At 48.5% G+C, this 282,945-nt stretch overlaps 1 protein-coding gene across 1 annotated transcript; it reads right to left on the bottom strand.

Moving 5' to 3' along the window:
- Positions 1-27,176: 27,176 nt before the first annotated feature.
- Positions 27,177-220,219, bottom strand: DISC1 (DISC1 scaffold protein). The gene is made up of 12 exons (XM_016196007.2): positions 219,097-220,219; positions 211,623-211,692; positions 191,043-191,190; positions 180,318-180,432; positions 176,784-177,019; positions 165,742-165,796; positions 160,899-161,001; positions 153,135-153,323; positions 75,456-75,516; positions 50,217-50,490; positions 35,605-35,722; positions 27,177-27,316 (listed from the first exon to the last, which is right to left on the bottom strand). Exons 1-12 carry the CDS (start codon positions 220,093-220,095, stop codon positions 27,177-27,179), a joined length of 2,508 nt encoding a protein of 835 aa, XP_016051493.2. The 5' UTR covers positions 220,096-220,219.
- Between the last annotated feature and the right edge of the window lie 62,726 nt (positions 220,220-282,945).

Raw genomic sequence — 282,945 nt, forward strand, 5'->3', positions numbered from 1 at the left:
CTCGGGGGTAGCGGAGAAAGTGGGGAGTTAAAAAAAGATTCTGGAAAGAAGACAGAAGATGGACAGGCCATCGCTCAGCATGCTTAGCTTAATATCAAATAAATATCTATTTGGGGTGGGGGCAAGAATTACATTATAAACAGAAACATCTCAGCCATCTGTCTGAAGCTCTTCCAACATAATTACATCACACTGTGGCTGATGAATGGCTGTGGATCCAGATATTTGGCAGAGAGGGTGATGCCCTCCTGGGACTTCACAGCCCATCCGCAGCTTCCTGCCTCATTGCCACTCGCCAGTTTATAGTGACCATCAGGGCTAGTAGAGAACCTAATGCTTTCTCTGGGATAAACAGTTTCTGACTTTGTGCTTCAAATTAGCAACTGAGGATGTCTCAAACTCACAGCCTGTATGGTTTCAAGATTTTTTTTTAAGGCAAAGGGGAACCAAATTCAACCTGGGGCAAAAACGCTCAGAAAAAGTTTAGCAAGATCTTCCATGACCACAAATAATCGTCAGACTCAAGGACTCACACACTGCAGGCCACAGTCTGCCTTCTAAGTCGATTAACAATGAAAGAGCCTTTCCCCCAAGTCTGCCTGGGAAAAGAAAGGGTGTGAGTTTTAATCATGGTGGTTTCCATCAAAAACTTGAGACTGGCCCAGCCGGCTGTGGCTCAGCCATTGAGCATCGACCTAGGATCCAGGAGATCAGAGTTCGATTCCCGGTCAGAGCACATGCCCCAGTTGTGGAGCTCAATCCCTAATGGGGAGTGTGCAGGAGGCAGCCGATCAATGACTCTCTCATCATTGATGTTTCTCTCTCTCTCTTCCTCTCCCTTCCTCTGTCTGAAATCAATAAAGATATATATATTTTTTATTTTTTTAAAAGTTGAGACTAGAAGAGGGCCAGCCCCTTGGCGTTTCCCTCTGGAAGCGAAGCGCACTTTCTCTGTTCACCTTCCAGGCTTTCTGGCGACGCTTCCTGTGGTCTGTGTCACCTGCTGGGCTGACAGCAGAAACCCCTGAGAGAGTCGTGCCGCAGGCCCTCCCAACTCCCTCGCCTCCCTGCAATCATCGCGCCAGAAGCTGAGCTGATGTACTTGACCATTTTCACCCCTTTGCTGACAACTGAACATATCCGAGTGTGTCTCCTGGGGGACACTCCTTGTACTGGGTCAACAAAAGTGCGGGCACAATTTCAGCCCCTTCCGACGCTCCACAAACCAGATCACTAGGTCGCCCTGGTATTGGTGCTTTTGCCCTCTGATGAGCACGCGGCTGGGGCGGCGTTGACGACAGTGTCTCTCCTTCTCACTCCCCTGCCAGGCTCTGGCTCTGCCCACAGTGCTCTGCAGCAGACTGGAGTGTTTCACGCCTGGGATCTGGGGTGACAAATCGCTCAGATGGCCAAGAGCTGAAAGAGCAGGGGAGGGTCTGGGCAGGGCTCCCAGCTGTCCCTTCCCAGTCCACTCCTCTGGGTCTCGGCGCCTGCAGCAGACCGGAGTCAGCATTCACTGCGGATGGTGACCGCCCTGGCCACCTGCTCGGAGGAGGTGCAGCAGAGCCGGGCAGCTGGCGGGTGACGGGCAGGGTATCGGCATTCTCCCCTTGGGGGGGACCCCAATGGTACCGACGCCCAAGGGGAGCGATCACAGCTGCGGGCAGCTCCCTCCCCCCAGGTGAGTTGGTGGTGTTGGGAGCGGTGAGTCCGACGCAATCCTGGGGCCAGGTTATTTCTTGATCTCCTCCCCTGCTGCTCGTCCTGAATGTGGGCATCATGCTCTCAGTCCATGTGGGGTCCAGATGTATGTGGCCAAAGGGAAGTTTCTTTCCTGGGGACTCTGGGGGGTAGGGAGGCACTTCCGATGGCAGTGTTACTTACACGCATCCCTCAGCTCTCCGACAGGGTGACGGGCGCCCTGGGGACGGGCGCGGAGGCCCTGAAGGAGCCGAGCTGACTCCAGTCAGACAGTGAACAGAAAAGAGAGAGACTGAGACCAGTTCTGAGGGCCTGGTGGAGGGCAGACAGAGAGAAGCAGGAAAGAACCGAGGGCTGAATGGGGGGAGACCCTTGGTTGGGTCAGCTGTTTGTATGATCAACTCATTGAGAAGACAGAAAAGTATTTTAATTTACTTGAGAGGACTCAGCCAGTGAGCTGGATCAGTCATTTCCGCCTGCTGTGAGCAGTGCCAGCAACGGGAACGTAAGTTACAGCCAAACACATTTCCTCGGAAACCCCACTGCCGAGGGGTCCTTTCCCGACTGTGTCTATAGACTTCTGTAGGCACCACCCCATTTCCCAACTTCAGTCCTCCAGCCCCACCCCAGGGCACAGAGAGATCCTCGGGCTCGTGGAAAAGACACAGAGATCAGGGCCGGAATTACTTGATCCTGACGATCCTCAGTTTCCTCGTCTGTGAAATGGGGGGAAACAATGTGGACCCACGTTTCTGTTGGAAGCTTAAAGGAGGCGTGCCTTAGCACTGGACAAATGGTAGCCTCTGCTCTGATTTTAGGCCGGGCAGTAATGTGATCAGGCTTCAACTTCGGGTGCACTGCTGTGTCTGGAAAGGTCGGAGGAGGTCATGAAGACAGTGCACCGAAGTCTAATGGTCAAGATTCAAATGCCCCTCAGGGGTCACATACTAAATATAGTATTTTTTAACCTGCTTTTCTTTCAGTTAGTATATTATAAACATTTCTCGTGTCGATCTATATAGAAAAGCCCCATTCCACGCTGTATTCCATTCTCTGGTGCACCTAGTACATTCAACAGGTCCCCTAAGTCATATTGAGGTATCATGATTTTTTTTTTTAAGTATTCATACCTATATTGATCATTTTCCCTCTGACTGTATTAAGAGCACAGTCTAAGCCTTAACTTTGATGCACAGTAACTTGACAGGAACTCTGCGATAGGCACCATTAACTGCTTAATATGGTTGCTAAGGTTTAGTGGAATGATTCCCTTGCTTAAAGCCAGGTCGCTACAAAGGACCAGGCCGGCTGCAATCAAGCTCAGCCCTTCGGATGAACCTTGTGCCTAAATACTCATGGGATCCCGTGGCTGGAAATAATTCAGTCATATAATCTGTTCTCAGCCCAACGTTCTGTCCCATGGGCAAGGCTTCATTCGTAAGGATTCAGACCTTTGGGTCTCGGCCTCCTGATAAAGCAATTTTACCCTAAATTAGGCAGCCAGCAACCAGCCTCCCCAACCCTCGGTCAGGTGGCGCTCTGGAAACCTCCCGAATTCCCCCCCAGTTTTGCCTGCTGCACAGAGACGGATCTACAAGTAGCGCCGACTGGTCTCCTAAGAAACTAAGAGCTGGGGGCTTTATTTGCAAGGAAAACACACTCTAGCTGTATTGGCAACTTGACCTCTGAGGCTTGATCCTCTGGCCTGGAGAGACGGAGCTGGGTGCGGTGTCGCCCAGCGCGTCACTCAGCGGGACCGTGACTTCCGAGCGCTTCCCCGGGCTCCGTGCCTGGTGCACACACGCGACCATACACTCTGCTCGTCCACCCCCCTTACTACCCACAATGTGCCTTCAAATGAATATTCCGTCTGATCTCAGCCAAAAACACAGATTTAAAAACCCTAGCTGGATGACATCGTGACTTGAAATGTGGGAGGAAAAGGTCAATTTCCATCTACTAAACGTCTCCCGACCCGACTTGACTGATTGTCTTTACTGACTTGACCAGATCGATAGGCTGTTAAGTCACCGTGTTGACACTGATTGAATCAATGCAGATTGATTGGGAGGGAGGAGGGCAGCCAATGGCAGCCGCCCCTGAAGCTGCGGGCACCCGAGAAGAGCGCTCCCTGGGGGTCCCGCAGGCCTGTGGCCCCCTCAGGTGACCGGGAGGCAGGCACTCCTCGCCCCACTTACCCACCAGGGAGCAGGTCCGAGAAAGCCACGCATCCTGCCCAAGGTCATCGAGGCGGTGACGGGCCCAAGGCTGAGCCTGGTGCTGAACCCTGAAGCCCCCTGCTCTTGCTGATGGCTGGAGAAACGCTGCCGGGCCCTGCTCTTGGGGGAGGCGCCTGGCTCCGTGTCCCCACCTGCCCCGCAGCTGAAGGGCAGAAAAGGAGCCAGAACCTTCCCGGGCCTCTGTCCACAGCCCCCAATCATCAGACTGTATCTGCTGCGCTGTCGCGGGGCTTCCTTTGTTCCTTAGCGACAAAAGAGCGTCTGGAAGTCACACACAGAGAGAGACCGGGTTTATTTTTTGCATTTTTATGGCTCAATGCTTTGAGGTTAGAGGTGGGGAGTGGAGAGTTTAAGCCTGGGAAACGCAATCCGCCAGGCGCCTCGCGTGCGGGGCTCGGCCCTCTGTGTGCGTTTGGAGATATTTATTTCCTCGCCTGTGTGGGAATCGTTAAGCCCCGAGCTTTGTACTTGAAAGGACCCGCAGACGGTGCGGTGTCCTCAGAAGGCCGGGCTCCCGCTTCTTTCCGCCGCCGGCGTGTGCAGGGTTTAGTGGGTTATCTTTTCCGTCCCTACCCTGGTCTAACGGCCCCGCAGCCCCGCCGTCTAGTGCTCAGGGGCTGCCCCAGATCGAACCGGCCCACGGCCCGGGCCCGTAGGCTCAGCAGAAGGAGAAAAGCGGCGTTCCAAGTTTTAAGTGATTTAAAATTTCTATTTACCTCTTTTCTGCTCGTTTTTACTTCAATGGGTGCAGCTGCAGCTCTGCCAAAAAGACCAGTGGCTCGGGGTCTCTAATGTTCCCGCGATCACCGTCTCTCTCCCATCCCCCTCAAAGTGACATTTCAGGAGAAGAAAAGGGGAACCACCGCAAAGGAACCTTGAGAATCAAGCACTTTTCCCAGGAACAATGGGTTCAGATGCCGTTTCTGCTAATTGCGAAGTTCAGAGTCAGGCAAAGGGCCACGAGGGTTTATAAGAAGGACACGGTCTAAAGCCTGGAGGACTGCCCCTCCCCACCCCCAAGTGTGCTTTGAAGTATGACAATGGAGGAAGGAAAGGCCACCCAGCCCCGACAGGAGCATCACAATGGGACACACCCTTGCAGTCCGGCCTGTACCCAGGACCAGGGGCAGCCAGGTGAGGAGCCCGTGGTGGGTGGCAGTGGGGGGGGTGGACTTCGGTGGGGACTGTAAAGCACCAAAGAGACAAAGGTGTGATGTTGCTCAGCAAGCCCCCCCCCCCCCCCACTGGCTAAATGCATCTGCAAAGCAAGGTCGCTCTAAGAATGTGAAGAGTTTGATGGGTGAAATCTCAAAAAATAAAAGAACCAAAGTTACCACAATGGGAAAAATAAACATTTTGTTGCCCAGTTCATGCTGATTGTGAGGCTTTTGCGTTGCATTTCTGTTTATTTGTGTGCGGGAAAGCTGAGGGCTGCTGGGTGGCCTGCAAGCTTTCTGATGCCTGCCGGGAGGCCAGTCTCGCCGGGACTCTTTCCTGCAATCGGCCACCATCTGAGCGACTCTGGGCAGATCTGTCCATCTCCAAGTCTCAGTTTGCTTCCTTTAGTTGGATAGGTTTGGTGGGGTCAAGGGGATAAGGGGGGTTCAGATGAGCTTATAACTTTAAAAGTATGAGATCCCAATTAATTTGGACTTTTATATGCTTCCTCTGAGAAAAAGTGCTGAAACACATTATAAACTGGTTAAAGGAAGAGCCATATTCCCGGGGACAGAAACCAATTGGAAAGCTTCTCTTCTGAAATCAGGAAAGCATTGTAACTTCATAAAGTTCGAATTTGGAGTCTACCAAAACATCAGACAGGGGCAGACAGAATGGATCTAGCCTTAGAAATTATTCCTAGAATCTCTCAGCACTTCTCATTAGAGATGTGGGAACGATATTTAAGTATTTCCAGGGACAACTTCATTGTAGTTTCAGGTCTAGGAAACAAAAGAACACTTGGATAGAAAACACAGACCCAGGACTGATTTTTCTCAGGCATTGCTGTCCTTACACCTGGAGCAAGGCTCAGGGGTTCCAGGTCTCCCAAAGCCTCTTCCACCAGGTGGGGGAGCCACACCCCTCGATGACACATCAGACAACTGAGCCTCCACCGAGCCCCAGAAGATGCTCTCCTCATGGGCTTTTATTCATATATATTATGTTGAAGACTATTAAACCTTCACTTTAAAACATCTATGATTTCTAATATTTTACACACAATAGAGAGAAATTTATGCCACCCACCTCCTGCCTGAATATTTAAACTTGGGGAAAATCTCCCCACTTACCCACATTTGCCCCTCTAGCCAAAGAGTCCCTACAACAGTCAAGAACCCACAAAGGGAGCTCAGTAAATGTTGGCTCTCTTTTTATTGTTATTTAAGCAGTTAACAAAAATAAAGTAAAATCACAGTAGTTGCCAGGACTCATCATAAAATGCCTTTGGATAAGCATACACACCGCTGCAGTAGCAATAAAGCCAGGCTCTTTCTAGGCCTGCCGCCCTTACCGTCTCTCTCCACACTGAACGCTCCACCTTGGACAGTTTATGTCCCTGTTTCAGAAGGATGCCTTTTATAGTCCCCAAAGGCAGACTATCTTCTTGACTCCAGGAAGCGAGTTGTACCATGCCTGAGTAGGTGACAAATACCAGCTGAGACGAAGAGATTATTGAGAGCTAGTAGCAAGAGAGGGTCTGAACAGAGCTCTTGGTGAATTAATGCGGCAAATGCTACCAACGCTAATTAGAACTCACTGTATCCCATTCTTTAATGGTCGTTTCATGCACTTAATCTTATCTTCCTTACTGGCTGGCCGGTTCCACGAGGGTAAACATTCTTTATACTGTTTTAGGTCCACATTACCAGGTCCACTTTATATGCACACCAAGTACATAATAAATACTTAAGAATAAAGCCCTCGTCCCATTAAAATACTCTGTTATCTCCTGGTAACTTAGAAAAGAGCTCTTTGAATTGGCGAGCTCACCAAAAGATTTCGAATGGCCTGGGCCTTCTAATACAGATCAAACATCTGCCCTCCCGGGTCCACTCTGCACCTCTGGGCCCACAGCTGCATTTCCCCGGCCTCCTGCTTTAGTCACAGCTCCATTTAGAATAACTGTGCCTGTGTCGTGGCAGAAGTGGAAGCCAGAGGACATAACCACACACGTGACGATCCCTGCTGCAATGCACTTGACTTGGTAGCTGCAGTCTGGACAGAAGACCAAGGGACAAGCTCTCTGCTACAGAGAAACCTCCACTACGAGGTCCCAGGCTTCGGCCTCCTTTGGATCTCTCCTGCCTACAATGCCAAGAGTGTGAGCAGAGCTGATGTCTCGGTTATAGAAATATTTGTCTCTGTGCTAATCTGTTCTAAGCAGTGTGTTCTCATCTTTCCAGAGTTCCACAAACATGGGGTCATTGTTCCATTTCCTAGGTCACACTGAGGGTAGGATGCTTCCAACCTTGCTCAAGGTCGCAGTTTATGTGGGGGACAAAGATCCAATCTCTAACTCCCTACCTCCAGTGCTCCCTCCAAAGTCTTATATGCTCACCTCTCAGTTACCTGCCGCCACCTACCAGGCACCCACCAGAAGCTTTCCCGAGAGGAGCTAGAAAGAGGCAGAGTCCAGTGTCACAGAGGCGGGGACCTGGAAACTGAAATGTGCATTGAAACATGATGTAGGACAGAGGTGGCTTTAGAATTTATAGGTGAAGAATGGATTTTCAGGGAAGGCGCTGTGACAGTTGGTTATCCGTGTGGACTGAATTAAATTAGATTTCCTGTCTCACGCCAGCCGCTCTAGATATAGTGCAGACCAACTGTGACACATATAACTGGAAACTTTTGAAGACATGAGATTGGATTAGCGAAGTGAGATGTTTCCTCGATGGCTTTTTTGTTCTTTGCCAGGCATGGTGGTGTGGATCCCGAAAGGACACCACCACCTGGCATCCCGCCAGTGGCCAGGCAGCCACCTCAGAGAAGGCGGCAGGAACCTCTGTGAGACCTGAGCACCCGGGACCTTCTTGCCTGTTTCCTTGAAGTCTGAGGGGATCTATGAGCTGGATGGGCTCACTTGCAAGTCACTCTCCTGGGGATGGAGGGCATCGGACTCCCACGATCACGGTGACATGGCAGAGCTCCCAATCCTGATGGCAGCTTCTGCTGACCTTGTGTCTTACAATGTCTTCTTAGATCTACAACATAAAAGCCAGCTGGGCCCTCAGGCCCCCTGAGGAGCTGGATAACTGCTTGGCAGCCCCCCCCCCCCCCCCAGTCCTTCACCTTCTCGGTGGCTCTTGTTCTCGGGCCACGCTGGGCTCTGCCCTCCAGCACACTGCCCCCCGCAGCATCTCTGCCACTCACACCCGGAGCCGGAGCTCCTGCTCCGTCTCCACCAGGGAGCCCTCCCCCTGACCCGCCCAGAGTGGTCAGGTGGCGAGTCAAGTGACTGAGGTCGGGGAATGAAAAGAGGTTGACCTCACAGCAACAATACGCCAGGGGACAGTTCCCCGTGCCCTGGGCCACCCCATCTCTGTGAGATTCACACCCCCTTACCCAGTGTCCATCTCCATCCACCTGCATGCTCCTCACCTCCCACCTCCCACCTCTCCTCCATTCATTCATTCAGAGATTTTTAAAGAGCAATTTTAGGTTCACAGCAAAATTGAGCAAAAAGTACTGAGACTTTCCATACACCCCTTGCTCCCACATATGCACGGCCTCCCCCACTATCAGCATCCCCCCCAGAGTGGGACATTGTCACAATGGATGGACCTGCACTGACACACCATCCTCACCCAAGTCCATAGCTGACCTTAGCGGGCACTCTTGGTGGTGCACACGCTGTTTTGACACGTGTCCCTCATTATAGCATCGTACAGAGTAGTTTCCTGCCCTGAAAATCCTCTGCGTCCCTCCTGCTCAATCCTCCCCCCCCAACCCCTGGCAACCACTGATGTTTTTACTGTCTCCATTGTGTTTCCTTTTCCAGAATTTCATAGAATTGGAATCACACAGCATGTAGCCTTTTCGGATTGGCGTCTTTCACTTATTAATATGCATCTAAGGTTCCTCTGTGTCTCTTCATGGCTCGACAGCTCATCTCTTTTTATCACTGAACGATATTCCATCGTCTGGATGGGCCACAGTTTATTTATACATCACCTACTGAAGGGCTTCTTGGTTGCCTCCAAGTCTGGGCAGTTACAAATAGAAGCTGCTGTAAACAGCTTTGGTATTCATTTCTTTTTAGCAGCAAAATATCAGGCAGCCCCCCTTTTCCAAGCAGAGCCCCTTCCTTTGCCCGAGGGCCCAGCCCCTCCCCTCGGGGTGGGCTGCTCAGTGAGTGCTCTTGGGGACACGCTCTCTAAAGTGGATGCTGGAGCCAGCCATTCAGATAATCCTCTGTCTCACTGCTACACAAATAAATTAAACTAATCCTTACAATACCATCCTCCTGCCTGGCTTACACACGAGGAAATAAAGACTCAGAGCCTGAGAAAGGCCATTCCGACCACAGTGTGGGTTCTGGCACTTGGGGTCCTGGCACAGACGCTCAGGGCCCCTCAGATTCTGTGCACAGCTTCCTGCTCCCAGCCCCAGCTCCTGTAACTAGAGGGTCCTGCAGGACCCCCAGCAGCCTTGACCTTCAGAGGCCTACAGGCTGCCTTCCCCCAGGGCAGCCTACAGATGGGGACTCTGTGGGGAGTACATTGATGAGGGACAAACTTGGAGGTGTCACTTACCCGCTAGAGCTCCCCAAGGGTTTGGAGGGAGCTGGGGGCCTCCCCTGGAAGCCATCAATGCATGGCCTCTCCCTGCCCTGCCCCCCCCCCAAGCCCTTATAGATTTTTCCTGGGAACATTTCCTTAATAAAGTGACACTATTGCAAATTCTTGCCTCTGAGTCTGCTTCTGGAAGGATCTAGTTTAAGAAGGAAAAGGAAGGCTCACGATGTCCCTCCCCTCTGAGACCTGTGCAGGGAAACGAGGCTGGCAGTGCGGGCAGCCAGGGGAAAGCCTTGGGCATTTGGGCACAGGGCCCTGCGGGTATCGGCACAGTGTGCTCGTCGCCTCTCCTCTTACTTGAGAAGGGCAGAGGTACAGGTGGCCTAGGACACAGGCTAGGCAAGGAGAGCGTAGGCCCGTGAGGGTCAAAGCAGTCAAAGCAGCAAGGGGAAACCTGACTTGGGAAGAAACAGGATAATAGAGGGACTAGGAAATCACTTCAATACAAATATAATTCCTGGGGATACAGTAAGTTACTACACCCATAAAAAGAGGGAAGAAGCAATCAGAGAATGAGAAAAGGGTCTTAACATTTAACAACAGCAACGACAATGATTGCTAAAATAAGAAAACTTCAGTGCAAAATTTGGAAGAAAGTCAAGTGATCTGCCAGAATGTGGACCCAAAATGCCAAGAGGTGGGAAAAACAAGAGAAGAGATTAAGGGATTTAAAAGTGCTCCTACACTCTACTGCGAACTGTTCCAGAAGGAAAACAGATACAACATCAAGAAAAATCATACGAGAAAGGTCCTTAAGCAGAAGAGACACAGACCTCCCAAATGAAAGCCCCACATCTGGAAACATCACTGGGAAACGGCAGTGCCCAGGGGCGAGAATGAGATCACAGAAGCTTTGAGAAAGAGAGAGGGAGAAAGGGATCTGCAGTTCCAGAGCCATGACAATCGAGTTGACATTTGTTAAAAGATATTGGACAGAATCAGGGTGGCATCAAAAACTGGCAGCAGGAAAGCAATAAAGACAAACTGTAAAGGAAGGTGGGCTCCAACATGGCACAACGGTCAGCAAATCACGAATGGCAGACAAGGTCCATCTGGACACCCTTTGGCATTTGACGCTGACATTAGGGATACGGGGATGTGCACATAAAACTGTTCAAACCGTTCCACAAAGCAACTGACAGAGGCCCAGGCCGAGGTTCCAGGAGAAAGTGTGACAAGAGGACTCAGGAGCTGGGACTCTCATCGCAAGTGACTCATTGGACTACAGTCCCCTCACCCAGGCCCCTGGAGGCTGTTTAAAATACCCTTGTAGCTGCTCTGTGGGGTTAAGGGTAGTATGTCTTTCACGCCTGGAGCTACGTGAACGGCAGGTTTCCTCTCCTCCTCTGGGGTCAGCCACTTAGGGTAAAGGCGGTGCATTGTCCTCCCCAAGGCCATCAAGATGGGGACAAGCTGATGAGGGAGAGGTCGGGAGGGGACAGTGCATCTCAGGCTAGAAATGAGCTGCCTGATCCACCTGCCCATCCCCACAAGGACACTCTCTTTTTATTGTCAATCATGAGAGTATAGGTGTTCACGTTTTTAATTCATTTATTCAACCAAAATGTATTGAGTAGTTACTAAGTGCCAGCGTTGCTAATAGGTGCTGGATATTAAGTGCTGAATGAGACAAAATCCATTGCTCCAGGGAGACTGAGAAAACAATGTAATTATCTCAAAGATATGGGAAAAGTGTTAGATAAAATTCCAGACTCATTCATTATAAAAGTCCTTTGCAAACCAGAAATAGAAGAGAACTGTCTTACATGATAGATTCTATCAAATACCTATAAGAGCATCATGCAGAACAGTGGGACTTCAGCCATCAGGAAGACAGACGTCCCTTTATCAACACTTCTATTGAGCATGGTCCTTCGGGGTCTGAAAAGAAAAACAATTAAAAAGTGAGAATTAAAAAGAAAGAAAACAATAGTGTCCTAACTTTCAGGAAAATGTGTACATGATAAAGAAATATTAGTCAATATATTGAAATTACTGTAGGAGTCCAGTAATAGTTAGATACATATAGTCACCTCTCACAGAGCAGGGACCCTGAAACTGACCTAAACACACATTGAAACATGATGTAACATAAAGGTGGCATCATAGTTTATGGGTAAAAATGGTGCTATGACAATTGGTTATCCACGTGGACTAAAATAAATTTAGATTTCCTGTCTCACACCATGCAATTCTAAATATATTAGAGACCAAATAGGAAACATATAACTTTATACTTTTGAAAAAAATACAGGGGAGATTTTTGTCACTTCTGAGTAAGAAAGTGTTTCTTAAAACAAAATTTAAAAAAAAGAGAGAGATTTGATCACATTAAAGAGTTTAAATTTATTGGCATTAAAAAGCTTCATAATTAAATGAAAAGATAAATCAAAGTCTGGAAGGAGATATTGCAAGTCATACAACTGGCAAAAAATTTGCCCCGGCTAGTGTGGTTCAGTGGTTAGAGTGTCAGCCTGCCCGCCACTCCCAGTGAAGGGCATGTATTTGGGTTGCAGGTTCGATCCCCACCCCCAGTTGGGGCACGTGCGTGCGGGAGGCAACCAATAGATGTGTCTCTCTCATATTGCTCTCTCTCTCTCTCTCCCCCCCCCCTTCTACTCTCTCTAAGAATCAGTGGGAAGGCTCCTGACAATTACACTCCTCACTCCGAAACTGGTCACGTGGTCTAGCGGGTATTGATAACTACCTTCCATGTTCCCTCTGCCTTCAGCAGGCGCCTCAGCCGGTCCTGGTTACTTACCTGGCGGGTGACCCCACCTTCCTTCCTGAGGGGTCTGGGCCATAACTAGTCCTGCCTGGGCTGGGTTTTTGTAGCTTCCAGTGACCTTCACCACAGGGCACGTTAATGCCAAGAAGCACCCTACGGGATCTCCTGTACCCCGGACACACTCCCCCTTGCCTGTGTTGGGGGAGAGCGGTCCAGTTTCCCCTGGAAGTCAGGATCAGTCACCTCAGCCAGCACAGTAACCTGTTGATTCAGATGCACAAGATGCCCAAAGTGGCCGGATCACAGTCTTGACTTCCACTTCAATGAAATTGTGTCTCCTTGAAGGAAGCATCCCTCCCTTTGGTCTGTTATTACATTATCCTGACCCTTTTCCCTCCGTCTCTCCCACACACCTTGTTCTGAAGGTGCTTTGTGACATGTGTCTCTGGCTGTGACCCTGGACACTGCCCTCTGGACATGATTGGTAGTTGGCTGTTGTTCCCAACACGGCAGTTTGAGGTAGGAGGTGCTATTCTTCTTGACCTGGGACCCTCTTCTTGACCTGGGACCCTAGGGCTCATGCTGGGAGCACAGGCCCCTGGACATCCACAGCGACCCAGGGCTCTGGTCAGCCCTGACCCACCGGTCATCTTCCCCAGGATCTGTGGGCCAACAGTGGGATTTGATGGCTTGATGGCCATTCAGAGTGAAAAAAAGACCATCGAGGTTGGGAAAGGAGCAAGGCCTGCCAAATCTAAGCTACCACGGACCCCGTGGAGGAGCAGCAGGTACACTCAAGACCCTGTGCACACAGCCGCTCCAGCCCAGCTTACTAATTACGTGTTTACTTTAAAATTTTCCAGAAATATAAATCTATAATCACACTTGACATTTATTTCCAGTATCTCAAAGCCCTCATAGTCAGGAAGGCTCAACCCCACACAAACAGGTCATTGTCACCCTCATATCACCTCTTACCCTGAGTCTGGCTCCCCACTTTAGCTGTATTCTAGGGCTGCCATAACAGAGTACTGCAGACTGGGCGGCTTAAACAACAGAAATGAATTTTCTCACAGTTTGGAGGACAGAAGTTCAAGACCAAGGTGTCATCTGAGTCGGTTCCTTCTGAGGTCTCTCTCCTGGCTTTGTAGATGGCCATCTTCCCCCTGTGTCCTCACACGGTCTTCCTTCTGTGCGGGAATGTGTCCTAATCTCTTGTTATAAAAACACCAGTCATTCTGGATTAGAATTCACCCTAATGACCTCTTTTTAATTTAATCGCCACCTTACAGACTCTATCTCCAAATATGGTCACATTCTGGGGTGTGTGACTTCAACATAAATCTGGGGGGACACAAGTCAACTCACACCACCCGCTTAGACTCTGAACTCCTCAGTTATGGAAACCGAATCCAGTCCGCGGGCCTGGGACAGACGCAAAGCGCCATAGATTCTCCGTAAACATTTGCTGAATCGAAACATCATTAAGATGTTTCATACACTTTTACTTTGGACAAAGTGATACTACTTCTTATATCCTTTCCTGTTGAGTTTATCTGAACCATGCAGTTTCTGTGGATCAAGGGTCCAGTATCACTACCTTGAGGGATGGGGCAAAGCAGCAACCGCACACGGGAAAGTTCCAGAAACATACGATTTGTACCTGTACCATTTTAGGGCAAATACACTACGACACAGATGAAATACTAAACTATAAAGATTTTCATAGTTCACTACAATTTTTTCAATAATAATTAGAACTCAGCTAGAAAGTGGTATAATGAGTTGGTTTAATGAAAATTAAGAGTACAAGGTAATTAGCCTATGTCTGGTTTCTTTAGGTTGGCTTATGTTTGTTCTCCTAATGGATAGGCGTTTTTCTTAAACCTATAAATGTTATGTGCCTAACACAGCTTGCTAGAATGATTTCATATCCAGACATGCACCTGGTGTGGGCCCACCGCGACACAACACCCTACAACAGAAATAAAGACGATTATTGTAACCCAGCCCTATGCCATTATTTCAGCCCCTACTTTTTGTGAGATCCAGCAATGCCAGGTCCTTATTAGCAGGCTGGAGCTTTGAAAGAGGATAGAACTGAAAGAGGGAATGAAAAATACAAAGAGATTTGGAAACAGGATTAAATGAAAGAATGGAGGGGAAGAGGCCTGGGGGAGAGAAAGCAAATAAAAGGTAAGAATGAAGAAAATGGTGAGGAGAGAGGGTGGGAGGGAGAAGCAGGTCATTGAAAAACGACCATGAAAGTGTCCAATTGTCTCCAGCATCGGGGTCTTGATCTGTCTCTTTGTGACGAAAATGACTTTGCAGATGCATTTTGTATTAAAATTCAAACACGATAGCTTGTCACTGTCATGCCCACCAGAAATATTCTTTGGAGATAACAGTTTATTGGACTACAGAACCCTGCTAATCCCCTCACATATGATGAAAAATAGCCTCAGGAGACAGGCAGCAATCCGATCTTTCCATATTAGCTCTGTGAAAAGAGCATCTTTCAATTAGCAGCAGGCATTACACCTGGGCCACCGCGGACAGTTCACAGTGTGGCGGCGATTACGAGCCGTGCCTGTCCCTGAAAGCCCAACGAGCTGCCTGTTGAGTTGCTGGTATCAGAAAAATAGCAAAACCGTCCGACAGATAATCCCTGAATCACGACGAGTAATACATCTGCCTGCTGAACGTCTTTAAAGAAACTTTCTCAGAGGAAAGGAAGGCTGCGGGGTGTAGGCCACATGTGCGCGGCAGCTGATATCGGAACCGCAATATTGCTCCCAGCTCAGACTTCCTGTCTCATCCGGTTACAACGGGAGCCGGGACAATGCGTGAAGCTATCTGTGTGGAGCTGCAATATTTAATGCAGCTGGAAACCAGCACGTGGCCAGGCAATTGTTACCTTTGAAAAATCATAGAAGTAACAAGACACCAAAAGGCCTTCAGCATGAAGCTTCTGCCAGGGGTGGGGACATATAAAACTCCGACCAGCTTTGTTGATTAATGGGAATTTATGATCGATCACACAATGCCCCCCTTAGAAAGAATGGGTACTGGTCTGCAGATGGGGAAACGGAAGCCCAGTCAACCAAACGGAGGCGAGGTCCTGCTACTTACCTCCAGGGCGGTGACACAGTGGGGGTGAGGGCGCTGGCTTATGAATACAAAACGTGAATCCCGGTGTCAGGAGCCAGTGCCTGGATTTGAACAGTGAGTGCAGTGGACGAGAAAGGGGGGGCTCAGTCTGTTAACTCCTCCTGTGCACATAGCCCTCATCTCACTGGGTGTGAAGGTCAAATGCAAGAACTTGGGAGTCAGGTGGCCCGGGCGAAATCGCAGCTGTTCCTCTCACCTACTGTGGGACTTTCTGTGAGATGGCCTGTCGGTTCAAGGGTTTGGGCACAGCGCCTGCTGCACATGGGACTGAAGTGTGTTCTAATGGGATCGTGTATGTAAAGTACACGTATGTAAAGCTGGGGACTCTGTGACTCTTTGTTTGTACTGGTTATCCTTACTTTAACAGCCCTGCACCGTGGGGATTGGGATCCCCATTTTACAGGTGAGGGAGGGTGTGGACAAGAGCTATAGTCAGAGGATATATTGTTAAAAAGAAAGCTACAGAAGCACGACCCTGCTTTTGCTTAGAAAGAGCTTTCAAAGCATGTAGATGTTCAGTTTACTACTGAATTATGGGTTTTTTCTTTTTGCTCATCCCATTTCCCAGTTTTCCTATTCTGAACAAAGGTGATTTTTTTCTTTAAAATGTTTATATTAATTTGAAAATATGCCCCCTACTTGTCATTACTTATAATTTAATTATAAGACATTTAATAAGAATGATCATACTATCAGATGCTTAAGAGAGGACTGGATCCCGGATTGGCATATTCTGATGGGAATGACAATCTGAAAGGTGAAGAGTAAAGATTGCTGAGCGACGCATCAGAGACCCTGCAGTGGGACGAGGAGCCTCCGCCCTCCGCCCCGCCACTCGGAAAAATCGTGGCCCATGATTCCGAGTTGAGTTCATTTAATAGCTGGTTCAACAATGAGCCACCTCTAACGAGCTACAACAGGCTCCTTCATGCAAACACATTTTACTTAAATTCAAAATTAATGCAAACTTGCAGACTTTCTCCACAGTCGGCGCTGTTCCCCAGATCGCAAAGCTGCTTAGCCACCCACCATGCTCCACGAAATTCGATTTGGAGCATTAACGCTGATCCCCCTCGTTGATTCTTCTGCCTGTTTTCCTGAGGACCCATCTTCTTCCTGGAACTCTAATATTACCCATAACTGTCCAACCTTTGTTAAAAGGCAGTGCTCTCCAGAGCCGTTATTGGAAATAACAGTAGGCAATGATTAGATAATTCCAATGGATGCTAAAGGCCACAGGAACTGGTCGTGCAGAACGCTGTGTGGGCGTAGAGCGGAGAGCTCTGGCGTGGGTGCGTGCATGTTTCGTTGAAATCAGGTCTTAGTGAACAAATCCTGCTAACGCATTTTTGGGGATCACATGGTCCTACAAACCGACTCCTTCCAGCGCTACCTTCCACTGAGCTTCACAGCTGCTTTCTCCTCTTAATATTTGGCTAGTTTTTAACTCCTAACATACCCTTTTTTTTTTTTTTTTTTTAAGAATAGTTTATTGATTTTTAGAGAGAGAGGAAGGAAGATGAGGAGAGAGAGAAACATCGATCGGCTGCCTCCTGCACGCCCCCTACCAGGGACCAAGCCCACAGCCCACAGGCGCCCCCCCGGGAATCAAACCAGCAACCTCTGGTGCATGGGCCGATGCTCAGCTAGCTGAGCCACACTGGCCACGGTACTTTAACATATTCTTTAGGGCTTTATAGCTTCCTTTCCATATGCTTCCCTTTTCTCTGCTTCCCTACTTTGAATTCTGAATTTAAAAAAATAAATAAATGAACATAACAACAATGAATGTGTGGATAAGAGTGACTAGTACCAGGTGAACTCACATTCAGCAATACACCTGGGCTCTTCTGATATGAGTCCTTCTCAAAATCTCCTAGGTTTTAATGGCCTGACATTAAATATCCACATGAGTTATCTTTATGAGTAAAATTTTTAAATTCTTCCATTTTACTTACTTAACTGACAATGTTTCTGAAAATTCAGAACTCTAAATCTCTTCATTGTTGAACCTAAATATCACTAAACCCCACGTCAACTTCTGCAACTTAAAGTAATATAGGGGAAAAAATCTGTTCCTTTAATAAAATGTTTACATCAGCTGGGGGAGAAGCTCCGAGTCCCAGCGCCTTAGCACAGTGACTTAAATTCATGTACATTTTGAGACATTTTCCATGTGTGAATACTTTTGTGTTTATAATCTTAGCATACAAACAATATTTCTCATCTCATTTAATATTATACTATTATACTATTTTTGTGTTATTTCAAAGTATGTAAAATCATAACTTGTAATGACCAAATAATGTTCCATTAAGTTAGTTAATCTATTATATAACTTGTTATATCACTCTTGTATTTTAATTATTTGGGTTGTTCCTAATTTTTATTTGCTATTTTCAATAATGCTATAACAATATCATGATGCATGTATATTTTTATATATTTGGATGATTTATTAACATATATTCTTAGAAATAATATTTTATTGGTTCAGAAAAAATATTTTTGACACTGCAAAATTTTTCTAAAATGACTGTACCATAAACCATAATGAACATCTAAGAGACTATCCCTCCTGTCATTTATAAATTTGTAACTGAAAAAAAATATATGAAAAAGCCTGTTTTTAGACATTGGACAACACAGGTCTATGATTTAATAGAAGAGGAAAACCTGAAGTGAACCCCACAATCACCTAAACTTTCTTCTGAGATGCACTTTTCTAAATGGTGATAATTGGGGAAAAGGCCAAACAGAGCACAGTGATTGCACTGAGCTCTGCAGACAGACCTTGAATTCGGGGTGCCTAAGCAGCTGGAATTAGCAGAGCAGAGTGCAAGAGAGAAGGGAGCTGTGGAAAGAATGAGCTTCAGAAACATGAAGCTTTAGCTAAGTACATAGCAAGACACCACTAGTTTTTGCAAATACCAACCACTGGTGATGGGACTATTGCTGGAGAAAGAGCATCCATCTGGAAGATGCCAGAGGTTGCACAAGCAGGAAGACGCTTAAGGCCGCCAGCCAGAGTGTAGAAACCTCACTGAATGCTCTGAACTTTCAGTAGAGACCCAAGCAAGACCATGCCATCAGTATAGGCCTAGAGAAGAAACTAATTTAGACTCAGCCTAAAAAACCTTTAAAAGACTCTTTAATAGGATGAAATTTATTTGCAAGTAAATTAACAACCTTCCAGAACAAAAGCTAATAGTCTATTAAGGAAGATAACTAAATCTAGAAACCAAACAACAAAGCACCTATGATCCCCAAAATATAACAAAATTCTCTACATAGGAAAGCCTGGCAGTTACAAAGGACCAATAGCTCCATGTCAGCATATTATTTAATTTTTTTTTCATTTTGAATCAAGTTGTATCTGGTGTAAGCCCTCAATTTGTCAACTTCAGTGAAGATTCTATCTTGACCAGAGGCAGGAGGGGCTCCTCCTGCCTCTGGCCTCCCTGGGTTTTATAAGAGCCTCATGGAGACAGGAGATTGGTGCCTGGTTTCCAGCCCTGGCCACTCACTGCCAGTGTTTAGATGTGGGGGTGGGGACCCTCTGCTCATGCCCTCCCCCTCCCCCTCCCCTGCCCTCTCCATCAGACTCTGCCAACAGGCCCTGTGCAGTCTCCTGGCACCTACACAGCCATCCACCTTGATGCTCTCCCATCTCCAGGTAGGAGATCGTCTACCATTTCTAAGAGAAACCAGAAATCTCTGACTTAGGGGGAAATCTCCCCAATATTCTCAGGTTGGTGACAAATTAAACTTTCTACATGCACTGTAGCAGTCATCTTGCCCAGGTGGTGAGTTGGCCAGAACCCAGGTCCCAGTGGCCCGTGATCCTTCCTGTGAGGGTGAGGTAGGCGATCTCAGGTTCTCTCCTTTTTGCTGATAACTCAAAACAGCAAAAACAACAGCCCAACTATTAATTTTTCAGTATCTCATCCTGTCAAAAAGGGAGTGTAGGAGCCCGCTGTGCAAGTTGGAGGTGCCAGGGAACACAGCGTCATCTCTAATGAGAATAATAAATCCTGCCCTACAGATTTACAAGGTTGACGTGAGGAGCAAATAGTCAAAAGATGCCAAAGCTCTCAATAGGCAAACAAGGTGTATAAAGTTGGATCGGACCTGGTGGGAGAAGAGAGCAGACGGGGTCTGGGGACAGCTGGTGGATGCTTTGCTGTCCTGGCTGCAGGCACTGTCAGTGGTCAGAGCCATTCTTGTTTTCTTCATATTTAAAATAACTGCTTGTGACAGTGAGCACTGCCAGCTGGGCAGGAAAAGGACAGTCCCCTTCCATGTCGAGTAGCTGTGGAAGAATCGTACCTGAATGGACACAAGTCATGGGTTGCATTACCCAGAAAGACTAAGATGTGCATGGAGCAGCAGCATGCTTTGTGGATGAGAAGGGATCACACCTACTGTTCTCGTCTCACTGCAAGAAGGACAGACAGCCAGAGTGTGTCCGTTCTCGGGTGGAGTGCACGGGCGCAGAGTGGTGGCCTTGTGGCCACCGCTTAGCCCACTGGTGCCCGGACAGGTACAAGGAACGGAACTGAAGATGCCACGAGAAGAGATCCGAGTATCAGATGCACAGACACTGTCTTTCCCAGTTCTTCTTTGCTGCTCTGCAAATATTATTTATTCATGATAACAGGTAATTAGCATGTGTCCTTCAGGGCCTGGGCAACCGATGTGAAGTGAGGAAAATGTGACTGCATGTGTGTGCGTGCGTGTGTGTGTGTGTGTGTGCAAATGCACATGAAATATGTATGGGGGCCTAGAAAAGCTGCACAAATCACACCGGGAATACCTTATGTGTTTTACAAAGCTTTAAAATTTTCTAAGCATTTTCTTTGTGTTCTTTCATAAATTATGCATTTTAATAAACATCGTAAGTCTGTGGGATTGGGCTGGGGGACACAGGGACCTGAGGCCTCGGGTACAAGCCTTAGCTAAAGGAGCCCAGTGTCCCCTGAAATGGCCATCAGACCTGGGACCTCTCCTCCCTCTGCTGTTTCTCCCACAATCCATTGCAGTCCCATCCCTACCTTCCCCGAAGGGCTGGCACCCTCTCTGAGAAGGGCTCCTGAGGATGGGACAGCGTTCCCAAGCGCAAAAACGAGCATGGCAGGCTGGGGAAAGACTGAACTTTGCAGAACCGTGCAGGTGGCAGGGGCTGGCCCCGCCTCCTCAAGGACTGACACAAATGACACTTACTGGAAATTTGCCAATTGTGCAAAACTATGCTTCGTGCAAACCAGGCCAGCCAGAGTCCCCTTCCCCCTCCTCTCCACCTGGCTCCCTCCACAAACACGGCCAGACACACAGACACACTCACAGGCACACACACACTCACAGGCACACACACACTCACAGGCACACACACGTGCCCGCACTTCCAAGCCGCGTGGCCAGCCGGCCGGCTCTCGGAGGCCGCCCCGATCACTACACGATGGGACTGGAGTCTTTAGAGGTCGCACGGGGGAACAGATGGAAGGGCTGTAAGACATTTTGATGTCCCCAGCCTTAGATGCAGGTGGCCTTGGGTGCCGACTCGAGTCAGCGGGAACTCGCCTCCTGGGGACCTGACTTCGAGAAGCATCCTGAACCCACGTCCAGGCTCCACAGAAAGGACTGCGGAGCGAGTGAGCTGGTTCCGTCACTGTCTGGAGGGGGAGCCAGGGCCACACACGCTCCTGTCCCCAACCCCGCTCCCTGCCTCCTGCAGCTTTCTTGGTGACCTCCTCCATTGGCCTCCCAAGGCCCTAGACTGTTTAAAATCCCCAGGGACGCCTTTGTTTTCCCTCCTGTGAGCATATTCCCTGCAAAGCCCTTCCCAGGAAGCTAACTGGTGCCATCTGGAAGCGGCACTTCCCTCCTGCCCAGCACTCCACCCAGGGGACGCGTTTGCACCCGGTCCGAGGCACGTCGCTCAGCAGCAGTTTCGGGGGGACATGTGGTGGAGGGAAGCCACTCCCGAGGATCCTGGAGAGGAGCTGGGAGAGGATTTCCTTTCCCCACTGATCTGGCTGTAAATAAAATATTCATGACCAACCCGAGGGGCAGGTTGAGCAAAACCAGTGTTGGTGTCACCCCAGAGTGGGACGCAGCCTGTCAGGATTGTGGCATCAACAAGAAGTCGCCTTCCCTCCTAATCCTCCAGTCTAGCCTCGTCACCCACCTGCACCCCCACCCCCTGTGCCACCACCACCAGGAGGAAGGGGTTACATATCTTAGGCTGGTTATTGTCCATCTACAGAGGCCAGTGGGGAACTGTACCCTGCCAAGAGTTAATCCAGCTCCAGGTCATTGCAAAATTGCGCCCGATCTACGTGTGGCCCAAGATTGGCCGCTGTAGATGGCTCTGTGGTTAGAAAGGCATCGTGTTGGGGAGTGTCCGGTGCCTCAGAAGGACTTTGGCGGAGGCTGGAGGCAGGAGCTGAACAAGGCGGAACGGCTACCCCCCTGCGTGGCCTTTATCTCCACTGAGGGCGAGGGGACTTGCATTGTAATCGTCAGACTCGCTGAGAGATCAGAGCTAGTGATCCCACCCGCTGAAAGAAAGGGTCAGTGTGTCAGGTGACAGAAGTAATCATCGCTGCAACAGCAATCAAATTAACATCTATCAAATTAACACGCGCACCTTGGATTTACACAAGACTGTACGTCTAATATAGTTGTTTATGTTTTTGTACAATCAAAGACTGAAAAATTTAAGATAGTGGTTATACAGGAATCTACTTATAAAGTGTCTTTTAAATGTTGTTCTTCCAAATAAAAATCATACAGGAAACACAAAATAATACAGTAAATAATTTTTGGTCAACATTAGCTGAACTGCTATTGTGGGTCTGTGGGCGCATGTGTGTGTGAGTGGCTGTGTGTGTATATGTGCACGTGTATGTGTGTATATAGTATAACAATTTATCATGTAGATTTAGGACCAAGAGTCCTGAGAGCCAACACTGAACATTTTCATTACTTGCCAGAATATTTTCGCTGAGCTTTTAACCTGTGTGCCCATGAATTCATCCTGTAGGAAGAGCAATTTTTATAGCAGGACCTCCGTAAACGCTTCTTGAGTGAATAAAGACAATGGGAAGGGATCACAGCTGCCGGTAGACAGGAGCTTTGTCTCACACACCTTTCAAACTCGAAAAAGGGGCGGGAACGTCGCATTCTTCTGTGTTGTAGTAACAACGGGGAGGTAGAGCTGCTTTCCCATCGCCCTTAGCACTGCCGTCTGCCATCCTTCTGTCCCCATGTGAAAATGTGTGTGATGCGAGCATTTAAAAGCAGATGTAATTGACTAAAACGCAGGATGCATAAGTACTATGAAGGGACAGATCTGACTCCCTTTCCCCAGTCCCCACTCTGTCCCACAACCAACCCACGGGTCCCTTTGTTCCAGTGTTGAAAGGAAGGAAACCTCAAAAGTCCTCCCCAGGACAGGAACTGGGATTCCAGAGAGGGCTGAATTTTTGGTACTAAACCATCGGGCATAGCTGTTCAAGAAAGTCTTTAAAATGATAATAATTACAATGACAAGGGTAATACTTTCCTTCTAATCATTTGATAATAATATCCTAGTTTTCTAGGACCCTCTGAACCTAGCTCCATGCCAGGCACACAGCAGGTGCTAAATAGGGAGTCAACCTGCCTCAGCATCAAGGAGACCTGGGCCTCTGCCCCACGCTGCCCCAGTGCCCACTCTCAGGCTCGGCGATTGTGGGTTTTTCTTAAAGAAATTGTGTGAATTGTGTAAAAACTTTTCTGTTCATTCTCTTAGGTTTTCTACCCTATAGTTATGTCACCCGTAAATATTAATGTAACCTTCATTTCTTTTTCTTGCCTAGTTGATTTAGCCAGTATCTCCAGTAAGATCTTTCCAGTGGCTAGTGGGCACCTTTGGCCTTTCCCCCCACATAACTGGTAATGTTATTTTCAATTTCCTCAACCAAGGGGTCTGGAATAGATAATTACATTATTTTCTGATTGGTTGATACCTGAAAGTAAACACATACACCATTTTAAAGCATTGCTTTATTAGAGATGTTTTGTGTGATATAAGTTACTGTACAACTAATCATCCTGTAACAAAAAGCTGTGATAAATAAACCTTACACATTTTTCTATTATACTCCAGAAGACAGAAAAGTGTTAATGGTGCAATACGACTTGGTTATCAGTTTTAATTTCGTGTAACAAAAATGTCAGCTTTATAAAACAATAAATTATATGACAAAATCCAAAGGTGAGGTAAGGGAAAGATATTCAAAATCAAAGTATTAAATTGCTTATACAAGAAGGCATTGATTGATCAAGGAGTATAGTGTTGCTTTCTGGACAACACCAACTGGATGGGAACTTTCAAGAAAACCTGTCCCGTGTCAGGCAGTAGTAGCTGTTGCTGGCGTGGCATTTCTGATAGATGGGGAACGAATGGCTGGTTAGGACGGGGTGGCTGGGTGGGTGTGTTGAAGCCTGTCTGAGCCAGACTTCATGGCCGCAGAACAGCAGGGCCTGTGTGGGAGGTGGGAAGCCAACGTTTCCCCAGGCTCAGTTTCTCTGACTCTCGAGGCAGGACCCAAGGTGACCATGGTTTAAATAAATGAACAAGCCCTGTGGTGCACAGTCCCCCAAAATACACAGAAGGCACTTGATGAAGACCACCAGGTAAGAATGTCCACGGTCTCTGTCACTCTTGCTCTGTGTCTCAAGAAAAGTCCCTTGGTCTCCTCTGGCTCAGTTTCATAGTGTGCGAGCACCTTCCTCCTAAGGTTGACATGAGAATTAAAGGACATAGTGATTACCAAGGTCACAGGACAATCCCAGTGCCCACCTGTGAGCCCCTACACGTTCCTGGGTGGGGACCAGCCTGACCGCAGAGGAAGGCGAGTCTCCAGTCTCACAGGCCTACTTGGTTTGGGGAAGGGTCCCTTTAACCTTGAAGTTCCAGGAGGAACTGGGACTGTTGCTGATTGAGAACATGCCCCAAACGGGCGGCCGTGCAAATGCCAGCATCCGGGCTGGTGGGCAGGGGAGCACGCTGTTTATTCTCACACCACGTCACGGGGAAAGCAGACGAAGTCATTTTCAACCTGCGCTTTCACTGTTCGTTTTGACCGTCTCCACAAAAGCTTAAGTTTTGTTGTTCGTGTCTTGCTGCTTTTCAATTCAAGCACTAGTTTCTGTTTATGTTGTCCTGACAAAAAGTCCCCTATATTACGGGTTGGGATGCACATGGGTCTTCCAGGGTCACGGTGGCCAAAGAGAGGGGGCTTGTCTTGAGACGGCTGTGTGGCCAGAGGAAACACGGAGCCCTTAGCTGGCGTCCTGGCTGACGGTGAGACCAGCACAGACCAGGGCTGAGGGTGCAGCAAGTGGTTAAAGCAGCACCACCTGCCCCAGGACTTGAACTCGGTCAGGCCTCTTAACAAGGAAAGGAGCACGCTGCCTGCTGGAGGGACCAGAGGACCTCAGAGCAATCATTAGCCTCCAGAACTTTCAACCCCTTGTGACCGCACAGAATGTTCTGGATGGTTTTTGAGTAATGCAAAATATTGAGTTAGTGATGGTTAAGATGTCCTGTGTCCGGGGGGCCTTTAAAAGTGACACGTCAAAGTAAGGATTCATTATTGGCAATATGGTCAATCCCGACTTTTCCCAGGTTTTGTTTCAGTGAAATGAACCCAAGAGTTCAAGGATTCCAAGTGCCATGTGACCAGTACATAATGATTTTTACATGTAATTATGAATAATTCAGGAATTTGGTCCATCACTGGAATCCAAGAATTCCTGGAACAAATTAATTGTGCTTATTATTAAAATGTGTAGAGTATTTTCCAAAATGCTCAAGAAAAAGCCGTGGGAGACACGATCTGCGAATTCGCAGGCTGCTCTGCTGCGTGCCCTGGAGCCGGGCCAACCCCCGCCTCCGCGGGCATCTCCTTGACCGAGGACAGCGCGCACAGCACGGCGGGTGCAGCCACGCCAGCTGCCTTCAGGAAACGACAGCAACTGTCCCTGCCCAGGGAGCCTCACAATCCCACGAGGACAGACGCGACCAGACGAGCTCGAGGAGGATGCCTCGCTGACCCTGCCACGCGGGGGCGAGGGGTCGCTGAGTCAGCGCTCGGCCGCAGGGGTCTGTGGAGACCGGGCGGGGCCAGGGCTTCCCGGGGACTTCAGTGCTGCACAGCACCGCTTGGTGGGCTGGGAGTGGGATTTAAATGAAAAAAACCTCACGATCCATTAAACCAGGAAAGTGTGGGGTTAGACTCGATCAAGGGGGTCTCTTTCCTAAGCTCTCCCACAGACTAAGGTGCTAACTCTGGCTCTCCAAGCGGGAACTATGGCGCAGAGCATCCCAAATGCGCTCAGCCAACACCGCGCCTGGGTGCCCGGCGCCTTCCTCTGCCCACGCTGGGGGCGCTGCTGATCGGAGCTCAGCCTGTGCACGGCTGCCTGAGCAGGGGGCTGCAGTGCCTCACATTACTGAGAACCGCACCGTCTGCGCGAGAACCGCACCGTCGAGAACCGCACTGTCTGCGTGAGAACCGCACTGTCTGCGTGAGAACCACACTGAGAACCGCACTGTCTGCGTGAGAACCACACTGAGAACCGCACCGTCTGCGTGAGAACCACACTGAGTGAGAACCGCACTGAGAACCGCACCGTCTGCGTGAGAACCGCACAGCCTTTCTGAGCACCATGCTGCCCTACTGAGTGCTGTGCTGCCCTGAAGGGTTCCACATGCATGTGGAACAGTTTCAGGAGGGAGAAAGGAGAGGCCCATGGTTTATTATACACATCACCTGATCCATTCACACCGCCCTCCCTTCCTGCTCGCTGTTGAAGAGTTCCGGGGCCCTGACGTCAGGAGACAGGCGATGCCACATGGAAACTGAAATGCTGCGCATCACTGATAGGCTGTTACCTGAAAACTATCTTGTTTCTCATGTGCGTTCTGAGATTACAGTGAATCACAGAAGTAAGGGGAAGAGCTGTTCATTCCGGGCTCTGGGTTAATTACACCCTTATATGATGTGCCTGCGGGACAGTGTAACAGGTATAACGGGAGACAGGTTTATGCTGGCTTTCCTTTTATAGGCTCTTAAGTCAGGAGACACTGTAATTACCGCAGAAAGCAAAAAGGTACAAGAAAAGAGACGCTTTTCCAGGAGAATTCACCCAACTTCTGTCTAATGGGGGCTGAGATGAAAAGATTTTCAAATCCTGTGCAGGATGCTCCCACTAACGACCCGGTAAAGGTGCCTCTGAGTGACATTTGGAAGGAAACTCAGCGGATGGTGCCCCCTCCGCCCGTGGACCCGTCTCAGCCTCAGGAGAGCAGACGTGGACCACTCTGTGCTGGGAGGCTCGAGGCTCTGTGTCTCCATCACTGATTCAGGCACACGGGTGACTCAGGGAGGGGGGAGCGGCCGCCCCCTGAGGGTCCCTAGGGATGACGTGGTCACTCACCTTTCTTCCCTGTCCATGGTCACTCACCTCCTGCCTGGTCCCGCAGCCTCAGGCCTGCGCTTCCCGGACGCCAGCTGTCACGCAGGAAGCCGCCACCTCTCTGTCCCCCGCCTCCTTGGCTGGCTGGAGCTGCAGGATCATGGCCTGCAGGGTCTCCTTCACCATCTGGAGCTCCCTCCGGAGGGACTGTGCTCGCGGTTAAGGAGCCCACGGAAGGGGACGGGCGGCCCTCGGTGGCCCCCGGAGAGCGGGCGCGCCGGCTGCAAGCAGATGGGCCCTGCCATCTAATTGCAGTTTCAAGTTCTTCCCAAGCGCAGGAATTAAATATTAATACAAATTTTACACTTCTTTTAAGAGCGATAGCAATTTCTACATGGCTTGGGGTTATTAACTATCTCAAGTGAGGTCACAAAGCGGAAAAGGGAGAGTCCGCCTTTGGACCGAGACAGATGGCCAGCTGGGATGCTCATGACGATGGTCTGTGCGACTGTGTGACGGCGACTCCTGCTGAGCCCACGCTGGGGCGGGGCACCTGTCAGCCCAGTGCTCCGGCGGCGCCCAGGCCAGCGGCTGGCGTCAGAGCCTCCTCGAGAAACCTGGGATTCGGGGCCACCGTAGGTCCCCACTCAAAGTCATGAGCTATGGTCCTGTTGGCCATCGGCCAGCCTTGTCAGCTTGCGTAAATCACTCGGAACCTCGGTTTCCTCATGACACAATGACTCCAAACCCCTGTCACTTCTAATCTGCTGTCCTGTGTTATTAAACTCCCAGGTACCTGTGAACTAGCCGTTGGGGACTGGAGATCTGCCACCGTGCAGGGCGCTTGTCTTTTCTGGGTTTGTCTTTTCCTTAAACTGTTGGGTTCCTAGTTTCCTAAACTGTCCAGTTGTTTCTCACGTGGAGAAAACAATCCCAGAGAACTTAGCAAAAAAGGCTGCGGAATAAACAAAGCTGCTGCTCTCGTAGGAGACGGGCTGTGGGCCGGGTGTCAGGCTGCAGACCATGTAACCGGTGGGGGCCTCTGTCTATCCCTCAGGGCCCTGGGCTCTTCCCTGCTGTACCTGTGGTCAGAACAACCCTCAGATAAGCGCAGGATGAGAGATGGGCTGAATCCTTTTCATTTAACAAGCAAAGTAATTGAACCTCATCTGACAGGAACAAAGGGAGACACGGAAATATGCTGACGCCACTTAAACAGCATTAAATCATCACATGAGGTCAGACGACTTGACTGTCACTAGATCAGATACAGAGGAAACGCCAGGCTGTGGGAAGAGCAGCTCGCAGAGGCCTCACCTCTCGCAGCCGGTCTGCACTACGATGGTCTTTCATTTAAGGACAACGTCGAGGCAATGTCAAGAGGAAAAGGCAGCCTTAGGTTATGCTGTTCAAAGCTTTCTCTCTAAGAAAGGAAAGAAAGACAGACAGACAGACCAGAGGATCCTGGGAATTATGCAAATGAGCCCCCTCTAAGCAAAACTGCTGAAGCACCCCGAAAAGCTTCTGGCAGCCTTCAGGCTCTTGGAGCTTCACCAGACCCCATGACTTGTGTAGTTTACATGCATTTACCAGGATGGCTCACTCCTCGCACTTGGACGTGAGGGGAACGAGGGTGGGGTTAAGGGGGTGCGAGGAGGAAGCTGACTTTTTTTAAAGTCTTCGCTTTCCTGCATTTCCCTGGGCAGCTCTGCTACTCTTTAGTGGAAACACATACGACTTGACATAAGCAAAAGCCTAAGTGGCCCCAGACTGAACACCAAGCTGCAGCTTAATCCCAAAGTTATGCTACGTTTATAAAGAGTAAGCACAGGACGTAAGCAGTTTGTAAATCCCCACAAATTACCTTTGATATGCAGCCTGGGACCATACGCCCCTATTTGTAATAAGCTAAATGATGACAAAGGTTTTTAGAGAGAGAAACTGAACCAAAAAGTGATGCTTTTTAAAGAACTTGTCAAACTATTGGGGGGAAGGCCTGGGGAGGAGACAGGGGGTGAGGGGGTCAATGGCGGGATAAAAAAGAGATATCTGAAACACTTCCAACAATAAAGATAAATTTTTTTTAAAAGAGTTTTAACCAAAAAAAAACCCACACTCGTCCAACTTCTGGCACTGGCAGAACGCACTGCAAAGGTCATTAAAACAAAAAGCCACAAAAGAAAAAGGCTAAGTCAGCCCTGGCCGGGTGGCTCAGTGGGTTAGAGCTTCGTCCCGTACACTGAAAGGTCGCGTGTTCGATTCCCAGTCGGGGCACGTACCCAGGTTATGGACTAGATCCCGGGTCAGGGCGCATGCAGGAGGCAATGGGTCAATGTTCCTCTCTCACATCGATGATTCTCACATCAGTGTTTCTCTCTCTCCCTCTCCCTTCCTCTCTCTAAAATCAATAAAAAGCATATAAATTTTTTTAAAAAAGCAAAAGGCTAAGTGATACCACTAAAATATCGCACAGCAATCTCCGCTGACACACAGGAGTCGGGAGACAGGCTGGAGGCCGTGATCGCCTGCCTGGGAAGCTGGCCAGTCACTCACGGCCTTAATGGTCTCACTTGTGAAATGCAGAGGCCTGTACCTTCGTCACAGGACTAGGGTTCAAAGAACTCTCTTTCCCTTGTGAGCATATAGTGCCTTTTGTGAGGCTGAACGAGACTTAAGGTTAATTTACTCATACAGCAGGTTAGCAAACACCTTCAGCTCTCACCAGGGCCGGACATCGGAACCCCTGGGAGCCTCCTTTAGGGAGCCTGTGGGGTAATGATCATCCAAATGATAAATAAGGTAACCAACCTGCCTGATGATTCCTTACTACACACGAGCTCCAAAACATATTGAATGTACTGCAGTGGAAAGAATCCAGGATAAAATGGGAAATGGGGGGAGAAACAAGGTGCAGAACAATTTGTATGGAAGGACCCCAATTTGGGGGAGACAGAGAGAGGGAAGAGAGAGAGCTGGCCCATTTCTAGCCAGCAAAGTGCCTGGAAAGACACGGTGGTAACTTAGGTCCTGACCGTGGGAGGGAGAGGTAGTCTCAGCTCACCCTCCCGTAACGTTCCCACGGACGCGCGCACTCTCACACTCAAGTCAACGTGTTTCTAAAAGAAACCGATTGAAACATTCTGCCGCAGCCGTTGGGGAAATGACAGCGTAGACATCCTTCCCGTGACCTGGGCGTGGGAAGTGCAGGAGTCAACAAAGCCGCAGCCACCGAGGAGCGTCAGCGCCAGTGAGCAGAGCAGAAAACACGCGCGGGCAAGTCCACAGGCTGAAGCTGGGGCCACGGGCGGCGTGGGGCGGGGGCCACGACTGTCCTGGCTGCTCTCATCCTCCCTGGATCAAGGGGTCCGAGCAGCAGCACTGGGACGGGCCCCCGCCGCTGTGGCGATAATTCGGACAAGGAAAGCTCGGGTGCGGGCCCCAGCGGGGTGGCGGTGGTGGTGAGAGGTGGCCGGATTCTGGGTGTTTGGAAGAAAGAGCCGGCAGGACGCGGGGATGGGCCGGACGTGGAAGGTGAGGGAAGGAAAAGGCCTGTAGAAGGGCTCCCAGATTTTTTATCCGAGCAAGAACTAGCAAAACACACTTGCAACTTATCGAGAAGGAGAGGGCTGGGGGGGACTCGGGTTTTTTGAGCGCGGGGAGGAATTTTATTTTGGACGTGTTGAGTTGGAAAAGCCTACTTGTCAGCCAAGTGGAGGCGGTGAGTAGAGGAAGACGTGGATCTGAGGCTGGCGAGGGCGCCAGGCTGCAGAAAGGCACTCAGAGGCCAACTGAAAAAATTTGCTTCTAAAAATATTTTCACTTGTCCTCACTGGATCCCATGTGAGCCATCCTACCAAAATCTTAAGGCTGCTAAGTAGTAGAGTAGGACTAGACTTTCTAACTGCTAGTCCAATAAGCTCATAGTTGAAGCCCGCTGACATAGCCGACCTTGATTTTTGTCACGGGGCGGAGCCCACACAGTAGCTGCGCACTGCAATTCCAGTGTGCAGGAGAGAGGTGCTCGCTCCATCCAGGAGCAGGTCTCAAAAGAGCGGACTGATTCCAGGGACGCCTGTGCCACAGAAACCTCCACAGCTGAGTATAAAGTTCCCTGTAACAGATACGCTGCCAGAGGTCTGTGGCACCCAAGAAAACTGGCACATCAATTACAATAACGGCACAAGGACAGACACGCCAGCATCTTTAAACCACCTTTGGAACCCAAGACCGTAGGACAGACTATGTGCATATTAAGCAAGTGCCTAACTTCTTGACAGGGAAATTGTACAAACTCTGTTCGTAATTAGTCAAGGGTTAGGACAGCAAATCGCCTCACAGGACTCGCCCAGGAATACAGGGGGAAGGCAGTGCTGTCATTTAGGGCGGCTGTTAGCCAAGCTCCTCAGATTCTTTCAAAGGGGACTTCTGTTTATGTGTAAGAACAACTGTGTTGTACTGTTAATTGGGGTTCCAAGCGATCGTTTTAACAGGTGAGTCAAAAGTAGGTCTTTGGTTCATCTGACCCAGTTTGGTTCAAAGAGAAACAACAGGACGTCCTTTGACACTGCTACATATTCACTAATTACTTCATATCAACAGATTCCTCTGCAGCCACCGTGACCTGCAGTCCTGGGAAAATTACCTTCACGGCAAGAAAAAGTGAGGAGCCCAACTGCTCAAGAGCAAAGAGGAAAGCCTGCCCACACCCCCTGCTTCGTGGATGTGGTGCTTGGACGGGGCACTCTGTGGTGCCCGCCTGGCGCTGAGGCCACACTGTCCACACCCTCTCCCAGGCATCCCCTTCTCCCCACTGTGGGGCCCCCACTCCCTTTGCTGGGAGCCAATCAAAAGGGCCGTGGCCACCAGACCGGCATCAGCCGGGCACACGCAATGCCTTAGACAACCACCTCTTAGGGTCTTGGTTTGCTCATCTATAAAACTCAAGAATGCAGATCCATGATCCTCATGGTTCCTCTTCCAGCCCTTAGCTCTAGAAGCAGAAAACATTCCCCAGGAGACAGAGCAACTGCCCGAAACTGTTACTTAGTCTGTTCAAGCTACAAATTGGAAAGTTGACCCAAACAAGGGTCCTTAAGGGGGGGGCAGGCTCCTAGGTGCATTGAGAGCACTGCATACTGAGCACCACCAGCACTAATCCACTGGGCCCCACGGGTTCCAAGTGAGCAGGGAGCACAGACTTCCACAGGGCTTCCTGGACATGGCTGCAAATAAGACCACGAATAGAGCAGTGTGTCCCTATCTCTGCTATGACTCAGAGGCGGGCAGAGCTGCCCTGAGGGCCTTCAAATATTCCAGACGTGTCCCAATCCTGCATGTGCTCCTTTCCCTCAACAGTATGCAGTGGAGGTCAAAGATGAAAAATGAGAAAAATCCTGTTTAGAAATCCACCAAGCCTACATGGTTTCTTCAGTGTTTGGAACACAAAGGAATCATCAGACTCTCAAAATGTTTCTCAAAACCTAACTGCCAATTAGGACCCAAAATGACTGTGAAATTGTGCTAGACTCTGACGAATGATCTGGACATCGGGCTTGACCGGCAGCGAAGTCACACCTCCCACCCTGTCCTCAGACACCAGGCTGTCTCCTCTCCCAGGCCAGTGCCTCCAGTGAATGGAGCAGACTCCAGACACTGGCAGCCGCGTGGCTGGTGGGTTGTGTTTTACCTGGAATTCAGTGAGCTGCCAGGGTGACGAAGAGACGTGGCTGTTTCCCCTCCACCGATCTGTCTTCCTGAAGGCTGGGCCTTCAGGTGTTTGGCCGGGGGATCAGCAGCCTCTCTGGGTCCCTAGGTAAGTCCTAATATAAACAAGGCTGCCTGCGGGGAGTCTCATAAATACCTGTCTTGGGACACCAGGTCCCATTCACGTTGGGGTCCTGCCTTCTATGAAGTCAAAGTCACCTTCCTTGTATTTACTGTTAGTCAGTGACATGGAACAAACCCAGGCTTCAGAGTCTGGGTTGAAATCCAGACTGTGGTGTAGACTTTATCTGAGCAGGGAGGGGTCGACCAAACCAGTGCTTCCCAACCCTGGTTTGACATGGTCCTAGTATGTCCCCAACTATCTCAGCAAGGATCAGCAACGTTCTCAAAAAACATGACTTCAATAAAATGCTTTTATTATAGCTTGAAATGTTTATGGTAACTGTGTGTCCACAGAATGGGCCTGTCCCTTTCTTTACTTACAGGCAGAGCTGTCTCCTGATGGTCAGAGTAGGCCCCGGGGTTTGCCGCTGGAAGATTCCACCACTGGTTAGAAATGACCCTGGACCAGCCACACAATTTCTAAGCCTCCATTTTCTCAACCATCCAGTAGGGATCATAATCCCTCTCTACCCACAGCAGTTTATTAGAATTAAGTGACTTTTCCTATAAGCCTTTGTGTGGTTACTGATCAATTCCCTTTAAGCATTTGTTGCAAAACAGTTGAATCCGCTTACCTGGAAACCTCTTATGGGATGTGGTTTGAGGTTGTGGCGTAGATGCTGAGAATGGCGAGGCAAATGGACTTGGAGAATCTAGTTTTCTACCTAAAACCAAGTGCTTACCACGGTTGAGAACTACGTTAAACATACGTTCGCAACACAGCCTCATTTAGCTCCCAGGAAAACCTCAGGGGGACCGGTTATTATCTGATGTGACAGATGAGGAAGCTGATGCTCACAGAGGCTTAGAAACTGCCCGTGACCCCCCTGCTACTGCACGTGGACTGGACAGGCTGTGGGACAACTGAAAGGACCTTGTTTACACACAGCTCTGTCCCTCTCAGGCTCCTCCCCACCACCAACCCCATTAAGGAGAAAACCCAATGGCCTGGAATCAAACTAACCTTCTAGAAAATTTCTAAACAAGAGGCCCACACGGGCCCTGACTGCAGCTCTCAGAACTGCTTCCTGACCCCATCTCGAGCCTGAGGGACGTCCCTGAGGAAAGTCCCCCGCCACACACCTGCTGGGCTGGGCGCCAGGAAGCCCTCCCCCCACACGGGCGCCCTGCACGTGCCCGGCCACGGACAGTCACCTGCCCATGTGCCGGGGCCACGGCCCCTTATTAGTGCTCGAATCCATGTGTTCTGTGAGCGTAGAATAAACAAAAGTTCTACTGTTGCCTTGGCCAACTTCCTAATAATAGCTTAGATGTTAGTCTTGTAAGAGGCAGGAAATTACAAAGAACAAAGTGTCTACTTTTAAAATCTACCTTGAGCAATGTGAAAATAACCGCTGATTAAGCTGAAGGAACTTCCTGCTAAGTTTCCTAAGCAAGGTCAAAGATTTAAGGTTGTAACGAGGAAGGAAACAGTGTTGGGTCCATCACTGGACTGTGGGTCTGAACACTTATGATTAAGATTCATCCTTGACCATTCAAGGCTACTCACACTCACACTCACACACACACTCTCAAGATTATGATAAGAACTGGAATTCTGAAGGGTGAGATAGAGAAGCAATGGCCAAAAGAGCTACATTTCGCACAAATACATCTCAGAAAAGACATGCTGCTGAGCAGAAAGGATGAGCGAACGGAGAAGTGTTTTATCTCAGGTGTCAACTTGCGATCAAATAACTGAGAAGCTACAGGGTGGGGCCGCATGGCCCTTTGTCCGCCTGCGCACCCACCTGCCTGCCCTCAAAGGAGCTAACCAGCGACAAAATGCGCCCACAGATCCATGAGGGGCACCTCAGCCGTGTGTCCTCATGCCACCTGGCTCACTGGCAGCTAATTCTGATGCAGGTATCTGCACATGTGAATACTGAGCCTCGTGTAAGAAGAAACTGCACAGAAATTAGCCAAAGTCCTGTGAGTCGCGCTGCCCCGCTGCCTGGGACATGGAGAATTATATGGTAAAGAAAACCCAACAGGGATCTGGGTTCCTTGGTATTGAAAAAATCCCTAGAAAACTGAGCCAGTCAGACTCGCCACTGCCTGAGCCCCACAAACTCAGCTCAACATCCCTGAAAACTGCATTCTGCTCTGGTCTCATTGTGAGCACGTCCGAACTTTGAGGTTAATTTTCAGTGGTCAGGTTTGTTTTGGGTTTTGGGGGGGTGTTTTTTTGTGTTTTTATTGATTTCAGAGAGAGCGAGGGAGAGGGAGAGGGAGATAGAAACATCAATAATGAGACAGTCATTGATCGGCTGCCTCCTGCACGCCCGTACTGGGGATCAAGGCCACAACCAGGGCATGTTCATTAACCGGGAATCGAACTGAGATCTCCTAGTTCATGAGTCGGTGCTCAACCCCTGTGCCATGTGGGCCAGGTGGTCAGGTTTAATAAAAAATGCTGACTTACCTACCAAACACCAGAGAGGAAACATTGCACGCCGTCTAATCTCAGAGATCTGGGTGTGCCGAACTATAAATGCCAGGGGCCCTACTTGCTTCCATCTGCCGAGGGGTGGAACAACTGGGTATTTTTTGAAACCTGCTTTGACAAAACCACCTGACAGGTGTTTCATCTGAGCGATGGAAAGGATATGAATGAGGTCTTCATCGTGACTGTGGATCGCCATGTGAAGCTGGTCTTCCAAGTACAGTAACTTCTTGCCTATGGCTTCACATTTTTCTCTCAGTTCTGCAGAAAGGACGTAAGATTCCTGGACAGAGAGGGGAAAAAAAGACAAATTGTAAGCTCCAGTGGTAATCATATGCAACATATAAATGTATCAAATCAGCACGTTGTACACCTTACATTTGTGCAACGTTATAGGCCAGTTATATCTCAATGAAAAATATGATAGATAAATTAATAAGCAGCAAAAAGTGAGCTCAGAATTTAAACTTAACCAAACATAAAAGTAGCATTTCCCCAACTAATCGTAAAGTCTTAGTAGGTACACTAAAAAGAATTTTACATAAGGAAAATAATTAAAATACATATCCAGTCCAGCTGGCCCTGGCTCAGCGGTTGAGCATCGGCTTATGATCCAGGAGATCTCAGTTCGATTTCCGGTCAGGGCACATGCCCGGGTTGTGGGCTTGATCCCCAGCAGGGGGTGTGGGAGGCAGCCGATCAATGACTCTCTCATCATTGATGTTTCTGCCTCTCTCCTCTCCCTTCCTCTCTCTGAAATCAATAAAATATATTTAAAATAAAAAAATATATATATACATATATATATGTATATATTCACCCTGGCTGGGTGGTTCACTTGGTTGGAATATCATCCCATACACCAAAAGGTTGCAGGTTCGATTCCTGGTGGCATGAGAAAGGGAGGGAACTGATAGATGCTTTCTCTTTTGCATCGATGTTTCTCTCTCTTTCTCTCTCCCTTCCTCTTCCTCAAAAAAATCAATAAAAACATATCCTTGGGTGAGAAATTAAAAAAAGATATATATTCAAACTATACTACAGAGTTACTACAAAAGCTATAATTACTACCCAACAATAACAAAACTCCCAGGTGTGGTGACACTCACTGTTAAAAACTCCTTTGAGATCATGATTATATAACATTATAATTGGAGTCTATGAATAATCATTAAATCCAGATATATAATTTAACATTCAGTTTAGTAACTCCAGAATGTTTTAAAGTCTCTATCCCAAATGGCCAACCATATTAGAATAAGACAGTGCTAATGGGAACTATACATAATACTGTAAATATTGGAGACATCTAATGTACTGCAGGTAAATGCATATACAAAAGAAAAGAAATCTAGTGACAGCTTACAATCTGAGGACAAATGGACAGCATTGACCTGACAGCTTACAATCTGAGGACAAATGGACAGCAGTGACCAGGCAGGCGTGTGAAGTGCTGCGTAACTGCTGTAGCAGTGACGAGAAGACAGCAAGCAGGTGAAAATCACACATGCTTTTACATTTTACTGATCCTAAAAGCAGTAATGTTCCTCATGCAAAGCTGTGGAGCTACAGGGTGGACCAGTCACAGGGAAGCTGGGACACTGGGCAATGGGCAGCACCACAGTCACGCTCCAGATAAATGAGACGCTCAGGAAAAGAACATCTGGGGAAATGACTGACAGTGGCCAAAGCACAAGTCGCACACGAAGGAGGAGACAGTATTAGTGGGAAAATATATACAACGGAGAATACACTTAAGGACAGAAAAAAACAGAGTCAGAACATGCAGCCAGGGAATTTAAAACACTGAAATGGAATCAAATGACTCAATGCTCATTTCAAGGCTAAAACAAATATAAATCAAAGCTGAATTAAATCATTTAAAATATGTCTTTACCTTTCTCCCCAAACATATAACCCCTGCCTTTTTTCCTTTTAAAATTATGTACAGGTTGTGTGAGTTTGGGAGAGCAATTTCACGGTATGTGGTCTGAATTTTAAATTGTTTATATCCTATGATCCAATAATTTTACTTCCTGAAATAGCTCAAAAACAAAATGGATATATTTAAATTGAAATAATTTTTATTAAGCCTTTAAGTATGAAAAATGTTTATCATATGCATTAAATGAAAATGGTATTTTAATAATACAAAAGCAACTGTAGTAAATGTATTGGGCCCTGGCCAGGGTGGCTCAGTTGGTTGGGCGTCATCCTGGGCTCCAAAGGCTTGCTGGTTCCATCCCCGGTCGGGGCACCTGCCGGGGTTGTGGGCTCTACCCCCAGTAGGGGGCGTGCAGGAGGCAGCCGATCGATGACTGTCATCATTGATGTTTCTCTCTCTCTCTCTCTCCCTCTCCCTTCCTCTCTGTCTAATATCAATAAAAACATATATTTTTTTAAAAAAGTACTGGAAAGAGGAAATAAATGTCCAACAATAAAGATCATGGTCAAAAAATTCTGGTATGTTTGATTTATACTTAGCCATTAAAATCATTTTTAATACAAGAATACTTAATGATGAAGAAATACTCAAATAGGCAAAGCACTAAACTATTAACGATTATTACTTTGAGCAGCAGTATTATAGAAAATTTTTATTTTCTTCTGTATACTTTGTTGTATTTTCCACATCTCTAAAACATAATGAAGAAAGAAGTTACGAAAACAGTAATTCAAGCCATAATGAAAAAGCATGGCAAAAATACATCTGAATAATAATTTTTTTTAAAAAATTTAAAGGTTAAAAAGACACAAGGCACAGGAAACAGACTCAGGGGGCTCAAGATTCCCTGACCAGCAGCAGACGACCCGCCTGGTGTTCTCTCATGGGGCTGTTTCTCCAAGTCGCAAAATGTTTACCAAGCTCCTGCACAAGCCACACCTCGCTGGCCAGACAGATCTGATCCTGATGGGGAGGATCCTGAGTGTGATCCCAGTGGATCTTACTTGAGGGGTTGATGGCTTTACCAAAAGGCTCTCACATGGAATCCTGGGAATAGAACTTCTTTATAACCTACAGTGAGAAGTGACAGGTGATGTACGTATGTCTATCATCCTGATGAAAACTGCGTCATCCACTGAGGACAGGGTAGGACCGAGTCAGGGTTATCAGCTGGACAAAGTTGCAGAGGAACTGCTGCTAACCCTAAACTTGGAGGGCTAGGCTGAACCTCCTTGATCACCTCCTTGCGGTGCCCAGGCATGGCGGAGGCTATGTGTGGCCTTGGGGACCTTGCCTCTGCCATCAAGAGACTGTTTATAACTTCCCTTCCTTGAACCTGGGGGAGTCTTTGGGGATCCTTCCATGCACAGGACATAGTAAACACGACAAGCCTGACTTCCAAAGCCAAATCATAGCAGGTGATGGATCTCAGATAACGTTCCCTGGAACCTGGCCTCCATGCTGTGAGGAAGCCCAAGCTCCATGGACAGGCCCTGTGTCAGTGTCTGGTTGAGACCCCAGCCAAGGTCCCTGCCAACAGCCAGACACGGGAGGGGCTAAGCTTCTGCTGACTCCAGGCTCCACCTTCAAGTCATCAGCTAACCCCCAGGCATTGAAGGGCAGAGACAGCCCTCCCCACAGTGCGCATCCAATCCCTGGCCCACAGACCCATGCAACAAATGGCTCTTTTAAATCACTAAGTTGGGGTGATTTGTTGTGCAGCTGCAGTAGCTAAACCAGTGGGCTCTATGGTTATACCCTACACAGGAGGCTGGGTGGATGGGCAGAACTGTGCCCGCAGGAAGTGCACCCTCCCTGGTGCCAGGCGAAACACTGATTTCCAAGACCGACTAGACCTTGATGCTCACTGAAGTGGCAATGCCCAGACTTGTCTCAGAGTGGGGAGCACCTGCCCATGCTGGGAACTGTGGCTGTGAGGCTGAGACATGCCAGAAAGAGATTTCAATGAGCGGCCACTGACACTGGTCCCCAGTCCCCAGACCGCTGGCTCCTGGTGGGCGGTGCAGGCTATCAGGCACGGCAGGCCCATATTCTGAGCAACATATTTGCTGGAAATATGACCAGCAGGGCCTCGCTCCCTTCTAGCTCTGGAAGAAGCGGCTCTTTCTTTGGCGGCTACTCAGCTCGGCAAGGGCGCTCCCAGCACGGGAGGCCGAAGGGTAAGAGACGTGGAATGAAGGACAACACGTGGCCCTATTACGTGGTTATGTCCCCCTGGGAGTGAGTGTGAGGACGCTGCAGGCACACAGGACGCACCCAGAGTCCTCCGCTACCCCGGCTGCTCTCTCGCTCTGAGAAGACCTTTGGCACGGGGTTCTTAGGCCGGTGGGTGCCAGGCGTTACTCTGCAGAGAGACCCCCGGGCCTCAGTGTCAGCTCTGCCCCAGCTTCTAATGTGCCCATTTTATTTGGCTAAGACTTGGTGGAAAGTAAAAAACAAGTAAAGGCAATAGGGACTTTGAAAGAGGTTTGGTTCGCTGGTTTATCTTAGGAAAAGGCGGCTTCCTGTCCAAGCTGTCCTTCAGGGAGCCCCCGAAGCACTGGCGCCCCTGTTCAAGCCGAAATAGCGACCTGAAGTCGGGGGTGCAGGCAGGGGCCCAGTGCGGGCTTCACTGCGCGACACGTGGAGCCTCTGGTCTTGACACCAGCGTTTCCCAGGACATCGAAGGACAGGATTTACAAAGTGCCGCCTCAGTCAGGACCACTAGGAATGTCACACGGGCTTCCCTAGGATCTCAATGCCTAGAAGCAGAGAGGACGGGGGCTGGCAGGGGCTCAGGTACCATTTAGTTCCATTTCTCCTTTTACACGCACAGCGTCTCAGAGCCCTGGGGCTTGCTGGAGGTGACCCAATGAGAAAGTGACAGTTTGGGGCCTAAGATGCAGGTGTCCCCTCACCTGGCCAGTGCTTTCCTCTGGATCTGGGGGGAAACACAGAGAGGGAGTTTCATTGGGCTGGCCCAGGGTGGGGAGAGGGGACTAAAAAGGGTGACAAAGAAATCAGAAAGCACACAGCGTCTGAAGACGCCACCTCTCTTCCTCCCACCATCAAACTCTGCAGAGTCGGCTCTGATTCCTGGAGGACTCAGCCTCACTGTGGGGAGGGGCTCCCCCGGGATTCAGATTTGGATCAACCAGAGGAGGTACATCGGTCAGGACAGCCTGGGATGCGATGGTGAGCTGGGACCTTCGTAGGTCCACATGTCCCTAAAATATCGGCTGGAAGCAGAGGAAAAGAGGCGAATTGGGAAGGACAGTGAGAATTTCTTCTTTCTAAATGAGAATACAAAGATGAGATTCCAAACACACGTTCTCGGACCCACGTCTGCTGGCCCCTCAGGCTCTGGGCTCCTCTCAGTGTGAAATCTGCAACGTTTGCTTCCATTTTTATTATTAAATTAAATGTGGCAAAAAAAAAAAACAAACAAATACAAACCACTCTGCGTGACTGACACTCGATCATTAAAATACCACCCAGGACAAAGTCACCGGCATTCCACCCAAACGCCGTTCGGTGGGACTCGCATTTCCCAGTGGATCAAGTACAGGGTGTTTGGCATTTCAAAGCGTCTTTGAAAACTCTCGAGGAACTTGGCCCATCGGGCAGTCTTTTCAGCAGTTCATATTATGATTTTCCCTTCCCATGGCTCCATCCCGGCACTTAGCCCTGAGTGTAACTACTCCCCACGCGGGTCCGAATGAAAGAAGCTGCTCCAGTGAACGGCCTCATTGCCGAGGCTCCCCTGCTCTGCCTGGCTAACCCCCACTTCCCTTCTAACCCTGCAGATTCCAGTCCCCCCAGGAATGCCCAGGTCCTGGGTCTCCTGCCTCACCTCACCCCAGGTCAGGGCTGCTCCTGCAGCTCCATGTTCCTCACTGGGCACCTACCTGCCTGTGTCCCCACCTCATGGCAGGAGGATGGCATCCTGCCACTCCTGCAGCCCCAGTGACCAGCAGCCAGCCTAGCTCCTTCCTTCCATGAGCTCAGAATGGCTCGGCCTGGGGTGATTCCCCTGGCCTTGCAGGCCACACACTTCCATCCAAACACGCCCTTGATCCGTCTCAGAAAACCTCTCTGCCTTCCCTCCCGTCCCCGACACAGGTATGATACAGTAGCGCCAACTCGGCCGGCAGTATTTCAAATATAATTTGCTTAACTCCCTTCTTGATCAAAACCTGTAGACTTGGACGTCTGGGCAGAAATTCCCAGCTGCGCTGAATTAGAGCAGATGTCAAATTTCTGTCCTACTCACCAGACGCGGAAAGCTTGATTTAAAACAGAGAGCGGGGTTTCCTTTGTTGCGCAGGATTTTCCCATTAAAATGACTTTCTAAAAACATTTATCTATAAAAGTTTATACTCAGATCAAAAGTGCGTTCAGCTGCTGGCCTGAGCGGATCCCTCAACCTCACACAGACACCACAGCTGGCACCCCAAGGACTTTTTTACTTAGTGATACTTCCCACAAATAAGGCCTTGCCTATGGAATTAGGAAAAATCAACATTTAGAGTTTTAACACTAGAGCTCATATTGAAAGGGTAGGAAATAATATAATGAAGACGATTGTCTTGATAAGAGCAAATACCCGGCAGCAATCTCTCTTCGGGCTGTATCTACAGTGGTGAGAAGATCACCTTACTTTTATTCTGAATAGAAAATGCATGTGGAATAGGAACCTGTTCAGGTTAAACTGCTAGTTAGGCAGTTACTGCTGCAGCTGCCAGCTCCTCTTACGAAAGTCTTCCACGCCTAACCACGCGGGCGGTTTCAGAAATGTCCTTTATCAGCGGAGACCTGCCACAGGTTCGAGCAGATGGGCTACAGCTTGGGTTAAGTCACTGAATCAAGAACACTGAAGCCCTGGCCCATGTGGCCCATGTGGCCCAGTGGGTTGGGTGTCGTCCCATATGCTGAGAGTTCGCCGGTTGGATTCCCAGTCAGGGCACATGCCCGGGTTGTGGTCACCCTGGTAGGGGGTGTGCAGGAGGCAGCTGATCAATGCTTCTCTCTCTCTTTACCTTCCTCTGTCTCTCTAAAATCAATAAAACATTTTTTTTTTTTTAAAGATATTGGAACAGTTGATTTTTTTCAAATGCTGTCAAAAGTATCTCTAAAGAGGGAGACAGTAGGATGTCTGAAATGGTATCAAGCAATAGAACAGAAAAAGCTCCTGACTGAGGAAGTGCTCCTTGCTACAATTGAAAATCACTCTGGGGAATCAATAGCTGTGAGGTCTGTCCTTCCTGTGGGACGTGCACTGTGCTGGCGCTGCGCTTTGTCATCGCTCACTTCCACCCTTGCTGGGACCGGGGTGTGGAAGGAGCCTGCCTGGGAAATCCTGCTCTGTGCTCTCTTACTCAGGTCCCACTTTCCTCGGCCACTCATTGAGGCATCAGAAATAGTCGCCTGTCCACACAACTACTTAACAAAGCCCTGTGAACATCATAGCAGTATTTAAGTTAAAAAAAAAAAAAAAGCAAACCCCCCACGCTGCAAACATACAGTAACTTACAAACCAAAAGTGCAACTTGAGCCCGGCTGGGCGTGGCTCAGCGGTTGAGCATCAACCTAGGATCCAGGAGATTGAAGTTCGATTCCCTGTCAGGGCACATGCCTGGGTTTCGGGTTCCACCCTCAGTAGGGGGTGTGCAGGAGGCAGCCGATGAATGACTCTCTCATCATTGGTGTTTTTATGTCTCTCTCTACCTCTTCTTTCCTTTCTCTGAAATCAATAAATATATATATATTTTTTAAAAATGCAACTTGAACCTCGTGAGGTTTGTGCCGTTGTTATGTTTCATTCCCTAGCCTGTAGCTTGAGGTAGACCAGATGTCATTACCGCCATCAGTACACTTAGCTGAAGCATTAAGTAAAACATTTATTTAGTTCAGTATTACAAGCACAGCCTTAAATATGTTCCTTTGGGCTGTTTTCCAAAGTATTTGCTTGGCAAATACATTCCAGGAATGCTATATGGTTTTTTTCTTTTTTTATTGTCCACATGAAGAATATTTATGTCAAAGTCCCACCCATACCACAAAGACTATCCTTCGCATCTATTTGAAATAGATTTTATAAGGATTCGTCTTTCCACATAAACTCCGAGCTCTACAGTCACACGTGGATGCCAGCGAGCAGAGAGGCTCAAATTAAGACACTAAAGGCACATCGTTATTACTCCATATAATAAAGTATTCATCCAAATATCTAAATTACAAGGCTCCGCCCTGAGTAAGTGGCATTTCTTTTAAGAGCATCCAGATGTCGTAAGTGGTGAGGAAGCATCTGAACTATTCAGCCGTCCTTAGGTAGGAGCGAGGGGTGAGCGGTCTCCAAGTATCTGCACGCCCGTTACAGAGACGGCGCCGACGAGCTCCAAGCAGAACCAATTAACAGAACCAGAAAGAGTGATGAAAGAACAGGCTGCCTGATAATTCCCATGTTAACCGGCCTGTGGTTTCCAGCTATATTTTAATACTGTGTGATCATCCGAGAGAATGCGGCCGGCTTTCCTTTTAGCACACTTTCAGCTGAAGATCGGAGCTGAGTGAGGCCAAACTCTGCTCGAACCTTCCGGGGAAAAAATCTATTTGTAAATGACACTTATTCATGCATCAGCACATGCCTACACATCCTCTGTTTCACACCAGGATTCAGGTTCCTGGGATAGGGACATCAAACCGTATGACAATTTTATAGAAGAAAATGGAAACGGCACAGTCGGGGGGGTCCGTTTAGGGAGCATGTGCTCTGTGAGCTGCCTGTCGCAAGAAAAGCCTGAACTACAAAGAGTAGAGAGAAACTACGAGAACAGAATCCAATGCCAACTTTCATCTGGGTCTATTTTAGGTTTCTTTTCTTTTTTTAATTTATAAATGTTTTCTGTAAATTGTGCAACTATGAGACGACTAGAATTACTGGTGTTAAATGACAACGCTTAACCCTGGCTGGGTGGGACCCTCTGCAAGTCCAGCCTGGTTTACGCTCTGCACAGGAATGTACTGAACTCCAGGCAGTGCGACAGCCAGCCTGTCGGGACAGGAAGCTCCTGAGTCAAAGGCCCTGGCCCCCGAGAGGTGGGGGAGTCAGACGCAGCCTGCGAGTGACAAGGGGGCAGAGTGTCAGTGCGTTTTCCAGAAACATGAAACCCCGCATTAGAGAGCTCTCAGCTACTCGAAGGAAACCGCCCCACGTGGATTAGATGAGCCTCCTATGTCAATTGTTCCCCGCCATCCGGGCGGTGACCGTCCTGAGTGTTCATCAGTGAATGACAGGGAATTTCCAACATGAAAGCGTCTCCCGGAGCCCGGGGTTGTTTTCCTCAGCAGCACTGAACTATTTTTAATTAGTGGAACAACTGCCACAGCTAAGCCCTGGAGCACAGAAAGTCGTTGCAGAATTTTCCAAAAGGAGGCAGATCCGAGGAGCCAACTTCCTTTCCCTGGGCAGGTGAGGGACAAGCTGACATTAATTAACTGCGGGAAGCAGCAGGAGCCAGCTCCCCGAGAGTGGAAGCCACCTTCCCCACCCCAGGCCGTCCTGTGTCTCAGCCCCTCCCAGGCTCGGGGACCACGGCCAGGCCGGGCCAGGGCGCGCCGGGCACTCTGTTCCCACTGGATGAGTTGTGTTTGTTTCCAAACCCACTTATGCCAGTTGTACTTAAAATCCTAATTACATAATTTAAATAAATGTAAAGCAACGAAATAGTAGTGTGAAAAGAGAGTCCTGTTTCCACATAAACCAAGTTGAAAACTTTGGAAAAACTTAAGAGAGGGAGAGAAAGACACTGAGGATTGCTTTGCAAGTGCTCTTAAAATTTCCAGTCCTCCTTAAAGAAACCCAATGGAAACTGCAGCAGACTGTCGTCGCTGAGGTCTGTGCAGAGGGGTCCTGTGAGAAGACCTCTACAAACAAAAGGCCGTGGTCCCGTAGCAAATGATTAGTAAATGCTCGTGTGTCTCCAGTTTTAAAAAGTTTAAAATGCACATGAAACATTTTCTAGGATTCTCTGGCTTTTTAATTAGCCCACCAATTACCAATCCTGGTTGCATCCTGATTGCTTCTGCTGGTCTACTCTTGAGTTTGCCACATGGCTGGGTCAGGCCCGGGCCCTCGGCTTTCTCCCAAAAGGAGTCAGATGGAAGCAGCCGACAGGTAAGGGAGCATCTCCCCCTGCTGACTCACAAACTTGAACGTCCTATAGTTCAGGACCCACTCTTTTTTTTTTCAATCCTCACCCAAGAAGAGAAGATATCTTTTTCTCAGTGATTTTTAGAGAGAATGGAAGGGAGGAAGGGGAGAGAGAGAGAAACACTGATGTGAGAGAAACACATCAATTAGTTGCCTCCTGCACACGCCCCAGTTGTGGGCAGAAATCAAACCTGCAACCTAGGTACATGCTCTTGGCTGGAATCGAACCCACGACCCTCTGGTGCACAGGCTGACACTCTAACCACTGAGCACGCCAGCCAGGGCAGGGCCCACTCTTTTTACCCCATTTTACTGGTGAGGCAGCTGAGCCTGTGAGAGCTCAGGTGAGCCAGGAAGTGACAGGGGACAAAGAACCAGTTCTGCGCCAGCCCCCTGACCACTACAGACGGTTCTAGAATTAGATCAGGTTCAGATGGTGAGGCTCAAGTCCTCACCACAGATGCCTTTTTCCAGCTTCCTTTTCACACGAAGTTGAGTAAAAAGGAATTGGGAGAGACCCACGACAATTTGTGGGGACCTACGTGATGCAGTAAGAGAAAGCGACAGCGCCTGGCTGTGTCTTATTGCTGATTCCTCATCACAGGCATCTTCACACACTGGCTACTCAAATACCCAGGGGACGGCTCGGAGTGGCTGGACCTACTTTGGCCTCTTTGAGCCGCTTTGGTGGCAGCTACGGCTGGCAAAGGAGGCAGCTGGGGTGACAAGTCAGGGCAGAGTGATGCTGTCCAGGGAACTCCGCGGGAGGGGTGCCCACTTTGTAGTAAAAACAGACAGCACCCCAGCAGGCGGGCTGCAGACAGGAAAAAGAGAATTATGCAGGTCTTATGGCCAGAACAGAGAGAGTACAAAAGAGCAACTTCACAGTGGAGGAAGCTGGCTCGGTGATTTCCCCAGCTCCTGTCTGGCCCCCGCGCAATTTCTGTACCGTCTATAAACCAGGGCCAGCGGCAGCTGATTGCTTCCAGAGCCCGGGAAGGCTCGCAGACAGCTCCAATGAAACCAAAAAAGAGGCTCGTACAACTGAGGAAGGCCTGCGAAGACAGGCCCCCGGCCCTCCGGCTGCCTTCCTCCGTAACAGAGCCCACGCACATCGCTGTGCCTCGGTGGGCCCAGCTGTAAAATGGGGGAAACGTGCAGAGCAGCCTGGCAGGGCCATCAACACAGGAGAAGCTTTAATTAATGACAAAGCACTTGTCCTAACCAAGCAAAACGCACAAAACCACATGGGCAGGATGCGCACAGTGAGCGCACAGCAAACCCACCTCCCTGCAGACCTCGGTAAGTCAGCGATTTTTCATTGGAGATTTGGGTGAAAAAGAAATTGGCTGCCTTCAGGGCATCATCTCCTTCCTTAGAGAAACCAGCGTGGGCCGGCCAGCCCAGCGGGAGTGCCACACAAAACCGACGCGGAGCTGCAAGGCAAACAGACACTTGCGCCACAGGATGCGCACACAGGACCCCGACTTCAATGACTCCCTGCGACACCCACCCGGGCAGGAAGCAGAATCCCCTTCCTGACAACACCCTTGGCTGTCGCTTCTCGGTGCCTCCAGCGGGCCAGAACCCTCCATCCAAATACAAACAAGACGTTTCCTTTATTAAGCCTTTATTCCCTCAGCCGCCTTCCACTGCTTTCTTCCTTACATCTGCATCTTGATCAAGGCGGCAAGATCTGTTCTTTTAAACGGTCACAGAGACACTGGCGGCTGCCAGAAAGTGACAGGCACACACACACAAACCATTTTTAACCCGCTACCCTGTCTGTGTCACGCAGCCTTAGGTGCGTTATTTTATTTAAATCTTCACAACAATCTCATAAGACAGTTTTCGTCACCCTCATTTTCTGGGGTTTTTTGGGGGGTGTTTTTAGCAGATAAGGAAATGTAGCCTCTGTACAAGCTCAAGGTTCGGCTCCTTTCATCATTAAACTATGACAAGAGTCCTGACTCCCAAGAACCCTGAGCCGGGTGCAACTGACTCCAATGCCCACAGCCTTGCTTTTAAATACGTAGATGTGGCCAGGCCAGTGTGGTTCAGCGGTTGAGCATCGACCTAGAATCCCGGTTCGATTCCCGGTCAGGGCACATGCCCAGGTTGCAGGCTCGATCCCCAGTTGGGGGCCTGCAGGAGGCAGCCGATCAATGACTCTCATCATTGATGTTTCTCTCTCCCTCTCCCTTCCTCTCTTTGAAATCAGTAAAGACATATTTTAAGTAATAATAATAAATTTAAAAATAAACAGCTGGATGCTATTTTAAAGATGTTAGCCACTTTTTTGAAATCATATGCAGTAAAGTCCACTCTTTTTGTTGTGAAGTCATAGATTTGCACATACACGTAATGAAGGCACAGCATAGTTCCATCACACGCTCCAAGTCCCTTTCTGTTGCTCTTTGTGACCAGCCCCTCCCCCAACCCCAATCCCAGCAACAACTGATCTGTCTTCTGCTCCAAATATCTACCATGTTAACATTCCTGCCACTCAGGATTTCAAAGGACGCCCACCTCCTCTCTAAATGTAAACCTGGAAAAGCACGTGGGATGGGACAGGGCACAGGACAGGAGATGGCAATGGAAGCTAGCAAATGTTTTAAGTCCCTGAGAAAATAGCAAACACTACAGAAAGTCCCCAGCATTTCCCTCTGTGCAGAGGGGCTGGGGGCTGGGGAGGTCCGGGGCTCAGAGAAGCAGTCACTGGGGCTGCCTCCTCACCAGAAACTCCAGTATCATCTATGACAAGGCTCCACTACTCATTCACCTTTACTTGGAGTTTCCTTCCTTTAGGCAAAAGTAGCCCTGCTTTCCTACAGCCAGACTGGCAGGTGTGAATAATCTTATGGGGAAGGATAATCCTCCTATACCTGGGAAAGTCATTCACCAGAGAGCCTGGAGGGGCCCTCAGGAAGGAAGGGATCGAGGGAAACAACTCCTTCCCCAAGGTCAAATCTGCTGACTTAATCCTGACCTCCAGAGGGGCCAGGGGCCCAGCAGACCCCATCCCAAACGTGGCCTGGCTCCAGCCTGTCCTGGCCCAAAGCCCCTGGGAGCCCCCTGTAGAGGGCCAGCCCTACCTTCAAAGCCTCAGCCTTAGGGCCCACAGTTTCTTCCACCCAGGGATCCCCTCCCCTTGCTTCCTTCCACCCAGAATATCCTTTCCAGCTGGCCAACCGCAGCAGATGGCCAAGTTTCAGCCACTCTACCCAGAGCTCTTCTGCCGGCCGGGCTCTCGGGGAGGACCCCACCTGCAGGCCTCCGCTAACAAAGGCTGCGATCATCTGGAGCTCCATTTAGAGCCTGACTATGAGGCCAGCGGAACTGCAGAGTGACAACAGCCGGCTCTCTCATAAGTTACTCAATTCGGATATACGACCAAGTGTCAATTTTCCAAGCAGTCCAGAGGCAGTGACTCTGAGCAGGCGCTGTCAGCGAGTGTCTGCTCTGTGCAGGCCATGGTCCTGCAGGCAGGACAGGGAGGCCCGCCCAGGTGGTAGATGTGGGGGGCACTCCCCCCACTCCACAGTGAGTCATGGAAAAGACCCAGTGAGAAGGCACATCTTACATCAAATGTGAGAAGAAAACGTGAAGTGACACGTTCCTCCAGCTTCACCATATTTTCATTTCCTTTTCATATTCAGAACACCTGCAACCCTGGCCACAAAAAAGGGCTCCAAAGCCTCAGGTGAAACTGGAAAAAAGTTCCTAGATCTCTTTCATTGAAAGGAATATTGTTAGGGTTAGAGGGGAAAGTGAGGGAGAGGGGAGAGGAGAGAGAGGAGCCAAGAGGGAGGAACGGAGGGCCAGGGAGGGGAGGGGAGGGGAGGGGAGGGGAGGGGAGGGGAGGGGAGGGGAGGGGAGGGGAGGGGAGGGGAGGGGAGGGGAGGGGAGGGGAGGGGAAGGTTGGAAGAGAGGGCTGCAAGCTCTTCTCTGTTAATCGAGGTCAGGTTTTGGGTAAAATGGTAAATAAATCCACATTTTAATTATATATATAACTATATATAACTATATGTAAAAATAAATAAATAAATAAATAAATAAATATATATATATATATATATATATATATATATCTCAGTCATAAGCCAAGGAAGTACTAGGGTTGTTGTTTTTTAATGAATAACACAATTACCAACATCCATTATGATCCTTGTTTTCCCAAAAACAATTAATGGGATATATACATATATTTGAACGTTTGATGCTAATAAATAATGATATGCTATAAGATACAGATTCTAAATATATAATTAAATATATGTGACACATATATAGTACATATAATGGCTGTATGTTACATATGACACATATAGTATACTTTATGTATAGTAATTATATATTAGACTATATATTCTAACTGGGGCCAAAAAGTAAAATAAGATAGAACTAAATATGCCAAAAGTTTTTCTTTTGCTCTTCTATATTTTAAACTTCTTCTACAAAATTATACTTTATCATCATATTCAAGAGTTATTAAAACTTTAAAATGTTTGTATGGTTCAGTGGGAAGCCCTCCCAATATTTACTGCTCTCATTGTGAGTGTGGCCCCCAGAGCACCCCTCAGAGTGGAGCCCCTGCTGAGGCTATGGGGATGGACAGACCTCTTTCTGTTCGCTGCCAACACAGGGAGGAGAGGGAGCCAGGTGAGCCTTCCACTCTTCCAGTGCCTGCAATGGGGTCCTCCTCTCGTCTTCAGAGTGGGGCCTAGGGGAGAAGCCTGGACCCGTTGCACAGGGGGCTCCCCCTACGTCGTTCACCTGTTTCTCATCTTCAGACAGGCTGCCCCTGGCCTCCGGGAGCTGCAGGCTCTGGATAAGCAACTGACAAGCTTCCAAGTCAGCTTCCCACACTTTTCCAAGCAGCGGGCACTTGCAGCTAAGACAGGGGGGAAACAAAGGCATAAGCATCAATTCAGTGATGTCTCATCATACCAGGTCAATAGCTTGTCTACCTGGCTAAAGTTAGCTAGTTATCCTCCAGTTATCAACTTCGTTTTACATAGTGATGGATTATTACAACCAGAAGATTCAGAGGGACCAAATTGGAATACCATCAAGTAACAAGACCTTCACCCAAGAGATCCTGTGTATTTTTCTAGACTCTGGCCCAACACAAAACAGCTCCTGCTCATGTCTGTGCTCCAGCTCTGCTGACTTTCTTGGAATCCCAGGCCTGCCCAACTCTCCCTGGCTAAGTACTTTTTCATGTACTGTTTCATCTGCCTAGGTTGTGCCTTCCTCACTATTTCTTCCTCCCAGCACTCAGTCTCCCGGGTAATGTAACTAAGCGAAGCAGTGTAGGGGTAATACAAACTGTAACAACAGATACTCAGCCTCCGTGGCAGAAAGCAACCGAGAGGAGTAGACTCCAGCTACTAGGAAAGACTTATCCCTCTACAGGGAGCCCTTCATCAGCTCAAGCCAACTAAGCCTATGCACAAGGAAAAATTTGGTTTTCCACAGAAAGCCAAAAATCTGGGATTTTAAATGAATATATGTATTTTTTATCCATCTATGCAGCTTCATGCTGGATATTTTTAATACATTTATCTTCCATTTAATAATCCTTCCTTCTACTGTGTCTAATCTGCTATTCGATTTATCTACTGTGTACTAAATTTTACTTTGTTTTTCAGTTCCATAATTTTTACATTCGTTTACATATTTCAATTTTCTGCTTAAATTATCCATCATATCCTCTATATTCTTGAACATATTATCATCATTATTTAAAAACCTGTGTCTATGATGACGAATCCAGACGGAAAAATAAAAAATGAGACAGTAACAATATTAGGGAAGATATTAGCTAAGAATTGTCAAATATTGACAAGGAAGCACTCCAATCTCAAAGCAGGAAAAATCTAAGGAAAAAACTATGTCTGTCATAGTGAAACTGTTGAACATCAAAGGCAGAATGAAATTCTTAAAAGCAGCTGGGGGGTGGGGGGAGACATTTACTGCAAAGGAACTATTGTTCCTTTGGATGACAAACAGTGGAAGCCAAGAAACAATAAAACATCTTAAAAATGGTGAAAGAAAAAGCACAAAATTGCAAAAAACATGGCACTAAGTAGACAGCAAGAAGGAGTTTACGTACGAGGGCGTCACCTTCTTGATCGACTACAGCTGAGAACAGGCGCATCGGGTGACAAACGTTTAGCCACTTTGCACACGTCCGTGAATGACATGAACGCTCTGCAGGTGTTGATTTGGAGGTTACACACAAATTCTAGTGAGCAGGCAAATTCACCAATACAGAATCCACAAATAATGGCGATCAACGGCATATATGATCATACAACCTTATTTCTAACAGCCAATACCTGGGAGGAAAAATAAATCTCCATAAACGGAAAAATGGGTAAATTATGGCATAATCATTCAGTGGAATATTAGTACAATCTGCAACAATATGGATGAAGCTTATAAACAAATTTGGGCCAAAACAAAAAGACAAACAAGAGGCACTATGATTCCACTTATTCTATATTTTAAAATACATAGAACTAATCCATGGTGTTTGAAATCAGGATTCTGGCTGCTTTGGGGAGAAGGGGAGTGATGACAGGGAGAGGCATGGGGATGGCTACGAATGGACTGGGGGTGTTTTATTTCTCAGTGGTGGTGTTCACGACAATGTTCATTTTATGAAAATTCATGATGCATGCACTTTCTGGCTGTGTTATATGCCAGTCTAAAACAATCAGAAGAGACAAAGAGAGAAGGCAGATTTTCTGAGCCATGTCCTGGGAGAGGGGACAGGGGTGAGGTACACACAAGAAGTAATCGATAGTCCTCGGTTAGAAACACTGGACTGGATATTTTCCAGCTTCCTCATCTCAACCAGTCTTGGCATCTGTTATCTGAGGCTGGGTTTCCCTACTGGGATGCTTCCCAGCCGCTCCAATGTTCTCTTGTGAGTTGATTTATCAAATCCATTGCCCGTTTATTCCTTTCTTATCCATTTTACTGACACTTCCATAGCTTTAATTTTTATAGTCTACAGTTTTCTGTTCCTTCTTGTGTCCAATGTAACACTTTATATCCTTTGTAGAAATAAATCCCTTTTCTCATGGGCTACATATGTATTAAAATATCTGTTCAAAATTTTTAAAATTAAAAATTATTTTTACATCACCTGTGTCCACAGACACTTTTCCTTCTCCTTCTGTGTTTTATTTCTGAACCTCTTTTCTGCTTTACCTTGTCCAGTCTTATCAGAAGTTTGCTATCTTTCTAATCTTTTCAGAGAACCAGTATTTGCTTTGTTAATCTCTGATACTGATTTTTTCTTTATTTCCTTGATTTCTGATCCTTAGATCGCTTTTTTCCTTATTACTTTTGATGAGCTTCTTTTGTTAAATACTTAACTTGTTTACTTTCTTTCTTTTATTTTCCTCTCTTGCTATTTTGACTTTCTCATACATGTATTTAAAACTCCAAATTTTTGTCTGAGTAATATTTTAATCATGTGTAATATTTTTGTTTATTGTAAAATATGTTTTTAAGTTTTAAAATTACTAAATATTTTAAATATACAGAAAAATATAAAAAGTAATTTAGCAGACACTTGTATACATACCATTAAAGTTACCAATTTTTAATCTTTTATAATTAAGTCAGACTTACTTCCAGAATTTACAACTTCATTGTTCCACAAATTTCACGTATTAATGCTTTCATTGTCTTTCCTCATAATTACTTCTATACAAGGGCTGCTCAGTAGTATGTTTTTCAGCTTTCTTTTTGTTAGATTAATACCTAATTTTATTGCCTAATGGTTAAGAATATACCATTAGGTTTATAATATTAATTGAGACGTCCTGTATCACCAGGTACTTCACTGATTTTGTAAATGTCCCTACATGTCCAAAAGGAGTATGCCGCTCACTGAGTCAAAAGTGAAAGCATATTGTTATTAACATTTTTATCTTTGCTTTTTTTTTGTCTGCTGCATCTACCAATGCCTGAGATGAGTGTTTTAAATTTCCAACTACAATTCCTGATTCATCTATTTCCTCCCTCGGTTCTATTAGTTCTTTTATGTATTTCATATCATAACGTTAGACACTTATGTTCCAGTCATTACATTTTCTACTGCTTCTTTTCAGTATATGATGATTGTCTTGGCTGATGTATTTTAGCCTTAAAATCTAATTTGTCTGATATTATAATTGCTACTTCAACATTCTTTCAGTTCAATTTTTCCTGGCTTATATTTTTACCACCCTTTATTTTCAACTGTTTTTAGGTATTTTTTTGAAAAATGAATCCAATAAAAAACATTTGCTGAATCTTATTAAAATCTTTTCTAGGATAGTATCTTTGGTCTTGGTGGCTTTAACTCATGTATTCACAATGCCTGTAGCTATTGTGTAATTGTTGCTATTTTTCTGGTTTATTGCAACCAAGATTTTTAATTGTTTAAAAGTTTTATGTCTTTCTTTTTTCCTACCTTCCTTTTTCTTATTATTAAATTCACATACAATTGTGAGAAATAATGCAGAGAGATCCCACATGCCCTTACCCAGTTTCCCGTGATGGTAATGTTTTGCAAAAATATAGAACATCACCACAACCAGAGATGTGGCATTGATTCAATCCACTGATCTTACTCGGATTTCCTCTCATGCGTGTGTGTGTGTGTGTGTGTGTGTGTGTGTGTGTGTATGGTTCTACGCAATCTTATCATCACTTGTGTAAGTTTATGTATCCACCACCACACTCAAAATACAGAACAATTCCATCTCTACAAAGACACCTAGGTCCCATTATATAACCACACCCACCTATTTCCCACCTTGACCCCATCCCTAGCTTCTGGAAACCACTAAATTTCTGTTTTCCATTCTAAAATGTTGTCATTTCAAGAAGGTTATATAAATGGAATCATAGCGTATGTGCCTTGGGGGGTTGGCTTTCTTTGTTCAGCATAATTCCCTGGAGATCAGTGTACCAATAGTTTGTTCCTTTTTATTGCCCACTAATATTCTGTATAATTTACCCCAGTTTGTTTAACCAAACAAAGGACATCTCTCATGTGCCCTGTCTGGGGATATTATGAATAAAGCTGCTATGAACATTTGTGTACAGGTTTTTGCATGAAATTAAGCTTTTCTCTCTCTGAAATGTCCAAGAGGGCAGTTACTGGGTTGTATGGTAAGTGCACATTAATTCTGTAAGAAACTGCCACGCTGTTTTCCGAAGTGACCACACCATTTCACATTCCCACCTGCAATGTATGAGTGACCTAGTTTAGCTGCAAACTTACTAATATTTGGTGCTCTTCTAAACTTTTTTAACTATGCTGGTAGTTGCGTGGTGATAGCTCACTGTGGTTTTAAGTTGCATTTCCTCACGTATAATGATGTTAATATCTTCTCAAGTGTTTGTTTGCCATCTGCAGCCCCTCTTCAGTGAGAGGTCTGTTCATGTCTCTGGCCTGTTTTCTGGTTGTATATTTTCTTGACCCTCAGGTTTTGAGAATTTTTCATATATTCTAGACACGAGCCCTTTGTTGGACGTGTGGTTTCCAGATATTTTCTCCCAGTCTGTAGCTTGTCTTCTCATCCTCTCCACGTACGATTTTGCAGAGCAGAAGGTTTTTTACTTTAACGAAGTACGATTTATAATGATTCCTTCTAACGAATCATGCTTTTAGTGTCAAGTCTTAGAAATTGTTGCATAACCTTAGATAAACTCCCATTTTTATTCCTAAAAGTTTTTTACTTTAGGGTTTACACTAAGTCCATGATCCATTTAAGTTAATTTTTGTAGAAAGTGTGAGATTTAGGCTGAGGTTGATTTTTTTTTGCCTATGAACGTCCAATCACTCCAGCACCATGTGTTCAAAACTCTACCCTTCCTCTACTGAATTGCTTTTACACCTTGGTCAAAAATCACTTGACACATTTCTGAGAACCTAGTTTTTAGGATTCTATCTAATTTATTTATAATTTTGGGGATTGTATCTCTTTGAATAGTTTTCATACGACTTCTCTGTGTATTATAATACAAATATGTGATTTATTACAGTCTTTTGGCATCAACATTTTACTGTTTCAACTACATGTGCAAACCTGATTTCCATTAGCTCTCTTTATCTTCCCCACTCTTAAATATCATTGTCCTAGATATCCAATGGTGTTCGTTTCTATCACCAAATGTTTTACAAAAATCACTTTGTTTTTTGTCCACTTGATATATAAATAGAAACGGTATAGCCAACTACGCTTCTATTCTTTCCATTGTTCTATCTTCCTTCCTGAAACTCCAACATTCTTTCTTTTATCATTTCCTTTCTGTTTCAATAACTTCCTCTAGCTAATTTTTCATCTACTATTATCAAATGCATTTTGTTCCCTGCGTCTAAGAATGTCTTTATTTCCCCTTCATTCTTGAAGGGTAGTTTTGCTGGATATAGAATTCCAGGTTGATTCTTTCCTTTCTCATTCAAGCTGTGGTTTCTTTGGTTTTCAGTATGTTGAGTGATTCTCAACTGTGTCCTGGATATTTTGGGCTATTATATTAGAAGATTCTGAGTCCTATTTAAATGTTTTATTTTAGAAGGCAATAACCCTGCTTCGGTTTATCACACAGGGCCTGTACTACTTTTGTGGACTACAGTTCCAATGACATTTTAATTTTAAAAGCCTTTGCAGAGTGTTTATTTGTTTGGGGTGGTGAGTATATTATTTGTTTTGTTTCTTTTTGTCCACTTGATATATTTGTTCCCACAAGGGCTCCCACTGGTCCCAGCTGGACGGCCTGAGGGGCAAAGGAATTTCCCCAGGCCAGCCCCTTGGCTGTCTCTGGGAGGAGAGGGGAGGCTCAGGCCAGCAGGGAAGGAGACTAGTCCCCTGGGCTACCTCTTTGCAGGTGGTGCCAGGCTCACTTGGTGTTGTCTGAATGACTCTCATTAGATCCAGGAGAGGAATGAGCCCACCTGGGCTGCACCTTAGCAAACTTTCACCTCCCTCTCATATTACCCCCATCCTGCCTCCAAGGTGATACATTTGTATATATTTTGAGGCTGTATTTTAGTTCTGGATTTTTACTAAGTTATGTTTTTGTTTCATTTTAAGGGCTCTATTTCATCAATAGTAAAATTTACTGAGGTTTTTTTCATGTGCTGTCACATGAGCTGTCCTCTGAGACTTATTTTTCATCCTGTTGAATTAGTTCCTTTAAGAATGCTTCAGAGAAGATACGTATGGCAAGACTTTTAAGAACTCACAGGTTTGAGAACATCTTTATTTCACACTGAAACACTAAATAATCGTTTAGCTTAACCTTCTGGTTTTCACACTTTGAAAACATTATTTCATGCGCTTCTTGCATTCTGTTATTGAAAAGCCTGATTCTTATACTTTTACAGCTGATCTGCTCTTAATATTTTCTTCTCATCTTTGTTTTATGTAAATTTAAACTGTAACCTATTGACACCACCACCCCCCCTTCCTATCCCGTTTTGTATTCTCTTAAGGCTGTCTGTATAAGGTCATATATTGTTTCCTTTTTCTGGGACATTCTCAGTCCTTAGTCTCTCAAATATTTACCCTCTTTCCTCTATTGTTTCCTTTCCTTCTGGAACTCTTTTCATATGAATGTTGATCAAACAACTCTGTCCTGTACACAGCTTCAGTTATATTTTATGTCTCCTTCTCTCTGTCTATTCCTGATGCCCTCAGAGTTTTTTTGCATGACTTTCTGGCTCACTTACTGGTTCTGCAGCTGAACCCATGTGGCTAATCAACCCATTTCCTGAGACCTTTTTCCCCCCATTTTTATATGTTGCATTCTCTGAATTTCCATTGTTTTACATCATGTCTCCAATACCCTCCCTTATCGTCAGGGAACATTTTATATGTTTATTAAACATCTTGTGTCAAATTCACTAATTATGCTTTATCATGTGTAAGTCCTTCAGCTTGCTATTGTGCTTTCATAGCAGTGGCCTCCTGAGAAGCCTCATTTCTTTCCCATGAGTTCATATTTCCTTAGGCATGTTAACTACTGTGGCTGGTGAGGGGGCCTTTGGAGAAGGGGTAATGCCAAGGCCCTAGCTCGTGCCCATGCTGAGGGGTTTGGGTGGTGGGAGGTAGGGCCCCACCTCAGGGAAAAGAGCCTCTGGTGAAATAATCTGTACGCCTGTGCCCACAGGAACACACAGGCCCCTCGTCAGCAATCAGCTATCCCTCAGGGAGCAGGTTTGGCTGGAGGAACGCTGCAGATCCACAGCGCCTGTGCACCACCCTCCCACGGCAGCGCTCCTGGGACGCTGGTTTCCAGTCCTGTCTCCCTGACTCACTGGCCAGCAAGTGCCTGTCTGTTTCCAGAAGCAACATGGTGGCCACTGGCCTTCCCAAGCAAGGTGGGGGAAAGAAGGGGGGATGTCTGGGAACCCCTCCTCCACTTTATCACCTCTTCTTCCCCAATGGGGGCCAAACCACCTGGGAATTCCAGCTATAGCACCGGCCCATGAGCATCTCTCTGACTTCTTACGGGGTGTGCAGGGCTGGGTTCAGGGGCAGGAGCCAGCAGCCCAGCTCCCCTAACTTTCCTAAGGAAAAGGAGTTTGCTGCTTCTGCAAACAATTCTCTACATTACAGTGATCTGCAGACTGTAACTTTATGTCCATTTGCTATGTGATGAAAAAAAGTATGTGTAGTCTTTGCGTGAGAGTGGGGTTTCTCCAGAAACATCTCTTAGAATGCACACGGCAGCATTTGGGAGCCAGCTTTAGAGGCCCGTGCTGCATGGGTGTGAAATTCCAGTGCTTCGCTGGGGGCCACGGAATCATTTCATCAAGCTTCAGATTTTTAAAACACATATTGGATCTGTTTGTGCTAAAGAGAGCAGTGGTTAATTTCTAAGTCTGGAGATGCTCTGTTTTCCTGCACAGGACAGGAATCAGGCCCTTAGTAACCATCCCCGAACAAATGACTCACAGCTACCGAGGGATGTGAGACTTTGGGGGATGTTTTCACAGACAGTCATGAGGCAATTTCAGTGTTTGGGGGAATGTTCTTGAGTAGAGAACTGGGAGTCATCATTTCTGTCCCTCCTCCCTGCTGGAAGTAAAATGAGGTCTGAGAGATCGTCTGTGGCTGGAACCTCCTGGAACATGAGTGTTATTTACGGGGAATGAAGGCAAGGGGAGGGTCGGCAGGGAGTTGGGAGGCAACCTTCCACCCAGTTAGGAATGGAAATTCTGAATTCTAACACAGGCACTCCAATCTCAGCTCCTGACAGGAAACTCTTTCCTCACTTATTAATATTTTCAGCTCAAGGACATTAGCATTTTACCTCTCTCTTTAGAAACCTGGAAGATAACCAGATTCTTTTACAGAACCATAAAGGAGCAAAATATGAAACCAATATGTGACTGTCCAAAGGCATTAAACTTTCTACTGCGAATTGCTTAAGTACTAATAGTCCTCACGTCCCTGAAATCGTTTCATTCCTTGGGCAACAACGACTTAATCTCCAATTCAAAAAAAAAGTGTTGATATTAGAAATATTTAAATCGCCTTCCTTTGCCCTCTGTTTCCCAGGAAAGAAAGGTGAGCACAGTTCTCCACGGAACAGGGCTCTGGGCACTTTCGCCCCCTTCCCCAAATGCCATCTGACAATATGGTAATATGGCAATATGACAAGGGGACATGTCGTGCAAGAAACAGTGTTAGTCTAGGAAACTGTACTGGACGCTTCTGTTTGCAAAGCCAACGTCCCTTCCTCCTCCTCTCCTTCCTCGGAGAACTCAGGGAGCATTCAAGGGACTCCCTTCTCTCTTTGGGACCTACTGGGTGCTCTCTCCTCCCTAGCTCTTCAGGTAGATCGGGATTAGATGAGATCAACCAGCCTATCACATTCCACTGGACAAGCCTTCATAGTCCAGGCCTGACCACCCCGGAGAGCTGGGCTAAACTCAATCAGACCACGTCTTGTGGTCCATGCTGGGGGGTGGTGGGCGGGAGTAGGTTTTATTTTCTCACCCAAAAGCAGTGAACAAAGAAACCACTGCGTCTATCTCATGGCCCCAATGGAGCAGGCCTGCTGACAAAGCCCATGCACTTTGCACGGAAATGGCCCAAAAGAGAAAGGGAAAGAATCTGGGGTTTTGATGATAGGTCTGAGTTGCTGTGCCAACCAACCCGGGTGCCCATCCTACTCTTGTTTATAAGCCAGAGCTGCTATTCTGGTTCACTGTGGCTGAACATGGGGCTGAGGGAACCCAAATCAAGACGGCTTGGATTCTACTAGAAAGTTCGGCGACCTCTGGGAAATACAGCAAGTCCTCATTTAACATCGTGGGAGGTTGGAAGACTTTCAGCAAAACGACACACAACGAGACCGGCTTTACCGCAGGCTAACTGATATAAAGAAGCATTAAGTTCCCACAGCATCTCATCAACTTTATACCAAAACGAACAAAACAATGTAATTCAAGGACCTGCGGCACTTTCTCCCAGTTTGGGTTTCCACGTTTGCAATGTAACATCCCTTATGTCTGTCTCGGAGAGTGGACCGTGGAAAGGGAGATGCAAGATGATACATACGAGACGTAAAAGGGCAGTAGTAAAAAAGTCCATAACTCCTCAAATCTTGAACAGGAGGAGGCGATAATAAAATCAAAATCGGTCTTAAGTGTGCACGTGGGCCGTATGAGTGAATGATTCCCCTGTTATTGCATAAGGAATACAGACGGAGTGAGCCCAGTGCCTGATTCCACCCAAGATTCAACCTGCCAGTGGCAATCAAAGAAATTCTGCAGAAGGGGAGCAGTTTCTCCTGGCCTCCCCCTGCCCCTGCCCTTCCTCCCAATCACCACCCCCCACCACCCCCATTACTATCATTAACAGCTACTGGTCAGGAGCTGTTCTAAGAGTTTAATCCCCCAAACAGTCTCATGAAGTAGATAATATTGCTGCACTATAGCAGTTTTAAACATAAATTCTTTGACATTCCTTTAACCAAGAGGTGGCAACCTTACAAGTCCTCTCCCCTAGCTCTGGGCTGGCTTAGTGGCTATTCTGTAACCAAAGAATGACAGAGGGGCCAACGCCACGGGACTTCCAAGGCCAGGTCAGACGAGGCCACGCAGCCTCCACCAGGTGTCTGGGAAGATTGCTCAGAGGGATGCCAGCTGCTATGCAAGAAGTCTGTCCATCCTGACATCATCATGCTGAACGGTCACTTGGCCAGTGGCACCAGCTGCAGTCTCATCTGACAGCCGCGATCAGCTGCCAGCCATGGGAGTGGCCCGTCTTGCCCGTCCAACCCAGCTGAGCTGACATGACCACAGCCTCAGCTTCATGACTGCAGCCCCAAGGGAGAACCGCCAAGCCAGCCCTTCCCAAGATATGACCCGCAAAACTAAAAAGTGACTTTGCTGCCACAGACCTCAATTCTGCAGGTGAGAAAATTACAGGTGAGATACACCCTGGTCATAAGCCCACTCACGCCCCTTTTCCACTGGGGAGAAGCCATCACCAAGGACCGCAAAGTCTTCAAGGCTTTTCCCAAGTTGAGCTCAGTCCTGCTCTGGATCCCTCCCCCGCTGCTCTCCTGTGTGTCCCCAGATGCCAGCAGAGTGGACCACTCAGTCTTCCAGGACACATGCACAACATCTAATTACAGATGACAACGTCTCATGTCTCTGCTTCTCCAAAATCCCCACCCATTAAAAGCCAACTAATTCATCAAGGCCCGTCTCAAATGTCCCTTTAACAAAGAACTCTCCCTGGTCCCCACCACATATGTCTCCTTCCTCTGAACACTTGTGGCACTTTGTAGGACCCTTAAAATAGTCATTACATTCTGCCTTCACGTCTGGGTTTTGTGTACATATACCTGTTTCTCCTGTGGGTACTTAATGAGGCTTGAAAATATTTCATGCTCATTTTTTAATCCTGTGAAGTGTATACTCCTGCAAGGTACTAACCGTGATAGGACTCAGTAAGGATTTAATGAACTGAATAAACTTACAGGGAAGTTACATTTAAAGGACTTCTCCAATTTCAAGCAAAGAAAACAATTAAGTTAAAAATATTCACCCTCATAAAGGTTACAGGGGGAAGCTTTCCTGATAAGTGACCCCAATGGAGCGACCATATTAGGAATTAGCGTCTCAGGTGAGTCTCAGTCCCCCAGTCTGCCCTGCCCGCGCTGAACTGGCTCCTGAGCTCCCCAGCGACTAGATGGAAATCTCAAATTATCTGACTACAATATAAAGTGGGGGAAACCTTTCCAAGCAAGACACAAAAACTGCAGGTCAAGAAGGGAAAAAAAGAATAAAACTGGAGACGCATGAATTTCATCTTCTACATGGCAAAGTGCTGTAAATAAAAGTCAAGATACAAATGACCTATTAGGAAGAACTATTTCTAGCATGTAGCGTAGTCCATGAGTCAAATTCCTTAACCTGCAAAGAGTTTTAAAAATCAATTAAAAAAAACACAAAGCAAACATCCCAAGAGAAAATAAGCAGGATGGGCAGAAGAAGGAATACAAATGGCTCATAGACACCTGGAAAGATGACTGACCACATTCAAGGTGAGATGTACGGCTGGTGTGGCTCAGTGGTTGAGCTTCAACCCATGAACCAAGAGGTCACCGGTTCGATTCCTGGTCAGGGCACATGCCCAGGTTTCGGATTCGATGCCCAGCAGGGGGCGTGCAGGGGACAGCTGATGGATGTTGATGTTTCTGTCTCTCCCTCTCCCTTCCTCTCTCTCTAAAATCCATAAAAAACATTTTTTTTAAAAGTCTGAAAAGATATTTCTACTTTAAAAAAAAAAAAAGATGCACGAACTGGGAGTGAAAGTCTAAAGGTGCACAATCTGTCTCGGGGGAGGGGAATAAATCAGCACCTTTGTTGGGAAAGTCACTTGCCGTTATTTGCCAGTATTGAAAATGCACGCGCTCTCTGAGCCGGCTCCTCCACTTCTCAGCATTTACCCTACAGATATAGTCAGACAAGAATATATTGCACAGTGAGAAACCACTGGAAGAGCCAAACTTATTGTCACAGACCGTTGCAACCATCTACAGCAGAAGGCTGAGCTATAGCTCTTAGGATGGAAAGACCTCCAAGAAAAATTAAGGTTAAAAATAGGTTTAAATCAAAATTAAAAATAGGTAAAGCGCAGAACAAATAATATTTATTATGATCTCATTTAAATTTTTTTAAAGTCATAAAAGAGCAGGACATACCATACACGCCCATGGGTATGTGAAGCTTTTCTGAAAGGGTGGACTGGAAACTGCTTCCTCCTGGTGGGACGAGTGGGACAAGTGGCTTCTACTGTACATGTACCTTTTCAGTTGTTCTTGTGGGGGTTTTTTCCAAATAAACCCCATGCATCCTTTGCTTTTGTAACAGGAAAGAAATTTTAAAATTTTTAAGTGTGTCCCCTGCTTTTCCTTTTGCTATTTTGCCAGAATCTGCACAGTCCTTACCCTGCGAGCTAAACATCCCCCCCTGTGCAAGGGCCTCGTCGGGGTTCAAGGGGCCTGTTTTGATCAGCGCGAGTGGGAGCCAGGGAGACAGCTTCCTAATCAGAGCTCTTCAGAAGTACAAAGGGACATTTAGCCCTGGGAGCTACAGGAGAACTGGAAACACGCGCCCACGCGGGTGGGGGTGGGAGGGAGCCAGGAATTTTAAAATGAAATGGGAGCAAGACGACAGTGCTCCCCATAAATGGCCTCCCTGCCTATCTCCTGGGTACATTCCAGCAGCTCAGCTCGGAGAAGAGGAGCTGGCCAGGCCCATGGGTGCAGCTCATTACTCGCTACCTCTCAGAGCACGCGGCTTTCCAGGGAGCTCGCTAAGCCGAGGAAGCCGGATGGAAGACAGACCTGCAGGGAGCTCAAGGCCCAGGGATTTTATCTGACACATGCGCCGGCCGAAGAGTTAAGGAGCAAGGATTCCGGGCGGCTAAGCAGACACGTGTATCTGGCTGTTGGAAAAATATATACAGACATGTCCCCAAACCACTTTGTTCTAGAAAGAACAGAAAAGCTGCTTAGGTACCGGCCCTGCTGCCCTCCCGGTGCTCGCCACCCGGTGAGGCTGCCAGCGCAGGGTGGGAACCGCGGGAATGAAGCGGGGCTGGAGCCCGGGCGCAGCCACCGTGGAGTCCTGTCGTTCTGAGCATCTTAGATGTGCTTCCCCTAGGGTCTGGCGCTCCCTACCCACAACCTGCGCAAGGCCGTAGCATCACCTCCAAACTGACCATAATCATGGCTCGGGAGGCAGGGGAGAGGGCCTCTGTTTCTAACTTTAAAGAGAAGAGCCCACCCTGGCCCGGTGGCCCAATTGGTCGGAGAGTCGTCCTGTACAGCAAACGGTTTTGGGTTCGATCCCCAGTTGGGGTGCGTATGGAAGGCAGCCAATCAATGTCTCTCTCTCCCTCTCTCTCTCTCCCCCCCTCCTCCGCCCCTTCCTGAGACTGCGCTCTAACCACATCCAGGTGTTGCCAATGTTGCCGGTCCACGGTGCACACCTGGAGCAGCCAGACCCAGGCGTGGCCGAAACCCACAGCCTCTGCACTGCCAAGTCCCAGGCACCCATGGGATTCAGCGTGACACAAGCGGATCTGAATTTTAGCACATGTGACAAGATGCACATAACACAGACAAGCTCAGGCAGGTATGACTGGCACTTCTAAGATCCCTTTGGAGTTCAGGGCCAACCCATCGCTCACGCGGGAGACTGGGAGGGCTCCCTCCTGTCACCGCAGCGAAGATAACCTGGACTCCCGGGTGTCCGGGCCCTTTCTGTTCGTTCGGAAGGAAAATCCAGCCAAGAAAGGGTTTTGCCTCATTCTGGCTTCCACCCACCCGCTCTGGGAGACTGGCTGGAAAAAGCAGGCGTGGCCAAACGAACTAGTGCTGTTTACAGAGAATTTCCGTGATTGCTGAGTATTTATGGGCATGAAAGATCAGGTTAAAGCTTCACGGGCAAACTGAAGACCTGGAGGCTGCGGGCAGCGAGTTCCGCAGGACACTGCGCATCTTGCTGGGACCGCCGTCACCAAGGGGGTCGTGAGGCTGGGCCCCGCTGAGAGCCGGTCGGAGGAGGGGGCGCCTGCAGCCTGAATTGTGCCTCCACAGCTCTAGCTCCGGCACACAAGGTATCCTACAGGCTGAGATCCAAACTGAAGTCTAAAAATAGCACGATAAACCGGTTTCCTCCTGCCCCCCCTCGGAGAGCAACCGGCGGACGCCAATGTCCGCAGGGCACCAATGGCCTCTCCGAGTTTCCGTGGAAAGAGCGGGTGCACAACTGTCCTTTCTCGCCAGCAGACCGCTGCCCCAGAACCAAGGAGGGGAAGGCAATCACGCTGTTGCTGGGAACCAATAATGGGTATTTGATTATGATTATCAATGGGGAGAAAGCAGACCGCTGAGCAGCAACCAACCACTAAGTGCGTCTGCAGGAGACTCCGGGGGGGATTAATTTTTTGTTTTCTTTTCATCTCTCCGCTAGTCGTTCGAATGTGACACAGCTTCTAAGCACGGCCTGTCACATCCTTATCAATATTCAATGCCCCGGCACTGTGGCCACATTATCTCCCCTGGAGGCCCCAGCGACAGGCTCCGCGCTGTGGGGCTGTTTTCCCGTTGCCTCCAAACGGGAGGCGGATGTCGCTGGAAACTGATTTGTCAGATGCAGGAAATTAACTAATTTTCGAGACATCAGAAAGACGTATTGCAGCAAATATTTACTTCTCTGTTCCTCTCCTACCAACAGGGAACATGCCTTATCTAACCTGGATATGATGTCCGTGAACAAAGGGACGTTACAACTCCTTCTAAAGAAAACCAGCCAGCCATTCCTTCCGCCCCTGGAGAAAACACTGCGGCTTGGGGCACATTTGTCATCAAAGCATAAAGAGGACCGCGAGGCATGTAGGTGGAGAGGAGAGGGCGCGATTTCTCTGACTTCGCATCACACCCTGGAAACCAGTTCCCCCGTGCTGTCCGCCCGGCCACTGAATTTCCAATTACCGTCGCCTCGAGGTCCACATACACACGGCAGCTCCATCCAGAGCCGCCACCAGCAGCTGGGGATCCCAGGGGGACAGCTGGGAGCAGGGGCTGAATTAACAGATGCTGGGCGAGGAGGCCGGCATGCATCGCCCTCTCTGTGCCCGGCGGGTTCTGGGTACTGTCACCCAGCATTTCATTCTGTTGGACCATTTCCCTCTGAGGTGTGATTCTTACGATGCTCTCGGCTTGACAGGTGAGGACTCCAGAGACTCCAGAGAGAGACTCCAGAGACTCTGGCGTCAGTCCCTGTACCTAACTAGCCAGCCAGCCGGTGCAGCTGACGGTGAATCCCACTCGGGTGACAAAACCCATGAGTTGATGGCACCAGATTCTCACTCATTCTGTGAGAAATATTTAGTCTCCTTCTCTGCCTGGGAAACACGGTTTCCAATTCTGTCCTGATCAAGCAAAGCAGACACCCATTGGACTGGTCTCCAACACTCGGCATAAGACCTGATCAGGTTTTTTTTTTGGAAGGTCTGGCTCATTTTTGTGCAAATGCAGGAACATTTCTCTTGAGATGACAGAAACAACAGTAGTTGTTGTAAATGGTAACAGACAAGACAGGCTTCATTATCAAGTGCAAAACCGAACATCTCCCTGGGCTGCCTGTTACAAAAACAAAGGTTGCAACTGGAAAATATTTCAAAATTCTGTGAACACACACACACACGTATGTGTCATAACACCCTATATAGCGGATCTTTATTATTCTTCCCAGAACTCTACCCTTCAACCTTTTTAAATAATAACGGTATCTCCTAATAAAGGTTCGCTATTGATATTATCGTTGCAGTTGAATATTCTCAGCTTTCCGACAAGCAATTCAAAAATGTTCTCCAATCAGTCTCCACCACAATTATTGCAATCCCCTAAGATGTATGTGTGACCTAAGTATTTTGAATCTAGTTAGATCTGTTTTTAAAAGCTCTTGTTTTGTTTTGATGGCCTCCTGAGACAAGGGCCACTCAGACCAAAGGTCAAGGGAGGCTCCTGGAAACGAACTGTTGGCCTCTCTGGTTCCAATTATTCTGTGGTCCTTTGCCTGGGATGAGTGTCTGACGTTCAGGTTTATTCTCCAACATGGAACTGAGAGCCAGAGCTCCTCTCACCCTCGTAACTGCAGGGAAGCCCTTCTATTCCTGTCCCAACGCTGCATCTTTGTCTGAAGCAGCTGCGACAAAGGTCAGACCCGCTCTTCATGGATATATCTGCAGGAGCTCTTATGAGCCCAACTCCTTCTCAGAAGCACGGTCTCCCGCTAACTGGTGGCAACAGGCCCCTCCAGGGGCTTAAAGCCTGAGTCAAGACTGACGCCCAGAGGCTATAAAATAATCAGCATTCTTTAAAAACACCCTTTTCCCCAACACTGTGATGCCTCAGGTTCATTGAGGGCCCTGCGGTCACACATGTAGTTGGAGACGGGACTCACAGGCCCATTAAATACACTCTGCACCCAAACTGATAGGACATTTGCTCCAGAGAAGGAGGCGCAGCGCCCCCTGCAGCCTGTCCTTGGCGCCTCCTTCAGAGGTCACAGAGCTAGGAGGGGCTGGCACGGAGCCAAGGAGGGTTGTTTAGACACTTGTAAGTACAGTAAAGCGCAAAAAAGCTAAAATGTTTTTCAAATTACTCCATAGGCTTTTGAATTTATTAAAGAAAATTACTGTGTAGATTGTTACTATTGGTTCATTTTATTGTAATGCTAGACTAGACTTAAAGGACCTAGCAGAAAAACCACTGGTTGACAAACGAATTGTAACCGTGTTTAAATCGATGGTGCCACCTTTCTAATTACCCCCAGGTCCTCCTCGGGCTTCTCACGATGGCAGTTAAGAGGACAGAAGGAAAGGACACCAGAAAAGATGTTACTGGGCAGTCCCCTGAGTCGGAGAGAGGAAGGCTCTGTCCCCTCCCCGGCTCTTGTCAGTCTCGTAGGAGAGATTTCAAACGAGTGACACTGGACAACAGCACTGTAGCAAAGCAAGGAGATTTATTAAAAATACACTTGGCATAAAGCACAAGCAGGTTTCAAGGTTCCTCTGCCGGATACCTTGGGTAGCAGATTAGGTTTCAAAGCCCCCGTTTTACTTTGTTGTGGCGTATCTTGGGACGTTTGTACATACACCTGGTCACCTTGTTTGGCAAGTCCTAAGGCGGCTGACTTCTTTGTTCAGTGGGTGAGATAAAACTCTCCCTTTTTTCCTTCCCCCCCCTCCTGCCTTAGCAGCTCCAGGGTGATTTAAGCTCTGTGTATCCTCTGGTTGGGTCGGAGGGGTATTAACCATTTGCTCTCATGTGTCTTGCGATTCACAAGCTGGCTGCAAGCTGCCCAAACTGTTTGGCCTTGTTTAATGTTCTTGTCTCAGTTTCCCCCTTCCACTTGCCCAGGGCTTTTTCTAGCATCTTACTATCCCGTCACAGAAGCATCCACAAAACTGCAGATACGAGTCTCTCCCTGAAATTCTCGTGGCTGCGAGGAGGAGGGGAAGCAGTGCCTGTTAGCAGGTCTTCATTAGGCCCATTTTTCACATATTTTGAGGGATGATATTTATTTTCATGACTTAAGAAAAAATACCAGTAGCCCCTGCCGGGTGGCTCAGTTGGTTAGCGTGTCCAGGGCCATTCCTGAGAGTCACTCCTGGAGAGAAGCGGACCGGCTCATAGCCAGACGACTAGTCCAGAGTCCGTCTCTCACAGTCTGAATCTCTGGATATGGTCCCACTGAATCTCAGAGACGCATCCTTCCTCTTAGACTAAAGTAGCTTGACTCAGAGGCCAGGCTCCCACTGTCACAGCTGCCATCTAGGATCTAAGACTCTTAAGTGCTGACAACCCAGAAAACAAAGACAGGACCAAATTCATCCTGAAATGACACAGATACACCTGACTAACCCCTTCCAGGTGAAAGGATTCAGTCCCTTACAGGTATGCAGAACCAAAGGCGACATGCTCCGGTGGAAGCCTGCCGCCTAGGCAAGCGGGAGGGCGAGACAACGCACCGAAACACCTCTCGCCGCCAACAAGCCACACGACGAGCGCCTGGCCCCGGAGCAACACCCGAGAACAGTTTCCAGTCGGCAACCACCAGAGCTGACACACGCCATTACCAACACAAACCTAAGTTCCACTGAACAGCAAAATCAAGAAAACTCTAGAGACAGAATGTCAATTAAGAGGCAGGCGGGAGCCCCCTTACAAAGTGAGATGGAGAACACAGCAACTGCAAAACCACAGCTTACTGTCCCATTTTACAGAATAACCAGGCGGTCGCTCAGGCAAACTGCTCTGTGCAATTGTCACAGGTCACCATCTGGCTGATTCCCTCCTCCTTGGTCCACTAAATAATTTTATCAGTTCTTTGGGGAGCTTTTTTTTAAGAGGCACAACTAAAAGTCCCTGTTTTTGTGATGAAGGGGAGCCGCAGAATTGTCTTCTGAGGCTCAGCATACAGTAAAATCCCATAAAGTTCTCCCAGCTCAAGAAATATCTTGGCAGCAGCAGCAGGAGAACCTGTCTTCTGCCAGAGGCGGTGGAGATGAGGGATTTACAGCCCAGCCTGGCGTGGGCTCCGTCCGCAAAGGGAAAGAGCCCGCACAGAAGGTGTCCGCAGCTCGCTGCTCGTAGCTAGTGCCCCCCACAGCTGTTGTGTGAATCGGGGTGGCTGGGGTGCAGAGGGTGGCGAGGCAACGGAGCAAACCGAATCGGAGGAAATGTGTGTGTGATATTTTGTCTGGCCGACACTTGCCAAGGCTGCTGCAGAACTGTCATCTCACTTTCTGTGAGATGACATTGAGCAGAGTCCTGAAAAGGACTGTACACGAAAAGTGAGCGTCTGAGAAATTCCGTAAGTTCTACTTGCATTAGTCCTGCATCTGAAGCTAACAGGTTCCTACCATGTTAGCAAATTAGCCTGTCATACAATCTCGACAACACTTCCCTGAACTGTTGAAAAGTCTCACTTTAATTAATGGCAAATTGGAGATCTACCTACTAAGATTTCCATTGATCCAGCAATTAATTTTTCTTTAAGAGTTCTCAACTCCCTCCAAAGCGCATCAAAAACACTCAAGCGCCCTGGCCAGTTTGCTCAGTGGTTAGAGCGTTGGCCCGAGGACTGAAGGGTTGTGGGTTCCATTCCGGGCCAGGGCATGTACCTCGGCTGCAGGCTCCATCCCCAGCCCCGGTCAAGGCGCGTGCGGGAGGTGACCAATCGATGTGTCTCTCTCCCATGGATGTTTCTCTCCCTCTCTCTCTCTCTCCCTTCCACTCTCTCTGAAAAGCAATGGGGAAAAAATATCCTTGAGTGAGAAGTGAAAAACAACAACACTCAATCAATAATGGTTCTCTTGAGTTTGTGAAAGTCATCTTAGCTTGGACATCCCCTATTGATCAATTATCTTTGACTTTCTAGCAATGTGACAGGCACCCTGAGACGGGCAGGCTCTGAAGCACACGGCTCGTCTAGGGGGCAATGGCACACAGGCTCGTGGAACACGGCGGACACACCTCCACTTAACTGCCCTCCTCAGTTCACTCTCACAGGGCGATCACCACTGAATGTCTTTGTGCCACTAAACCAAATAGAATAAAGAGAAATCACCGGCACCTTGCCGAGACTCAGGCCCCTTAAATGTTGGCTGATTCTTAATGGATCTCGGTGGGCAGAGTGATCATATCACAGCCCTAAGCAGAGAGACCTGGGGTTGAAGGGCACAGACATGGTGGAGTCTGAGGCCAGAGCCTCTGTGTGAAGCGGTCACCCATCTCCTGTGTTCTGTTCTGTGGGCCAACGCTGGGCATCTCTTTTTATATTTTCAGGCTGCCTTTCAAAAACAGCACCACGTCCAACAAAGTGTCGGAGTGTCCACGAGAAAGAAAATGATGGCAGGTGACTGAGGCCTCCTGGCCGCATGTACTTGGATCTCTTCTGTCTTCTCCTCGGACCACGCTGCTGCGCTACCGGGTCCCCCCCTTGCCCTTGGTTCTGGGAAGACCTCTCCCCTCTTTGAAGGCCCTCGTCAGACAAGCCCGCCGGCCTTCTAATTGTCTTCTTTCCTTCTGCCCACCCTTCTCTCTAAGGCAACGTCTTCACTTTCTCAAAGGAGACTATCGGAGGGAAAGAAGACAGTTTATTGGAGTTACTTTCCCCAAAAAATGTCTTCTCTGAGGCTGAAGCGGTTTTATTCTGGGCTCCACAAAGGGTCCAGATGAGGGGCCGTGGAGCTCCGGGAGTCACAGGCGAGATGATTAATTCTTTCCAGCCCCTGGGCTCTGGAGCCTGTGAGCTCTGGTCTTTCTCCGTCTCAAAAACTCCACACCCAGCCAGATTGGTTCTAAAGCCAGGACTCAGTGCTAGGAACCCAGCCATTGGGTCACAGAAACCACGGGAGGCTCTCAACCTTTGTCACAGCCATTAACAAGAAGGCAATTACCTCATTGCTTTCCCTTTCCACCCTCTGCAGGAGGTGCCAACAGCTGGCCAAAGGGCAAGCGGCAGAAACAGCCAAGTGTTTAGACAATCAACACACTGTGCAGCCCCTTAATGGAGGCTGTTAGATACAAGCAAACATTTCTCCCCTCCCCCAAGTCACCAGAAAGATGAGGGATTCTCTCTGGATTTATAAAATAAAGGGTTTCTTAATGTAGATTTTTTTTCCATAATGTTCATGGTGCCATAGCTGCTAAGGTAACAATAGCCAGCATTTCTTAAGCCCTATTGCATATGAGAAACAGTCTTTATCTTACTCTATTGCTGGCCCATTTTAATGAAGGAAAACTGAGTCTTGAAGAGATTTCTTAACCTGGTGACAGCCCACAGCTTGGAAGCGGACAAACTAGAATCTGGACAACCTGACTCCAGAGCCTGGGCTTTAAAGGTAACTGCCTCGGGTTCTCCACCATCATCAGGAGGGAGGGTACTTGTTGGTTTGAGGGTTGCTGGTTTTCTAATGGTAACACTCCAGGAGGAGGGTGGTCCTTCATATTAGTCCCTGCATCCGGGTGTCTGGGCACCCCTGCTCAGATGCCCAGGGGGACAGTGGACTCCTCCCCTGTGAACTAGACCTCGAAGCCAGGTGGGACTGGGGGCAGCAGCTCTTTTTCTTGCCCTGAAGGCCAGACTTGCCCGATTGGGGCATTGGGGTTCTAGAAGCAGGATCTCTGTCTTCTCTTTCCAAAGAAATAAATGCAGGCCTTCTAAAATGAGACGCGTGCCCTGGGCACTAAATTCATCACAACTGAACATTTCAGGGGAGAAAGTTATTTCTGAGTAAATTTCATTCCTGGAGTTCTTATAGAATGGAAATTATCGGAGTGAACTGTAAGGCAAATGTAGACCTATAACATTTATTATAAATGAAATCATTTACATATACATTTTTAAACGTCAGTTTTATACATAATCCAGTGTCTAGGACAGTACACTACTATGGTGTGAGTTGGAGTCCACATACGTGTTACCAAGACTTTCCCTGCCTTTGTTTTCACTTCTCTTCCCTACTCTTTTATAATTCATGCCATCTTGTTACATTTATGTGTTATTTTTTCTATACATATGTGTATTTATGTGTCTAAGCATTATTATTTTATGTATACCTAAGGTTTTCTGGTTTGAGATTAAATAAGGTTAAAAATTAAATGGAAACAATCAATGACTACATATTAAATTAATGGTTATGTAAAACATTGTACAATTAAATGCTTTATATTTTCTTATCAGTTCGAATTTCCAAATAATAAGGTAGTTTAGATCATTGTTTCCCCGGGAAAATTACACAATGCAGCCAAATTGCTTCAATATTCAGAAGTGGGCAAACCTAACCATCGGTATTTTCCTGAAAGCTTTTGTGTCTGTGACCTGTAGGGTCGATTTATTTGGTTTTAGAATGAACATGTGGGCTTGCTAAAAATAGCTCTATCCATCACCCAATGGTGGAGTCGCAAGAATTTCCTGTGTGTGAGGACTGAGCCCCAAGCGGACAAATGAGGTGAGAAGGCAGGACACGGACAGACGGAGAGAAAACTCAGGTCCCCAAGCATGTGAGCAAAGGGCAGGGGAGGTAAACAGGAGGTGAGACAGGAGCCAGCAGAGGGACAAGCCCAGTGGGGCCTGTGGGCTTAAACGGACTGACGGATGGAGGGACCGTGTACCAGGCAGGGATGGAAACCTGAGCTTCTCCCAGTCTCTGTCCCAACTGTCTCCTGCTAACGAGAGGAGAAAGACGGAGACAGACAGACAGACAGAACCTGCTGACAAAGTGCAAACAGCCCCCACTGGGGTGCAGGGGGGTTGCTCCAAATCAGGGAGGAGAGAGAAAGAAGCCGAGATCTTCGGTCTTTCCGAGAAGCAGAGGTGGCAACGCGCAAAGGGGTCAAGGCCGCGCAGGGCGGCGAGGAAGGGACCGGGCTCTCCGAGCAGAAGTGAGGTCGGGAAGCGCGAACACGTTCCACCACATGTTAAGAGGGAGAGGAGGAAGGCCCATGTCAGCAACAAAGCAATAAAATAAAACAGGAGAAAACAAACGGCGGTGTCCCTGTGCTCCTGCCTTCCTTGTCATTGCAGCGCCGGGCAGGGGTCCAGCTGGCCGCCGCCTCTTATATTCATTTCCCTCAACAGCTCTTGAAATCAGCTCAACGTGGTTGAACCTGGATTGTTCCAGGTGCGCAGGAACTTCAGAATCGCCGTGCATCACTTGGGATAAAGAGCACGTGCGGGATCTGGAAGAGTCCCGGTCACTGTTAGGGTGACCATGAGCGGCCTCCGCACCCGCCAGGAGTGTCGGCATCGCTCAGTGGTCGAATCTGGGCTGCGCTCCCCAGACAGGGAGGCTCGGGCTTCAGTTACTCTGCTGCTAAGAGCCACGCGCCTGAACAGGCCCAGGAGTCCTTCCTGAAGGCAGCGGCTGCCCTTTTTAAACCCCAACCCCTCTGCCTTCTGTAACCGGGTCCTTTCAGTCCCCGGGTCTCTGCCTCTTCCTCCGCCTCCTTTGTGCAGTCTGAGTGCTGACTCTCCTGCCGTAGAATTACTTCGTTTTCCTTTATGGGTGTGAAGACAAAGGGAGCGGTGGAGGGGTGACCATGTGCTCAGTGCGACACCGGATTAGTATGAGGAAATCAGGAAATGAATGTCTCTCCAGCACTAACAGAGAATATGTGACAATCGAGAAACTAGAAATTAAAGCAAGTTTCGGCCGTAAGAGAAAATGAGCCATGCCAAGTATCACACCTAAGTATTCCCTCTGGAGACAGTAAACCTGAAGGGGTAATGCGACCTGAGAGTAGATTGCTTTTTATTTTGCTATATATTCCATACCACCAAGATCTGATGGCAAGACAAATGGATTTCTGGGCCACTGCATCTTCTGAGGCTGCCTTGGCTTCTGGATGCAATAGTTCAGAATAGAGTTTCAAGATACAATTGCTCTTGGTCCGTTCATCCCTGCATTCGTTATCATTTCACTGACTGTCTACCACGTGCAAACAGCGTGCCGGCCACTTGGGATACAAAGCAAGTAGGGCATGGAGCTCGCAGTCCGACTATCACACTGAAGGCCTGGCAACGAGCTGCCGCCAGAGGCTCCCGCGGTGGGTACCAACAAGGCGGCAGGAAGAGGCGGAAGGCTGCAGAGAGAAGACGGAGTCACGAGGATGCGCGTGCACCGGGGCGAGGTGCTAATGGCTCAAAAAAGGTGGTGGGAGCTAAGATCCAGAGGGACCTGCAGAAACCTGCCTCGGGACAGGAGCGGAGGCGGGCTCAGAGCTGCGCCTGGCCCAGGGGAGCATCCTACTTTCAAGGAGAGACATTACCTTCGAGGCCACCTCCTACCCACATGCATGCCTCCTGACCCCACACTCTCCACCAACCCCCTTCGTCCTAGGTCCTCCCCGCATCTGAGGCACTGAGCAGGGAGATATCAGCGGGGGTCAGAAGAACTTGCTCTCCAAGCATCAGAGTAAATCCTGTAGGGCCCTGCTGGCCCCGCAGAGCAGAGCAGAGCTCAGCAAGGCAGCCCCTCTCACCACCTCTGGGCGGAGAAGCAGTGTTTCAGCCGATGGCCTTATCTAGACTTAGAGGTCTAAGGCGCAGCTTATTTAAAGAGTTATTAACAATTTCCAAAATAGTAGCAAAACAGTCTCCATAAAGTTTGATGCGTCCCAGGAAAGCAGCGCATTGTGCAGGCTCAGGCCTGTTTCCTTAATTAGAAACAGGCCTGGTGGCTGGGCTCTATTTTCGCAAGTGCAAGTCCACAAACCAGAAACACCCTGACAGGCCACAGTGTCACTGACGTCTCTCAAATTTGAATTCCTAATTGGGTTAAAAATTTTTCTAAAAAGCAACCAGGAACTTTCATGCTGGTTTAGAATCAGGATTCAACACAGAACCTAAGGTGTGGGTTCTTATATTGTAGAAGCTGAAGCATAATCCATAAGACACCTCCCCTCCCCAGACACGAAAAAGAAAAGATAAACCAACGAAGGCCGGAAGCTTGAATTTAACAAGCCAAAGAAGGTTCCTCCTCTTACGGATCATGAACACAACCTGTGATCCCCGGGCCACTTTAAACATTTTAATCTGTTTACGTTTTATGAGAAGAAAGGGGCTGGGAGGTGTTTGTGTGGCACCTGCTCCTTCTGTTACAAGATTCAGCGGATGCCTTTCTGCGTTTTTCTCTTAATTTATTACAGAAGTTAGCCAGCCTTTCCTTTGCCTCACCACACGCTGTTATGATGCGGAATGCAGATGCGAGTGGGGTCTGTCACACAGGTCGCTGTCCTCACCTGCGCAGCTTGTCCTCCAGCGCGTCCATGTACCTCACAGCGCTCTCCTTCACACTGGCCTCTGCAAAACAAAACCCAAAGGTGATGCAAAGCCTGCGCAAAACCCAGAACTACTCAACTAAAAGCCGCACACCAAAGGATCCCGGCGAAGCCTCTAACGATGGTACCATCCTGTGTTTGGAAAACACGTGAGTCGTTGGCGTGGCTGCCTGGAGTGATGTCTGAGGCCCCCGGGCAGCCCTCCTGGGCTTCAGGAGGCAGCTCACCAGGGTCTGGCATGGTCCCCTGTGCTCCGTGCCTCTCCATTTCCCTCAGGTAGCCAAGAGCTTGGCTGCAGAGTGTGGGAAGGAGAAGAGGAGGAAGGAACAACTCCCTCCTGTGGATGAACCAGAGGCACCTCACCGGTGGTAGCAACGGATCGCAGACCCTTCCCTGAGAAACAGCCAGAAACGGGGTCCTGCCAGTGAGTGGACATCGACTGCTCAGCTTCCAAAACTATGAGGATCAGCTCCCACTAGAGATAAACTCAGTGCCTTGTAATCACCAAATGCTAAGGAATGAATGATGGTGACGGCTCGACAATCAAGAGGAACTTGACTATAAAGAAAAGACTCTGTGGATTTGGGCCCAGCTCGGACACCCTCTGTTGCCTCCTCCTAGCGACGAAAGGGCCTCCCCTCCAGGTGACCCCTCACCGACGGCCAGTGTGAGCACCCAGGAGAGCAGGGGGAACGGACAGGTCTCCATCAGACGGTCGTTGTAATTACTGATGTGTTGCCATTTCTGTAATTACTGTTATTACTGCTATTATGGTATTTATCATTATTTCTATTCCACTTGTTATTCTCAAAGATAACTGATGCTGAGGGCTCAATGCCACTCTGAAGTTGGGGTACACAGCACACGCCATGCTGCCTGCCTCTCAGCCCAGATCTCTGCCTGGGGGGGCTCTCAGGACCCTATTTCCACCCACATGCCTGTGATGGGGTGTGAGACAGACTCTACCGTTGATTTCTCACTGGCCCGCACAGCAACATTTTCTATCAATCTTCACTGTAACCGGTCATCCAAAAATGTCCCTATGAGTCTAATGAAAAAATTACCAAGTACCAAGCAACATTGTTTGCAGCGTAAACACGGAGGCTGGACAACGTCAGGTGGCGGCAGGTCTAACTGGGTTCCACGGCCCCGTGTCCTTCGTTTGCATGAGAAGAGATTTAAGAGCCCGGCAATTATTTGTCTAAATAACCGGACAGGAAGGGAGCAGCTCCGGCAGACTCGTCTCAGACTGGACAAAGCCCGGGTTCCTGGGAGCTCCGGCCCCGCTGTCCCCACTGAATTGGGACAGTGTCACAAGATCAGCACAGTAAGGTCTCAAATTTGAAAGTGGAAACCAAGGGGAGCTCATCAGTTCAGCATTCATCACAAATTTTGTCAAACATGCACCATTTTATTGGAATTTTCTAAAAAAAAAAAAAATAAATAAGTAAGTACCAAGTGAGGACTGACCTCATTTTACAAATAAATATAAGTTGTCAGATTTCAAAGATCATTATTCAGGGATCCATACAGACAAGATTACCTCCCATTAGTAAAACGTTCCAGAGGGAAGACGTGAAAGATTAAGGGGAAATTTTAGAGTTCCAAGAAATGTTCGAACGTGTAAAGGATTACTCTTTTATCTGAGTTAACGAAAGGGCTTCTGTTTATTTGGGTGACTAAATCATGCAGGCAGGTGCGGTGGGCACACGGTGCTGACAAGACCGGGGAGCCAGCGACACAGGAATGTGGGCTGGCAGCTGGACAGCCCCGAGCGGCTGGATGGGAGAAGATGTGTAGGGCTCGAAGCTGGCAGATCGTTACATGAGGTGCTACACAGTCGAACTTTCCATGTGGAAATCCAACGTGAGGAAAGATAGCTACCGAAAATGGCATCCATTTAACTACAGTACCTCTGAGTCGGGTGCTGTTCTGAACACGGACTAATATGCAGCAGCCCATTTTACAGCCGGCAAACAGAGGGTCAGCGAAGTCACACAGCTAATAAGAGGCAGTGCCAGACCCACTGCTACACAACACATCACTTCAATTTTAAACAACACAAGAGGAGCTCGGGAAACACACATTGAATAAATGCATGTGAAATTTCAGCCACCAACGGAACGTAGCAGGGGTTCAGGACACAGTAAATTTAGGAGACCGGAGACTGTACTGTAGACAGTTACAAAGAGCACTGGCAAATGCAGAGGCCAGACATCAGCAAGTGAAAACCAGGTTGCATGTGAGCTGCAGAGAAGCAGGCCACTCACATATCAGCACAAAATAAACAGCAGTTGTGTAAATATATATACATCTATAATATATATATATGTCTATAATAAATATATGTACATATGTACCTGACATATGTATACACACACACATACACACACACATCTCTGAAGGGTAAGGCCAAGGTGATTTCAAAGTAGGATGCCCTGAGAAAATCATTAATAATTTACTAAGGCTTATTTTCATATTGGTTCACTCCTAATTAGATGTCAAATTCACATGGTTTTACAAACACATTTCTATGTGCAGCTATAGATCTATTTCCAGCATTTTTCTGCTACCACTGTGTGTGGTGGTCATTTAGACAGACTCCTCTAGAGGAGGGGTCCTCAGTTCAACAGGACACAGTCCGTCCCAGGCTTTAGACTGGTCATTGTCAATCATCCGGGGTTGGAACCAAAAAAATGCACCCTCACTAAATTAGCAATGGATTCACTGCTCACTGGGGGACACCAAGCAGTGTGTGGTTCTCTTTTCCTCTGAGGTTGATAAGAGATTTGCAGAGAGAAGAAAAATGATCAGATGTGGGTCCTATAGAATTAATGAACAGTAGTAACAAAGAGCAGGCTTCTCTTAGGATTGTAACTGACTCTCATGCTTACATTCATCAAATGTTTTTTAAATATATCTTTATTGATTTCAGAGAGAGGAAGGGAGAGGGAGAGAGAGATAGAAACAGCAATGATGAGAGTCATTGATCGGCTGCCTCTTGCATGCACCCTGCTGGGGATCGAGCCCGCAACCCGGGCCTGTGCTCTGACGGGGAATTGAACCGCGATCTCCTGGATCCTAGGTCGATGCTCAACCGCTGAGCCACACCGACTGGGCTCATCTAACATTTCTTAAACGCCTACCGCGTGCGAGGTGGTACATGAGGGCACCGGGGCTGCAGAGGCGCCCTCAGCCTGGAGAAAACCAGGTTTGGTGACAGACAGCCACACACACGAATGACCAATGAAAGCAAGGTCAGCTCAGTGACAGACACTTAAAGCCGCGGTCCTTCTGGGCCCAGCCTGCGGGGTTAAAAGCTGCCTCCCGAGGAAACGGCTGCAGTGGAGATCTTAAAGGATTCTCCATGCTGGCTGAAGCAGAGCAGGCGTGGCTAATCCAAAACAGCACTCGCACATCAAGTAGGATTTGCGTTTCAGAATATCAGGCATTTAGTGCCGCATCGTTTTACCCTCCCAATAGTCGCCGGGCCCTTTTCCCTAAGGTTACCGGTGCAGGGCGCGATCCCACACCGGGGAAGGCGGCTGGCCCCGCGGCACCGGCCTTAGCTCCAGCGCCCTCGGAGGCGGAGGCGGGTCCACTCCCGCCTCGGATGCTCTCCTTTGGGGAGGGGGTGAGCGCCGCGTCGCGGGAGCGTCACGTTGTTAGAGGCGCAAAAGGGCACAGAGGGGCAAGCTCTCCAAATGGGAGCATCGCCAAGGGGTTCCGTGGTCCGTGGAGAAAGCGAAACCAATGATGCTGAACCACGTTCACGCTTCTGCACCCAGCGTCGGCCGGCGAGGGTGCGCCGCTGCGGCTGCCTCCGAGAGCCCGCCCTGCTGCCCTCGAACCCAGAGCGCATCTCGGGGACAAGTCGGTCTCGGCACTCACGGCCGTGGAAACCGCGCCTGCTTGGATGGGAAGAGGCAGTGGGCAGGAGGAAGGGGGAGGGATGAGCAGATAAGCTCCCCCAGGTTCAAACACAGTATATCGGGAGGGCTTCTGCTACGTCACAGATACAGCCCAGTTCCGTCCCACCTGCCGTGCCTGTCACCAGTTAATTGGTAGCATCTGATACAGTAATTCTCACTTTCCCAGTTCAGACCTGCTCCTGCACGCAGTCTCCCCGTGCCCTTGAAGCACACGGCCTAATAAATCAGCACTTTCAATGACAAAGAAAGACCAGTGCACATGGTATGGAGCTGTAGGTGAGAAAAAGCCACTACTACTGGTTCTGCGCAGCCTCACACCACAGCCTCCCTCTCACACAGCCCCCCACTCACACGTCTCCCACTCACACAGAACCCCACTCACACGTCCCCCACTCGCACAGACCCCACTTGCACAGCCCCCCACTCACACAGAACCCCACTCACACAGAACCCCACTCACACGTCCCCCACTCACACAGAACCCCACTCACACGTCCCCCACTCGCACAGCCCCCACTCGCACAGCCCCCACTCGCACAGCCCCCACTCGCACAGGCCCCACTCGCACAGGCCCCACTCGCACAGGCCCCACTCGCACAGGCCCCCACTCGCACAGGCCCCACTCGCACAGGCCCCACTCGCACAGCCCCCACTCGCACAGCCCCCACTCGCACAGCCCCCACTCGCACAGCCCCCCACTCGCACAGACCCCCACTCGCACAGCCCCCACTCGCACAGCCCCCCACTCGCACAGCCCCCACTCGCACAGCCCCCACTCGCATAGACCCCACTCGCACAGCCCCCCACTCGCACAGACCCCCACTCGCACAGCCCCCACTCACACAGCCCCCCACTCGCACAGCCCCCACTCGCACAGCCCCCACTCGCACAGCCCCCACTCACACAGCCCCCACTCACACAGCCCCCCACTCGCACAGCCCCCACCAGCCCAACGCTGCCACTAACTGCAGGCGGCTCCCTCCCCTGCTCCCTGCTGACAGTGGCGAGCTGAGGTTTGCTTTTCCGCTTTCCAGCACATGTCGTCGAAAGAGCTGTGACCTGGAGATTCATTTACAGTAATTTAAAAATTCTTTAAAATGTCTCCTTATTTGTCTTGCCTGGGAGTGTGCATTTGAGAATACACACTCCCGTTCTTTGATTCTTTCCCCTCACTTCCCTCAAACATGTGCGAGCACACACACATGAACAAGCCACACACATATGCACACACACTACATGTACGTACATGTATACATGCACATACCACACATACAGCATGTGGGTATGTTGCCACTTGTGCACATATATACACACATGAACGTGTGCATGTGTGTGTGCACTCATGCCATGCATGCAGGCATATCACAAGTGTGCACACATGTATATGTGCGTGCACATGCACATGCATGTGTACACAGGCATGTGTCATGCACATGCCACACGTGCACACATACCACACGTGAGTGTGTACACACAGGCACATGCCACGTGCACACACATGCACACATACCATGCATGCACATGCACAATTTACTTCTCTTCATACTTTTTGATAGAAAAGGAGTAGAATTTAAGACTTTGTTTTTAAAATACTGTTTTCTTGAACAATTTGTGTGAGGAAGAAAAAAGCCCAGACCAGTATGGCTCAGTGGTTGGAGCAACATCCCGCGCACCAAAGGGTTGCAGGTTGGGTTCCCGGTCAGTTTAAAAAAAAAACAAAAAACAGCCCAAATCCACACGTACCTTCCTAAGTTAAGGAGCGTGAGCCCGCACAGGAGCCACAGGATGCCCTCACCTGCGGGCACTGTCGCATTCAGGTCTCATGGTAACTCTCAGTCCCCTTTGAGGACAAGGCGGAGGCGGAGGCGGAGGCGGAGGGGGGTTAATTCAAGGAGCACAGGAAAAATTCAGACCCAGGCCCGTTTTATGCCAAAGTCTATGTTCCCTCAAACACACAATACTGCTGCCCAATTGTTACGCAACGCGATTCGTGAATTACACGGTGGAAATTCTGTATTTCACAAGAAGAAAGAGTTTAGCCTCTGATGCAGTTCACATATGCAACTTGCTAAGGTTTGAAACTGGGTTCGATTGGACACAGGCGTCCGAGGTCTGTCTGACTGTCGGAGTTGCTGCCCCTGGAAGAGAGATCGGGTGGCCTGGCAGCAGGCACAGAACATGCTCAGGGTCAGGGAACAACAGCCATTTGAAGCTTCTCAGGTCGCCAGCGACGTGGTGTTTTCGTGTTGGAGGTCCTCCCCCCACCCCGGCAGCCGGTCCAGTGAAGCCCGGCTCCTTGCACCCAAGGTGGCTCTGCGGAGGGGACTGAAAGATGTCAACCTCACCAGCTGCCCCGCTGGCCAGTCCCACGGCACACACCCCTGCAGCAGAGGGACACTCTGCTCAGCAGCCTTCCCTTTGGGGGGCCAGTCCCCCTGACCCCGCCCCGCCCTCTGCCATCATGTCCAGCATTCACCATCCTGGCTGAGCCTGTCCTGGACTGCGGGGGCACCAATCTGACCCAATCAGGCTCCTTGCCCTGGAGTCCTCAAATCTGCACTAACTGAGGACAATCAGCCTCCAGCGCCAACACTGGAAAACGGGGGCAGGGAGCTGCCTGTGGCCACGGTTCAGGCACAGCCCGAGGATGGATCTGACAGTCAGATCAACAAAAGGGGGTAGGGTAGAGTCCCAGCAACCTCAGAGTCCCGGGCTCAGCATCGCTGCCTCCCCTGCCTCCGGGGTGTTGACTGGAGTCGATAACTGTCTTTTCAAGAGTCCCAAGACTCGCGCCTCTGCCTGGAAGACCCTCCTCAAAGGTTCCTGCTTTCTCCCCACCAAGACGCTCCCTGGACAAGGGCCTGCTCTCTTGCCCTGCAGCCCCTGCCCACGGTGCTCTCTCCTCATCTGGGCAGAGCTGGCAGACCCTCAAATAGCCACCAAATTCATGTAGGTCTCATCTTATCCTCTCTGCTCAATCGTGGATTCTACCTTCTGAACCCCTAGTGCCCAGCACAATCCTAGGCTCAGAGAAGGTGTCCAGGTGCCCAATACATCAGGCAACACCAGTTACAGGCCAGGAACTGTGCCGGCCACCGGGGAAGGCACCATGAAGGAGACACAGTTTATGTTCTTAAGGAATGGACAAGCTGACGAGACAGAAGTCAGATAGATTATCAGGACGCCAAGTACCTGAGGTCGTCAGAGAATTGCTTCCTGGCGGATGGAGGAGAGGCGCAAGTACAGCCCAGCCTGGGGTGCAGACAGGGGCCACGTGGCTCCCTGGAGAAGAGGCTTATGGGCTGAGAAGGAAATGAGTAGAGAATATATTTTAGTTTCTCTTACAAACAAAGCCAAGTGTAAGGAAAAGGAGGGGCAGAAGAATGATAGGAGTGAAATACCGAGAGGTTTCAAAACTCCCATCTTTAGGCACCAAGTCGTCGCCAGTGCCACCAGCATCGCAGAGCCACCAACCTCCTGCTCATCACTGCTCCTGGGGTTGTTGGTGGCACCCAAACAGTGCAAATCCAGATGACACTGGTTTACAGGTGGACTACACAGACTTCCCAACCTCTTACAGGCTGAGACACAGTCCCAGAGTGAACTGGCTTTTGTTTTTCTGGATAAGGGCCGGAAAGGGGCCGTCACTGCAGAAGGACCCTCCACTGGAGCTGAAGGGCCTGCGGTTGGTTCCATTCGAGGTTCTGAGTGAAGGGCAGCCTTTTCCACCAGGAGACTTTACCTTCCTCCCAGGCCTGGGAACAGCAAACTCAGCCCAGAGGCCCCAGCCCCACCCACTGTGTCCTGAGCCACCGCGGACGCAGGACTGCCAACTAGATAGCCCCAAGAAGACAAAGTACCCGCGAACTGAAATTCTACGTCACGGTGAAATGCAGTGATTAGACAGATAAATATTCATCGTGCACTTTGGAAGGATTCTACCTACAGTTTTCTCATGGACTTATTTTCTCAAGCCTCTTACAGAAATGGGGGGGAAAAGGCCAAATTGGCCATGGAGGAACATAAGAAGATAGGAGCAATTTTCCATTTGGGGAATATTTCACAAAAATAGGGGTTTTCGTTGACTATAAGGTTCCTTTTACCACTAGTGACCTCCCCCCAGCACACACGCACCCAGTGCCCAGAGCCAGACACTTGTCCTCACGGCCACCTGTGCATGGGATCACGCTCAACCACTGAGCCTCATTGGCCCAGATGGACCCACTTCTTACACTCAGGCCAGCTTCTTCCCCAGCTCAGCGTCCTGAGATGCACGGCATGGTCGGCTTGTGCAGCCCGGGCCGAGAGGCCTGGGGTGGCCGCCTGCAGGGGTGTATGGAGGCAGCAAGCTGGCTGGTTATCCAGGAGTGCTCTTCAGTTTAGCGCCGTGGACGTATGGGGAGGGGCAGGATTGGGGAGTCAGTGCAGGCCCCACAGATGCCTCAGCCAGCCCAGGGGGCTCTGCGGGCTTCCTGCAGCGTCCAGGGAGAGCAGGTCCATCCTTCCAGAGGGGGAGCTGGCCAGTGCCCTCAAGCCTCAGCACAGAGGAGTGGATGGAGCTTGGACACACAGCTGGTGTCCACGTGCTTGTGGGTGAGGTGCTCATGGTGAGGGACAACAGACATTGGCTGCAGCGACAACGGACATGGGCCTCGGCGTGCTCTCCTGCGCCTCTGCTTCCTGACATGGAATCAAAGTGACCCAAGAATCCTCAATTCATACCTCACCTCCTGGCCACTGAGACATAATACTTGCCAGATGTATTCATCATATTTTCTATTTTCTGTCTTTCTGATGCTTTGGCATCGGGGCCTTGCTGACCCTGGGTGACCGCCCCTCCCAGGTTAGCCAGTTCCTAGAGAGAGTGAACACCCACCTGGGAGCACACCTTCCATAGGCCAACCAACCAACCCAGAGCCCACACCCAACCACCTCCTCTGTGGTCCTCACACTCCAGGCCACCATCCCTCTGTCCCAATCTCCCAGGGCAGGGACCAGGGACGCTTTGTGCCCCAGAGCCCTGAGACTATTCACACCAGCCAACCCTGAGCCTGCTGCCTCCGCCTCCCTGTTCCTTCCACAGAAACCATAGTAAAGGCTGGTGCCACAGTCTCCCCTGGCTCCCTCTTCCCCGATCGAGCCCCTGCGGCCCCCATGGGGTGGCGTGTCTCCCCCTCTCGGGCCCTATGAGTAAGAAACTCCCCTCTCAGGGGTGGTCATCTCTCATCTGCTGGCCTCCCTGAACCTGAGCGGTAATTAAATTTACATTTTAAAACCTCAAGTTAGGACAGAAGGACTTTCTGTGTTTACCATTTACTAGACTGATTTACACCATTAAATACTCAGATACACGGTGCGTGCGCTGTGAGCCGCATCTCTGCCCTGCCCACCTGCGTCACGGATCAGTCTGCTCTCACCAGTGTGCGCGGTCAATTCCACAGAGGAAACGGGGAAAGAAAGGGACAGGCCTTATCAGCTGTGAACAGGACATCGTCACAGAGCTGGCTGTCACCTTATCAAGACAGTCGACAGGGAGCACAGTCCTGGATCCTGCACAGCCTGGGCAACACGTGTTTTGGAGACTCGCAGAGGCACCTTCCTGGGAGGAGCATCAGGGGCGGAGGGGGTGGCAGGTGCTCGGCACAGGGGCAGACAGATGGGGGCCCACCCTGGCCGGGGCTCTGAGAGTCCAACGTGGTGCCCGAAGCCAGGGATTGGCACATCCGGCCACGGGAGTTTCTAGGTCCACACAGCAGAGCTGGAGGTGGAGAAGGCCGGACTGATGAAAGCTACTGGTGCTGTGGTCTCCAGGACCACTCAGTGGGGAACTTGACCGGGGAGCAGCCTGAGCCCCCAACCTTTTCCGTCTGCCCTTCCCATTGGTGAGGGAGCCCCAAACACCTGCTTACCACCCCGCACTGGCCTCCCTTCGCCAGACCCCTCCACAAAGCTGCCGGCACAGTGCAGTCGTCCTCACTGGCCTCCCCACCGGTGTCAGCTCTGGCCTCATTGTCACCATGGGGCTCTTGTCCATCCTCTGCCCAGCACGGTCCCCCCTGTCCCTCTGCGGGGCTGGTTTTCTTATCCCATAAACCTCAGCTTAAATGTTCCTCCCCGGAGGCGCTTCCCCTGCAGTCGCCGGCTGCCCGCCGCCGTTACTTTCTCTCTGGCCTTTGCCTCCGCAGGCCTTAGAGCAACTTGTAAGGATCTTCTTTATGGGTTTATTTGCCTGTTGCTGCTGCTTTTTCTGGTTTTATTTTCCTGTCTCCCATTCGAATGAATTCAGGCGTCAGGAGGATGGCGCCCTGCGGTGGGGTCTCCGTAGCCTTTGGTAGATGGTTTATTAGCTCTCCTGCAAAGCGTCTGATTTCGCTTTCGTCTCCTGGCTGCGGTCTCTCCATGGGGAGGATGGCCCGTGGGAAACAGACTGGTCTTGGGCACTTGGACATCTGGACAAATGTGAGGGGCTGGCCGTGCACAATGTGGGAGAGACACAGGGGTCACTGGTGCCTTCCTCGCTCACGGTTGGTGTGAACGCTCGGCACCTCCCAGAGGCAAGGAACCCTCCATCTCACACCCCGGGTGTGCACAGCTCCATGTGGCATCAGGAGGTTTTGTACCCACTAAGAGCAGGGGTTCGGGGCTGTGGGAGAGGGGAGCCCCTCAGGGCCCGCCTGCGCACGTGGGTGCTCCTGAGAGCTGGGCTAGCGGGTCAGCTAACGCCCGTGTCTTAAGAGACTCCCGCCTGCCTTCTACAGAGGCCGTGGCGGGCACCGGGGCACACGTCGGCTGGAAGCAGAAAGCAGAACGTGGAAATTCCCCACCGTGACCCGGGGTGCACGCTGGCCATGGCCCCTCGTGGCAGCTGAGGACATATCATAGCCAATGTGGAGGCCGAGTCGCATTTTCAGTCTGTATCTGGGGCAATGCTAACGTGAAAACCGAAGGCACTGAAGCAAGCGCAGTAACCTGCGGCATCTCCCCAGCTCACCGTCCTCCCCTCCCTTCCCCCAAACACACCAGAAGAGCACAGGATCCAGGAGATTTTAAAAATAGCCCAACCCGGGTTCCAAGGAGAGTGAGCTAAATGAGTCTGATTTTCTATGCCTTTCGTTTTAAATTATGCGCTAAATGTCCAGAAGCGTAAGATGCAGGGGGGAGGATGGGACATTTAAAATCTAATTTTCAAAAACTGGGCCGTACGGCGGAACAGTGAAAGTGCATCTGCACCTATAATTGCGCCCGCAAATCAACACCAGCAGAGCAATGCCCGCTGGCTGGCGAGATCGCCCAGCCTGGGCTCCCCGAGCTCGGAAGGCGACCCCCTCGCCGGCAGGTGCTGACTGAGCCCCTGCTCGTGCCAGAGGGGACCACGCTCTCCAGCCCACGGCCTTGCGGGCCAGCGAGGGACTCGCACGGGTGAAGAGGTCTTTGCACACGGAGAGAAGGAAGGAGAGGCCAAGACCAGCAGCCAGTGAGCACAAGACAGGGGTTCAGGCCGTGCAGATGTCCTGGGGGAGGGAACCACCAAGCTGAAATGAGACAGCAGGAAGGTAGCAGGAAGGAGTGAGCCGGCGAGGAACCAGCGGGCAAAGGCTCAGAAGGAAAGGGAGAAAGGGTGGTTGGGGACAGAATCCCAGCAACAAATCCTTAGGAAGATGGGCAAAGAGGGAGGAGAGGCAACGACAACAGACAGGGACCCCCGGGGTCAGAGCAGCGGGACCCCCAGGAGGGCAGGGGCTATAGCAGCAAACGAAGGGCAGGGCGTTCCGGAGTGGTCAGCAGGCGTGGAGGCTGCCAGGAGGGATGGGTGGAAAGGAGGCCTGGGTCTCGCAATAGAAAGGACTGTTAGCGACCTCCAGTTGCTTTCATACTACATGCATGTGCACACACACAACACACACAACACACACACTCAGAAATCGTTTCTCGCGGCTCCCACCAGGCTGCTGCGCTCTCAGCCCCTCCCCGCTTCTCCTTCAGCCCCAAAGCCTTCCCTGCCCTCGGCGTCTCCCGAGTGCCCACCAACCGCAGCCTGGGCATGCTGCTATCCACCCACCTCCACCCCGACTGGCCTACAGCACTGTGTGGCGGGGACAACCTTCAGTGTGGTCACACGGGCTGGGAGCCAGGACCTCGTCAATCAAACAGACAGGAGCCCGGTTTTAAACAATCAGCCGACTTCCATCCCACATGCACGTGCTCTGTCCCGTGGAGCAGAAGCTGGCTCCTGCGCAGAAGAGGCGGAGAGGAGCCTTTCCCACTAAATCTGCTGAGAACGAGCCCCCGGGACGTGAGCACTAAGTGCCACAGACGGATAATCAGCCTCCAATCCCCACCGTTTCCTGGCATTTGTTTTAAGTATTTAAAATGCATTAGGCTTGACACTAACGTGGTTAATAAGTTAATGTCCTCGATATTTAGGAGAAGGTGGGTATGAAATTATGGCCTTAAAATGATCCCAGTGAGACCATTTCTTCTGACAAGATCGTAAAATGAGCTTTCCCGGCGAGGCCTGTATCGCTGGCTCGACTCTGTAATAAACGGGCTACAGGTTTAACGGGAGACGGAACCACGGGGCTGCAGGTCTCCCGGTGCTGGGGTAGAGGCTGTGGCATCGTTTCTTCTGACACTTTCTGTCATGGGACCCAGAGAGAAGTGAGCCGTCTCTCCTCATCACAGGGCCGCGCCATAAATACGTGAGAAGGGGGGAGACCCTTTGCCCAAAATGAAAAAGAAAAGCTCAGAGGTCTCAGCCTTATTATTTTTTTAATTCTCACCTGAGGGTATTTTTTCCATTGCTTTTCAGAGAGTAGAAGGGAGGGAGGGAGAGAGAGAAACATCCCCTGGTTCCCTCCCCATGCACCCTGACCGGGCCGGGGATCGAACCCAAAACCCAGGCACGTGCCCTTGACCGGGAATCCAACCCATAGCCCTTCGTTGCCTGGGCGACGCTCTAACCACTGAGCCACACCAGCCAGGGCTAAGCCTTAGTTTTGATTTTACAGATAATGTCAGAAAGGCCCCGTTATCACATCAGAATCCCATTAAGGGAATGCATGTGAAAATACATTCTGATTTTTTTTTATTTATTTTTATTGTTGAGAGTATTACAGATGTTCCCCATTTCTCCCCTCCCCTTTGCCCCCTCCACCTGGCTGATGCTTAAATATCAGAAAATCATGTGGGTGGTTGGCTGGTTCTCAATCTTGGTCCAGAGACTCAGCCCCAGCACCACACAGCTGCCGAGGCCCCTGAGCGGGTCTGTCAGCCTTTGCGTAAACCCAGCCCTGCGGCTCCTCCCCTAAGCCACTCGACTATGTGACTCCTTTGCCATCTACCTTCCACCAGTAAAAACACTGACAAACTCACTCAAAATGAACAACGCCATGCTGTCCCCACTGTTTCTCCTGGCAGGCTGGAGGCGGCTGAGGACCAGATCTACCCCCATGAGGCCGCACGGTGCCCGGGCACACGTCACTGGGCTCCTGGACAGAGCTTTGCTCTCACCCCCGTGAGTCCCTCTCAGCTGGGGGGTGACAAGCGTCTGCTCCGAGGGGGTGCAAAACTAAGGCTTGGGGCTGGATGTGGCTGGATGCTGGGAGAACACGGGGGGGTTGAAAATGTCTGCGTGGAAGTGGAGCCGAGGGCGGCTGGGTTGAGTCCAAGGGGAGCTCGAAACTTCCATACGTTCAACCGGGTGTGCTCCCTGCGACTCTTCCAGGCAGTAAATGCTGGGAAATTGTATTCTGCATGCATATTGCATTAAAAGCTGTGCACTGTACACTTAGACAAGCTCAAAGTAGCAAAAAAATATATATACAATATAACCTTGAGCACCTTGTGTTATGGGCAACTTAAGAGAATTTCAAGGGCAATTTTTAACGTGTGCGAGTTTTGCCTTAAGTGTTATTTTAGAACCCAACCTCTCCGTATGGCGAAAGTCACTCTACTAACTGGACTGGCCCATGTGGCCACCCCGGGAACAGCAGGGCCACGCAGGGTGCTCACAGTCTGAGAGGCGTTTTCGCCACTTTCTCACTGGCTGTTCCCTGCAGCCCGCTATAGCTGAGCGACCCCACATCCCGTGGGAAGACACCCCAACCTTCCATCTAAACGTCCCTGCTTTGGAAAACTCAGGACCTGAATTTTGAGAATGACTTTAATAAATTTAGTGCTTCCCCCACCCCTTCGTGAATGTATTTCCTTTGCATTCATGACACTGTTGGAGAAAATCTGTGTTAAAAAAAAGTCTGGGGGGCCCACCCAGCATTGTTCCCAAGTGGATCTGCGTCCCCTGGTCGCAGCCACTTGCATAGGAAACACCAGGACCTGCCATGGCCTCCTGGGGCTCCGCTCAGCGCTCCCCTTAAAGTCAGAGAGCAGGCCGGCTCATCCGCGGTCCTGAGATGCCTTGAACTCTCTTCAGCCCACCCGGCCTTGCCCCGTTTTGGCAAGAGCCCCTCTGAGTGTGAGCACACGGGCCCGGGTCACTTTCTGTGTGGCTCAGACCCAACCACAGCTAAGCCTGGGGCCGTTCAAACAGGGGCAGGAGGCCGGGTGCACCCTTTCCCCGGGTTTCCCCACCCCTCTCTCCAGCCCCGCGGAAGATGCGGGTCCCGGGGTAAGTCTTCCTCAGATGGGGAGGCCTGGGACGCACCCCCCACTGCCAGGAGCCCTGGAATCGCCTCCTCAGAAACGAAGTGAAGCTTCAATTGTGAAACTGAACCATTTTCCATCTGACCAAAATAAAGAACTGCACGTTTTCGGCAACCTCATGAAACAGATCGTTCACACAGGACGCCTAACAGTAATTTAGAAGTTTTTCATCCAATTGGGTAGCAATATATAAAACACACATCTTACAACTACAAAGAAGTGGATGTGTATATAGATTTAATTACCACTAAAAATATTTCGCCTTATAATTTTAATATTTCCTCTGGGATTTGTGTTACTTTTTCTTTCATTTGCCTGTGCTATTTGGTGCCCATTAAAACCCAGCAGGGACACTAGAGAGAGCGCCTGTCCTTGACCACAAAGAGAAGACACTGTCTCCGCGAGCATGGCCTGCGGGCAGTGGGTGTACGCGGCTGAAAACTGTCCCCATAACTGTCCCCATAAGCTGAGTGGTGAGGCTTCCACCACGTCTTACAGGCGTCTGCTTTGATCTCTGACCAAGCGGGGCAGAATCAGAGGCTGGTACTGGGAGAGGAAGAGGCTGGCACAGAAATGGTGTCCCTACTGCCACACTGTCACTCGCCCTTTTCCCCTCCTTCCTCCCCCTTCCTCTCTACTGTTTCTTTCCTCCCGGTTTCCTTCCAGAGATAGAATGAGATAAAGCTCAGTCGTGCTGAAGCTCGAAAACGTGCGTTAACACCGGCTTCCTGCCTCCAGCCTCCTCCCCAAGTCTTATTTTCACAGCCGGCATACTGGGGGGTCTGCACAGCTGACCCTGCAAGGGAATGGAGGGGGGCTCTTCCAAGTGGTGCACGTCCCAGGGAGGTTCTCAGTGACCCACACTCACCCAGCTCTGGGGAGGGCTGGAGGCCGGGCCAAGGAGAGAACCCTGGCCAAGGAGGGAGCTGCTTGCTTTGGTCCCAGACTTTTGGTTTGTAATGACAGCCCTACTCAATCTATGACACCAAGTTGCCCCCACTGTCTTAGTCCATTTGGGCTGCTATGACAAAAATCCGATAGACTGGGTGGTTTATAAACAACAGAAATTTATTTCTCACAGTTCAGGAGGCTGGGAACATCCAGAGGCTGCCAGGTGCAGTGTCTGATGAGGGCTCTTGTCCTGGTCTTTTCACTGTGTCTTCACAAGGGGAAAGGGGCAAGGGACTCCTCTGTGGTCTCCTTTATAAGGGCACTAACCCCATTCATTGGGGCTCCACCCTCACAACCTAATCACCTCCCAAAGGTCCCCTCTAAATACCATCCCATTGGGCGTTAGGATTTAACATATGGATTTTGGGAGGATACAAACATTCAGTCTACAGCACCCACCAATATGCTTAATGAAATGTATTTAATTAAAAAGAAGCCAGATTTAAATGAGGTTGGAGAATTTTTTCTACAAATTTGTGAATTACCTTATAAAAATCAGATACCATGTAATGTCACAAAACTATGCACAAGAATAAATGTTTCAAGATAATGTAGCTGCTGTGCCATAATTAAAAGCACAGCTGCTTTACCCAGAACTGCTTCCGAGATTCAGTAGTGGCTGGGTTGTTTATTTTGTGCAGGATGACTTTTAGCCGTATTAGTATAGCTACTTACATGTTTACTTTCAAAGTCAGAACCCAAAGCTCTTTGGAAGACCGTGGGTAAGAGCAGGAGTTGGAACTCAAGCTAACTTGGGTGACTTTGCAACCTACCAGCTCTTCTGAAAACTGGAGCAGCACTTGAACTTCCCTTAGAAGTGGCTGTGAGGAGTCAGTAAATAATGGGTACTCGATGACTGTCAACTTTCATCATTTTCTGCTGTTCCCATTGTCATCAATTTCACCTTCCACATCATGCTGGTGACAGACGAGTGGCACAGGGACACTGGCCTCCGTCTCACACATTATTAAATTGTGTTTTTCCAATATGAGTATAAATTGGGCTTAATGGATAAAGGGGTTTCACGGCTTGATCGGTGCTCTCCAGGGCTGAGAATCAGAAGCATATGGTCTTTCACAGGTTGTGAGAAGAAAAGGAATTTTGAATTATAAGGCAATTATACTAGATAAATATTAAATACATCTAGTACGGGATAAATTATTATTCATTTGAGGGTTTCATAGCCTGTCACCCACTGAGCTTAGAATACTGAACAGACATGAGAGATGGTTTCCTGGAGAGGAACTGCGACACGATAGAAACACGACAGCTGCACATTTTACTGCTCCAGAATGCCATGCAACGACCGCAATGCTACCAGTGCCACCGGAGGTAGGTGGTGCCACCGAGACTCAGACAAAATGGGATTCAAACCCAGCCCCTGCCAAGAACTCGGGCATGTTACCAAATCTCAGATCCACTTCCTAACATGTAAAATAAGAAAAAAAAAGTATTCCTACATGTGAGGTTACTGTGATAATAATAAATATAAAGGGCCTCGCAATATGTTCAGTAAGTGCCCGATACAGAGCAGCTATTAATATCACCATAGCCAATTGCTTCCATCCTACTATTAGTTCTAACAGTAAACGTGGGACAAATGTTAGTCTTGCTTGAGAAATAAGACTAGTTTCCCAAGTATTTTTCAATAATGGCATTTCTTGCAAGTATCTTTCCTCTTACCATTTAATAATCAGACAATCCTGATTATACAGCCCTAAGAGAAGGCAAGAGGCTCACCGTCACTTGGTAAGTTATTTTGCAAGGTTACAGCCTCCCAGGTAAGGCTACCACTCTGCATAACTCCAAGGGCAGTGGAATAAATTCTCGTGGAATAAATACCTTGTATTCCTCTGCCCCTGATTAGTAATAGGCACTGGGCTTGCAGTTCAGGGCATGGCCACCAGGCCTCAGTGCCGAACAAAAACCACAAGGTACAGATAGTCTGGCTTCCCCCCGCCAGGAGCAATATATGCACAGGCTGATGCTAAAACTGGGCTATACAGTAGGCCCTGGATGGGGGTCGGGCCATTGTGTGTCAAAACAGCACAGACATCATGTTGCTCTGGAAACACTACTTAGCAGGCTTCGGCTCACTCATTCACTCACTAAATCAACAATTAGTTACTGACTCTGCCAGGAACTGCTGGGTCAAGGTAGAGGTTTGTAAGCAAACCTGTCCTGGTCACTACGTCATGAGCACGTCCCTATGGCACCCTCTGTAGATCTGCATGGGACACAGACACATCAGAACAGAGAAGGCCGTGAGGCTCACCCCTCCTCCGCCTGGGACTAGGATGGCTCCTAACCAGGCTCTAAACAGCTTGCAGAGCCCAGACTGATGCTGGCTTGTCACATGGGGCACCACCAGGAAAGCAGGACTATCTTACAGCGGGCAGGGGGGGTCTGGCTCCACTCTGGCCAACAGAGAACAGCCTCAACCTCCTGGGGCTCCTCCCCGGACCAAACATGACCCCAGGACTCAGCCAAAGTGGGCCTGAGGCCTGGCCTAGTTTGGGGACCAATATTCACAGTGGACCAGAAGCAGAATGACTTCAAGGGGAAGCCCCTTGCCTAACTTGAGTCTCAGGTGAGACGCACAGGATGGTGGCTGGCTGCTCAAGCAGCGTGCAGGGAACTGAGTAGACTTGAGTGAGGGCTGGGTTCCTGGGCCTCTGTCCAGACCTCTGCCCCCCAGGGGACCCTGAAACTAGCCCTGCAGTCTCCTATGTCCAGTTCCCAAGCTGCCAGCGGGACATATGACAGCATTCTGTTTTCCTTCTACCAAACAGCTACCGTGAGCAACAGCCCTGAGGGCCCGTGTCCCCCAAGCACCTGTCTGTGCTGATGGGTCCCTTCTCTTTCAGTAGCTTAAAGGACATTCCCCCCTAGGGATATGCTGTTATAGATGGTGGTGAGGATCTCAGATCAGCTACCAGAACCTATTTAGGGCTGAGCGGCAGCGTGGGCCAGTGGCTCAGAGCACTGCTTCAGACACTCACAGCCTGGCTGAAATCCCAGCTGTCACTTCTGGGCTGTGGGATTCTGAGTGACAAATGGACCTTTCTGTGCCTCAGACTCATTTTCTAAGAGAGCATCAAAACAATGGCAGCAACCGCACAGCGTCACGGTGAAGACTAAACGTGTTTAACAGGTACAAGTCACTAGAGCGATGCCTGGCTCACACACACTCGGATACATTAGAGTAGAACGCACCGGGGCAGCGGCCAAGGTCCCCACGGCCTGGGCCCCCGAGAACTCCAGTCCCGAGACCTTGTGCAGCACTGACCCTCTGTGACCTCACATCTCCTATCTGGAAATTGGAAGAGTTAAATTACGTGAACTCTGAGGCCCTTCCAACTCAAGAACTAGAGGAAAACCAGGAACGTGTTGTCAATGTGTTTTCTGAAGCTCTCTCATCACTGTGTTGTGCACCTGAAGCTCATATAATGTATAAGTCAACTGTAATTTAAAAATAAATTAAATTTTTCTTTTTTCTTTTTCAGCGATGGTCATAGTGGGGCCCTGGTTGATCTCACATCCCCTGGCTTGTACCAGGTCCCAGAAATCTCTGGGCAACCTCAAGTTAGGCTTGATTCCAGAGCCTGCAGCTGGCTCCCATGGGCCCCTCTGTCACCCAGACCCCTGACACCATATTGGCAGCCGGGTTCGAGCAGGAGTGCCCCCTGCCACTTTCTCACCAAGTGCCACTTACATATGATAACACCAGGGGGAAGTCAGAACCAACATTCCTTTAAGGGAAAAAAACAAAAAGCGGTGGGTGCCCTCTTTAAAAACCTTTCTCCTGCCAGTCTCTAGAGAAAACCAGGCTTACCCTTCATTTGTTTCTTTTCTTCTGGTTTCTAAGGCACTGAAAGCCCCTTTTCTGTTCCCCTGACTCCTGGAGCCTCACTGGGCTTCATACCCCAGGTCGCCTAAGGAACCGTCTGCGAAAAGCATCCATTTGCGGGGCTGGACCCCTGCCCCCGCGAGGGCTGGGAAGGCTGCGGACTCGCACAGCGGGCCTGTCCCTGCTTGAAGCCCAGGGCGTGCTTGGGGCGTGTGGGACATGGGGACTCGGGGAGCCTGGGAAAATCACACAGCAGCAGACTAGCAGACGACAGCCTGAGTGATTTAGGCCGTGTTCGAAGTCTCGGGTTAAAAATACACTCTCTTGGCTGTGAGATTGTGTATTGTGATCAAGACTACTTGGGGACAGACAGGATTTCCATATTTTGTCAGGAGTGGGGGAGGTGGGCAGGAGCGGAAGGATGGAGAAAACAATGCCCTGCCTCGAGGTTGGCCCTGGGAGCGGCTAGCACGCTGCAAACACAGGAGGGCCCAGCCTCCCATGCCTAAGGACACCTGTGCAGAAAACAGCCGACGAACCCCTCCGAGTGCCACTGTCCTTCACATGGCACCACTGAGCTCACCTGGCTCCCTCCCAAGAGTCTTCGGGTGGCTCTATCATCTCACCTCTGCAGGTGCCCGCCTCCCCAGCCATATCCTGAGAGCAGGGAGCAAGTCTAACACTCTCCTGTCTTTCCCAGCCCTTCACTTAACACGTACTTTAACTGAATAAATTCAAGGATGGAATGCTAGCGAGATGGTAGAATAAATCCCCTCTCCAGAAAGTTCCCTAAACCAGAGCACATGCTCCCGTGCAGGGCGGCCTGGAGGCAGGCCCACGAGAGAGCCCCTCCAGGGAGCTGCTAGGTCCAGGTAGCCAAGGCAGGTCCCAGCAGGGGAATGCAAAGATGGAGTGGCCTGGAAGGGGCAGGACCTGGAGCTACACCCTTCAATTTCGATGAGATGAGAGAAAACCAGCCAGTGACAAGCTTTGGGAGGGAGTGCAGCCTCAACAGGGCGCATTACCAAAGGTCCCGCATTGGAGATAAGGTCCTGGGTACTTGCCCACTCTCTCTGTTCCAGAAGGAAATCCACCTCCATAACCCTCATCACATTTCACTAGGGCTGAGCACTTTCTCGTCTCCTCTCCATCACTCATCCCTTCGTATTCTGAGTGTTTGGTGCAGAATGGTTACCTGTGAGTGGAACCCAAGGAAGGGCAACCCGGGAGCAGGACGTGTGGGCAATGCCAGCAGGTGGGTGGGGAGTTTCCCAGAAGCCTGGCTCCACAAAGGGGCAGAGCTACCAGAAACAGGATAGTGATACCCAGGTGTGACATGGGTTCCCTAATTCTTGGGGCACCAGACACATTACCAAGACCGGATTGGATATCTAGAATGGGATGAGATTCCAACCACCTCAACTGCCCTGGGTAGAAAGCAGGTCATGGAAGCTGAAGGTCAGGTCATGCAAAGATTCATCAGCAGTGACAATAACTCGACCGTGCACTTTGATGCTCCTGACCTGTGAGTGCACACACAGGCCTCGTGCTTTGGATCAGGATTGGACTTGGACTTACAGCCAATAAAGGGCTATAAGTAGAGTTCACATAGCCGAACCATTTCAGTGGGTAGAAATCCAGACAGGGAATGAGAATGCTGGGCCTTCCTATCCTCTGTGTTCTCAAAGAAAAAGGGGTTCTCCTTTGCAGCTGGAGAACAGCCAGTAAGAAGGACAATCTACATGCCACCAGCATCCCCAAAGGCTGTGTGGTTAGGGTCATAGAAACCACTGTAGCAAACCACTCACCATTACTGATGCTGGTGGAAACTGTGGTACTTCACAACCACTGCTGGACTCACTGGGATTCCAAGTCAAACTTCCAGGAAACCCACGGACTTCAGAGAAAGCACGTGGAGAACAGGTTTCATCTCCTTGGGAAAGTCTCCTCCTCACGGCTGGCCTTCCTTGAAGGGGGTCACGGAGGGAGCATGGGAACTGAATTCACACTTGAACCGTGGCTTTGCCCAAGCTTGCAGTCCTTAGATTTAGTAGAAGATAAATCTCTGTCCTAGCCTTAAATCCCAGGAGTTTTGTTCCCTTGGCATCCCTCCTACTGCGTGTAAAAGTGCTATTACTCCCTTCCGCCTGATCTCTTCATATTTGGGCTAAAAGGCAGCCACTGAATCAGGTACAGGTACAATGAGAGAGCCTGAGACCGACGGCAAGTTAACCTGAGCCGTGAGGCACAGCGGCTACATCTCCAGACGCCACTGTCCTGTGCCCGAGGGCACAGCTGCGGGAAAAGGACCGCCTGGGTAAGACAGACGTCCAGCAAGGCCCCTCCCGGTCGTAACTGGTGCTCCATCCACTACTTGATCTGACATTTGGAATTTCACTGTCCTGACTCTAGAGAATCTAACCCACTTTGGATATGGGTTTGGATCACAGAGACGTCCTGTTGATCCAAATGTATGAATTTGCTTATTTCTCATAGAGCATCTGTTCTCAAGTCTATCTGCAAACAGGGCACATGGAAGAGTTTTACTGTCAGCGAGTTAGCAGACAGCAGCACCCGGGGCTGGGAATGTTCTTGGAAGTGACTAGCGGATTCTCTGCAGAGACACACAGTCGCAGTGCCGCAGTCCCCGCAGTGGCTGTCCTGAGAGCCGGCACTCACGGAGTGCTCCTCATGGGTCAGGTGTTGCATTAGTTTCCTGGGCCTGCTGTGGCACCGTGTCACAAATTGGGTGGCGAATTTTTTCAGCGAAGGAAAGCATTCCAGGTGTGCTGGTGTCCGTTTGCAGCAATCAGTGACTAAAGGTTCCTTTCCAGGCCCCAAAGCAAAATGTTGCAGAAAAGAACTGGGGCAGGGGGGCAAATTTTCAATCCAGGGTTTAAAGTGTGACACCTCTGAACACCTGGTGAGTGGGTGAGCTGGGAGGAAGGCATGTGTCCTCAGGAGAGCAGCTGTACACAGTTCCAGGGCCCAAGTCCAAGGTCTCACCACCTAGCAGGGGACTAAGTGCTGACCAGCTTTGAGTCAGTGTAGGTAAACTAAAACCATTTGGCTTTTGTGAAAAATAAATATTGCATTTTCTCAAGTTGGGGATTGGAGGCTTGCGTCCTGGGTGCCGCTCAAATGAGATTCTGTAGGTTGGATTTTCTGAGCAGGTGGGAAGTACAAAAGGTGGTTCTGGAGAAGCGTCCTTCCTGGGAGCTGGCTCAGCGGCCACCGAGGCACCTCTGCTGGAACCCACAGGGAGGAACCACCAGGGGGTCCTGGCTGACAAGGTGGCTCGGCAGGCGTCACTTCCTGCCTCAGTGCTCCCCACGTGCCATTTCTGCACCCCGTGTCCCATCCAGAAGCACCACCCCATAGGTAGCAGTGGACACACCTAAAAATTATTTTTACTCCTCTTGCCATTCTTTCTATGCATAAAATTCTGTTTGTGAGAGAGACTGCAATGGCTGTTACACATCACCAGAAACAGACACCCTCACGAACTCATTTTGACTCCACTGAGGGTTAGGAGCTTATCAGGAACGGTGTTTCTGTCGAGTCCCAGCAGCAATGCGCTTGGTGGGGCACTTTCGCCACAAAAATCAAATTAGGATATGAGCTAAGGATTAATTTAACCCAAATCCCCACAGCAAAGTTCCATGCAGTAGCTAAAAAGACCCACACTTAGACAGCTGTGACAACACACCCACTGGGAAGCCTGTGCCGGGGAGCTGAGCTCTCCCCATGTGACCTTAGACTCACTTGCTAAACCTGTTAAACTTGAGAAGAAAAGGAATCCACAAAGAACTTGAAAACAAGCATGCTAACATCACTATCACTGACGTTAACACGAACGGATGCGTTTTATTAATGCTGAGTTAAGACTCAGAGACAAAGGAGCAGCTTACTGTCAAAGCTGTCTTAAGAACAACATCCAAACAAGATTAGTGCCACTGAGCTGGGTATAAATTATACTGATGACCCATCAAGAAAATCAATCGGTGGGGAGGAAACATGGTGTTTCCTGCTTCTTAAAAACCATCAAGAGCCATCCATCAACAGACTTTAGTGCAGCCGAAAGGGAAAATAGATGTCAGACAAGTTAAGCACTTAGGTGTGGAAATTCACCAATTCTTTAAAATCGAGAGGCTTCGGGGAAAGTTATGAGGAAACAACTCTGCGTAGAGCATGGAATGGAGAAAGCATGAAGGAGAAAGGAAACCTAAACCAAAATTAGGTCACAATGGGCCAGCTGCTGGGGCTTCCGGAGGCAGCGCCAGGGCGCCGGGCTCCTGCGTACGGACTGTGCGTTGGTTTCCTCCTGGCTGCGCCCGTCTCTTTCCCTCCCCAGACGTCTCTTCCTTCCTGCTGGCCTGGGTCTCACAGCCCTTGTGAAAGCCACTAACGATGTCAAGGAACCTTCAGAGCAAAAGAGAGAGATTTCTCCTAACTGAGGGTCCTAAGGGATCATTGCAGGTGAAATACGAACTCTAAAGCCATCCTCGATTTTACAAATGTTGAATTGCAAAATAACACCAGTTCCATACCCAAAAATACAAATAGAGCACGCACACGAGCATACAGGAGCTCCGTGAGAAGATGACCTACCACCAACAAGCTCCGAGTACCTGGAACACCACCCGAAAGGAGGAGTTCACCTGGACAGTCACCTGAGGACCCAACAGGAGGTCGGAGCTGGGAACTCTGTTCACAGGTCACCGCTCAACCCAGAGTCGTTCTCTGTTACTGCGAAGTTCTTCATGGTCTAAGCACAACAGAGTAAAATAGGAAAGAGCTGAAATACACAGGGACGTTGCACAAATACAGCCCATGGCCTGGATGGGGGAGAGAAATGAATGACAAAGAGAAGACATAACTCAAAACACAGAGGTCCCCCAGCCACATGGCTCTCGGCTGACCCTGAGGACGTTACTGTGCAGACAAAGCCGCGAACCTGGAGTCAGGTGCTCCAATTCCAATTCTATTTTTGGCTGATACAAGTTTAAGCACAAATAATCTAGCCTCTTTGAATCTCAGCCTTTTCTGTCATAAAATGAAGATAACCACATTGCCCTTTCCTGGCCTTCATGTTGAGTCTGAAAACAGTCAAAGAATTAAAGTGGTAATGCATACAGGCAAAGAATATTAGTTATTTATAATTAGTATAACAATATAAACCCGAAGTCATTAAAAAGAGATCTGTGTCTGAAAAGCAAATTTTTCATAGCCTTGCAGGAAAGGTGAAGGGTCGGTCTCCTCTCCTCTCCTATACGGGTTGGCCACTGTGCTCCCCACCACCCCCCCACCACGCTCCCCTCCCCCACAGCAGCCCCATCCCTGGCTTCCCCCAGCGTGTAGTGGCTGGAGGAACCTGCGTTCAAGATTAGGATTAGGAAGGAACATACGCATCCCTGGTCCTCTCTCTTCCTGAGCAACCTCAGGAATGCACAAAGCTCTCACTTAACCAGTGTTCCTCATTATAGAAGTGCCTGCTTACATGACTCTTAAATGTGCACTGAACTACCTGGAGCCCACAATGCTACATACAGCACCTCGGAAGCTCTAAAACACTCCCCAAATGTGAAAGGGACCACCGCGATCATGTTGTCCGAGGAACAAGGCAGTAACACAGACCTGTATTTTCTTTGCAAAAAGCGAGATGTATGGCATTCAGTGAGAAGGAACTACTGTCTTTCTCAAGTTGATTTCATCTCAGTAGCCTTTAAACAGAAGCCTTTAAACAATTAGAATTGTCAGCGAAGATGCCAGAAAAAGGTGGGGTGATCACTTATCAAGCTTATCAGAGAGTGGTCATGGTGTGGAAGATCATGTGAACCCTAATAATTCCAACCCTTGGAGTTTTTTCATCTTTGTTTTGAATTATTTAATGACAACGTATTTGCATTTTAACACTATGGTCATATCTATGGCTTTCCCACTTCTATTTCTATGTGACACCCAACAGAGGGTGTGGAAACACAGCTAGTCACTGAGCAAAGGCATGACTGGCACAAAGGGACCAATATTCAAAGACGAATCCTGTGAAGATACCAGGAGGGTTTATTCCCCTCGTAAAGGTCAAGTACACAGAAACCTACCTATAGTTCAAGTGCTCGCCAGGTAGGTGTCCCCGGGAACCAACCTGTCTGATGACATTCAGCCCCTAGAGCCAAAATGAATTCATCGTCCACAGTATTTGCACCACAAGTAAGGGCGATGGGTTAAATACAGCTCTGGCAAGTTATCTAAACACAAAGATTGTGGGTGTCCAAAGAAATAAAATGTGGCATCACAGCAGAGGCCTCAATCGGATGACACGAGCTTCTGTGGGTCACAGGAGGCAGGCTGTGCTGTGCAGACACCAGACCTGGGATCTAAGAACTCAGAATCCTGCCAGGAGACAGGCCTGTTGATGTTCCGACGCCCCCTTGGAGAATCAGTTAGGTAACTTTCATTCATGACACTGCTATTCTTTCCCAGCTCAGCTAAAAATTAGTGAAACTTCCTGCCTCTGCAGAGATTCTAAATTGTTTCATGGAGAAGAGCTATTTTTTATACCCCTAAAAAAGCCACTGTTAAGTGACCCCCAGGCTGGTTTCAGTGGTACATTCCACCTGTGGGCGGGGCCAGCACAAAGTCATGCTAACCGGGTCTCCCTGGGGCCCATGGCTTCATAGTTCCTGCAGTAGCTTTCGGATGGAGCAACGGAGGGACTGAACCTGGGCAGAGATCGCGAAGTGCCCCCCAACATCTTCTCCATCCCCAGAACAGGGCTTTGAGCTGGGCCTCCCGGAACACAGTTCGTGGCCTCCCTTGCAGCTACATGTCGTCACATGACCAAGACCTGGACAAAGGGTCATAAGTGGAAGTGTCTTTGGGCAGTTTCTGGGAACCTTCCCTAAGGGACAGCATGCATGTGCCTGTCCCTACCTCCATCCTGCTCCCTAACTCACCAAGTCTCTACAGGCCATGAGGTCGAAGCCGGCAGGCTGGGTCCCCGAAACTGTGAGGCACCCACCATGCCAGCCCAGGGTTGCTCACCCCGCTTTTATGTAGGAGAAAAAAATCATATCTACTTTAAGCAACTATAAGTAATGACTACTTGGGATTTTCTGTAACAGCCAAACCAAATGCTAACTAATAAAATGTCAAAGGCTAGTAGAATAGAAGAGATGGCTTGAGGTGGGTATTTTGTGGGTGGAACACGCTGCCTCCTCAGGCAGGAGAATCTAAATAACCTTACCAGAGAGAACCACACGTTTTCATTACCGACCCCTTGCTGCCTTACCGTTTCATCTCTCATTGCGGGTCTTCTGCAGCCCAGCTAGGCTCAGACTCACGGGACAGACCACAGCTCTCAGCCCGCTGCCTGAGGGGCATCGCTCCACCGGACAGGCCTCTCCTCCTGTCCTTGCCGATGTATATACTGATCACTTCTTCCAGGCTGTGGGACAGAGCGCAGTGTGTCTGCAGTAACCTGGTGTCATCTATTACTGTCCCATCCTCAGGGCAGCCACCCCTCCCCCTGTGGTAAGGCAGAGAAGACGAGCCTGCCTCATGTCCCCTGCAACCACAGGGGTGGACCAGAGTCTGGTGTCACCAGAGATGAGTCAGAGTCCTCCCCGAGAGGGACATACAGAAACTGGAAGAAAAGGGTTCTTTTTGGAGGTGGGAATGGTAAGGCAGGGGATGCTCCTGGAGGCTGCCAAAGGCCACCTGGATGGCCATTCTCCCTGTCACATGTTTGCAAAAGCAGCCAAGCAGAGATGTGACAAGACTACCGGTTACCTACCCATAGCTATCTTCCCCATCATAACCCAAACTCTTGTTGGGGGTGGCAATGCGCTTAGCTAAAATAAAATAAACTAAAAACAAAATAAAACAAAAAAAGACAGTAACAAGCAGATTCCAGCTTCTCTGGCAGACAGGGTTGCTGGAAGGCACAACAGTGACCAACGGGACAGGAGCACAAGCTCCTGGTCGGACTTGTGAGAAACCTGCTTACTAGAGTAGGAGACCCATCTGCAGGCACCCTTTGCCCGTTGTCTTCTCTCTGCCTGGAAAACATACGAATGCTGGAGCGGGGGCAGCCATACTGTGACCACGAGGAGACAAGCAATGCTAGGGATGGCCGAGGGGAAACACAGAAGGATCTGGGTCTTAGGAAGTCACCATGCCAGCCCTGGGCTGCCTGCTTGCAGGCTTCTTGTTGCAAGAGAAAATAAATACTCAAATTCATCTGTGCCCCTGGGTGGAGGCATCTGCTGTTTACAGCTGTATGAAATTCCTAAGTGATACAGAATTTGTTACCTGGAAATAGGTTACAAGAAACAGAACCAAAATGGGAAACTGGCCGAGTAGAGAAGATGGAGTTTTGGGTGCGTGGCTGGAAGTCTCATAGCTTGTGCCGTGTGCTGGCAAAATGGTGTTGAAACCTACCGTGCCCTGGAAGGGCTGCTTGTCAAAAGAAGCTGGGATCCTGGGGAGCAGAGCGGGAAAAATCCAGAGCATGTGCTCTGCTACCTCCTTCTTGACACACGAAAGCGAGGTGAGCTCCGACAGCTGCGGACCAGGCTGACGGCCAGGACAAGGGCGACGCAGGTCAGGCGCCTACGACACTAGGGAGGCGGCGCCCTCAGGTGCTGAGCCTGCACCTGCACCACCCTGAGAGCACCGGCTCCCTAAAGTCCAGGCCCATGTCCAGCAGCCTCGAGGCCTCGCCCTGGGGCCAGCCCTGCCCTGCAGAGAAGGAACCAAGGAAACTCACCCCCCTGGGAGGCCCCGCTGCCCGCAGAACAAATTGACCGAGAGTCCCATGGCCTGAAGGCTTTCGTGGCTGAAAGAGCCATTTTTCCTCTGTCCCAAAGTGAGGCCTGAATAAGCATTAGCCGTGAAATGGCAGCCTGAACACGACCTAAACCCGGTGCCCCGAGCCAAGGGGCGAGCTGCTGGCAAAGACGGGATCCGGGACACCGCCCAGGGCGACGGACAAAGCACAGACGTGAGAGACCAGGCTCTTCAGCTTCAAACCCCATCCGGACAGACTGCTTCAATGCAGCTCATTCACTCTCAGGACTGGCTGGAAGGAAATCAAACAGAGGCCCTCGGGTTTTTTTCTATCTGTGCTTCCTTCCTTCGTCCGCAATACATATGCAGCTCGTGTTTTGCCTCCAGGGCGGCAAATATAGTTAATAAACATGACCACGCCATGTGCCAGAAGCGGTGGAAGAGCTGCACCAAGGCGCCGTCTAACTGAGCGCCCCGAGACGCCCTTATTCTGTGATGGAGCTCGGGGGGGCCCTGCGCACCCCAGGCTCAGCTCCACTTTGCTCTGTCCTGGTTTTGCCCGATTTTCACTAACACTGCCCTGTCACCTGTGAGGACCTGTATTCACCTTCAGCTCACCCACAGCCACTGGGAAAAGCACCAGGCCCCGGAAAACTGAGGTCTCACCACTCACGCCCCAGGGAGAGGATTTAGCAGCGGCCACAGCTCTAACCTCGGAGCCGGGCCGAATCGGTAGGCGCTGTGCCTGCGTCTCCGTCACTGCTCACGGACCAAGATGCGGGCCCTCAACAAGTCCGCTTGAACGATCCCAAGTTTCAGAGAAGTTGTAACTATAGTCCGAAGGACTTCTTTTTCCCTAAACCATGTGAGAGCTGTTGACCCGACACCCCTTCATTCCTGGAGACTTCCGTGGATGCTTCCTACAAACACGAACTACGCGACGTGTCCACGAGACCGCCACCAAAGTCACGAAATGAACACTGGTCGATTACCGCCATCCAGTTCTCAGGCTTCACCGAGATTTCCCCTGAAGTCCCAAGAGTGTCACATGTACGAGGATCCCCCGCGCCTCGGAATCACGGGCCTCACAGAGTCCCAGGTCCCTTCAGTTTCCCTCCAAATGGAATGGGTCCTCAGTCCTCCCTGGCGTTCAGATCTTGGCACCTCTGAACATGACAGGCCAGGGGTCCCGTAGAACATCCCTCCTTTTGAGTCTGTTGGCCGTTTCTGGGGGTTAGATCAGGTTTGCATCCTTGTTGGGCACACAGCAGACTCGACAACAGGTTCTCCTCACTGCTTCCTACTAGGTGCCACGGGGTTCCCATCTGGGTGTCGCTGGCGGCCACTTTGATCACGTGACCGAGCTGAGCCTGCCAGGTTCTGCACGTAAAGCATTTCTGCATTTCATGCGTATTCAGAGGGGCTGTAACAGAAACTATGAACACATCCCATGTCCCATTCCTTGTGAAACATGCAGTGCATTTGCTTGTGAACATAAGGACTCACTCTTTTCTATTGTATTCTTGGGTTATAACCTCCTGATACCACCTTCATTTATTCTGATGCTCAAACCACGCACAGTTGGCCAGGGGGAGCCCACGCAGGCTGGATGCTGGGTCCTTTCGTGACGTCCCACATTCTCGAGCACTTCCTTGCTTTCCAGTCCCAACATGGTGTCCCTTCCCTGCGGCATCAGCCACCACTCCAAAGAGCCCTGGTCCCTCTCAGTGCAGAGTGGCGTTTGGAAGCCAGGAGCTGGGTGTGGCGCTGGGTGTCAGTCTGGGAGCTGGAGCTGTATGCGTGGAAGCGCTCGTGCACACAGCCTGACCTTGGCATTTCTGCACCTACGCACATACTCAAGTGATACCCCGCTTTTACTCCAGCACCACGAGGTTCCTTCCAGTTGTGCACTTCGCAGTCTGAGAAACACCGCCCAAGAGCTTCAGGTGGGAGCCCCAGGTAGAGTTCTAACCGTTTCTTGAGTCCTTGCAAACTGGTCTGAAATCCTCAGGACACACAAGCCCTTTGTGACTGACTGACGGGGGAAACCAATTCTGCTTAGTCAGTGTTATGAGAATTTTCTGTAATATTTGTCACCCGGTCCTTCCATCTGGACTAGTTATTTATTGACGTGAAATGCTCAGCAACTATTTCCAACTTTAGCTGGTGACTTTCAACACCAATTCCCAAGTTATACTTTGTTTTACGATGTTGTATTGACAGCAAACCTTTCCACAGGAAAGGAGTCAGGTGTTTCTCCTCTCTGCCTCTGCAATTCAGTGAAAGAAGAATCTTTGTTCAATCAAAATGCTCTTCCCCCCACTCACCCACCCAGCGCAGACACCAGCCCTTCCTGGCCAAGCAGCCTCGTCTTCTGGACCGTCCGTTTGTCCAGCGAGTGACTACAGCTCCCCCAACATGAAAACAGTGAAAAACGAGACTATGCAATCCTTTCGTTCTAGAATCAGTATATTATATATATATATTTAGGTCCTAAGCACACAGAATTCTACATAGTTGAATTCTTATGTGTGACTGTAAGAACTATTATAAATTCCATTATTTAACATTTGCTGGAGGTCAAAGTCATGATGGACCTAACTCTAAATTTAACCCTTTCCCTGCTCACAGTCCTGTGCACACTTTATCTGGCTTTAATTCACTTGATTACCTGTTGCTATTTTACCTACTGCATCTCTTTCTCCATGATTCTATTCAAGTTTCTTGGGAGCAGCAACCACACCTCCTACTCACAGGAAGGAGAAATACCTCTGTTGAGATCCAATAAATATCTGCTCGCATTTATTTAATCAAGTGCCCCCCGCCCAAGATCGAGCCTCTAAAACCCTGCTTGGGTGGTTTGTCCCGTGAAACTAGATGTTCTCTAATTTTATAAGAACAAACCCACAAACTAAAAGTAATAAGACAGCCCTGGCTAAGGCTGACCCTAAAGAAGCAGCTGACAGATTCAGCTCTCTCTGTCCCTGAATCCTCATGACAGGGTGTGATGGTAACAGTGACGATGCACCTGGGGCCCCGTTATCACACCAGCACGTGGGACCAGCTCGAAGCCAGCCGGTCACTCTGCTTTCAAAGCCGACAGACCCAAGGTGGCAGCGGCTACATTAGCTGACTACAAAATGTCACCGCAAAGAACTTTTCAGATGTTACAAACAGTCTGAAGGTTGTCGCAGGAAACGGAAGAGGACACTTGAGTCGGCGCTATGTACGTGACAGAAGCATCCTGGCCTCGTTCCATAAGTGAAACTGAAATACCACCTGGGCCAGTCCGCTTATCAGGGGAAGTAAAACAACCTGTCACTGCAGCCGAGGGGAAAAAATATGGACAAAAATGAAAAGGCTCCATTTGCTTCAAAGAAACAACAGAGTGACAAGGTCTAGAACGTGGTTCACAATTAATTCAAGAGCTCAGCCCGGCTGCAGAGAGCCCTCAGTCCATGGCAAGTGCCCCGCCCGCACCTAACTGATGAAATGCACTCTCCCTGCAAGATTTACCTCCTCCATGAAGCAGTGCAAGACCCTGCCAGGCAAATTAGCCCCTGTCCTGCCCCCGCCGCCCTCCTGGTGTCCTGGTGTCTGTGGGTTCTCCATCCCATCCCAGTCAGTGAGGCCAGAGAGTGGGGACTGTGAGGCCAGAGAGTGGGGACTGTGAGGCCAGAGAGTGGGGACAGTGAGGCCAGAGAGTGGGGACAGTGAGGCCAGAGAGTGGGGACAGTGAGGCCAGAGAGTGGGGACAGCAGGCCAGAAGGCGGGGACTGTTTCCCAGTCTCCCACAGAACCTGACAAAAAGGCCTGGCACCTGGAAAGTCAGTGATCAAAAAATTTACTAAATTGTTAAACTGAATTACAGGCAGGACTTTAGTTCCCAGTGGGGGAACCTTACTTGATGATAAAATCACAGGTATGATATGTATTGAACAGGTCAGTGCGGGACGCGATGTCGGTGCTTCACATCCCCTGTTCTTACATCCCTCGTGTCGGTCCTCTGAGGAAATGTGCTGGGAAAGGTGAAGAAATCACACACTGAGACTCGAGCCATTTTTCATATGACGTTTGTCCACCCTTGTGGCCCCAGAAAGCGAGATGACCCCTCCTTTGTGCTCCACATGAGCAAACTCATCCTGCAGTTCTATAATTACCTGCATTTACATCCATTCACCCAGAGGACTCCGTGAGAATGGAAACTAAGTCTTCCTTATTTTAATACCCAGCACAGATTGCAGAGTAAATTACCACCATCACCATCCTCTCTAACATTTATAGTCCTAATGTTTCTACAGATGTTCTCATAAGAAACCTATGAGCTTGGTATCATTACCTTTATTCCACAGGTGAGGATACCAAGGTACTGCGAGGTTCAGAGGTTTACTCCAGGGCACTGTCTACAGGTGAGGGGAGCCAGTGACCATCACCCAGGCTGCCTCCCATGGAAATGTTGGCAAATGAGTAGAGGGACCGACAATTCTTCCTTTCATGTTTAACAGGAAAAAACGTTTCTAATGGAATCAATCTTATTGAGGAATCAATTGGGAGGAAGAGGCAGAAATTGATTACAAATGAAATCACTTCTGCTGAGCAATCCAGTCCTGCTTGTTCCTGACGTCTGCCTCCTCCCCCGAGCATTCATCCACCCACCTCTGGGGGGTCATTCCCAGGAGTGTCGATATTCTCAAGTGTCAGCCTTCCTCTCTGTGTAAAGGAACGAAGCCCAGATGCTCTGAGGAGAGGCGAGGGGAGGTCTCTTTCTAACAGGGACTTCCCCTTGTGATGCATGTGGAACCTGGAGCCAGAACACTCATGGCAACTGGGTCAAGCAACTCGCCTTTCTGAACTGACTCAGGGAAACACTTTTAAAGACACGCGTGAAATCTCCGTGGCGCTGAGGCTGGAGCCCACATGTAGAGAGGGGAGGTTACAAGCTCTTCCCTCCATCCAATCCACATGGACTTGGGGTGCTCCACCACCCAGAAATGATGCCTTCCTGCTGGGAAGAGATGGCCTGGTGGATATAACACAGTTTTTAAAACTTTCTCTTGACCCCGTTTGGAGGCCGTGACTGGTGGTCAGTTCCCCTTCTTGAGCAGCCAATGATGTCCACACCCTAAGCACCTCCCTCATCAGCCTCTCACGCTCAGGGCACACCCCTGCCCTAGTCACCCCAGGGCCAGGTGCCAGACCACTAGGCACAGCCCCTGTGTCCCAGAGCCCTGGAACTACTCAGACTGAGCCTGCTTGCCCTGCCCATCCTGTTCCTTCCCACAGAACCACAACAAAAACTCCTGCCCAGCTCCCCTCCCCTCTGCCTCCTGGCTGACCCTGGTGCTTCCTCATGGGGCCCCCACGTCGGGCGTGCCCCCTCCTCATGGGGACTGTGAGTAACTATCCAACAACAGCCTCTCTGGTCTGTTGCCCCAACTCTCCGTCCCATTTTCTGTTAGCACAGCCTACTTGAAAACGATGGAGGGCAGGTCCCACCCCAGCCGGTGAACACGGATGGGCAGTGCTGACACAGCGCCTGCGAGCATCACCCCCTTCGCTCTCCACCGGCTTCAGGGCAGCTGCCGAGCAGATGACGAGAGACAGGTGAGGGCCACGTATCCCACTGTCCGTCACGGGGTGAAAGGAGAGCTTCACTTTGCTACCAGGAATGTTTAAAATGCGAACACAGCACCCAAAGGAAAAGAGTAAAAATGCACTCAGTATGGGAGAGAGAATACATGCGCAGCCGGGATTACCAGCAAATAGGTTTGTCTAAAATGATAAAGATGTAGCATCATTTTTAATATTTTTTACTATGGGAAAATATACACAAAGTAAAACTTACCATTTTATCAACTTTTAGCGTCTGGTTCAGTAGCATTAAGTGTGTTTACACTTGTACAACCATCCCCGCCATCACCTCCAGAACTTTTTTCCATGGCCTCAGACTGAAACTCTGCCCATTAAACACTAACCCCCCGCCCTCCTGTCTGCACCCCTGGCACCCGCCCTTCTACTTCCTTCTCTATGAACTTGACTATCCTAGTGGAAGAAAATATGGTGTCATTTTTAAGGAACTCCAAGTACTCCGCGATAGTCTTTAAAAAGTAAAAAAGCAACTGATATGCCTCATCTCTTGACTTCTTTTATATCCTCACTCAAGGATATGTTTTTTGGTTCTTTATTGTGTTTTAGAGAAAGAGGAAGGAGAGGGAGAGAGAGAGAGAAACCTCAATCAGTTGCCTTATGCCCTGACTGGGAATTGAACCTGCCAGCCTTTGGTGCACAGGGCAATGCTCCAGCCAACTGAGCCACACCGGCCAGGGCTCTCTTGACTTTATTTTTGCTTTCTGAAGGCGGATTTGTGCTTGATGAATGCTGTGTAGATAACTCCATCTTTTGTGCATGCTCAGTTCATAATTTCACAGGGACTTTTACTGAAAAAGAAAGTTCCAACCCTACACGGAGGCAGTCACTACGCTTTTTGCTTACACAGGATGAGAGGCATCAAAGGCCCAGATCACGCACGCATTCGGAGTTAAAATACCCACAGCTTATATTAAAGCTCTGAACAACAGAAAAGCAACCATGAACTACGGCACACCTTGAAAAATCCACGAGCGGAAATCATACGTTTAGCAAATCAAAGAGGAAAACACTCCCTAAGCAAATCCTGGAGTCCAGGAGAAACCATTTCTCATAATAACAGTCCCCCAAACCCCGAAGTACTGGGGCAATGAATATGGAATCACAGCTCCCTCCTGTATTAACCCGTCTCGGCCTGTTGAGCACACCCTGAGTTGGGGGCCACACATGACAAGCAACACCTGCTCTTCTAAAAGCTTTTGGGAAAGTGATTCGCAAAAGGAGCTTCGATATTTCTCAGAATCAAAGGCACCCTGGTCGGTTCATGTAACGCCTTCCACTGTAGCCGCTCCATGCTTCGCAGAGAGACATTAGGGTGACAGATGGGGAGAAAGATGGAAGAAACGGGGGGAAACGCACAGAATGAAGCAGGTCCCTGGGGTGGAGGAAGTCCAGGGAGAGCGGCCCAGCTGTCGCATCCTCTGGGCGCTCAGCCCAGCCCCTTCCCCTCTAAGGGCTCCCTTCTCCCGGCTGTGGGGCTCCTTAGACTCCAGAAACAGGGAGAGGGTCTCCTTGCCCCAAAAGAAAACTCAGCACGCATTCAGCAGGCACACCGCCGCGCCCTTTGACACGCAGTGAGTTTTGAGCATCTACTTCTAACTTGGTCTGCAAATGACACCCTAGGTGCAAAGCGTTTTGCTCCCTGGCGGCGGTGTCTCCTCCTTCCCTCCACTTGGTGTATTTCTCTGCAGTCACAGAGGCTCAGTGTTTCCCAGGCTTCTGCCTCCGTCTTGGTGGCAGGTGCCCCACGTTCCATACACGGTGGCTTGTCCTGCCCTTGTGTCCATGTCACCCCCTTGCACATGAGGACACCGAGGCTGGGAGAGACAGAATGACCAACAGAGGCAGACCTGAAGCTCAAGTCCTCGCCAACTCAGATGCTTCCACCAGAGCCAGAGGCCTCTACCTATCGAAGCCCACAGTCTGCCACCTGACACTGTCCCCTTCGCGGGGGGGGTGCTCCGGACACGAGGAACAAGGCCCTGGGGTCCAAGAGCCAGGGCAGAGACACGTCTCACATTCTGACTCATAGGGCTGCTCAGCCTCCCCGAAGCCCCACAGGGGGATGCGGCAAGCCGGTCGCAACTGGAATTGTTTTCTAAACCAAAGTCATCGCCCAGCTGGACCGGGAAGAGGAATGAAAACATCCCCAGGCAACTGAGGGGTCCCCAGGGCAGGGCTCCAGCACCGCCTAGGCTGGGACCCTGGGCAGGGGGCGCTCCTCCGGGAAGCCTGGACCAAGGCGAGGCTGCCCCTGTGAGGGTCACCTCCCCATGACAGAGGGGCTTCCCAGCATCTCTCCTGTCTGTCCCCCACCAGCAGGCGTCCTCGTTGACCTGCCCGACCAGCACCCGCGCCCTCCCCGTCCTGGCCGCCTTCCCGCCTGCCTGGGAGCCTCGGGCGGGCTCACCTTCTAGTACTTTGCACTCGCTCTTCTTGACTCGCCAACCCATTCCTGCCCGGGGTCACTACCTGGTGCACTGCCACGGCCTGTCCCCTTTTCTTTAACCATGTTACGCGACACTGAAAATGAGCAGGGGAGGACAATTGTGAAATAAACACCATGGGCCCATCGTCCAGTTTATAAAACAAATTTACTGGAACCACTGAAGCCCCAGTTTGCATCGAGCTCCACTGTCAGCCCCAGAGGCGACGCTCGTAGGTGTCTATGGTTCCCACGCAGGACTCGTGATTTCCCTGCATGTCTGCATCCTTAAAACACAGTGTTGTCTGTATTTTTAAACTAAATAAGTGGTATCGTGCCGTATGCATTCTCCCAGGACTCTCTTTGCTCACTGGGATTACGTGCATGAGATTTATCCATGTTGCTAAGTGCAGCTCCGGTCCATCCCCTTTCACAACCGCGTGGTATTTTGCTGCGCACTTCACTTACTCGTAAAAGAAACGCTCCAACAGTAAAGCAGGACCAGTGCAAAGGGCTGTAAATTAGAATGCGACAGACAGTTGTCAAACCTGCTCTATTCTCATTCCCGCACATTGATTTATATCCATCATTTAAATGCCAAGTAAATTCAGCTATGTTTATTTCTAGAGCGATCGTTTATAAATAACCCTATGTTTTAAATAATAGAAATAGGTATTTGTAGTAGAAGACAGAAAAACTGGACTAATGCCAGGTAATAACTAGCTGGTCCCACAGATTTAATGGCATAACTTACGACACACAACTTTGAGGGAACAGCCATGGGGAGGAGGGTAACAAATTCATCTAACGGATGTTCCAGGACCCAGAGAGTCTAGAAAAGGGGCTTCACAGGAACGGGGCAAACCCATCGGCCCGTGAACACAGTGATCCAGGCCAGGACCCTAGGTTCACCTCCCCGGCACCAGTGGAAAAGAAGAAGTCACCCTAGATCACGGCGAGGTGCCAGGGGGAACCGAGGCTGGCGTGTGACAGGGTTGTGGCACTGGCGGGAACAGGGAAATAAGCCACAGGAGGAGCCAGCGCCGCGCAGAGTCGGCTGGCCCATCTGTCCCAGGAGCTGCTTCAGGAAGCAGCCAGCTGCCCGGGATCGGGGAAGGTGAGGCAAGAACTTGCATTTAAAAAACAATTCTATTAGAAGGCATTCAGGTCTGTTCTGTTTTGCTTGTTTCCAAACCACACCCAATGTCTTGATCCTGTTTTATTGGCTTTTGGAGGGAAGCACTTGGGTATTTTGAATCATTTCGAAAATTTTAGCAAAGGGGAATAAATTGCCAAAAACCTTGAGACATCCGTATTATTTGTGTTCCATAAGGCACATGTCTGGAAACACACAGGCAAATGGGATTGGCTCAGCCACGCTGTTTAGCGCCCAGGGAAACAGAGGGGGAGGAAAGGGCGCTTTGGTTGTCCTCAGGTTCTTTCCTTAAAAACGCAGACATGCCTTTTGTTCATGAAAGTTCTTTCCCCAATAATCAATCTCGCCTGGAACTTTTCACCAGCAGAAACTACCCAAGGGTTTGGTTTTTTAAAATATGCTTTTATTGATTTGAGAGAGAGAGAGAGAAAGATCGATGTGAGAGAGAAACATGGATCGGCTGCTTCCCGCACAGGCCCTGACCAGGGATCAATTGAGCCCAAAACCTGGGCATGTGCCCTGACCAGGAATCCAAATGGCAGCCTTTCAGTGCACAGGGATGACACTCAACCGACTGAGCCACACTGGCCAGGGCCCAAGGGTTTTGAAGACATACCACAAACAAGCTATAAAGGGAGCTTTGCCAATATTGCTTAATAAGCAAAGTCACCGTGAGGTTATCACTCGTTACTCAGATGACAGCTGAGCAAGAAGAATGGGACTTTTTAGCTCAAGCTCCTGCAGTTCTTTCCCCTGCTCTCTCCCCCTCCTTCCCGCCATAGACATGACTAGAGAGCAAATTCCTCAGGGGCTCACTCATCGATAAAATGCATACCCATGGGACCCACACACAGGTTTCCTTGTTCAAGAAAGATCCAGAAAATGATGAAACAGACCACACACGCAATGCCTGGCCGTTCACACACAGGAGCATGAGAAGGCAACGTTTTAAGCTGTTGAAAGTGGGAGCCTCGAATCCATCCCGCGACGCCTGGGCCGAGGCTCACCTCCGGCGAGCTGGGTTTGGACTGGCGAAGTCAGGCCTGCAAATCTGGCCTCACCTTTTCAGACAGACAATAAATATCACGGGAGCGCTGCAGGAACTCACTCCCCTGTTGCACTTTTCCCCTCGATGGTTCAACAATGCTAAAAATATAAACTATAGTTCAGCTTTTAAAACTTCTGTGGTCCTGTCATAACAGCAGCAGGCTGGGCGGGAGGGGCAGAGAGAAACGCAATTAATCCTTCCCCCTGGGCAAGCAGCCTCATCAGGCATTTTCCTTCAGCCCACAGACGCTGCGCGTGGAAGATCCCACCTGTCAGTGTTTCACATGTTTCGGCACAAAAATCTCTGAGGCAGCGTTTTTCTCTTAACTCAGAGGTGAGTTTTATTAAAAATGCCAGTTACAGCCAGCTGGTGTCAAACTGTGGGCTTGCTAAGTAGGAGTCAGCGGAAGAGCCTGTGATCCCCTGTGTCAGAAAGGCGAGCGCCACAAGCTGTTCGTAGCCACTTCTAAAGCCCGGCTGCCAGGGCCAGGCGGCCCCCGGAGGTGGGGACCCTGGCAGAGAGGGTGGAGAGAGGGGCCTCCCTTCGCCATGGCTTCTGAGTCACACTTTCCTGTCTTAGGTACCTTCCTCCCCATCGTGATTCCTTCGGAAAACGGGATCCTGCAGAGACACATCCAAGAACTGCGTCCTGATCTCCTGTTACCGTATGTGTTATATTAGCGTGGAAAATAACACAATAAATAAAAAACAAGAATAAACTGTTTCGAGGACTCACAACTGTAAGCCTACTTTTGCACACCCTGGATACGGGTTTTCCATACATTTTAGGCCATCCCACATTCACACCTGGATAAGGAGCCTTTTTTCCTGGCTAATTCACGGGCCTTATGGTATCAACATGTTCAGACACGCGCCATCCGAGCCAATTGGTGCAAATCTGGTGAGGGTAGTGACTGCACCTTTGCCACCCAGAAACACAAAGCTGCCTCACTGTGCAGACGACAGATGACGTACGAATTACAAGGCGCAGGTGCTACAGTGAGACAGCACATGATCAATTACATTTCCTGTCAATATCTTTCCTTTATTCAGCGACGCCCGAGCTGCTGCAGGAGAAAGCGAGGCTGACAGACTCATGAGCACAGCGCACAGTGACCGGCTCTGAGACAGGGGACGGGAACCCCCAGCACATTTTCTCTAACTCCAGTCGAGCCCGACCTGAATGCATGAGACAGGATTTGGGGAACTCTGCAGATCGCTTAGCCTGAGACGACGGGAAGTGTCGCCGCGTACCACCCTGGAAGAAAGATGCTCCTTTATCTGCTCGTTTCTCACGGCTCCAGAGTATTTAGTGACTATCTCATTCCCCAGCTGTAGGGACCCTGACACCTACCTTGCAAATAAATCTGAGCCTGAGTTGGGGGGAGGAGCACATTCTCCCAAAAGGTAACTGTTAAAAATCACTGCACTGGTATTTCTCTGTCCGGCTAAACTGAATTTGTGAAATCAGAGAGAAAAGTCCTTCTGAGTCCACAGTGGCCTGAGTCTGCAGCAGGAAGGGGACAGGCCAGCAGGCTGGGGCGCACACACTGAATCTCTGCTGACCGTGTGACCTCAGCGTGTGACCTGAGCCTGTGTCCTGAGGCCCAGGTCGCTCATCAATTCAACGAGGTAAAAAATAACACCTGTTTCATAGGGCGGCTGTGAGGGTTATATGGGAATTTGCGAGGATATGAGTTAAAGAACCTGGTACAAATAAATGGGGGTGATTATTATTATCAAGGTTTTGCTTCAAATTATCTGGGTTTTAGAGGGTTCATATGACAAGAAGATTTTCACTGCCTCTGAAAATTTTCGCTGACTAGATTGGATGCCAGGATGAGACATGACGTGGGCATCAGTTAGAGTTCTCTGGCCATGTACACAGGAGGACAGGTAAGCTATGGCCTGGAAGCAGGAGCTTGGATGAGAGGGCGTTGTAGGTTAGATTGTGTCCCCCTAGAAAGATATGTAGGAGTCCCTAATCCCCAGGACCCCAGAATGTGACCTGACCAGGTGACGGTCTTGAAAGAGGTACTCAAGTTAAAACAAGGTCATAAGCATGGGCCCTGATCCAATAGGACTGGGTCCTTATTAAAGAGGAGACTGGACACAGACTCACACGGAGAGTGGGAAGATCATGTGAGGACACATGGAGAAGACGGCCGTCTGCAAGCCAAGGACAGAGGCCTCAGAAGGAGCCAACCCTGCCAACACAGTGATCTTGGACTTCCAGCCTCCAGAACTGGGAGACAGTCATTTCTGTTGTTGAAGCCCCGGGTCTGTGGGACTTTGTTAAGACGGCCCCAGGAAACTCATACAGAGAGCGAACTGGTCTCCCACCAGAGAAACTCCGCCCTTGGCCACTGTGGTGTTACAGCAAATACTAACGTCTCCACCTTTCCCCACCCACCAAGTGGTATTAGCATCTCCACTCCAGCAAACAAACAACTGCCTAACGATCTCCAACTTGAAATAAAAGCGAGAGAAAAAAATATTTTAAATGTTCAAAAGTTTCATTTGAAAAACTGTTCTCAAACAGAAATAACAGAATTGAATTGCATCTTCTTATCTTCTCACTACTCTCATCCCAGGTGCCTGTCCTCACCCATGTGGCTGTGATGATTCTCAATGTCCCATGTCCCCTAGACTTACCCTGATTCCAGGCCTCTATGTCTAGCTGGCTCCTTGATTCTCACTTGGGTGTCTCTAATGCGCCTCAAACCAATGCTCCCAAAACTGGAATTATGATCCATGCCTCCCATGCAGGCCGGTCACCGGAGTTCAGACAAACATGCCCTGCCAAGCTCCACGCTCTCTCACCCAGTACAGCCCCTGGGACCACCAGCTTCCCCTCTCGTCACCTCTTCTGAATCTCTGAGCTTTGTCCATCCCAGATGACTTCACCCTTTCCCATCTGCCCCTGCCTGACCCACCGTAACAGCCCCCACAGGTCCTTCCAGGCTCTCCCCCCTCTAATGTCCATTCTCCTCACAGCAGCCCAGCTGGTCTTTGAAAAGCACAGAACGATCGCGTCACTGTCTGCAGAGTCTGTGGAACGCCACGCACTGCTGGTGGGGCTGCAAATCCAGCCACGTTAGAAAACCGCTGGGCAGGACCCACTCAAGTTAAACATACACATAACTGAAATCCTAGAAATTCCATTTAGGAAAACACCCAACAGATAGGTGAAACAGGATCGCCAAGCAATTCACAGGAGAGCTACCCCAACAGGCCAGACATGGAAACTGCCCGAACGTCCAGCAGCAGCAGGACTGATCATTTATGCTCGGGTCACACAGGAAACCACTGCTCCAAGCAGCCAATGGACGGGGCTCAGACCATTGAGTGAACAAAGCTAAACAAAAACTACAAAGGTATGGTCCCATCTACAAAAAGCTCAAGATCAGTCCCACAAAACTATGGTCTTATAAGGCAGGTAAGGCTACCTTGGGAGCCTGCAGTGACTGGGAAGCGACATGGGGGCTTCTGAGTGTTAATATTCTGTTTACTGACCTGGATCCTGGTCGCATGGTGTGCTAACTGTGAAAACGCGTAAGCTGGCCGGTACAGGCACTTATCTGTACGCACGTGTTATGGACTAAATGTCTGTGTGCCTCCCAAATCCGAATGCTGAAGCTACCCCCTTCATGAGCGGGATGAGCACTTTTATAAGAGTGGAGCCCTAGCTGCTTTCTGCCCTCTGCCATGTGAGGCCAGGACGAGCAGTCCGCAGCCTGCCACCAGGAAGGGCCCTCACCACAACCCCACCAAGCCGGCACCCTGATCTCGGGCTTCCAGCTGCAAGGACAGTGAGAAATAAACGTCTGTTGTTTGTAAGCCATCGGGTCTGTGACTCCACGACAGCAGTCGAATGGTGCTACAAGACAGGGTGCTCTATGAGTTTTAAAAAATGTAAAAAACAAGCAACACTAATGGCTTTCCACTGCTCTTCATATAAAGATCAAAGCCCTCGACCTGCTTCGAGGGTCTTCTTGGTTTGGTTCCTGCTGTATTTTGAACCCCGGCTCCCCCTCTCCTCTCCCCCTCTCTGGGCTCCAGCTGTACTGGCCTCGCTGATCTCCTCGCCATCCCGTGAAGCCAGCAACACCCACTGGCCCTGGGTCCTGGCACAGGCTGCTCGTTCCACTGGCCCTGGCCGCTGGGTCCTCTCCCTTCACCTGTCACCCTCACTCATCCTTCAGATCTCAACTCCCCCTCGTGTCCTCAGAGAGATGTTCCCCCGGCCCCAGGCCCCAGATGGGTCAGGTGCCCTCTGACACTTGTACTTTTCCTTCATGTCACTCGTGACAAAGTTACGCGTTTATAATTCCGTGTTTGTGTCTTTGACTCGTGTCTGTCTCCCCCACGAGACTTAAGAACCGTGCAGTCAGGCCACGTCTCTGTCTGGATCTGTAACACCAAGCACAGCCCCTGCCTGCAATAAATGCTCAATAAATAATTATGGCTGAAGGGTGAACCATTTCTCTGGATCAGACATCTCAAAAGACGACCCTCCAAAGCCATTAAGAAGTTTCCTTCCTAACATCTAATCTCTTTCTACTGCAATCTGAGTTCATTTCTCCTCCTCTTGCCCTCAGTGAATATGATTACGATGCTCGCCACTGAATTTCATGTCCCACACACTCACTTCGCATCTCTGAAGTTAGCACTAAGTCACTTCTGATTTTCATCTGTTCAGTAAAAATAAGCTGATCCACGCGGATCAGTCACTCATTTCGACTTTCTCACTGGGCTTTGTTTAAAAGTAAGCTCAGCCGTGCAAAGTCACACGAGGAGAAAACGGATCTGAACATCTATGTTTCACCAATGACAGTGGACAGCTGCTCGCACAGCCACGTGGGGCACACCTAAGATCACAGCGCCCTAACCTAACATCCATCGAACACCAACTAGTGAGAAACAGGCAACTCGGAGCACTCAAGCAACGTTCACGGCAACCCAGCTGCGAGGAGCCAGAGGCAGGTCTATAACACGAAGCCTGGCCTGCGCTTCTGAGCCTTTGCTCAGTGAAAACACACTCATACTATTTTCCCTCCACCAGTAAATGAACTGAAAATACAGAACTTTGGAAGGGCGCTTGCGGGACTGGGTGTGAAGTCCCCCCACAGTGACACGTGAGGGCCGTCAGGGCCCCTCACCACCTCTTCCCACAACCGTCTCTGGTGCAATAAACTGACTCACGAGGGGACGCCTGGGAGACATCTTTTTATGCAGTGCTGGGAAATGCCACGCAACGGGAGATTATTTTAGGGTGTAAAAGGAAATATTAAAACCAAAAGTGTATGTCAAAACCCACTTCGTAGCTAATTGCTTATCTGGGCGCAAGGAAGTTGCCTCAGAAGCCCTTATCTGGGACTGTGCAGCACCCCAACACTAGGCCGTCTGAGGGACGTGAGCGAGGAGCTGAGCCCTCGGACCAGAATTTCCTTCTGCTGGTTTCCAAAGCGTTGTCAGGACCGCGCTCCTGTCATCTGGATTGGTTTAAAATAAAGCTCCGTTGGTTTTCTTTTTTTTTTAAGAACAGATGGAAAGAAGAACACAAAGCCGAGCAGTGTGCAAACACCAGCAGAATTTCAAGCAGTCGTGGGCGAGGAGATGGAAAATAAACATGAGTCCAGGAGGCAGCGACGGCTGCAGCCCTAGAAGGCCGCGCTCCAACCGCTGCGCACACGCTGCACGGCGGAGGGGCTCCGTGGCTCCGTCCTCAGCCGGCAGCCGGCAGGGACCCGGGGAGCGGGGACCACAGTCGGACTCGCGGGAGCTCCCCAGTCGGATCAACAGAAGGAGCTGGGGGTAATGAGACGCAGCTCAAGCAAACGGAGAGGGTGACCTTAAGCCAGAACCAGCGCGACACGTTCATTTTTTATCACCGATATGGGGGATTTTTTTAAAGAACGAAAGCAAGCCAATGTTAACGAGAGTCAAATGCCTACGTAATTGAAGAGTAGGTGACCAAGTACCAGAGCGAAATCTCATTTCTGAGACACAGAGGCTGAGCTGCCCAGGCAATGCCATCTGCACACATCCCATCCCTCAGGCCGCCTGCAGGGGCCCGCGGGGCTGTGGGCGCCCGCGCAGAACCGGCTCACTGCGCGGGGACAGGCTCGGCCGGCAGCACCCCACAGCTTTCCCCTGCGGTGCTGAGGTGGCGCGTCCTGACCCTCTGAGGGAGCCTGTTGCAGTCCGTCGGTGGCCCTCCTTTCGGGTGACGACAGGCGGCTAAGGAGAGAGAGACGGCAGAGAGAAGCCGGCGGATGCTGTGTGCAGGGTTTGGCCAGAGAGCCAGGGAGCAGGCCTGGAAGCAATTCCGAATTGCTCTCAGTCCCCAACCCCACGCCACACACACACATACACACACAAGTACACAGGCATACACATACACACACCATACACACACCACACACATGCACATATGCGCAAAACATACATGCATATGCACACCACACAGCACGATGCACATACCACACATACACATACACACAGCATACACAACAAACGCTTCAAACATACAGGCACCACACAGTATACATGCACACACCACACACATACACACATACACACCACACATACCACACACATGCACACGCATGCACCTACATACCACACACACATATATATACATACTACATGCACATATGTACTACGCATATACACAGCACACACAGCACACACATCAGATGCACATATTCCACACACCTCATTCACAGCACACACACATACACACCATGCACAACACATACATACATATACCACTCAGCACACACATGTACATACACCACACTCGGCACACACACATATACGCACATGCACATATACAGCACATGCATGTGCATATATACACCATACACGCCACACACGTATGCACACATATGCACACAGCACATGTGCATATACATACACAGCATGTACACATATACACCAAACACACAGAACACATATGCACACACAGGATACATATGCACACAGCGGGGTGGTTCAGGAGGGACACTTTTTTCAACTCCATCAACGGTTAATACCCAAAGTCCTGTGACCGTGTTAGAACTCGTACCTCCTGACTGACTGCTGCCAGGGGTGACATGCAGGACAACAGTAAGGTCAGATCCCCACAGCCCCAAATTTCAAGTCCAAGAAGCCACAGGTACCCTTGTCCAGAGCCAGCAAAGCCAGTATGAGCGTAGACGGTGTTTGCTCTACACAGGCGGGGCTGGACCCAGTGCACATGCCTGCTCCACCCATGCTGGTCAAGCCCCAGGGTCACAGGTCAAATAGGCCTGACCAACTGATACAGAAGAAGGCGGACATAGGTGGTCAGTCCATGGAGCAAGGGCCTGGCATGAACTATGTGAGGAAATGGTTCAGCAAGGACAAATTAGGAACCAGGCTCCCCTCCCCTGGATGCCACCCTGAGGGCAAAGGCTTAGGGAGCCCCTGGCAAAGCCAGGCAGAGGCAGCCTGAGCCGGGCAGCAGGATGCATTCCACTCTCACTCACCCCCAGGCGGGGGCCCTCGACAGTGGCCAGCAGTGCAGTGGTCTGCGACATTCCTGTTTAAGAGGCTCCGCTGTTCTAGAGACCACAGCTGAGGTCTTGCCCACTCCCAGAGGGTACACAGTGGGGCCCCCAAAGCAAGGGACATGGATAGAAAAATCATCCCCTCACAGTGAGAGACTGGTGGTCTACACGTCAATGCTGATTTAGGCACCTGGGACTACTTCACTATGTACATGACCCCAGAAATGGGACTATATCAAACTCTGCCCCCAAAAGGAAACACCAGGCCAGTTCTCATGACCTCGGGGTCTGGGCCAGAGCAAACTGCAGGAGCTACGCGGGGTGTGGGCAGGCAAGGGTGGACAGATGGCCTGATGACAGAGGGGACGCTCTGTGGCATGCACTGGGAGTCATGAAGAATATCACAGGCCATTTTCCAGATCACAGTCGTGTTCTCCATCAGCACGGCCACAGAAGGCCAAGGTCACGTGCTACGTGTTTCAGGTAGTCCATGACACATGGTCAAAGTTTTCATCAGTTACCGAGTTAGAATGAAATGAGGAAGCCAGGGCATCTGTGGGGAGACCAACAGCAGGAGGGGGCGGCCCTGGCGAGCTGTCAGCATGTGGTGTCATCCAACCGGCTTGTGACTAGGGCGCACAGACATTCAGTCTGGACTCGGTGTGCTATGTCTGTGTTACCTAACAACAAACCTCATCATTAAAAAGAGAGAAAAATGTAAGAGACAGCCCTCGATCAATCACGCAGGTCTTGAAATACAATCAGCCCCACAACCCAGAAGCAAAGCCTGTTACTGCACAGCCTGCCAGGCGGAGAGACGGTCCACAGTCAGAATCAAAATAAAGGCTGGGGTGAGAGAGACACGGAGGACACCCGAAAGCAAAGTCACACACCGGCAGAGCTGGAGCTGCTGGAAATGTACCCCCGCAGCCGACAGGTGTGCCCGCAACGGCTGTGGCTTAGGCCACTGACTTCTTTAAGACAGAAATGGGGCGTCCATCTGGCAAAGAGGAGGGATTAAACCACGCCAGCCAACCATGGGAGAACCACCCACAGGATGGCATCACCAGCCACAGATCGTCTAATTCAACCACGCTCTCCACAAAGGGCATGATTCGGGAACAGACCACTCACGACCGTGGCAGAGGGTGCTCAGTGTTGGGGCCCGCCCCCGAGGAAACGCACGAGCTAGAACAAGGGTGACCGTGCATCCCCACAACTGTTTCCTTGGCCGGGCTGGGTCCCCTCTCTCTCTAGAAAAGCCCAGAACTTCGTGTTCTTCTCTTGCCCTCACCAAGCGCTGCCTCGGAATCTACCAAAACTCTGAGGACAAACAAAACAGACACAGACTCACAGACACAGAGAACAGGCCGGCGGTGGCCGACGGGAGGGGCTGAGGGACCGGGTGAACAGGGGAAGGGACTGAAAAGTACAGGTTGGTACAGAATAGGGGACCACAATCAATAATACTGTAGTAACTACACGGTGCCAGGCGGGCTCTGGAAATACCGGGGAATCGCTTTGTAAAGCATGTGACTGTCTAACCACTGTGCTGTACACCTGAGACTAGTACAAAGTAATACTGAATGTCCACTGTAATTGGAAAAAAAAATTTTTAAGAGTTAATTCAAAACATAAGCACCTCTGAGGAGCAAAATGACAACTAATGGGCAGCTCTCTGGAAGCACACGCAGCCTGGTCCAAAGGGAGCCTGCGCCTCTAGACCTGCGGGCGCCACCCGGCAAGAGAGAGGTGTCAGCAAGGCCCTGGGCTGGCGGCATCGGCGGGTAAAGTGGGTTCTGGGCCCCTGAGCTGCAGCCCCGCCCCGCCCACCCCCGCGGCACTAAGAAGGAAACGCTGGGTGCATACATATCACTCAACCTGAGGTTCAGCTTTATTATCCGAAACTGGATTACCAGAGCAAAACTGAAGTCACAGTATTCCAAAAGTAAGATAACTTTGAGAAAAAATATTTATTCTTTAACATAGAATCCCAACCGATGTTTAAAGTAAGTCACCTCGCTGCTTAGAAAGACCAGCAGGCGTGTCTCAGTTAACGAAGGAAGGACAGTGGCATAATAATTGAAGAGGGACAAACATTAATTGCTAATCTCTAAAACCAGAGTTTGTGATAAATTAACATGGCAGCAAGAATGAAAATACAGCCATCAGCCTTGTCTCCCTACCAAGTTCTTGTGGCCTTTTCAGGGTGCTGCCAATTCCCCAGGATTGTAACGGCCTGTCAACGTTCTTGGGCATTACCCTGGATGCCCAAGGGAGCCCCATGTGCTTACGAGGCTGGCTCTTGCCACTGGGAGGAAGAGGGACCGTTCTGCCCCCTTACTGAACATTGCATATGTCTTTGCCACCTTCGTGTTCTTCCCTGGAAATGATGGTCCCACGACAGGAGCTATCCTGACGGCCCCCGGCAAAGCGGCAGCCAGGTGTTCAGACCTCACCTTCCTGGTGTCTTCACTCCCCTCTGGGTTCCTGCCACCTCAGAAACCCACCTGTCCCCAGGCGTCCGCGCCCTCGGGCCTCTTACACCCACTGCTCATAGACTCAAGTCATCCCCCCTAGAGGTGGCTCTTTTTCTGACTTTTCCTATTTGAAACGCAGCCTCGTGTTCAGCTCCTCAGATGCTGGCTCATCTCCAGGGACAAAAAACAGTAGAGCTTTTATCCAGAAAGTATGAGGATGGTTGAATAGGGCAAGACCCCTCTCAGGAACCAAGACCCAAACTATTGCATCTCCATATCGTTTTTTTAAGTTGATTTTTAGAGAGCGAGGAAGGGAGAGGGAGAGAGAGGAACATCGATGTGAGAGCAACATCGATCGACTGCCTCCTGCGTGCCCCCCTTCCAGAATCAAGCCCGCCCTTGATTCCTGACTGGGAATCAAGCTGCCAACCTTTGGATGCACCACGGGACAACACCCAACGAACTGAACCACATTGGCCAGGGCTCATCTCCAGATCTTCATGGACACTCTCACACAGAAAGCTTCCAGACCTGTAGTTTGTACAGTTTTGTCCAGGGCCATTTTGGACATTTTCACTCCACACTAGAGACAACTAGCAATTTGGCTTCTGGGTTAAGAAGTGTCTGTGAAAATGAGACAGACTCACTTGTGGCAGGACCCAGGTCCAGCAATCCGCTTATGTCACTACATGTCCCTCACTCATTCCTTCCAGCAACCTGGGACTCCTGAGTGTTCTGTACGCTAGACTCTGTCTCTTCACGAAGAGCCTCCCCTCTGCCAACCTGGAGAGCTTCCCGCCATGGACCAGACGAGATCAGGTGAGGGAGGCACATGTCGTCTGTCCTGGTTCGCGTTCGCCCCGTCACAGCAGCCCCGTGGCCAGTTTTGAACATATAACCGCTGACTGTTCCTCAAGGCCCGGGTTTGATTCCACGTTGTGATCATCTTTACCCTCTTGCAAAGAGAGCAGAAAGGACTCAAGGTCAGTTAGGTTACCAGCTGCTTGGAGGGGCTGGGCCAGGGGCTGGCCTGAACCCCGGCCGAAGCCAGGACACCAGGAACATCAGCCTGGGAGCTCGGTATCTATCGCCCGACAGGACCCAAGCATCCCCGAGACGGAATTCAAAAAAGATGAGACGGGAGGAGAAATGAGGTGCAAGAGGGGACGAGGCATGAAGAGAAGGGTGGAAAGGAGAGGGCGGAATGAGAAATGAGGTAAAGTGAGGGAGCCGGGAGAGGCAAGCAGGATAGAAGGATCTAAAGAGAAGAGCTGAGTGCTTGGGACCAGGACCTCCTCGACCACCCTGGATCCCAGACGCATGCACGGGGATTTTTCAAAAGCACAGTAACTATTTTTATTTCTCCAGAGATAAGCATCTACTCAAGTTCTTCCCCTTGTCTGCCAGCCAGCTAAGCAAACAAGTGGGTGTCAGCAGAGGCCTGCGTGGGGGGCCAGAGGCGCGTCCGCTCCCTTCCCCGCCGAGAGCTTTCGAGGGTTCTGCTCACTTCCTAGAGGCCCAGACAAAGGATGGGAGCTCCGTGGATTAAAAGGACTGTGTCCTTGTGTTGGGACAAACGCAGCGCTCTGACTGTTTCAGAACCAAGGTGTCCGGTTCAGCCCTTTAAAATCACTCGCGAAGACTTAACATTTGTTTCCTAAACAAACAGGGGTGTATGGGAACATGTGTTTCAGCCGATGGACGCGGGATCAACGACACAGCAGGAGAGGAAAACTGCTGACTGATGGAAACACGCAGTAACATCTGGCCGGGGCTCTGTGCCCGGGCTCATCTCTCAAGGCTCCGAATGAATTCCTTCTGTGCTGCACACTCAGGATGGGTGACCAGCAGCCTGGCTAATTAAAAGCATCAATATGTCTGACGGGGACTCTCCGGTGGCTGGACTAGGCGCTCGGGCTTCTCCTGGTACCCTGGAGTACTTGGGTACCCTACAGAGGGACTACTCTGTAATTACTTCTTAAACACAGTTCCAAACGGCTCTCCACCGCCTCCAGCAGGTAGCCACGGGGAGCCGTCCACAAAGCAGCCCCAGCTCGTCCGTGCTGTTCATTTTCATCCAAAGCTAAAGAGGTTCATCAGGTGAATATTAAGCAATTACTTTCCTTGAATCTGTCTCCAATCACACAGAATGACAGTGTGACAGCTAACCATACATGTGGACAAGTAATGAAAGATAAAGAAGCGGATTTAAATAAAATATTCCTCATTAGCACACTTAATTCCATCCACTGCTAAGACAGCCATCTGGAGCCTTATGCAAGGTGGGTTTGCAGACGGCACAAGCACCCCAGGGTGGAACACAGAGCTCCACAGTGGAACACAGAGCCCCAAGATGTAGCACAGAGCCCCACGATGGAGCACAGAGCCCCACAGTGGAACACAGAGCCCCGCAGTGGAACACAGAACCCCACAATGTAGCACAGAACCCCACAATGTAGCACAGAGCCCCACAATGTAGCAAAGAGCCCCACGATGGAACACAGAGCCCCACAATGTAGCACAGAGCCCCACGATGTAGCAAAGAGCCCACGATGGAGCACAGAGCCCCACGATGGAACACGGAGCCCCACAGTGAAACACGGAGCCCCACAGTGAAACACAGAGCCCCTCAGTGTAGCACAGAGCTGAGATTTGGAGGCAGGCCTCAGGTGATACTATGGAGGGGTGTGATTGTGCTGGTTAATCTGTTATTTTTATTCTGAATTTTACAGGAATAATGACTGGCTGGCCAGCGCTGATAAATGAAGCCTCAGAAAGGCCGTGTTTTCTCTGAAGTCCGCCCCAGGAAGCGGTGCCCTCCCAGGACAGAGGACGCGCACAGAACGCTTTGCCGGGGCGCCCTCCAGTGTCCACAGCGCCACAGTGACGCTCTCCTAATCCTTGCTCTGTCTTAGACACCCTCTCATTACTTTAATTACCGATTAATTACACCCTTTCATCAAGGCTAGAAGAAGGACCCATTCAAGGTTCGAGGGCCAGAGCGTAAAGGCACGCTTTTTGCCGCCTTCTTCTTATGGTGACATCATTTCTTTCCAAATGTTCTTTCAGCTTAGTAGTAGCTGAGCCCTGGGCTCTGGAATCAGACTCTCTGGGCTCAAGTCACAGTCCTCTGGGTGGCAGGCTATCCTCGGCCAGTCACTGACCTCTCTGTGTCCAGCGCCTGCCTCCTAAGGAGCCTGTGACAGTAAATCCAAAAGCCTGGAACCTTGTAATGAACGCTAGCTGGTGGTCATTACTGTTATTGTCATTATTTTCTTAAAAATCAGATAATTGTTACATTTGTGCTTGAAATGACATCAGAGATCATTAAATCCAACTCCCTCATATGACAGGTAAGAAATCTCCAGTCCAAAGAAGCAAAGTGACCTGCGCACAGTCACCTGGCCAGCCGATGGCAGAGCTGAGAGGAGATTTCACTTCTCCTGACTCTACGAGATGCAGGTCCCCGGCTCCCTCAGGAAGGCTCCCTTGGCTCGGAGGGGCAGGACGTGGCCTGCTGGACGCTGAAGGGTCAGTGCCGAGCTTCAGGCAAATACCCACTAGAGGGCTGGCACAGGGGTAATGGGAAACCCTGCCCATTTTTATTAGGACGGTGTCAGGATGATGAAATCTATAATCCCAGATGGAGAGAGAGCAGGGGGTGTAAACTACAGTCAGCCTGGAAGTACTGGCTGGCCTCCCACACTTTCCAGGAAGCCTAAAATGACCACACACACAAACATTTAAATCTCATGCTTATAAATCTGTTTCCAGAGTACTAGTTCCCACCCCTCCACGTCTTCTGAGAGAGTATCCGCTTCCAATGGCCAAGGTCCAGAGGGCCTTGTACAAATGTGGACAGAAGGGCACGCTGGCTGTGGAGCTGACTTCTCCCAGTGAAAGGCTGGGTTCATCTTGCTTTTAAAGAAGAGACTATCACAAAAGCACGAATGCTGTACAATTCCATTTACATGGAGCACCTAGAATATGCAAATTCGCCAGAGGCTGGGGATGGGGAAATGGGGTTATTATTTAATGGGTATGGCCAATATTGCCAAGGAAATATATGCCAACCCGCACACTGGTTAGTTCTTACACATTTAACTCTCAACCTGCTGTTTATTTTATTGGGCTAAAGGTTATTTTATCTTGGAATAAGACTCATAATACAATAAAAACTTTACAAGGCAATACTGACATAAACAAACAGGCGTAAACGCAGTTACTGGTCACTGTGTTTTGTGATCTTGGGCAAATATACAGAACAGTCGTTAATGAGTGGTCCTAGAAATTCTCTTCCAAAGCAGACAAAGACATGTGGACTTCAAATATGAAGTACTGGCATATGACAATGACCAGATTCGCCACGGCAGCATGTTTGTATGAAAAGCGTTCTGAGACAGAGATAGGAGACTGGTCCTCACTGCAGCTCACCCAGTCCCTGGCTATAGGACCCTGGCAGGCAGAGTGACTCCTGGGCCTCGGCTTGTCCTCCACGCAATGGGCTCGCTCGGCTTTAGCCATGAATCCGCGATCTGGGTGAAAGCTGGTACTGACTCTACCGAGGCCATGGTGTAGGGCACTTCCCACAGCTATGTAACTGAAAAACTTCCAAAAAGATACAAAGGTACTCAGTGGAAACACTACGCACTGAATTGAAAACACTGCACCTTCTCTTTGTGGAAGAATCTGCTAATGCAGAATGAAAGATTGGACATAGGACTTCACATATCGAAACAAGAAAGTTGGAGGAACAATGTACAAGATTTTTGTTTAAAATATTCTTACCACCCACCATTCTTTCTAGACACTCACACGTGCAGCCCAGTACCAAAGACAGTGTCACAAATCCTCAGGTTTTCTGATGACAATACCCATAGGTGGAAAACAGAGGCCATGTAGACAGCAGGCCATGTAGACAGCAGACCAAGGCTTTCCTGAAATCCAGGCCGGACACAGGAGAGCCTAACCTGGGGGGAGGGAGTGAAAGCTTCTCACAATTCTTTCTGCTCTCATCTGCACATTTCCCCTCTGAAATGAGATTAATGAAAAATTACAAGTATCATTTTATAAGTCTGGTGAGTGGCGTTATGTTTTCTACTGTTCATTTTGCATAATGAAAATTCTGTTTAAGCTCATCTGGTCTTAGGACATATGGAAAGATCTTCATTAAAACTCTACGGTGTCAGCGATTTTCTCTTCAGGGACACGTTTAAACTACACGTTTCCCCAGGAAAAGGAAGGCTTGGATACCCTCTTTGATGCTGAGCTTCCTTTCCTGGGCCTGATCCAGAGGGTCCTTTCCCTCCGTCACGCCTCGGGGGCTGGGATCGGCCTAGACGCTGGGAGCAGCATCCTTTCATTTGTACGGGGAGTAGGAACAAGGGATTCATTACCCTACTTTCTTAAAAAGTTCAGCACAAAGGAACAGATGAGCGAGTCTCGAGCCTGGTATTGGAAAGACGCCGTGCTCTGCCTCTTGGCAGGTTTATGAGCCTGATTTACACAAAGGGTCTGGGGAAGAAAAAGTATTGTCTTATTAAAAATAATGGTTGAAATTTATCTGAATTTGACATGAAACCGTACTTTCGTTAAAGGAACGTTTTATAAACTATGTCAATCACAACTGAATTATTAGTCCAATACTTTTGTGGCGATGAGGCTGCCAGCCCTGAGGGGACATTGTTACGAGCTCTGTCCGCGCTGCTACTTGGTGCTTCCCCACCAGCTAATGAAGACGTTTGTCATTTGTTATCCCCTATGAAGAGGGGACCAACTCTATCCTACGAAAACCATGTGACTTCTGGAGTCAGTTCAAATACTTGCTCTGTCACTTGCTATGAGAACCTGGGCAGGTTTTACCTACACAGCCTCCCTTTCCGCAAAACTGGAAACATTAGTGTCTTCCTTCAGGGTGGGAAGCCAACTAAATAATATTTATAAAGCGCTCCCGACTGTGCCTGGCACACAGGACGTCTCCAATAAAGGGCAGTGACCACCATCATCGATCATGTTGCAAGCATCTCCAGACGATCGCGTTCCGGATGTGCAAATACTGTGAAACTCAATGTGGTTGTGTTTTTCCCTAAACTCAGTGTTTTCCCAAATGCAACAAAGACACCCAAACGTTTCCTGGGTCACTTGAAGTGGCTCAGAAACATTTATTAAATCCTCTGTGAGAAAAGAGCGTTGAAGAAATCCTTCTCGTTCTGTTCCAACAACATTAGCTAAGGGTTCCCTGATACTGTCCCTAAGTAATTAAATATTATAGAGCAATCATTCCCAAAACACGTTATTTAAAGACAAAAATGATACCCAAAGATCAGAGGAAAGAAATCATCAAGCCTTTTCATAAGTGGGTTGTTATTCCTGAAGGATATTCTCAAATAAGTAAAAGTTAATAATCTATTAAAACAATGGAAAACTAAATAGTCATGTCTCGAGACACCTCTCTAGAGTTCAAATACAGCGCCGCTCAGGGAATCCTCATGATGGGAAGCAGCTGTCATGAGTGATAAGAGCACCAAGAATTCTAGGCTCAGAGGCAGAATTCCACCCCTGCTCTGCCTAATAATAGCTGTCAGAGCTATTTCCATTCCTTTAGATCTTTGAGTCTCTGATTCCTCACATGCACAACTACTGACACCACAGGCTTACTCTGTAAATCAGAAATTAAATCACTATTATAAAGCTTTTTATAATCTTTACTATAACTGTCGTCAGATATAGCGTTTTGGAGCCAACTCACCACCTAGAGAGAGAGCCAACTGATAACATTTTCAAGAAATTTTAAAGCTACTTATTAAACCACTGGTAGCTTGAAATCAGCCATGACGGGAGCATTTACACTACAGGAATGGGCAGACATTACAAATCAGTGCTTTTTTTTTTTTTTTCCTGGAGAGCTAATGATTAAACATTTACCAGCTCACCACTGGTTCTAGTCAATATATAATAAATGTATATGAAGTTTCCTAAGCCAAGAGAAGAGTGAACAAAAGTTTGGGAAACTTTTGAGGTGATCTCTCTCAATCAGATTCTTAAAGAACACTGTATTCAGTGAGAATGGACGTAGCACAGCACGTAATTAGACATGCTACATCAAAAGATGAAAGAAGAATAGTCACTTTATTAGCAATGCAAACAATAGGAGAGCATGAAAATGGAAAAATAACTCAGGTTATTGCAGTCTTTTGTACTCCCTGTGGTCTGAACTTGGTTTTGAGTAACATCATCAAACTGCATAAGTCATTGAAGACCTATCAAAATGTCAAACAAGTTAAAAGATAGGTAAATATTACATAAGATAGAGAGGTATTGTCATGAAACCAGAAAAAAAAAATCCAAAGAAATAAATAATAACTAGGCTCTGAGAATCACTCAGCAGTATGACCTTTCTGAGAAAAAAGCTTCCAAAGCTACAACAAAAAACTTATCTAAAACAATGACAGAAAGGCACTTAAAGAACCCAAAGTATAAGAAACTCTACCTAAAAGACAACCTCCCCATGGATCCTGGGATCTTGTCAGAGTGATGACGGGTCACCCCTGAAGGATTTCCATTCACATGGGGGCTTCGCCAGAGAGGGATGCAGAACAGGGAAAGGGGATGTTAGCTGTTCTCATGCCCCCAGACCTGCACCGAGTGTCTGCCCCGCCTTCACCATCCCTCATGTCACAGCAGTCATTACACTTCAATACACAGGACACATAACCGTGCGGCCCAGCTAAGGGCTCCCAAAGGTCACCATCCAAACTGGGCGACCCACTCAACAATTCTAGCAGCTACTGAATGGCTTCAGCTCACACGGCTTGACAAGCACCTGTATGAATTTATGTCCCGGGCTCTTTCCCCATGCAGGCCAAGCCAAAAGCAAAGCTGTAGGTGCAGCAGTGGACAACTGCGAGAGTTACAGCCTGTTTCCCACACTCCCGTTCTCAGGGCAATCTGGGGCTTGAGTTTACACAGCAGGTGGCTGTTTGCATTGGAAGTTATATCAGTCTAATGGCTGGCCCAGCACTGGGAATCGTTTGGGACCATCCCTGTGAGCATGGCCAGTGGTGACACTGTACCTAGGGCTTCTCAGACTTGGAAGCAAATTCCAAACCGGAGGCTCACTTCTGGGGATTGTGAAATGGGTCAACTGAAGAAGAAAGAGGACACTTCCCTTGGACACAATCACCCATAAAACAATCTCGTGGTTGGCAAAATAAATCACGCTTTAAGGATATGAGTAACGCCTCGATTTTATTCCAGTCCCTGCTCCCTGCCCTCTAGCATGTGTGGCTTAAGTTTTACGCTGCTCTAAGATAATTTGTTTGTTTTGATGAAAATTAATCACTTGTACCAAATGGGGGAATTTTTATCAAATATTGGGCCCCAAACCAAAACTATCGGGCATATCCCCTTGTCATGCAAGATGGGATCTGCAGAGCAGAGAAACTTACACTTAGTTACAATTCTATTTCCCTGTCACCCTGAAAAAGAAAGTCCCGGTTTCTTTCTGTTTATCGTCATTGATAGTCTGGCAAACAGTTCACTCCTGACTCCATCCCACGTAGGAACTGGTGCTGTTTCCGTTATTACCGAGCCGATGGGCTAAGTGCAGCCCACGTTGCTACGGCCAGAGAGGAACCACATTGAAAAACAAATCTGACTGGCTGGACACTGAGGCCTGGGGGGTCAGAACAAGCAGCCGCTCCTGCCAACCCCACCCCTGACTTAACAAGACCAGGAGCATATCATTCCCCCAGTGCCGGTACTGGAATGCTTTGCAGAGCATTAGAAAACCAATAAGGACACTGGCTGCCTTTTTCTGGTTAAAGCTAACGGGTACACAGAAGGCGCATGTCGCAGCTGCGTGTTTTCATGTTCTTTCCTTCACTTACGCACAGGGAACCCACCAGCTTTTTAGAGCCTTCCAAACCCAAAACCTAAAATAAAAACTCAGAAATGAGGACTCAGTAAGGCCAGCTGTCTCCACGCTCTGTTCTGCCCCCATGGCTCCCTCTTCCCCGAGTCCTTTAAACCCCATAAAATGGGCATGACCGTTCTCTCCTTTCAGGTTGGAGTTGCCTCGGAGGAATAACATGGGACATTTCCGCCCATTCCCAAGAGGTGACAGTCTCCCCAGCCTGGGCGTGGCTGTGAGAGGGGCTGACTCCGTTTTATTCCAGGTTTCGCAGCATAGTTACCTCCCCAGATGTGAGAGGGAGCCCAGCAGCCAAGGGCAGTCAGAGAAAAAGAAGGGAATCACCCACTCAGGAGACGGGCCGGTGTAAAAGCTGACAGCCACCCATACACAAGCGGATCCTTGGGCAGGTAAGGTCATCTCAGCATGACTGTCCAGCCCGGAAATATTCTCAGCGGCTCTGGCGATCCGAACCCCGCAGACAGGGGAGTATTTACGGCAACAGCTACTGAGTACGGACCCAGCAAGTCTCACTGTGGAAGCCGAGGGGACACGCGGACCTCGGCAGACGTGCCGTGGGAAGCAGTGCTGTCCTTGCTGTGACCTCCACACCCCACCAGTGCCGTCTCCCCAGGAGGGTGTCGGATGACTAGGGGACAGTGACAGCCGAAGGAAATCTGCAATCAAAACAATGAGCTCTTTGAGGCTCCCACTCCTGCTGATGACTGACAGAATCTGAGCAGAGAGCCAGGGCCTCCGACGATCCCACAGGAAACGGGTATCAGAACAGTTCCAAATAAAAAACAGACCAAACATCCTCCTTTCAATTAGAAGGTGCCCCACTCTGCCACGTTTAAAATCAGCTATACTACTCCTTTCAACGTCGAAAGAATTCTCTTCTTTTTTAGCACATTTCTTAACCGAGTGACAGTGTACTTTGCATTCATAGAACACCAATATCTCCACCACTGATTCTGTCACCTGTCACCGTCCACACGGTTATTTCAGGATTTTCCCTGCCCGGGTCAAAGCGGAGGTTCTATTCTGTGCTCTGCACACCCTGGAAGGTTTCATCACCCAGAGATGGGTGAGAGAAATGCATGGGTTTCGGGAATTTTAAACTCAAGCCGGCGCTTATTCGGGACGCGCGCTGCACAGACAGGCGACAGGGCTTCCAAAGGACACAGATTTACTTAAAGGCAAGCGTGGCATCTTTCCTGACTCCCTGAGGGCTGTCTAGGATCATTCCCCGATGCCTCCGTCTGCCCCCCGATTTACCACTGCGACGCCAGTGGGGACAGAATAAACACGGCAGCAGGAAGGCCCTGGGCTGCCTCAAAGCACCGGGCGGCTGTCCCGGCTCCTCTCCCTGTCCCTGTCCCTCTGCGCCCTGCCCGACCCGACCTGGCTGACCCCCTCTCAGCCTCCGCCACAGTCCGCTCCATGCCGGGCCCGGCCCCCCACCGGCATTTAGTCTTTCACAGAAAATACCACTAGTCAAAATTCATCAAGATCGGGGCACTTTGATCAGAAAAGCCAGAGGTCTGATGACCTTCGAACATCAGAACGAGCACTGGGGTAGGTCTTTAGGTACAGAGCCTGCCCCATGCTTCCCAAATTCTTTTCAATTCAAACTACATCAAAAAACTACTGATTGAGCACCGTAAGGAATGAAGTGGAAAGTAAGACCGAGTCCTTAAACGGCCTACGGTCCATGAGTATGAAATCAGCACTGGCAGAGAAGGCCAGTGGGGCGCGGTGGGTAAAGATAAAATTATATTGGGGATCCAAAAAGTAATTGCAAGCTCATAGTTAGCTACATACTTTGTCTTTGACTCCACACACACACACACGCACACACACTCAGGCACACATGCGCATTCACAGGCACGCACACCAGGTGAGCATCTTGGGCTGTTGCTGAACCTCTCTGAGCATCAGTCTCCCCTTCTGTAAAATAGGGACAATGATTCCAGCAGAGGTACATGGAGCATTAAGGACCTGAGAGCAGTATGTCCTCAACAATAATAATTATTGATATTACTTAATAATATCTGAGTTTTATAAATTATTTAAAATAATATTTAATAATAACAATATCCTAATATCTGCTGATACCTAGACTAGGTTCCTCAGGAGTCGTAACTAGGGGTCAAGAGAGGTTAAGTCCCCTGTCAAAAATTACATGTGTCATTCTTTGGACCAACTAGGATATGAACCCCAGGTCTTCTGGCGGCTGTCAACTCTGACCCTGCAGGCCGACCCCAGCACACATGCCCGGGCCGTGCTACGTGCTAAGAAAGAAAGGTGCCTAGGAGCTGGTGGGCACAGACTCTCAGACCCAGACCCCCTCCTGTCAGAACCGGCCTTTTAACAAACTCGCCAGGTGATTCAGACGCACATTAAAGTTTGAGAAGCCCTGTCCTGGGAGGACTTCAAAAGACTGTCAGCTCTTATCACTTAAATATATGCTTATTCATGGACCATTTCAGTCTGCAGACATTTACAGTAAGCCTGCCATGCGTGAGACACTGCGGGCTGTGAAAACAACATGCTCCCTGCGCCACAGAATGCTGCCCAGTGGCCATATCTCGATGCCACCCAACATGTGACCCAAGACACCAGGCGTGATATGTAAAGGACAGGGTTTGAAAAACGAGACATGTGTACACACCTCCACGTCACACCTGTGTACAAAAATGCCACCTGCTGGTTAAAATAATCAGGGTGACAGAAAGGCCACTCGCCTGAGTAAGGTCAGTCCAGGTGCTGTCTCTCCCCAGGATGGAGCCTTGGACAAGTTGCCTCCCAAGCTGGGACCCATCTGAGAAAAGAGCCTCGGACTTCAAGAACTCGCAGGTTGTGCCCAGCTTTCTTAGATTTGTCCTAACTTATCTGACTGTATTCATTCATTCAGCAAATATTTGAGTGACACTATCTGCTGGGGACAGCTTCTGTGCTGGGAATACATCAGCAACAAGGTGAATGAGGCCCTATAAGCCAGCGATAAGTGCTCTGCCAAGAACTGAACAGGTAATGAGACTCAGTGTAGTAAGATGGTCTGAGAGGGGCAGGATTTAACCTGAGGCCGGAATGGCAAAAAGATCGTAAAACAGGTAAAACCATTTCAGGATGAGGGAATAGACGCTGAAGATATAAGCAAGCTTGATGCATCCAGGCATGTAAGCTATTAGGAAGGTTCTGGGCGAGTAGACAGAGGAGAGAGAAATATGGGGTACAGCCTAATAGCCAGAGAGGGCCCGGCCACATGGCTGAGCAGCCAACGCAGGATCTGGATTATTTCCTGTGTGTGACCGGAAGCCCCAGAGAGAGTTAAGCAATAATCTGATTCTAAATTCTCTTATTACAAAATGTAGTAAAGTGACCTGTTATGACCTGAGTTGTGTCCCCCGGCTTGACCCCAATTCGTGTGTTGAAGTTCTAACCTCCATGCCTCCGAACGTGACTGTATTTACAGACAGGGTCTTTAGAGAGGAAGTTAAGGTTAAATGAGGTCACTGGGGCAGGCTCTAATCCCATATGACTGGTGTCCTTATGTGAAAAGGAGACGGGGCACAGAGGCTCCCAGAGGGAAGATCACGTAAGGACACGGAGAAGACGGCCACCGACAGGCCCAGGAGAGAGGCCTCGGAGGGCAGCAACCCTGCCGACACCTGGTCTCAGACTTCCAGGCTCGGGATCTGTCCGAAATCTGTCCTTATGGTCTCTATTCTGATGAATACCACCCACCCCCAGGGCCAGGCCAGGAACGTGACCTTCAACGCCACCACCATCCCCCCTTATCACCGCCACTCCCATCTCCAAATATCCAATACGAAGGCCAGCTGGTTCTAACTGCTAAACATCTCTGCAGCCCACCCACTCCTCTCGGTCCTCACGACCACTGTCCTGTTCCGGTCACCTTCCTTCTCTCCAGGATCCTGCAACAGCCCCCACGAGTGTCCTGCAGGAGGACGGCCCTCGTGCCCAGTCCCGATCCACTCCGCAGTCTGCAGCCAGACCCAGCGTGGTCTCTTCGTCATTTTTTTTTTTGCTTTTTTTAAATGTAGAACTGATCAAATCACTCTCTGCTTAAATCTGTTCGATTGCTCTCTCTTGCTCTTCGATAATTCCCAGGCTCCTTACATGGTACACAAGCCCGGCCGGCCCTGGGGGCCTTTGGGGCTGCAGCTCAGCCCCCCTCCTTCACAGTCAGCCCCAGCGGCAGGGACTTCCCACAGTCCCTGCAGGAAGCGGGTTCTTTCTCACCTCCAGGCCTCGCTTGCTCTTCTGCCTCCACACATTTCTCCATTTTAACCCTTTCAAGCTCTAAGTCACAGCTTAGGTATCGTTTATTCCAGAGCCCTGTCCCTAGCACCCCATGCCTCCCCATCACGGAACTTCTGTATTCCAGTGGCATTGCCCAGCACCTCTCCACCTCGAGGGCCAGGCATACAGTGGCCCTCGAGGAAATCAGATGACAGCAAAGACAGACTTACCACGGCTCTAACTGCACAGGCGCCTCAGGGCCCCGCACCTTCAGGGGCCCCTTCCAAGCCCCGTAATTTATGTTGACTGGTCATTTTGTGTATGTTTTCTTAAACAAGACCCACCTCCCACTGTGTAAGCTTCAGGGCCCACCAGACCCGCACCCACTACTGGCTGCGTGAATGAATGAGGCAGACACAGAGGCTCGCGGAAATGAATCAGCGACCCCATGTCACGCCCCCTTCAGAGCGTGGCACAGCCGAATCGGAGCGTGTGTCGTCCGCCCACACGGCTCGCCACTGTCCCGCGTGCACACCGAGGAAGCCAGCTCATCACTGCTGGCCTCAGCTCCCCACTGGGAGAGGATCTGGGCTTCGCGGGTTTTATAAGGCAGAACTCACATGGCATCTCTAAGGCACCTGCACAGGAGCTGGCACGTGAGTGGTTCTGCGGCTGGGACCCGTGGATGAATAAACTCGGAAAGACCACGCATCACGGAGTCCCTCCGCTCCCCATCCAGCACCCACTGAAAGGGACTCTAACCCAGCAGCCTTTACCAAGCCCCGCTGCACATGCAGAGCACAGACATCGGGGGGCATGCAGAACACGACCCCAAAACGCTCACACAGAGGCTGGGGAAATAGATATTTAAACAAATTACTATAAAAGGTGCAAAAAGAATTAAAATCCCTCACGTTTTTAACTGTTTCTCTTTATTTAACAACTTGCTGCGCTGGTGGAAGGTTGACTATTAATTACCAGCTCTGCTCAGTCCAGAGCTGCCTTGGGTTACAGCTGGAACAATATTTAAGGAGCCTAAGTCAAAGCTGTGCATTGAACAAGGTTGTCACTGGTGTGTCACCACAAAAACCCTCTAGGGAGGTAGCAGTTCCCTGAAAAGAAGCCACATTTAACTTAGCCAACAGCACAAGTTCAGAAGTTAGGGATGAAATAGTCAAGCGGCATCTCCCTAAGATTAAACACTTAGAAAGTCATTTACAAGTTTTGCCCATTTGTAAAATGAACAGCAGGACATACAGAGCAACCGACGCTGGGGGTCAGCTGGATAACTGGGGTGCAGCCCCTCTCCAACTTCTCGAGGGGCGGCGAGCAAAGCTGTGCGAGGGCAGGGCCTCACGAGTGACACGAACCTGGCTCGCACCAGCCTCTGCCTTCTGGACGTTACGGGACCTTGGCTCAAACCTCATGAGCCCTCAGCCTCGCTAATAATAACAGGAGTAAATGATAATAATAACAACAGAGATAATAACATCAAGCTCACAGGGCTGTTGGAAGATTAAAAGAGAGAAAACGGGGAATGCACGCAGTAAATGAGCTACATTTTAGAGTTTTAATTTTTTTTTAATTTGCATATAGTAAAATTTACTGGGGTTTTGTGTGTGTGTGTGTGTGTGTGTGTACACTCCCATGGTTTTAACCTATGATGGACTGATTCTTATCACCATCAACACAAACAGGATACAGACCAATTCTAACACCCCCCAAAATTCTCATGTGCTGCCCCTTCTTAGCCAGACCCTCCCAGGCCTGAAACTGGTCTCTGGGGGCCTGTCTTTTCAGTGTCATATAAATGCATTCCTATAAGACAGCCTTTGAGTTTGGCTTCTTTGAGTCCACATAATGCATCCACTGAAGGACACTGGGCTGTTCTTCCTATTTCCCTACGCACGGTGGGCCTTTTTCTCTCCATTGGTGTAGCAGGACTATCAAAATGTTTTATTCCTGCCCGGCCGGGCGTGGCTCAATGGTTGAGCGTCGACCTAGGATCCAGGCGATCGGGGTTCAATTCCCGGTTGGGGCACATGCCCAGGTTGTGGGTTTGATCAATGACTCTATCATCATTGATGTTTCTATCTCTCTCTCTCCCTCTCCTTTCCTCTCTCTGAAATCAATAAATATATATTTTTTTTTTTTAAATGTTTTATTCCTCTCTTTCTATCACTCGCAATTAAGATAGATCATTTTTAATAGTAAAAATAATGAAAATCAATTCATTAGCCCAAAAAGCACCTGGGGGGGGGGCATGGACTAATTCTTTGCCTCTGGCAAATCAGACGAAACTATTGTGGCCAGATGGTGACCCACTCAGCTCACAACCAAAGGCGGCCTGGGGGAGGAAGCCTCTCCGCAGCGTCTGCATTCCATCAATGTATGTTGAATTAACAGATTACTTTTTTTAAATCGAGGCTTTCAATAGCATCAAATGGCAACAATCGACGTTTCACGGGCCACAGAATCTTCTCCAGCTTTCTCCCAAGTAAGGAATTGGAAAATATGGAGACCATGTGTGTGCACTGATGAATCCAAGACTTCCTTATCTCTCTTTCCTACCCATTAATAAATGCTTGTAAATTCTGAAAGCTCAAATAAAGAAGTTTTAGCCTCTCATAACTCAGAGCACACAGCTTGGAGAACAAAAGAAAGAATGCAAGGGGGGCAAGGAAGAAAGGGAAGGAGAGAAAAGAGAAAATCAGGGGGTATTTAACATAGAAATATATTAATATCTCAGGTCTAGCGACCTAATTTGCTGTTCCCAAGCCAGGTTAAGAACTATTTTCCTCCGGCACAGCTCCCGTGACCACTTCTCCAATGGCTCACTTAGGTTCCCAGGCATTGCCTGCTGGTTCTAATGAAGACTTACCTCGCTACGAGGGCCACGAGAAGCCCATCACCCTGACTCATGGCCACCTCCCGCCTTCCCTGAATCTTTCATCAAAGGCCATACGTGGAGAACCCAACACAATACTGTTCCCATACTTTAATGCAGACCATCAATTTTTCAACTAAGGCAGAAAAGAGATCACAAACGAACTATGTCTTGATGTTTTAGGGTCCCCATCACATCATGCTTCATGGAAAGGAAAATGACCTCATATAACTTAAGTCACGGAGAATGCAAAGGAGGATTTGCTTTAGAAGTTTCCATTTCTGTTCCATATATCACCTAAGGCCGAAGAACAAGCATGCGCCATGTTTGGTAATTAGATGTGAACAGCTACCCTTGGGGACAAGAAGTCTCATGTCTTCCCCTGTATTTGCACACAAGTGACAGCCATGAGCTGGTTTCTACATCTAACAGAGCTTGGCAAGACAAGATGACCTTTCTAATTGTCATTATGAGAGGCACAATTGCAAGTGACTTTGAAACATATGGTAAACTTCATTATGCTAAAATATAATAGCTTCCACTTTGGGGCTCATGATGAATATTAATGTCGGGGCTTCTGAGAAAAATGTGCTCCAAATTTCGTATTGTATAAAACCCTTTCAATACCAAAGGCAGCATTTATTTATAGTCTTCGGGCCTCTTCATAGACACTACTAAATATTCCATTAGACGTGGCAAAATGGAATGAATAATCATGGAACACTAAGGACGGATGATGACTGCCTTCGAGACACCAAGCCAAGCTCCAGGCAGGGCAAGAACAAAACCTCGTTGACTATAAACGCGGGTAGGAGACACAGAGGTTCGTACCAGAGAATCTGTGGGGTCTAATCCGGAGCTCCCCGGGGCCACTCCTGGTGGGGAGGCCTGGCACCCTCATCGAAAGCACGCAGAGACCAGGGAAGCTCAGAGGCCCGGAGGGGGCGGCCAGGGCACGGCTGAGAAGTGACGTCGGGGGCAGGCGACGGGTGGAAAAGGGTCTGCGACATCCGCAGGTGGAGGGAAGAAGCCAGAAAAGAAAGTGGGAGCTGAGAGGGAGCCACACAAAGCCGTGGGAAGATGCGGAGGGAAGGCGGGAGAGTCTCACACCCAACAGCTGTTGCTTCTGCAACAGGCAAGAAGCTGCCTCCGTGGAGCCCGAGTCGTATCATTTATTGTGAGGACAGAGCTTCAGCGCAAAGCGGCCTTTGACTTAGACCCAACGCCGCTCCCTGCCTGTGGAGAGGAGCGGGGGGAGCTGCAGCAAACCCACCCGCTCTCCAGGAAAAGCTGGGGACAGTTTAAAAGGCCATCAGGGACAGGGACGCCCTTTATCTTTCATCTTCTCCTGAAACTACAGCCTCGGCAGCCACACACCATCAACAGGTCTCTCCTCCAGGCCAGGACTGGCTCTGGAAGAAAACTTTCCCACGGGCGGAGCTGTTCCCTAATGGATCTATTGAAGAAAACCAGGATTTTCTTAAAGGCCAAAGACAGTGAAGTATTAAACATGCAGAAAAAGTAAACCAACGGGCATGAAACCGCACTCTCTCAGCTTCTGCACTGTGAAGACTGTGAAGATGTAAACTAATACCTTTCAGGATTTACTCTAGAAAGCCGGCGTGGTCTATGGCATCCCCGCTGCACAGCCCCGTCCGCAGCGTCCGGAAGGCCAGCCCCGTGAGCACTGGTGCACAGAGTGGACACACGCGGCCTTGACCCAGGACCTGTCCGGGCTGCTGTTTCTGAAGTCATGTGAACCCCGATGTCTTAAGAAGTTTCAAAATTCATTCTGAACTGTTGTCTCAGCGTGTTATCATTATGATAATGATTCCTTTTCATGGTCCACTGCTAATCAGGATAATGGGTGAGTTTCACACACACACACAAATAGGAAAAAAAGGTAATAACCATATTATATAAAGATAAAGAGACCGTCAAGCCCCCCCTCCCCCAAAAAAAGAAAACAGGACATGGGTAATGCACAATGAAAAACATAAAGGCACAAAAAGTAGCAAGTTCAACCTCAGTATTAGTCAAATATATGCAAAGGTGAGGCATGAATTCAATACCACTTTATTGTTGTTATTATACTAATAATTTTGTAAGAAATAGTACCCAGTATTGGAAAGGCAGTATTGATCGGTCATATCAATTATACTGGTATAATCCTTCTCAAAGTCAGTTTGCAGCATGTACCAAGCCATACAAATGACGGTGCTCTTATGCTCAGTAATTCCAAACTAGCACTTTTTTCAGAAAGGAATTCATAAAATAATCATAAAACACATCAAAATAAGGGGCTAGTTACATAAGCCGTGGTATACTGACCCTAGGAATATTATAAAGACCGTAAGTAATAAATCAGAACGCTGTGCTGCCACAGGGAATCACAAATGTCTGAGGAGGAGTGTGGCCCCGGAGCCGGACAGGTCTGGGTCACCTCCCACCCCTTCCTGGCCCATCTGCGCTTCTCCCGGCTCACGGGGCCTGTTTCAGCTTCTGCAGACGGGAAGATGAGTTGATCTCAATATAACGGCTGTGAGGACTGAATGGCATAATGCTTTATTGTTGCCACAGAAGACTAAGGGCAGAGAGACAAGGTCCAGCGGTGCCCACACTCTGAGAACCAAGTGTGCAAATTCTACACGTGCTCCAGGCACAAGAAGCACTGACAGCGAACCCAGGAGCTCCGCCACGGGGGCTGTCCAGTGGACATTTTTTGTTCAGTTTTAAAAATGGGTTTTATTCATGTGCTGAATGATATGCTCTTCTTTGCGGAATAAATTAAAAATTGGGGGGGAAAAACTACTAGAGCGAGTCTAGGAATTTTATAAGCTTCAGCTTCAGAGGACTCTTTTATAATCTAAAAGAAACATTACTTCGCCTCCGAAGGCTCACACAGCCTCAGGATCCCAGACCACTGGGGAGTTCGGTGTTTGGTGACCTTCTAAGAGCAGACACGGAGCTTGGTATCCAGCCCCTGCTATTCTTCAGTCTCTGGGGAAAATGGGGTTGGGCGAAGGGCAAACAGACATTTGCCAAACTGTAATTACCTGTCTCGCCAATACAATTGGGACACGTGGACCAAAGTCAAATGCTGGGACAGGCAGAGTTAAAGAGAAGCTCAAGATTTCAGTCGCATTGTCTGAGCGGGACCAGGCTTCCTTCTACTAAGTACTGTAAACCCTGAAATCATAAAATAATGGCATCAGTTCTTTCTTGGGGGAGAGTTATATAATATTTAGGGATACATGAAGTGTAACACGTAGGAAAAGACTGGTGGTCAAAATAGGCTAACATAACCAAAAGTTGAACATCACTTTGGCAAATGAAAACAGAATAAAGGGGTTTGGTTGTAATTAAATCTGAAAACAAAGTACACGATCTGTCGTTATTGAGTCATAAAAGCTTTGGGAAGTATAAAGTCAAAAGAAAAACAAAGTTACCTTCTATAACTATGTGAGCATGCGAACTACGAGCATAGCTGGTTTATGAATTTTTAATGACGTCAAGTCAGTAGATCTTAAAGCAACTCCTGATGGTTTCCGCCATGTAAATGTTAAATTGTCGTGCACTGGCTGAGGACTGTCCACCCTACAGTGATCTGACCCACCCCAATCATATAAAAATCTGGAGAGAAAAAAGTGGATGAGGCAGGATGGCCACCCTCAGATGCAAAAGTACAGTGGGCCCTCCCCGCCAGGGCTGGCAAGCAGTCAGAGCAAGAAAACATTTATAGTCTTGCCCTCCCTCCTTCACAAGAACTGAGAAATCCTGAAAACTCAGATTAGCCTCAAATGACGATCTCTCGAATAAGTGGTGTCTCTCCTGGGTTGTTAAGCATATGGCAACTTCAAAGAAGAGGAAGCACACTGAGAAAATGGCAGGAAGCCGTAACTCATGGCAATGCCAAAGAGGAAAACAAGATCTTTCTTACAAAATTAATCACCGAGGAAGCTGACAGCAGAAAAGCCGTCACAGTTAGCAGCGATGCGGTGAATTCCGCAAAACCTCACAAAACTGGCGTGTGAGCATCTTAGAACAGGACGCAGAATTAGCAACAGGTCTTGGGAAAAAATATCAAAAACGTATTTAAAGTTAACAAATATATATCCAGTTCAATTGCCATAGTTCAACTTTTTTCTTGTTTGTTGTAGTATGCTAAGTCCCTCTTCGCGGCCCTTCAACAGACAAGGATTTGAGTTTTAACAAAACAAAACAAAAAACTGTGATTATCATGAGGGTGACAGAACCACCCATGGAGTTAAATGACCCAGCTGGTATAATAAAATTGCAGAGAGTCAATCATCATGTCAGGCATCAAATATAAAGAGTGTACTTGGAAATTTCAGAAATGAACAAGGCCTCCCTTTTCAGAGCACTCAGCACCAGCGAGAGGCTCTTTGGTGGGCTTTTGTTTCAGTCCTGACGGTGAGAGCAGTGTTTAGGTGGGGCGGTGAGGTGAAGGAACAGGGGGAGAAGCTCAGGTTAGGACTCAAGTTCAGGAAGAACATAAAACAATGTAAAGGGTAAAACTCCAGAAAAAAAAAGATTCGAATCCTGGCTCTGACCCCCCAGGTCCATGTGACTTTGGACAAGGCGCTGATCATCTCTAAGCCTCGGCACCTTCACCTGTAAAAAGGAGGCAGTGCCAGGGCCACACAGTGTCTGGAGGGTTCGGGGACTAAAGGTATGGCCAGGCGCAGCCCAGGGTCTGGCTGGAGCAAGGCCTTAAGAACAAAGAAGACTGTGGTCAACATCTGTCGCTGGAGAGAAAGTGACAGCATGCAGGGATCGCTCCTTCCTTTCAAGGAACATATTCGATCCACCACAGCCATAGCTGACCTCCGCACACAGAGAGAGGACCAGCAAATGCGTGCTGAATATATACGATAAAGAACACAGGAAGACCTCTTAAGAGAACTCCTTTTTAAACCTACAAGGACCTATATAAAAAATAACATAAGAGCATTAAGTTCTACTAATTCCAGCTAAGTCCTAATTGTCGTAATAATAACAATACATTTTCAAATCATCACATAGTGTGGAAGTTGTTAGCTCCCACCCAGGAACACTCAGAAACGGGGGGGGGGGGGGGGGGAGGGTTTGCACAAAAGCCAGTGAGCTGGGGTGTGAAATGTTCTGCAACACGTGGTAAGGTCCATGCAACAAGCAATCCCCTCTCCCAGCCTCAGCACGTGGGCTGTCTCTAGGAATCACGGAGTCCCATTTACCGCCATTCCCAGCTCAGTCTTCAGGAGGGTGGGTATGAGTGTGTGTGTGTGTGTACGTGCGCGCACATGCTTGAGCATGCACACACACCGACGCTATCACAAGCCCAGAGTCCGGATGAAATGCAGAAAGACTAGGGCAGATACTGGTTGCCAAGAATGATCTACAACGCATTATGTCGGTCGGATACTTAAAAGTCATGTGTGTCCTCCCTCTTACATAGAATCAGGTTCCTGCCCCAAACTGGCATGTGAGAAACTGCCCACTGCAACCGGGTATAAGACCCAGTTCACGTCCTCGCCGCATTCCCGCCGCGGCCGATGTGGCTGGACCACAGCTAAGGCCAGCAGAGGAGGCAAACAGAGAAGGAAGTGACCTTAGCCAGGACCTCTAAAAATAATCACCTGGGCAAAAATAGGGAAGGAGATCAGAAGTAGTTGAGAGTGAGAAAAAAATGAACAAAGTGGATAGAATCATGGGAATTACAGGCCCGAAGGAACTAGGTAAATGGCGACTCAGCAGCCTCAGGGACTGTCTGATTAATTCTGGACCAGAAAGTCCTCACTGGGTGCCTGGCATATTGTGGGTGCCCAATAAATGCTTACTGAAATGATGAGTGGATGGATGGATGGATGGATGGATGGATGGATAAGAAACTTAGAGATCTGGTGTGTTACATGCAACAAGGAGAAGCGGAGAAACTTCAGTGACTCCCTAAAGACCATTCGTTCATCAAACTTCACACTGCGATGCCTGCGTATGCCAGGTGCTACGCAGATGAGCAAGCAACAGAACTGACGCTAAACGGGGGCTCCTACGTCCCTATGGTATAGCAGGCAGTTACGCAGCATGGGCAGGGTAGGAGTGATCAGCCAGGTACGTGGGTCAACAGGGAAGAAAGCCCTGGGTGCCTAGCAAAGGACGACTGTAAGGTGGGACTTTGCCCCCAGGGTGGCCTTTCCTCTCCTTGCATATCTCCGGTCATGCAGTTCAGACCCTCCTCTGACCCTTCCTCCCCTGGCATGTCATGTGGTTTAGAGCCCCTTAGAGGAGGAACAAGGGGTCCAGAGAATAGCCGCGAGTGACTCTCCTACAAGCACTTGCACGACGACTCCTTTAAGCATTAAGCCCTAAAGATAACAAGATCTGGGCTTCCCTTGTGTTTCCGCCCCAGGCCCAGGGAAGCAGCAAAGCCAGGTGGGGCAGTGCCATGGGTGACGTCAGGACCAGCTGCACTGACTAATGACCCTCCACACTAGCGCCGACCACTCAGTGGAGACCCTGAGAGGACACACCTGGAAAAGCTGGTGAATATTCTATTGAGATCCTCCCCTGAAACCTCCCCTAAAATCCCCACCTTTGCAAAGCAGATAAAAACTCTCAAGACAAAGGACTCAGCTGCTCATGCTCTCACGAGCTCCAGTTCTCTCTCTCTCTCTCCCTCTCTCTTTCACACACACACACCAGCCTCTTTCCTTCCCCTTCTTTCCTCAAGGCGCATAGCTTTGCTTTCTTTCTCCTAAGCTCCAAGGGCCCCTCTTTAGCCTCTGTAACCTGCTTCCTGGGTCCACGCAGCCCAGCTGGCTCACTTCTTCCACGACTCGCTCCTGCCTCTGTGACTTTCTAACAAACTTCTATGTGTATTTGAGTGCCCTGGCTCTGAGTTCCTTGTTAGCTGAACTCAAGGGCAGAGTTCTAACATCTGGTGCTGTTCGCTGCTAACAGTAACATAGGCTGTTGTGGAGACACCTCCCAAGAGAACTGTCACAATTATTTAATAAAAGGGGGACAGAGTTTATTGCAAATTTCAGGCTTAGAAATTCACAGGCAAAAAGTGGCTGAAGAGAGATAACCATACTAATAGTGATGCAAGGATACAATTGTAAAGAAGAAAAAAAGTATTTAACTGGGATCATAATAAAATAATAAATAAACTGATTAATAAATCAAAGGCAAATGCTGAGAGATGTGAAAGCTCAGCCCATGGTAAAACTTGACAAAAAAAGATTTTGAAATTTTTAAAAAGAAGTTTCCCTTCAAAAGTTTGTATTACGTATACTTTCAATATAAATAAGCAAAGATTTCCAATTTAGAAAGGCAGACGCCAATATTTCCCATATAACAATCTACACCTCCCACAAACAGAACCTACAGTGCTCATCTGGTTCTAAGACAAAGAGTCTGGTCCTTGGTCATCAAGAGCTCTGTCACCATCTGACCCAAAGAGAGCCACGCTGTCCACAATGCAGGTCGTCATCGAAGCCCAGAAGAAAGACGTGACATTGCTGAGTCTACAGAATAAGACCATGAGCCATCCCTCCAGGTTCTAAATCTCACCTTCGAATCATCTCAGATCACTGGAAGATTCCGTATTTAAACCTAATTAGCCTGAGCTCTTCCCAGTTCATGTCCATAGTGTGATACGTTAACATCATGCTCTTTAAACTTTGAGAAAACTTGGAATGACTCTTTTAAGAATCTGCTGAAAAAACGTATTTTTTGTGGGGAAAACGTACACACCCACGGACCTGACGTCTGTGTTTCGGTCTATCCACCATGAACCCTTTCTTTGAAGCCTCCCAGAGACGGCTGGTGACAGCCATGGGAAAAGCACATCTGCCTTTGTTGCAAATTTGTTCATGAGGACTTTCCACTGCACTCTCAAAAATTACCGTCCAAGAACTTAATACCACTATCAGAGGAGTACACAAGTGGGGTTCCTCCATAGCTAGTGGGGTTCCTGGGTGCCCCTGAAATGAGCACTTTCAGAAGCCCCCACGGGAGACTGAGGTGCGGTAGCAAGACTTTATTGCCTGGGGTTACACTCCTCAGTTCCCAATGTCCCGATTCCCTTAAGCCAGTCCTGAAAGAGGGGCAGCTGTGGGTTCAGCAGAGCCAAAAGCAAAGCCAGCGTCCAGGGCTTCCGTCCCATGTGGCAGCCAGGTCCAGTTCAGCATCAGTTAATTAAAGGCCATTAGTCCATTGCGTGGATCCCACATGGCCGTGAGCCACGTGGGTGCAGGGGAGTGCACCCCTGTAACAGGAGACGCAGGCGCGCAGGCGAGCTGGACAGGCAAGAGCCAAGAGAGGCAAAAGAGGGAGGGCCTCCCTTTGTCCAGAAGTTCGAATATTCAGGTTTCACACCCCTGCAGTGGCCACACCTATTCCGACCAATTACCTGTTTCCAGGTGTGACTGACCGACAGGTAGGCACCTTCCCAAGTCACTCAGACCTCACTGGACATGTGTCCAAGCTGCCTTTGTCCAGTCCCTGCCCCGTGGAGAGCGGGGAACAGTCCTGGAGAGGGTTAAATGCAGCCTTTTGGCAAAGCTGGATAAATGGCATGCCTATATTATCTAGTCTTCCCTTTACCCCTTTCCTATAAAATAATAACCAGATCGTTACAATGGTATCCATACCACTCCACGTTCCTGAAGTCCTGTGCTTTACCTTGCTTTCAAGGGGGCAGATGATGCTTCCACCGCCTTTTTGGCCTGACTTCTAGGAAGCTCATTACTACATCATGTTCTCAACCAACACGATTAACACCTGTCATTAGCACTTTCTCATTAGCCTCAACTTTCTTTTTTTAGTTAACTTTGTTGCGTCTCTATTATATATTTTTTTTTCCAGTTCTCCATTCCGTCCACCCACAAAAAAAGAAAAGGCATGCAGATTTTATATTCTCCTAGTCAAATTTTTCTTGGAAATCACGTTTAAATACGTCTGATAAATGTGGAAAGAGAATTACCACCTAGATATGCGAACTTGTAAAGCACAGACTCCCTAAACTGCAAGCCCCGTCTCACTAGGCGTGAGGTGACCACCTTTTTTAAAAAGTCTCCCCCGTGGAATTCAGAGCTAAACACACTCGTATCTCACTGGAGGACATCACACTTACTCTTATTAGCTATTTCAAGCTCAAAAATTATGAAGTCATCCAAAAATAAGAGCAGGATTGTGTCAGCATGGACATATGGCCTTTCTAGTCTAAAGCGAGAGGCAGGTACTGGTCCTGAACCATAATTTACAAGTTGACTCCTCTCCAACTCCGTCACTCCTGAGCTGCCCCTCTGCCTGCCGCTTCCTCCCCACTCACTGAAAAGCAAATGAGTTTAAGCTGGACACAGCCAGCCACCACTACCAGGGAAAAAAAACGAGACCCTGACATTTGATATCCGCACTGACAACCCCTAAACGTTTTTTAAGCATTTTCTGCTCTTTCCTGACAGCTCGTGGGGCCACAGCCCCAGAGGGTTTTTGAGAACATCTACAGTATTTTTCTAAGAGGGCAGCTGGCAGAAAGTGGGAAAATGCATTGACATGCTAATGACGTCCTATTTAAAATTCTAGCCCTGATTATTCTGTGATTAAATCTCTCCCCTTGACGTCTGCTTCCTTTATATCTGAGTTACAGTGAGAAATCAACAATATTAATAAAGTACAATACAGATTACCAACAAGCGATGGAAAAGCAGTCGTGTAAATCTCAGGGTTGTCTTTTTTTCTGAAAAGCACATGCAGCGAACTAAAAATGTTACTGACTTTTTTCATCCCACTCTCCCTTACAAAAAGGTTGGAATCCACAATAATTAAAGGTTAGCAGGTAATTTCCCTAAGGATCCAGGGGCTGGAAGATAGATTTAACTTTTCGTTCTATTTCACCGCACCTAAAATTGCTCAGAATTCAAAGGTGTCCTCCTGAAGTCTTGAGAACAGCTGGCAGGGACTAAAGCACATCCTTTCTCCCCTCTTCAGAGGGACGGGTGTCACTGTGGCAGGGTCAATGGATTCAGAGCGAATTCCTGTCTCTCTGTGCCCACGAGCACTTTGGCACAGTCAGTCCCTTTTCAACACACTGTTCTGTCTGCTGACATCTAAGTCTGAATATCTGCCTCGGACGACTCGAGCAACTTCCACAAAAGACCATCAGACTTATCACTGCTCTCATTAAATTAGAAAATTAATTTTTAAATTTTTTTAAAATCAAGATCCCAGCCCGGCCAGTGTGGTTCAATGGTTGAGCATCAACCCATGAACCAGTAGGTCACGGGTTCGATTCCATCAGGGCACATGCCCGGGTTGCGGGCTTGATCCCCAGTGGAGGGCACGCAGGAGGCAGCCGATCAATGTTTCTCTCTCATTGATGTTTCTATCTATTCCTCTCCCTTCCTCTCTCTCTCTAAAATCAATAAAAATAAAATAAAAAAGAAAGTTCAAACCCTTAGGAAAAAAAGAATATCCAAGGCGTGGGTCTGTAATGAAAAATAAAGGAATATCTGGCCCCAGGAAACAAACAAATATTGATGGTATGTTGGCTGTTTCTAAAGACACAGTGCTGGAGACCGCGATGACACAAATGAAACATAAGAACAGAGCTTTGACCTCAATGGACTTTCAATCCAGCCAGAGACTCAAGACCTATATATTGTCAGTGACCCGAAAGCAAGGTCCTCGGGGATAGATGAGTCGTTGCAGGTGCACTCCTGTCACTAAGGCCACCTCCTTTGCACCCGAGTTACACCACAAAATCCCCAGAGCGCGAATCACCCCTCTGCTATGGAAACAGGAGCCCTAGCAGGACTTGGACATCATGAAACTGTCAGCCGTCTTGGACCAAACGTTACATGTCGGGGGGCGCAGGTGAACAGAACAGAAGAGTCCGGGGCCCTGACCGTCCTGGAGCTGCTCGTCCAGCCCTGAACTGCCTTTTTCTCCTGAAAGCCGCACCCTGCAACCATTGCCGGGAGTCAAAATCGGTTTTCAAGCACGATACCCACAGCTCGTTTCTTAAACAGTCTTACTTTAAAATGTTTCAGCAAATATTAGAAAGAGCCAGCTCATGGCACACACGTGCACATGCATATATTCCTTTGCATTTGCTCTGCACTCAAACCCGAGCACAGAGCTCCCTCTGAATTTTTAACTCTCAAAACCCAACGAACGACAGCCTAGTCTGACTTCATTTCAACGGACAAAAGCTTTAACTTACTAAGGAATTCGTTACTCATTTATTTTCTTTGTCCCCCATACTCTCATCAACCCAAGATTATTAATGTGGTTCACCCGCAGCCAAGTCACATCAGATCGGTTAAAAACCAGCTTCAGGCTACAGCACGGGGGGAGGGCAGCTGATCCAGCAAATTCCAAGTACGAGACACAGGACGCCCTCGCCGCAGTAATGAGCCATCTGCAATTTAGAATCCAGGCTAACAATCTCTCGTTCCATTTGTTTATGTTTTATTCATCATTTTCAAAATACTCAGCGAAGTGACAACGCTGACACTCGGGAGGTACTGCACGGCTCCTTTTTTAAAGAGAGACTGATGGCTTTCAAGAGCTCAACTGTTCCGTGGAAACGCCGATGTACTGAATTTGTCCCAATTTGCCAACATCTTTATTCTCAGATATACTACACTCCCCATTTTGTGCCAAAAACTGTGTAGTGATGATATGAGACATTCCTTAGTTTTCATTGTTTACCCAATTTTTAAAAGTCGATAGCAAAAATTCATTTGAACTATACAGTGCTCATTCCTACAGTAGCTGAAACCACGCTGTTACATGTTGGGGAGCGCACTGTCCTCCCTCGGGGCGACAGTTATATACCAAGGCTCAGGTGTACAGTCTCCGTGACATACTTAGCTTGGGGGAAAAGTGGGGGGGGGGGAAGCAGCTCTGAGTTGAGCCAACTTAGGGGTGTCCATCGCCACAAAGACGTGGTAACAATGACCATCCGAGCTCTGTGACGAAACCTCTCCACGCGCCATTTAGTAAGCCTTCTCACAGTAAAATGACACACCCAATTTCCGCTGGCTTATTTCAAATCTAGCCACCTAATACCCCCAGTCCTTTCTTACTGCTTTTGAAATAAGCATAGTCTGTAAATATAGTCACTCTTAGTAGATGTGTCTTTCATAAACAGAATTTATGTAGGGACCATGATATGCTGTGTGTGATCTCTGCCCTCCAGAAACTTGGAGTTCCCAGGGCAAATGCAAGGGCGTGTACTCACTCACACACACACTCACACACACACCCTTTATAAGATGCCTAGTTTAACCTGAGCCACTATATCAGCCTATGGGATGGGAATTACTCTCTCATTTACTGGTAAAGGAATAGGTTCCAGCACCTAATATATTTTAAATCTGAATTTGCTTCTTATGATTGCATTCTGCATAATAGAAACTGAATCATCATAAATTCTTTACTTTTTTAAAGAAGTAAGTTTTTCACTTTATCAATTTGCACTAAACTGGCATCTTCTGAGACTATCCCTCGGGGAGCAAGCCTCAAGTTGACCTCAGTTACGCTTAACAACAAGCCTGGGGAAAGACCACGAGAATACTCTGACCCCGCCAACAGGCGGCTACTTTGGCCCTGGCAGCTCTGGCATCTCCTGCATCATTCCTGGGGCAAGAGACTCTCAGAAAGCGCACAGAGAAGGGCCACTTCCCAGTCTCTTCTCGGTTCCCTCTGAGTCAGCCTGCGTCCATCTGTGATTGTCAAGCCAGAAAACAGAGCCAGGAGCAAAAGGAAGACAACTGTGAAACAAGAGAAAGTTCTCAAGCCCCGTGCCAAGGGAGAGCTTGCTCTAAATAATTACAAGGCCGTTAGCAAATCCAGGGAGAGGAGCGGGAAGAGAGCAGAAAAAGAAAGAACATCACGTGTAATCGCAAAACAAAAGCTGCCAAGTAATTCTACCCCATTTGCCAAGGCTCCTGCCAAAAAAATCCTCCAGCAGAAGTGTGTGCTCCAGGCCGCACTTCAGGGACGTCCACGCGAAGCCCAGAATGACCTGCCTGGCCGCACAACACAATAAATCTCATAAATATTTCACCAGGCGACAGTTATGACTTCTCACCGTGGGCAGCCTTCCCGTGGTCCAGCTCCCTTCGCAGCCGGCTGTAATCTTCTTTCACACTCCCCAGCTTGGTGACGTCCCTGGAACTCAGCGCCGCCAGCCTGTCCAGGAGTCCCTCCAGCCCTTCCCTCTCCGATGTCAGCGCGCTGATCTCCTCTGCCAGCTCCTTGGCTGTACAGAAATGGTTTCCTGCAGCAATTGCGGAGAGAAAGAGGGAGAACAAACTTTAAGGCATCCCCACACGTGGAAGATTTAGCAACAGCCAACACGCACGAACACTGTGGGTTCAGGGGGACGACCTCTGCAGCTACATCCAACTGCACTGACAGGCCTCTGTGCAGGAAGCTGGGAAAACACTGACTGTCCACTTTAGGCTGGAACAACCACCAGTCTCTTTATCACTGTGTTCTTGTTATGTCTGTTTTAAGGGTTCCATTGGCCAATTCATGTCCTTGTGAAATATGATGACACAAAAATGTCCCAGTGAAACCCAGGGAAGCCACATGGAATCAGTACGTTCAAATATCCAAATGACAAAGAAGTGAATTTTTTTTTTAAAGAAGTGAAATATTATTATAAGGCAGAAAGGGACTAGGCCTTGCAGTCAGGCTAAACCTAAATTCAAATCCTGGTCCACGTTACTCTGAATGACAAACTGAATGACCTTGAGCAAAGAATGTATCATATGTAATTTCTGGGCAAACTTCCTATAAAATATGATTGCACCTGCTTCCTAAGTGGCTGCAAGAATAAACATGAAATTCTGTAAAGCGGCCCACAGAGCAAAATATATGACACACTGCATTTAGCAAAGTTGCAGGATACTAAGTCAATATACAAAATCAATTGTATTTCTAAATATCGGCAACAAACTATCTGTAGATGAATCAAAATCTCATGTGGGTCTTTTGTAGGAACTGACAAGCTTACTCTAAAATGTAAAGGAAAATGCAAACACCTAGTTAGACCTAGACAGTCCTTGAAAGGTGGAATAAAGTTAGAGGACATATGCTATTTGAATTCGAACTAACACTGAAGCCACAGCAAGTCAAGGCAGAATGGTGCTGGTATAGACAGACAAACAGGTGAGTGGGACAGAACGGACAGTCCAGAACAGGCCACACTCACACGGTCAGCTGATTTTCAACCGCAGTGCCAACGAAAGCCAATGAGCAAAAGAGAGTATTTCCAAAAGTGATACTGGAACGTGAGCTACCTGAATGGGGAAAATATTAACCTTGAGCCACACCTCAAACCATACACAACATTTAATTAGAGATGGATCACAGACCTACCTGCAGAAGCAAAAACTATAAAGCTTCTAGGAGAAAATACAGGAGAATACCTTTCTGACTTGGGAATAGGCAAAATTTTTGGATAGGACCCCAAAAACACTAACTGTAAAATAATGGATAAATGGAACTCATCAAAATTAAAACTCCTCTACTCATCAAAAAATACCATTAAGAAAATGAATAGATAAGCCACGGGCTGGGTGGAAACACCCACAATACGCATATCTGACAAAGGACTTGAATCCTACGACTCAATAATTAAGCACGAATGACCCTATTGGAAAATGGGCAAGTGACTACCAGGCACGTCCCACAGTGAGACACACAGGTGGCTGATAAGCACATGAAAGGGCGTTGTCGATCAGTGGCACCAGAAAAATGCAAATTAAAGCCTAGAGAGTCCACAAAACCTTTCAGACGGCTCAGGTTCCCTAGACTGGAACCCTCTACGTGGGGAGGCTGTGGGGCCCCCAGAGCCCTCAGTCTCAGTGGGAGCGTAAAATGGTGCAACCACGTGGCCAAGTGCTGCCAGTTTCTCATGAAGTTAAACATATGTCTGTGCTTTGATCCAGCAGTTCTACGTCCAGGCATTTACCCATGAGAAATGAAAACATGCAACGAAAAACTGCTCTCGAATGTTCACAGTGGCTCTACTCACGACAGCCCCAAACTGGAAACAGCCTCAAGGTCCAGCAAGATGGAAATGTACGAACAGTGGGACATGCACACGTGGAAGGCTGCTGGGCAAGGAAAAGGCACCAGCTCTTCAGATGCTGTCTCCAAAAAGAAAAGACACGGAAGAGCGCAGGCCACACGACTCCACTGATAAAGGTCTAGAAGAGGCAACACTAATCCACGGGGAAAGACATCAGAACAGAGCTGCTGGGAAGGGAGGGGGTGGGGGTAGGGGACCGGGAAGGGGCACGGGGGCGAGGTTTCTAGGGCAATAAAAATATCTTCATCGGGTTGCTGACACCATGGGCGTCAAACTTCACAGAACTAGGCACTCAAGATCTGTGCATTTCACCGAAGGTAAATCAGACCTCTATAGAAAAGGGAAAACACAGGGTGGGGCAAAAGTACACTTACAATTGTTCATATGGAAAATAATACAATAATTAATTAATAATAATATAAGAATAAACTCTGTGTTAACTGTAAACCCACTTTTGCCCCTCCCTGTATATTAGGAAAAATTTAAATATGGAAATTATATCATACATGAATAAGTACATCATATTAATGAATGCTCCATAGTAACAGTTATTATTATTGGAGGGCTCCACCGTGTTTCCTAGAAATTTATTATAACCGTAATCACACTAATAGCCACAAACCTTTTTTCCTCAAATCTCACCTCATCCCTGGGAGGGAGGTAATGCCTTATATTATCTATTCTAAGGCGCACTTTTTTTTAACATGTTAACATGTCTGATCCGGGGTTTCTTACATTCACTGTTAGCCAGGAGGTGGTCCGGATGAACTTATTACCTGACTGCTGTTCTTGGTGGCCTGGCTGACACCTGCAAACCCCTGGTGTTTCAATGTACAAATCAATGAAGGGCCCTTTCAGTCTGGGTGTTGCTGAAAACCTTCTGTTGGCACGGACTTGTAAGATCAGGAAAGCACAGCACTTAAACCTTGAAGAACAATGTCAGGGCCTGGGCAGAAAATCCTACAGAAAACAGCAGTTCATTCTCGGAGGGAAAATGTGGCATCGCCAGTAGCTTCACCAATACAAAGGGAGGGAACAAAATCAGGGACCTCGGCTGCTTTGAGTCGAAACGGGCTTTAGGACTCAGACTCTGAATAAGAAGGCATTTTAGAAAACTTTAACCCAGTCATTTTCTTTATATTTTCCTCTTTAAAGAGTAATATATGTGATTTTTTAAAGCCTAAATACATCTAAAAGAGCTATTTCAATAAGTAGAAAACAAAAAGTCTAAGCCACAGAAAGCACTGTGTCACTGCGTAACTGACAGGAGCTTTTCTTTCTTGGTAAGTATATAAAATAATGGGGGGGTGTTTCATGGTCAATGAAATACATGTGGTTATCTCTACAGTGGAGAAAACTGAAATCCGGAGAATTAACTATCTTGCTGAAGCTCACATAGTAATAAAACATGGGGAAGCTTCCACTCAAACATAACTCCTGAACCCACCCCTCTGAAGTACTAAACTGTGCTGTTCATTTCTTCAGTATTTTTATTATTTAATAGGCATATTTCCAGCTGACATAAATATGGGAGAGGCTACAGATGTTTTTCCACCTTAAAGGCGCTCTGCACACCCAGCACTTGGCACTTGTGTCACTGACACCCACCTATTCCTATTCCGTGATTAGGTAAATACCTTCCGAAACTCTTTCTTGTCTGTCATGTCGTGGGAAAACACAAAAAGGACGAGGCACAGCCCTGTCCCCAGCAGGTGACCATTCAATAAAGGTGATGAGATTATTATAAGAGGCAAACATGCCCCAGGAGAGCTCGTTGTTCCAGAGGGGAGATGGAGGCAGTTGCAGGAGGGAAGGAGGCAAGGTGTCCAGAAGAGAAATGGGAAACCTGGCTTAGAGAGCAAAGAGCATTGTCCCCAGCGCATAGCAGGAGACGTGTGACTGGGGTGGAGACCCAACGCCAGGAGGCCCCGATGCCAAGCTGGTGGGCGGGACCTATCAAGGAAAAGCGAAGTCCTGACTAGGAGAGTAGACTGGACTTCCACGAGCTCTGCGTTATAACCAGAAACACAACAGAAGCGTTTCTTGGATCTGTGATTTCTGTCCTGAACAACGACCAGGCCAGGGCTGCTGAGGGCTGAGCCCCCAGTGGGCTGTGCTCTCAGGGAGCCTGTGGGAGGACCAGCCCCCAGGTGGGACTGCCTCGGAACAGAGCAGACTGAGCATAGTGTCCCTTCTCAGTCCGGGCCCAGGAAGCCTCAGCCTTCCTGTTGGACCCCGCTTTCAAGCAAGAGGTTTACCAGACAGTGGGGTGGGCACCAGCTGTGCCCCTAACTGTGCCACCAGGCAAAATACACCACAGTGTGCCATCTCCTCCTGAGAACAGTTCAGGAGAAAAGACCTCTAAAAACCAATGGGAAGAGACCACACAGACAGCGAGCCCCTGCACAAGTTTGCTGGAAACATGTTCTCGGACCCACCCGAACTCAGCGAGAGCCCCAGAGACCAGGGCCCTCGACCAGACAGAAGCAATCATTGATTCAATCCTGGGTCCCTTCCGGAGCCTGAGGAGTATGGCTCAGGAAAATGCATCGTGATAGACCTGGAAGTGTCACACATACAGAAGTCAAATTCCCAAAAGGGCCATTAATATCAAAACGCGAGCCATCAAGAGGCTACACGCCCTCGGTTAGTATCTCATAGTTATTCTGGCCTCAGTTCCCAGCCCGCACGGCAAAGCTGGCCGATTGCTAAAACTGGCCAAGAGCTCGGCGATGAAAATTCAGAACAGTACAAACGCCGATTTCTGAATCTCCCATCAGCGACCCGGTGACCCCAATCTCTGTAACTCTAATGGGCCTGTTCCCGATGCCACCAGAGGACCGGTGCGGAGATGAATGTCCTGCCCTCGCCAGCACGCTGCACAGGTGCCTTCTCGGCAGCGAGGGGGGCACCCTTGGGTGTTCACATCTGTTTTTTTAAAGCACCTGTCAAAATATTTTATTCTACAAATAACACAATTAAAAACCTCCAGGCATAAGCTGAAGCTGAAGCTGAAGCTGATTTTACCCACTCTGTTTTTTCTACCTTTGTCCTCGGTGCGTCTGAGTTTAAATATTTACCCACACATGCACACACTTCATCGTATCTGGGGTCAGTTACTGAGGCCATTTTCTGAGAGTCGGACTTTATAGATGACAGGGCTCCTGTTACATGAATTGTCTCATTTAGTCTTCACAACAATCTAGGAAGAGATTTTCTAATGACTCTCCTTGGTTTCCAGTTGAAGAAACTATGATCACCCAAAAAGGGATCACCCGAAGGTCACAAAGTATTGGAGATCCCATGAGGTTACTGAACTTGAACTTGGTTCTTCCAACCTCGTGGTAGTGCTTACTCCACCAAATACAGCTCAATAAGTGATGTGGTCAGGTGGCCAGGAGTCACCCATAAAGGGAGGGCACAGCAGAACGCACAGACACTTAGGGACAAAACTACATTGTAATAAGGAGTATGGATGCCACCACAGCCCTTTTTCTACAGGTGCACTAGCCAGGAACCTTCAGCAGTAAGGACAGCTGGTCAAGGGGTTTCCCCCTGGCCAAATCTCCTACCACTCATTTTGGAAACGAAGTTCCAACACGGCACGGTGGCTTCTGTCCTGTTTGCTTTCACTCTCTGATCGCTTGGTCTGGGGACATCAGCTGCCATGTTGGGAGTGGCCCTGTGACATGGCCCATGTGGTGAGGAACAGAGACCTTCTGCCAACAGCCACTGAAGGAGCTCAGAAGCAGATTGCTCGGCCCCATCAAGCTTTCAGAGGATTCCAGGCAGAATACAAAAGTGCCCACTGCCTTCTGTGTTGCCTATAACAAAATGCAAGAAAAGAGAAGTGACTTAAAGAACACTCTGTTAAATATCAAGAAGCTAGGACTTGCTGAGTTTGAAAATAAAACTTTCTTTTCCCTTATCTCTGCAGGTAGCAAGTGATCCTCAAGTTAAGAAAAGGCCTCATTCCACTGATCAAATCCAGGATGGGAGATCTGAGACATGAATCACAGTTTCAGGCAGACAAAAGGCCCTGCCCAGTCATCTTAAGGGCATCCCTTAAGATCCTTTCCCTTCACCGGGGCTTCTGAGACTCTCAGGGGCATTGCCTTCAGCATTCATGAGAGAGCCCAAGACGAGACAGGCTCCTTCTGGAGAGGGTTGTCCTGTGGCTGTTGTCTAACGGAGTGAGGGTTTGCCACTCTGAAGGTGCTAAAACAGGCCATGAGGATCCTAAGGGAAGTACCTCTTCCTTCCTCAGGCCCTCCCAGCCGTGGAGTGTAGCTCCAAAGGAAACAGAAATCGCATTACATGCAGAAGCTGCAAAGAATGAAGACCACCCTGCCAGTGACTAGAAGGCCCCTTCGCCAAGGGCTAGGGAGTAATCTGGAAATCGGGGGGGCAAGAGACGGGTGCCCAGCCCAGTTATTCAGGCCTCACTGATTTTCTCAGCTGATGGGAGACCTGAACAGAAAGCCCAGGCCCCATATGCGATCCACCACCATAGGGATGCTTCCTGGGATTCTAACAAGGGGTTATTCACGTCCGAGAGAGGGCTGGCTCTGCTGCGTGAACGATGCATCTCCTCCCTTGGGCTTAATAGAGACGCCTCCGCCTGCATTCCGGGGATGATGGATTGAGTGAGAAAGCAGAGCCCTAACTCAGGAGCAAGACTGTGTTCGCGCTCCTTTTTCCCTCTCAGCCAGTGGGGCCGTAATTCCAAGTAAATGGCACGTGAAGCTGTTGGGAGCCAGCCCCACGCTCCCATTTCGATGGTCTCCTGGTCGTAAATAATCCGCAAGACTGCGCCAGGAACCAAATTGCTCGTTAGCTGCCAGCATTACTTGTTTAATGGTCTGAAGAGCAGAAGCTGCCAATTATTGTATTCCTCCTTAAATCCATTTAAAACCCATATGTGTAATTATTACACCTTTTGTTAAAGGTTTATGGCTCTTCTGAAGCTGATGAGCTATCCCTATGTCACACCTGGACTCTACCCCGATCTGCCGCCTCTCAGTAACGGGGTGAACTTAACCAAAGGGCACCCCAGGGCCTCAAGCTCCCCTTCTGCTCCCTGAGACCTCGGTCGGTATCTCTCCCACCAACTTAATATAGCTGTTGGAAAAATAAAATAAAACAATACAGCAGAACATTTTAAAGCACTATTCAGAAGACAGGGCGAGATACTCTTTTCAGAAACTAGTGTTTTCAACCTAATTAATGGAGTAAAATATATCCCTTAATAACTACCAGATTAAGCAGGGACTGTGGTCTGCTGAGAATCTCCAAAAATCTATAATATATGACTAGATCGTTAAACTGGGTGCATCACCGGGTCTCATGTTATCATTCCTCCCCCTATGGGAGGGGGTTGATTACATCCCATAATCCTCACTGAGCATCTACAGGTACATAACGCTGTGGAAACGTCGGCGAGAGTGACACGGAGCACGTGTGGCCTTACACTCTCAAAGAAACAAGAAGTGGAAGGCCAAGCTACGGTACCTACACAAATAACTTACTTTCTGCTGTGTGTGCACATGTATCTTTAAAAGTCTGGCCCATCCCTTTACAAGGAGACCATGCTGCCCATTTATCCCACGGCTTTCAGTGACACTCCCTGGAAAAGCTCTGCAGAGTTGAGCGTGACCTAAGTCGCAGGCAGAATGCTCGTCAAGGACAAAACATGGATGGCAGTGGTCACCAGTCCACTGCAGCTGCCTCAGTGTCTTCTCTATCTCCGGTTACCTGACACGGCGAGCATTTTGGCTTCGAGCAAGGCCGGGAGCTGGGCTTCAATCTCGTTGACTTTCCTCCTCAGAGCGCTGCACAGTCTCTGGGTCCTGCACACCTAGAAGGAGAGACACAGCCTGAGCCATCGGGTAAAAATGAGAAAGCAGCAGAGCGGCCCGGTCAGAGACTTCTGGGTTTATCAGTAATTACAGGGGGTGCTCAAGAGTAACTGCAGGAGAGTCTTAAAAAGCAAGCAATGCAGGGAGGGAGGGAGGGGAAGGTAAGTAAAGCAAGCACTGGCATATTCCAATCCCTATACCTTTTGGACACCCACCCACAAAACTGACATGAGCTAACACAACAGCACAACCACAAACAAAATAACGTCACCACTCTGCCTAACCCCGCCTCAGGGCCTTTGCACTAACTCCCTCCTTCTGAAACACTCTTGTCCCAGATGGCTCAGCCCACTCACATCCTTCAGGCCTCTGCTCAGTCGGCCCCGGGGAAGAAAGGCCTGGCCGATACCTGCGTAAAGCAGCACCCCTCCCTCCCCTTGTGTCTCTCCTCTGCTTCATGGTTTTCCACAGCGTCCTCTCCAGCTGACTCACTCTTTGTTCTTACTCCTTCGTTTTCTATTGTCTCTCTCCGCTGGGATACAAGCTCTACATGCACAGGGACTTGGTTCCGTGTCTGGCACAGCCTGGAGACCAAGGGCGCAGCAGGCTAAACAGAATCCTGGTAGCGCTGTCCAGTGAAACTTGGAGGCAGATACTTGCTGGCAATTCAGATTTGAAAAACAGGCAAGTCGATCTCATTGAGATTTGCAGGGTTTTTGGTTTGTTTGTTTTTTATTGATTTTTAGAGGGAGAGGGAGAGAGAGAAACATCGATGTGAGAGCATCTATCGGCTGCCTCCTGCACACCCCCTACTGGGGATCGAGCCCAAAACCCAGGCATGTGCCCTGACCCGGAATCGGGCAGCCTTTCTTCGCACGGGAGAACGTTCCACTAGCTGAGCCACATCAGTCAGGCCAAGATTTGCAGGTTTTATCATTTATTTTTCCAGGATATTCCAAACACTTCCTACATTTTTCTTTGCTTTTTCAAAAATAGCAAAGCCCTGGCTGGTGTGGCTCAGTAATTAGAGTGGTGGCCCAGGGACCAAATGGTCTTGGCTTTGATTCCTGGTCAAGGGCACATACCTGGGTTGTGGGTTCAATCCCCGGTCCCAGTTGAGGCACGTGCAGGAGGCAACCAATCGATGTGTCTCTCTCACACTGATGTTTCTCTCTCTCCCCACTCCCTCTCTCTCTCCCTCTCTGTCCCTTCCTTCCGCTCTCTCTAAAAATCAATGGAAAAACATCCTCGGGTGACGATTAACAACAAATTTTTAATCTCAGTTTCTTTTTCCAAATGTCTTAGGTTATCTTTTGTTTTGTTTGAAACCAAAACATCACAAATTTTTCTTTTCTGTTTAAAGCGAAAACTTCATGTCCAATTGATATCAATACTCAAATTAATGAGCTACTTAGAAAAACTTCCAGTTCATCAAAGCATACAGACAGCTGAATAACTGTGGAGACTTCCCAGGGGGGGATCCACAAGGATGTTACCCTCTTTTCTTGCTAAAAATATAAGATTCCATTCAACAGCTAAAATTAACCCATTTTGGTTCACAGAGCCCAGAGAAAATATAAAGTTTCATTTCCCCAGAAGAATCTAGATCTTGCTAGATACCATCGCTTGAACTGTTTCGCTTATCTCAGACTGAAATGGAGATTGTTCTTAGGATCGAAGCAGACCTCGCCACCCGGCCATGAACGTTACACCATCTCTCCCAGGGCCTTAAACATGCCCTTTTCCATTAAGCAGCTATAATTTCCTAAGTCTCTGCATAAAACTCACTCTCTGGGTGAAAGCCACAGTGTGGTGGCCTCTAGAGCAAAGCTGCACCAAGCAGTTCTGAGCACCCACATGTCCACAGAGATTAAATCAAGACCCTCTCACGGTCCTGGGACTGGCCAGGAGGTCAGAACTGGGAGTGACAAGGAAGACGCTCTGGACACCTTCCCCTCAGAGCAAGGTCCCAGGCGGGCTCCACGCCGACGACTGGCACCCCTCCTCCCACTCATCCAGCAGTCTTCAAAGTCTGAGGACACTTCTGTTGACTCCACAACACCAGCCATAATTCTTATGTCTCGTCCACTGTATGGCCAACATTTCTGATTTCAGTTAACAGTGTCTATTAATCATAATTGGGTCAGTTTCTCCTTTGTTGAGCAAATCTATCCTTCAGGCTGTCACGATTAATGAGAAACAACCTCTCTAAACCTTCTTCAGTTGCAACGACCGTGCTTTCAGGTGCTGCTGGATATAATCTAATACTACCAATCTCCAGACATCCCATCTATTCCCGTTATTTCTTCCATCTCATTTATCCCTGAATTACCTTTGGTTTGGGACACCCATAAGACTCAAAGAAAGGCAATGAGTGGAGGGAAGTTTCTGTCTCTCTTTGAGGGAGGAATCAAAAGAACGTCAGATCTATACTCTAATACGCTAAATCAAGAAAACAGCCCACCCGGATTCAACACACAAACCAGGAGGTCACCAGTTCGATTCCCGGTCAGGGCACATGCCCGGGTTGTGGGCTCGGTCCCCCTGGGGACGTGCAGGAGGCAGCCAGTCGATGTTTCCATCTCTCTCTCTCCCCCTCTCCTTTCCTCTCTCTCTAAAATCAATAAAAACATATTTTTAAAAAAAGAAAGAACACTGCCAAGCTGTGACTTTTACCTCACAGTCCCCAGTCAGTCAAAGAAAGTTATTTTGTGAGACGTGGTAGTTTTGTTTTAATTCTCTGTAGACTAACATATGCTCCCACCACACACAGATTTGCCCGTGTACACACCCACCTCTGCACACACATACACACCCCAGAAAATCTGCATCTCCTTTTTATTTCCATATAAAACTGGACCCCGAGGAACTCATTATCAATGGAGCTTTTACATTCACATTTTTAACTCTTAGACATGAGACCCTTAATCTTGTGAAGAAGCAAGGGAATTGTGTTTTCTGTAAATGTTTTAGAGAAGGCGTGCAAACAAAGCCAACCATTTTTGGCATCTGGGCAAATCCAGTAGCTCTAAAGGGAGCTAGAGATTATCCCCAAATTGTGTGCATATGTGTGTGGACACGATGTGTCATATGAAACACACACTTATAAACACCATCTGTGTCGTGTAGTATGCACACCTGCATACTCACTTCTGAGACCCAGACTCATTCGTGTGACACACACAGTGACACTCCATAAACCCACATCCAAGAGCCCTCTCGCCTTCTAATTCTACACAGAAATCTGCACGCACCCCAAAAGTGGTGCATGTGCATGGTTGAAAGTACAGGAGAAGCATTACTTCTGCCACCTGCCCACCCTCACCTCCCTGAGCTCCTCCTGGAGGTCAGGGTGGCGGACACTGAGAGGGCCAAGTGGGCGACATCACCGTGACTTTTAGGCAGAAGTTCAGGCCTGCTCTCTGACACATCCCCTCCTGCCTCACATAGCAGAATTGGTAAAGCAAGTCAGCCTCCCTTGGCCCTGCAGTGGGGCCAGGAAAGGGTCTCAGCCGCACTCAGCGGGGGGCCTAGATGAAAGGCCTTTACCAGATTCTGCCTGGGGATTCAGGTGGGCTCATCCTGCCCTCCTCTGGGCTAACATTCCCGGGAAGTTCTTCAGGAGGCCCAGCAGGTTTCAAGCTTTCCCAGGTCCCTGGGCCCAATGCCATCTTGTGGACAAGACTGAACCCTAACAGGACACTCCTTTCTGCATAACAGCTCATTAAACTGCTGCCTTGTGGTGTGATTTTTAACAAAATCATTTAATGCTGTTTTCAGAAATGAATCAGACACAAAGACTGGGAGAAGGGCCAGAGTAACTGTACAGATTTTGGCCAGCCCAGAACCAATCTGGGCTTAGCTGTGTGACCCACAAGACCCCCGGGGGGGCCCTCCTGGTCTCTTTCCCTGGGCACTGAGAATGAGAAGAGATTCCTTCCAGGCCAGTGGACTCTTGCCTGCTTTGCTCTCTGCTCAGAAACCTGCTCTTTTTACATTTTGACCATCCTATAACCATCCTGGTTCCCAGACCTAATGCAAATAACCCATGATTCACACCCAGTTCTCTGCCCACGTTTAGTAATAGCTAAGAGTAGTCACTCCTACTTCAGTTTGTCAGTAACCTGGTTAGGTGTCACTATCTCTCCAGGGAAGGGTTCTGTTCTGTGAACTGTGGTTATCCTGCCAACCGGGACATGACTATTTAATTTAGTTGACTGTGCTTTCCTAGGGCGAAGTGAAGGACTGCTCTATCTCTACACAAACCTCGCCTGATATGAAATATAAATGGCAGATAAAATAGGCAAAATGATCCTGAAGCCAATTTGAAAACTTTACCAAAAATCACCGACTGTACCATTTCCACATGTTGTCGAGGAACCTGAACCCTGCGCTCCGAGAGGAAAAATAATTCACGGACAGTTTGGTCCCACCCTGAAAGCCGTGCTAAGCGAAGGCACTGATCTGATTGTGCACAGCAGCGGTTGCTGTCCTTCCCCACCCTGACTGCTCCTTCTGAAGCAAAGGCCAGACCGGTCAGCCCCAGAGGATCACAGGCCCGCCCCCACTGGGGGCCGCCCCAGCCCTGGCTCCTCCGGCCCCGCGCCTGGCTGCAGAAGGCTTCGCAAAGGCTGCGTTTCCTCCAGAGCCCAGGCGCTCTCTGAGCCAGACATGAAATGAAGTCAAAAGAAAACTCAGCAGTTTCTTCAGAAAATGGGCATGTGAAGGCACTTACTTACCTTCGCGGTGATTTCCTTAAGCGACAAGTTGAGGGGTTTCATCCTTTCCTGGAGGCTGGAAGAACCAGAGAGAGGACATTGGTCTCCTTGGTATCACAGGTCAGTCCCACCCCTTATAAAAACACTGGGAGGCACTGACCCCCATCTGCCCAGGGGCTGGAGAACAGTAGGAGAGACGATGACAAATTGGCTCCGTTTGACTGTGGAGTTAATATGCTGCCAGGAAACATTGTCCCTCCCTAATTATGCTCTACTTAGGCCAATATTAAAATCTGTTCTCGTTTCCATAGGGCACATCTACTGACAGGGTGAAGAAATACCCAGATGCGCCCCTGGCGACAGAGGATTACAATTTACATCCCTGTGACTACCTTCCAAAAACGACAGTCTGCACAGGATGGCGTGTCACAGGCAGGTAATCAAGTCGATCTGTTTGAATCCACTGTGCCATTCAACAGATCTGTACTGAGCAACCGCTCTGCAGCAGCGGGGGGGGGGGGGGCGCCCAGGGGATACCTGCACTGAAAGTGTGTCTAAACTAGAACTCCCTGGCTCGCAGGCCCTTCCCTGCCGCTGTCTTCCCGCGGCACTATGCACCCACACGCTCGTTTATCCGCGTCATTTCTCTCTCCCCGCACTGGGACATAACTTCCACCATCGCAGCAACTGTCTATTGTATTCATTCCCATGTTCTCGGCGCTTAAAACAGTTCCTGGAGTTAGAAGTAGGCACTCAGCCGTATCTGCACAATGAATGAATGAATGAATGAAACTAAGGCTCGGATCATGTCCTCGACTTTGTTATCTAGTGGAAAATAGGACATGCAGACCATCAAGTGTACTGCACAGCAAGATGAAAACATTACTCTTGGGGAGACAGAAGCCCAATGCTAGGATCAAACCGTTACATGACAGCCGTCCCAGGCAGAAGGCTGTCCCCAGATGAGCCATGGAGGCCATAACTTGTGCAGCAATTTAGAAACAAGGGGCTTGGCGGGAAAGCTACTGGAAGAGGTGGAAAGAAGTGGGCCTCAAAAGCAAAGGGAGGAGGGATGAAGTTTCAGGGAGAAGAAGAACCCAACCGGACCAAACAGTTCACAGAGGCTAATTGTGAGACAAAGTGAAAAGGGGATAGGAGGTCTTCACGCATCTGCAATGTTTATTTATTTGGGGAAATGCTGATGATTATTTAATCTCAGTGGGGGATAAATGAGTATCTGTTATATTTTTCACTGCGTTTGGAATATTTACAATTAAAATCATTTTTGGCCCTGTCGGGTGTGGCTCAGCGGTTTAGCATCGACCTAGGATCCAGGAGACTGAGGTTACGGGCTGGATCTCTAGTCAGGAGCGTGCAGGAAGCAGCGGATCAATGACTCTCTCATCGTTGATGTTTCTATCTCTCTCTCTCTCTCTCCCTTCCTCTCTCTGAAATCAATAAAGATATATATATATATATATATATTTTTTTTAATCATTTTTGAAGGAACATCAAGGACAATCTATAGTTAGCATTGAAGGCCGGCTAAGGGTTTCTGAGCTTCATCCCATGGTCAATGGAAAATCACTCCCTTTTTGAGCAGGAGAGCAACAAGATAGAAATGGGCTTTTCTGGAAAATTAACTGGGCAGGGCTGAGAGACCATTTAGAGGAGGAAACCCTGGGTGACAAACCAGTAGGCACCTTCAGCAAAAACTGGACTGTGAGGTCTACAGCCTGCAGAGAAGAAGGTAATTGGGAAGGTGGGAAAGAGGGCCTTTGATGACACTGATGCGGCAAAGCAGCGCGAGCCTCCGACTTGGAGCTTTCACTCATCCATTCACCCACTAGCTCATTGATTCTTCCATGTCTACTGGGCACCTAGTGAGTTAGGAACACAGGGTGTAAAGACACAGTTCTTGCCTCCACAGCTGCCAAACGGAGCTCAAATGGAAAAAAAGTTCCAGGTGCTAGAAGAGCAGTGGTCACTTGGTCAAATGGTGAGCTACAAAGGAGAGGTCAGGTTTTCTGGGGTAAGCATATGGGAGTCAGCATATGGCAGGAGTTGCAAAGAAAAGGTTGCTGTCCTTCAACTGTAAGAACTGGTTTTGAATGTCATCACCTCCACCAATCTGTGATTTCCAAGCACAAGCAACCCCATTTCCATTGCAAATCCCCCGGAACTGGAGTGGGTCCATTCTAACCGTCATCTGCGCTGGAGAACTACATCCACCAGAGGAAGGTGGCCCCTAGGTCAGCCAGATGCAGGAGGCGAGAGCTGATGAACAGCAGGGCATGCGCAGCAGACTGTCCTGAATTCAGGAGTCATGATGTGACAAAAATCAGTGTGCTCCACTGGGACGGTGGGAAACAGCATGTGGAATCCCACCCGGGGAATTCCAGACACCAGCTGGATGGAGTCTGGATCTTTTGAAGGGAGATAAGTCTGAGTGACTGCGAACAAGAGAGTGGGGAGCAGACCAAGCCAATTGAGATGTTGGGACAGAAGGACAGAGGTGTCAAAGACGGGCCTGTGCCGGTCCTGCCTCTGATTCCAGCAGCAGCTCTGGGCTGCTGACATCTGCTCTCCAGGCCCACCGGAGTCCATCCAACTAATAACCTCAACAAATGGTTCACCACAAAACTGGTTCACCACAAAATTGATCCTATGCGAGCATTTCATAGTATCTTATAAATAGGTGCTCCCAGCCACACACAAAGAGTAGTTCATGCATTAACAGTTAAGACCGATGGGCAGTGGGTCCACTTATGACCCTGGACACTTAGCTGACCAACACGGCAGCATCTTTAGCTAATGCACCACCTTCCAGGTTGACACAATTCATGGGTCTTGGCTCAGCTCTGGCCCTTTCCCAGAAAGAAAATCAGTCTCCTCTCAGAGATCCGAGTGAGAGCAGGGAGGCAATGAGGCAGATAATTGAATGCGTTGTTTTATATTTGATCTGATTTATCTTTAATTTATTTAATTTATGCTATATTACTTTTTGCAGTAGATTTACCTGCCTAATTATGTTTTGCTCAGGCTAATATTAACATTAGCAGCATCCCTGGGGTAGACATGGGATGAAAGCAGTGGGGGGCAGAAGAAGATGAATAATCTATGCACCATGCTAGTGGCTTTCAAGCTATTTTTAGCAGTAGGACTCTTTTAAACAAAATTTTACACAGAACTATAATGTAGGAAATAGACAGCAAGGGGTCTGTTCTGATTGAGGTGGGGTGTCTGGCCTGGGGCAAATGATATCACGTGGACCCCCAACACTCACTGCTCCCTCTGTCACACTGTGGTCCCTGAACTAGGATGCCAGGAGCAGAAAAGACACATTGAAAACCACCACATTAGATGAGTTAAATGTCTATACACAGAGTTATATGTGCTTCAGTGACTGAAATTAATCCCTGTGTTTCTTTCAAGCTTGCACACTGTATGACAAATAAGAACTGTCGTCTCAGATCAAATTACACTGTGCCCTAGAAACATATAAACTGTCTCCACAAATTAGCAGGTAATGTTTTAACATACACACCAGACCTAAATGATGAGTGTCTTCATTCAAAGCAGGCACCCTGGGAATAATAGTGTCAAACATTTATTGAGCGCTTACTGCACACCCAGCATGCTTCTACATGCCTTACACAGATGAGCGTTTTAAATTCCCGTAACTCTATGAATATCTAGATTCTGGGTCAAGAAAACTCAGTCAAACAGGGATTTAAGGCCCTGGCTGGGGGGCTCAGTTGGTTGGAGCATTGTCCATACACCAGAAGGTTGCAAGTTCGATCCCCGGTCAGGGCACATACCCAAGTTGCACGCTCAGCCCCCAGTCCAGGAATGTACAGGAGACAACCAATCAATGTTGTGCTCACACACTGATGTTTCTCTCTCTCTCCCTCCCTTCCTCTCTCTCTAAAAGTCAATAAAAACATATCCTCCTGTGAGGATTAAAAAGAAAAGAGGGATTTTAGTGACTTTCCAGGGTTAATCAGCTGATCACCAGGCAGTCCCGCTGTCTGTTTCCTGAACACTAAACCATCCCACCTGTCCTCAAAGCTGCGTCCTTACCTGGAATGTGCTGTCGTCGTCAAGACTGATTGTTAGAATTTTATTTTAGAATTATGTAAAACTTACTACATAATAAACATCATTATTTGTAAATGCACATAATTCTTTACTCACCAACTGGTGTTAAAATCATGAACAACATTCACCCTCAACAAATGAAGCCTTGGGGAAGTTGAGACAACTGGTGAGAATGTGCCACAGAAAGAGCACATGGGGAGCTGGTGGGCCTCGGCTGGCGTGGGGAAGGAAATCGGCACAGAGGGGTCCAGTAAGGGTCGCTTCTGTCCCCCCACCTCAGTTCACTACGGTGGTGTCCTCAGAACGGGACCTTATTTGGAAATGATGGTTTTGTAGCAGCAACTTCCAACCGGTGAGCCACAAGAATGTTTAAAACATGCAACACCTGACTATTTAGTCAGAGGGGCACTGACCTCTTCCCCCTTAGATTGTCAAATAAAAAAAAAGTGACAACAGCCAACCCGACAATAGCCATCCAGTGTGAATGAATCAAAATTATACCTATTTTTGTCATATCAGCAAAAAATATATATTTTTTGGTGTGCCATAGAATTTTAGTAATTAGTTCATGTGCCGTGCAATGCAAAAGGTTGAAAAGGGCTGCTTTATAGAAATACCAAGTTAAAGTGAGGTTATTCGATGGATCCTACTCCAGTATGACTGGTGTCCTTATAAAAAGGGGAAATACGGACACACATGCACACACACAGGTTGCAGGTTCGATCCCTGACCCCGGTTGGGGTGTGTGCTGGAGGCAACCAATTGGTGTGTCTCTCTCACATTAATGTCTTTCTTTCTCTCTCTCTCGCTCTCTCTCTCTCCCTCCCTCCCTCCCTTCCACTCTCTCTAAAAATCAATGGAAAAAATATCCTCCGGTAGGATTAACAAAAAATAAAAATAAGTTTAAAAATAAGAGATTGTTACTGAAAGCAAAGTAGAAATGGCATAAGAGGCAAAATGACAGCTATCCTAGCAGAGGCACTATGTGGGTCTTGAGTTTTTTTAAAAAAAACACAAGAATCCGTTGACATTAACAACCTTGCCAATTACTGCTCAGTCCTCTAACCTTCTGTTGGAGCAAGTGGTAAAGAAAATGACAGTAAAAACAGCTTTAGGAAATGCAAGATTTTATCTCCTTGGCCTTTTTCCATCCTTGGACCCTTGTCTCCTCACAGCTGATAATGTCACACGTCACCAGTGGGACATACACAGGGTAGACACAACAAAAATGCCAAGAACTCCTCCAGGCTTCAGATGATCTCGCAACGGCGTGATGGGGCTCAGACACTCATCAGGAGGGAGCCGCTCTGCACGACGGGACAAGCCATCGAGCTGCTCCGCTGAGACAGTCCCCCTGGGACAGGCAGGGCTCTGGCACCTCCGCTGGCCATCCTTGTCACCTTGGCCCAGCACAGAGTCTCTGTCCAGGTCAGTGGCGGGACGGGAGCACGAGAGCCACACACACACATAGTCATCACACAGCTAGCTCAGCTTTCAGGGATCTTCAGGTGAACAGAGTATAATTATCTAAAAAGTCATTCATACAAATATCCATACCCTTATTAGACTAAGAAAATATTTTAGAGAAATCTGAAGCACAAGAATTTGTAACTCGGGCAAAGTAAATACACTTGACATCTTCCTCAGGCCCAATCGGAGGAAATAAGATGAAAGAACCAAAGCAACATGGGCCAGAGAAATACTGAGGCTTTTTGTCTTCGATTCTTTCTCTGGATGTTTTGGCAGGAGTGGAAGAAGCTAGGAATATTCCTGGGAGAGTGGAACAGAGCAACTGAGACAAGAAAATTAGACGAAGCCAAACTGGGCAGCTCGCAGCCAGTTCGTGAATCACAAGACCTTAGCTTCCCCAACCAAGGACACTTGAGAGCAAATGGTGACTACCCTCCGCCCTAACCAGAGAACACAGAGCTTAAATCACCCTGGCCTGGGAAATAGAGAGCAAAGGCCCAATTAACGCCCTTTGTGCCAGCTAAACGCAAGGACAGATGAAGTTGGGGAACAAATAACGAACACCCCACTGAAGCCACGTAGACCTAAGGTAAAAGTAAAAGAGTAAAAGAGACCAAAGAATAATCCCAAACTCCCCTATACACTCATTTTAATGCACCAAGATATTAAAAATGCACCCGGAAAGCTCATGAATATTCCACTGAAACCCGTCTCTAAGATTCCTGCCTGAGGAGAAAAAAATGAATTAAAAGCCCTCAGGACAAAGATTCAATGTGGGGTCGCTTTACAGCACACCTGGGCATGAACTTTTTATTTCTAAGGGTCCCCACAAGACTTGCAGCCAGAGGAGCAGCGGGCAGTGGCAACTCGATCCAGGCTCACCCGTGATCCTGTCCCTAAGGCCTCTTTTTTCTCTGACTTCCCAGGGAGCTAAAGCAGCCGCGCCAGGCTCACTTCTGTCACTGTGACCTTCACTTCCCAGGGAGCTAAAAGCAGCCGCGCCAGGCTCACTTCTGTCACTGTGACCTTCACTTCCCAGGGAGCTAAAAGCAGCCGCGCCAGGCTCACTTCTGTCACTGTGACCTTCACTTCCCAGGGAGCTAAAAGCAGCCGCGCCAGGCTCACTTCTGTCACTGTGACCTTCACTTCCCAGGGAGCTAAAGCAGCCCTGCCAGGCTCACTTCTGTCACTGTGACCTTCACTTCCCTGTGAGCTAACAGTAGCCCCGCCCAGGCTCACTTCTGTCACTGTGACCTTCACTTCCCTGTGAGCTAACAGTAGCCCCGCCCAGGCTCACTTCTGTCACTGTGACCTTCACTTCCCAGGGAGCTAACAGTAGCCCTGCCCAGGCTCACTTCTGTCACTGTGACCTTCACTTCCCTGTGAACTAACAGTAGCCCCGCCCAGGCTCACTTCTGTCACTGTGACCTTCACTTCCCAAGGAGATAAAGCAGCCCCGCCCAGGCTCACTTCTGTCACTGTGACCTTCACTTCCCAAGGAGATAAAGCAGCCCCGCCCAGGCTCACTTCTGTAACTGTGACCTTCACTTCCCAAGGAGATAAAACAGCCCCTCCCAGGCTCACTTCTGTCACTGTGACCTTCACTTCCCAGGGAGATAAAACAGCCCCTCCCAGGCTCACTCTGTCACTGTGACCTTCACTTCCCAAGGAGATAAAGCAGCCCCGCCCAGGATCACTTCTGTCACTGTGACCTTCACTTCCCAGGGAGCTAAAGCAGCCCTGCCCAGGCTCACTTCTGTCACTGTGACCTTCACTTCCCAAGGAGATAAAGCAGCCCTGCCCAGGCTCACTCTGTCACTGTGACCTTCACTTCCCAAGGAGATAAAGCAGCCCTGCCCAGGCTCACTTCTGTCACTGTGACCTTCACTTCCCAGGGAGATAAAGCAGCCCTGCCCAGGCTCACTCTGTCACTGTGACCTTCACTTCTCAAGGAGATAAAGCAGCCCCGCCCAGGCTCACTTCTGTCACTGTGACCTTCACTTCCCAGGGAGCTAAAGCAGCCCCGCCCAGGCTCACTTCTTTCCTATAACATATCTAGGGAGCCAAAGCAGAGCACCGCCTAGGCTCTGCCTGTTGCCTCTTCTACCCTAATTTCTTCCTTTGTTTCGCTGTCCTCTGCATTAATAAACATACTTTCAAATCCATCTGGACTCATGTTTTGAAATCTTTCCTTCAAAGAGTCAAGGATCCACACACTACAGGACAGCCTGAGGCAGACCTGCTGGCGATGCAAATCCCCACTGAGTCTTCTGAATTTCAGGCACCCGGGGTCTGCACTTCAACAAGGATTCTAGACTCTCTTCCTCTGCAGTCTGTGGTCAGTCCAACTGCTCCCACCAACTCAGCACAACGGGGCTGACATGTCATATTTCATAAGACCACAAACTCTTTTTAATAAAATAACCTGCCACTCCTGTAAGTGCTCCTAACAGGATAGCAGAGAAAGAGAGAGAAGACAGAGACTTCCTGGGGTCGAGGTACTGGTGGCGTTAAGATACTGAACAGAGAAAAAGAGCCATGATACTGAAGTTACGGGGTTTGCAGAAACCCCACTCAGTGCCGGCAGCGCTCTGCTCACAGCGAGCGAGTGTCCCACGCTGACTGCACCTACAATGACCTCACCACAAGGGGAAGGCCACGCTATGAGGCAGCCACTTAAATGCCCGTCATTCTTTCTGTCTTTGAACCACACCGGTACTATGCAGCTCCTAGTCCTTCTGCTCCTAAGACTTCCTCCTACACAGAGCGCTCGGGGGACTGAGTCATTGAGCCGCCCAGGTTTCCCTACAGACCTCTCAGCACTAAGTGACAGCCGGCCCTTCCCCCGGACTCTGTGACCTCAGTGGGAGCATGAGGATTTAAGGATGAGGGGGACCCCCAGACAGCATGGTATCATGATCAAGAGCCACCCTTAACATCCAATTTCCCTGACAGTGTCATCAGATCCGATCTCCACAAACTGAAAAGTCTTTCAAGAGCCCGTTGAACTGATCAGAGCACCGGGTTACTAGGCAAAAGTCACACATTTATTCCTAAATCTCGTCCTGATTAGAAGGCAAGCTGGAGGACAGGGGCAGGATCACAGGCCAGAAATAATGAGACCCGAGTTCAGAGCGGTGCTCCGTGTTTCGGAGAGAAATGACTTCCCTGGCTCTCTGGGTGGAAGCTGCCTTTTACTGGTTCAGGCCCAAAGGCAGCTGTAGCTGCCTATAAGGTCTCCTAGAAGCTGCACCGCCAGGGACCTGCTGAGCTTCCGTTTCCTCGACTATAAAATGAGAACGACAGTAAAGTACAGCAGAGGGAATCGAGTCAAAAATACTGTAATAACTATGTTTGGCACTGGAAATATCAAGGGGAACGCTTTGTAAGTATATGACTGTCTAACCACTATGCTGTACAACTGGAACTAATACAAAATAGTACTGAATATAAACAGTAATTGGAAAAAATTTAAAAATTTATAAAAGCTTAAAAACATAAAACGAGAATAGCAAGAGCAGGCTGCTTTCCACACTGGGCTGCTCTGAACGCCATGGGTCCATGTGAGAAAGCACTCGCTCCGCCACCTGCACCCTCCGGGCAGATACAGGGCACACCTGCAGGGATATCTCCCAGGAATCCAGCTCAAAACATAGAGGCTCCGAAATGCTGCCGTGGGCTCTAAGTTAAGAGGCCCTGAGTTTCTCCCAGAGAGCATGTGGGAGAGATGAGGGGGGCTAACGAGCCTCTGTGCTGTTAGAGCAAAAAGAGGGGTGAGTGGGGCATATCTGGATGGTGGGACCAAAAGAGGGCTCTTTAAGTCTCCTGTATAAATATTTGCATTTATATATATAAAAGTAAATGTACATGTATGTGTCATCTTATACATTATATATAATGTCTACTATAATGCATGTATCATATATAATTGCATATGTCATTTGTGGTATACATATTATATATGTGTACGCGTGCGTGTGTGTAGAATGACTTCCATAGGGCGACAAGGGAAGTGGGCGTAGGTAAGATGCCCGGAGGCTGAGGCAATAGTGTCAGTTCACATGCAAAGACGCAGGTGGGGAAGCACTAGCCAAGTTCAATGGTTCATTTCCTTTGGCTGAAATTTGGCGACAGTCCAAGTCTTCCTGTTCCCCACGGGCAGGAGCCAGAATCAGATTTCTGCAGGGGAGTCTCGAGGCTGGCAGAGGAGTGGGAGGAAGTCCTCAGCAACTCCCTAGAACAGCATCTGCGGCTTGTTTTCATGGGCCGGAGAGGCGGTGAGACGTGTGGGAGGAAACAGGTATCCACTCAACAGTCTAAGACACCCTGGGACAGGCCATCTGAAGGCCTTCAGGACACTGGAATCCCCGCAATAACAATGACAAGCAGTAAGCTTAGCAAAGTGCCTGCTACCATCCAGGCCCTGCTCTAACATGCTTATATGTACTAACTCGGTTCATCCACACAGCAGCCCCATGAGGTAGGCAGTATTACCATCCCGCACCCCAAAATAGGTGGCTCCCAGCTAAGCGGTGGCTGAATGCGGACCCAAGCGCAGACTGTCAGAGAGCAGAGTCCGTATTCTCAGCCAGTTCTGGGGGGGCCTGATTGAGTATTTTCTTCCGCATACTAACTACACAGAACATCCCCCCTCAACGCCCTGCGGCCACAGCACTGTGGTCCTCACCACCTGGCCGCAGGTGCACTTGGGAACTACTCACCTCTTGTCTAACATGTGTCAGTGTGGGCTCTGTCTTCCTCAAAATAAGATTATGATCTGAATGGCAAGAGGTAGAAACGCATCTTGTAGATAGTCCCCAACCCAGAACACGGACAATTCTCACTCCACACTAAGTGGACACTAAACAAGCTTCAAATTAATGAATCAAGCACCGGTTCTGCCTTTTATCCATGCGGACTTTGGACAAAATATTAACCTTCTTAAACTTCCTTTTCTTAATCAGTAAAATAGAGATGATAATAGGAGCAATTCCTAGAGTAAGGCCTAGCACCATGCCTGGCACACAGTAAGCCCTCAATAAACGTCAGTTCTCACTAATCACTGTGCGTTCTCCCAGATAAAGCGCTATTGTTGCTGGTCTCCTCCTCTTGATGGCTAGTCCCTCCCTCGGCAAGAGGTCCAGTTCACCTCCCTCCAGATGACTGTCCCAGCAAAGGCTGGCATCAGAATCTCTACCCAACTCAGCTCCACTAGGGCTCAAAGGGGTGTTTGGAAATGGGAAATGTACATAACACACTGGAGAGAGACACTGGCACCTAGTGGGCTGGGCGGCCAGGATGTAAAATATCTCACATGCTCAGGACGGCCCCACACAATGAAGACTTTTCCCGCTCAGAATACTGATAGTGATCCACTGAAAAAACTACAGCTCTCCTTGGAAAATATTTATATAAGAGGGACAGCAGACAAAATCAGCCCCACAAACAGGTCAAGGTGAGCAATCCAAAATCAGTTAGGAAATCGCCAGTACCTCCTTATGGCGTCGGGTGGTCCTGCAGGGAGGGGAATCTGACTGGCCAAGGCCAGAGTGTCCTGCACGGCCTCTCGGACCTCCTGCACCTCGCCCAGGGTCAGCCTGCCCATCAGGGGACTCAGGTCACAGTCCTGCCACCGGAGGAGCTGCTGCTGCAGGTCTATTTCCCTTCTCAGCTGTTGATCTTTTGCTGCCAGCACAGACATTCTGGCTTGGAGGGCTTCTATATCCTTCTGTAGAGAAAGAGAGACCAGATTTTATAAATTAGCCCTGCTCGTGGCAGACGGCTCTGCCGTGAATGAGTCGTTTAGAAGGGAGTCGCCATATGCACGGGAGCCTGAAGTTCCCCGTCCGAGGCAGGCAGAATCGGGGAGGTCTGCTGAACTGGAAAAAGCATGCCAGGTTTATATTTCTGATTAGTCAGCATAAAGAAAAGCATTCCCTCCCGAGCATTAAATAAGCATGGGGCGGGGGGACAGCAATTTGACTTGAAAGAACCCAGCAAATATATAAATGACTGACTTCAAGTGGAAGAGCCAGAACATAGGGCAGCAAACACCATGTACTGGAGATACGAGCTAAGCAGGTAACCCGAGCCACAGATCAAAAAAGAAAAGCACACCCGGCCTGCGTGGCTCAGCGGTTGAGTGTCGCCCTAGGAACCAGGAGATCACGGTTTGATTCCCGGTCAGGGCACAGGCCCGGGCTGCAGGCTTGATCCCCAGCAGGGGGTGCGCAGGAGGCAGCCGGTCAATGGCTCTCATCATCGATGTTTCTCTCTCTCTCCCTCTCCCTTCCGCTCTCTGAAATCAATAAAAAGAACCATATTTTTTTTAAAAGAAACAAAGAAAAACAAACAATCCTTGGTTGTTCTGTTCCCAAACATGAAAATTTAGCGCGTAGACAAAGAACATAAATCGTGGCTTCCTGAGTCTACAGGGTTGAAGGAACAACGAGATACCGCAGACAGTGTTATGCCACCTAAAGTTCATAAAAATATTAAATACATTTAATTTCCACTAACATAGCGAACCAAAATCCAAAGACCTCGGAGAGCACTATGCAGCCTTGAGGTCAGCGACTGAAATGAGCAGCAGGTAACAGAACACCCCCTGTGGGCCCCGTCTCGCAGCAGATCATCTTGCACTGGGCTCTGAATTTAAATGAGACTCTTTTAATTAACATCCTTCCCCGGTCCCGGCATTGGTTTCCGACTAGTAAGAGCGCAGCTCTAAGCCTGGGGTCCCCCATCTCCTACCCCTGTTCTCTCAACCCCAAGGTCAGATCACCTGCACCTCCACCTCCTGACCCTACTTCCCGTCGGCCGGGAGGGGGAGGCTGAGGAACTGCGGAAAATCCACCGCCAAGACGCCCAAGAAGACAGGGACAGCGGCCCTGACGCGTCTCCCGACTAACCTCCCACTCCCCCTTGACATCCCATGCCCTATCCTGTTCTTTCTTCATTTCCTTTCAGTTTCAGTTTTTTAAACTGGGGTAAAATCCATGAAACATAAAATTTACCACGTTAACCATTTCTCAGTGTCCAGTTCAATGCAATTCGCATGGTTGTATGACCATCACCACCACCCGCCCACAGAGCTCTTTTCATCCCAAACTGAAACTCTGTCCCCATCAAACGCCAGCTCCCCATCACCCCCCTCAAACCCTGGCAACCGTCATTCTACGGTGTCTCGACAAACTGGACTCCATTAGGGACCTCATACCAGTGGAATTATACGGTATTTGGTTCTGACTGGCTCATTTCAGTTAGCAAAATGTCCTCAAGGTTCATTCATGCTGTAGCCTGAGTCAGAATTTCCTTCCTCTTTAGGGCTGAGTAATAGTCCATTGTATGGACGGACCACATTTGGTTTCCATCTCTTCGCTGTCGTGAATGCCACTGCTCCAGACACATGCCTCTGAGTCCCTGCTTCGACTTCTTTGGGGCATGAACCCAGAAGTGGAACTGCTGGCTCATGTGCTGATTCTATTTTCAACTTTTTGAAGAATCATCACACTGTTTCCCACAGTGGCCTACACCCTGTTCTTAACACAGAAGCCAAAGTGGCTCCCCATCCAATCAGAGAAAAGCCCACGTCCCTACAAAGGCCCACAAGACCCTACAGGCCCCTTTATCTCTGAGCTCTCTAATCTCTCCACCTGGCCTCCTAGCTGCCAGGGAAACACTGAGGCCCATGGGACTGCAGCCTCCACACGACCGTCCCCTCTGCCCAGAACATGCTCATTGGGATTTCTGCAAGGCCTGCTCCCTCTCCTCTTTCAACGGTTTGCTTTAATCTCACTTCTCAACGAGCAGACCCCAACCATCCCCCACTCCCCATCGCCTGGGTCTGTGCATTGTAGCTCCTACCACCTACAAAATACTAGGTATATAATTAGGTATTTATTATGTTTGTATCTGGCACATGGTAGGCACTCAATAAACACCTGCTGAGTAAGGGAAGATCAACCTTCCCCCAGAGTTCTGCCGAGAACACTCTCTTCAAACACTAAGTCCCCGGGGCAAGAATTATTTCTGAATTCAGTGGCATCGCCTGAACTATGCTGACCTTTCATTGGTGCATAAGCCAAAACCCAGGTCTCACATGGTCGGCCAGCTGTCCACCCTTTGCAGTGACGCTCACTGAATATATAAGTGCTCAGTGTATTGGAAAACCTTTTCCAATGTGATGACTTCTGCTTCCTGTGCCCCCTTGTAGGCACCTGAATGGGCAAACTCGGACAACAAGAATGCTCTGCATGAGGGGGTGGGGAGGGGGGTGTCCAGTAACTTGCCCAAGCTCCCATGAACTTGTCTAAGTCCATTCCGCTACTAGGAGCCCAAGCGGGGGTTCAGACCTGGGTGTTAAAGCCCTATGCCCTTTCCAGAAGTCAGACTGCCTCCAATCCATGTTTCCTCACTGCTCCCCATTCCTGCCTCAAGCCTCCAGGCTCCAGCAGGTGGGGATTCAGCTGCCAGGGTCCCTGACTCTGGGGCGGCCTATCAACTTCCAGAGCTCCTGATTGCCGGCCCCCGCCGCCCCGATTTAGCTCAGTGTTTCCACTAGATTTCCAGGCCCTGGTGACCCATCCACTGCTCAGGCCACCCACGTGACGCCTGCCTGTCATTCCCAGGCACGCCTGCTTGGCCCCGTCCATACTCACAAGTCCACCTCCTAACAACTGCTACTCGCAGTCCAGCTCGACAGGAATTTCATGATTTCTTTCTGCCTCGAAAAGCACCTTCTAAAGGTCAAGATGATAAGAGGTGACAAATTGGCCCGGCAGGCGGGGAAGCACACTCAGAGGTAATGAGGGATATCGAACAGGCACAAAGGCGGCTGAGTGGCAGCCCCTCGTTTGTAATGAGACTCCTACGAGCCCGCTGTCATCTCCACCGCCCCTGCCCCTGGTACTCACGGTGGACAGCCAAGCGCTAATCGCTACTCAAGCAATAGCCACTTCGCTGCATTTGGCCCAAGTGGGTAAGAAAAGTGCCTCCTGGGTCTTGAGGGTTCTTCACCCGCTTACCTGCAGCTGCTGCTTTTCCTGAAGAAGCCAGTCTCGCCTGGCGATGGACGCGCACAGGTTGTCCTGAGCACTGGGCTCCACTGTGAGCAAGGCCTGGGTGTCCTCGCCGCCTGCCCTTCAAAGGAAACATGCACGTTGGTACAATCCGGAGAAGCCGAGCCCTCGGGGCCACAAGAATGCCAAGGGAGAGATTTCACAAAGTGGCCCCAGCTGTTCTCATTTTAGGAGGGTCATAGGGAGAGGTCCCTAAAGTAAGTCTCCGTTTTAATTAACCATCTGTTGGGACTTTCGCTTTTCGCAGAACCAGCATGCTATACTGCACCTGCCGATCATGAAAAACATCAGATTTTAAAGATTTTGTAAGCAAACAGAGTGCAAAATACCTCATTGATATTTTTACATTCATTACATGTTGGAATAATATTTTGGATATATTGAGTTGAATTAAATATATTCTTTAATGCTTTTTTTTTTTTTTTTAATGTGGCTACTAGGTAATTTAAGATCGTGTTCGTGGCTTGCATTATATTTTACTGGACAGCACTGCCTTTACCATCCAGACAGAGCCAGGTTCCAGGGCTGACCGAGTTGTGCAGAATAAAAAGAGGCCTGGCTGACGTGCAGATGCTGGCGTTGAAGCTTCTCAGAAAGGTTTCGCTTAAAAACTGTCAAAGCCACTTAAAATCCGTTTGGCTCTTTCTCTCATTCTCGCAGGAGTTGGCATGTTTGGTTAAAGCCATGCGGATGAGACGAGGTCCAGCCCAGAGCTGGTGAGCTGCTTTACAGAAGTTTTCCAGGTAATCATCATCCAAGGATGACAAATTCATCCTTCGGATATTTGATTTCTAACTCCACGCAGTTAGCTCAAAAAACTGTGCCCTAAACAAAACTATGTCAACAATTCAAGGAAACCCCGTGTAAGAAAACACCGCAACTGAAGTTAAAAGGCATTCGGTAAGTTGAGGAAAATATCACTGATGTGACAGAAAAAGGAAAATCTTGATAGTTTCAAGAGTTCTATCAAGTCAAGGAGAGATGAGCTCATCTATCAGAAATTTCTTAAAAAGGGATTACAAAGGTTAATTTATAACCCTCTTTTGTCATCAAAAATGGCTTTAAGTGCAAATTCAAGCAACATAAAATATCACTTTTCACCTAACAAACTGGTAAGTTTTCATAAACCATAACTCCTTGGTGAACATGGGTAATAAGAATTAGACTTAAAATATAGTACAACTTTGGATCTTACAGTCCCACTTTTAAAAATTCATTGTATATAAATAATCATAGATGTGCACAAAGATTAGGTACAAAAATACCACATTTTTCTGCAGTGGCCAGAAACTGAAAACACTGCAATTTTGGCCCAAAATGAGGATGAGAGCAGTAGACCGTGGTGCAGCCACCCCGAGGACAGCACAGCCACTAAAATTGGGTCAAAGAAACTATAAAGGCATGGAAAATGCTCACTATACATTGCTATTTTTTTAATTGATTTTTTAGGGATAGGAAGAGAGAGACACATCGATGTGAGAACACAATATCGATCACCTGCCTCCTGCACGCCCCCCCCCCCCCCCCCGGGGATTGAGCCCACAACCCGGGCACGTGCCCTGAGTGGGAATTGAACTGGCAATCCCTCGGGGCACGGGGTGACGCCCAACCAACTGAGCCACACTGCGACAGAGCTATATATTGCTATTTTTAAAGCAGGTATTATAGTAATATGTATGTTATAACTATTATAAAAATATCATGTGTAAAACAGAAGATAGAAAGGTATCCGCCAATCCTATCACTTCTTATCTCTGGGTGTGGGATGACTTCTTTGGGCCCACCTTTTATTTTCTAAGTTTTCTGAGCAAGTACTGTTTCTATAACTGTAATAAAAATGTTTTCTACCACATACACTAAGCAGCTGCACGATTTACTCAAATATTCTAACACAACCAGCCTGTTATAGCCCTTGGACAAAATAGACATGTCTGTGTTGGAAATAAACCCCACCCATATGTTGATGGTCAAGGGCATCTTCTCTGCAGAGAGCAGGTATCGATAGCTTCCGACGGTCTGAGGCATGAGCTAAACCCATGCCCTCCTCCCCCGAAGGAAGCTCCTGGCACACAGCCGGACCTCGGGCTCGTCAGCAGAAGCCCAGCACTGCCCCTTCTCATTTGCACACTTGCAGGGTCTCACCACCTCCACATTTCTCAGAAAAGAAAATGAGTGGCTCACCCTAATATATGTTGTGCTTTGTTCATCTCCTTTCACTTCTAACCCATTTCCTTCCTTCCTTCCTTCATTCATTCAGAAAAAGGAAAAAGATTATTAAGCTCACCTACTATGTGCCACGGCCTGTGCTTGGGTGCTAGGGACGCAGCCGTAAACAGATGTGGGTCCTGCACAGCGCGGGGGACAACTCACCAACGGGAAGATGCAGGCCGCGGGTAAATGCTCCACCCAGGCTCGAACCACCACCGTAGGAGCTGAACGGTGGAAGCCGCCCTCCCACGTCCTAAACCCTCACCACGCACTTCAGTGAAGCAGCCCTAATATTTTTAGAAACCATGGTAGAAAATACGTCGCTTGGCTTTTCTAAGTTAGAGCAGCAGCCACAGGAAAAGGAGCCTGGCCCGGATTCCTGGGTTTCTCTGAATCGTCTTAAAAATGCTTACTCGCTGCAACATCCCACACTTTAGAAATTTAAGGGCTGTTACTCTCTGTTCCACGTGCTTCAAGGCAAAGAACAATAGTAACGGGAAACATTTTACACTGACACTGACAACAGTCAAGTAAACGCGCATGAACTGAGCATTTACTGTGCACCTGACACTCATTTTCACCACACTCGCTTCTCAGCGCAGGCCCAAGGGGAAGAGCTCAGCGCTGCGGGTTTATCAGTGAGGGAACCGTGTCAGGGAGGTGAAGGGACGGGCGCCTCGCCACGCAGAGCAGTCAAGGGGTGAGGGCCAGTGATGCGTGCGGCTGATTCCGCAGCCACTCGGGTCCCCGCGGGATTGTAAACGGTTTCCCCTGCTTCCCGGCCTGTGCGCCGCACCCGCTAAGTCCCTGGCTCTGTGCTCAGCGGGGGCAGCTGAGAGCGGCGGGCAGGGCTGGGCACCAGCGGGAGGAAACAGCCACAGCTCCAGCCGCAGTTCCTCCTTCAGGCCGTGTGTCCTTGGACTTACCAAACCTCTCTGAGCCTCACCAGCCTCATTTTTAAGATGGGGAGGAGGGTGGTGATGTGAAAATGGCTGCAATTTATTCAACAAATGACCACCGAGCACCGACTTGCGCAGGCCCTCTTGCCCGCTGCTTACCGTCCCTCCTGTCGCAATGCTTACACTGGGCAATGAGCGCTGTGCTCAGGTCCAGTGGGTGACAAAGATTATAGATGGAATGTTTCCGAATGGGAGTTCCTCAACAAGTTAAAAATGGAACTGCCTCGTGGCCCGGCGATTCCACTTCTCGGTATTTATCCGAAGAAATCCAAAACACTAATTTGAAAGGAAAAATGCAGCGTCCTTTACAATAGCCAAGACATGGAGGCAACCCAAGTGCCCATCAACAGGAGGCTGCATAAAAAAGCTGGGGTACGTGTATGTAATGGAATATTGCTCAGCCATAAAAAGGAATGAAATCTTACCATCTGAAACAGCGTGGATGGACCTCGAGGGTATTACGCTAAGTGAAATAAGTCAGACCGAGAAACACAAATACCCTATAATTTCACTTACATCTGGAACGTAAAAAACAAAATAAATGAACAAACTAAACAGAAACAAACTCATAGATGCAGAGAACAGATTGATCGTTGCCAGATGGGAGGGGGTTGGTTGGGGGGGGCTGGGTGAAAAAGGTGAAGGGCTTGACAACAAATTGGCAGTTACAGAACAGTCACGGGGATGTAAGTACAGCACAGGGAATAGAGTCAATAATATTGTAATAACTAAGTATGGGGCCAGGTGGGTACTGGAAATACCAGGGGGATCACTTTGTAAAGTATATGATTGTCTAACCACTGTGCTGTACACCTGAGACTAATACAAAATAATACTGAATGCAAAAAATATACTTTTGATTTTATAAAATATAGACAGTTTCTGAGGATCTTTTGGTGTATCAGAAGAGGACATCTCTGGAGCGGAACCATCTTCCTCTATTGACGTCTGTGGGAACTGGATACGCTCCCTTCTCCGCCCCTGGGTCTTGCCTGTTCATATAGCCCCTCACTCTGGAGGAGAGAGGCTGGGCCATCTCATGATGTTGTCTCCACTGAGCAGGACCTTAGCAAATATTTGTTGAATGATTTAATGAATCCAGGTCCTAGAAAATCCAGAACTCGTTTATATTCAGCTCTCTATTGCATGAGATCACTTCTTTGCACAAATTTATTTCCCAGTTTGCTCTGCTTATGCAAATATTAAGTTTCCTGAATTTCCTAAATAGATACCATCTGGGTCGGGATGGGAGCTGTTGAAGGAAATCAACATCTAATTGAAATTAGCTAAGAGGAGCTACAGGTGGGGAACTGGGAATTCTCCCTATTATGGTTAATCACATTCATTACTTAATCCACCAGGAAAGCCCCTGTGATTAACCAAAACTCCTCCGTCTGTCTCTCAGGCTTTGACTCGGGTACAGAAAGCCATCCACAGGTGGCTAAGCGACGCCCCAGGACACGCGGCAGCTCAGTAATGAAGCAAGGGACCTGTTTCCGTCTTTCCGACCTTCTGTCCTCTGAGCCCTGCTGCCTCTTCCTTTGACAGTGCTGTTCCCTTTATATTTAATGTTCTCAACTTGTAATCCCCAGTGTCAGTGCAAATTAGCGGTGCTGCTGTAAACTAATCAGTATGTAAAGCAAGCACATCCCTGGAGCAAAAATTAAAGCAGGAGGGTGGGATGTTATAGCAGCACTCAGGGGGCCGGGGACTCGGGGTGTCTCGGACCCCAGGCTTAGACCCGAGGTGGCACACAGGCCCCCACCTGGGGCTGCCCACTGCTGGAAAAACCCTGGCCTTTCTACTTCTGTCTTTTCTTCCAGTCATTTGTAAAATAAGATCCCACAGCCCTGAAAACGACTGAGCTCCAAGTTGCACAGGGGACCATTTTCTATCCCCGGGAGAGCACGTGCCACGTGACGTTTGTGAGCTCAAGTCACGCCAAGAAAAGACTGAAACACCAACTGGGTGTCAGAGCTTCCTGAGCCTGGTGGCACATGAGCGTGTGCCTGTGATGCACCCACATCGCCACCTCCTCCCCGGGGACCTTCAGCACCCATCCTCTGCTCAGAGAGCCACCTTCGGAAGCACCTGGAGAATGCCAGCCAGGCAGAGGGCAGGCCAGGCAATCCACCTGCCAGGACATCCACGCAAGTGGCTCGTGGCAGTCGCTGTGTATAACAGAGGGGGCCCTTTCCCAGACCCAAACGCCAGGCTTCATTGTGCGAGAAAAGTCAGTTTTCCAGTCAAGGAAAGGACCCAAACTTGCGAGGCCCATGCTCTCACTGTCACAGCGAAGAAAACCTGCGGCAGGAGGTGAGTGGGCCCTTCTGAAAACCTTTGCTAATGGCTGTTCCCTGCTGGCGGCCGCTCTATCAAATTCATGTCGTGTGACTTACGTGTCTCCATCTCTCCCACTGAGAAGATGGCCATAAGTGTGTTTTAAATCTAGAAACAGCTTTCTCATCCAACAGTCACAAATTACGGAGGCCTCTCGGAGCGCACAATCTAACACTGTAAAACTGCCAGGCGTGATATAGGTCACTGCAGTCCTGCCTTTATACGTATGATTTGGGTCCGAAAAGTAAGAAGAATGGAGTAAAAGTCATACTCCTCGGGAAACTGGGCGTCGCTGTTTTATACACAGAAGTGACCACCCTGCGAGGGGACACAGGCATATTTATGGGGTTTATAACAGCTGTGCCCAACCAGCTGGCTTCAGGACACACGTCAGGTGAATCTGAGCGAAAAGAGCGACGTGGGAGGCCTTTCTGGAAACTTCCATGTATAATCCACTAATTCTGAAACAAGTCCGAGGAGCCCTCTGCGGCTTGCCTCTACTTATTTCTCTCCATTTCCCTTCCTCCCTTCTCGTCTGGAGGCGACGACAAGGATCAGCAGCGAGCCTCGTGGGACTGGGACACGAACTCCACCTCAAGCTCTGATTCAGAAACATACCCCGGTTTGCTGGTAATAACGATCGTTTTTATGCCAAATCATTTTTTATCTCTGGTACAATGTCTGAAACATCAGTTTCCAGTCTTTATACAGTGTATCTTCACATCATCTGTAAACTTAGAGCTGACTGTCACTGAATTCTATGGCACAATGTTCCCAACATGACAATTAAATGGAAATAAGGAACCACATGTTTCAAAGGGAACAGAGGAAGAACCAACCGGAGGGAAAAGGACTCAGTCCAGAAGCTTCATGCGCTGCACAACATTTCTCTCTTCTGTTCCCATCGGAGAGAAAGTATGTGCGCAGGAAACGCTTGGCCAGGTTCCACCTTGACAAGCCCCACTGGAAACCATTGTTATCTTTGTTTTTAAACTCGCCTGTGTTTTGTTTACTTGTGTTTTAAGCTGTCCATTGGGAAAGGGCCTTTAATAAAGAACATTTTGCACACACCTAATTTAGGTTGTACATACGACCGATTTTACTGTGCATACGGGGAAACCACGGGGGAGATACAGTCAGAGAAATGCAAAAATTAATGAGAAAATTATAGTCATACATGTAAAAATAAGCCAAACCCCTCTCTTAGGAGAAGGGGAAAAATAACTCTCTTTTGATTGGAGCAGGACATCGAGGTGGAATCTTCCCGTTGCTCCAGAATTAGAAGGGCACAGGCCTAAACGCCCCCATTCCGAATCTCCAGGGGCTGCACAGGCAATGCTACCACAGTCACCCATCGCTCTCAACACACAGCCCCACTGGCCGTGCAGGAGGAGAAATCTTCCTGAGAGGTGTTCTCCCCGCCCTTCCCCGGCCATGGGAGGAGGGGGCAAAGAGGGAATATGCTCTCCACTCAAACCAAACGAGAGGAAATCGCCCAGCTGGTATAGCTCAGTGGTTGAGCGTCGACCCATGAACCAAGAGGTCCCCTGTTCGATTCCTGGTCAGGGCACATGCCCGAGTTGTGGGCTCGATCCCCAGTAGAGAGCGTGCAGGAGGCAGCCGATCAATGTCTCTCTCTCATCAATGTTTTTATCCTCTCTCTCTCCCTCTTCCTTTCCTCTCTCTCTAAAATCAATAAATTTTTTTTTTTTTTTTTTAAAGAAAGAAAGGAAATCCACTAGACTCGGTCAAAAGACAGGGAGTGCCCTGCAAGATGGAAGACTGGCATCTGATTCTCCAGCCAAGTTTGGGTTCTCTTTTTTTTTTTTTCTTCTTTTTTTTAAATCCTCACCAGAGGATATTTTTTCCATTGCTTTTCAGAAAGAGTGGAAGGGAGAGAGAGGGGGAGAGAGAGAAACATCGATGTGAGAGACACACCGCACACGCCTGACCGGGGCCAAGCCTGCAACCGAGGTACATGCCCTTGGCTGGAATTGAACCCGGGACTCCTCAGTCCGCGGGCCGGCGCTCTAACCACTGAACTAAACCAGCCAGGGCTAAGTTTGGGTTCTCTTAATAGCAACATCTGAGACAAGGATCTGAGTCGGTGCTGCTTTTTTGGAGAAGTAATTACAACAAAACTAAGAGTGAGGGAGCACGAAAGAGGAAAAGTCAATAAGCGGAGCACTAATGTGATAATCACCAGATGGGCGACTGGGACTCAGTCCTACTAGGAACCTTCTGGATAAAGGAACTGGAGAGCCATGGGGGAGAGAGAGGGTCTTTAATGGGCAGCCTGGTCGCCCACTATTCACTGTGGCAAAGACACGTGAGCTTCTCATAAATCAAGTTTGGGTTCTTGATCACAAGAGTTATCCTCACAGCAAGTGTGTCATTGGGCAAGGGGACCCCACAGAAAGAGGCTGAGTTTATGTGAAAAGTGGTGGCTTCCCAAGTGAGTGGAGGATGCTTCATTCTCACTGGGATCTGGGCAGCGGGAGGCCCTGTGGTGTCCACTGGGGAACCTACACGAGTCCCATAAGAGAGCAAGTGTGTCAACACCTACGTACTGGGGGTTCCCAGCCTCTAGTAGCCAGGGAGGCAGCAGTGACCAGCAGGGAGAGGATTACAGACACCAGACAGGGAAAGGTTTGAATTGAGTGTATAATTGACATTCCTGGACCGGATGAATGAACAGCAGTAACTGAAAATGACCCAGACATTTCTCTTATCCGCTCAAGATATCATAAAGAAGTAGGAGAGCCCGGCCGGGCGTGGCTCAGCGGTTGAGTGCCAGCCTAGGATCCAGGCAATCAGGGTTCGATTCCAGGTCAGGGCACATGCCCGGGTTTCGGGCTCAATCAATGACTCTCTCATCATTGATGTTTCTCTCTCTCTCTCTCTCTCTCTCTCCCCCTCTCCCTTCCTCTGTCTAAAATCAATAAAGATATATTTTTTAAAAAAAAGAAGAAGTAGGAGAGATGGGGGGAGGGAGGAAGGGGGAAAAGGTATCGGGGCAATAAATGGTGACAGATGGACACCATACAGTGTACGGATGATGTGTTGTAGAACTGTGCACCTGAAACCAGTATAATTTTGCTAACCAGTGTCGCCCCAATACATTCAACAAAAAGTGAAAGAGAGAAGTAGTAGAGATGTATTCAATGGCACAGTGGAGACTGGAGAACAGAGAAACCATGCTGCATGGGTACCCACTGAGTCGAGGCACCCCAGTGACCCCCGTGCGTTACTGAGAGCACCCGTATCCGCTACTGAAGGAGCCTGTTAACCCACGAAGGCAGCAGCTAAAACTCCCTGGGCTGCAGGGAGGACCCGAACAAACTGGGTGTGATTCAGGGTGGTCTCCTCCCCAAGCCTCAGGGAATTATACTGCTTTTCAGAAAGTTGAATTAAACAGGGGTTATGATGAACACAGTGACAGTAAAAATTAAAACTGAAGTACCTGACTGTACATGGGTGATCACATTTCCTTCAATCTTATTCTAAAGGAAATTTCGTTAACCTGAGATCTGAAGGCCCCTGGAGAGGGGGCGGATCGGGGCGTGCCCCGAAACTGCACGCACCCGCTTGTGAGTCTGTGCACCTGTGGTTTGGTGACAGAAGTCTGCAGCTTTCACCAAGTTCTCAAAGAAATACTTGATCCCAAAAGGTTAGGAGACACTTCTTTGTGTTATTAATTCGTTGAAAATTTGCCAAGTCAATACGACTATCTTATTTCCACAAAGGAAGTACCGTTCATTGGAAAGCATCCTGTTCCCCCCGTGACTCGGAGCCCCTGGCCTGGGGGAAACCTTCCCGCCCAGGCTCCGGGCTTCTGTGAGCTCCAGCCCAGCACCAAGTCCCCCCGGTGGCCGCTGTGAAAACTGCAGGCACAGCCCCCAGGTTAGGGGAGACCTACAAATCCAGACAACCCTGTTGATGACAAATGTCACAGGCTAGATGGGCATTCGGCATCCGAAAGACAATTTTCAAAAAATTATTAATAACTATGTAAGGTTAATATGCATTAGAAAAATGTAGGAAAGAAGTTGATTTGGGGTAATTCTAATTGTGTTAAGAATAACGCAGGTGGATCTGGCAAAAGAAAAGCCAAGATAATACATAAATAACTGGAGTTTGGCAAACGGCGATCTCACTCAACCCTCTTGTTTTCTGATGAGGGGAGTGAAATGGGCAGAAGTTAGGAAACTACACCGGGTTATTATAGGGGCTAGTGGAAGGGATAGGACCGCAACTCAGGTTCCTGACCTCCAGTCCAGGGCTCTGTCCAGATACTGTGACAGTGCTTCTTGCTGGGGGGTCAGAAGAAAGGCTGAAGGAGCCTTTTCTCTCCAGCAACTGAACACGTTAGAGTGAAGCTTCTCTCTCTCTCTCCCTCTCTCCCTCAATGGACATTCACACACACCTTTGTCCACCTAAACACATATGTATCACATTCATTCAATGAATATCCATGGAATACTTATGGGCCAGCCACTGTTCTAATCTCTAGGCAGAAAAAGTAAAGACAATAGAGCCTTGTCCTCAAGGATCTTGTAGTCTTTCAGGGTAGACAGATAGATATTCGAGGAAACAGATTTACTTAAGACCCAAGACAGGGAGATGTAATTCGAGGTGCTCCAGTAACTCAAGTGGGGAGACAGTGTGACTTATGGTCAAGGCTACACAAGAATGGTGGTGACAGCAGTGGGTTGTGTGCAAGACCATAGAATTTAGAAACATTCAGAGCACGTAGGTAACTTGTAATGCTTCAGCATGTGTGGACTGCAGGACAGAGTTTCAGCTGGGAAGATAAGCGTTCCGGAGATGATGGGGGTGATGGTCGCACAACAGTGTCATCTACTTAATGTCACTGACTATACTCTTAATATGGTTAAAATGGTAAATTTTATGTTATGTATATTTTATCCCAATAAAAATTTTTTTAGTTGAGTTACTTTTAAAAGCACTTAGTAACTGTTATGCAGTGTTTGTAAAAGAAATAGAAACACAACACAGCAGCAGAGACTAAAAATGGCCCAAAGAACAAACGACGGGAGGAATTAAGTAGAGAGTCAGGTCTCTCCAGCCAGCCCCTCCCAGCTCTTCACTACTTGGGAGCTGAGAGAGGCAGACGGGGGGGGGGGGCACCCCAAGTACTCACTGCTGAGCAGCCAGGTGCAGGGCGGCCTCGGCCTGCGCTCCCAGGTGGACCAGAAGGCTGCTAAGGACCGGCTGCTGCGAAGGGAGCTGGAAGTGCAGGCTGCTTTTCTCTTTCTCCAGGTCTTCCAATCTTTGTTTCAGCGTCTCAGCTAGAAACCCAAAATGAAGAGAGAGAGAGGAATAACTAACCATGAGACGGAAAACAGGCAATCCAGGGTCCCTGAGCTCCACTGCCAGTCAACATCCACCTTGACGACATAATACAGAGGTCACTGGTTTCTAGGCCAGAACCTCCATCTCTCAGTTGGTGCTTTTAAGAATCTCCTGTCTTTCTACTGACCATACAGCCCTCCTACCTTCCACTTTTCTTGCAATCGGAGGGTACAGTTTATATATTTATGTCATGGCCATTATTATGACCATCACAGAGAAGGATACTTAATATCAATTATTTTTAAAACCATAATGACTGTTTGGGAGAAAACCTGCTAATTTTGATGAGTTCTATATAATCAGCTGAAAAAAATCAGTGTCCAAGTGTTCATCTTAAGAATGTTTCCTTAGCCTGGCTGGCATGGCTCAGTGGTTGAGCGTTGACCCACGAACCAGGAGATCACAGTTGGATTTCGGGTCAGGACTGAAGGGTCACAGGTTCGATTCTAGTCAAGGGCACGTACCTCAGTTGCAGGCTCAATCCCTGGCCCCAGTTGGGGCATTTGCAGGAGGCAACCAATCAATGTGTCTCTCTCACATCTATATCTCTCTCTCTCCCCCCTCCTTCCACTCACTCTGAAAAGCAATGGAAAAAATATCCTCGGGTAAGGATTTAAAAAACTAAAAAAAACTTCAGTGAAAAGCAATAAAGCCCTTACCTGTGTGCGTTACGATAACACTAATGCCGTCATAATATAGTGCTGAAGGCGATTACATGGGGATTAAGACAAAGTGGGGTCTGAACCTCGGCTCTGCCACCAGCTGTCTGACCTTCAAGTTACAACTACTCTCAGCTCCAGTTTGCTAATCTGTAGAACCCGGGCTAACAACAGTATCTACATTACAGGGTCTTCTGAGGATTAACTGAGATATCTATGCGAAGCACTTAGCGTCATGCCTGGTACTCTGCAGGCGCCCAAAAGGACTGGCTCTTATCAGTAGGACCATTAGGTCCTGTATCCGAGTGTCCACAGGGCAGTTAGACCCCTTCTGGCCCCCCTCCGCCGCCGGCCGCATTCTCAGCTGTACCGTCCCACTGCTGGGGGGAAAGTCCTGAGAACACAAGCTGATCCAACAAAATAAAACACTGGAAATGAGACACTGGCCGCCACAAGTCATACTCACCAGGAATCCCAAGGAAAACATAAATTCCCCCAGGAAATATCTGTGATTAGCTATGTTCTAGGGAGCAGCCCACCTTCAAAGTATGGCTATCTCAGGTTGTTTCTATCCCATGATTAGAAAAGCGCACTAGGATGGCCACCATGGATCTTACAGTTTATATCATCTCTGGTTTTTAAAGCATCTCCTACTCCGGCCCCTCGAATGGCTATCAGCTGCCGGGGTTCCACTCATATGCCAGCACCACCTCTGGCTGGTACATTCTACAGGTTTCCCCAAATTACACCCCATCACTAATTAGATGCCCAGGCAGAGGGGCTCGCGGCCAGGGTGATGAACCCAGTGGGCATGGCCACTGAAAGGACTCCGGTATTTACCCCGAGGCAGATGGGCCCCACTGGAGGGTCTGGAGCAGGGCAGTGACATGATCGGCTCATGTTCAGCAGGGAAACCCAAGTGCTCTGCTGGGAAGACACCACAAAGGGCAGAAGCCTAGAGACCAGCCACAAGGTTATGGACACAGGGTGCGGGAGAAGGCAGAGGTCAAGGGTGACTCCAGTGTTTCCTGCCTGAGCTACCGGAATGAAGTTAGCACGAGCCGAGCAGGGGGGTCTGCTGTGCCCTCTCCCAGAAACTCCCAGGCAAGTCTCCTCTTGTTTCAGCTCAGTCCCTTCCCGGGCCCTGCCAACCCTCCGGGGTCCCTGGTCTCTGTGCTCCCGAAGCACCCTCGGGCTTTCCCTGCACAGGCGCCGTATGCTGTCTCCACTTGTCCAAGGGCCCCTGTGTCCATGAGAGAGGGACAGCGTCTCCACGCTCGTCATTGGTTAGGGACTGATGGGGATGCTGCCTGGCTCAGGGTGAGAATGCACAAGAGGAGCCCAACTAAACTCAAGTTTAGATGCCCTCAATCTGTCTGTTTTGTATATTTTCATCAGCCACTTTCAATCCTTGTCACTAGCAACTGCATGAATATAAAAACGTAAAACTCATCAAGTTGAAAATCAAAGCTAAGCTGGAGGAGACCAAAGAGACGTGACGACTACGTGCAACGTGCGTCCCCGCACCAGACAAGAGGGAAGGACAGCATTGGGATGGCTGGTGACATGCGAATGGGTCTGTACACAGGCTAGAAGTGGCGCTTCAATGCTGATTTCTTGATTGGGGGAGCAGCAGGTTGGTGGCATGTGGGAGTGTCCTTGTGCATCACATCTGCAGCTGCTCTCACATGGTGAGGACAGGGCTTGATGGTAACGGACATGTGTACCCAGTGGGGCATCAGAGGGAGGGAGATACACAAGTTCTTAGGCCTAATTTGCAACTTTTCTGTAAGTGGAAAATTATTTCAAAACAAATTGTTGTTAAAGATTATAAAGAAATCACCACATTGCTATTAAACACTGTGCGTCTGACTTGCAGGTCCCTTCATTCGTGTGAATCCTCCTACTGCTCTATTTGACCCAGGGGCAGAGGAATCCTAACTTGCTTCCTCTGGCTTTTCCTTTCCCTTAAACCTCGGCGAGCTTTCTGCAGACACTGTTAACCTGATTTGGGTCTATAGCTCGAGATTGGAAGCTGGGATCGCAGACACTGCTGCACAGCAGACACTGAATAAAGGAGGCTGACAGACAGATCATCTGACTGACAGACAGCAGTAATGTTGGAAATTTTGACTGCATTTGTAAACATAGCTGAAGAGTAAAAACATGCAAACAAGCGCAAAGTTTACCGTGGAAGACATCACCAAGCACTAAGCATGACTGTTCATTGGGTAATACATTCTAATTGAGGCTATATAGTCAATGTATGTGTCCAACATGCCTTGCCTCCAGGACCTCAGCAATAAAAGTGCTAACCACCATCTCATCGCGTTCTGGATCAAGGAAATGTGTGTCTGATGCTACTATTACATATTAATGTTTAACTAGAGGGTCAGTGCTCATCTGTTTTTCCTCAGCACGTCGGTACTGAGCGCCTGTTACCTGGGGTACACTATAGAAACAGAATGAAAGAAAAGCACTTTCTACACCTGTGAATAAATAAGCCTTTACAGAGCAGCAAGAAATCTTCATACATAAAGACATCCCGCCGAATAAATTCGATTCCCACCACCTTGCTCTATCGGGGGGAATGATAGATTATATGGAGTAAACCGTAGTCTTGGCTGTGCAGCCTCTCCATCCCAAGGAGCCCTTTAACATGAAGAGGTAATCAATGTCTTCATAAGTCATTTTTCCTTGGTTTTTACATAATGTCAAAGATATGCTATTCATTGAGAGCTGAATATTCTAATAATTCCTCATTACCATGCCCATCATGCGAAGATGACCAGTTTACAAAAGTCAGGCTGTAATAAAATGCAGTTCAGGCTAATGTGAGCGTGACCGAGCTCGTCTCTGACACATCAGAACAGTGGAATTTGTTGGCCTCATTATCATAAAAATCAGCCGCCACTGGGACACCAAAGACTTCAAGCGTAATGCTCATTTTTGAGCATCGATTTTATGCCCAACACTAATATATGCATTTTTTCTGAGCTTCAGAATAACTTGTAGAGTAGGGATAAAAATACAGAAAGTAAAGTGCAGAGAATTTAAATAACTAGCCCAAGGCCTCGCAATGTAAGTAGCAAAGTCGGAATTTGAACCTTTGCTTTTTCTGGGCTTTTTTATGATGCTTCTGAGAAGCCATTCTGCTCCCCTGGTGTCCCCTTCATTCATCCTCACCGTGACCTCATGAGGGAGGCACAGCTATGCCCACTTTGCAGATCAAAAGACTGAGGCTCATGGAAAGCTTAAGAAATTAATGCTTCTAGGTTAGTCACAGACCTATGTGGAATCAGAAATAAAACCCAGGTCTGTCTGACTCCAAACCCCGTGTTCTCCGAGGAAGGTCACATCCTGTGGTGTACGCCGCTTCCTGAAATACATACCTGAGTGTTCTGTACACGTGGGAACAGCACCATCAGCCCATCTGCCACTTAACCCACCTCTTTCTCACAAAAAGCATCCAGCAGCCAAAACAAACACGCAAAAGCTCACACAAGTGGAAAGAGCCTCAAATGCAATTCCAGGGGAATGGTTAAATAAGTTATGGCATATCCACTCATGGAATGGTATGGAGCAAGCCAAAAAACAATTAGAAAAGACAGTGGGGAAAGGTTTTAATATTACAAGAGAAAAACAATAAAAAATTATATGTGCATATTATCTGTACTTGACGGTTACAAATGTGATAGAAAAACAAGAACAAAACAGCAGCCTGGGCAGAACTAAGGGGTTAGACTATCAGTTAGCATGATGTGGGTGACGTTCTCTCAATTTCCCTTCTTATAAAGTCAGCTGTAAAATCTTGAGCTGTTTAGTATTTAGAAACAGATTCTATTTTCAAACAGCATGCTGATTATTTCTGCCGCTCTTTGATTTCTGCATAAAAATGGAGGTTTAGTTTCCTCTAATTCCTAAAGCTAAGCTGCTTAGGGTAAGCTTGGTCTCCTGGGTCACAGATAGTTCCAGGGTGCAACAAAGAGGCTTTCTAGAAATGTAGTACTTCGAGCTCGCCAACGTGGTAAAGACGACTGAGAAGTCCCTTTGGTTATGGTAGAGAAAGGAAACAAACCTCTGGGGGAGGTAAAAATGCTGGAAGACAAGGGATAGTAACTGTGACACCTGCCCACCCAGCACTTAGCCTTGTTCCTAATACACATCTGTGGGTTTCCTTTGAAATACTTCAGTAGGATATTTGATCTGAAGCATGTTTGCAGGATGTCTATACCAACAAGGCAACGGGAAATGTCTGGCCAACAACGATGTAACTTAAATGCTTCCTGGACCTCTGCAGAATGACACCACTGAAAACCCACGGTGAGCTTCTCCTTCACAGCTCCTTTCTCTCCATGGTAAAAGGTTTGGGACCATTTAATAGACTGATGTGCCTCTCGGACATGGAACATACTATGGGCAGTGGGGTACTTTTAGAAATCATTCAAATGAAAGAACCCCAATGCCTATTCATCATCTCTCTCTGTTGGTAATGGTGGCATGCAGTTTTCACTATGCAACTGGACATGGCATTCAATTAGTTCCTGTGAACAGACTTTTCATGAGTAATTTGCTCTGCGGGGATTTTCAGAAAAAATTAGCTGGACACATCTGCTTGTCGGTGCTCAGAAACTACCAGGCTCTCACCCTTTTAAGAGTCATTGCTGCAACCTATAATCTCTTAAGACTTCATGGTGAGGTTTTTTTTGTAGAACATGTTTTAACATACAGGGTAGGGCAAAAGTAGGTTTACAGTTGTTCATATAGAAAATAATACAACAATTAATAAAGAATAAACTGTTTTGCATACTCACAACCTTACTTTCCCCCATCCTGTATTCATCTCTAATGAAATTCAGGATCTTAGGAGTGCACTGTTGAGCAACCACTGTCGTCATTATTTTAAAATATATATAATGCGCTCAGCCGGGCATGGCTCAGTGGTTGAGCATTGACCTAGGATCCAGGAGATCAGGGTTCGATTCCCAGTCAGGGCACATGCCCAGGTCATGGGCTCGATCAATGACTCTCTCATCATTGATGTTTCTATCTCTCTCTCCCCCTCTCCTTTCCTCTCTCTGAAATCAATACAGATATATAAAAATATAAAAAAATAAAATAAAATAAAATATATATAACGCGAACCACACTGATGCATACGTCATTTTCTGCAATGGACAAATAAATAGAACTCAGCAGTGCCAGTGGGGGGACAAATAAATAGGACGCAGCAGTGCAATGCTCAGTGCCAGTGGGGGGGTTGTACTAAACTGGTCTCTGGCTAACGACGTGCCACCATGAATAGCTTAAATTCTTTGGCATAAAGGGATCTCAGCAAAATGGCATATTTCAAAAATCTAAGACGATTAAATAAATTATTTCCAGTAGCTGAGCCATTCCAATTAGGATGGAATCCAATCAGAAGAAATAAAGCATGCTAGAATATTAGTTCCTTGGAACAAAGTAGAATTAAGCTGTTTTCTTTTGGCTGAAGCACCACGATACAAATAAAACAGTGACCTTCGATTCAAAGGGGATGCTAATAGAGAAATCAGAGAACAGCAGCCAATGATACGAGTGAGTAATAAAGAACAACACGTTAGCACGCTGCGAACGGCAGACCCTGCCTCTGTATGTGGAGGAGCGAAATGATCTAGAAGGCTCTACAGGACTAGCGTTAGAAGAATCCTCCCGGGGTCCTTAGATACCAGGCAGCGTTTAGCAATCAGACGCAGTTAGTGGGGGCATCTTCCTGGGGCAGGAATGCAACAGTCACAGAAAGCAATGCAAGCAGCACCTTGGCCCTTTGTAGGGCCAACTGAACACCCTGTGTGGTTCCACATGGCATGAAGTCACAGCCCCGCCATGGTGAAGTCACAGCCCGGCCGTGGTGAAGTCACAGCCCGGCCATGGTGAAGTCTCAGCCCTGACAGCTATCCTGCCATAGAGAAGGAATTCCAGAAAAAGTCTGCCCTGGGTCTGTACACAGAAGACTAAAGGAAAGAGAGGAAAAGGCTGTCTTTAGGGTAAAATAGGGCTCAAGGCACTGCATGGACTCCTTCAGGGCAGGAGGCAGAAGTCCCATGCACTGTTTCTCTCTCCCAGGCCCAGGGCCTTGGAAAAACCACCAGGAATGTGGAAATGTCTGAAAGAAGGGGAAACTGCATCTTGTCTGGGGCTAAATATCTGCAGAGCTCCAGAGCCCACAGGCTACTCTGGTGCCCCTTCAACCATGGTCAGAAGCCCTGGAAGTCGGGAAAAGGAGACACTCTCCCTGGAGCCCTGCTACCTCCTGAAGACCCTGGGATTTCTAGGTTTCCCAAGGAGCCAGGCGGGCAGGCAGGGGCCCCTGGCCTCCCAGGACACAAGCCAGGCCAGCAGCACAGGCCCCAGCCCCACGGAGCATTCAAATCATCTGAAGGACCAGAACAGAACTGTTCAAAATTTTTGCTGATTTGATAAAAAAAAAAAAATAGGTATGATTTTGATTCATTTACACCAGACGGCTATTGTGCTGGCTGTTGTCGTTTTTTTATTTGACAATCTAAGGGAAACGAGGTCAGTGCCCCTGACTAAACAGCCAGGTACTGCATGTCTTACAAATCCTTGCGGCTCACCGGTTGGAAATCACTGATGTATAGGGCTGTGGCGTATTTCTCACTGTGGTCACTGTCGGAAAAGGAAAGCCACTGACCGAGAGCATTAATTGTCCAGACATTAGCACTGGGTACAACAAACCTGCCACCAGGCAATTGAAGTACCTCAGATATAGCCCAGCCCACAACCCCCAAAAGAGGGAGGGAGGAGAGGAGATGATGAAACCTCATTTCTTGCGCTTCCCCACCCCGGCGGGTCCCAGGGAGGCGGCGTCTGAGAAGAACACGAAGCAAAGGCTGAGGCTGTAATGATCGTACTGATGAGACAGACACCACCGGAGACTATAAACCATAAAGTTATCAACCAGAATGGGATCGACACCTTTAAACGTGTGCTCGGGACCGACTGTCAGAGAAGTCTGAGACAACAGGCAGGCTGTAAGGAGATTAACCTTCGACGTAAGTGGGAGACTGCACAGAAGGAATGACTCTCCCTCAACAGGGCCAGAAATAAGTTCCATAAAAACAGTAAGGCCACAGCCAGTGTGTCTGACTTCACAGTGACATTTCTGGAAAAGAAGGGGGAAGACTGTCCATGTTGCGAAACTGAACTTGCAGGACCAGCAACTTCCTGCCCAGATGTTCTGCCTGCCGTTAGCACAGACTGCCACCCAGGGGAGAACTGGTGCTTAAAGGACCTGAAAGTTTAATTCCCATAACCAACATTAATCATAGCACATTTTTCTATTCACTTTTGGGTGGGTGTTTTTCCTACAAAAATCTAATTTTTCAAACAGATGTTGAACAATATAGTGGTTTTTCATGCCATTTTAGGGGATACAGACTTCAGTGGGAGAAGTCTGAGGGTGGACAGAAATGCCAAGTGACGTTTCTCAAGCCCAGGACCAGAATCTGCTATTCTGAAAGGAGAGAGAGAAGACAGAGAGAGAGAGAAGCAAGATGCCACCCTTATCCTAAATGAGCCTATTCTTCCACCTAAGTCTTCTTTTTATTTTCATTATGTCAAAAGGCGTAATGGCTGGCTCTGTATGTTTAGATTTTGGGACACTCATTAACAGGAGTCTGGTCTTGGGTGTTTGCGGCTTGCACGGTGGATCCAAAGCAATTGGTTCCAGCTGCCAAGAAGAAAATGAACGGCTCTAAGTGGAAGGGACACAGAATGACCGCCTGGGCCGTGAAGCAGCTGGAAGCCACACGCACACAAGCTCATCAGAAGCGCCTATGCCACGTGGGCACCGGGAGTGTCTGTTTCGCAGCAGAGCGTGCTGAGCAATTCCATCCTCGCGGCGGGGCCAGCAGTCAAGGCCACGGTCCTACGGCCCGAGCACCGCTAGCTCCTGTGATGCGGACACTCGAAGATCAAGCTTCCATTGAGTATGAAAAAGCCGCCTGGACTGAGAAGAAGCCTCTTCCTTCCTCTCCGCAAAGTTTCAGCGTTTGTGAGGCTTCATTTCCGACTCCTTCCGGCAATGCTTTTCCAGTATTTTTGTTTACTTCTTGGGTTGGGTTGGGTTGGGTTGGGTTGGGTTGGGTTGGGTTGGGTTGGGTTGGGTCTGCGCTTTTTGGCAATGGCACCCTTTCTGAGATGCAATATTACAGGAGGACTGACAACCAATAAAGGCCGAGGCTCTCTGGTTCTCTGGACGGTGCTCTCTTCCCAGGCCCCCCTTGGCACCCAAAGACCCCCTCAGCGCACAGTCTGAGAACCACAGCCTCCCGGCATTGTGAAGAAAATACACAGAGTTGAAATGTTCAGGGGCTGAAATACTGCCAGCACCAAGTCCCCAAGTTTCTGTTGCTGCCTGAAGTTCAGGTGATGTAAGTGAACATCTCAGTGGTTAAGGCTGTTAAGCGAAACACTACTTTGAGGGAGAAAGGTACATATTTCAGAGGTGCCCTGAATTTCTGATCCCAGAGATCTGCATAAAACATTCATGTCAGCCAGATGTACTTGGATGCCACGTGAGGCCAAATCCTCAGCTATGCTCCTGGGTGTGTTATTAGATTTCTAACCTCCCAGAGCATTTTTTAATTTCTTCTGATTTTCTCTCTTAAAAAACATTTTTTCTCTTTTTTTCATTTGTCTGATAGAAAATATGAAAAGGCAGAAGCTGTTATCCAGTCTCTAAGCAGAAGCAAGCTTGGCTAACATGCTGGCGTAGGTACCGATCACTCCCTTTGCTTCCACATGGGCCCAGCGAGGTGGACAGGACGGACGTTGCTGTACCCATTTAGCAGATGAAGATTCGACTCTTCACATCACAACAGACCCGGCTCTGGGAAAGCTCCAGAATGAAATGCCCACTTTCCATGTTTAATTTTCATGATTGGGACCAACAGCTGCCATCCACTCCAAATAAACCATGTCATCAATCTGCTTGCTTCCTAGAGAGGTAAAGTCAGTGGCCTGTGGTTATCATGCAGTTAGCACCTAACCAGGGCTACAATCCGAGTCAACTGGTCCTCGGGAGCACCCACCCTGCCAGGCGGAGCCCGGCGCTTCCACCCCTCCCTGCTGCCTAGAACCTCGCTGCCCGAAACTTGCAGTTCACACGTTAGCCTCAGGGAGAAAGGCCTCGAGGGAGAATCACTCGATGGTAGAAAACTAAAGGGAAGTAGTAACATGTCAGGAAAGGCAAAATGAAGCCACAGAAATGATGAGATGAAAGCATCCCGTGATGTTTGGGCAAGAAGTGCGGGGGAAAAAAAGCGGGCAAGTAGAAAGAACATAGCTGGTCCGTGCAGAGTAACCAAGTCCATGGCACTAAAATTCATTACAAGCAAATCGCATTTAAAGACCAACTCCCAGAGGAACTAATTACGCTAATTACACTAAACGTTCTGGCAGTGACTTAGGTAGTGGTCATTTTTAGCCACTGTTGGGGACACGACAGTCACCACGCTCTGTGGCTCACGGGCCTGCTTCGGTGCCTGTCTCCTTCCAGACAATAAGCTGCTGTCGGGTCAGTGTTCCATTAGGCCTGTCACTGGTAACTTATCTCATGTTGGGAGACAGGCTGGCACACTGTATAAAGGTCAAACGGAAAACTGTCCCTTCTGATACATCACTGTCATCAACTGATGAAGGTCATTCCACCCAATACACTGCCGTGACTGAAAATAACTTTGTTTGTCTGCTGTGAAATAGTAAAATATCCCTCTGCTGTGGGCTGTCTGGTTTCCATCTCCTCTCAAGAGGCATTAGACCAGGAACTTCAGGGTGTTCTAGCTTCTGCGATGACAATAACCTGTTTGCAAACAAGTCTGGACAGAAAACACAAAGACAGCAGGTTTAAAAGGCTATCTAGAGCCCCACCGGTGTAGCTCAGCGGTTGAGCATCGACCTATGATCCAAACGATCAAGGTTCGATTCCCGGTGGGGCACATGTCCAAGTTGCAGGGGACATGCAGGAGGCAGCTGATCAATATCTCTTTTATCATTGATGTTTCTATCTCTCTCTCTCCCCCTCCCTTCCTCTGTTTGAAATCAATAAAAATATGTTTTTTAAAAAACAACTAACTACATAGACTCATAACATCTAAATATTTTACTGGTGATTATCACTGTAACCACTGACATCCATTCGGCATTGCATATAACCCAGACATTTTGCATATTCTCATTTCATTCTCAAAACAACTGTATTAGCCCATTTTACAGATGGGAAAATTGAAGCCTGGAAAGATTAAGTAACGTGCCCAGTACACAGCCAGTGAATGACAGAGCCGGACTTTGCCGAGTTTTCAACTGGGGTGATCTGAAAGGCACTAATACTTTAGGGTTCTATTGTTTGTAGAATCTTCGACTATTAATAACATGGTAACAGTGATACCCATTCCCATTTGTAGATGAGATGTAATTTGAACATTTGTTCATCCAACAACCTTTTCTTGAGAGTGCTTTGGCCAGGAACTACACCAGGTGTGGGGGGTAAAGTTAAAATTAGACAGGGTCTCTTTCTCTCCCCTGAGCAGCTCACAGTTGAGCCAACTGGACAGCCACCAGCTGTATTAAAACATGACATGCCTGAGGACAGGGAGACGTGTAGAGCACCCAATGGGGGGGACACTGGAGCCAAGTCTTGACGGCCGAGTAGGATCTGAAGGGAAGGAAGTGATGGGTACAGGCACAAGTGAAAATCGAACAGGAAGCGGCACACCGGCTCCAGGCCACCGAAGGACTAGAGAGAGAGTTACTTGGGTGGAAAAGGGGTGGCAAGAAGTGGTGCTGGAGGCCAGGCAAGGGCCGGGGCCAGACAGTGTTATTACAGGCCAGGTTTACATTGATCCTGGAATGTCAGCCATGGAGAGAGGTAAAACGGAAAAGTGATCCTATATGCATTTAAAAAGAAGACTGTGGGGCTGGGGGGGTAGTAAAGGGTACAGGGGGTCAAATATATGGTGATGGAAGAACGTTTGACCTTGGGTGGTAGGCACAAAATGCAATATACGTATCATAGAATTGTATACTTGAAACCTATATAACTTTATCAACCAACGTCACCCCAATAAATTTAATTTTAAAAAGAAAAATATTTTTTTTTAAATAGAAAGAAGACTGGCTACAATGTGAAAGAGCAGTCAGAGGGGGTGAGAAGGAAGCAGAGACGTGTGGGATGGTCCCCGCAAAGACTGATGGGATCTAAGGGCAGATGGAAGAGATACTTAGGAGATGAAATCTGAAAGTGTCACAGCTCCATGTCCAGGGGAGGGCGAGAGCCCAGCGTGACCCCCAGGCTTTCTTGTCTATATTGCCATTCGCCGCAGGAGGCCATACAACAAGCGCAGCGGGGCTAAGAGGCAGACGTGATGGGGAATTCACAGAGGGAGGGTGGTAAGAAAAACACAGTCTACACAACAATACTGGGGGAAAGGTGATGTCACAAAGTCAAGTCCTTTTTCTTATTAATGGAGAGATTCGGCTGTCAGGAAACACATGCAAGAAATCGATGCTGAGGCGGGATGCCCACGCAGATGAGGTGAGGGGGCCACAGGAGTGTCTGCTGGGCATGTTCACAGGGCACAAGAAATGAAAGGCCTTCCGCTGTAGGGTTCGGAGGCTTCTAGCAACTAGAAGAGAGGTGGTCTCGCCTCACTGCTTTATTTTACGACTCCACTCAGCCTCTGGTTGGAATGTGCCACCTTGGCCTTTCCTCACTGACAAACAAGACCAAAGAGCCAGTGCAGGACCCACAGTAACGGTTCAGTGAGGCGGGGCAGTTGGGGAGCTGGTGCAAAACTAGGTCAAGGCTCCTGGTCCTGACCCCCTGCCCCAAGCACCAGAATAGAGCGAGCATTTCCTCCTGTAACTTCTACCCACCCCCATGAAGTGCCCTTGGGTTCTGCAGGGTGTCTGCCTCCTTCCAACTGAAGACTTTGGTCAACCTTCAAACGTTTATAAACAGCCAGGGTTTTTGTTTCCAAGTCTTACAGGAAACATTCCAATTTTCCTAGGTATCTTCTTTCCAAAAAGCGGGTCACGAGTCACCTCCCGAGACAGGCCCCCGCCCCGAGCAGCAGATGCCCGCACGCAGCGCCGTGAGAGCAGGCGCAGCGCGCGGGGAGCCCCAGAGGACGGCCTGCGGCGCTCGGTAAATCTGGGAAAGCAGCCGCCCAAGGTTTCCCTCCGGTGTGACTCTCTGTCGTCCAGAATGTGTTGGTGGTATATTTGCTGTCAATTTTTTATTAGACAGAATGCAAGATTTAATTAAGTGGCTGAACAGTTTATAAAAACAAATTAGCTGTCCGACGATGCGTGCCGAGTGCGAGGAGCCCGCGAAGCAGCAGCGGCACCGTGTCATTGCCATTACGCAGGGACACGGGCGCCACGTTCGTGAATGAGTTTTGAATGGACGGATGAGCCAGCTTTCTGGGAATTGCACCTTAACCCGCCCTCCCACAGGGTACAGGTCACAGAACAGCAGACACACAGGAAAATGGCCCAGACAGAACCAGCCTCCCCAATCTCTTCCAGTCTCTTCTTCACTCGTCGTTAGCACCCCATTTATGTCTCATTTCCTCCCTTTTCCATTTTTTCCATCCACCCTCGAAGTCAAGATAACCTATTTTTTCAGAGCCCACGCGGAGTTTCAATTTCATGTTCTCAATGTCCTCCAATGTCGTGCGACACAGAATGAGGCAGAGAACAAGGCTCGAGGTCACGAAGTTCAGACCACGGAGGAGAAAAGCCTTTGCCGTCGGAAGACATGAGGCGCAGTCGAGCTTTAAATGCCTCATTACAATTTGCATGTTTTAATATATATTGCTTTACCTGCTTTCCGAAATTTTTTGCAGCTTGAAAGAAATCAGGCTACGTGCAAATAAGCTTCTTACTGCCAAACAGAGAACCAGGAGCCCCACCACTCAGTCTGCTTTTCTGCATGCGAACTGCGGGCGGGGAGGTGACTCCGAAGCAGCCACACTGCTTTTCACGCAGCGTTTTCTAACGTGTGGTACAGGGGGATGGGGGGGCAAAGAAGGAAACAAATAATATTGCAACCTCACGGACCCCATCATCACAGTTAACCTTCCTCCCACAAGCAGGACAATACCATTATTTCCAGTCTATCCAGGAGCAGCCTGGGGCTCAAGGACAGATGACAGGGTGAAAGGGGACTGTCACACACACTCCGTCTCCTCACCCAGCCCTGAGACGCTCCCCTCTGCCGGCTGAGCCGTCCACCCAGAGGCGCAGAGGGGGTCAGAAAACATCTCACAGCTCATCGTATATAAATTACACCTCGACTGAAAATATAGAGAAGATTAAAACTAAACATGTAAATAAACCCTTGTTGGATTTCTCAAGCTCACGAAGGTGTTGTGAAGTACAGACGCTCCCAGGTTGAATGAGTTCATTATTTCTAATCGCCAGTTCACATAGACGCAGGAGAGTTATCCTGCCAACTGAATTCATCAATCAGCCGATTCAGGGACAGGCCCCGGGCCAGTCAGCACCGTGCTTTTATATGTAATAAGCAGCCGATGCACCCACCAGCTCTGCATGAGTCTTACACGCAGAGCCCCGCTAGGCACTGCCACGGTCAGAGACAAATCGAGGTTCCTTTGCTTCCCAGAAAGGATCGGGACAAACGTCTCTGGGAAATCTGTAACAGGAGCAACCTGAAGCTGCTGTGTGACAGGAGGTTGGGGAGGTTGAGGATTGTCTCTCTCACCACAGGCCCCCGCCGCCCAGCAAAGCACTTAGAAACAGCAGGCGGTCAGTCAGTGTTTCCTGACTAAATGAACTAGCTGTTTGGTGTTTTCATTTTAATCCTGTGCATTTTTAACATCCCTCGTTCGCTCTGTCATCCTGACTTTCGGTGTGTGTTTCACTAGGCAGTCATGTCCTGCTACTGTTGTGTCTGCTCGGCGCCAGCTCCCCCTCTTCTCATAGCAGACACACTCGCCCCCCTCATCACAGGGACCAGCAGGGAGGCACGCTCGCCTAATCACGGGCCTCACGTCTTTGGCTGCGATAATTGGTCCAAGGAGTTAGCATCTGACCCTGGCCCGCCATGAACTTTTCATACTGGGGCCAAGGAGGGAGTCCCCTTTCTTCTCCAGTTATGGTACCGTCAACACAAAAGTCTTGAATTGCCCGGTGTAATCACTGCAAAACATTCCTCCGTCAAAAAGTGATCTAAGTCCTTGCCCCTTGAACATGCGCTGACTCTGGTGACTTGCTTCAAATGAACAGAATGTGGTGGAATTAACAGCACATAATTTTTGAGATGAGGTCATAAAAGCTGATAGTTTCCTCCAGTGTTTCCTTCCTCCCTCCCTCCCTCCCTCCCTCTCTGCCTCTCTTTCTCTCCAGTCACCATCACACTGTGAGGAGCCCAAGCAGCCCCAGGAATGGCCATGAGTAGGTGTTGCAGCTCCAGCTGAGCCCCAGCTGAGCCCCAGCAGACAGCCAGCATCAAGTGCCAACATGAGAGCAAGCTTTCAGATGACTGGGGGCCCCACTCTTTGAGCGAATGCTGGATGGAGCAAAGAAGGGCTATCCTGCTGAGATTTCCCCAAATTACAGATGTTTTAGCGCAATAAATGTTGTCATTTGGATAAGCCACTAAGCCTGAGGGGAGTCTGTTGCACGCAATAGATAACAGGAACAGATTTTGGTACCACAGTGAGGGGCTGCCACAACAAAGCCCAAAACACGAGGCAACAGATTGTGGACTGGGTGGTACCTGGAAGTTGGAAGGGCCTTAAAGAGACTGTTAGGAGAAGCATGACTGATCTTGGAGGATGCTGGTGCAGACTTAAAGGAAAGAGAGGAAATGTTATTAGAAGCTGAAAGAAAGGACCCATGCTTAGGAGCTAAAAGTTTAGAAACGCTGTCACCAAAGGTGACATGGAAAACAGAAAATGTACCCATTGACCTGGGTGGTCTGGCTGAGACTTCCAGGCAGGGCACTGAAGGGACCACCTGGCTTCTCACCACCCGCAGTACAACATACAAGAGAGAAATACGCTAAAGAAATAACTGTTACTACAAAGGAGTCAGGACTTGCTGGGCTGGAAATTAAAACTCTTCTCAGCTTCTCCAGATGACAAATGACGCTGAGATTAAGAAATGGCTTCTAGGCAAAAATCCAATCCAGTGGGCTGCCAGGAAAATATGGCCAGAAGATGAGACCAAGGACAAAACTGTAAGCCCTTTGTAAGATCTCAAAAAGATCGTAGGCCCTTTCAGACAGTCAAGCAGCCCTTTAAGAATCTTAAGAGCATTGTCCTCCGCCTCCCCAAGCTTTACAGGGAGCCTGAAAAAGAGGCTTATCTTGCAGAGATTTATAGGTATAGCTTTTGTTTAACAGGCTAGATTATAAATTAATTCATATGAAACCAAAAATGTTTTTAAAAGAATTATGCCAAATTGAAAAAGAACAGAGGAAATGCAAAATGAAAAAAGGCATTTGGATCCAAACTTGTATGGGTGAGAGCAGGCTGAGAACAGTATTTGGCTACAAACTGAGGCTTTTTCTTACGGACAAGGAAGGATGACTCAGAGTGTGGAATCGAGAGCCCGGGGATCAGAGCCAAGTCTCACAAAAAAGTACTTCCAGGCAGTAAGGCTAAGCTCTAATGAAGAAACTGACAACAGGTGCCCAGCTGGATTTCAGAACTGTTATGGACCAGTGGCTGCTCTGCGCCTCCTACCTCCCCTCTTTGAACAAATACCTAAAGCAGTTACCCTATACCTGTGTCACCATCGTATGCTGGGACTGTGGGGTTGACAGCTTGTATCTTTAGTACACAGGGTTCAGATCAGAGAAACTGTACTCAAGGAGCTGTGCTCAAAGAATCACACCTGAGGAGCCTCATCTGCACCTACACCTGAATTAGATGTGAAGCTCCTAGACATAAAGCCTGAGCATGAGGCCATAATACGAGATTTCTGAGGGGTCTTGAGAGGGGATGAGTATATTTTGCATGTGGGAAGGATGTAGAAACATGATAACACAGGACAGTCTGTGGAGTTTTTGTTTTGGGGGGTTTGTTTGTTGTTTGTTTTGTGGTGGTTTTTAAAGATTCCCACAAATTCTTTAGACACTCCTTCCATCAACAGATGGAGTCTAATTACCCTGCCCTTGAATATGGGTCACCCCTACCCCTAATGAACAAAATGCAGCAGCAGCAACACTGCCTCACTTCCAAGGTCAGTCCATAATGAGCGATAGTTTTTGCCTCGCTCGCTCTCAGGGTGCCATCACCTTACTATGTGGAAGCCAAGCAGCCACATGGAAAGGAAGATGAGCTGTGCCCACTTAGCCCAGCCCAGAGTTCAGGTTTATGAGCAAAATAAATGTTGTCACTGTTTTTCTTAAACAGCTTTGTTGAGTATAATTCACATACCATACAAAATTTACCCATTTAAATTATACAGTGTGTTCGATGGGTTTTGGTACATTACATTATTCATTTTTAAAGTTGTGGTAATGTACACAATATAAAATTTGCCATTTTGACCATTTTTAAATGTACAATTCAATGGCATTAAATACATTCACAATGTTGTGCATCATCACCACTTTCCGTTTCCAAAACATCTATCATCTCAAACAGAAACTGCGTGACCATTACACAATAACTCTCCATTCTCCCCCAGCCCCTATTACCTTCTAATCTACTTTCTGTTTCTGAATTTGCCTATCGTAGGTTTTCCATATAAGTGGAATCATACAATATTTCTGGGTTATTTCACTTAATGTTCTCCAGATTTGCCCATGCTGTAGCAGGTACTGAAATTTCATTCCTTTTTATGGCTGAATAATATTCCATTGTATGTATATACCATAGTTTGTTCATCCATTCATCTACTGATGAACACTTAAGTTGTTTCCACTTTCTGGCTAACATGAATAATGCTCCAATGAACACTGAGTTCCTGCTTTCAATTCCTTTGGAACACACTTAAAGGGAATATAGTCAATAATATTGTGATAAGTTTACATGGAGACAGATGATTACTAGATTTACTGGGGTAATCAAATTGTAAGGTATAAAAATGTTGAATCACTATATTGTATACCTGAAACTAATATAACCAATATAAGATTGTATATCAACTATACTTAAATAAAAATATAAATTTAATTTTTTTAAAAAGTAAAATTGCTTGGTAATAAGATTTAGCTTCTTAAGGAACTGCCAAACTGTTTTCTATAGCACTGCACCATTTTACATTCCTACAGCAAACGGATAAGGGCTCCAATTTCTCCACATTCTCACCAACACTTATTTCCCATTTTTCGATAGGAACTATCCTAGTGGGTGTGAAGTGGTATCCAGTGGGTGTGAAGTGGTATCCCATTGTGGTTTTGATTTGCATTTCCCTAATGGTGTTGAGCATCATTTCATGTGTTTATTGGCCATGTGTGTATCTTCTTTGGAGTCCTTTATCCATTTTTAAATTGGGCGGTTCATCTTTCCTTGTTGAATTATATATCTTGGATATTAAACTCTTATCAGATACATGATTTCCAAGCATTTTCTCCCTTTTTGTCAGTTTTCTTTTCACTTTCTTGGTTATGTCCTTTGATATACAAAAGTTTTTAATTTTGATAAAGTACAATTTATCTGTTTTTCTGTTTGTTACCTGTGCTTTTAGTGTCATGATCCAAAGTCATAAAGATTCACTGTTTTCTAAGAGTTTTGTGGTTTTCACCAAAGTCATTGAAGCACTTTGAATTCATTTTTTGTATATAATGTGAGGTAGGGATCCAACTTTATTCTTTTGGATGTGAAAGTCCAGTTGTCCCAGCACCATCTGTTGAGACTATTCTTTCCTCCATTGAGTGGACTTGACACCGTCAAAAATCTATTGGCCAGAGATGTATGGGTGTATTTCTGGACGCAGTTCTATGCCTTTGGTCTATATATCCATTCTTATGCCAGTACTACTTTGTTGTGATTCCTGTAGCTTTCTTTATAGTACTTTTTAAATCAGGAATTTCATTCTTCTTTTTCAAGATCATTTAGCTATTCTGACCATTTGCAATGCCATATGAATCTGAGGATCAGCTTCTCTGCAAAAAATAAAAAATGGCATTGCAATTTTGATAGTGATTGAATTGAATCTCTAGATTGCTTTAGGTTTAGTATTTAATAATATTAAATCTTCCTGTCCATAAACACAGAATGTCTTTCTGTTTACCTAGGTCTTCTTTCATTTCTTTCAGCAATGTTTTGTAATTGTCAGTGTAAAAAGTCCTTCACGTTCTTGGTTAAATTTATTCCGAATTATTGTATTATTTCAGATGCTACTATAAATGAAATTGCTTTCTTAGTTTTCTTTTGGGATTGTCCATTGCAGGTGTATAGAAAGACCACTGGTTTTTGAGTAACAAGTTCTAAAACATTGCAGAGTTTGTTTATTAGTTCTCATGATTTCTTGTGGGTTCTTTACAATTTTCTATATGTGAGATCACGTCATCTGCAAATAGAGATAATTTTAACTTTTTTTGCCTATTTGCCTCTTGCTACTTGAACTTCCAATACAATATTGAATAGCAATGGAGAAAGCAAGTATCCTTGTCTCATTTATGATCTTAAGAAAAAGGATGATGTCAGTTATAGATTTTTCATAATATCCTTTATCATGTTGAAAAAGTTCCCTCTTCTAGTTTTTGCAGTTTTCATCATGAAAAGGTCTTGGAATTTTGTCAAATGGCTTTTTTATATCAACTGAGATGATGATGTCTGTTTTTTCTCTTCATTTTATTAACATGAAGCATTACATTGATTTATTTTCTTATGTGAACCACCTTGATTTCAGGATAAATCCCACTTTGTCATCAACCCCACTTGCTCATCGCGTATAATCCTTTTATAATGTGCTGTTGAACTAGGTTTACTAGTATTTTGTTGGATATTTTTGCATCTTTATTTGGAAGGGATACTCGTCTATAATTTCCTTTCCTGTGATATCTGCATCTGGCTTTCATACTGGGATAATGCTAGCCTCAAAGCATGAGGAGGTCATCCTTTGCACATTTTTTTCTGGCCTCTGACCAACTCCTCCATCTTCTAGTCTCCTGTCTATCTTGGGTATTTGGGGCCATCTTCATGGAAATCTGATAGATGTGGCCCCTGCAACACAGCATGGCACCTTTCGAACTCATCCCATTTCCTATCTGATCCCAGAGAGCACGAAGTTAAACAGCTCAGTGAGGGCTCATATCCACAGGCATCGTAAGGCCAGACACGGTATCTCCCTCGCTGTCCCATTCCCGCCACACTGCTTAGTGCATAATAGGTGTTCAATACATATGGTTTGGTGAATGAATAATTATAGATATATCACACCTTGGGCAGGCAGATGATAAAACTTTTATTGTTCAAGTGCTCCATGTTTCCAAATAATCAGTAAAGTTATATTTATAACCCAAAGGATGAACCCTCATAAAATGTTTTGAAATCCACAAAATAACAGTGCTGCAAACTAGCCCACTGACACCAAGTGGAGAAGATCAGAGGAAATGGCTGCTCAATTCATCTGGGGTGCAGAAGACAGATCTAGGCGAGGAGGGAGTGAGAAATGGGACGTTTCAGGAGAAAGAAGAAGCATGTGATGAACAAAGTCACACTCACCCTTATCATAATCCTCCTCCTCCACGGCTCTTTCTTGGAGTTTCTGAAGCTTTAATCTCAAGGAGTTCACCTATGTTGTTTTGGAGGAGAAAAATGAAAACCAATTACAATAGCATTCAAGCCAACTTCCTTTCGTGAAGTTAAGGGCACTTTAGAAACTACTTCACAGACTGAACTTCTCTGTTTCCTTGAAAAAAGGAACCACAAGCATACATTTTCCAATGCCAGGGGGATTTGTTTCTCACGCACAAAAAAGTGATGGAAAGGAAAAGTGTAACTCGAGCATAAAATCCAGAGTTAAAATGTTATTTTAAACAAAACCATCACACCGTACCCTTATCTACATGAAAAGTGCATAACAAAAAGGAACACACGTTTCCTGACCTGACCAGACAGTCTCTGTTCTAAAAAATCAGATTAACATTAGGAAGGTGAACACCCCACAGCTGGAAGGGGAACCAGAAGCAGCATGGATTTTAACTCAGCAGCTGGGCTGCAGGCTGGGTGACAGTGACAGGACTTCACAAAACCCCTGTAGGGAGTGCAAAGGCCCACAGACTTTCCTTTAGAGAAAAGGGCATGGTCTTATTTAACCCACAATAGGCCCAATGACCTCACCATTTGCCGGAGAATTACTATGAGTTCATTTATAATTATTATTATTCTCAGCAGGAGGCCCAGGGATTTTTTTTTAGATGGATTGTTGGCCTTTCAATGAATGAATTTGGACTGGTTCCCTGAAAAACACCTCCCTCCCATCTTTGCCTGGCTACACCTACAGGGAACCAGTCCAAATTCATTCATTGAAAGGCCAATGACACCTGGTTCAGGTGTCACCCCCTCCAGCCTACGCTGAATGTCCTTCCCTTACACTGCCACTGTGACCTGTACGTGTTCTACTCAGATCATCCGTTTAACCAATGTTTACTGAGTGCCTCTCAGGTGTCAAGCACTGTTTGAGGTGCTGAGATACAGCGCAAAATTCTCAGCCCTCGAGATGTACATTCTTGTGTCAGAAGACAAAAAAATACAGATAATAAGTTTTATGGAGCCTTAAAAAGTGATTTGTGCTATAAAAGAAAAATATAGGCCTAAATAAGGGGATCAGGAATGGTAGGCGGTGGGGCTGCGATTTTAAATAAGATCTCACTGAGAAGGTGACACTTGAGCAACAATATGAAAGTGGTAAGGGAGCAAACCCTGGGGCTCTCTGGGAGAGAAACATTCCAACAGAAAGCACAGCCAGCGTGAAGGCTCTGGGCACAGCGCTCCTGGCTGTGCGAGTTACAAGCAGGACGGCGCCCGGGCCCCCAGAGGAGGGATTAAAGGGGGAATCGGGGCAGGCGAGGTCAGAGAGGCGATGAGAAAGGCATCATGAAGAGACATGAAGACCATTTAAACTTCTGATTTTACTCTGAGGGTCACTGAAGCTGATTTATGTTTGACCACTTCCTTCTGACTGCTCTGGGCAAGGGCAGAAGGCCGGGGAAATAACCGGGACGGAGGCGAGGTGGCGTGGACTGCGGCGGGGGCAGAGGAGGTGCTGAGCAGCGAGGGGCTTCTGGGCGCATCCAGAAGGTGGCTGGTGGAAGATAAAGCCAACAGACTTGCTAATGGGTCCCGTGGGGGAGTGAGAACCAGTTAGGATGACGCCAGGGCTTGGTCTGAGCCACCGGAGAAAGGAGCTGCAGAAGTTGCCCGTGGAGCTTATCACACCACGTCACAGCTCTCCGTCTGTCTTGACCTGTGCTGTCTGTGCCCTCCATTCACCCTCGAGCACCTGGAGGGCAGAACTACTTTGTGTCCATGTAGAAACGGCAGCGCTCGCCGTGGCGCGGCTCTCCACTGCTCCGGACACGCGGACGGAATACACTCCCCTCCTCGCCCCTCCCCTCCTTGGTCTGCTTAATGGGTGTGAGCGGAAGGGGGAGAGGCCGCTCCCGCACTGAAGCATTTGATTGCTCCTGTAGGACCGCTGAGTGTCCTCCACCTGGACTCAGTAACTGAGGGGCCACGCGACCAGGGGGTGCAGGCTGGGCTCCCGAGGGACTCGGAGCAGAGCCCAGCCACCTCTGCGGAACGTCAACATAAGCAAGAAACATGATTCTGGGATGTCACGCCTCCGATATGTGCGGCTGCCTGTTACTAACCCGTCCTAACTAACAGTCTGATATGTGCTGCTGCCTGTTACTAACCCGTCCTAACTAACACAGCCTGATATGTGCTGCTGTCTGTTACTAACCCGTCCTAACTAACACAGCCTGATATGTGCTGCTGCCTGTTACTAACCGGTCCTAACTAACACAGTCTGATATGTGCTGCTGTCTGTTACTAACCCGTCCTAACTAACACAGTCTGATATGTGCTGCCGCCTGTTACTAACCCGTCCTAACTAACAGTCTGATATGTGCTGCTGCCTGTTACTAACCCGTCCTAACTAACACAGTCTGATATGTGCGGCTGCCTGTTACTAACCCGTCCTAACTAACACAGTCTGATATGTGCGGCTGCCTGTTACTAACCCGTCCTAACTAACACAGTCTGATATGTGCGGCTGCCTGTTACTAACCGTCCTAACTAACACAGTCTGATATGTGCGGCTGCCTGTTACTAACCCGTCCTAACTAACAGTCTGATATGTGCTGCTGTCTGTTACTAACCCGTCCTAACTAACACAGTCTGATATGTGCGGCTGCCTGTTACTAACCCGTCCTCACTAACACAGTCTGATATGTGCTGCTGCCTGTTACTAACCCGTCCTAACTAACAGTCTGATATGTGCTGCTGCCTGTTACTAACCCGTCCTAACTAACACAGTCTGATATGTGCTGCTGCCTGTTACTAACCCGTCCTAACTAACAGTCTGATAGGTGTGGCTGTCTGTTACTAACCCGTCCTAACTAACACAGCCTGATATGTGCTGCTGTCTGTTACTAACCCGTCCTAACTAACACAGTCTGATATGTGCGGCTGCCTGTTACTAACCCGTCCTAACTAACAGTCTGATATGTGCTGCTGTCTGTTACTAACCCGTCCTAACTAACACAGTCTGATATGTGCGGCTGCCTGTTACTAACCCGTCCTCACTAACACAGTCTGATATGTGCTGCTGCCTGTTACTAACCCGTCCTAACTAACACAGTCTGATATGTGCTGCTGCCTGTTACTAACCCGTCCTAACTAACAGTCTGATAGGTGTGGCTGTCTGTTACTAACCCGTCCTAACTAACACAGCCTGATATGTGCTGCTGTCTGTTACTAACCCGTCCTAACTAACACAGTCTGATATGTGCAGCTGCCTGTTACTAACCCATCCTAACTAACACAGTCTGATATGTGCGGCTGTCTGTTACTAACCCGTCCTAACTAACACAGTCTGATATGTGCGGCTGCCTGTTACTAACCCGTCCTAACTAACACAATCTCCAAAGCCAGGCGCACGGTGCTGCACAGTCATCGGCAAATACTTTCTGAATGAACGAAAGAACGAATGATCACGTCGACCCCTTTACCATGAAGTGCCCCACGTGACAAGTGCAAACTTCATCAGTGACTCGGTCCTAAACGCTAGTGATGGGAGACAGGCTGAGTGACCATCACCACATCCAAGCGACAGCGTCACTGAATACGAGCCAGAGCTGGAGCAGAGGAACCACAGAAACGAAGGTCAGAGAACACTCGTCTACAGCCGATGCCCACAACACCGCCCCCCTCGTCCAACTATCCTGCAGGACCTGAGCTGTTGCCCGGGTTTATGTCTGAATGTCCATGTCCGCCGGAAGCACAGCCGCTGGCCGGAGTGGCTTACACAGGGGCCCCTCCCACGGAAGGCAGGCAGTTTCCCTCCTTTTCCTCAAAGCCCCCCCCCCCCCCCCCCCCCGTGGGCCTAACCTGCAGGGAGCTGCCCACTGCCTTCCTCTGCACACCGGTTAGCATCTCCTTTTATCGCAATTTTCTCAGCCCCAACCAAGCCCTGGCAATGGCCCTGGGTGGCTATTTTTATACAGCGGGAGCAGAGAAGATGGGGAGGAGTGATCTGAACCATCGCTTCCAGGGGGAAATACAGGGTTGGGCTCCTGAGAACCTCTGGCCACAACATTCCTGTCAACTGATCGTATAAAATGCATCTGTGTTTTATGTGTGTTTCAGCTGAAATATGTTTTATTAACTACATACGGCTGATTCATCAACACTGAATGCACAGCGTGACAACGCACCCCTGGGAGATGCTCCCCACGCGTGTTTTCTCCACGGCGCACAGCCCAGCCCTTGTGCACCCAGGAGCGCAGACAGCACTGCAGCCGGCACTAGGGGCTGTTTCGAACAGTGGAATCGCCAACAAAACACACAAAACATATGAAAAACGTGGTACTAAACAGATCACCTATCTACAGATGAGAGCTGAAACAGGCAGGCAGAATGTCACCGGGGGTGACCTCGGCCGGGAACGTGCCCGTAGGACAACGCGAATTTCCAGCCATTCTGCGCATGTTCACCGGGTGACCAGGAAAGGGTTCTGACACTGACTCTGCAGTTAACAATAAGTTTTATCAAGTAAATGAATTCGCAAATACGGAAACCGCACATACTGAGGATGGACTGTTTTAAAAGACGACAAGACTCAAATTCCTTAAGGAGCAGGGAGAGGGGTTAAATATTCTAATATTCTAAAGAATTAGAATATAACATCTAAAGTCCCAAAAACACTGGAATCCCAAGTTTCAAAGGGATCTTTTTGAAGATCCTTAGCCAATCCCTTTCCCCAGTCATGAAAGCCTCCCCAGTAGCCCAAATCTGCGATTTGCGGCCTCAAAAAGCAGGGCCTCCCAAGCGACCCCCTGGTCACGGACAATTCCACTACCAGGGCCTCTTCCCCCTGCAAGCTCTGCACCCTGGACAGGGTTCCTTCCATCGCTCCCACCACACTGAATGAACTTCATTCCTCTTCCTACAAGAGACATCAAATAATTAAAAATGCATCAAGTTTCCCTTGTCCGGGTATTAGATTATCACAAACAAAGATACTTAAACTACAAGTAAATTGTGTCCTGATCCTATCATTTGACATTTGACGCATCTGAGTGTGGGTTAGGGCAGGGGGGCAGCCTTGTGGGACCTTAACCTATGGAACCTGATGTTATCTCCAGGTAAATAGCGTCAGAATTGAATTAAGTTAGCCCTGACCATGTGGCTCAATTGGCTGGGCATCGGCCCGTGCACTGAGGGGTTGCTGGTTCGATGCCTGGTCAGGGCACATGCCTGAGTTGCGGGCTCAGTCCCCCATAGGGGGCACGCAGGAGGCAGCCGATCCACGTTAAACGTTGATGTTTCTCTCTCCCGCTCCCTTTCTCTCTCTCTAAAAAAATCAATTTAAAAAAAACATTTTTAATTAAGTTATAGGATGCCCAGCTGGTGTTGGAGAATTGTTGGTGGGGGAACCCCATCCCCCATGTTATAAGGGTGACTCGAATCCCTTCAGTGCCTTTGTCCTTTGGGTGGTGGCCTCTCAGATTCTCTTCCTTTGCCTTAGTCAGTCAATCCAAAAAAAATCTGTCAATTAGAATCTGTGGCCCATCTTATCAAGATTAATTACTTTGCTGAAAACAAAAATGAAGGAAGCACCTGCTGAGGACCAGAACGTGTGCTGGGCAACAAACATCCAAAGATGTCCCAGAGGAGTGACCTAGTTACGGAGCTCATGGTCAAGTGCAGAACTTGGACCCACAAACAAACTATTAATGGCGAGTGCTGTAATGGGGCATGTCCAAAGTGCTTTGGGAACAAAATGGAAGAGGGGTTCATTTGCTCTAGATGGGGGAGGAAATGTCACACAAGGAAGTGGCTCTGAAGCCACACCAGGAAGGATCAATAGGAGCCTGGCAGGTGGGAAGGTGTAGGAAGGAAATTCCAGGCAGAGGAAAACTGTGAGCAAAGGCCTGAGGCGCAGCTGTTCCCGGTGTCTTCAGGAACAGGAAGCAGCTCCAGATGGCCCAGCGGCAGGAGGAAGGCTCCCCCAGTGCAGGCTGGGGCGGGCTGGGGAAGGTCTCGATTATCAAGATAAGGAACTTGGATACTATCCCGAGGAGCAATGAGCCACCAAAGGTTTTGAACAGAGAAATAACACTCTCCCGCCCCTGCCTGGGAAGATAACTCTGCTGGCCATGCAGAGGATGAGCTGAAGGAAGGTAAATACATCCAGAATCCTTGCAAACCCGGGTGAAAGACAACACGAATCTGAACCGTGGGAGGTGCGTCAGCCGTGGGAGTAAGAGGCCTTGGAGACTGACACGACGTGGGGGGGGTTGAGGATGGTTGCAGTTTCTCTAAGGAGCTGGATGGATGGATTCTATTATTTCAAATCAACAAATATTTATTGAGGGGGGCCCTTTAGAACAGGTTTGGTGGGGAAGACAATGGCGTCTGTTTTGGACTCATCTAACTCAAGGATTCCATGCATTACCTAGGGACAGAGGTCCGCATGGGTGGCCTGGCTTTGTTATCTCCTTGGGTTATAAATCAGAAGGCTGGGATGGGGTCCCTGAGGGCAAGAACATCAGGCCACAGGTAAAGAACTGAGAGTAAATGAGATGCGACGACTGGGAATGAACATCTTCAGGGACTTCTACCAATGCCTGATGAGTGGGTGCCCTACTTCCCTGCTCCACATGTACATATGTATGCATGCACACATATACACACCTGTACACATACACACATGTGCGTGTACACAAACACACACCCCAGAAGAAAAACACAGTCTTTCACTAGGATTAGCCACACAGCCCAGTGGGCAGCCACAGAGCACCTCTGCCCGGGTTTCTCTGGAACTTCTGGGGTGGAGCCACCTTGCCTGCCCACAGTTGTACCAGCTCTCAGACAGCTGGGGGACAGCACCAGCACCGTCACAGTGTGATCATGATGCTCAGATGTACAAGTACACAGTCCACCCTAATTTCCAAAGCACTGACATTCTCATCTGAGCCACAGGTCGGTCCTGTGCAGTGTTATCATCTTTAAACAAGGAAGCTGAGGGCCCGTGAGGTTTGACCAGAAAGGAACTCCAGCAGGAGGTTCCCGCTGCGGGAGGGTCACGCCCAGCGCGGGCATCGCCCCTCTATCTCTCCGGCCCCTGCTCGCTGCCTGTCCCCTCTCCCTGGCCTGTCAAAGCAGAGCTGGGCTGCACTATCCATGCATCACCTAGAGCAGGAAAGGCAGGGGAGCCCTCGGCCCCACAGAGAGCAATCTGACCACCTAATGACAGGATGAAAGGAGAAGAGATTTTGTTCAAAAGGAAAGAAGAGAAACAGAAGTGCAGCAACATCTTCCTGCCACCAGCCACCAGCCACCAGCCACCAAGGAGCTGCTGCAGCTTCAGGGGAAGTCGGTCAGCCCCAGAACCACTCGTTTCCTGCCCTCTGCCCAGCTAATCTGAGCCTGTGAGCCTCGTGGGGCCCAGAGGCTGGGAGACACCGACCTCCAGCTGCCTGCGGTTGCTGAGCAGACATTCCAGAAGCAGGGGTTCGCACCTCCTGAGCAGCAGGTCCCAGTGGAGAGCAGCCCCCTCGAGCTCTGAGGGATCAGAGGAGCATGAGGAGGCGGCGTCTGTGTTCAATACAGAAAGTGGCTCACACTCCGGCCTAGGGCTGCCCCCTGCAGCCTGGGCAGAGTCCGCAGGGCCCTGAGCAACCTTGAGACTGAAGGGGGGAGCGGAAAGTCTGGGCTCCTCTCGGGGCCTGTCCAAGCTGGTGGCCTTGGCGTCCGTGTCCTCGGCCTCTCTGGAGGGCGGGCAGCCTTCCGCTTCTCCCCGTTCCCCGGCGGAGCTGAGTGAGAGCTGGATGAAGCTGAAGCTGGAGGTGAAGGCCACCTGAGAGCTGGCAGGGGCTGAGGGGACCTTGGGGCCACTTTCGAGGCTGCAGCTGGTGTCACCCACATCCTCTGGGGCCACACAGTCTTCTGCCCAGGCGCCCCACGCTCCTTCACCACAGGCGGCATCCCGATGCGGGTCCAGGGCCTCAGAACTATCCATGGGTGGGAGCTCCCCCCGACACCCAGTGTCCCCAGGGCCACACAGCCTGGTCAGCCTGTTGGGCAGTTTGGTGCCAGCTCTAAACTGAATCCCAAAGAACCCCGAGGTCCCTCTTGCTGGGGTCCGAGCGAGGCCCAGGTGGCCCCCACAGGCGAGAGCTGAGGCTGCTGTGCTCTTGGGAAGAGGGCTCCCAACCACGGGGCCTCGCCACTGGCCTCCAGGGTCAAGGCTGCATCGTCCAGCCCTGGACTCAGAGTGGTGGGACTCCTCACCACACGCCCCTGCCTGGGCCCGGAACGAAGCACCCACGGCAGGGGACAGGAACCTGATCTGGGGCCCAGCGTCGCTTCTCATGTAGCCGGGTTTCCGTGCCAGCCGCCTCCTCTGAAAACACACTGCAGGTGGGAAGCAATCCTGGCTGCCTGGGAAGAGAGAAAAACAGCACATTAAACACACAGATCTCACGGGCTCAGCGGGAACTGTGTTTGGAGGACATCCCTAGTTTTAGAGGTCACCTCTGGGTGCATCTGAGATGCTGGTTCAGGAGTCGGGGGTCACCCCAGTCTGAAAATTCTGATGATCCCTGGGAAGTGTTTGCTTGGCCGTGTGGAAACAACACGGGTCTCAGCTCCTCTGTTTAGGAGAGCAGCTGGCACTGCTGTGAGTTATGCCAACACGTCAGCTTGTACTCAGAGCCACAACCTTGGCAGCTCCTCTGGACCCTCCAGCATCTCGCCTGTTGGTCTTTTAGGAACATCAGCACTTTCATCCCGGAGTCAGCCTGGAAAGCAAACGACTTGAAACGAACACCAGCACACTCCTCGAAACGAGACCCAATCGCTCATTCCAGCTCCTCAGTGACAATATGGAGGTTTCCATTATCTGAGCCATCCATGTCCCCTCATGCCAGTGGACCACAGACAGCTGGATACCACACAATTTATGCCCATCGATTCATCTCACACTGTGGACGACAGGAGGCCCTGCTTGAAGAGTTCCCCAAACCAGGGACTGTGTTCCCTCCTGGCTATGCAACAAGAACAGGAACAATAAAAAATGCTGACACCTCACAGCAGCAGGACAGACTCCGGCACCTCAATGCCTGGTTCGAACCCTGGCCGTGCCACTGCTGGCTGTGTGACCTTCCACAAGTTACTTAACCTCTCTTTGCTTCAGTTTGCTTATCAGTAAAATGGAGATAGTAGCAGTACCTATCTCATAGGGCAGTTGTGAGCATTAAGTTAAATGAGCTACTATATGTTGACAGCTGAGAACAGTGCCTGGCACATGTAATAAGTGTGATAAAAATGTTGGTTACTATTTTTACATTGCATAGCACCTTGTCACTCATGGTATGTTTTCATCAGCATTAATTTCCTCTGAACCTCACCAAAATCATGTGAATCAACCAGACCAGGAAAATAACCTCCCTTTTATAGTTAAGGAAACTGAGGCTCAGAGACACAAACATTCTGGAAACACCTGCAAATGGCCAGGTGACCAGTGCCCAAGTCTCCTGAACGCGCTGGCCTGTGTGGTGCTCTCCTCTTGGGGCCCTGACACACCTTGTATTGGATTAAGTGGGGCATAAAAGTACGACCAGGCAGGGTGAGAAGTGGGGCAAAGCTCTGCTCCAGGCCCGCACACCTTGTTCTGCCACCCAGAGCATAGCTCATCCCAGGATCTCCATCATGGTAGACAGCCCTAGGCATTCAGGATCCCAGTGGGTTACAATCATGGCACACACCAGTCTCTGTGGTGTCACTGATAATCCCTGGAGAAATGAGCACCATGACCCATGGGCCACCTGTTCCCTGAATCTGTTGTAAGTTCCAGAAGCTTACAACAAAGGACAGAATGAAGCAAGGGCTATGAGGGGGAGGGAGAGAAAGTCAGGATAAAGGAAGGAAAGGAGAGGGGCATTAACACTGCAACCCCAGCAGCTTGGTGCCATCTTCATTTTATAAATAATGAAATTAAAGTTCAGAAGGTTTTCATTTTCCCCAGAACTCTCAGGTCATGGTTTGCCAAAACCTGTTTTACTCATTACTGAACAGTAAACCAGCACAATGCCCTGCACTTGAGTCACTTGGTGAATGAATGTATGGATGCTGGGAGGGAAGGAGGGAGGGAGGGAGGGAGGGAGGGAGGGAGGGAGGGAGGGAGGGAGGGAGGGAGGGAGGGATGGGTGGATGGATGCTTGGATAGAAGGAGAAAAGGAGAGATGGAGGGATGGATGCTTGGATAGGAGAGAAGGAGGGATGGAGAGATGGATGGATGGAGGAATGGATGGAGGGATGGAGGGATGGATGGATGGATGGATGGGTGCTTGGATGGAGGGAGGGATGGACAGACAGAGGGATGGATGGATGCTTGGATAGATGGAGGGATGGAGGGATGGAGGGATGCTTGGATAGATGGAGGGATGGAGGGATGGAGGGATGCTTGGATAGAGGGAGGGAGGGAGGGAGGGAGGGAGGGAGGGAGGGAGGGAGGGAGGGAGGGAGGGAGGGAGGGATGCTTGGATGGAAGGAGGGATGAAGGGATGGATGGATGCTTGGATAGATGGAGGGATGGAGGGATGGATGGATGGATGTTTGGATAGAAGGAGGGATGGATGGATGGATGTTTGGATAGAAGGAGGGATGGATGGATGCTTGGATAGAGGGAGGGATGGAGGGATGGATGGATGGATGTTTGGATAGAAGGAGGGATGGAGGGATGCTTGGATAGAGGGAGGGATGGAGGGATGGAGGGATAGATGGAGGGGTGGAGGGATGGAGGGATAGATGGATGCTTGGATAGAGGGAGGGATGGAGGGATGGAGAGATGGATGGATGGATGGACGGACAAACGGGTCTGGGAGTGACTTTTGGCTGGGATCCCACAGATGAGTGGATGGATGGTAGATGAGAAGGAGGGAAGGCGGGGGAACGACAAACTGATTTCCAATCATGTGCCTTTTCTGCATCCCTTGCCTCCAAGTATACCACTTAGGAAATAACTTGAAGTAACAAGAAATCAGGAGAAAGTTTTATTTTTATTTTTTCTTCAGGGCAGAGGCCACAAAAAGTTGGAATCATTAGAAAAGGGCATGATGAAAATGTACAGAAGGAATTATTAATAGGCCAAATTGGACCACCCATTAGGATGGCTGCTACCAAAACAAAACAAAACAAAAATGGCCCATCCATACAATGGACTATTATTCAGCCTTAAAGAGAAAGGAAATTTTGATATATGCTACAACATGGAGGAAACTTGAGGACGTTATGTTAAGTAAATTAAGCCAGTCAGAAGGACAGACGCTGTATGGTTCCACTCAAAAGAGATCCCCAGGTGAGTCAAATCCATACAGACAGAAAGTGAGGGTGGTTCCAGGGAGTGCGGGTGAGCAGGGGGAATCACTGTTTAATGGGTACGGAGCTTCAGTTTGGGAAGATGAAAAAATTCTGGAGGTGGATGGTGGTGATTGATGGTTGTACAATGTGTCGAGAAAAACATCGACGTGAGGGCAAAATACCAACCAGCTGCCTCCTGCAAGCCCCCTGCAGGGGATGGAGCCCACAACCCGGGCACATGCCCTGACCGGGAATCCAACCAGCACCCTCCCGGTGCACGGGATGACCCCAACCGAGCCACACCAGCCAGGGCAGTAACACTCGTTTTTAAATAGGAAATCTAAAACATGCCATTTAAGAAAACATTCTACTCATGCATTTACTTGGAAGACCTTAAAACTAGACCCAAAGTTAAAATCTACACAAAATGCTCATGAGGACTTGGCTGCCCAGTGCCTCAAGGACTCTGAGGAAAGCATGTCGCATCCCAAAGGCGACTCGGAGGCCACAGCTGAGAATGAGGAGAAGAGTCAGAGAAGATCAAGTACGGAAAGACCTCATAAAACAAGGCGGCACAAATACACTGTGGACGCATAAATGAATCTATTCTTCTCAGGGAAAGAATTTTAATCCTTTCTGTTGTGGTCGGGGACATAAATAAGAATTTTAGAAAACACTCAGGTTAACCAAAGCTTCCAAATCATAAAGAAACTCCACATCCCAGTGGATTAATGTGTTTTCAAAGAGTAAAGTACTATACAGGGAGCACAGACACTCCCCTGGGCCGTCCTCTCTCTTCCACCCTCTGGGAGAGCGCCTCAGGCATTGCAACAGCAGCTAGTGAGCACGGCAAGTGCTGGTGCGGAAAGAGCAGCCTTGACTGTGTTTCCATCTTAACTGCGTGATCCATTTCAGTAAAACAGCCCTTCACTGGACACTAGCTGCTGTGCGGGGCTGTGGACACGAGCTGGACACCATCCCTGCCCCCAAACTGCTGATGTAGCAGGGGGTGGAAGTCATGCATATAAAACTGTCACCAGATGGGAAGTGCCACTCCAGTCACAGAGGAAGGGAAATTCAATCTGAAATTAAACTACAGGAGTAAGCCACTCAGTTCATCTGGCTAACCTGACAGCTCTCTGCCCTTCAGCAAAGCCAAAGACTCCGGGAGCTACTGAGTGCTCCCCACTTTATGCCACCCTAAAACACCACCTCTTGGATTGAGGGAAAGAATGATGCTAATTCAGGGCCATTCCATGGGACACAGGACGACTCTAACAAATGACTTCGGCTCAAGAACAAGTAACTTTGGCTCAAGAACTCCCCATCAGGCCCAGACTTTCTTGGTCTGCGGTCTGCACTGTAATCTGAGACCCCATCCTGCACAGCTCCCTGCCTGTTCCTGTCCCCCACTTATCCCTCACAATTCCCCTCAGTTAGCCTCTTCCACGTCTCATTTAGTCTTGGTGTCTGCCTCTCAGAAGACCCAAACCTGTCCTGCACAAAGCACAGTGAGCCAGCCCAGGTGGCCATGCCCTCCTGGGACTGAGCCTCTTTGGGGGAACAGAGAGTAATCAACTCAGAAATACTTATGGGGTGGTGAAGGACAGATTCTTGGGGCCGAGTCACATATAGCAGGGCACGTGGCTTTGTTCAGCAGGTCTGGAGTGGCTTTGGGCTGGGATCCCATGGATGAGTGGGAGTTATAAGAGGTCACGGGGGGAAGTTGGTGGGGAGGAACAAGGCCAGCTGGAGGAGCAGCTTGGGAGACACTGGGGATGGGCAGGGGGCAGGCCGCAGCCAGACCCTGCAGTCACGCTTCAGGCAGGCCAGACCAGCACCACTCTTACGTGTGTGAGCACTTGTCACCCATCATCCTCAGCTTTAGCTTCCAGCTGAGATGGTGAGACTAGGCCAGTGGGCCCCAAAGTTGACTGCACATTAGAGTCACCGGGGTATCTTTTAAAATTCCAAAGTCCAGGCCATATCCCAGATGGGTGAAATGACAATGTTAGGGTGTGGGACGCAGGCCTGGGTGCCTCCTGAAGCTCCCCAGGTGATCCCAGCAGGCAGTAGGGGCTGGGGACCTCTGCTTTAGGGGGCAGTCCCACTAAACCTCCTAGCAGATTTGAATTCAAAAGTATCGTAAACTTGATGCTCACGACACTGCAGAGGTTGCTTCTTTGCAAAATCTTTCTCCCCCAACTTCTTTATTTCTTGAAATGTGGCATTAACTTGGTCTTTACATGTGGACAAAGTGTGGTCTATACTTAAAATACATCCCCATACGTCTATTCTAGATCTTCTCCCTACACTGAGTTTCCACTTTCAATCAGACAACAGAGTCCTGGGCCTCACAGAGTGGCCTCCAAGGAGGAAGGGCCGGGAAGCCAGCAACACCATGCACTGTCTCACTTCCCTAATCTGCAGTACAGAGGACTCACCACAGTGGCTCCACACTCAGCCCACTGTGGTGTGACACGCGGTGTGGGTCCTGCAACAAAGAAAGGGCATTGGCAGAAAAACGGGAGAAACCCGAGTAAGATCTGTAGTTTAGTTCACTGCACCAATGTTGACTTTTGAGTTATAACTGTACCGTGATTATATGAGCTGTTGGCACAAGCAGAAGCTGGGTGAAGAGAAGGACTCTGTATTATCTTTGCAACTTTTCTATAAACCTCTAAGCATTCCAAAACAGAAAGCTTACACACACGTACACACAATTTAAGGACCTGTACTTTGCGGCAGGAAAGGGTACGGGCTCTGGAAACAGAATGCCTGAGTTTAACATGCAGCTCTGCCACTTTGAGTGAATGCTGGTGGGTCGGGTGTCTCTGCCGCTTGTGTTGTCCCATCTGTAAAATGGGAGCCCAGCCCCTGGGACTGCGCGGAGGCCAGACAATGTGATGAATTGCACTGCTCTATCCCACACCGAGCATGAAGTAACCATTCAAAACTGTTTTCATTTTCAATTCGGGAATAAAGACAAGAATGCTGTCCTGAAGCAAAGGCACCTGGCCCTGGCCCAGAGTCCAAGGCAAAGGTGAACCACAGCAGCCTCCGCTGAGACTCTAAGCCTTTTTCTGTACTGAGGAGGCCACCGGGGCCAACAGGGATCTACACACACCACACATACACATGTACACACACCACACGTACACACGTGCACATGCACACATATACACACGCATGTACGCACGTGCACATGCACACATATACACACGCATGTACGCACGTGCACATGCACACACCACACACACACACACCACACAGAGCATCCAGCACCGTGTCACATGGTGTCACATGACACTCAACCTATGCTCTCTAGTTGACCAATCCCTGACCAACTCTCTGATCCAAGTTTCTGTTCTCCTTCCTTTTCATGCCCGGAGCTCTTTCCTGCAGTTGAAGGAAGCAGTTGAGGGGTTTGGCAGCAAGAGATTCATAAACCCCAGGAAAGGGTTTGCTCGGAAACCACTGAGCAGCCTCTCTCCACGGTGCTATTAATTCTCACAAATGATTGTCTTTTTCTTTCCATGTAAAGCGCTACTCAAAAATCGGATCACCATCTGAACACCCCCGAGAGTGCTGCTAGCTACAGATGGGCGTCTCTAATGAATTTTTTAACTTCTGCCCTAATAAAATATGGATGAACCAGAAGGAGCCCTCTCTGTAGCTGTTATTTCAAAACAACTAAACAACTTAAGTTTCTGCCCTCGTTTTACAGCAAAAAGCTGCCAGCTCTCACATCCCCCTCACAAAAGACAGCTTTGCTCCTGCTCGGCCGTCTGCAAAGTTCACAGCTACCTTTTTAATGCCATGTTTTATGCACGGGCGTATTTCCTGGCTTTCTACACGCCCGGCTTTGCATCCAAATGTGAGACGATCCCAAATTGTCAGCACTTCACACATAAGTAGTGCCCTAGAGACTGCAGCGTCTTTCAAGAAGCCCCCACTTTGCACTAAATTTTTATTATACTCAGAATTTAAACCCACATCAAAGGTCTGTGCCACTTGAAATGGCTGACCTTAAAAATAATACAATCACAGCGCTGCCAATGTCCCGCCCTGCGGTCCTACTGGAAAACGAGAGGAGACTCGGTGTGTTCCCACGTTTCAGCCCCGGGACTTGGCGCCGGCGTGGGGCCTAAGGAACTCAGCGCGTGTTCTCAAGGCCCGAGCTGCGCCACCGTGGGCGCGGGGTGGGCGCGGGGGTGACCTGTGGCCTAACCGGATCTGACATGTAAGGAAGCACTTTATAATCAGCTGCGATTGTGCTCTGTCTCCACCTGAGGGTTCTCCCATAAAAGCCCTCTAGTCTCACTCCACATTGAGATGCCACGTGTAGCCTCCGAGCTTTAAGAGGCGGCAACTCCACCCGGGAGCACAGGCCTTTCTGGTTGATTCAAACTCCATGAGCGCTGGGAGCTGAGGATGCTGAGGCAGAGGCTGGGCTGAAGTTGACCTTTGTTTGTTTAAACACTGATACTCGGTGAAGATGACAGTGGGGAGGACTTCGGACGCTTTAGGAGAGCAAGCTGTTTTCAAGAATCCATCTACACTCAAACAGTGCAGGCTAACTATAGAGACCCGAGTCTCTCGGTGCCCGCCCAGGGTCCCTTCAGGTGGGATCCCGAGTGAGGCGATGCGTTTACCGCTGGGCACGAGCCTCCACGAGGCTTTGAAGCTCACAGATCCGACGTGCACTTGGGTAGCAGCAGTGTGTCTCCACGCGGTGCAAAGCAACCAAACCCCTTTTGAAAGCTTTCATTTCCAAAGTGGCATAGTTTCTGATTTTTAAATTATTAAAATGAGATGCTAATGTCTCCACCAGTCACTACCATCAGATAAGTATCTTGTACACTCTCACATCAGGGCCATCTGCCAGAGCAGGCGACGAGCTGGAGGCACTGGCTGCTCCTCCGGGGCTAGAATTCAGACTATGCTGAGGACACACTCAGATGTCACTGCTGGGCAGAGACCAGGGCTGAGCCAGGTCACCTGAACCAACCAGGGGGAAGTCACCCTTGCAGGTCTAGGACATGCTACCCAGGGACGGAGTGAGTGAATGGCAGTGAGGGATGGCAGTCCCCAGTGGGTGACACTGGCAAGGAAGCTGTGACACTGCCTGGCTCCGCAGAATCAAGTCACCATGTAAACCAGTTTCCACAATCAACTATCCGTTACAAAAGAAACTGATGCTCAGCACCCCAGGGGGACAAGACTTGAAGGAGTTAGACCAGTGTCCTCAAGAGAATTCTGAGTGTGAACCTGCCTCCATCCACTTTGAGGTAAAGCGTACCTTCTCTGAGCCTCAGTTTCCTCAGCTGGGGAATGTTAGTGACAGATTCCTTGCAAGGTGGTTGGTCCCCTAGAGAGCCTGTGCTCTGAGCCCCTCGTTCACACTGCCCTCTCTCAACATATCCACCATCTCATAGCTGCTGACACGCTGACATCAAATGTCTCCACAATGCAGACTGAAGAGTTCCCCAGGCTGCTCATCCCCCTTCCCGGGCCCAGGAGACTGTACATAAACAACATCCTCCCCTTCCCCTCCCGTCTGGGCCCCAGGCCAACCAGCCCTCTCTGTTAGAGGTCTTCATCAGGTAAGACCCACACAAGGTGTGACATGCCAGTTCTTACCTACCACCTCACTCCAGTCCTGCCCTCCTGAGATGACACCAAAGTCACCCTGGAGGGTAGAATGTTCACAGACAAGACCTGTTACCTGCACAGATCACTAATCTCATCTGTCACGTATGAGGTTGACCAGTTTAATATTCACGGACAGGGTCTGGTCACAAAAACAAGGGCTGGGTCTTGATTCTGTCCCTCCTATCTGGGCGATCCTGAGCAAGTTGCTTAGCCTGCCCATGCCTCAGTCTGCTCATGTATACAATGGGCATAACAGTCCCTTGAAGGACTGTTCTCAGGATACAATAAAATCATTGACATGTATTTTCAAAAACCATCAGAGTCTATGGCAAGTGGTGATATGGTCTCAATACATTTTTGTTTCTTTCCCCAAGTTCTTCGGGCACCCAAAATCATCACTGTTGTTCTGATAACAGCCTGGAATTTTCCTGAACAGTCTTTAAAAAGAGGGAGGAGCTATTAGCTATTTCCCTTTTTCTCTGTGTGTACGTGGGGGGAAGGGGTCTGTTACTCAATTACAGTAATGTTATTCAACAGTCAGCTTCAGAGCCAGTTTTATTTGGGGGGGGGGGGTTCTTACCTTTCTAAGAGGGTAGAAAGCAATAAAGAGGAATTAAATGGGGAGACATAAAGGCAAAGAAGTCTGTGGACATTTCCAAACTATCAGAAAAATATCAGACAACCTGTAAGCAAGTTCTGACAACTATAAGAAACTCATGAAAATTTTAGTGGATCTCTATTTTCCCCTAGAGCTACAGAAATCCTCCCCATGTACCTGCCTGGACCTGGCACCGCTTTCCTCCCCAGCACCATCTTTTTTAGATGAGCAGTTAAGGAAAAAGTCACATACTCCAAAAACTCACAACCAGGGTCCCCTCATTTACCTTTTCAGTCTTTGGGCTATTTTCCTCACCCTCCAGCAACAGCCAGAGGCTTGTTTCTTTTTTAAAAAAGGTTTTTAATAGCTACAACAAACTCGGTAAATCTGTCTCCTCTAGAATGGGCATTAAAACTTCAAGTTCACGCTCGCTAATGGAATAGAGCTTCCTTTATACACGGCCTATTTTGAAATAAATGAGGCAATCCTGGAAAATAAATTGGCTTTAATTCGCTTATTATACTGAAGAAATGCCTGGGAAATCGCTGTGGTGGTCTTTGAGGAATCTGAAAGAACAGGAGACATGTGGACAAGCTGGGAACACACAGATACCCTCCCCTGTTGTACAAGCAGAAACAGGTCATTTCTGCAAGGCCACGTCGGTGACTGCAAACCAGTGAGCGTGACACGGACAGTAGTGAGGTTTCTGAAGATAAATCACGGGTCATTTGTGAACACTTTAACAAACGAAAAGAGACTAAGTGGGTTTCCTGAAAATAAATCATGTCAAATTAACTTGATCTAATTTACACAGGAAACTCCACTCTACAGGGGAAAGGTGGACAGAACGTCTGACTTCTCCCAAAGGATCTGAGGAGGCCTCTCCCCACTGCCCGCTTCAGGCAGAGGCAGAGGCAGGCCAGCAGGACAGCAGGGGGTTCATGGCCAGTGAATGCCACGCGGCTCCAGACCACGAGTCCTGGATGCATGGCTGACTGGAGGGAGGGGCCCAGCTCCCTGCCCAGGGCTCTCTCCTGGCCCTGTGTTCTTCAGTATCACAGATGACAGCATCCAGACCTCCAAAAGTCCCAAAAGGGATGAGACTCATATACAACTGTTATGACCAAGGAAAAATAATCCAACTGAACAATGGGAGGAAGAGGGAGGGGACTCCAATGTACCTTCAGAACACTCACAACTACCAGGACCAGGGAAACGCAGCTCATGGGGAAAGATTCACATCGCGGGCAAGGGAGTCAGGAAGGGCCCTTCAGGGTGACGAGACAAAGGCAGAAGCCCAACCAAGAGCCTCTGCAGGATGCGGGCCAAGACTGGACCACAAATTGTGGCCCAGTTCCCAAGGCACTGAATTAGCACAGCAACCCAAGGCAGGCAAAGGGGGCAAATACTTCTGAGATTCCCAGGGAGGTGGTCTGAAAGGTAGAAATTTCCAAAGGGTAGAAATTTCCACAGATAAACAGAAGGAAAATTACAAGGAATAAGTGCAAGGGAGTCCTAAGCTATAAAAAAATGTCAAAAGGACTAAAGGCCAGAAGGAGTTAACACCTTCTGTAAATATGCTAAGGACTGCAAAAAGGTGTGCTTCAAACAAACAACAAACCCGGGCAAGAAGGGCAGGCGACAGACCTACGAGTCAGTCAGGGCTCAGTGGTAACAGATAAGGGAGAAAGCAAGGCAGAATTACACAGCTCAAATAGAGCCTTCACTTCTATTAAAATGATCTTCAGATCAGAAAGGATAGTGGTAGCAGAACTTAGGAGTAACTGAAGCCCAAGCGAGGCAAACAGATAGAATGAAAACACAGCCACTTCAACTAAGTTTGTTGAAGTCAGATAAATTGTGACCAGGACTAAAGAAATTCAGGGACATGGTCACAAAAATACACTCAGTGGGCTTTAAGAAAACAAGGGCCTACCAAAGACCAGGGACTGGCATGTATTCTGGTTTCCAGAAGAGAAAAAGTAGTCAGCCAGATATATATCCTGGATACTATTCTAAATGAATGCTTAAAGCAACATGTTAAAAGCAAAGGTAGAACTTTCCAAATCAGCAACCTCTGGGGCAAGAGAATGGAATGAAGGCAAGTTAACCACACTTCTATAAAGCCCACCGAAATGGACAAAGCTGAGAAGCTAGGGAGAAAACCACTGACGAAGCCTGATCACATGCCACATTCATCTAACAGGCCCTTATAAAGTGCCTGTTTATTATTTGTGCCAGGCACCGTTATCAACATTTTACAATTACTAGTTCATGTCCTTCTTATAACAGCCCTATTACTAGCCTCTTTCTACAGGTAAGGAAACCTAGGTCATCGAAAAGTTAAGTAACTTGCCCAACCTCACATGGTTGATAACTGGCAAAGCAGGAATTAAAATGCGGACAGTGTGCTCCAGAGCCATGCTTTTAACACTGTACTGCTTCTCAACACTATAGGGAATATCTGCCAAATACTGAACCATTTGGATGAAATTAATAGCAGACACCACAATCAATACATCATCCCCCACCCCCGCTGTCGAGAAGGAAGAAGTGTTTTTCCAAAGCACTTCACTCAGAAGAGAGAGGGCAGGCGTGAGTTAGGAAGAGGGCAGCTGCTGGCCAACTGTTAATCTGAGGAACGTCAACATTAACATTTTCAGAAAATAGCCTACGACGATTTACATAGGCCAGCGAATGCCGGCCCAGGTGCTTATTCTGTTCATTCATAAAACGAAGCCATCTCAGAAGCAGCAAGAAGTATAGTTCCAGCTGAAAATAGGGTCAGTAACTTGATATATCAGCTTGAGGAAAATGACCAAATGCAAGGGAAAAGGGAAAGGGAAAAAATAGCTAAAGAGAAGATGATATACATTCAGGGCAACATACAGACAATAGTCTCTCAAGAAGAAAAAAGAAATAGGGAACCAAAGATAGAAGAAAACATCTATGGAATAAAAGAAAAATCGAAACCTACAGATAAAAGGTATATATACCATCCAGGAAAAAAATGGAAATATTATGACCCACACCAACATATCCTGGTAAAAACAATGAACACCAAAGAAAATGAATGAATCCTATGGAATCTCAGAAAAATCACACATACAAAGGGTAAAATTCAAGCTGGCTTCCAAAGTAACAGTCAGTGCTGAGTGACACTGAACAGAGGTAAGGGCACTCAAGAATCTCATACCCAGCCAAAATGTCAAATGTTATATAAGGATAACACGAAGTCATTATTTAACATTCATGGATTTAGAAACTGTAACAACCATGGGTCTTCATGATAAAAACCAAGCAATAAATCAAGGCACAGGACTCAAGAATGGCAAGGCCCTTTATGAAAGAACTCCTGGGGAGCACTGGATCCTTTTAAATAATGCACTAAGGCTAAACAAGTATGAAAATTATAAATACATACTAGAATATAAATGTTCTAAGGGTGACAATATAAAATAATAGTATAACTAATAAAAATAATCATTGTTGACGTTTGTATAGCACTTCCTGGCTTTTCAAAGCCTTTTCCAAACAATCTCTTTTAATCAACCAGTCTTAGAGATGACAGACCTCAGGCACAGAAAAGCAAACTTTCCAAGAATCTTAAAGCTTTTTCTACCTTCACCACCTGATGTGACTATTTCCATTTCATTTTGCTTACAACCTTACTTTGTGCATCTAAGGACCTAAATACCAGTCTTGACTCTCTACCCAGTTGCTCCTCCAAAAAACTCCAGGCATCACCCTCCCCATGAGTCTTCTGTCTGTGTCATCCCTATGAAACTCCTTTGGTCCTGACTTCTCTTTCTCATCTGATCTGGGGAATCTGAACCAAGACTGTTTCTATACACACAGTGAACAGGGAGCTTCCCCAAGAGAAAAACCAACTGACTCTTGCACACCTAGGGCAGGGGCACATACACCAAACACAAGAACTGGAAGGGAGAGGCCTAAAAAAAGAAAAACTTAAGGGGGACATGATATATGAAAATAAAAATACTGTTTTCAAATATTTTTTAAAAACTGACATGTGAAAATGGTGTGTTCTCTGTTATCAAGGGCTGCACTCTGATCAATGGCCCATCTCTCAAGGGCCATGGAGAGCCGTGTATCCCAAACATCAGCCAGTCCCCCACCACCTCGTGGCGCTTGTTACAGTAGAACACCACCTGTAATAATATTTTCTTCACACTTTTGCTTAAATTGGCTCACTCCTTTTGCTTCAATAAATATATTTTTAAAACTATTTTATGGCATTATTATCACAAATAGGATACAACGATCACTTCCCATAATTAAAAGATAGTCACACAAATAAAGATAATGAAAACAAAACAGCATTTTTTGCTGCTGGCCATAGATTTGGGACAGAAGCCTACTCGGCTCCATCTTTATTGCAAAGGGAAATTAGTTTTAAAGAAGGTTGAAGAGCTCTAGTCAGTCTGGCTCAGTGATTAGAGCATCAGCCTGTGGACCGAAGGGTCACTGGTTCAATACCAGGTCAAGAGCATGTACCTTGGTTGCAGGTTCATCCCCACCCCAGTCGAGCCCATGTGGGAGGCAACCAATCAATGTGCCTCTCTTTCACGAATGTTTCTCTCTCTTCCATTCTCTCCCGCCTCCTCCCTTCCACTCTCTCTAAAAGTGGATGGGAAAAATATCCTCAGGTGAGTATTAACCAAAAAAAAGGTTAAAGATACACTAGCAGCAAATTGAGGCTTTCTCCTTGGCAGAAGGGAATGTAAGAATGTGAGTCAATGGTATTTCACACCAAGTCCAGTAACTCTGAACATCATTTCTTGGCCCACTGAGGGACAGATATATCCCACACCGAACAGGACTGAATGAGCAGGGTGAAAAATATGACTAAATGATTGACAGTTATTCTAACTTATATTCACAAAAAGCAATACAGGCATTCAATACGAAAATGCACACTATAATAGTCACTGCTGGCAACAGTGGAAAAAATACCTTTACAAATGCTAACATTTAATGATTGTTGACTGCTCTACAGTTTACAAAACACTTTCATTTACATCATGACACATAACCTATTAAAAGTAGTGACTATGCTGTTCCTAGGAGAACTCGATGAGGAGTCCCTCACAGCACAGGACCGCTAGGCCCCTTCCATCACCAAGTCTAGAGTCTGGGCTGCCTTACCAGCCTTGCAATTTGAATTGCTAATTTTTAAAAGAGAAGGAATTTTAAATTAAAACTTTAACCTATGGTCAGTTAGAACTGTGAGCTGGAGTTACTGAAGCAGAAAGCAATTTGATCTTAACTCCACGAGGAGGAAGCACAGCCCAGGGAAGTTAAAACGGCGATCACTCCGCCATTTAACACAACAGTGGGTCATATGAGCAGAAAAACCTCCCTGCAGCTTCTCAGGGACAGGAGGGACAAGGAAAGGTCACTGAAGCCCTGATTCTGCCACTTAAAGAGAGGGATACTCCGAAGAGGTCAGGCTGCAAAGCTCAAGTATGCAAATTAACAATTTCTTCCTACATCCCTTGGCAACCTATGGACTGTCCCAGATTTATCCAAGCCAGAATGAGACCTCTGTGGTCCTCTTGGTACCTTAAAGTTAACGGAAATCATCTCACCAATTTCTTTCCTCCTTCCTTTTAGGGGACACTAAGCCCCACTTGTTCAGTAAGGACTTCCTTCAGGATATGAGCTGTGCCAGGCCACCATGGCAGGGGAGCCAGCTGGTGCACCCACGCTGGGGGTACTGCATTTAGCTGCATGGTTTGAAATATTTGCCTGGAAATGCGTAAACAATTAAATACAAATCCAGGAAGCCCAGAGAGTCAGGTCACAGCCGTTCTGAATTTAAAAGAACTATTCCATCTCTGAGAATTCTCTCTAACCTCAGCCCCTCCTTCTCTCCACATTCTCAGGTTTCCAGTCATCCCTGGGAGCCCATGATGGCTGAGCCAGGATGAAAGTCTTTTATTTCCCCTAAGAACATTTTACTTGACCCTTCAGGCTGGCAATGTCACGATGTGTCATGGATTCAAATGGTCAAAAGATCCTACGCCTGTGTCATCTGAAGATTATGTAGGGAGGGGTGGGCACAAAGGATGGGCAGATGCCTATCCTGAGTCTTTTCTATCATACCACTAATCATAAAAAAAAAGTAACATTTCTATGTAATGCTAAAAATAATGAGATTAGATATTTGCTAAGAGTTTCTTAGCTGACACTGATTGCCATATTTTATTTATGTACCAATGAAAAGTTCCCATAGCCCTTTAATTAGATTAGCTCTAGAATTTGCCATCTTTCTCTCAGAATTCCATCTGTCTCTCCTTATTAGCCCAGTCTTCAAATCTTTCCCTGGAGTGATTAATCCAGTACATTTTTTTCCTCTTGGAGCCAAATGCTACATGATTCAAGATGGCAGACATTCTACAAGATACAAGAACAATTCCTAATGTCTTCTGCTTTAATCTGATGTGAAAAGCTTAGAGGCTGCAGTTAGCAATACACTCAGTCTGAGTGGCCAGTGTGACTTGGGCACTAAAACATGAGCATTATCTTGGCCTGCACTGAAGAGACCCAGCATTCAGATTGAGGGAGTAGGAGACCTACCGCTCCCTGTCTTAAGACGACCCAAGGATCACCCTTTTCCTTTCTGGGTACCACCTTTTAGAGAAAACAGCCAGGTCATTAGCATGGCATGGCCCTGAGCAGAAGTGAGAATCTTCCATGCCCACAGACTGATGCCCCGGCTGGTGAAGCAGAGCCCTGGAAATGACCTGGAGTGGTGACAGGGGAAGGGAGAGACGTGAAGGAAGGAGGGGATGTTAGAGAACTAGCTCAGATATCGTCAAGAGGGTAAGGAGAGCAGAAAAACGTTTCTATTGCTTCTGTAACAAATTAGCACAAGCTTAATAGCTTAAGGCAACACACATTTATTATCTTACAGTTCTGGGGGGGGTCAGAAGTCCCAAACAGGTGTCGAGGAGCTAAAATCAAGGTGTCAGCAGCGTTACTTTCCTTATGGAGGCTCTAGGGGAAAATCTGTTTTCCTGAATTTACCAGCTTTTAGAAACCGCCCGAATTCCCTTCCTCCATCTGCAAGACCAGCAGCTTAGATCTTCACGTCTCTCCCTGACTAACCCCTGCCTCCTTCCTTCACCTATAAGGACCTTGTGTGTACACTGGGCCCACTGCTAAAATCCAAGTCTCCTCATCGCAAGAGCCTTAATCAGCTCTGCAAAGTCCCTTTGCCATGTAAGAAGGTGACACAGGCACAGGTTCCATGGACGAGGATGTACCCATTATTAAAGGGCCATTACTATGCCTACCACACTACCACTGGGGTGGAGAAACACTGAAGGGCTTGAACTTAGATCACAGGCTAAATGAAGAAGTTAAAAGACTGAACAGTAAGTATGTGCGGATCCTTAAAATCATCATAAGCAGTGGAGTCAGGGGTTCAAATGCCAGCTCTTCCACTCATGAAGTGGGTGCCTTTGGCAAGTGATCTACTATCTCTGAACCTCAGCTTTTCTCATGAGAAAACATGAAGAACATACCCCCCTCCTTGGGCTGCTGTGACGGGTAAGTGAGAGCATCAGCAGATGACCTGACACGTATCAGGGGAAAAATTAACAGACCCCAGATCTAAGAAGAGGAAACCAAGGCTCACAAAATTAAGTAACGTCACCATGTCTGCCCAACTCAACACTCAGGATGCTTCCATTAGCTAATCCTTAGGGTTAAGATCAATGTTTGGGCCTAATTTAAAGAGGTATGCATTGATTCTGTAGAAAAATATTCTGTATCCAGGTTACAATGACTGAAAGGTGGATTAGTCCCCAAGGAAGTCGAGATCTGGTTGGGGACACCAAACAAATAGACAATATAAGCACGTGTCAAATGCGAGTGGTACAGACAGTGTGTGCAATAGGCCACGGGTAAGTGATGCAAGTCAGTAATCTGGGCTCGTAAAAGAAAGGCTTCCTAGAGGGGATAAAATCTGGAGAAAAGAGAGGCCACGGGGTGGGAGTTGATACAACCAAGATAGAAATGCTCATCACCAAGTCGTAGGGGCAGCGTAGCTGAGGTCAGACTTTTCATGAAGTATAGGGACGTAAGCTGCAGCAGGCAACGGGAGCTAATGAAGGCTGCAGGTGCCCACGTCAGTGACGTGGGAATCACGGAGGAGGCTGAATCCGCCTGCATACTGCCTTACAGGCATTCTATGATTTCTCCCTGTCCCTGTTGGCTTCATATATTTTGGCTCTCTGATATTTGGTACATACATGTTTATAATTGTCATATCTTCTTGGCTAGTTGAAGTTTTATCAGTATATACTGTCCCTGTTTATTTTTTTAAATATGTCTTTATTGATTTCAGGGAGAGGGGGAGAGAGAGAGAGAGAAACATCAATGATGAGTCATCGATCGGCTGCCTCCTGCATATATCTAGCAAGTGACAGAATTTCCAGGAGAAACTTGATATCTAATAACGGCCCCTCAATAGTAACACCGAGTGCCTACAAAGAGGCAGGCGCTGCACTCAGACCTTTACTCATATGCCCACAGTTGGTTCTCAGGATAACAGCCATTATTGCCTTTAATTCCCTGGGCAAGGGCAAGTGCGCACTGCTCAGGGCACTTGGGCACCAGGGTCCAGGGGGAGCACCCAGCCTGCATGCCAGCGTTCCCGGCATGTGCACGAGCCCCAGCCCCCGTGACCGGCGCCCTTTCCATTCTTTCTTTCTTGTACGAGTTCCTGCCTCTCTCCCAGGAGGCCAAGCACAGTCAGATCTGATGGGACAATGAGACTGCACAGGCCTATCTGAAGCTGGGATTTCCTGGGAGGGTTGCTGCTGGTGAAACAAAAAGCCCCTTTGACTCTGGCTCCTCTGGGGCTCCAGGGAACAAGTGGGCATTATCTTTACACGGAAGGGCCTCTGACTCCCACACTCACTGCAGACAATGTGGGAAGAACACCCAAAGGATTAGCCTGCTGACCTGCCAAGTCCCAGCCTCCCAGAAGTTTTCCCTCCGTGAAAACAGCTCGCAAGTGGCAGCTCCAAAAATGTGCAGGGAGCCACAAGGTGCGGTGGGAAAGCGAGAGCTGGGACCCTCTGTCCCAGTATGCACTGGGGTTGGCTGCATTTTTACAGTGGGTTTATTAAGTCACTGTGAACAGGGACTATTTCCTCCCTGGAGCCAAAACACCTGAGAAGCCAACCTCTGTTCCGTGCTGAGTGGCGAGGGCGGCTGCTGCTGTGCAGAGCTTCTCCTGAGGCTAGGATGCCCCCTTCGGGTGTGAGAGGATGCCAGCAAGAGCGGGAATTATTTTCTGCGACAGGAGAGGCAGTCTCAGAGGAGACTCAGAGACGTTAAACCCAAATAGTGTCGTTTGGAGAATGCTACCAAGCTTACCTTTCATACAGGTGAAAATTAATGAAGACAAGACCAAAATTAAATTACACCTTGAAAAGGCAAAGGCTGACTGGGTCTAGAACCAGAGCTCCCTTCACAGCCCACCCACAGATGGCTCTGTCCTGTGACCTTCACTCTCCACAATCCACTTGGTGTCAGTCATCCACTAGACAGTGCCACCTGTGCGAAAGGAATAGCTCACCTTGATCATGGTGCTGGGCACTTAAGATGGCACCGTGACAGTTCCAACCCTTCCCTTCAGGGAGCAATGACAACATGCTCCTTCCAGGACCAGCAGTGTCTCTGGAGCTCAGGAAGAGTGCAGGGTAGGGTATCATTTGCCTTCAGGCTGAAAAATGTGGCAACAAAGGATTCTTCCAAAAGAAAAATAAAAACCAGTGAGAGGCAGTCTATCCCCTTACCCCCCCGCCCCAAAGGGCTCGGCAAAGCACACGTCAGATCAACAATCAAAAACCAGGGAGGGCCCGGCCAGCATGGCTCAGCGGTTGAGCATCGACCTATGACCCAGGAGATCGGGGTTCGATTCCCAGTCAGGACACATTCTGGGGTTGCGAGCTGGATCCCCAGCAGGGGGTATGTAGGAGGCAGCCGATCAAGGACTCTTATCATTGATGTTTCTATGTCTCCCTCTTTCTTCCTCTCTCTAAAATCAATAAAGACATATTTAAAACAGAAAACTGGGAGGCCTGGTGAGCACGGCCTTGGAAGCTGACACCGCAAGCAGGCAGCCAAGGCCGCGCTGCAGAGGAGCCGGGCTGCACGCCGGCGTGGGGCCGTGCTGAAGCTGGACGGCACAGCACGCCCTCCAGGCGGTCTGGTTCCATCTTCCCTGCGACACCTCCTGCGTCCTTCTGCTCAACCCTTATGCAGCGCTGGGCTTGGTGACAGCAGCCTATCCCAGAAACCGCAGAGACAACACAGCAGCAATGGGGCCAAGACTTGGAAATGGAGGGGGTGGAAAAGTGGGGGAAGGAGGGAAAAGGCAAAACAACTACAAGTTCGATGAAGTCCAAGTTCTCCACGCATCACATATGATTCCCAAGTCCCAGAGCCTGTGCCTGAGAACCACAAGCCCGCCTGCACTGTCTGCCCGACTGAACCTCACGACACGGATGCAAACAACGAGGCTCTGTTTATCCCGCGGAGCCAAGGGACCGGCATCTATTTGGCTGCAGACACACGGGGGTGATTCAGACAAGGGATAGGGGACCTGGCTTTGGGTGTGAGGAACAAGCTATCCAGCAAACTGAGATTATAGGCAGAACAGATGTTAGAGACAATATCAGCAAGTTTATCATAAAAGCAACTCTTTACACATAAATACTATAGATTATGATGAGCTCTTGCGTAAATGCTTATATTAGACAACCTACCACAATTTCCCATTGACGGCAGATACAATCATCCCTGTTTCCACAAGGAGGGACACTGAGATCCAGAGAGGCTAACGGGCTTGCCCAGCGTCCTGACCCCCGGTCCAGTGTCCTAGCCATCTGGCCAGCCAGCCAGTCGTGGTTAACCACTGCTTATCCAAAATGACATGTAAAGTGGAGTATCCAGATCACAGTTTAAATGACATTTGCCTTTGCAATGTTTCAGTGCTTCCATCAGAAGCCTTTGTGTGGTGTTTCAGGCACCCACATCACCTCACACTAAGAGATGACGTCATGGGTAACAATGTAAGAGGTGCTGGCGTCAGTGTCAAGGGTTGGCTTAGGGGTGCTGTGGCCCCCCACCTGCTTCACCAGTCCTCTGAAGCCACTCCAAGTTAAAATCATGACAATGTGCTTTGGCATGGGCAGCTGACATTTCTCTCTTAGGAAATGTGTGAGCGGCACTTCCTTTGGAAATGTCTGCCACTTACGCTGGCCTTGACCACGCAGTCTACGGACAGAGCGTGCTTGCATCTGAGAGCAGCTTTACGACAAGTGCCTGTCCCTTTTCTAACCAAGTGCTGCCTGAGCTTCTCCAGGGAGCGTTTCAGGAGCCACCAATGGATGGGAAGCATTCACCTGCATGCCTTGTGGCTATATTACACGTTATTTAATTTATTTTTTTTAGAGAGAGAGGAAAACATTGACGTGAGAGAGAAACATCGATCGGCTGCCTCCCGTATGTGCCCCGACCAGGGATCGAACCCACAACCTGCAGGTGTACCGGACGACGCTCCACCCAACAGACCCACACTGGCCAGAGCTATTACATGTTATTTTAAATCCATGCAATTCAATATGTCTTTCTCCCTACTAGGGTCTAACACAAACAATAAGATAAGCAAAACAAGCCCTGCCCTCAAGAAATTCAATGCAGACTACTGCCAAGGCATCTCTACAAAGTGTTTCTCCACTAAATTCTTGGTCGACTCACCCCTTTCCTGGCTCTGCAATGATTAATAATTATTTATTTCATTGGGAAAGTCTCTTAATTTGGATAGGATATTGTTGTTTTTAAAGGGTCTTTTTTTGCTCATTAAAAAGCAGAATAAAATTTTAAAGGCAGTGTCAATAGAAATGTATCCCAAGATCAGCCTAAGTAAAGTAACTCCTTGGGACATCTCATTTTATTTCCACTGAGCCTGTTCTGCCTCAGCAAATGGAAAAAAACGGGGTGCTATCAATACCTTTCCTTATATATCACCTTGTGCTTTTCAAAAATGTTTCAAAAGCATTTACATACAATAAATATTTGAATGAATGTTCTTAGATAGTCTCAAATCCACTTCCAGAGGGTATGGATAACAGTCTACATTTTTTTAATCTTAAAGAGCTACCACAGTATCTGGCAACGTACTTTGTGCATCTCAATGAACATTTGAACTGAAATGAACTTCTAGAACTCTTGGTTGGTTTCCAAAGACATAAAATAACAGATGTGACTAATCTACCCACTGGATTATTCAATCTGAAATGTAATAAAGAGTTTAATTTGGCGACAGTGGAGTAAACCATGAGCCTACAGCACACGTGAGGGGTCAGGAGACAGCTTCCCTGAGCTGAAGGAGTTTATACAGGAGGGAAAACAGGTTAAATGCACAACAAACAGTCACAGAAGAGGGAAAGAGGAGAGGGCTGCAGAGGGCCAGGGGGAGGCTGGGAAGGCTTACCGGCCAGATCTTAAATGAAGGATGACATCTGATGCATAGAGATGAGGCAAAGAAGACAGAGTCCGCCTCTTCTTGGTGGGCAGGACAACGCGTGCAATAAAAGAACCAAAGTGTCCACTTCAGGGACTTAGGGGCCAGTGTATGGAAAGCCGGAAAAGGAATGCTAAGAGTGTGTTTGCAGAAGGACCAGTGACCTCGCCAGAGCTGAGCTTGGGGACCTGTCCCCTGGCAGCCAGGGGCAGGCCTGACTGGACGGAGGTACTGAGCAGAGAAACACTGACACAATCAATGTCAGAACCGGAAAGACAGGAAAGCCTGAAATACCTTCTCAGGAAGCATCCTAGGCGTGGCTGTTAAACTCCAAGCCTTCAGCCACTTGGAAGAAGCACCAGCCTCCGTTAGATCCTCCCCTGAGGCTGGGTGGTCCTTGGGGACGATCTAATACATCTTTAGACACCCTGCTGTGAGCACCACAGTGCCATGTATACAGTAGGTGCTAAAAAATGTTCCGAACAAAGGAATAAATAGAATGGAATGATTAAATGGATAAGCTTTATGTCTGTAGAGGAAAATTCTAGAACCAAAGAGAAACAAAAGAATTAGTAACAGCAGAGGTAATTTAAGGCCCCAAATCTGCTGTTTGAATTGAATGCAGACTATCATCGGCCCAAGGGTGGCTGCCTCACACTTCACTGTACCTGGCCTGGGGCTGTCATGAGAAGCATTAGGGGAAGACGAAGAATGTACTGAGTTGCTCAGGCAGCAGATCTTAAAAATCTGAAAAAAATAAAACTTTTTGTAACTATGGAAGGGGACACATGTTAACTAGACTTGTGGTGATCATTTCACAGTATATTCAAATATGAATCATTACATTACACATCTGAAACTAATATAATGGCATTGTCAATTACAGCTCAATTTTAAAAATCGTACTAAAGTCCACAAACTTTTTCATCAGAGGATTTGTAATCACAAAATGGCTTTCACAATTCTAAGTTTCCCGTGTATTAGAAACGAGGAAACCCCAATTTATCTCTATATTTACTTTTTTCTCATTTGAACACTGTGAAATAGCCCTCCTTTTCCCATGAGTATTTGAGTAAGATGAGGCACACTTTCATCTATAAACGCAAAATGCAGCCCGGCCGGTGTGGCTCAGCAGTCGAACATCAACCTAGGACCCAGGAGGTGGCGGTTTGATTCCAGGTCAGGGCACATGCCCGGGTTGTGGGCTGGATCCCCAGTAGGGAGCGTGCAGGAGGCAGCCGATCAGTGACTCTCATCATTGATGTTTCTCTCTCTCTCTCCCCCTTCCTCTCTCTGAAATCAATAAAGACATTTTTTAAATATATATACATATATATGCAAAATACACATTCTCCTATGTCAAAAATAACACCTAATAATTATGCCAAGCATCTCATCAACCCACTCACAAATGGAGAGACAACAGGTATGAAAAGGAAAGTTAGGTTGGTGGGCATGTCTCAAAACTAAATTTAAACTCAGATTTCACATTCGGAACACAAGTCACTCACTAAACTTGGTATCTCACCCTTCAACCCGTGAAAGCAATTAGTCTCCAGGTAGGGCCACCTGTCAAAGGCACCTTTCCATTCCTGGCCGATTTGTTTGCCTGGGTGAGCATGATCGTGTTAATGATTAATATCAATCCTAGATATGTGTCACCCTGGGGAGTTAGAGTGCCTACTGCATTCTGGCAGCTGACAGCAGGGTGCTGTCTAAACCTCTTGAAATAGAACCACCTGGGTTGGGGGAGGAGACACCAGGTGAAACCCCAATGGGCAGGAGATAGGAAATTTATACAGTAGCTCAAATCCTGGACAGTCCCAGTCCTCCAGGACAACCTCACAGAATCCCAGCCCTGGAAGGGTCTCACACTGGGTCCAACGCAGCCCACATGCAGACTCCCCCACTACAAACACCACAGAATCACCCAACTCTAACTTAGATGCTTCCGATGGCAAAAAGCTCGCTGCTTTTCAAGGAGGCCTATTCGACTGATGGACTTTTATTTTTAGCACGTTTTTCTCTAAGTTAGGTCAAAAATTGATAACTACTAGTGTGCGGCTCTAATTCTAATTCTGAGCCAGCAGGTACGCTATAAATGTTGAATGAATGAACAGTGACTGACTGAACAAATGGATTCTCAAAGACCAACTGGCCACGTGACAAAAGTAACTGCTTGAAATTTTAAGTTTTTCAGATCCACGATGGCTCAAAAAAAATATTCAGCTAAATTCATTTAGTGTTTCTTAAGCAGGATGAATTATGCAGAACTACGGAATGATGCAGCTCCAAGTAAGGGAAGTGAACGCAGATTCCGATACTCTGCTGCTATAGCCCCCACTTCTCACACCTGTCAAATAAGCAGGCCAGCCCTGGCCAGTGTGGCTCAGTTGGCTGGGTGTCTTCTCATGCACCAGGAGGTTGCTGGTTGGATTCCCCATCAGGGCACATGCCTGAAACCAGGAGGTTTCAGGCTCGATCCCTGATATGGGGTATGCAGGAGGCAGCTGGTCAATGTTCTTCTCTCACATCAATGTTTCTCTTTCTCCCTCTCCCTTTCTCTCTCTAAAAATCAATAAAAATATTTATTTTAAAAAATAGTAATAATCAAGCCAGATTCCATGATCTCTACTGTCACTTACTGCTGAAGACATGATTTATCCTCAGAGACTGCTATCCCGCACCCCAAGTTTACAGTCTTAGTAGCATTTCTTTGAGAATTCAAACCCACTTGCAAATAAAGGGTAAAAGTCCTACCATGACAGGCAAATGTTGGGGTTGAACATATTTGCCCACATATACCCAGAATGGGCACAAGGCAACACGGCCAGAAAATTAACCTGAAGTTGATATGGGAAAGATAATCTTGGGCTATTTATTTCAATTGCTTCATCTGAGACCAGGTCTCCTGAACCTACGCCTACCATTATATTAACCAAATATACCCAGACCTCGGAGGTATTGTGGGTTCCATTCCAGACCACACCATAAAGCAAGTATTGCAAAAGAGCCAGTCGTGATCTTTGCTGGTGGAGAGTCTTGCCTCCAGTTTGTAAAAAAATGCAACATCTATGAATAGCAATAGAAAAGAGCTGTGAAACACGGTACAGGATATACAGCGCTCAGAGCTGCACTTAGTAGGTGCACTTGATGCCTACCAGCTGCCAGACTCAAGAGGTTTAATCCGTTGATCTACTGAAGCCTCATCCAGCAATACGTTCTGTAATTCTGTTTATAACACCCGACCAGCGACTGAAGAGATGAGAGGAAGCCCCACTATCTCAACCATCTGTTTCTGAGCCATGACAGGACACAAGTGGCCACAATAAATGAGGGTGGGGTAAAGGAAGTAGATACAAACCCGGTGGTCACGTCAGTGGCTGAGCAGCCCATGTGGGCTCCTGACTGCGTTCCAAAGCCAAATATCAATAATGTCATTCAATGGTCAGACACAGTCCTTTCCTGCTTCCACTTGGTGTGAAAAAAACAGAAGCTGATTGCAGTCTGTGCTCAAACAAGCAGCTGGTAAACTCTGATGTCAAAAGAAAACATGGGTTCAGGATGCTCCAAGCATCTGTGGCAGGTAATTAAAAATGGCAGGAGTGTTGCACAAAAGACATTCAGTAAGGAATTTTTACCACCAAGTCATCAAAGTCAAGAACAAACCACAGAAGACACCCAAAGGCTAAAAGTCTTGCATTACTAAATGGTACTGGCTGAACAATGGCTGGCTTAGTGGCCCAGGCTGTGCCAGGGGGAGGGACTATCTCAGGGTGGCCACCAAGGGCGTCTCTGGAAGCAGTGCTCTCCACTTGTTTTACATGAGCAACCAGCATATAAACTGGATTATTAATAATCATTATCAAAAAATAATTCTCATTCTGGTCTAATGACCCTAACCTAAAATGTTACCTATTTTCCCCTGGTTGGTGTAATTCAGTTAGTTGAGCAATGTCCCATGCACCAAGAGGTCATGGGTTCGATTCCCGGTCAGGGCACATGCCTGGGTTTCAGGCTTGATCACGAGTAGGGGGCAGCCAACCGATGCTTCTCTCTCACATTGATGTTTCTCTCCCTCGCTCTCTAAAATCAATAAAAACATATTTAAAAATAAATAAAATGTTACCTAATTTTATGATCACAAACTGTGTTCTGTGCTGGTCTTTAGGTCTTACGAGTTAAAGATCATCCTTGTGCCCTCTCTTTGAGAAGGTCTTTCATCAAACTTTGACCAAAACCGCAATAAAATGCAAACATCAACAATTTAATCTCTAATCCTCCAATTAAAATTTTAAGGCTTGTTTTAAAAAGGTAAAGTTCTAATGAAGATAAGAATTTTCACTTCTTTTTCCCTAAATTACTGTGTGAATGCCTGAGCAATGAGCAACTATTATTTTTGACATTTAACAGAAACAATAATAGTCTGCATCCCATTTTTGAAATGATATAAATTGATGAACACAGCACAGAAATGGACTAGCAAGAACAGACATACCAGGTTTTTGTCTGCACTGGTGGGCTTACCGTGGTTTTTAATGTTTTTTCTTGTTTGTAGTTTTCTGAGCTTACTGTAATGAGCACATATTGCTTTTGTTTGTTTGCCTGTTAATCCTCACTGAGGATACTTTTTCCATTGCTTTTCAGAGAGTGGAAGGGAGAAAGAGAGAGAAACATCAATTGGCTGTCCCTCACAAGCACCCTAACCAGGGCCAGGATGGAGCCTGCAACCCAGGTACGTGCCCTTGACCGAAATCGAACCTGAGACCCTTCAGTCTGCAGGCGGACGCTCTAACCACTGAGCCAAACACTGCTTTTGGAAAAAGGAATAGGAGAAACTTCATTTAGGGAACAAATGAACTAGGAATTGTTTCTGCAGCACAGAGACCTGGCATTCACTCCCCCTCAGGTGCACAGACTTTCTGAAGGTCCATTTCCCTCTGGGGGCAGCTCAGGTAAGCGGTGAGGTCCCTGCAGAAACGTCCTGGGGCCCAGCCCTACAAGGTACCGATGGCACCAAAAGCCTCAATCCCAGGTTACACCTTTTGTGCCATTCCCAGAATTCTGGAAAATTTGAGTATTAAAATAAAAAATTAATTTAGATTCCATTTAGTCTGAGATTTGCCAATGCGTTCTTGAAATACATTCTTTCAAGTTTTAATATCTTTTTCCCTCTGCAAATTTTCTGTTTATTTTTGCAAGAAAAGTATTTAAATTGGGATTTTAAAATAGGGATGAAAAAATTCAGACTATCGCAAATAATCTCTCTTTTGCCAGGGCTAACAATTCACTCATATTTTAGCATCTATAACAGAAATATGCAGGATATACCATTACCTACAATCTAACATCTACTCAGAAGCAGGGCTCATCTGCATACTTCCATTGGGCTGGCGGTTGAGAACACATCTGTGAGGGGCACTCACACCAGAGTTCTGATCCTGGCTCTACCCTTGAACTCAGGAAATAAATAGATAACCCTGAACCTCAGTTTTACACAGGGACAATGACGATTATAAATCCCTGCCTCACAACAGTTTGGGGAGAATGTCACCAAAGGAATTCCCAACAGAGTGGCTGGCCCCTTATAAATTTTAAAAAAATTACGATGCTAATATTCCCTCCAGTGGCCAGTCCTGGTGTCTGAGTGATTCCCAGGGCCCAGCAAAGGGGCCAAGTTTCCAGAGCCCTAAAGGCAAGGGGTAACACCCCAAAATATGGACTAACTTTCCACTCCACCTTCACTGGCCGGGCAGCTGCCCAGAACAAAGGCCACATCTCGGATAACCTGGCAAACAAATGCAGCACTGCCTCATGAGCTGACTGCTTCTCTACAAGTGCACCTGGGGAGAAGCTTCGAGAGCAAGAGGGGGAGCGGCTACCCCTCCAGGCGCCTGGAGAGATCCCAAGAAATAATGTGGAGGTCACGAAGGAGGCCACGGATCAGGCAGAGGAAGCGGCTGCAGAGATCACTGGGGAGCTGGAGAAACAGGAGCAGGCATGCTTGAAGAAGGAAAAGAAACACCGGCTGCAAAGGCCCTGGGGTCTTCAGGAAACAGCAGGAGTGTGCGGGAGGGGTGGGAGGCAACAAGTGAAAGGTCCAGAAATCGGAGGAAGCAGAAGCTCCAGGGGTCTCCTCAGAATGGAAGACCTGCCTCTCCATCCAAACGCAGGAAAAAGCAGCCTTTTCCCAAGGAGGAGCTGCTTGGGAGCGCTCTCCAGGAGACAGCGGGCAGTGGAAGGCATCTTTCCCCAAAGAGGAACCAGTCAGTGACCCTGAGGAGGCAGGAAAGAGGGGTGTCCCCAAGAAAAAGAGGGAATTCCCGTCCCAGGAGCGGCCGCTCAGCAGCAGACCTGAAGAGGCTGTGCAGCTCCGAGAAACAGAAAGGGCTCCAAACGCCACCCCGGGAAGGTCAGGACGTGGGGCAGAACCACCCACAGCGACATTTCCAGACCATCCCATATATCCCAATAAAAACAAAGTCACAGGGGAAAAACACAGGTGCCCTCCAGGTAGCAGCGATGTCCTACACTCTCTTCAAGGTGCATCAAGTCTTTAACCTCCTTGGATCCCCGGGCAGCTCGGTCAGCACCAAAAGCCTTTGTCATTACTGCCCCATTGTTCTCTTGTCTCCAAACCGAGGAGGAAACTGAGGCTCAAGGCCACAGAGCTCGGACAGCAGACCCGGCTCAGCACACAGACTCTCGGCTGAACCCGAAAGACTCCCTGTGCCACGGCTGCACGCGACAAACAAGTTTCTTCCGAAATACTCCTCTGTCCACACTATAATCAAGCCAAACTCGCCTTTCCACGGCACTCCCAACACTTCGGTTTTGCTCGGTAAAAACGGCAGCGACGGCTATTTCGAGCGCACTGTCTGTCGCAGGCCTGGGCTAGCTGCTGGACATCCACGACACATTTAAACCCCAGAACCACCCGATGAAGCAGGAACCGCCACCGTCCCCATTTTACACGCGGGGACACTGAGGCACGGCCGAGTCCAGGAACCAGACGCAGGTACACTGTCCCCAATCCCCAGTCTTAGGAGCCTGGCATTATCCCAATCGCACGTGTGCACCTGGCCATTCATCCTGCAAAGCGCTTCCACACGCAACAGGTCCCTGAGACTGGGGGGGGGGGGGGGGAGGGTCCCCCGCGTCCTCGCGTCCTCGCGTGCACCTGAGGACCCGGCTCCGAGGCGCCAAGGGGCGTGTCTAAAGCGGCCGGAGGACACCAGGGCCCCCGGGCAGCGCCCTCCCCACGCCGCGCTCTGCCCAAAGCCTCGCACGCATTTTAAGTGAGATGGTCATTCTGGAAAAGCGACCATCCGCCGAATGGCTCGAGCGTCAACCCTGAGCGCTGACAGTGTCCCCGGGGCTCCGTCTCCCCTGCGCCCCGCGGTGGGCGTTACTGTCGCCAAGTCGGAAACGTGCGTGACAATGTTCGCCGAGCAGCCCGCGGGGGAGGTGCCCGCGCCACGGTCCTCACCGCACCCACCTCCTCCCCCCAGGCCCGTGGTGGGCGGGACCCCGGCCTGGGCGACGACGCGAGCCGGGCGCGGCGACGGGAGGCGCGGGCTGCCCCGAGGCCCGCCCGCCCCTGCCGCCCTCCCGGGCCACGGGGCCGCCGCGGGCACCGCCGGGGGCCGGCGCGGACTCCGCTGTTTGGAAAATTGCCGCCCGCCCGGGTGTCAGCACGGTCCTCGGGCAGGGACAGCCCGGCCCACAGCCGACTCCTCTCCCGACCCCGCGCCAAGCGTCCTGCCTCAGTTTCCCTCGCCTCGGGAGGTGCGCTGAGCCCGAGGAGTTGACGGCGGCGCAGCCCACTCCTCCGCGGTCTCCCTGCGGCGCGCCGGCCGCGCGGACAGCGCCCCTACCTGCGGGGTGGCCCCCGCCGCCACCGGCCGGAGCGCCCTGGGGACCCCCGCCCGGCATGTGCGTCGCTGCTCCTCCAGCTGCGCGGGGGCGGCTCCGGCCCGAGGCCGCGCGGGGGGGCGAGCGCGAGCGGGACGGGAAGTGGGGAGGGGGCCGGGGGCGGGGCGGGCTCCTTCCGGCTCCCCCGCGGGGCGGGCGGCTTCCTCTCCAGCCTGCCCCCGGCACGCGCACCCGCGCACGCGCGCACACACAGGCACACGCTCACAGGCACACGCGCACTCGCACACGCGCGCATAGGCACGCGCGCACATACAGGCACGCGCGCACAAGCGCACACACACAAGCACGCGCGCACACGCACACGCGCGCACCCAGGCACGCGCGCACCCGCACACTCCCGCGCGCGGTAGGGGCGCTGCCGGCGGGCCCACAGCCTTCGCGCGGCCTCTGAAAGTGGCTGCTCCCTCGGGCTCGCTTCTGGGCGACACGCGAGGGGAAGCGTGGCGGGAACCGGTGCCCGGGAAGGAGGGACCGAGCGGCCTTCCAGGTGGGTGCACCAGGGCGCCTCCCAGATGTGTGATTGGAGAAGTGACCAAAGCGTGGATGGAAGAGACGGAGGGGAGGGGAGGGCCTCGTTTAGACAGATGGGAGAAACTGGGGAGAGGGCAGACAACAGCGGGAAAGAGATGAGGGGTGCTTTTCAAAAGTGAAATAGCAGCCCAACTTTTTGAACCTCCTGGAAGCACCCAACTGGTCCCAGAGCCCTCTCCACATGGGGCAGCTGTCCCGGGATGCAGGCTGTGGTCCATGCCCAGCTCTAGGCATCCTTCACCCCTTCTCTTTGGTGGGCTCAGCAAGGTTGCTGGGGCACCCCCATGTGGCACCTGGTAACGTGCATACAAAACTACATAACAACATGTGCAGAAGTTCAGGGGATGAGAGGGACTATTGTGAGAATAAAGGTCGGGAAGACTTTCTGGAGGAACGGGAAGGATCTTGCTGGAACTAGAGCAGGCCCAAGGTCCTTCAGAAGATGGGAACCTTGGGAGTGAGAACACAGATGTGCTTACAAGTCGATGTGCCGAGGGACAGGGTGAATGAATATTCCGTATGGTTGGATCAGACTGAATTCAGTAGTAGTGACCGTTAAGCAGAGGCCTGGATTCAGCGCTGAGGTCTGGAGATTAGCAGGGGCTCTCAGCAGTGGTCAGTTGGCTGAAAGCGTGGAGGTGACCTGCACTAAGGGAGGTGGAGATGCCAGGCTGCGCTGGTGTGCTGTACCGGAAGCATCGCAGCCTTGGCGAGATGGGAATATTGGAGCGGATTCATCATGCGAGGCCTTTATGCCCACTCCAGGGGGGTTCAGAGCACACCCTTCATCATGACTCTGAGAAATAACTTCGTGGCCAGCATCCTTCATCACTCTTCTCTGTAGGTCAGAAATCACAGCGGGAACTGTGACCACTGAACTGGAATCCTTAAAGGCAATGGGGATGACTGGTTCCCAGGGTGATGGGAGCCAAATGGTGGCAGTGAATGGCCAAAGGCAAGGTGGGTGTGGTTTCTGTAATGGCTTATAATGGACAGCAGAGTCAAAGCACAGTCAGAAGAGTGACTCCACAGACCTATAGTATCAGCAGGTAAATCACTGTGATCCTAGAAGGCAAATAGGTGGGAAGACTTACTTGATCTGTGTAAGCAGAAAAGTTCTAGGTCAAGTGAAAAAAAACCTAACTTGAATTACCAAAACAGAGAGACTCAGCCCTGTAATCAATTGCCAGTCTTAAGTCAGTTTACAGGCCAAGAATTCTTTTTACACATATATATGTATATATATCTTTTTATTGATTTCAGAAAGAAGAAAGGAGAGGGAGAGAGTGAAATAGAAACATCAGTGATGAGTCATTGATCGGCTGCCTCCTGCCAATCGAACCCCGATCACCTAGATCCTAGGTCGATGCTCAACCGTTGAGCCACGCCCAGCTGGACAGACCAAGAATTCTTTGAATGAAGGAGATGTTGGTCTCTTCGAGGAAAGACACTGCCCAAAATTTACTGTGTTATCTTTCTTCCAGAGGGACAGATGGCCTTTTACCAGGGTGGCTGTGCAATGGAGAAAAGGAAATAATCAGACTTTTCAGGGATTACTGAACACTAGCTCTGGACTGACACTAATTCCAAGAGATGCAAAATATCACTGTGGTCCACAAGTCGGAGTAGGGGCTTATGAAAGTCAGGTGATCATTGATCATTGGAGTTTTAACTCAGATCCATCTCACGGTGGGTCCCTGTACCCATCCTGTGGTTATTTCCCCAGTTCCCGAATGCATAGTTGGGTAGACATACTCAACAACTGGCAGAATCCCCACCATGGTTCCCTGACCTGTGGACTGAGGGCTATTATGGTGGGAAAGGCCAGTGGAGGCCACTACAACTGCCTCCACCTAGAAGAAGAGTTAACCAAAAGCAATACTGCATTCCAAGAGGGACTGAAGAGATTGGTGCCACCGTCAAGGAATTGAAGGATGCATTCCATTCAACTTGCCTGTGTGGTCTATGCAGGAAACATATGGGTCTTGGGAGATGACAGTGGATTATCATAAACTTGACCAGATGGCAATTCCAATTGCAGCTGCAATACCAGGTGTGGTTTCATTGTTTGAGCAAATTAACATGTCCCCTGGTACCTGATATGCAGCCACTGATCTGGCAAATGTTTTCTCTCCATCCCTGTTAGTGAAGACCACCAGAGCAGCTTTCTGCCAGCTGGCAAGACCAGCCAGACACCTTCACTGTCCTACATCGGGTGGATATCAACTCTCCATCCCCATGTCACAATCTAATCCAGCAAGACCTGTCACCTCCCCTTCCACAAGACTTCACAGTGGTCCCTCACATTAATAACATTGTGCTGATTGGACCTGGTCAGCAAGAAGTAGTAATTACTCCAGGCTGATTTATGAGACATTTGCATGTCACAGGGTGGGAAATAAATATGACAAAAATTTAGGGGCCTTCCACGTCAGTGGATCTTCTAGAGGTTGAGTGGTGTGGGCAGCCCTTCTAAGGTGAAGGGTAAACTGTGGTATTTGGCCTTTCCTTCAGACAAAAGAGGAGCCACAATACCTAATGGCCCCCTTTGGGTTTGGGTAGCAAAACATTCCTCATCTGGGTGTGATACCCCAGCCCACTTACCAAATGACCTGAAAAGCTGCTGGTTCTGAGTGGGACCCAGAACAAGGGAGGGTTCTGCAACAAGTCCAGGCTGCCGTGCAAGCTGCCCGGCCACTTGAGCCATATGAGCCAGCAGACCAACGGTGCCTGAAGCGTCAGGGGTGGTAGAGATGCTGAGAGAGGCTTTGTCAGGCCCCTGCAGTGAAATCACATCACAGGCCCTTAAGATTTTGGAGCAAAGCCTCTGTGGATAACAACTCCCATGTTGAGAAACAGCTTTAACTTACTACTAGGACTTGGTGAAGACTGAATGAACCTTTAACCATAAGCTGCCACATTACCACGCAACCTGAGCTGCCCATAATGAACTGGGTGATGTCTGACCCACAGCCATAAAGTTAGGCATGCATTTTGTTCCTACTGGAATTGACACAACTGAATACAGATTTCCCTTCCTCACACACAGTGTTTCTGCCAAAACTACCATCCGTGGCCTTATCCACACATCACTTCCGACCAAAGAACTCATTTCACAGAGAACGAAGTGTGGCGATGGACCCATGCTCACAATATTCACTAGTCTTACCATGTTCCCTATTATCCTGAAACAACTGGCTTGATAGACCAATGGAACAGCCTTTTGAGGACTCAGTTATAGTGCCAGCTAGGAGGCAATACCTTGCAGGGCTGGGGCAAGTTTCTCCAGGAGGCTCCATGTGTATTCTCTGAGTCAGTGTCCAATAGATGGTGCTGTTTCTCCCATAGCCAGGATTCAGGAGTCCAGGAACCACAGGATGGAAATGGGAGTGGACCACTCACTATCAGCCCTCGTGATCCACTAGCAAAAGTTTTCCTTCCTGTTCCCATGACTTTATGTTCCATTGGCCTTCAGGTGTTAGTTCCAAAGGGAGGAATCCTTCCAATGGGAAACACAGCAATGATTCTATTTAACCAAAGTCAGACGGCCACCTGGCAACCCCAGGCTCACCACCCAGTGCTTCTCTGCACCCCAAAGAGAAGTAGACATAGCAAGATATCAACCTTCCATAGACTTCTTTCACAGTCCTACTCCAACAGCTGGACATGCATAGCTCCCGGGTTTCCTGCAAACTCCAACTGATTCGCCTCGGCCATTCTGATGAAAGTGCTTTTTCGGGTTCTTCAACTCCCCCTTCTAGACGTTTGCTTCTCCAGCCTTACCCACAGTTGTGCGAGGTTTAATTTCTAGAATATGTTCCTAATTCCACAACACTCACAGTGCTTCTGCTTCTCCAGCTGAACCCTCACTTATAAACCCAATGATTCCAAATCTCTGGTATGAACACCACAGAGCTCTTCCGTTAGTTCTATGACAGCTTTCTCATTCCAACCCAATGCTGTATTAATTAGGACTCTTTTCATTGCAACTAAGCAAAACCAATATAGTTTAACTTAAGCAAAAGGAATTTTGGTGAGGATACTGGGGCAATTTCACAGAGTCCAAAGGCATCGTGAAGCTGGTCCTCCGAAAAGCCAGCAGGACGTCAGCCGTTTCTCTTCTCCCAGCTTCTTTCTGCACATCTGCTTCCCACTCCTCCGGAGTTGACATGTTCCCAAGCCAGCCACAGGGACAGCCCCACCCTCCTGCAGCCAATTCTAACTCCCTAGGAGAGAGATCCCGATAGGCCCAGAGTTGATCAGGAGCCCACCTCTCATGCCATCAAGTGTAGCTAAGGAAGTGGGGCCTTATCAGCACGTAGTAGAAACACAGCCTCCTGGAAACCACCTCTGGACACAGGAGTGAGGGGCAGGCAATGGGCCACACAAGCTGGACAGCCAACCCCAAGTGTGTCTACTCATGGTGAGGGTCAGGCACCAAGTATCCTACTACTTATAAGCCAAAAAACACCACCTTTAGTTCTCCTCTGCTTTTCATATTGTTTCTGTCCTGGCTGTTACTCAGCAGTGTTTGCCATGGACTTCAGTTCTGGCTATTGAGATGTGTAAAGGGTGCCTACAGGAAAGGTAACAGAGCAAATTGACAAAGGGATCATTGTTCTATCGTATTTTTTTCACATCATATATTTTTAACTTCGATTTTTGGCAAGCTCTTCCTCATGAATCCTTCCAAAATCTTCCTGAGAGCAGAAATGGAGTAACATCATAGACACCAATGCAGTCCGAGGCCATAGCCTGGAATCCTTGCATCACCAGCAGACTCAGCAGTGGGTCAGCTACAGTGAAATTATGCATGTTTACAGATGACACCTGCATAGACGAAAAGCATTAAATACCAAGGTGTACATTTGTAGCAAGACGCTAGGAGCTAGGGGGGGGAAATGTTGCCAGGACTGTGAATGTCAAAAATTGTGCTGAAGAATGTGAGAATCTCTTAGAAGTTTACTAGTAATAGCTAATGTTTATTGGGCACTTACCACAATGCCAGACATCGTTCTATACAATTTAAACTCGTTAAACTTATTTCACTTTTGCAACAACCCAATGATCACATCCATTTTCAGATCAGATAACTGAGGCACAAAGAGGTTAGCACCAAGTGGCAGGGGAAGGATTTGAACCAGGCAATCTGGCTATAGTCCACATTCCTAACCGCAATGATATACTCCCTCCTTTCATTTAATGAGACTTGCGCTTAGATAAGAATTCATCCACACTGCTGCATTTTCACACATATTGTCCCCCTACCCCTTCCATTAGTGTCATTCCCAGAGGAGAAGGTAGAATATGACAGTCATGCCTTCTATATAATTAACGTCCCTTTTCGTCTCCCCTTCCAAATTGTAAGCTCTTAGAGGGCAAAGGCCATGCCTTGTTCATCCTGCGTTCTCAGCCCAAGCTTATTAGAATAAATGCTCTAAGTTGGGATTCTGATACTTGACAGGCTAGTTGATTTATTTCTCAATTCTCCTGCAAATTCATGGCAATGATAGATGCTCACAAGAATTCCCATCAAGTTACATAGCTCAAGTTAAAGAGGAAATATTCTCATTGAGAACAAACAGTGCTTAAACAATTCTGGGAAATTTAATTGTCTGAAGATCTTTTCTTTAAAAAAATAAACTTGAATGAATTGGAGAAAAGAAATCTGTCTTAAACCCAGGAAATAACATGAGACAACGTGAAGACTCTCATTTGTTAATGCCTGGAAATAGGAAGTTGGTCCAGGTTCAAATACCATCAGATAATGGTCATGCCAACGGATGTTATCATAGTTTTAGGTTAAATACATATTATAAACAACCTTCCTTCTGCAGCGCAGATACTGTCTAAAAGCTCTAACAGTGAGATAATACATGGGAAAGTGTGGCCCTCATTTGAGACATGTGATGGTGGTGAGCTCATTTTTATCTGCCAATGATTAGTGTCTGCTAGAGATTTGGAGTTCAGGATGGTTTATAGGGTCAAATGGCCAAAGCCATTGAGAAAGGGTGTCTTAATTTTATTCTTCATTAAGATCCACCACTCAGCTCTGGCCGAGTAGCTCAGTTTTGGCTAGAGCGTCGTCCTGATGTGCCAAGGTCGCAGGTTCGATGCCCCTTCAGGGTGCATACAAGAATCAAAGAATGAATGCATAAATGAGTGAAACAAATCTCTCTCTCCCTTTCTTTCTCTCTCTTTCTCTCTCTCTCTCATCAATAAATAAAAATTTAAAACAGATCCACTGCCCGGCCGGGCGTGGCTCAGTGGTTGAGCGTAGACCTAGGATCCAGGCTATCGGGGTTCGATTCCCGGTCAGGGCACATGCCCAGGTTGCGGGCTTGATCAATGCCTCTCTCATCATTGATGTTTCTATCTCTTTCTCTCCCTCTCCCTTCCTCTCTCTCAAATCAATAAAGATACATTTTTTTTAAAAAAAGATTTAACATTAAAAAAAAAAAAATTGTTAAAAAAAAGATCCACCACTCAATGTATTTTTCACCTGTTCTTGCCTTGGTTTACCGCAAGCAATGTAGGGATGCTAATCCCACTGAGAAGAGTCTCTCCACTCAGGGATTCATTCGCAATTAAATTATTCATTGTGGGAGAGCCAACATGTGCTCCTCCCCCTTCCTGCTCTCTGCTTTGAATAAGTAGACTTTGTTCTCTATAGAAAATCATATCTACACTCATTCCAACTTCTAGCAAGAAAGAGACATGTGCCCCCTTCAGGGACTCACATTAGTCCATTAGCTTCACCCTTCAGCCTTACTACCTGTCCCTTCCCTCATCTCTCCACCTTTCCTGTTGACTGTCTCCCTAGCAGATAACACGTTGTTGCTCTCACAGTTCTCATCACACACAGGGGACAACATTAATCACCGTTACCATAAGGGGCAGCCTTATTGTCATTGAAAAGCTCGGCGCCCTCCCGTTTCCTTTTCTGATGGTCAGTGACAGGGAGAACTCCGGCCAGCCTCCTCGATGTGGTCCTGCTCCAATTCTCTCGCAGCTGATTTCCATGTTGTCTGATCAGCACACATTCCTGGCTCCCCTTTTCCTACTGGGGGAAGGCGACACCCCCCACCCTCACCCCCACCCCCACACACCACCAAACTGACGCACAGGTGACCAGCCAGGGCCTGTAAACGCCCCAGTCCAACAGAGTCCCATTTGCGGAGAATGCAGCTTAGCAAGTCTCAGGGAGCCATGCAGCCAGTTCCACAGGGGACAGCTGTCCAAGTCACGAGGCGTCTCAGTAATAAAAGGCCTGGAGCTCAGCCACCCACAGAATGTTTTCCCAGGTGGCCCTTCCTCTCCTGCTTCACAGAGTCAAGGAAACGTGCTCTTCAGTCTTCCCTGCAAATGCTGTCAAGGTCACATCTCTGTGAGGCTGCTTCTGGGGAAGGAAGGGTCACGCCATTTGGCCAATTTGAAATTTGAACCCAAAAGTCAATCATTGGAGGAGTCTTTCTCCAATGATATCAGTGTATTTGGGGTGTAAATTGCTTTATTTACGATGTCAGGGTGGGTTGGGGGACTGGGTGAGAGGATGGGGGGATTGAGCAAAAAAGAAAAAAAAGAGAAAAACTCATGGACACGGACAACCGTGTGGTGATGGGGGGCTAGGGGGGAGTGTGGAGGAGGGGAGGTGGAGGAGGTGGGGGGATAAGTGGTGATGGAAGGAGACTTGACTTGGGGTGGTGAGCACACGATACAGTGCACAGATGATGTGTTGTGGAGTTGTGCACCTGAAACCTGTATAATTTTGTTAACCAGCATCACCACAATAAATTCAATAAGAAGGAATTAATTAAAAATATGAATTTATTCAGAGATGTATTCTTTTTATTACTGGGCAAATGATTGGAGTGTGGAACCCACAGGGGTGAGAAATGGAGCAGGAGGTAGCACCTGGGTTCCCGACTGTTGTCCCCAGGTGTCTGGGGTCCCCCCCCTCAGGACTGGGGGAGGTGGTGAAGCACCACTGGCTTTGGTCTCTCGGGAGGAGTCTGAGGACAGGGTTACCCATCCCTCTCTTCCCAGTGCGTTGGCCTCTCCAAGTCCCTGGCCTGAGACCTCCGAGGGTGTGTTTAGAGCAGAAAGAGAGAAAAGCCATCCTGCTTGCCTCGCTCTGACTAGTAGCTTTCTGTGCTTTCTCGAAGACCGAATGGTGGTTAAAGTTCCACCAGCCTCCTAGACGAGCTGGGGAGTTGGAACTGAAGTTGTAAAGTAAGAATATGTGGTACCTAAGGAAGCCTAGAGGTCTGGAAACATCCCGAGTTAAATTAAAACCATGAGGCAACATTAAGCAACTTCCTGTCTCAATGCCTTAGGACTTATTTGGCCTCTAGGCTCTTAACCCTTCAAGATATAATTCAACTGGCAATTGCACCTGCCCGGGGACTGGAGGGGAGATGGCCCCAGCAAGGACTTCCCTGGGGGAGGGCTGAGAAGGAGGGACTCTGAGGCCATGTGACTGTCCAAGTGGCAGTGGGGGGGGGGACTACAGACCTGTGATGATCACTGGGAATCGCTTCCGATTTCACCCTAGGTTTCCCCTGCTGCTGAGTCACCCTCTCCACCCGCCCGTGGGGGTTGCTTGGAGGCTGAGAGTTGACTTTATAACCACTTTAGTTCACACAGAACCGCCAGCTCTGCAGCTGTCCGCCCCCCGTAAAAGCGGCGAGTGTGGATTCCACAGCCAGGCGGACGTTTCACATTCAGCCGTGTCAAAGCTTCCTTCCATTCACACACCTATGCGTGGCTCGGACATAATTTATTTAAGCGCTTGGCAGAGGGTAGCCGTCAGTCATGGCTAGTTCCTCCCTTCCCTTTGCCTGTGCTCCTGCTATTCATTTCACTACCCAACTGGGAGGTAGGATGGCCCCGTAGAAGTTGACATGAAGAGTTATAAGGAACCAGGCTGGTGTTGCTCAGCGGTTGAGCATCGACCTATGATCCAGGAGATCAATAAAAATATATTAAATATATATATATATCTTTATTGAAAATATATTAAATATATATATATCTTTATTGAAAATATATTAAATATATATATTTATTGATTTCAGAGAGAGGAAGGGAGAGAGAGAAACATCAATGATGAGAGTCACTGATCGGCTGCCTCCTGCATGCCCCCTGCTGGGGATGGAGCCCACAACCTGGGCCTGTGCCCTGACCAGGAATCGAACCAAGATCTCCTGGATCCTAGGTGGATGCTCAACCACTGAGCCATGCTGGCCAGGCAAAGATATATTTTTTAAGAAAAGCATTATAAGGGGACTTTACCATGATCGGCAAGACATTTCAATCCATTCACACTTCAAAGGAAGTCATCCCTAAAAATCAAATCACCCATTGTCTGTAGGTGACTTACCAGGAAACGACACCAAGAAGAAATGACGCCGAGCGAGCCAGTGCTGTTGGAGGCTGTTGCTAATTTCACTGCTGCGTTTTCTTCTTTTTTTAGAAAGAGCTTCACTTCATTCCTGTAGCATCTGCCAGGAGCCACTCGAGGGCCCTGTGCACCTGCGGGAGCTCTGAGCAGAGGGCAGGCGCAGGGACAGTCCCAGCTGCTCCCCGGGCCCAGGGCCAAGGCCAGGAGCTCAGCTGACGTTTCCTCCTGGGCCCTTGAAACAGCAAAGCAGCACACAGTGGCCAAACCCCAGGCCCTCCCAGGAGACGCTGCCTACAGGGAGTCCGTCCTAATCCGGAGGCTTCCTGCCTTCCTGCTCGTAAGGAGCTGGCTGAGAATCTGCCCTGATCTCCTAGAGACCGTGGGTCCAGAGGCAACGCCTCGGGCACCAGGAGCGTGCACCGCCACCCACACAGAGGTCCATCCTTTGGTGAGCCTTGCATCAGCCAGTTTACATGTATGTAATTAGCAACGCCTGGATACACGGTCCAGGCCAGGCACTGCGGGGACATCACAGTTACCCAGCTGCCCGGGTGGGGGAAGGGGTGAACAAGTGGAGCCCAGGGGGAATTTGGGGCAGGAAAACTGTCCATAGGATGCTGTCCATGGCATTGCCCACTTGGCAAACCCACAGAACTTACAGCACCAAGAGCGAACCTTAGTGTTCACTATGGGCTTCAGTTAATAACAACGTGTCGATATTGGCTCCCCAGCTGTAACCAACGTCCACACCAACCAGCACAAGATGTTAATAAGGAAACTGTTGGGCGCGGGGACTGCATGGGAACTCTACTTTCTGTCCAATTTTTCTACAAACATAAAACTGCTCTAAAAAAATGAAATGCATTAATTTAAAACGTTTTAACAGGCTGCCTGAAGAGACAAGATTGCCCCACACAAAACAAACGGCGTGGGATAAGGCAGGGGGGGAAGTTTTATGCAGCGACCAGATTCAGGACCAAGGGCAATCCTTTCTTCCACGTCTTGCCATTCTTCGCATTTTATTTTTATTACCCTTACCTGAGGGTATGCTTATTGATTTTAGAGACAGGGAGGGAGAGAGAGAAACATTGATGTGATAGAGAAACACTGATCAGTTGCCGCCCTGACCAGGGATCGAACCCGCAGCCTTTTGGCGTGTGGGATTACGCTCCAACCAACTGAGCCATCTGGCCGGGGCCACTCTTTGCATGTTAAAGTCAAGGACTGTGATCATGACAACAGTGAGGACCAGCTAAGAATAAGCCTGTAGGGTTGGCTCAAAGGCTGTCATATTGACATACAGTTAAGTCAGTGTGTCACGCTTAGTCCTAACTTGGGGAAAACATAAATGAGGAAATGAGGGACTTGGGGGAGCCATGGGGACACTGCCAGTCTGAGAAAAGCCCTCGACAACGGCGACCATTTGGCCGGGGTGACAAACACAGTGAGCAGAGACTGGACCCCTGCACCCGCCAGGGCCCCTGAGAGTGACAGAAAGTGCGGGAGGTGTAAGCTGTTCTCACAGGGCCACCGGGGGAGGAGAACCACCCGTGTCACACATGCCCGAGGACCTGAGGCCCACCCCTGGGTGCAGTGCCTGCTGTCAGCTTAGGAACCGAGCTGTGTCCTTGAGCCCGAGCCAGACGCCTTGACAGATGGCAGGAATCCGCTCCTCCCGGGCACCCCGACACCTGAGCAGAAGGGGCCTGGCCCCTGCGCCCAGCTGGCACGCTTATGTCCTGGGGCTTAAGAAGCCACAGCCCCTGGCCACTGTCCTTGCCAAGCAAAGCTGAAAGCTGCGTCGTCTGGTTTACACCTGACTGGTTATAGCAAGGAAGAGACGCGGACAGACAGACAGACAGGTGAGGGCCCACGGCGTGACTGAAAAGGTGATGGAAAACGGCTGACATCTGTGTGCCCCTGAGGTTTCAAAGCGTCTTCTCATGCTTGAGCTCCTTCGTGGCTACATCCACCATGTGAGAAAGCAGGAAGGAATCACTGCAATTTCGTTTTAAAAATAAAAAGAAAGAAACGGCGGTGCAGAGAGTTGTCCACAGCTGTGGCTGGCAAAGGGCAGAGCACCCACAAGTCCTGGGTTCCCCAGAACACTTTCTGCAGCCAGGTGAAGCCCAGGCTCTTTGGAGCACGTTGCAGGGACAGGTAAACAAAGTGAGTGAGGAGTTCAGGGGACCCAGAAAAGCCCTGTGGGGACGCCTTCCTCACAGAGGGGAGAGGAGAGGGGGTTCCCAGGCGAGGGGAAGGAAGAGTGGGAGCAGAGCCGGGCAGCTTGTTGGCTGGAAACTCCTGGAGCTGAGGGCTCACCCAGGTAAGGATTCCAGGCGACAGCTTTACAGATGGAGGTTAAGGCCAGATTGGGAAGGGCCTTGAACGCCAGGACTAGGACTTTTGATTTTTTTTTTTTTCCTCCTGTTGGCAAGAAGGAGCCATTAAAGATTTTAGAGCAAAGAGTGATCTGTACAAAGCAGATTTGGGGAAAGGCCGGACCTGAATGGAAAAGAGGAGCCCAGGCAGTGGGGCTGGGTGAACGTCAAGGAGAAGGTGAGGGTGGGTGGGATTGAAAGGAGAAGACCCGAGCGCAAGGCGATATGAAGAAGTCACGGGACCACTGACGTCAAGTCTCACATAGAGGCGGACGTGGTCGGAAACCACTAGCAAGTGGCAACAATGAGGACAGATGCTCAGGAGGAAGGCTAGGGGAGAGTCACCTGTGCAGATGCGACCGCTGGAGCCTGAGGAGTGAACAGGCACTGAGACGTGGGCGCCGCTGTTTTCACAGTCGCATCAGGAAGCGGAGCAGGGAAAGCTGGACGTGAGAGATGGACGACAGCAGGGCAGAGCCAGCGCGTCCCTTCCAGGAGGCGCCGGCTCCAGTCACTCCCTCCCCAGACCTGCCCCCAGCCCGAAGCTGCTCTAGCAGGGAGATGGTGGCATGTCATGGTTGTTTCATTTGCTTTTCCCCGATGACATATGATGTGGAGTGTCTTTTATATGCTCATTTCCCACCAGTATATTTTCTTTAATGACATGTCTGTTAAGGTCTTTGGCCCAGTTTTTGATTTTTTTTTTTTTTTAAGATTTTTTATTGATTTTTAGAGAGGGAGGAGGGGAGAGGGAGAGAAAGAAACATTGAGGTGAGAGTGAAACATCGATTGGCTGCCTTCTGCACGCCCCCTGCCAGGGGTTGAGCCAGCAGCCCGGGCCTGTGCCTTGACCAGGAATCGAGCCGGCAACCCTTTGGTTCCCAACCAACTGAACCACACCAGCCAGGGATGGCCCAGTTTTTAACTGCGTTGTTTGTTTTCTTATTGTTGAGTTTTCCTACCAATATTTTTCACAAGACTTTTTTCAGCCTACAAACTTAAAGTACAGTATCATACTTAAAATAGGGTATCAGACACACATACAATAAAAATCCAAGTAGTATAGAAGGAACAAACTAAAATATAGTGTGCCCGTCCCAAGAGCTCTCTTTGAGCCTCCCTGAGTTTTAGTGCTTGAAGTGGTTACTTCCCTTGGTGATACTGTATTTTGTTCTTAAATATTTTTAAAGAAAACACGGATTGACAGGTAAAAATGTCTTTGCATCCATCAAAATACTTTTAAAAATCAAGGGAAAGAGAGCTTCTCCAAAATGACCCCTAGGTGGCAGAGCTCCACTAAAAATGCTATGTGGGGTGCCACCGTCCCAATCGCTCCCCACAAGCTTTCCCTTAGGGAGGTTCATGCGAGGGACAGGGTTTTTCCTGGTCTTCTTGCGGTATATCCAACACCCCCTCCTGCAGACCCCTGTGGCCATTCAGACTGAACGCAATGGAGATGAGAGGACCAGCGTCTCACCTTACCTCAGGGCAGGACAAGGCCGTGAGCTTGGCAGACCTTCCAGAGGCTCGCTGTGTCCTGTTCAACGTGTCCAGGTGTCTGCTCCAGACACTGCTTCCCACCCTCCAGTCCCACCTCGGTCAAGGTGCCACCTGCAAGAGACTAGCTCCTCGATGAGGGGCCACCTGTGGCCCAGGAAGGAGGAAACTTCTGAAAAAACAGCCCCTGGACTAGTGGAGACAGTGAGTTCATTGAAGTCCAAGTTTCCAGCACTTTGGTCTGTGTTCGTTGTACGCAGTAGATGCTCAATAAAGACCTGTTGTTTTGACCTAATCTCAAAGCCACATCCCTCAGTTACTGACGGAGTAACTTTCTATTCATCAGCTGTTCCTGGAGCCAACACCAGCGCCTCAACAGGGAAGAGGGGTCCTAAAGATAGATGGAGTGAGGACATTCTCTATCCGGTACTTTTCTTTATGACCAAACTATTTCAGTGAGTTTTCAATTTTGAGAACAAAACCAGTCAAGCACTTAAAGGGGGGAGGGGAATGTTCAAATAAGAAAAATGAATAAATATGAACCACTCTTTAATCTAAGAATTGTAGCCCTAGAAATTTATCCTAAGGAAATATTTCAATGGAGGCAAAAAAAAAAAAAAAAAAAGAAAATTCAAACTTAAATATCCACTGATTAACAGTTAATTATATTAATTTACTAGATCATTATAGTGGAAATCACTTTGAAGACTGTGAAATGATAAAGTCACGCATTATAGGTTTACAGCTTTGTGGGGACTGAATATAATTAGGCTCAGCATTCAATCAGGCAGTTTCTCCATCACAGCTGCCAATAATAACACCCAGAAGTCGCCCGAAGCACTGTGTTTTCTTAACAATTACTGAGAACTCAGCCTCTAAGCCCATGCGTCCCCTACGATGTGATAAAGTGTCACACTACCCTTTACTGTCCTGGTTTTCAGTTACCTGGCAGGAAATGTGTTTGTTTTTGTTAATCTTCACCTGAGGATAGTTTTTCCATTGCTTTTCAGAGAGTGGAAGGGAGGACGGAGGGGAGAGAGAGACAGAGTGAGAAACATCGAAGTGAGAGACACACATCGGCTGGCTGCCTCCTGGACGCCCCCCAACCGGGAGTGGGGGGTGAACCCGCAACCCAGATACGAGCCCTAGACCATAAATCGAACCTGAGACCCTCCAGTACTCGGGCCAACACTCTAAACACCGAGCCACATCGGCCAGAGCCAGTAAATTTTATTTTAATTAAAATATTAAATTTTCCTTTACTGATTAAAGTACGTTTTTATTGGTTTTGAAGCCACAGCAATGTAAATTTACTCCCGGCTGTGCTACCACATGTTCCTATTTTGCTTGAGGGTGTCAGCCTGTCATGGAACCTCTGCAGCCACCGGGCTGTCCTCCCTGGTTTCCGCAGGACGCGGTCCAGGCTCTGCCAGCGGCCTCCCTCAAGAGAAATAAGCTGTTTATGCCAATATTTACAGGGGGACGCGTGACACGCAACGCCATACTCTAGAAAAAGGAAAAAGCTCCTCTTCTGGTTGTTATTTGCGTGGATTTGGCAAGGAAGCCGAGCTCCCTGGCCGGGCTCCAGAACCTGCAATCCCAGGCCCTGCACAAAGACCAGAGGGCAGCGGGGTTGACGAGGCCCAGCAGAGAGCTCTGCTTCCTGGCGCTTCGCAGCCGGCTGCGGGGCCTGCGGGGCCTGCGGGGCCTGCGGGGCCTCGGTGCAGAGGGGACGAGGGGGAGGAACCGCCAACAGCCTCAGGGGTCTGCTCCTTCCCCGCTGGGGCAGGGGGCGGACGTGGCTTGTCCTTAGATCAGGAACCTGAAAGGGCCACTGAGATCCCCTGTCTTTCACTCGGGCCTGTTCATTTCCCCCTAAAAACCTCTTGCTGTAGGATATAGAGAAAGAAGTACAGCAGAGGGAATATAGTCAACAATATTGTAATAACTGTGTATGGTGCCCGGTGGGTACCAAGCTTATCAAGGGGATCACTTCACAAGGTGTATAAATGTCCAATCCCCATGCTGTACACCTGAAACTAATAGAACACTGAATGTCAATTGTAATAGAAATAAAATAAAATTTAAAAATAATAAAATATAAGTATATAATGTGTGTGGTTCATGGTTCCTTCATATATATACCACACAATTATGTGTGTGTGTGTGTATATATATATATATATATATATATATATATTATATATATATTTCTCAAATATCTCTGTGTGTGTGTGTATTTTTAAGAAGCTATTTGATTTTAAAAAATGAAACTGCCCACCAGAAGCTCTGTGATTGTAATAGGATGGGGTGGAACTGAGTGAACTTTTGCTCTTCCAAGGCAGTGGACAATCAGTGATCATCTTAAAAGCTCATTTTAAATTATTCACTTTTCATCTCTGCCTGTATCAAAATAGCATATTTTTAAATAGAACAAAAAAGACAAGAGTGTAGGAAAGTATGTGTATGTTTACATAGTAAGACTATGTAAGCTAGGCAGGAACTTAGAGCTGTTTAATAAATGCATTGACTTGGAGGAAAATGTAAACTCCAAAAACAACACATATTATTATTATAACACACTTTCCTCATACAATGCCTAGAAATGTAATAAAGGAAATAGATATAGTACTTAAAATATTATACCGATAGAGTATACACTATTGAAAGAGCTATTTTGTACAGCACTTTAAAGCTTATTTGGGATGGCGAGTTCTTTGCAAATAGGAATCAGAAGCCAGGTGCCTCTTCCAGGAAAGAGACCTCTGAATTGAAAAAAAAAACAAAACAAAGGACTTATGTGCAAATAAATAATCACTCATGTTAAATTGAAGGGTCAAAGACCAGTTTGGCAGCTGGAACAAAGAAAAATTTGTCATCAAAACTCTTTGGCCCTTCTTTGCTAAAGTAAATTTGGAGCTAATTAGCTTTCAAGACTTTTCCGGGATTTTTTTCCACAGTGACAAGACAAAGAAACACAGTTAAGATAAAAACCAGATGTTGACGTTTACTGGTCATTTGTCCATGTACATTACATGTTTGTTCGTCACTGTGGAAGCTGGGGCCTGGCCGAGGTCCAGCCGCGTTAGGTGAAACGGCCTTGGCGGGTGCTGCTCTGGGTAACGTGGCTGCATCCTGCCGGCGACAAGCATCTCCCTGCTGTGTTAGAGGTCCCCGAGCAGTTGCCTGGGAGCTCAGTGAAGATTTCCAAAAGCCACATGGACCGGAGAAATCATATCAGGTCTTTCACGCTGGCGTGGGGCCTTTGCACATTCAATGCACCATCTCTTTCCTGTCAAATCGTGAATGTTGGTTACTCCAGACTTGGCCATGAGAATCCAAGAAGAGAAATAGAAGGCGATAGTTTCCCCCATAGAGAGGTCAGTGGAAACCCAGCCAACAGAGATAAAAAGATGAGGCCAGCCCGGTCGGTGTGGCTCGGCGGTTGAGCGTCAACCCATGAAACAGGAGGTCTCAGTTCTACTGCAGGCCAGGGCACGCGCCCGGGTTGCAGGCTCCATCCCCAGTAGTGGGCGTGCAGGAGGCAGCCGATCAATGATTCTCTCTCATCACTGATGTTTCCATCCCTCTTTCCGTCTCCCTTCCTCTAAAATCAATAAAAACATATATTTTTTAAAAAGATGAGCAGGATAGACCCAAGTTCTTTAAGGACCTCTGTCTAATTTCCTTAGGACCCTGAACCCATGTTTATTTTTGGTTACTAATAAAGTTTTTAGTCCCTGACAACAAACAAATGCATTAGAACAAAAGGTCTCTGTGCAACTAAGGGTCCTGGTCAGCAGTTGATTCAAGATCCCCAAATACTAGGCGGTCCATGAGGAGTCATGGAACAGAAGGAAAGGGTAGAAATAGAATCTTTCTAGATGACATGAACTTGAATGAATTTGTTTTTGAATGGATACTTATTAGAGGTTCTAGAACTTTCCTTACTCAAAATTTTAAGTGAAGTGAGACTGAAAGCACCATAGGCCAATTCTCCTGTTAAACCGTTTGTACCTCCAAGTTTATGTACAAATAGCTCTTTCCTTTAAAAACTGATTAGGCTTCTGAGTGCTTCTCAGGATAAAGATGGGAGGTGCCCCATAGAATTCAACTTGTATATCATGGAGTCATTCAGAGCAGTTTTTTTATTTTATTTTATTTTTGTCCAGTTCCCTGTCCTTTCATAGGGATCTAGAGTCCCAAACTTTATGAGGTCTGCAAAATTAAATTAGATCTGCTCAAGGGGCATCCGTTCTCCTCATGGTCTTCAGGGGAAAAGATTCTATAATTTCCTTCTGTAGTTGCTCTAAATGTTGCAGAAAACTCACAGACACCGTTGTAGCTGGCTGATTATTAATAACAGGAAAGGCGCAAAGGGAAGGCCAGATATTATAGGCATGTCATTTAGACAGCTTCGCCAGGAAGCTTCGACTTTACACTCCCCGGGGGGCCAACAAAGGGAAGACAGACGCAAGGCCGGTGAAGCTGGGATGACTGGCGCAGGCACTGGCCTGTCAATCACACCAGGTTGGCCAGAATGGGCGTGGCCACTGTAAACACACGGAAATTTGGATATTTAATCCCCTGAACAAAGGCCGTCCACTCTCCTGTGCTTTCAGGACCCTTGGGGCTCCTGTTGCTTGGGGTGCACTCTCCTGCATTGGCCCGCATGACCCCCGGCCCTGTGGACCCCACGCACAAGGCGAGAAGGCTAGAACATTAACACTAGAATTGTACTTGAACAATTTTTAAATTGTTTCCCCAGAAAACAGCCCCCTGCTGCCTATCTGGTTTAAAATTACTGTGACGTGCTTTTCTTTTTTTCCTGATGAGAAGACCGAGACCCAGCCAGACGAGTATCTAAGATTCCTGACCCCTACTTCAGGGGATGTGACATAGACAATTTAAAACATATGCACGACCATAGTCCAGGTCTTTACAGAGACATGGAAATAAATGGCCTCAGATAGAAAATATACGTGAAGATGTATTTCCAAGAAAAACAAGGGATACTGATTGAACACCATGTGAAGCAAGATCAACACACACCTTGGTTTTATTTATTTAGCTCGCCTCCCGTGGCGCCTTCCAAATACATCTGTGGGGGGGGTTCCTTCGCCAGCCCGGGCCTGGAGGCTTGGGCAGATCCCAGGGCTTCTCTGCTCCCTCTTCTTTAACAGATGCTCCTACGCTGCTACTTCACAGAACCAACACTGGTTTAGTAACTTGCGTGTGTCCAGACCCAGATATTGAGAAACCCTTCTGACCTCAAAGCCCTGCCCTTCTCCCTGCTGACTAACAAGGCCTAGCGCCTGCCTGCCTTGGGGAAGGTGTGACAGTCTCCTGTCCCCCGCACCCCCACCTCCCCGGCACTCACTAGCTGCAGCCTGGAGCTCTGCCTGGACGGGGAATGGGTTTTGTTTGGTTGGGTGGCTTCTTGTGCTCCGGGCCTGACGGGTACTGAAAGCAAACTGATGCTAAGGAGCAGTTTTACAAGTTGTTGCTTTTGTTTTAATTACCCAATGGCTGAGACCCCTCAGCTCATGCTCAGGCTGTCAGCAATGTGTCCCCCCCCCGCCCCCCCGCAGCCCACCCCGTGCACCCCGCAGCTCCAGGCTGCTGCGGAGCCGCAGCCAGGTGGTTCTCCTGGGCAGGGCCTACGGACGGCTCCAGACAGCTCTCTCCCGGGGGGCCCACTCTGGTCAACTGGAAATCTTCGACTTGATATTCCCGAGACAGCAGCACCCCGACTCCACCACTGATTGGTGAACCTGCCTCTGACCCTCTGCATTTCCCAAGAAGTGTAAGACCCCATCGCAGAGGTGCCCCAGCTTTTGCAAACGTATATCCAGCTCTCAAAGTGCCCGTGAAGCTTCCTTTCCGCAGCCTCGGGAAGGGAAGGCAGGTGTGGAGGCGGGTGTGACATGCATTCCCCCTCCTCTAGCTACACTCTGGGCCCCCTTTGTTTCATTAAGTGTATTGTAACATACATAACATAAATTTGCCATTTTTAGGTGTACAGTTCAGTTGCATTAAGTGCATTCCCACTGCTGTGCAGCCATCTCCACCATCCACCTCCAGAACCTGTCCATCTTCCCGAACTGAAATTCTGTGCCCATTAAACAGCTGCTCATGCCCCTGGGCCTCAACCCCTGGCAACCACCGCTCCATTCTCCGTCTCTATGAGTCTGACTCCTCCAGGGACCCCTTATTAGTGGAATCACACAGAGTTTGTCCTTTCGTGTCTGGCTTAGTGAGCTGATGTCCTCCAGGTGCACCCAAGCTGGAGCAGGTGTCAGAACGACCTGCCTTTTTAAGGCTGAGTAATATTCCATTGCACGTAGAGACCCCTTCACCCCGATGGGCACTTGGGTGGCTTCCACCTTTGGGGTACTGGGAATAGTGCTGCTGTGGACGTGGGTGTGCACAGATCTGTTCTGACTCCCCTTTTACATCTTAGATCTTTTCTCATCGCGCCCAGGTGGGGCTCGGTCTCACTGCATTTTGGTATTTGATGTCCATTACATTAGCACCTCAGTCAGAACTCAGACAGGAGGAAACCTATTTTTTTTAAATATGCTTTTGTTTTTTACCCTCACCCAAGGATATTTTCCATTGCTTTTTAGAGAGAGGGAAGGGGGGGTGGCGGGGGGGAGGAGAGGAACACTGATATGAGAGAGACACATCAACTGGTTGCCTCCCCCACACACCCTGACCGGGGCGGGGATCGAGCCTGCAACCAAGGTACATGCCCTTGGTCAGAATCGAACCCAGGACCTTTCAGTCCGCAGGCCGATGCTCTAACCACTGAGCCAAACTGGCCAGGGCTAAATATGTCTTTATTGATTTCAGAGTGAGGAAGGGAGAGGGAGAGACAGGGAGAAACATCAGTGATGAGAGAGTCATTGACCGGCTGCCTCCTGCACACTCCCTGCTGGGGATCGAGCCTGCAACCCGGGCATGTGCCCTCACCAGGAATCGAACTAGCATCCTCTTGGAGCATGGGTCGATGCTCAACCACTGAGCCACATAGGCCAGGCTAAATATTTATTTAACAAGTATAGTTCATGACATTAAAACACAATCTTGCCCTGCCGGGAGTGGCTCAGCGGTGAGCGTCGACCTAGGATCCAGGGGATCGGGGTTTGATTCCCGGTCAGGGCACATGCCCGGGTTGCTGGCTGCAGCCAATCAATGACTCTCTCATCATTGATGTTTCTATTTCACTCTCCCTCCCTCTCCTTCCCTCTCTATGAAATAAATACATATTTTTTTAAAAACCACAATCTTAATCAATTATTGCATAGAATTAAAGGCTGGCACTTTCTAGGACAACATGTTCACAGAGACTGTCTCTGGCAATTAGACTACAGGATACTTATCTTTTTGCTTGTATGTATTTTGTAAACTTTCTTATATGATTATATGATTTCCCTAACAACAAAAGGTATGTGTGTATGTTTTACATAAAAAGCAAGGGTGAGGCCTGGCTGGTGTGGCTCAGCGGTTGAGCATCGACCTAGAATCCAGGAGATCAAGGTTCGATTCCCGGTCAGGGCACATGCCCGGGCTGCGGGCTCAACCCCCAGTGAAGGGGGCGTGTAGGAGGCAGCTGATCAATGACGACTCTCTCATCATTGATGTTTCTATCTCTCTCTCTTCCTCTCTCTGAAATCAAAGACATATTTTTTTAAACAAGGCAGAGGTGAGTTGGTTGAAGATTGATTGATTGCATTGCATTGGGGGAAGCCTTTGAAAATAAAACTCCCAAGCCTACGGACACTCCGCCAAATTTTCCACATAAAATGTTCAAGTTTCTCTGTCACAAAAACCACACCGAACCAAACCAAAACAGTAACGAAACACAAAGTTAAAACAATGGCAGCAAATTGGGGGAAACATTTGCAAAACACAATGATAGACAAAGGCTAATTTCCTTTATTTATAAAACCCAGCCGGATCAGGAAGAATGTTGAACCCAGTGGAATACGAATAAGCAGTTTACATAAAAAGAAATACTAAACGCCATTTGACATATAAAGACATTCAACCTCATTCACATTTTGGAGAGGGTATAAATCTGTGCGACCTTTTCAGAGGGCAATTTAGAGAAAACCTATCAATTCCTTTTTTTGTTTGTTAATCCTTACCAGAGGATGCTTTTGCTGTTGATTTTTAGGGAGGGAAGGAGGGAGGGGGGGGAGGGAAGGAGGGAGGGAGGGAGGGAGGGAGGGAGGGAGGGAGGGAGGGAGGGAGGGAGGGAGGGAGAGACACATTGATTGGTTGCCTCCCTTATGCCGGTCGAACCTGCAGCCCTTTGGTACCCGGGCCAACGCTCTAACCATTTAGCCACACAAGCCAGGGCTGCCAATTCCTTTTTAAAGTGTGGTTCTATCTGGCGTAACTTCACACTTCCACCCTTAGGAATACCCTATGGATTATTCCAGCAAAAAATATTCCCAGACAGATATGAGCATGTGTTCATTACAGCATCGTGAGAGTGAGATACCACTGGACGCCTGAGTGCCCGTGAGCAGGGAGCAAGCTGAATAAATGATGGCACCTTACTCATGGACCCCTATGCACCCTTAACAAGTTGTAGGACTAGCTGCGCCCATGTGGGAATAAGCCTAAGAAAGGAGCAGCAGAATGAATAGTAAAAATCTACTCAGCATTTATGCACACACATTTGGAAGGAACACAGAAATGGTTGCCTTCAGGAAGAGGGAGGGCTGTGCATTTTTTGCTTTGAACCTTCCCCTGCTCTTTTGCATGTTCTAAGCCTGGGTCTGTCATTTTTTTAATGTCCACAGAGGTGTTAGCTAAGCTGGGAGGTTATAAACCATTCCTGTTGTCTTTTTTACGTTTCCATGCTTAAAAATAACTTAATGGATTTGTTATTTAAACAGGTTATCATTTTCTGCTTGACCTCCCAGCATGGAGTTGCCAGATGCAGTCAAAGAGGATACCAGATGTGCCAGGGCTCCTGCCTCGGCACGTAGGTGGGAGCCGCCTGAGCGTCCCCGCCTGCTCCTCAGGTCACCCCAGTCCAGCCGCGGTGCGCAAAAGGCCCAGGATGCAGCCTGCGGCCCGCTGACTGCACAGCACAGGGCAGGGAAGCCTCAGCTCCCGCCGAAGCAGCGCGTGGCGCAGCCCTGGGTGCGTGGGCGGCAGGGCAGGGCATCCCCACCTTGGCTCCTTTACAAGCTCCTTTATCATTTCTTCCAATAACCTGCCTTCCAGAGCCAGGATTTCTCCCCTAAACCAGATCTCCAAAGGGCACCCCTAACACAAGCCACAACCCCGGTGCAGAGACTGTGGGGCCTTTTAACTTTTCTGTACATTCCAAAGTGTCTACAGTGAACATGCATTATTTTTACTGTCATAAAAATCCTGGGTCCCGGCTGGTGTGGCTCAGTGGACTGAGCATTGTCCCAGGCACCAAGAGGTCACCGGTTCTATTCTCGGCCAGGGCACATGCCCAGGTTGTGGGCTCAGTCCCCAATAGGGGGCGTACAGGAGGCAGCCCATTGGTGTTTCTCTCTCATCGGTGTTTCTCTCTCTCTCTTTCCCTCTCCCTTTCTTTCTCTCTAAAATTCAATAAACATATTTTTTTAAAAAAAAAAGATCATGGGCGCCCGGCCGGGCGTGGCTCAGCAGTTGAGCGTCAACCTAGGATCCAGGTGATCAGGGTTCGATTCCCGGTCGGGCACATGCCCGGGTTGTGGGCTCCATCCCCAGTCGGGGGCGTGCAGGAGGCAGCCGATCAATGACTCTCTCATCATTGATGTTTCTCTATCTCTCTCCCCCTCTCCTTTTCTCTCTCTGAAATCAATAAAGATATAAAAAAAAAAAAAAAATCATGGGTAGAGGACTATCTCTAAAGTAAGGCATGATGTCTCCTGGGTTCTAGAAGGAATTCAGTCAGTGTAACCAGCATTCTCTGGACAGGGCGTGCGTGACCCGCCTTCTTGCGATGAAGGGCCGGGCAGAGAGGAAGACAGACGCGAGCCTGGGACAGCAGAGACGGGAGGGCTTCGCTGCCTTCGCCGTGTCTCCTTTGCAGGCCTTGGAGCTTGCGTGGGTCTGCACACCCGCTCCCTCCTGCCGGTTCTCTTCCTCACAGTCAATACACATTTAACTTTATAAAGGAAGCCTCTCCCGCCAGGCACTAGATGGCAGGAGCTCCCAGGAAATGGCCACGGTCACACCAACTCCCACACACGCCCCCAGTGGGGAACATCCCACTGTGGCCACCCTGGCTTGTGTCTAAAACCAGATCACGAGTCCCTCTTCTATCCAAGTCCTGCCTCGTGATAGAAAACTGTGAAATTCGACTTTGTCCTCACGAGGCTGATAGGCACTGGGTGGTTTATGTGAACTTGATCCCCAAGTGTCCCCTCGCGGCCTGGCCTCCCGCCTCCCGCCTCGGGTGTCCCGTGGCCTCAGCAGCAGCTGCTTCTCCCGGGATGAGTGCTGCCCACCTTAGCCGAGCAGAGTTGACCCAGGATGGAGGGTGTGCACAAGGAGGGGGGCTGGGGCACAAACACAGGAAACCAGGCCCCAATCTTCAGCCTGCTCCCTGGTCGGCCTCCTTTTAACACAAAGGCCGGCGCTGCTGGCAGATGTCAGTGGGGACACTGAGGTTCCACTTCCCGGTCTCAGGTTGAACTCTGTGTGGCCTCCATCAGTATTCACGGGACAACCTCGGTGCTTTGCTCTTCTCTGTCCCCATCCGCAGTGTCCTTGGTCCTGACTGTGCCACCTCCTGGAGTCTCTCCTAAGGGCTACTAGGCACCCACGTCTGTCCTCACAATATGGTTCCACTGTCAACTGTCCCCTTCGCAGCTGACCCCCTTTGGAAAGAGCTCTCTCTTGGACCATACCTTTGGGATGTGACACAGTCGCATCTCTTTTGAGGGCCACCGCCAAGCCTCAGCATCGCAGAGGCCCCTAAATTCTTGTTGGGGATTCAGGACAAGACTAGCAGGATTCTCACTTTTGAAAACACTAGCACTTGGAACAACTAAAGAATAATTCAGAATGACATTTTAGGGCAATCGTTTTAATGTAATTTTAAAATAAATCATAATTGAAGTAGCATGTCTGCAGAAGGCTACTGTGGTACATCTTATCTAAAAACTGCCCAGGAACGGAGACCCTTAGGTGACGGGGCCTTCAGGTACCTCGAACATTGGATGAGCCCTGGAGTGCGACCATCGCCCATCGGTGTGAACAGTGGCTGGGCCCAGGTTAAGCAGCAGGTACCTGCGTTTCCAGGAGACCAGCCTCAGTGGATTCAGGGTTTCTGCTGCGACTAGGCCCAAATAGTCCCCCTGCTGAGCTTAAAGACCAAATGAGACCTCCTGCGATGGGATGACTAGAAGTTTTCTCTGGGAGTGGCCACGACATAAGGCACCCAGCTCGGCATGTCCTGTAAGTAAAGTCTCATTTCTTATACAGATTATAATACAACTGCTGAACTCAGCTTTAAACATTTTACCACTGAATTTTAAACTTAAACATTCGGTTTTATAGCCACTGAATGAAATCTGTATCGGAATTAAAACCTAGGCTTTAGATTTTCAAAAATGAGATGGTTTCGGAACAGTTTCCCTACTCACATCTCAGTGATGTTAACAGTTTTTAGTTCTGCGTTAAGGGCTAACACTAGGAAATGGAACAGAAGCAGTTCTGGATGGATGGATGTCAAAAGGCCTAGATTCAAGATAGAGGTCATTTCAACCCATCTTTTTAAAAGTGACAAAGCTGCGCCCTGGCCAGGTGGCCTGGTTGGTTGGAGAATCATCCACACACCAAAAAGTTGAGGACTCAATTCTCGGTGGGTTGGAGCCCAGGTCGGGGTACATGTGGGAGCAACCGATCGACGTTTCTCTCTCCTTTCCTTTCTCCAAAATCAGTAAAAACATTCTCAGGTGAGGATTTTAAAATGTTTAAAAGTGGCAAAGCCGCTTGCCCCCACTGCCTGTGTCTCGTTTTCATGTGTATAAATACACCAGCATCTCCTTTTTTTTTTAATCTCTCAAAAATGTGGTGGCAGTAAATGAGGTGAGATAAAAAGATGCTTATGCAGGGAAATATATACAGGGTGGGGCAAAAGTAGGCTTACAGTTGTGGGTACTCAAAACAGTTCATTCTTGTATTATTAATCAATTATTGTATTATTTTCCATAGGAACGCCTGTAAGCCACTTTTGCCCCACCCTGTATGTTTTACTCTACTGTACACTAGTTGAAAAGGGGAGACCATATGATCTCTAATGTCCCTCCCAGTATTAATATCCTACCCAATGGAAATAAAAGAATTGAAACCCAGACACAGGTTTACAGCAATGGAAACTGTGTGAGTGCACATGTGTGTGATGTCTGTGTACCTGCCCCTACCTGTGTTTGTGCCATTACATGGTGCCAGGAAGCAAATCTGTAACAAAGCAGGCTCCAGTCAAGTCTCTTCCTCTGTAAGACAGGATCTTCTTGGCTTTTCTCCTTGGATCAGAGACTCAACAGGCTTCTCAGTCTGTCTCAGCCTCTTTTCAGTGTTTTAAGCAGGCATTCTGCTGTGTAAATGGCTTTAGGGAAGTACGGATAGACTGTAATGGAAACTGGGAGACCTGAGCAATATCTTCCATGGAACTTAGTCTATCTCGTCACTGCTCTGTGCTTCGGTTCCAGCAACGCCAGGACGGTGCTGCGACCTGACGGCGCTCTAATGAGCATTAAAGACGGAGCATCTGTCATTGCATTCAGTTTGCAGGGGCAGGATGGGGCTGGGCGCTGGCCACTGAGGCAGATAAGTGCGAGGCACATGCACTTTCTTTTTCATGTTGAAAAGTAATCACAGAGGCCTTTCTCCTCTGGAGCACGTACGGATACTCAGAGCGAGAGTGACACCTGGAATTCCCATTAACCATGACAGGGTGGAGCTGGGGAGGGGAGCCGGCGAGGCTACCCCTCAGTAACCTTGGAAGAAAGTCAGAGGGCGCTGCCCACAGCTCTCGGAAGAGACACACACAAATATAGTCCACACCGTTTAGATCTTAGAAACCTGGGATGCAAGAATTTAAGAAGGGGTATGAGAAAAGACAACATACTCCCAACCAGAGACCAGGAGAAGGTATTTATAAAGAACTACAAAAAGGGCAAGAGGCCACAAGGGGTTTTGGGAAACACAAGCTAATATCAAAATGTCAAAAGTATATGAATAAGGACTTTACAAGAGAAGAGATATAAATGGTAAAAAGTTTTAGTGGTAGAGATATTAGCTGTTAGATTAAACCACATTACATTGCCAATATTCACTAGTTTTTGGCTTACACACAATTTCATACAAATAAAACTAATAGCAGTTAGGGAAATAAAAATTCAAAGAAATACCATTTAAAACCCATCAGATTGGTCATAAAATTACATGGAAACACAAGCTCTTACACAATTGCAAAAGGAAGCATAGACTGGTACAAGCATTTGGGTAAATGCAATAAAACTGAGCATGCAATAGTCTAAAACCAAGAATCTACATAGTCTAATAGATTCTTACACACGCTTACAAGGAGATAAGCTGAGAATATTGTATTGGACGGGGTTTTACAGAGAAACAGAATCAACATTGTGTGTGTGTGGAGAGATTTCTTATAAGGACTTGGTTCAGGCGATTACGGAGGCTGAAAAATCTCAAAATAAGCCAGCAAGCTTAAGACCTAGGAGAGTTGAGAGTATAAATTTCAACTCAAAAGCCAGCAGGCTCCAAGACCCAGGAAAATTATATTTCAGACTGAGTCCAGTGGCAGAGAGGTCTCAGCAGCCAGATGTGGAAACTCCCTCCTCTCCAGTCTTTTTGTTCTACTCGGGTCCCTGGTTGATTGGAGGTGGCCACCCTTCGGGGAGGGCAATCTGCTTTACTCAGTCTACCCATTCAAATGTTAGCTTCATCCAAAACCACCCTCAAATGTCTGGGCCTCCCACGACCCGGTGAAGTAGACACATACAATTCACCATCACAGATTTTCACGACAGTACTATTTGTAATGTCAAAATTTGAAAATAATCTAATTGTCTATCCACTTTACAAATATCACTTAGTAGCCATTACCTGCCACGATGGTCCAATCTGTTAGAGATACGTCAGTGAGTAGAGACAAACACTCCTCGCATTGGGGAGCTCATCTACTAGTTAAGGGAGACAAACAATAAGCTTAATTCATGGAAAGATACATTACTTATGTAATAAGGGAATGCAACTTTCCACAGTCTCAAGGATACCATTCATATTATATTCCACGAAATGCCACCCTCTGAAAATGTGTAAGGCAGCACTTTTGGGTTGAGAGTAGGTTGCAAATGACAATTCAAATTAGGTCGAGGTCGGCCTCATTAGGAAGGTGGCATATTAACACAAACTTAAAAGAGCTAAGGGAATTAATGTGCACGTATCTGGTGAAAAGAGCAAACCAGGCACAAGAAACAGACCTTGTAAAGATCCAAGAGCTGGAGGCCAGTGAAGCTGGAGTGAAGTGAGTTGGAGAGGATCCGATTAAAATGAAGGGGGCCCAGGCCATGTCGTCTTGTGGGCCATGGCAAGGAGATGGGTGTTGAACAGAGGAGCAAGGGTGAGAGGAGGAAGCGTCCGCAGTGACCTGAGGGAGAGATGGTGATGGCTTGGACCAGGGCGATAAAAGATGTTGGATTCCGGATTATTTCAAACAGAGCCGCCAGAATTCCTGACAGATTGGATATGGAGTGTGAGTCCATCAGAGGAGTGGATGGCTAATACTGTGCCTGGTCGCCTGGAGAGGCGATGCTGAGTCAACTGAGAAGCAGACAGCATGTGGTGCAGGTTTGAGGGCAGCAGACAAGCACAGTTCTGGGCACATTAACTTCGACACGTGGATTAGACTTTCATGTGGAGGTGCTGGATGGGAGCTGGACACGTGCATCTGGGGTTCAGAAGACAGGTCTGGGCTGGAGCTGGCAGCCTGCAGACAGGGTCAAATCCGCAAGACTGCTCAAGACCACAAAGGGAGTAAACGGAGTTCCAGAGGTCCAAGGATTGAGCCCTCGGCCCTCCAACATTAGAGGTTAAGGGGTGAGAAGGAATCAGTGAGGAAACTGAAGAGCAGCTAGTGACTCAGCAGGAAGACCAAGAGGGTCATTCTGGAAGCAAGTGGAAAAAAGTGTACCAAGGGGGAGAGAACACTCACCTCTGTCAAAGGCGCTGACAGGTCGAGTAAGTGAGCGCAGAGGTTGCACATTGAACAAAACGAAGGACATCTGGAGGGGATCAGTTCTGGTGAAAATTTAGGGACAAAAGTCCAAGTGGGCTCGAGAGAGAATGGGAGGGCAGGAATTGGATTCAGAGTTCCTTAAGATATGTAAAGTAAAAGTGTGTTTGTAAGCCACTAGCTGTGGATACTCAGGAAATAAGGCTTCATGTCTATTTTATCAAATTCAGGGTCAAAAAGTGAGTCCAGCAGCTATTCTGTTGACTACAAGTGAAGTTTCTGGCTTCTCTGCTCTACCACCCACAAGCCCCCAGCTTTCACCCCTCAAACCTCAGAGGAGCCTGGCGCACGTGTGACACAAGCAGCACTCACGCCAGCGCTGCCGCAGGTTCCGGCTCCGTGACACGGAGCCCGGAGAGGGACCTTCTATTTTTCCAGCCTTGCTCACTGATCCGATTCACATCTGAAAGGCAGGCGCCCAGCACGCACTACCTTCACTGTGGATTTTTCTGGAGCCGTTCTGCACATTCACAAAAACATACGGGCAGATAGATTTTTTTTTAGCATTTTCACACAGTATTGGGGGATTTGCATTTTGCCACCTTCAGTTAAAATAACTGGGATTTCTTCGCATACAGAACATGCAGAGATGTCCCACTCTTCTCAGTGGTGTCACAGCATTTAATGGTACGGCTGTCCTCCACAGAAGGACTCACGTTTCAAACATTTTTATAGTCAAAACAATACTTGTAATGAGTAGCTTTTTAAAATTTATTTTGAATTTATTTTTTTAAATCGTCACCCAAGGATAGTTTTTCCATTGCTTTTCAGAGTGTGGAAGGGAGAGAGAAACACCAGTGTGAGAGAGACACATTAACTGGTTGCCTCCTGCATCGAGCCCACAACAGAGGTACGTGCCCTTGGCCAGAATCAAACCTGGGACCCTTCAGTCCACTGAGCAAAACAGGCTAGGGCTGTAACGAGTCTTTCTGAACATGTAATTTCACAAATGTATGAATGAACTTGAGATATTGCCAAAATACCCCATAGAGATCAATAATTTTATATATCAGTATCAATTTTCACTGCCATTGGCAGCGCGGAGGCCCATTTCTTCCATATCAACAGTGTTATCAATCTTCAAATCTTAGCCCATCTCGTAAGTGAAAACTTGAGTTTAAGTATGCATTAAAAACCATGTGCATTTCATATCTGAAAACCACCTCTATTAGTCAGCAGTTGGGAAAACAGAAAGCATTCTAGGTATCAGATGCAGGAAAGGATTTGGTACAGGTGCTTCCAAATCCTTGGAGGGGCTGGGTGAGAGGAAGGTCAGGGAAAGCCGCCAGTGAATTCAGGGAACCTAGCTGCAGGAATGACAGGAAACCACAGCTGATGATCTCAGCTGCTCGCTGCCCTGAAGCAGGTGATTATGGAGCGAGCCCAGGAGTTCCTGCAAAAGCTCACGTATGCCATGTGAGCAAACCCTCGCACCTGCCCTCTGATGCTGAAGGAACAATGGTGGCGTCTGTTCTCTTTTGTTTTCCAAATAGTACATGTACCTCTCGTTGGTTGATTGCAAATAAAACCCATCAGCAAGAGTCAAGGAAGTGTGGCTTCCAAGGCTCCTACGACAGAGTGAGCGTTGGGAAGGCAGGTCTAGTGCCGAGGATCAGCAGGCAGTGGCCGGCCCAGGCCACTCCTCTGGGTACTCAGCACTTACTCACGCCCTCCCAGCGAGGTTCAAACTTCCAAACGGGACCACGCTTCTGCCCAACACGCTGCAGCAACTATCTGTGCAATTGAGGCGTTTCCTCTTCCTACAGCGGCGAGATGATATCCTGTCAATCACCATCCATCCCTGACGTTCATTCCTCTTCCAGTTCAGTCCAACCGCCTCTGCCATCCTGTAAATTGAAGACTAAATGAAAGGGTTAACCCCCAACACACCCAGTATGAAATGGCCAAGTAAAAGCAGAGGAAGAAAAGGGTCAATACACAGAACAGGTGCATCACAAAGCAAGGGGGAAAAGACACGCGGTGTCACCAAGTCCCTGTTTCTGCAACTGCGCGCGAGGTGATAGTTGATATTTGTAATCCTAATTGCATCAGGACTCTGCCTGCTCGATGTTACCTCCACACACAGAAGTACGGAGAGGAGTCCAGAGGCACGCCTGCGGGTACGTGTGGCGCTGTATCAGGCAGACAAGGCAGCCCCTGCGCTGAGAATGTGGACAGTTCTGGACCTGGAGTCTGTGTTCTCGTGTTGCCTGGATGCTGCCGTCATGTGTCTTAAAGCAGCACTTGGTGAACCAAACTGCTTATCCTACTCAAAAGATCACTGAGATGGGTTACAGAGAGGATTTTATCAGGAAAAGCAGACCAGTAAGAAATAAACATAATCGCCCAGCCCGAGTGGCTCAGCAGTTGAGCATCGACCTACGATCCAGGAGATCGGGCTTCAATTCCCAGCCAGGGCACATGCGCAGGTTGCGGGCTTGGTCCCCAGTGGGGGGCGTGCAGGTGGCAGCCGATCAATGACAGCTCTCTCACTATTGATGTTTCTCTCTCTCTCCCCCCCTTCCTCTCTCTGAAATCAATAAAGACATATTTTTAAAAAATACTTTTTTAAAAAGTATACATATACAGAGATGACACAAATGTGTATGTATTATGGATACAGATAGAGCCAGGATATAAATATAATAAAATAATACTAACACCACTTCGTAATAAAAAAAAAAATTGAAAATGGAGACAAAATGGACTAAAAAATTACCATTAAAAAATGGAAAACTTGAACAGTCCTATACAATTAAAGAAACTGAGCAGAAACTGAGAAGATAGTTGCTGTTTTTTTAATGTATATACTGATTTTAGAGAGAGGGAGGGAAAGAACGAGAAACATCGATTTGCTGTTCCACTTATTTGTACATCACTGGTTGCTTCTTGTATGTGCTCTGACCAGGGATCGAACCTGCAACCTTTTGGTGCATGGGAGGATGCCCAACCAACCGAGCCACACTGACCAGGGCTTATTTTTCTAGTTTCTTAAGGTAGTTTAGGTTATTCACTTGAAATAATTCTATTTTTTAATAAATTTTTTTATCCTCACCTGAGGATACGTTTTTGTTGATTTCAGAGCGAGGGAGAGAGAAGCATCGATGCGAGAAACACAGGCCAGTTGCCTCCCGCACACACCCCGACTGGGGGCTGGACCCGCAGCCCTGGCACGTGCCCTGACCGACAATCGAACTCACGACCCTTCGGTGCAGGGAATGGCGCTCAGCCGGCGGAGCCACGCCAGCCAGGGCGGAAACGGTCCTTTCTAAATGTAGGGACATAACGCTTATCAAGTGCACTCAGCTCTGCTTTCACTGCGTCCCGTAAGTCACGTTGAGTCTCTCACTTCTCTCAAAGTATTTTCTAATTTCCGTGATTTCATCTTTGACCCACTGGTAATTTAGGAGTACGCTGCTTAATTTCCACCTATTTGTGAATTTTCCAATTTCCTTCTGTTATTAATTTCTAATTTCACTCCAATGTGTGGTCAGAGAACATATTCTGTATGATTTCAATCTTTTAAAATGTACTGTGACTTGTTCTGTGCCTGACATTCTGTGGACAATGTTCCAAGTGCACTGAGAAAAATGCCTTCTCTCACTGTTGGGAGAGTTGTGTATGTATGTTAGACCCAGCCGGTCTATACTGCTGTTCAAGTCGTGTTTCCTTACTAATCCGTCATGTTCTTCCGTCTATTACTAAAAGTGGGGTATTGAAATTTCCAACAAATTTATCTATTTCTCCCTTCAATTGTGTCAGCCTTTGCTTCATGTACTTTGGGCTCTATTGTTAACAAAGGACAAACCTTTTACCATTACAGGTCTGTCCTTCGTCTCAAGCAAAAAAAAAGTTAGTTTTAAAGTCTAATTGATCCAGTTTGATTACTGTTTGCACAGAATATCGTTTTCCATTCTTTTACTTTTAGTCTATTTGTGTCTTTGAATCTAAAGTGAAAGTCTTGTGTAGATAACAGAGTCTGGACCAAGTTTCTAAGTCCATTCTGCCAATCTTATTTATTTTTAAATTTTTAATAATGTTTATTCTTAGCATCTTTCTTTGACGCACCTTCCAAAAGTCCTAAGGC

The sequence above is a fragment of the Miniopterus natalensis genome, chromosome 21 (genome assembly GCF_054644295.1).
Source record: "Miniopterus natalensis isolate mMinNat1 chromosome 21, mMinNat1.hap1, whole genome shotgun sequence".
NCBI classification, from domain to species: Eukaryota; Metazoa; Chordata; class Mammalia; order Chiroptera; family Miniopteridae; genus Miniopterus; species Miniopterus natalensis.

What these genes read in the sequence shown, in the direction of transcription:
- DISC1 (XM_016196007.2), bottom strand. Translation starts at nt 220,095, where the DNA reads ATGTGCTGTTTTTCTCTCTTCCCAGGCAGCCAGGATTGCTTCCCACCT. An exon ending in CTGCACCTGGCTGCTCAGCA is followed by an intron (nt 180,433 to 191,042) that starts GTGAGTACTTGG and finishes TTTCCTTTGAAG; the next exon opens with GGCAGGCGGCGAGGACACCC. An exon ending in TTGGCAGCGAACAGAAAGAG is followed by an intron (nt 35,723 to 50,216) that starts GTCTGTCCATCC and finishes CTCTCTGTCCAG; the next exon opens with GAATCTTACGTCCTTTCTGC.